This window comes from Apodemus sylvaticus, chromosome 7 (genome assembly GCF_947179515.1).
Source record: "Apodemus sylvaticus chromosome 7, mApoSyl1.1, whole genome shotgun sequence".
Lineage (NCBI taxonomy): Eukaryota > Metazoa > Chordata > Mammalia > Rodentia > Muridae > Apodemus > Apodemus sylvaticus.
Window position 1 is genome coordinate 75,552,381 of NC_067478.1, and position 288,358 is coordinate 75,840,738.

The window sequence follows — 288,358 nt, forward strand, 5'->3', positions numbered from 1 at the left end:
ATGATTTAGTTCAAAGATATAGATATATATGTACATATGTACCCTATTTTGCCAAAGGGATCCCTAACTTTTTTGAAAAGAGAGTCATTCCCCTTCCCAATAATAAAGTCCCCACCCGGCATCTCAGACCTTCCTCTAAGTGCACATCTGTTTGGTCTGCTGGAATCTATCGTGGAATCAACCTCATTGCACTCTCTCCCTGGATACCTTTACTGTTCCAGGCATTTTCATAGCTCAGTGCAGCCAGCTTTTTGACATCAGGTAGTATAGGCTGCATGTGTTAGCAAAGTGGAATTGGTGTTGCCCACAGAAGCAGACAGAACTACAAGACACAGGAGTCCACCAGCTGTAAAAGACCAAGTCAGGTGCGGAAACCTGTGATAGGGCTTGTGCAGGAACCATGGCAGGCCAGCTGAGGTGGAAGTAGGGCCTGAAGCCTGTCCAAGTTGCTGAGACTCATATTTTTGGAGGTTTCTAAGCTCCTGCAATGCAGTCTTTAATAAATGGTGCTGGGTTAACAGGTTATCCATATGGGACATCAATTCCAGATGGATGATTTCTTAAAATAGTACATTAAACAAAAAAACCTTAAGAGAAATACAGAAAATATTGACATTTAAGATCAGTCTATTCAATTATGAACCTGTATCTAGAATATAGAAAAACTGAAAAATTATTTTTAAAAAGGCAGACAAATCATTACAAAGGTAGGTAAAAGATATGGATGGTTCACAATAGCAAAGAATATAATAATGCACTCTTCAAAATGATTAACATGAAAACCGTGAGCACTGGTGACAATGGAGGAGACCCTATACTGCTGAGCAGTTACAGATCGCCACAACCACTCAGGACAATTTAAACATGTTTGGGAATAAACAACACTGTGACCCAGCAATACCACTGGGTGTGAGAGTATACTGTTGCTGTATATTTGATCACACACTAAACCCTAAGATTGTGTTATTTACTGAAAAAACCTTGTGGTCTGGCTCAGCCCTAGCGCTTGCTTTTAATCCAAGAGCTAAAGTCAACCATAGGTGAAGAGGTGGAACAAGCAACCAGTGAACAGAGTGAACACAAGTAAACAGAAAGGGGTGGGAACAGCCTTTGAGCTGAAGGGTTTTTAAGACATGGTAGAGAGGGAGAAAGGGCTTTTTCCTTCTGAGCCACTGGTGGAGTAGGAAGGCCAGCTGGGTGCGTTCTCTGCCTCTCTGAACTATTAGGTTTTCAGCTGGGGACCTGGTTCCTGATCAAACAGTTGGGATTTTTGTTTTTAAAGCAACAGTATACCTAACTGAAAACTATAGCAATTCCCCAGACATAAACAAGCAGAATCATGGTGTCATATTGGATGTGATTCTAACACAAAATATTTGCAAAACTAGATTCACTGTTTAAAATCAGAATGAATCTATATACAGTATTAAGAAAGACTGAGTAAAACATGAGTAACCCTCACAATGAATATGCCACACTAGTAAACTTACAACTAATATAAGAAGCTGAGTCCATGGTCTAGAAGTCAGCGTGTGAGGACCTTTTGAGGGCCTCATTAGGAAGGATGGAGGGTTTAGAGCCTTGAGAGTCTTGATCTGGATGACTGTAGGTAGTTTGAGGAAATCTTTTGAAATGTATGACTTGGTTCATTTTCTGCTTATAAACTGTATATGGCGCTAAAACATTTACATTGAGTATCAGTTTGATACATATAGACTAGGGAGGGAATGCAAGATATTACGTCTTGCCGGGTAGTGGTGGCACACACCTGTAATTCCAGCACTCTGGGAGGCAGGCAGGTGGATTTCTGAGTTTGAGGACAGCCTGGTCTTCAGAGTGAGTTCCAGGACAGCCAGGGCTATACAGAGAACCCTGTCTCGAAAAACCAAAACCAAATCCAAAAAAAAAAACAAAAAAAAAACCAAAAACCAAAACCAAACAAAAAGATATTACGTCTTTCCCCCCCATAATTGAAACATGGTGTTTCCACAAGAGCAGAAAACTTTTGTAATTCATAACATGTCAAATCTGAGCCAAGGTATTTCAGATAGTCAGAGCAGAAATTTATATTAAGAAATAACATCTCTACATAGTTCCAAGAACAATTCTAACTGGTTACAGAATACAGAGCCCTCTGAAATCAGCTTGGCAAGAAATCATGGGGATAGTGAGCCATACAAAGTGTGATCGAGTGCCAGACATGCACACCAGATGGAGTTCAAGCCAGCCTGGTCTACAGCGAGCTGCAGGCCAGACACAGCACAGGCCAGCCAGAGCTACCCAGAGAGATTCACTCTCAAAAACCCTAAACCAAATCAAACCCAAAAGAATTTTATTGACACTTACCTCATGATTTCTATCCTTGTAGCAATTATCCTGTCTCAACCTCTTGAATGCTGGAATTACAGGCTTGTGCTGCCATCTTGATCTCCATTTGTTATTCAGTATCAATTAAGCTATAACCTTAACATAGTGCAAAAATTTATTTAAATAGAAGTTTAGTTTAAAATAGCATTAATTCTGGATTAGGAAGTATAACTGCACAAAGTCTGCTAGTTTATATATATGCGGGTAAGCAATGAGTTTGAAATTCTCCACTCTCAGCTTTTTGGGCCAACTGCATTTCATAATTCAGAACATTTTGAGTTTCTAAAAAGAAATACAATGTATGTATCATATATCACAAAATAGTATACAAATTAAGCACTCTATTTTAATAGTAAAATATGAATGTTCTGATAAATGAAATAGAAGACTATAAGAGGCCTCACAGTCTTTAACAATATTTTGCCATGAAATGAGCTTAAATGCTAAGTTGGAGAACAAAGAATTGGTTGTCAGAAGTTTTTAAACATTAGAATTATAAAAGATTGTGAATCACAGTAAGATGAAATAGACATGAGCATGGGAAAGGAAAATTTAAAAAACTGTGGTAGTTGGGTGTGGCGGCACATACTTTATTCCCAGTACTGGAGAGGCAGAAACTGGTAAATCTCTGTGAATTCAAGGTGAGCCATATCTACAGAGCCAGTTTCAGGACAGCCAGAGCTACATACAGAAACCCTATCTGAAGAAACCCCCAGTACCACCACCAAAAACCAAACCATCTCCCCAAAAACCCAAACAACAGCAGCAGCAACAACAACAACAACAAAAACCACCCCTCCAAAACAACCAAACCTATAAAATGAAGACAGAGTAGATGAATTTGGATTTTAAGGACCCATGTAAAAGCTAGGTATGGCCGGACAGTGGTGGCACACCCCTTCAATCCCAGCACTTGGGAGGCAGAGGCAGACGAATTTCTGAGTTCGAGGCCAGCCTGGTCTACAGAGTGAGTTCCAAGACAGTCAGGGCTATACAGAGAAACCCTGTCTCAAAAAACCAAAAAAAACCCAAACAAAACAAAACAAACAAACAAACAAAAAAAAACAAAAAACCCCAACCCCACCCCTCCCCCCAAAAAAAGCTGGGTATGGCTGTGTCACCTGTACCCTTGTTTCAGATGTGGTAAACAAACACAGGAGGATGGCTGGGACTTACTGGCCAGTCAGAACCCTTGTCCTACAGGAAAATGGCAGAGAAAAATAAAAATACCTGATATTCTCATGTATGTGTGTGCGCGAACTGTCTTTGGACTTACTATCTAGTGGTTTCAGGCTAGTTCACTAAGAATCTTGAAGGCCAGGAGGGGTAATGCACACCTTTAACCCCTACCACTTGGAAGGCAGAGGCAGGAGTTTGATGCTAGTCTTGTCTACACAGGTCAGCCAGGACTACATAGCGACCCTGTCTCAAAATACAAAACAAAACAAACAACATGACCAGAATCCTGAAGAAGCTCTGTATATGATTCATGTCTGCAATATTGGCACTTAGAGGAGGTAGATGAGGAGGACCAGGAATTCAAATGCCAGCCTGACCTACAGGAAAGATATTGACTAAAAACACACATCCAACTATTAAAAAAAAAAAACAAAACAAAAAAACAAAACATGTGAGTTGATTTATATATGAATTCTCATGCAGCAGCACATAGATGATATGAGTTACATAAAAAAATCTGTAATTTCTTGCATTACATGAATTTCTGAAAATTACAGAGAATTAACTAAGCTACAAAGAAATTTAAGCAAAAATTTCTAAATAAAACTGTCAATATAAATCCAAACTGGTAAAGTTAATGAAAATATATTTATTCAAACCTAATAGTAGGATAGACCCAAGCTGAGTTATGTAAACATTAGCTGTATGCTTAATTAGTTCCTTAGGAATAGAATAGATCATAGTCATATAAAATTTCTCAAAATATAAATTTATACAGTAAAATCTAGCAATTAAAAAGACATAATTTATATCTTGAAGACGTTTGTTGTTGTTGTTACAGTAGGATGGATTTATTTCTTAAAGGCCCAGTACAAAAAAATGGTTGAAGAAAGTGACTTTTTAATAAAATATACACCCGTAGAAAAAAAATCCTAATATACTGATATTTAAACAGTAAGAACTTAAGAAAACACTTCAATATCTAGGCACAATCGGTCAAGTATTAGTGAAAATTTCTGTCATTCCTTTAAAGTTTAATCCAGCTTTTCAACTTGACTGTTGTTTAAGAGTCAGTCCAACACAGAGAAGGCACCTCTCACTCCCCTAAGGACCTTTTGAGAGTAACTATTTATAACACTTTAAAGAACACAAGGTTCTATAGGTTATGTATAAACAGTTATTTACACATCCCATTTTAGGGTAAACTAAATTACAATATAACTATGATTTGCATTTTTACATCTTATGATGGACATGACTTTCAAAGACACCAGAAGACAACCCTCCATATAAGCTTTTACATACAAGACTTAAATTAAATGTGCATTGGTCACTAGTATGTGAAAAAGTCCATGAATTAGTGCAATTCTTTGTATCCCCAGTGCTTAGGGAGAGTTTACATATAATCAAGAAATCTCGACTACTACACAACTCAAATTTTTATGGCTCAATAGTCTAACCACTTAATGTTCTGTAAAAGATTTCAAAAAGTTGTAAGTGAAATATCAGAACACTTAATAAATGGTTTATAAAAATCTCTTTAAAACAAAGAATAGATGATCAGAATAAAGTATAAAACTTCAGAAATATAGTTTTTACTGAAATTTATGAAGGGTGATAAAATATTGACTCTGGGGGGGGAAATACTCAAACTGTTGTTTTCTGATTAGATAGTTTACTAATCAGTTGAGGTGGTTATCATTATTATTTTTTACTTAGTGGCTTATCTAATATTGGCTGAAGGTAATTTATAAGAATAATTATCATCTTCCTCCAAAGGAGATGAGAAACTACTCGAGAAGAAGCCTCGGGCATCACAGGAAGTCAATCAACAATGTGGGAACAATAGGTTGGTTTAAGCTCTACTTTTACACAATATACACATGTACAATACACAGTGTCAAAGCTGTACAGTTTTGCAGATTGGGTTTACTTACATTTCTGCGTATGTTCTTTTTTCTAAAATACAAATATTTCATGAAAGTCTATTTACAAACTAGGAAGCTGCTTCAGAAACAGCATGACATAGACATAAAGTGAAACCTCAGTACAGTCAAAGTGCAGGTCATGTTTGCAGTCTGTCTCTATCCCATTTCCTATGCACAGTTTGAAGGACACTAGTTTTAAATAACTACTGGTCTCTAAGTCAGGGTGTTCACTCATCATAATGCAATGATAGCAAGAATTTGTCCACATCCATTCCTGCTGGAAATGAACTAGGTAGCTTCTTTTTCTGTCAAAACAAAACAAACAAAAAAGAAGAGAAGGAAAAACAATAAACTCTAGGCCAGATAATTTTCTTAGCAAATCACCTAAATCACTATATTAGGCTCTTTATTATTAAAATTGAATCATTTTTGAGTTTGTTAGAATTTATTTCTATAGGGAAAGACAGACAGGTTTTACTAACCCAATTCAATGTTAGTTTAGGGCAAAAGGCAAAAAATAAATCCAGAGTATGTATGTATGTATGTATGTATGTATGTATGTATGTATGTATGTGTACACACACACACACACACACACACATATATGAATATTGAGACAGGAGAGATATGCTTTCTTTAAGGTGGTCATTTTTGTCAAATCATAAACTTTACAAAGCATTACCAACAGATACTGTTTTACTACACTGATTTATTGTGTAGTTGTGTGTTTAAGTCAAAGGACTGCTTTTGGGAATGTTTTTGCTTTTACATGGTTCTCAGAGATTGAACTCTAGTAGATCAACCTTGAAGAAAAGCACCTTTACCAGCTGACCCCTTTGCTCACACACATTAAAGAATACCACTCAATCACCAAGCTCCAAACATTAAGATAGAGGAGATGCTTTTTAAAGTATTAGTCTATAACAGACTACAAAACCACAGGGTGAGACACTGTTAAGAAGCACAGGGGAAGAGACCAGAGACTAGACATGCACAGGCAGGTACAGGAATGACACACACTTGAAACAGAATTCAAATTCAGGCTTGCAGGACACTAAACCTAAAAGCCACTTCTCTAACTTACTATACTTTCCATTTAATATATTTGGTAAAACAACTTTTGTTTAAAAAAGAGTTGTTATATGTAAGTACACTGTAGCTGTCTTCAGACACACCAGAAGTGGGCGTCAGATCTTATTACAGATGGTTGTGAACCACCATGTGGTTTCTGGGATTTAAACTCAGGACCTCAGAAGAGCAGTCACTGCGCTTAACCAGTGAGCCATTTCTCTCCAGCCCCGGTAAAACAACTTTAAAATAAATGCATTTTATTTATCAATGCTACCATCCTTGTACTGCCTTACTACAGACAATCATGGTTAAAGAAAAAACAAGGACATGAGTTTTTCTGCTCCTCTGCTAGGTTAACTGTATTATAGACTATGGAAGGGATGGAGAATTTGAGGTGTTTTACTTGGTAATTCATGTAAAGGTAGTTTCCCAGGCTTTCACACTTTCTGTACTTGCATGAAAAATCCTGGGTGATACCATGGCAGAAGCATTCCCTTTTCTTACGTAGATGCTTATGGACAACCTCTATCACTGTGACCAAACTCTACGAAGTGTATAATTGGGTAGTACATTTATTCATGTAGCTGCAGCAAACACTACTGAACTCTCTAAACACTGACAGAAGGGACAGGAGTGGAACTGAAATGAAAACTTTCAAACTTGCCTTGATTTTCTTCTTTTTCATTGGTACCGATGAATTTGCAAGATTTTTACCAGAAGTGCGGGAGTTTCTCTCACACTCATCTAATTCCTCAATTTTCCGTTTCTTTGTAGTGCTCCTTGAAGATGTTCTAAATTGCTGCGTGTTATCTTTTAGAGGAGTTGCTGTAGTCCTAGCAATTGCTGCTCTAGAGAGAATCATGAGAGTGTGGGCAGCCATGCTCACACTGTTTTCGCTGCCTGTTTCACTGGCTGGGCTGCAGGCAGGCAAGTCGGCAGTGACAGGAGGGATCATTACTCTGGGCATGCCGCCCTCCTCGCCACAGCGTCTACTTGCAGGGGCCTTCATACCGTCACTAGGTTCTTCTTTATGCTTTTCCCCTGCTCCTGAGCCAGGTGTCCGGGGTACTGGCAAGTCAGTATCAACAATCCTATTTGCTGGGCTGTGCAATGGAACATCCTGCAGTATTTCGACCCCAATTAAAGAACTGGCAGGATTACTCTGCTCTTGTTTTTGATCCTTCACAGTCCCACCTACAGAAGTGGCATTCTTATTGTTTGAGGGTGTGGCTTGTTTTTTGGTCAATTCCTGCAGTGAGATTATGGCTTTTTCGTTCCTCAAGCTCCCACTCTGCTGCCCGCTAGGCAGTTTTGAGGTGTCCTGATTCTTCGGCCTTTCCCCATCACTGCACAACTCATTCTCCTTGTTAGCGGTTGTTTTATGGAAAGATTCAAGGCCCATTTCTGTAGGGGAAACTTTCTTTTCAGACTGAACTTCCTTCACAGTGGTATGTCGACTAGAGGCAGTTTCTGATTTAGATAAAATCTTGGGCACAGTTTTCTCTCTCTCTTTTTTGATGGCATTATTAGGAGGTGGTTTTAAGGGAGAGGACAGAATGGGTGAGTCAAGACGAGGAAAGGATGTTTCCTTCTTTTCTTTGTTTTGGGAGGTCATCTTATACAGAGGTCCCTGTGTATTTGCAACAGAAGAAACAGCACTATCGAAACAAAGCACCCGCCTGTGACTTTCAAATGGCTTGCTGGGAGGAGCTACCCTCTCTTCTGAGAGAGGAATCGTGGTATCTTCCAATTTTTTCCCAAGTTCACTGGCTATATTATCAGAAGCTTCAGTTCTATTGAAATGAAAATAAAACATCTCATTTTTAGCAATCCCGCCAAATCAGTCATTTAAGCATTTTAATTCTTATGATACAACATATTTTATACTCACCTTTGTGTATGACATGCTTCTGAAAGACTGGACAGGTTTGTCAAATTATTTACCTGTTTTCCTGGAATTATAAATTAATTCATTAGAAATTATAAATTAATTCTTTGTGAAAGAATATATTCTTCTAAAAGAGAGTAAGTCAGATATTACAATGAGTAAATCTGCTTATTTGCAACCAAAACTCTTTCATATACTTATTTTTTTTAATACATTGTTTTACAACATAGACTCACCCACTCTATAGAGGAAATCTAGATACAAACCCAATGATTTGCTTTAATTTCAGACAAACATGAATTCAGATTTCAGGGTCACAACTTGTAGTACTCCAGACAGTACTTAGTGTACCAATTCTCCAGTGTCTTTGAATGAACAGATCCCATGGGTAACACATGCACAGGACCCGGTTCCTTACAGAAAAATGGAGTCGTACACATAATAGAGACATATCCTTTAATCACATCTAGGTTAGTCATATAGTAGAATACAAATATCATGTTAATAGCTAATATTGTTCAGAGAAAAATGATGAAAAGGCATTTGGCACAAATGTAATTTTTAATTCTTTAAAAATTTTCTACCTGTGGCTGGCTGAATCTACAAATGTCAAAGAAACTGAATTCAACTGTACTTAGATCAAGATAGCTGTTCCAGAAAGCACCTCAGGGTGCCTGACAGTGGCACAGAAGAGAGGCAGGAGGATTTTTGTTTGTTAAAGGCCAGCCACAGAGCAAGTTCCAGGGCTACACAAAAAAAACCCTGTATCAAACAAAACAAAACAAAACAAAACAAAACAAAAGAACAAATAAAACAAAGCACCTTGGGGAAAGGGGTTATTACGAATTCGTAGTTGAGACCTGGCATTTGGATGGAATAAAGTCAAAGTAATAGAATCACCAATGGAGAAAAAAAGTTAAGAGCCACTAAAAAAAAAAGTAGAGATAGGAGTAGATTAGCTGGGCTTTTCTCCATAAAGAAGCCAGCTGTATACCCAGCCACACCATGCTGCTTAGGCTGGGCTGGTCCAGGGAATTGATATTAAAAACTCTGAGCACAAGATACCAGAATGGCTGGGGAGAAACAAATAGTCCAATTAGAGGATGAACTTAAGATACATGGAGAAGAGTGAAGCGACATGCCACAGACACCTGAACAGGGCAAGAAGCCCACACTGCTTCCTCCCCCTGTGCCACTGCTCAGAGGAGCCACACACTAGGAATGCATAAAAAGTAGAATAGGGAATGTGTTGCAGTATCCTGATGGGAACAACAGCAGACTGGAGGCTGCTGTGGAGGCACAATAAGGATTTGAAGCTGGATCTCAACAGCCCTACCCTGGACGGCAGGGAGAAGCTGTGTGTATAGTCTGCTACAGCATCTTTATAGACTGAACTAAAGGAAACAGGTGGGCTCCAGCAACCACATGGTGGCTCCTAACTATCTATAATGGGATCTGGTGCTCTCTTCAGTGTACTCACATACATAAAACAAATAAGTAAATTAAAAGGGGGATGGGGCTGGGGCTGGGGCTGGGGCTGGGGCTGGGAGATGGCTAGCTGGTAAGAGCACTGACTACTCTGCTAGAGGCCCCAAGTTCAATTCCCAGTAACCACATGGTGGCTCGCAACCATCTGTACTAGGATCTGATGCATTCTTATAGTGAGTGTCTGAAGACAGCTGTAGTGTACTCATATACATAAAAAATATATCTTAAAAAAAAAGTGGGCTCTTTCCATCAATTTTAGTTTTATAGTTTTAGCATTTTAATCTTTGAATTACATTTTTAAATTTCCTTTTTGTTATTAATAATTTTTTTGCTGTTTATACTTCTGTCTGGGAGGTGGAGGGAGCTGCGATAGGGCTGTAAAATGAACAACTAAATAAATGAAAAAAAAAATAAAAAGAACTATAGGCAACTAAGGAAAACTGGGAAAAGAAAAGTCTTCCCAGGGAATGGTACACAAGTTGGTTATCCATTACCAATGATCAGCCCTGAAAACATACATATGAGTAACATTATACAAATTGAGCAGATTATATTTAGGAATATTTATGTACATATAATGTATAGAACAACAATTAATGAAAAAAGAAGCCATGGATATGAAGAGAGGAAGGAGAGTTATGGGAAGGCTTAGAGGGAGGAAACAGATAGGGAAATGACAATTATGAGCTCAAAGAGTAAGAAGTAATTAAAAGAAGAATTCAGGTATAACTGAAGGCTTTATATGTGTCCTTCCTTTCTCAAAACCTAATACACAATATTCTCCTATAGGCCTCATGCTCTAAACATATACCTGATCATTCTTACTGTTCCTCTCTCCTGACACCTTCTTACTTGACTTTTTAAATACTGATACACTTTTATTTAAAATAAAAATGTTTCAGAGTCCCATTTCAAAACAGGATAGCTACTATATAGAGACCTCAAACACACACAAGGAAATCGATCCATGACATAGACAAGAAAATTAGTTTCCAGATTGCATAAAATAATCAGCAATTTGAAGAAAAAATGTAAAAAAATGAAGCAAAATTTCATGAAGGAAGTTGAGATGCTAAAACAACCCACAGAAAAGTTCTAAAAATGAAAGAACCAATCATCAAAGACACGGAAGAAAGCACTGTCGACACACAAAAGCAAGCAGAAGAAAAATGTCAGGGACTGGGTAAGGCTGAGCAGTAATACAGACATACATAGACGGCAAAGAAAAACAGGAACCAAAATTTTGAAGAAAAAGGATTATATACAAGAGTACAAGAAATTGATAAAATCCATAGGCTCAGACAATGTATTCAACATTATAGCCAAGATGTTCCCACGTCTAAAGAAAGAGAAAGAGATCCGAACACAGGGAGTATTAAGGACCCCAACGTGGTTGTTCTTCCAGAAGACTTGGGGTTCGTTTCCCAGAGCTCACATGGTGGCTCATATATCCAGTTCCTGGGAATACAGTGGCTTCCTTTAACATCAGTGGGCAGGCAGCAAGGATGCACAACAGCCATATACGTAAATAGACAAATCTTAAAAAAAAAAAAAGAAAGAAAAAAGAAAAACAAACCAAAAACCCCAAAACAACAGTGGTCAGAAAAGAGCACCTTTACAACACATAGTAGTCAAATTTTCAAATCAAAAACCAACAGTAAAAACTGTTAAGGGAAAAGCACCAACTCACACACAGACATAAACATTAAAATGATGTGAGATCTTTTGTCAATAGCCTTTAAGTCAGAAGATCAGGAAAAGATATTTCAAGCCCTGAAAGTAATTCTAAACTACAATTGCTATATCCAGCAAATTACCTCTCAAAATTGATAAATAAAAATTTATAAGACCAAACCAACACTGTAAGAAATCCCACTATAGTAAATGCTAATTTAAGATGCCAAGGTTAAAAGGTTGACCTCAGAAACTACAATATTTCTGAATGATGGTTATCAGAGATAATAAATAATCTAATAGTTACTACAGCATTAGATAGATATATACCTATATAGATATACATATATAAGTATGTGTACACACACACACACACACACACACACACACACACACACGCACACACACACATCTGTATAGAGATTAAAATCCTCATATTATGGGGAGGCTCCTTAAGACAAGGATGTTAGAAGGGAAGGAAAACTGTATCCTACAGGGAAGCCCCTTAAGCTCAGTTAGTAAACAACTTAAAGCTTCAGGAAGTCACTGTGGCTAATCAGTCACCAGGTCCCTCCTCCAAGAGGCATATATAAGCAGTAAGGAATACAAAGAGATAGTCACAGACCAGCGCAGAAGCCTAAAGAGGTACATCACCCAAGCTACCTACAAAAAAACAAACAAACAAGCCCTCCACCCCCCCAAACTAGCTCACTCGCCTGAAAAAGGCTCAGATCAACAGAGCTATCTGGAAAGGCCTCAAACCAGCTGAATTGTACAGTACACTCCACATTTCTAGATTCTGTGAGCCAACATCAAGGCTTGGGTGGGATTTTTAGTAATGCAGCAGTAATTTCTGCTCCTGCTAGTAATCGCTCATCCAAATTCCCATAATTAAGTCCAATAAAGCTCATTGGTTCACCAAGTGAGACTCTGATCTGTAGTCAGTTTCCACAGTTTCCTTATCTGTGGTGAGTACACGCATGCTCACACCTTTCCCAAGAACAGTGTCACATAACAATGATGCATCTCAGGGTTTCAGCAAACAAACTCAGAAGTAGAGGAAGATGATAAAGAATAACAAGGGAGGGGGGGAGTTTCCAGTTACCTCACAGGAGGTAAAAAGGAGATATTACAAACACTCTCCAGTAAAATCCCTAGAAGATCCTCAGGGAATACTAGTGGGTCAGGGAGATTCCTTCACTTCCTTTCCTTTTTCTCAAGAAGGGCTTCAAATTGTTCAGTGTCCCTTCCCCCCACAGCATTTAGCTGTGACCTTCCTGGCTGGCAACCTCCACCCTTCCTCAGGGTTATCTCCGGCCTATTCAAGCTGCGGCATTCTAGGCCTACAGCCTCCACCCTTCCCCTGGCCTATTCAAGATAACAATACAGCCGATTTCAAATTTCACCTCAGCACAGCTCCACCCGGAGACCAACAAAAAACTGCGTGACTAAAGCTGAGAAGATCTAGGAACTCTAGGCCATTTGGGGGGCAGGGTGGTTTTTCCTAAGATTATAAATATTGGCTTAATGATAGTAAAGTCGGTCTCTATGGGCAACTGTCCTCTTGACTCATTTCTCTTTCGCCCCCTTCCTGTTAACCTCAGAATTCTCTTCCAGGTAACCCGGTTCGTATGTGGCTGCTGGCGGCCTACAGTTCAGCCTCATCTAGCTTCATATTCAGTCTCCCATGGATGGGGTATACAGAATTTGCAACCACACAGAGCCAGGAGCTTCAATTTTATCCTGTAAGCAACAGGGAATTTCTGAAACATTTACACTCGAAGTTATATATTCTAATATGTATGGGGGAAGAGGGGTCACTCAGCTAACAAATATAGGATGAATTAGAGAACCAAGGATATCTCCCCAACCCTGAACCCCCCCCCCAAAAAAAAAGGACAACAGGATAGGACACTACTGATATTTTCTGATATAACAGAAAATGAGCAATATCTGAACTGAGAGAAATGTGTGTTAAGAGTAACTCAGGATTTTGACAGGAGTAAAGAGATGAAACAATGTATTCAAGAAGAAAACATTCAGTTATTACTTCTGAGATATAAAGTTGATTTTAACTCTTTTTAAAAAAGTACCTGTAATAGGCTTGTTTCTGAGTCCCTGAGCCTTCTGGGATTTTTGAGGAATGGGGAACTGTGTGATACTTCTATTACAAACAGGTGCTGCTAAAGGCATATGAAGGACCTAGACGAAAGAATGAGAGAAAGAAAAAACCTATTAATTATGCTGTTTTAAATGCTTCCCCACACTATTTTTAGTTCATAAATGCTACCTGCTGAGGAGGAGTAGAGAATGTATTCCCATTCTGTCCAACTACAGACACAGGTATCATTCCCACCATTCCTTGAAGTACAGGCTGGACTGGAGATGCAATTATGATGGCAGATCCTAAAAAAAACAATTCAAATATCAGATCTCCTCCCTAAATCTTTTGATAACAACAAATTAGTATTTTGAAACAAATTCTATGACCAAATCTTCTTTGCTGACAGTTTCTGCATCAGCTCCAGGTTTCCGTCCTCACTGCTTTTGATAATATGGACCTGAGCAAAATAAACCCTTTCCTCCTTAGGCTGCTTCTGGTCATTTCTTCTCAGCAATAACCCTAACTAAAACAGAAGTTGGTACTAGGAATGTACCACTGAAGACCTGCCCAGTTTGCTTTTGGGAGGACTGTGGAAGAACTAAGGAACTTTGGGCTAAATAGCATGTGAGTGCTGAGAGCTTAGTGGGTTTTCTGTAGGAGTTTGGAAGATGAGAATGTTGAGAGCAGTGCAGATGATCAAGCCTGGCTTCCTAAATCTCAGAAGGAAGCAGACTCTACTGGGCCTTTTGTGTGAAGAAGCTGTAGTGTCTGGTCAGCTAGGGTTTAAGAATTAGCTGTGATTAACAGGAGACCAGAACTACTGAAGTAAAACCTTTGCTTTGCTGGGACAGCTGATGCTGGTCAGTCGGTGCTGTGATTAACAGACTAGCATCACTGAGGTGAAGTTTTCTGGATGTTTCCTTGGGGTCAGCAAACAAAAGCTGTGTTTTGGAAACAGCCAAAGTTCTACCTCTTGCCAAACTTGGTAGTTTAAAAGTTACCTAGATTTTGAAGGTATGCGAGGATCGTGGAGAACAACTGAGGCTTGGCATTGTATAGCAGAGCTGGAGCCCCTGACCAGAGTCCAGGAGTGTCTGCTCAGTTGCAGCAAGGGATTCCAGATTTTTGGAGCAGCCTGCAGTATGGAATGACCACCAAAAATAGTGGCAGTGGTGCAGTGGAGCTGGTCACAGCCTAGAAAACAAGCTGTGTGGGCTACAGAGGACAGAGCCAGAGAAGGACCCAAGCCCCTTGGGTCACTTTGGAGGGGCCCAGAAGATAGTAAATCTCAGACACTGGACTTTGGTTTTGCTTTATTCATACTGTGCCCTGGTTTTCCGCACTTGAAGAAAGTATTTAAATTATTTTAAGATTTGACATCAGACCACAACTGACTGATTTTAAAAAGAGACTGTCCATTTTAGACAGACTTAACTTATTAAAAATATTTGTTTATTTTAATGTTGTTTTGCATGCCTGTTTGTCTGAAAGAGCCAGGTCCTCTGGAAAAGCAGCCAGTGCTCTTAACCTCTGAGCCATTTCTCCAGCCCCAAAAGATTGAATTTTTAGAGACAGCAGGACTTTTAAAATTTGGAATGTTTATACTGTAATGTTGATATTGATGTCTGATCTTGGTGAAAAACAAGAAAAGAAAGGTTATGGTTTAATGATATATTTGTGTGTTAAACAATGATATATTTTCTGTGACAAGGGGTTAATTTTGATGGCTAGTTTTATGTCAACTTGATACAAGCTAGAGTTATTTAAAAGGAGGAACATCAATTAAGAAAGTGCCCCATAAGATTGGGCTGGAGGTAAGCCTGGCCCGCTTTTATGTTCTTAGTAACTGATGTGGGAAGACCCAAACCATTGTGGTGATAGATACTATTCCTGTGTTGGTGGTCCTGGGTTCTGTAAGAAAGCAGGATGAGCAAGTCATGATGTGAAAGCCAGGGAGAGGTGGGGGTAAGCAGTAAGCAGCATTCCCTCTATGGCTTCTGCATCTGCTCCTGCCTTCAACTTCCTAAACTCGAGTTCCTGTCCTCACTGCTTTTGATGATGAATTGTTGTGCCAAACTGTGAGTGTAATAAGCCTTTTCCTTCCCAAGTTGCTTTTGGTCATGGTGTTTTTCATCGCACTATTAGTATCCATAACTAAGCCAATCTCTTTTTAAATTGATTTAAGTATAACAACAAAGTGAAGGTTTCACGTTTGAACCTTGCATCAGAAAACTTAAATTCTAAATTAATATTTATGCCCCAAATGATTTTCCCAATGTATTAAATCTTAAATGTATTGGTCAAAAAAAGGATTTACTTTTATAACTAGATTAAACTACTGGGGGAAATTATAGTGCCTACATTATCTTCATGAATTGAGCAGAATCAAAGCAATAGCAATTTAGTCCTGCTCAGTAAATCAGCCTTTTCCTAACACACTAACTGCTCCTATCAGATTGATTTTATTTTCATGCACACTCACAATTTCCCAAACACACATGAATGCTTATTCTACTTCCCTTGGCATTACAATGACTTCTTTTAACTGTCAATCTTACTTCATTATTCTAAGTCAAGAATATTCTGTACTACTTCTGGCCTCTCCTTTATCTTATTCGAAATAGATTCACTAAACTTAATACTTAGTTGGTAATATTCAATCAAAATTCACTGTATGTCTATGAATCAGTATACATGGAAATGTAGGTAAACATATATAAATTCTTATAACCACGTATAAATTCTTATCTGAGAAACATAAATTGATAGAAGTCTGTCCATTACTAATTGCTTGTAAACCAACATACAATGAAATGCAAGAGCCTCAAGTGGAGTCTCTAAGGACTTGACACATTTTTAAATAGCAGAAGATAGTGAGAAATTAGAAAGGGTTTTGTAAAATTTGTTTCCCTGAAAGCCTCTCTAAATGACAACTTTCTTAAAAACTAACTATAATAAAAATAAATATCCTGAAACATTGAGTTTAAGTATGTATACAGCTATGTAATGAACTAGACTTTCTTTTCTCATAGCTTAGTATTGCAGATTAAAAACTGTTCAAATAAAACAAAGCTACAATCTACAAGATTTAAAACAAAACCGGCTGAATTAGATGGCAAGAGGCATAAGCAATTCTTTATACAGTATTCTGTCATGTGAACCATCTATATTATTTTCCTAGTCCATGACTTCACACCAGAAAATTAAGAGAAGCTCCAAAACGTGTGCACACACATATGTATTATACACACATACAAGTATCTTTTTCTGTGCAGTGTTGGATAGAGTCCATGGCCTCACACATACTATTCAAGTGCTTTTGCACTAAACTATATCCCCGGCTCACCTCCAATATGCTTTTACGAGTTACCTTGTGAAAAGTTTGGTGACACAGCTTGGCTGACAGCAAATGCACTGTTAGACTTAGGTGGAGTCTGTAATTGCTGTGGAGGAGGCTGTGCAGTCATAGGTGTAGAACTCCCAGGCAGTACCACTACATTAGACTGACTGACAGTTGGTCCCAAGGCTGCTGAATCAGTCATACAAGTAGCTATCAGAATGTTACTTGAATTGCCAAACGCTGTGCTTGTGGCAGGCATCAACTGTATGTATCCTCCGTCCTTAGGAACACATGGTGCAACGCTGGCTGGAAAAGCAATGCCATCTTCATTCTGAGTGTTGTTTACCATGGGTTCCTCAGGTTTGAGCACTAAAAGGTTCTGCTCCATGGAGCCAGACTCCCCTACTTCAACAGATACAACAGCACTTGCAGTTTCTTCTGACGATAGGCATGTTACGAATTCTGCATTTTTGGCAGGAGATTTAGAAGACAGAATTATCGTTGGTAAGTTTTCTCCACTGATACTAGACACAGCATTGTTAAGCTCTGCATCTGAGGAAACAAATGGATCATCACTAATGATAATTTTGAGAGAGACAATACTTGATGCATCTACCTCCGCTGAGTTGCTAGATTTACCATCAGTATTTTGGGTCTCAGGAGAGACTCCCATTGAACCACCAGATTCTGAAGAAAGTGGATTTTTATTTTTTACAGGATTACCTTCTCCAGAAACCAATGCAACTTCTTCACAGCTGTTATGTCCACTCAAAGAAAGAAAAATAGTTTCTCCATCTTTCACAGGAGCCTCTTGAGCATTCACAGACTGAAGTCGCTCTGTCTTGCTTTCCGTAGGATTTAAGTCAACAGATGCTGAATCATTAGATAGTTGTTTATCTGAAGGGGCTGGTTCTTCAAGATGAATTTCTATTTTTTCAGTCGCATTTACACCTAAACCTTCAACAATCACAGGTGATGTTTTGCTTTGCAGTGGAGAATTATCTTGGCAATCTGGTTGTGGCTGTGCGGCAACTGGTGATACACTGTTAGTTTCAATTCTACTATTGTGAGTTTCACTAGAATCTGGTAACTCGGAAGCATGAGAATTAGTTTTAACTTTTATTATATTGTTAGAATTTTCACAAAATTGACTTTTAGATGGCTTTGCAGTTAGTGGGGTACTTTGGGACAAAAGCTGGGAATTTTTTCCCGAGAGAACTAAGTTTTTGTCATTGGTCTCACCACCAAGAGACACAAATGAAGTCACCGGTACGCTGGGCTGATCAGGCTGATACTGAGATTGACTCAGTATATCTGAAGACAAAGAATTCTTTTCACCCACAGCCACTTCAGCTTCAGTGGGCATCTGACTGGTGTATAACTCAGAACAATGTTCGTTACATTCAGTAGCGCTTCCTCTTTGGTTAAAGTCACTCAAGTTAGACACAGACTCAAAGGTAATGTCAAGGGCACACTTCTGTTCAGCAGGTACGGCTGTTTTAAAGGTCTTTTTTTGAATGTTAGTGCTTATCTGAGAAAAGTTTTCCTGGGATTCCTGCGGAAGAACATCATGGCTGTTGCCACTCTTCAAATTATTTAATAATACATCTTCATTTTGATAGGATGTACAAAATGGAGGCTGACCAGACTGCCCATCTGTAAAACACCAGTGTGATGGAAAGTTGAGTATGCTTAGCTTCCGAAGCAGTCACTTTTCTGTATAACCTACTTTGCCAAGGACATACGAATCTTTGGCATACCAACAATTTTAAGACTCACACACAATTACTTCCCATTCTCTGGGTATCAAAAAAAAAAAATCTAAATTACTTTTTTAACTACAGACAGTTTTGTAAACAACTGTGAAATTGTTTCCCAAACTTCTAGGAAAACAGATGCCACAAAAAAGGAAAACATAGAGGTTTAAGATCATCTAATACTTACCAGGAGACAAAATGCCCTAAGCTCTAACCACTAGTGGTAACAGTGTTTATTTCCCTATCTAGACCTTTTCTCTCTCTCCTTTGTTCTTCTCCAGTGTCTGTAAGACAGGTCTCAGTCTGTCTGTAGCCCACTCTGGCCTTGTGCCTGCAGTGGTCCTCATGCTTTAGCCTCCTGGCTGTGAGATTTTTCAAATTTTGACACATCTACTGATCTTTTGCCTGATATATTTTTTTCGTGGTAAAATGAGACCAAGATCATTTTACACAATTAACATGATTTCCATGTATACTTTAACATTTGACATATATATACATGGCCCTAGAATGCAAATATGAATGAGTCACTTAATATCTTGTAGAGATTAAGACAGCTAAAAAAGAACACACAGAACAGAAAACTGTGATAAGGTACAGTGAATATTGTAATAGTTTATAAAAAGAAAGGTTGCCGGGAGATCAAATGTAGCGTCATTATAGTGAATGTTACAGCAATCAAAGTTTAGATAACCCAAACAAATATGGAAAAAAAACATAATAGAGTAAAATAAAGAAAAATGTCACAACGATCATAAACTAGTAAAGATCATAGAGCCCACTTAATTCTATATTGAGGGAGAGGTTAGTGTACATTAAGGCACACAAATACAGGATAAGTGGTATTTTAAAAAATGCAATGCTACAAATTAAATTGCGGGTTTTGCTACATAAGCACTCTGCCTCTGAACTCCAGTTTCGGTCTGGAGGTAAATTCATAATAAAATGGCAAGACTTTCTGAGAAAGTAGAACTACAAGTTTTATATTGTTCATGATAAATCTTCTAGATGTGAACAAACATGCAATGAGTGCTCAGTTACAGTTCAGCCTGAGATGGAGGGTTGAGCTTTGCTATTAGCAATGAACTCAAAGAAGATACTCCAAAACTAGGTTTTAAAGACAAGATGGGAAAACGCTGGAGCCATTAGGCATTTAAAGGTAGGTAAGGAGTTGCATAGCAGTACACACCTTTACCCCCAGAACTCGGGAGGCAGAGTTTGAAGCCAGCCTGGTCTACAAAGTCAGTACAAGGACAGTCAATAATACACAGAGATAATTCTGTCTCAAAAAACAATCAATCAAAACAAGTAAGAAGGAGGTATGATCAGGCATAGCTTGCAGAATGACTAAATAAATGGAAGTGGTACTGAAAGGGCATAAAGATTACCAAATTATGAGAAGCAAAGATGACGGCTATCTCTGAAGAACAGAGATGCAGGGCACAGAGTGAGGAGTTACTGGGAGGAATCTTTCTTGTGCTGACAACAGTATCTTTTTCTTACTTGAAAGTTGATGCCAAAACAATTTCTTCATTTGATTTTATAACTGAGAGAACTATATACATTTTTATGTGTTTCTCCAAATTTGTATTAATATTTAACAATAAGACTTTTAAAAACTCATTCTATATTTTCATTTTTTTTTAAATATTCATTGACTCTTGCTTTAATTCACAAAGTGCTCACTATATATGGACTAACTATGTTACACTGGTACTCCATGAAAGACAGAACTCTAAAGCTATGAATAAAGTTCAAGACTATCAGTATATATTGTATATTTCCCAAAAACAAATAGTGACCGTCACTCCAGAAGGCTGGAATAACTCTAACACATGAACCTAATAGATCAGGCCTTAGAACTTGGGCACTAATAAAATTATCTTGGTATAGACTTATCCATTTGGCCAATACTATTTACTACTGGATTGTGTGTCTACTGCTCTATGAAAGAATGAGTATAAAAAATTAATCTTTTAATCAAATTATTAGAGATTAGCAATAATTTTCTCACTGGACATAAAAGTATATGCATGAAAAATGACCTATAATAATTTAAATAACTTCCAATTTAAATAATATTTTGGTTTTGTTTTTAATTTTGAGAGTAAGTTTAACATTTTGGATGACATTAAGAAAATAAAAATCTTACCTGATTCTTCTGTTTCAAAAGAACTTTTAATGGTTAGATTAGTTTCTTCAGGTAAGACTATATTAGGATTAGTCTCCATAGGTTGACTAGAGATTGGTGATATATTTTTATTGTTCTTTGTTTTACCTGTTAAAAAGATAATAGAAAATAATTAAATAATAGGAAAAAAAGCACAAATACTGCCAGTCTCAAATACATGTTAAAACTTTTATTTCAATCATTTTTTTTATTTATTTTTCTTCAGATAAGGTCCCAGGTAGCCCAGGCTATCCTTGAACTCACTATGTAGCCAAGGATGACCCTGATACTTCTGCCTCTACCTCCAAATCCCTGATACATAGGCATGCCTCCCCCCACCTCCTAACCAACATTGTTAATATGCTCCTTTATATGCAACTTACAAACACAAATTCAAGGACTTTTCTCACCAAATTTTCTTCTTTTTTGGTTTTCCTATGCTCTCTTAGGCTACTTTTGAAGTTTTCAGTTCAAACGATCTTCTTGCCTCAGCTTTCTGACTGAGATAATGGGCACATGACATAGCACCTGGTTGTCAATGTTAAATGTTTATTAAAATCTTCTGAGAATCTGCACATGTAATAATTCTTAGATAATGCTGATTCTATTGGCTGTTCTGACTGCAATGCCTAATACTTTGTATGTTGGTGAGTCATTTATATTTTTCTGTATTATAACAGACTCACCAGAGCTCGTTTGCTGACTGGTCAAGATTCTCACAAAACAAAACAAAACCTAAACCCCAAAAAGAAAACCTCCTTTCCTAAGTAAAAATAAAGACTCACTCTCGCATGTCCATTATTTGCTGTAAGGAAACAGGCAGTTTTTCAGAAGTCCTGGGTGATGTTACTTAATTCTGGGTTAGGTTACTCAAGTCAGAAGAGAAAAAAATTAATCTACTTGTTAAATCAATACTCAATAATTACCATAGTCAAATAGATCAAAGAGTGCCTGAAAGGCTGGGTCTGATTCTGTCTGTTCCAATATATCTTGTATTGCTTCTTCAGACATGTGGATTTCATTCTGTAAATTAAAATGTAAAAAAGGCATGAAAAAATAGAATTAGTATGGCTTTAATATCACAGAAATTAGTCACATTTGTTCTTATTGACCTTTTACATGTAACTATTTCCCTATAAGAAATTTTCTTCTGATTTGACTAATGGGGTTATTTAAGAAAATAACTCCCAGGCTAGTTAACTACATACTGTAGCAAATGAGAGGAGTGAGAAGAAGGATCGGGCTCCAACCCAAAGAAAATGTGTAGAAGAACGATATCCGACATCACAGGGGCGATCGGTAACAGTTAGGTGTGAAGAAACAGACAGTGACAGAGTCAAAGGAAATGAGCACACAGCTCCAGCCAAGTGTCAGGAGTGAAAAAGAGACGCATCCACAAGACAAACCTACAGTTCTCAAAAGCCTCAAAGGCAAGTGGAGGCTTTGGTGAGAGAGTGAGTGCTCCACTGTGCCTGGGAGGCCAGCAGGGAGAGAAGGCCTACTTTGTCATTTGCTGTGTCTTAGAGGACTATAAGTAGACACTACATTGAGAAGGAGTCTATTATGATGAGGTAACCTGAGACCAGAAAACGAGGGATGATCACAAGTCAGGGATCCCAGAATCAACTTCCCACATATGAAGGGTGGGAGAGCTGTAGGAAGGAGTTCTAGGAATAATGAAGATAAAGAAATGTTGAAAAGTGCTTGGCTTAGACAGTGATGGTTATATAAAAATTGAAGCAACTTTAAAAAAAATCTATCTTTTTAAAATAAAAACCTACTCCATTTGATCTATTGATACAGAGGTTCAGGGTGGGAATGTCTGGGAACTTCTCTTTCTTAAAATTTCTGCTGGTCCTAATCCATCCTGGCTAAGCGTCTCTATCTGATACGCTGCCTTTACTTCACTGCACTTATCTCTCAGTCTGTCGGCTGCTAAGCTTTCCCCACTCTCTCAGTTGTTATACTCTAGGGTAGCCAATGGTATACAGGATATAATTGGCAGTAGTCCTCCATAAATTGCTCTCTGTGGCTAGGCAAGTCTACCATCACCTGATAACTCCAGAGCTGAGCTCTCTGGAACCATCTATTTGCTGTTAAATTCACTGCTGTAAGAACTGAGAAGCCTGAAGTTTCAGCAAATTACTCATGTCCATTGTCACACCCTTCGGCAAGGTATTTAATGTCTACAGTTTTCAAGGTATGGAGGCCAACTCACTCAGACCAGTCTTAGTATCATGTGTGCTCACCTCAAGTCCCCACAGACGCTAAGACATTTGCTGGCTTGTACATTGTATTCACTATTCAAATGTGTTCAGAAACAGATTATATTTGTGATGAATGAACAGTCTATTTTAAGTACTTTAGATTGCATACATGTAACTTTTTGACAATGATTTTAAAACAAAACTAAAATACCATTTCATTCTGACTATACTACCTTCACACTCACTCACATGCTCATATCCCCACACATCTACCCATACCGGAAGTCCTAGGAGTTCATCGATTGACGTTTCTGGCTCTGTTGGGTTGCTATCTGTCTGTTTAGGTACTTGAGCAATACTACTATCACTGTAAAACAGAAAGGAAAACCAAGAAAACAGTTAGTGCAGTTGGGTGATTAGGTAAAAATAATCAGAGATTTGAATCATATAGCTTACCTAGTCAAAAACTTATTTATGTTTTCTGCTAGTTTTTCTTGAAGAGATTTGTTGCTTAATATTTTCTCTCTTGCATTTTCAATAACCATTTGCTGAAAAAGAAAATCAAGACTAGTAAAAGATAGGAAAGACTATTACATTCTTCACAAAAAACCAATCCATTCAAACCAAACCCAAATCGCTTTTTGTGATCACATTTTTTTTGTCCCAGAAACTTGGGGAGCTGAGATAAAATTATAAACTGGAGTCGGAGTTTATGTTCAATCTGGAACAAACAAGACCGCAATTCCTTTTTTCTTTTGGGGGGGGGGGTTTGAGACAGGGTTTCTCTGTATAGCCATGGCTGTCCTGGAACTCACTCTGTAGACCAGGCTGGCCTTGAACTCAGAAATCCGCCTGCCTCTGCCTCCCAGAGTGCTGGGATTACAAGCATGCACCAACACCGCCCGGCCTAACACCTCAATTCTAAATAAATAATTAAAAAACCAAAATGTCACAAAACCAAATCAATAGCAGTGGCTAGTTTTGATAAACATCAGTAGAAAGAAACACAAGTTCTGGTGCCTCCAACTACATTCAGACCTGAACAAAGTATTTTGCAATTCAGAAGTGCTGTATGGATCTTTGACCAGCTTGCTCTTCACACCATCAAGAATGCAGTTCTATACTTTTTACTATGTTACACAGGTCTTCAATTATCTGATCCTGGTAAAATGTTCAACTAAATTGCAGCAACTGGCAATCACAAATAATTTTCACTTGGTACATTTGCTACATGCGTTTTCTAATTGCAACTTTCCAGTTATAATTCCCTACTCCACGGGCAATCCTGTAGCTCTCATATTCATACCAAACACAAAAACACACCTGTTTTTATATATATATATATATATATATATATATATATATATATATATATATATATATATATATATATCAGTGTTTTTAACTTAGAGAATATTTCAAACTGAATTTTAGGAAGGTCACTTACTTTTTCTACTGCAAATGCATTTGGATCCTGAAAATTCCTTGATGAATGAGGTCCAGATGATGTCAAACTCTTCTTTTGTGATTCACTGAAATAAATTATAAAGCTTGTCTCTTAGTATCTGTTTAACAGATCAATGATAATATATATACAAATTTTGAGATCATCTTAGTAGTAGGCACATTCCTTTTCTCTCTTCATAAGAAGAAAGTCATAGAGCAGAGAAGCATCACCAGATACGAATTCAGAAGTAATGAACCCGACTTCTATTTAAAAAAAAAACAACAAAATAAAGATGAAAAAGAAAAAAAAAAAAAAGGAAAAACAAAACAAACAAATGCCCCCCCCCAAACAAAAATGCGCTCTGTGGTCTTAAGTGTATGAGCTTTGTACTTTTATCCCCTTTTCTTTTTTTAGTAGTAAAGGGAATTGATCCCAGGATCTCATACATGCTAGGTACGTGTATTATTCTTTTATTCTTTTTATTTTTTTTGGATTTGGTTTTTTTCGAGACAGGGTTTCTCTGTATAGCCCTGGCTGTCCTGGAACTTACTCTATAGACCAGACTGGCCACGAACTCAGAAATCCACCTGCCTCTGCCTCCCAGAGTGCTGGGATTACAGGCATGCACCACCACCGCCCGGCTAGTAAGCTACATTCTAAGCTCCACCACCTATCTTGTGATGGAATGTAAACCATTATTTTAGTGGGCTTATGAAAAAATAGTTTTAAATATTCATAGACTTATAATAAAAAGTTCAAAGTTTCTGACGATGTTATTAATAAAATTTTACTATTTTATGTGGTTGAGAAGTTAAAAGCTCTAATCAAAAAAAGAAAAAAAAAAGAAAAAGAAAAAAATATTGGTTGGCAGGTGAAGAATCAGATAAAAAACCATTTAGAACTCTGCCCGCTGATAACTAGTTTTAAAATACAAGCTGAAGTAGAACAGGAAAAATATACCTATGAAAATAAAAAATGAAAAATGCTTTCATGATTTCAAACTTCATACATTCTCGTGGACCATAACACACCTAAAAACATGCTGTCTGGATTTAACTCTGTGTATTCTTTTGGATCATAAAACTAACATTATATTCACCTATATTCATTTAAGAAAACACTCTACAAATGAGTTAAGATCTGTCATAAGCTACTATTCTGTACATCATCACAGAAAGCTATTGAAGAGCAGTTATACACCACTGATTAAAGGAGACAACTCAAATGCAGCAAATTCACAATATTGGAAAAGACGTGTTTGAAATCTATCCCAAGAACTTAATCTAGTCTTATTAATTTATTCACAATGTAAATATTCACCAAGTTATCTTTTGTCTGTTTTTAAGTGGCTATTGACAATGTGCCAATTATATAAAGTAATTACCTTTTACGTCTACCAGGAGACATTAAGCTGGTTTGAGTTTTCCTTTCCTGAGGACCAGGAATGATACTCAAAGACTCTCCAGCTGTACCTTAAGAAAACACAGTAAGCCAAAGAAATACAAATTTTATTAACTTGTAACAAGATAACATACATTAGATACTATTATTGTATATTAAAATCCAGAAAACATTTTCTGAGTACCACTACTAGCAAGGTAGTGTACAAAATAGTAAAACGAATGCAATACAGTCCCTATGCACTTAAGGTTGGACACAACACAATACAAAGGAAACATAAAAGAAAAAAAATGTAAAAGGAATCAAATGAAAGCTCCTAGTATAGACCGGAATACACAACAAAGCATAAAAGAAAAGAAAGTGTAAAAGAAATCAAATAAAAGCTCCTAGTATAGAACTGGATTGGAGAAAGATAGAAACAAACAATCTTTTTGTTGTTGTCATTATTTTTCAAGGAAAGCTTTCTGTGTGTAGCCTCAGCTGTCCTGGAACTCTCTGTAGACCCAGCTGGCCTCGAAGTCAAGAGACCTACATGCTTGTGCCTCCACAGTGCTGGGACTAAGGGCATCCTAACTATGCCTGAAATGAACATTCTTAATGTGTGGCACAATTATTCAACTCAGAAATAAGATATGAAACCTGAATTCTAATCCCAAAGCATATACTAAACCAGCTTCCTACTTCTTACTGACCTGGTTTCACTTCAGCGAGTATACATACAACAAGCATGATCTGGACTGGAGCATAATCTCTTAACTTTATTTCTAGCTCTAAGACTTAGCTGAGAATATATAAACTAATCAGCACAGAAAGATGATGGTATATTGGGAATATATTCCAGGACAAAATGACATTCACAGTAAAGTGATGGTGAAATATAACATACATTCTGCTTAAAAACACAATCAGGTATTTCCAATTATTACCCCAAAATTGAAAATGAGACGATTTCAAGGTTGGCTGGCTTGCAGTTCAGATAGAACAGAAAGAACTGTAGACTTCAGGTATAACTTCTAGATTTTAAGTAAAAAATATTTTTATTTGAAGGCATGTAGCAGCTGACCTTGAATTTCTGATTCTCCCAACTACTGGGATTACACAGGTGAGCCAGTTTTATGTACCAGTGAGAAAAAAAAAATCCAGTTTTATGTTTACATTCTCGTGGATGAATAACTGTTGTCTTTACAAGTTCCTTCATCTCTATTTTGGGCCATGATTTTATATTATAGAAGTAAAACATGGTTACTTGGATGAACTGAATTTAAAGAATAAAACTTAAACTTACTAGTTACAGTATTTTGTGGCTGTGACTGGTTGACCACCACAATATTTGACCTCACTGGAGTTGATATTTGGCTAGTTGGTTTAACAGCTTGTGTGGCTACCAAAGGAGAAGTGGTAAACTGTCCTGAAGCATAAGGTACAACCAGTAACTCTGAACTGGCGGGAGCTGCCTGAGATGCCAGCCATCGCTGCCGCTTGATTTCTGCTATTCCATTTCTTGTTCGAGCTGAAACACATGGGCATTACAAAATTAATTTAGTGTCAGAGGCGTTTCAGAATCTGACCAAAACACTATGTTGCATGGCCTGTATGCTGTAACATGTTAGATTTATAGGTTAAAAGATAGCTTTGAAAAACATAAAATACCTTTATGCAACTATTTTGTGTGAAACAAACTAAAATAAAAACATTACAACTTCATATACCCCAAAGTATAACTGTTTTGCCATAACCTATAACGTTCCTCCCAAATTAAGATAGACTGATTAAGGATGCTACTACTTGACATGTAAGAGTTAAACTAGGACATACTTTATATGTATACACACACACACACACACACACACACACACACACACACAATCACCTATTTGCCTATACTCACATTCAAGCATTTGTTTTAACTTTGTTTTATATTGCTAAGAATTAAATCCAGGACCCTCCCTATACATGCACTCTACCACTAAGCCACACCTCAAATTCCTTCAACTCTGATATATCAACATGTCTAATGATTGTACTAAAAAAAAGTAATTTAAAGAAAATATAGATGTTCATGAAACAGAGTGTGAAGTTATGTTGAACCTTGATGAAAGTTAAATACCAACCTCTCTGATGAGCAGCAAACCCTGGAGAACTTTGCATGCTCCTAACAAATGAAACAAAGTAGTTACTTTTTAAGTATTACTTTCAGATGAGATATGTTTTGGCTTAGTTACCATCAGACTTGAAGTAAATTATGAGTTAAAAGGTGATTTCCCTCAGATAAAAAGAGTCTACATGTCTTTTGGGGTATTCAACTATGATTTCTTTTAGAAGAAAAACAGAACTACATAAACACTCATACAACCTAATCTTGGTGATCAAATTCCTATCTAATCAATATGCACTGGAATGCTGATATTAAAGAATAACCTGGCCCGATTTTAGAAACTTAATGTTTAAGTAAGCTACATATAAATATAGCATTCTCAATTCAATTCTGTAACAACAGAAATGTTCCTAAAAATGTGAATCACATGTATCAATACTTTAAGATCTCAGAGTTCAAGGACATCCTACTGTCATATTATGAAATATTTTGTTGAACCTCCATATATGTAGAAAAGCACACATAGAAAATTTATCGTAGAAACTAACTATTTTTAACGTATTTGGTAAGCAATCATAGATACCATGTCCTTTTCCTATGAAATTCGTCAAATTTCCAACAAGACCCACAAAACTTAATGAACTGAACAAAGATTTTTTTTTAATAATACACAAAAGTTTTGAGAAAACCTGTGTAAAATGAATCTTATTTTTATCTAACAGCTTACCAAAACAAACATCTCCCACTAGACCCTCAAAACTCAGTGACTTTAAGAGACTTGAGTTCTAAAAGTCTTCTATTTTTTTGTTATGTGTTTGCAGTATGTGTCCTTGGTTCACAGTGTGTGTATACATGTGGCACACTTAATGAATGGAATGTAGAGGTAATATCGCGCTCTTCCCTTAATTTCTCATTACCTTTCTTTTTTGAGTCAGATCTTTCATCAAAACTGAAGTTTACAACTTGGCTAGTCTGGCTGGCTGACCAATGGCCTTCAGGTTTTCAGGTGTTTCTCCTCCCTACCAACCAGTCCTGGGGCTATAGGCATGCACCACTGTGCACTGTTTTGTATATGGGGAGCCAAATTCAGCTCCTTATGTTTGTATATCAGACACTATTATTGACTGAGCCATCTCTCCAGACACTGGAAAAATCTTTTGAAGATTATTTCCAAGGGCAGAAGAACAAGTTAGGGAAAGAAATATAAAGACAAAACTAGCAAATAAGATGTGGTTCACTGCTAGGATGAAACAAGCCATTTGGAGTCATTAGCCTCGACAGATGAGGGCTCTATTGAAGTTATATGTAATATTCACTTGTAGCTTTGAGAGGAAGGGTTTTTCACTGAGATGCTATCATCACATTAGAGATGTCCAAAAACTTATAGCAATAGGGCTGGTATCTTTCCAAGGACACTGAACCTGGCATTCTGAGACTGTGAACTACATAGACAGTTTAAGTATTCATACCATGAGAAAATACTAGAAATCTCCAGAAAGAACAAATTGGATATGAAGTCAACAATTCTCTGAATATGTAATGAAGAAATGGTTGGCTAAAGGAATTTGTATTTTGGTTTAAACTGTTTCTAAATTGGTATGCAAAGTTGGGACTGTCATTAAATTTTTGTATATTAAAATTCCCTCATTTTGTTAATAATCTCTTAAAAGTATTCAACTTGTTTCAAATTATTTTAAGTTTAGAATAAGAACCTAGATTACCCTCTAGAAAACTTTTAAATTAAAAAGATGTTACAGGAATATATTACAAGATCTTAAGAAGTCCTGTAGCCAAAGTGTATTTGCATTTATAAATCAGCACATCTTAACGGGCATAATACCTGATCTGAGAGAGAGTGTGGTCTAGCTTCTTCCACAGAGATGACATTATTGTTGGGACATCATTTGATGTTTCTAAATAAGAGGAAATAAACTCAGTTGAAAAAATTCATTTTCAACTCAAACAAAGACATAGATAATAACAGGAAAAAACAAAAACCTCATCTCTAAGTTGTTGAAGTTACAGTGGAAATTGAGAAATAAGCCTATTTATAACTGCAAATGTATGAGGTAGCTTTATTTTTTTATTTTTTATTTTTTTTGGTTTTTCGAGACAGGGTTTCTCTGTGTAGCCCTGGCCGTCCTCGAACTCAGAAATCCGCCTGCCTCTGCCTCCCAAGTGCTGGGATTAAAGGCGTGCGCCACCACTGCCCGGCAGCTTTATTTTTTAAATCGTGGCAGCTTTATTTTTTAAATCGCAGAGAGAAGCAAATCTAATACAAATGAGAAAGTATATCTAAATAACTTGTAAGGCTAATAATCTTAACTCTTCTTTGTATTAGGGAAAGGCAAACAGTATTACCAGAAAGTTATACAAACTCCTTTGTGTGAGAATTTAGTCCTTAATATCTATCAAAAACATCTAAGAGCGATAAATACTTTTTATTGGGTTAAAGACTGAGATACAACAAATTTTTTTTTTTTTTTTTTTTTTTTGGCTTTTTCGAGACAGGGTTTCTCTGTGTAGCCCTGGCTGTCCTGGAACTCACTCTGTAGACCAGGCTGGCCTCGAACTCAGAAATCCACCTGCCTCTGCCTCCCAGAGTGCTGGGATTACAGGCGTGCGCCACCATCGCCCGGAGATACAACAAATTAAAGCACCTAATACAATACTTGTATATCTGCCTCTCATCAATTAAGATAAAGCTATTTTTCTTATGACAATCTAACAGTAATAGTTTTGATAATATAACTATAGAAACAATGTCAAGAGAATAAGTAATTCCCCTCTGACTCATCAGAAATGTGAAGATTATTTTATCTTGTTAACTATAAGACAATTTTAGCAATTAACACTGATTTGTTTATCAGTATACCTAGAGCTAAGATTTATTTCATTTTAAAATTGAGTTTTGCCTTCTGTTAGTTAGTTAACATCTGGAGTTTTTGAATTGGTATTACTCAATATAAGCAGAAATAAATTGTTTCCCAGTCAAGTGTGTGTGTGTGTCTTTCTTTTACTGTTTTTCTGTGTAGCTCTGGCTGTCCTAGAACTCACAAGAAATCTGCCTGCTCCTGCCTCCCCAGGGCTGGAGGTGTGCACCCCCACCACCTGGCTTAGTAAAATATGTCTTACCAGAATAAGATTAAGTTTTTTTTTTTGTCTCCCCCCGAAGCCCCCCCACCTCCCACCCTAGACAGGGTCTCTCTGTATAGCCCTGGCTGCACTGGAACTCATCTATAGCCCCAGGCTGTCCTAGAACTCAGAAATCCACCTGCCTCTGCCTCTGCCTCCCAAGTGCTGGGATTAAAGGCGTGCACCACCAATGCCAGGCCAGATTAAGTTTTTTTCAAGGCTTTAATGAGACAGTATCTTAAAAGAATGTCCAAGTTCTTACCTTTTGCTTTCATAGCTACATACTCATTCAAAATTGTTGTCAAGTTTTTTCCAAATAAGGACTGAAAGGCAAAAAGACCAAGCATTACCAAAAACATACAATTTACCACTTTCCCATCGTAAAAGCCAATGAAAGATCTAGACTAGAGAAAACCATGTGAGAAAAGGGTAAAGAAGCAGGTGCCCAATATTCACTAAAGGCATGTGTAATACATCTGAGAGAAAAAACTCTGCCTGCCTGAACAGTGACATGAGTCCTTATGTAAAACAAAAGGTCATAAAGAACAGTTTCAGCCAGGAGGCAGCATTTTATAATACTGTTTAATAAAGAATAAGGAACCACATCAAACCTGTTTTGGCTGACCTGAAAGCCATGAAAATCATATAAAAATGAAGTTTTAAAAATAAGTGTATATGAGATATTCTTCCTAAGAAGCAGTACATTTTTGTTCTTATTTCTATCAACATACCTATATGCCTTTCCTTTTCTTATGACTACAATTTATGAGTACTCTGTTGTAACAGTACTTTGTTACAACAAAGTACTTAACAAAGTAAGTAACTTAAGGCTGGAAAAGAACAAGAGTTCTGATTCCAAAACAGTAACAGCATGCAACAAATTCTTTAAATACCTCAAATTGTCTGCAGACATACTAGTATAAAACTTTTATTTTGAACAATACTGAAGACATATAATATACTGAGAAAGCTGTATGACAGGCAATTATAAGTTCCCTTTCCCACTGAACTTCCATCACTACAGTTCTTTTCCCCTCTTACTCCAGGCTGGTCATGGCTTCCTCAGTACTGGGATTAAGGCTTATTGTATGGGTTTATATTCCTAAGTACTTGGAAGGGTAAAGCAGAAGGGCTGTAAACTCAAGTTCTGTTAGAGCTATAGAGAAAGCTCAAGACTAGCTCAAGTAACTTAGGAAGATCCCAATTCAAAGAAGTAAAAAAGAAATTGGGATCTAGCTCAGACGGAGACTTCTTACTCACCATAAAGCTAAGAAGCAAGAGATCTGCCTAAGGAATCACTCCCTGTTTGTTTTTTCTTTCTAATAATGAAGTGTTATAAGTAACCAGTAACTAATTATTGCTAAATGACCAACTGAAGAAATGGTTCCCTCTGTATAGTAACAATCATCTCCACTGATATCATCTAGCCTTCCAAACACTGTGAGCCTTTATCCAGTTCCTCAGGTGGTAGTGGCCCTCAACCGCAAAATTATTTTCACTGCTACTTCATTAACTATAATTTTGCTACTGTTATAAATCATACTGCAAACCTATTTTTTGAAATAGAAACCATCTATTTCTAGATCTTCTTAGGTGACTCCTGTGAAAGGTTGTTTGACAGTCCCCAGGTGGGTTGAGAACCACTGATTTGGTGAGAGACAGATATTCCTTCCCTTTGGCCTCTCAGCATAAGGATGAATGAAGTCAGAGTCACAGAATATCCCTTCCCCTCCTCTTTTTATCACTTCATTTTATTTCTTGTCTTCACTACTGTTCTGAAACCCAACTAAAAAATATAGTGATAGAAAGTACACAGTAAAGATCTATTGCTGTGCAACTATAAGAACTTTGTGTGTTTAGTTTAATGCTTAGAATCTCAGTTTACTTATCTGGAGAGAAGGTCCAGAGGATAATAGGGTACCTATTTACTATCCTTTTAGAGACCCAAGTTCAGTTCCTAGCACTAACACTGGACAATTCACAACTACCTATAACTCCAGCTCCAGGAGATCCGATGCACTCTTCTGACCTCTGAGAGGTCCTGTATTCATGTGTGCATACTCTCACACAAACATGCACAAATATACACAATCAAAAAAATTAATGCGTCTTTAAGAGCCTAAAGACAATTTAGAGTTCAGTAGCCCATTCTTAGTACCTTATAGTACTGGCATCTTATATAAACAAAATACTTTTTAATCAGAACTAAAAGTAACATTAGGATGAAACTACTGGAACTTATTCAGGGTTTGGAAGTTTTCTCTTACATGTGTATCTGGAATTCTAGATTATACTTAAGCATTATGTTTTATTAGTCTCTTCTGGTATGTGAGCTTTCCAGCCTTTTTCATGATCTTTACACTTTAAAATGATATAGTGTTCTGACTCTTCAAGATTTATTTTAATTTTGTTTGGGTGTGCAAGCATCCATGGAAGCCAAAAGAGGGAGTATGATCCCATGGAACTGTATGTAGTAAAAGACAGTGAGGTCAGACCAGTAAAAGCCACTAGACAGGGGTGCTGGGTATGAAAAGCAGCGGGTGCTTGAGCCATCATTTCTAGTTCCCCAACTCTTTCAAATTATTCAGAATTTTTTGTGGTATTCCAGTTATTTTTCTACATAATTCAGTATGTTGCTTTCTATAAAGCTGTAGGGATTCTGACTGATCAATCTACAAGTGAAATTAGGGAGAACTGACTCAACACTACTGAATTGCTAATTTACACATCCAATGTTCATTTTATTCACATTTTTTTCTTTCAAGCAGCTCTTAGCAAACATTTACACACATATTTTGTTACCCAAGCATTGTTTGTTATTATAAATAGGTACTTTAAAAAATGAAATAGTTAAAATTCCACTAAGGGGCCATCCTTAACATATATCTACTAGTACCATATGAAAACATGTAATTCCAGAGTATTCTTTTTATATTTAGATATCTTAAAAAAAGGTGACAATTTTTTTTAAAGATTTTATTTATTTTATGTATGTGAGTTCACCATCACTGTCCTCAGACATACCAGAAGAGGATATCAGATCCCATTGATGTGGTTGTGAGCCACCATGTGGTTGCTGGAAATTGAACTCAGGACCTCTGGAAGAGCAGCCAGTGCTCTTAACCACTGAGCCATCTCTCCTGCCCCATGACAATAATTTTTTTAATTTTAATTTTTTATAAGGTCTTGCTGTGTAGCCCAAGTTGGTCTGAAAGTAATGATAATCATCCCTGCCTTAGCATTCTAAAATCTGCATTATAGATGTATATTACCAGGCTAAATTTGTTTCTCAGTTATGTGAATTACACAGTGGTAAGTCATATAGCTCTTGCTAAAGATGACTTGGCTGACAAGTGACAAGGGTCTTGCTATGATGCCCAGGCTATCCCTAAATTCCTGGGCTCAAACGATCCAGTGATTATCTTAGGTTCCCATCAGATAGGACAACAGACATATAGCTCCTTAAAAAGCTCACATCAAGGCTCTGCTTTATAGTCTTCTGTGTTGGTTAGTAATGAAAATTCCCTGAAAGGAGTAAGTAACTCACCAGTAAACAGGCAGGAATAAAACCTTCATCAGTACAGTGTTCTGCATATTCTTTTAAATTTGAACTTTCCAAAATAAAAGTCTGGCAAGTAGATGTGAGGTTTTCTTGTTGTAAGTAACCTAAATGAAGAATAGAAGTTTGAATACTTTCAGTAAATGCTGTACTCTTAAACCTGATAAAATATATAGGAAAGCCATAAGTGGGGCCTCAGGCAAAACATGCCAGTGTTTTACAGCCTTTTGGTAGGTTGTGTTGCAGTATTAAAGCATAATGATTATGACCATGACTTCCTCCACAGGACCCAATTCTAGTTAAGCTTATAAAAAGAGATCTTTGACAAAGAGCAACCAGTGCATAGTAAAGTTGGAGAAAACCAGTAGGGAAATAGTAAATAAGTATATTCCACTACTCCATGACTTCCACAATAACTAGGTGAAGGGATGAATACATATGCTTACTGGATTATCCAAAAACTACATTCTCTCAGGATCTCTGTGTTTGACTAGCCACTTCATGATTTATCAATCAAAGAGAGATCTATATACAGTGTTAAAGGTCAGAAGGATATTTTTGATATTAATTCAAATATGAACTTCAACCTTAACAAGTGAAGACTAAAGGTTGGTAACCACTTGACTCTGTATTAAAGTTATCAAAAAAGCTCGTTGGAGGAAAAGAAAGAATAGGGATTTTTTTATTTGTTTATTTGAGACAGGGTGTCTCTGTGTATCCCTGGCTATCCTGGAACTCTGTAGACCAGGCTGAAATCAAACTCTCCCTTGCTCTACCTTCTGGAATTAAAGGCATATGCCATTACCACCTGGCAAGAATAGTCTTTTAATAACTCATGCTGTAACAAGTTGATATCTGCTTGCAAAAATGAAGCTGGCCTCCAAATCTCACTTTATTAAAAAAATTACCCCCCCTAAAATAAAACACCTAACAGTAAAGTCTAAGGTTATAAAAAGGTTTAGAAAAACAAACAACAACAAAAAGATAATTTTTTTTGGTCTTGGATTGAACAAAGATGTAATGATTAAGCAATGATATATCCAGCTATAACACCAGAAACACAAGCAACCAAAGAAAGAGATAAGCTGAATATCAACATTTCAAATTTCTATGTTTACAAGGATAAAGTAAAACAATAACTTTTAAAATGTAAGAAAATATTTGCATATCATCTATCTGGTAGATGCTAGAAACCAAACTAGAACTTGAAAGGGACAATAATAAAAATATAATCTAATTTAAAAATGAGCAAAAGCTTTGCAAAGAAGATAATACAACTCATGAAAAGACATTCAATTTTACCATATACACTGGGACAGAAATCCTAGCACCCATCAAGACCTGAATCACTCTTGAAATCATACTAAATAAAGTTAAATATGAAATCCACAATACTTCAGTTATATGTGATGTCCATAAAACAACAAATTCATATATAAAAATAGGTAACTGGCGGATGGGGAAACTGAGAGTGCCTGTTACCAGTATGTATTTTTTGTTGGAGATAGGCCAATGTTTTGGAATTAGTGGTCCTGTTCTATATTAGAAATATTATAAGCCCCCCCAAATTTTATATTGTGTCAATTATGCACTGCAATGAAAAAAAAAAACCAACTATAAATTCCTAACACACTATACAAAGCTTTCCATGTTGCATCCTAATATTATTTTAGCGGTCTTACCATTCCATCTCTTCAAATTAATCTCATAAAAAATCCTTTATTATATTCCCTTTGCCTACACTCGTAAGTCTCCTGTGATAACTGTAAGCAACCCCTTACATTATTTAGCCTAAGTATACTTACCTCAGTGCTGGTAAAATGTAACAATGAAAACACTGTTAGCCTTAATAAATGATGTCTAAAGTTTCTTACTATTTTAAAATTTTAAGGCTTTCTTCACTTGGAAACACATACTCAGTTCTAATTAAAAACAAACAAAAACAAAGCCAGGGCTGGAGACGGGATTGACTGAGAGCACCTGCTGTTTTCCCAGAGGCCTGGATTGATTTCAGCACATACACTATGCCTGTCAATTTTTTTTTTCCCGAGACAGGGTTTCTCTGTGTAGCCCTGGCTGTCCTGGAACTCACTCTGTAGACCACACTGGCCTCAAACTCAGAAATCTGCCTGCCTCTGCCTCCCAAATGCGGGGATCAACGGTGTGCTCCACCACTGTCCAGTGCTATCAACCATTTTAAACTCCAGTTCCAGGAGCCTCATCATCCTCTTCTGACCCTATGAACTGTATGCATGTAGTACAGACATACACGCAGACAGAACGGTCAAACACATACAAATAAATACAATAATAAAAACCCAACTCCGATAAGATAGCCTACAAAGCCATTACAACTGAGTTTTAAAAGGGGAAGAGCAAGAAAAAGGTCCTCTCATTTTAGGCACTACCTTTACGGTTTGGAAATTAACTTATCACTTTCTTCTTGTAGTTAACAAATAGGTTTTCTACCTTCTAACTTATACAAAGAAAAACAAATAAATATTCAAATATTTTCTGGAGCATAAGAAGCATTTAGAAATCAAACCAAACCAAACAGGCAATACCTCCAAACAAACCCTTTATTACAGATTATCCCTACTTTAAAATAGCTATCATTGAAGATCATATTGCAAATTACATGAATTAAAATGATACATCTGGCCTAGCAAATAGCTTCAGCTGGTAAAGGCATCTGCTTCATGAGTCTGATGATTTGGTGTGAACCCGGGAGCCCACAGTGGAAGGAGGCAGCCAACTCCTGAAAGTTATCTTATGACTTCCTCACGTGTGCACATCCTCTCTGTGTCATGCAGCTAGCTGTTTTCATCTCTCACAAAATAATAAACTTCAACTGTAAAAAGCCTTTTCCTGCTTGTGAAATATAATCAGCCTTAAAAATTATCCTTAGTATTCCCAAAGTATTATTTGGATTGAGGGAGGTGACACTAGGATTCTGTGAACACAAACTTAAAACATATATATACCACTGAAATCACCTTGGAATCGGTTGGGGCAGCTGGAACTTTTTCTTCAGGTTTTGGATTAGATCCACCAAGTAACTTTTTTTCCATTGTAAAGGATTCTAAAAGCATTAATCACCTAGATGATGTAGTCAGTCATTTGGGACTTGGGACAGGTGGTGGTTATGAAATAGTATTCCTAAACATTTTTCCTTCCCAGAAAACATACATTCCTAAGAAGTGGCATCATTCTAAAAGAGGGTAGAAACTGCTCCTCAGAGAAATAGAAAAATTTCATTTTTGGGCAATGCAAGAGATATACATGTAATATAAAAAGATGTATAGTTTATTTGTGATATTAAAAATATTTGTGGGAAGGGTGGTTAGAAAAACTTTACAAATACTCCTTAAAGGGCACGAGAGTGAAACAAAGGTTGAAAAGCAATGCCTTAGACAAAATTTAAGACAATTTCTCTATGCTCTAAAGTAAAAAAAATATGGCCAATTGTGCTAGAATGCCTTGGGAAAAGAATATCAGATATGATAGTTCATGATACATTGTTAAGTCAGTACAAGCTTGCGTAGTATATTTGAGAAAAGGCTCTGTGAAAATGGAAGATTACTTCTACTTGTTATAGAAATGTATATCCATATAGAAATAACCTGAGACATTATGTTCTATTCTCAAATATGCTTTGGTAGAATTTGAGCTTTAATTTTTGGTTAAATTTGGTAAGTTATATTTTAACTTGTCTTAAGAGCACAAAAACAATGTAGAAAATACCAGAAAATGTCCAATGATGCTATTGTTTGTACGACTACCTGGTTATGTGATACAAGAATGTCTACCCACCATCATTAACCATCTGATTATAACCAATTATCAATCTCACAGGACAGATAAAAATCTTAATTATATGAAGGGGCTTCATAAACTGGAGAAACATTCTTAAGAGCTTGGCCTATTCAGGGAAAGACAAAAAAGGAGCCCAAAGAAAGCAAGAACCACAGCTCTGTTTATGTAAATATCTCCTTCACATACTGATTCCAGAGCAATATTGATGGTTTAATATCCTTAAAAAGAATATAATTTCTTAATAAGAAACAAATTCATACTAAGGCAAGGAACAGTGTCTTATAGTACCAGATCTACAAATATAAAATGTATGGCTTCAATCCACAAATTATGATTTACAAAGAGTTAGACGAGATTAATTTGGGAAAAGCTAAAAGTACTGAGAAAATAGAAATGGCTTAGGTTATGGGGAGATTCAGACCTAAGAATTTACTACCAAGCATGAAAAATTATTGTTCAAGGGGTGATATGTTCCAAAGTATTGATAGCATAATTGTAGGAATTTATTTGGGGGCCATGCCTAGTGTGAGTGCTACATAAAAGATAAGAATAGTTAACAAGCAGGGCAGTGGTGGTGCACACCTGTAATCCCAGCACTCTAGGAGGCAGAGGCAGAGGCAGAGGCAGGCAGATTTCTGAGTTCGAGGACAGCCTGGTCTACAGAGTGAGTTCCAGGACAGCTAGGGCTATACAGAGAAACCCTGTCTCGAAAAAACCATATCCAAAAAAAGAATAGTTAACAAGCTTCAACTGAAAAGACAAAATGATTAAGAACCATGTGATACTGGACTGGAGAGATGGCTCATCAGTCAAGAGTGTATTATTACTCTTCCAAAACACCTGAGTTTGATTCCTAGCACTCACTCAAGGTGTCTTCCAAATGCCTACAAATCTAGCTCCAAGAAACTAAATATCTCCACACACCCAAAATGTGGTGTGGGTGCATGCACACACATATACACAGAGATTAAAAATAAAGTAACAAACATGAAACGCTTCAAGTGTCAGCAGTGAGTGTGGGTATTATTCAAGACGGAGACTGAGCACAACTGCATTCTGGTAAATGTTTATTATATCACCGTCTTTAATATAAAGAAAATAAAACCAATGGCTCTTGCTCTCTTAAGAATATGTCAGTACTGGTCCTATTTGTTCTTAAACCTATTCTTTATTTTCTAGGACTATTTTGGAAACTAGACTTCAAACAGGCAGTTTCTTGGCTCACCTGTCAGCTAGGTTCTGGCTAAGATTCTAAAAGGGCTTGTATCAGACTGGAATTCAGGAGGAAGAAGCATTACTCCCTGAGGGTCTCAAGAGTCTTTGCTCTGACTATAAACAGCCCCTTATCAGACAAGTCTTCAGTTCATCTTCCACATCTGGGTTGCTTTATATTGCCTTGTCTCCCGGATTAGCATGGTTTCCTGCTGTGCTAACCTATGAGTTCCCTCATCACATAAGCTAAAAAGCTTTTATATCACCTGTGTAATCAATTCCCTCATTAAATCCTATCACATTAAACATATGACTTAGTTTGTTTTCTGAATGGACGCCAACTCAGGCAGAAACTAACCTATTTATAAAATTGAAAAGAAGAAATCTGACTCCTTCAATCATGAAAGTGCTCCTTTATACACAGAACTTATCATTTTTTAAGTTCCTACTGAAGCTTGAATCCAAAAACTCTTGCTTGAATCCAAGATAGAGAATGCTGAGTAAGAACGTTTCAGTTTAGGAAAAAGAAAGAAAATTTAGATGTAGATAGTAATTAATACTACATAACCATAAACTTAAAAATTGCTATAATTATCAATTTTGCTATGTGTACCGTACCAAAAAAAAATCTCTACTCACCAACAAAGTTACTTTAATAGGACAGTGGAGAAATTATCAACTGTAGCTACTGAAAGAACTTTCTGATATCACATTTGCCTTGAACCTTTAATGCAAGTATACTGGGAACACAGGGGGAAAGGAATATATATTTGGAAAATGTAAATACTTTAGCATACTACAGCCTATGTAAATATTGAACAGATGAGGCTGGGTAGAAAGACAATAATCAGTTCCACAGAGCACTTCCTATGACATATTAGTACAAGCCAAACTGATGACAGAGAGGCAGCAAGCGGTGTATCTTGGTCTCTACAAGAGTTTGAAAAATTCCATCGAGGCAATAAATAGCTGGCTGAGTAGAGAGCACTTAGGTGAATACTCAGTGCAGTAAGCTGAAGAATTAGAGGAAAGTGCATTAGTAAAGCTACTAAGTAACAAGCGGTTTTACTAGTAAATCTACTGGGTGACGGGGCATTGGACAATTTGAGGCAGAGTTTAGAAAAGTGTTTTGGTATTAAAGGGTAAAAGACAATAAAGACGTAAATGCTAAGTGAAATTACTTTTCCTCTTATGCTTAAAAAACTGGCAGTGTTTGGAACATGACAAAAGAACAAACAACAACAAAGACCATAAGCTGTCAAGAGAGAGGGGCTAAAGATGGTAATAGGGTCCCACAGAAGGACCCGAACAAGCAGTATCCCTGTGGACAGAAGTATACATATTTATAAAAAGAAAATACTAAATCACAGAATTGAAAATAGTAGAAGGTTTTTTTTTTTGTATTCCAAGTTCAAAAGTGGTTCAATTTTTAGATGCTTCAGCAATATTTGCAACAAGAGTACACTAGAATTACATGCAGAGTGTATGGAAAGATGCCACAATTTCAAAACAGAATGGGAGGCATGCTGGAATTCATGGCACCGAAAGCAGAATCTGAATAACAAAGATGATTTTAAGGATGAAAAGCAACAACTTGAGTTTCTAGGCATCAAAAGAAAAAGTTACAGCTTGTTAGTGGGGCAGAAACAATTATTCCAATTAGAAAGACCCAGTCATTTCTTTAAGGTTTCCTTAATGAAGCAGGGCTTTCTCTTCAGGGGATATGCTGACAGTATGTAAAGCCCCTCCCTACAGCCTTTCTTACAGCTAGGAATGACATCCTACTGGTATCTAACGAAGAGAAACCAGAGTTGCTGTTAAACATCTCATAAAATCTGAGGAAAAAAAAAAACAAAAGGAGAAATAGTCATAAAAATTACCCACTTTCAATGTTCATATTGCCAAACTCAAGAAGCAATTTTTGAAGCTATGATCATGGTCTTTTATATGGATCAGAAGACTGCTAAAAGTCGCGGTTCTTACCTAAACAATATATACAGAGGGGGAAAATATTCATACTGTGGGTCTACTTTTCACCAATGAAAATTCGTATGAGCCTAATAAATTTAAAAATTACAAGAAAGCTAACTTTAAAAATCACAGGTGTAAATTTAGATTGACTACCCAAGTCTGATGAAGCAGAAAAAAATAAACACTCAAAACATTAGTTTTACTATTTAAGTTTCTTCAAAAATGGACGTTAGAACCGTTCAGAGCTTCTTAAATATGTCCTGCCAAACGTGCACTCTTTATTTTTTGGACAGGACTGGACACAAAGCAAATGTTCGTAACGGCTGTGGAAACTATGGAAGGATTCCTCATACTTTGACCACTTTCTTTTAGAGATGTCGCAAATAATGTTTCAAAGTCACTGTCCAGTTTTGAGCCTAAGAGGCTCTTGTTTCCTGCAAAACAATCCCTTTTATTCTTTCAAAGGACAAACAACAGTCTTTCACGTAGACAGTCTATGGACAAGCCCTTTTCGAAAATGGAGGAAAACCAGGGCTAGAACGTGTGCAACCAGAAGTCAGTCGTCGTACCTCCTAAATATTTGCTCGAGAACACGACACGCCGCCGTTCTGAAATATGCAATTGGCGTTTCAAGCCCCTACGGTGGGCCAGGAGTGTGGGGACCTCCCTGTGTCCCAAATTTCCTAGTGCTAAGATCGGGTCGCGGGTTAGGGCGCCGGAAAGTCTTCCCACAACGCTGGGCGGCCGGGGAAGCGGGTTTCCCCCCTTTTCCTTTATCGGTCCCGGCTCTGACAAGGGAAAGGGTGGGGGACTCGCAGCCTCGTCCATCACGCAGACGACACTCCTTCAGGTGTCCCAGCGGGCCTGGCTGCGCCTCGGAATCCAGGCCCTAGGTGTTCCACGCCGAGCCTCTTTCTCCCTTCAGCTGCCCCCATCGCGCAGCACGGTGAGAAGGGACATCCCCACATCAAGGAGCTTCACAGGTCCGAGGCCGCCGAGGACCGAGCCTCGCTGCTAGTCTCAACTTGGACGCGAGCAGACCACTCCTCAAAGCTTCCCCACCCCGAGCAGCCCTCCCCCCAGCCCCTAGGCTCTCCGTCCCCCAGCCAGGTCCGATCACCCGCCCTCCCTGGCCGGCGCTTACCCAATACCAGCCTGGCTACATCCGAGGGTAACAGCATGATCCGAGCTGCGCAGGGAGCCGCCTGAAGAGATGAGACTCGACTCACAGCAAACGCGGCGACAACCCCGGCGCCGCCGCATCTCCCGGTTCCACTGGCGGTGCTGAACCCGCGGCAATTTGTCCCGCCTCTTTCGTGCCACACCAACCAATCGCTTCCGCGGGAGACAGAAAGGCGCCGAAATGAAACCCGCCTCCGTTCTCCTCGGAATTAGCGTCATTTCCGTCTGCGGAAGGTTGTGGCCTGAGAGGTCCGGGTGGCCGGGTGTGGGAGCGTCGGCCCCTGGGCGGAGTTGCCGGAGCGAGGTCTATAGCCATTGGTGCGCAGTGCGCAGGCGTGTTCCCTCCCGGCCGGCTGAATGTTTTGAGGGGAGCGAGTGTTTTGAGTTGGAGAGGTCGTGATTCCTACGCGCAAGCGCAGTCGTGCAGCGACTCCAGTCAACTCTTCCTTCGGGGCGCTGGTGCTGTACCAACTTGCTGCTTTAGAACCGGAAGCGGGAAGGCGTGCGTGCAGAACCAGCTGCTGGATCCGTGCACGCGGGAAAAGGCGAAGCGACTGGGTTTGCATTGGCAGGCGGAATGCAACGGTAGGAGCGAGGACCGAACGCTCGGGCTTCTGTGAGGGAAAATTCTCTTCAAACCCCATCTTTCCTCAGCTTACCCCTTTGACGGACTGCCGTCACCTTCTCCTCCTTCTGCAGACCCTAGGTGGAGTGAGCCTGAAGCTTCCCTTCTGCGCGTCCCTCTTTCCTGCCTCTCACCTTAAGGGGTCTGGTCGATCTAGGAGGGTTTTTTTTTTTTTAAATTTCATGCTTTAGTCTCAGACCGTTTATTTATATTTAAGCTACAGGTTTGCACATGTTCGTAGTTAAGAGCACAGGCTTGGAAATCACAGTCTCGAGAATTCGAATTCTTATTGTCAGTTGTATTACCTGTGTTGTCTTCAGTGAGGTAAATGGCAACCCTTAAGAGCCTTTTAAGATGTTCTACCTGCTCTCCCTTCCCCACCCCACCTGGCACAGATGATTAGACAGCTACTTTTTCAAAGCGATAATGTGATAGGAAGAACTGTGTTAGCTGAGGAAGGACTACTTCTGTGGAAATTGAGCCTGAAAGAATCAACTTTGCTGCTAGACCTCGCCGGGTGTAAATTCTTCTGCAAGATGGTACCGAAGCTTTCAGACAGAAGGAAGTGCATGAAAAGGCACAAAGTATATCGAGCTCTTGTTATTGGGTGATACAGATTTTGCAAGTTTCCAGTGTATTGAAGCCATAGGAAGGGATGAGAAGAGGAGAAAAATACAGTCATCAAAATAGATTTATAAAGCGATCATAACAGTAACAGGATAACGGTTTTGTTATACTGAACATTTGCTCTCTCTCTCTCTCTCTCTCTCTCTCTCTCTGTGTGTGTGTGTGTGGTGGGGGCGGGGGGGGGAGAGAAACAGAAACAAACACCTTGAAGTAGATACTGGTATCATTTTCTCATTTAGCATCCAGAAAACAGATGCCAATTTAACCAACATGTTGCAGGTTAATTGAATGGACCTGGATTGGAACAATACAACCTGACCATAGAACCATCCTTTTGCAGCCCAGGGTAGCCACTAATTCACAGTTATGCTACCTGAGCCTCCTCCAGGCCTGGGAGTATAGTTCTGCCATACCTGACTGAGCCCCAGTGCTTTTACCACTAGTCAAGAATACCCTGCCAGAGGTGGGGCTATTTCTGGGAAGATGAGATATAATTATTGTCAAAACACATCCACCTGACTGAACTCTCAAAAGGAAGATTCGATTTGTCCATTCAGGGGCTTTTGCTTAGGAAGCTTTTTCAATTGAATGTTGGGAGCTGAACCTATGCCACCTGTTTTAAAGACTCAGTACCGTTTGTTCACTTGATAGCTCTCTTACTCTACTTTGGTTCTGCCACCCAGCACCATTTGTTTTGTTTTCGAGATAGGGTTTCTCTGTTGCCCTGGCAGTCTTGGAACTCACTCTGTAGACCAGGGTAGCCTTGAACTCAACAGATCTGCCTGCCTCTGCCTGCCTCAGCCTGCCTGCCTCCCCACCCCTCCTTCTGTCTCTCTCTGTCTCTTGTCTGTTTGTCTATCTCTGCCTCTGCCTTCTGAGTGCTGGGATTAAAGGCGCACACCACCACCTCATGTTTTTTTGTTTTGTTTTGTAACCTGGAACATTTTGCTAATGCGTGCATCATCGCTGCACAGTTGTTGCAATTTTAGTGTATGTGCTGTGCAAGCTAGCACAGTTCTGCTGGCTGTCTTACAGTCCCCTAAGCCTTTTGGCTCCTCTAGTCTCCTCCCCTAAAATGTTCCCTTTTTAGTTCTTCCTGTAGTTGGCACCGATTCATTCAGATCTTTCGTTTACTTAATCTCCTTTGGTACATATTCATGACAGTATCTAAATGATAAACCGTAATATTTTTGAACATGAGCTTCTTCAGCTCAGTCTGGCGTTGATCTCATGGACGGTGTTCTTAAACTGCCGATCCTCCTTTCTTTGCCTTCCCACTGGTGGTGGGCTGGCAGGGGTGTACTCTGACTCTTTGTTCTCTTCTTTTATTGTCTACTGTATTTTGATTTCCTTTGAGCATATATTACAACTTGAAACTATGTATTAATACTTGTATCATCATCAGTGTCACCAGATGTCTCCAAGAGGGTAGGCTGTGTATCAGTATAGTTCCTAGCTGTCCATAGCATGCCTAACCTGAAACGGTGTAGATGTGAAAAAAATATTGTTTGCTATTATCAATGAATGTTTTCCTTTTATAGAGATAATATTGGAAGTTTCATTTTATTCAAAGTAATACATTATCATGCTAGGCAAAGTACACATTTGAGAATTAGAGCCTAATTTTGATATATTTAATGTCCTATAGAAAATGTTAAGAAAAATTATTGTGCCTTTGATCACAGGATTCCTCTGGATGTCCAGTTAGGTTTAAATGTATAGCTAATGTCTAGAATAATTACATACAGGTCTAAGTACAGCTTACTGGTACCTCACATGTTTAGCATGCTTAAGGCACCGAGCCCGTCCTCGGCACCAAAAAAAATAAATGAAATTATGTATCTTTCTGTCTTTTTACAGGGGAGGATGCATGTTCTGAAACCTTAAATCATGAGTCTAGCACTTAATGATCTGCTCATTTGCTGCCGGCAGTTAGAACAGGACAGAGCGACAGAACGAAGGGTAATACCTTATATGAAATAGGTTTTCTTGAAACAAATGTGATAGGTAACATAGTATGTTGTTGTTATTATTATTATTTTATGTATTTTTTTTATTTTTAGAAAGAAGTGGATAAATTTAAGCGCCTGATTCAGGATCCTGAAACAGTTCAACATTTAGATAGACATTCTGATTCCAAACAAGGAAAATATCTGAATTGGGATGCTGTTTTCAGGTATCCTTTTTGAATTTGTGTTACTTTCCTTCTTTTTCTGTTTTTTGTGATGCCATTCTACTCTTTAATTTTGTTTGCTGTGTATCATTATAAGTTACATAGGAAGTTGGTCCTTAGTGCTTATCTATACAGAATGCTGGAAGGTTTACGTCATTTCTTCAGTAGAATGTGTTAAATGTATATCCTGTAAGATCAAGAAAGAGGCACCCTAGGATTCCTGTCATACTGCATTCTTGACAATGGGGCAGGAAATGCATGACGTTCAGGCCAGCCTGGCTTTCATAGTTCAGTCCTATCTGGTCTATAGAGGGAAACTCTGTCTCAAATAAAACAAAAACAGCAGATAGGATCTGTTCATTTTAATTATAAGAATTTGTTTCAAATTTGTTTTAAATGTAAGTTACAATCCATGGGCGGTAGTAGCACAGGTCTTTAATTTCAGTTCTCTGGAGGCAAGATAGGTAGATCTCTGAATTCTAGGCCTGCCTGCTCCACAAGAGTTCCAGCACAGCCAGGGCTAACAGAGAGATCTTGTCTCAAAACAACAAAAAAGTAAGTTATAATATATGTTTATCATTTTTATTATTGCTGATAATAAGTAACTGACAGGGGCTAAATTGTACTAAAACGAGTAAAACAAATAATGGAATACTTTCAGATTCAAGCAGTTTAAAAACTTGTTTGTGTCAGAGTTGATATGTGTTTATAGCAAAACTTCATTTTCAACCATAAGTTCATTTATAATTAAAAAAAATTATAACTAAATATATAAAACATTTATAAATAAAAAACATAAGACTTGCTGGGGAAAGAAAAAAGGGCTTTGTAAAAAAAAAAATATAAAAATACTATTTCTTTGTGTGCTTTTGTAGACATTGGATATCCTTAAACTAGAGTTATATAGAGGTTGTAAGCTGTCCTCATGGAAACTGAGAAGTGAACTCTGGTCCTTTGGAAGAGCAGTGAGGACTCTTAACCATTGAGCCATCTCATCAGCCTCCCCCCCCCCAAAAAAAAAACATTTTCAATTCATGTAGAATTTAACCTGAAGCTGGTGCAGTGGTAATAACACTTACAACCTTGGCTTTTGAGAACGTGAATGAGGAAGATAATGAGTTCAGTTCATTACAAATAAGCAAAATAAACAACTGTAGAAGGAAGGTATTCATATTCCTTCATACAATATTAAATTGTCTTAGAATACCTACAGATAAACTTTTGGATAGGGTGGGGCTTGGGTTTTTGAGACAGGGTTTCTCTGTGTAGCCCTGGCTGCCTTGGAACTCGGTCTGTAGACCAGGCTGCCCTCTAACTCACAGACATCTGCCTGCCTCTGCCTTCCCAGTGATGGTACCAAAGGTGTGCTCCACCATGCTAAAACTCTGGATCTTAAAATAAAACTAGGCTGGCCTTGAACACACAGAGAGCTTGCCTCTGCCTCTTGAGTGATGGGATTAAAGGCATGTGACACCACTGACCAGCTATTGAGTTTATTTATCTCTTATTGATACTAAACTCTTTGAAATTCTAAATACACTTAACATTGAAAAATACACACTTTCTCTTTGAACATTTAATGTATCTGCAGTATAACAGTTACTATTTTTTCTTTTTTCTTTTTGGCTTCTTTGTCTGGTGTCCTTGGGTGTGTATACAATTACTGTTATCTGGTTTTATAAGCTGATTAGATAGGCCGTATTTGCAGCCATCCTGTCCAGCCTTCAGTATCTTCTAGGCAGCCTTTATTCAAAGGCCATAAGCATAACAAACTGCTCATAATGGAAAGTTGAATAAGAGATTGTTTCATGTAGTGTGGTTTAAAAGATGCTTTTGGGAAAGATACACAGCATTTTTGAAATGATAAAAGTATAAGCATTAACGAGGATACTATTTTTTTTCTTGAAGGTTTTTGCAGAAGTACATTCAAAAAGAAACAGAAAGTCTCCGAACAGCAAAATCAAATGTATCAGCCTCCACACAAACCTCCAGACAGAAGAAGATGCAAGAGATCAGCAGTTTGGTCAGATACTTCATCAAATGTGCAAATAAAAGTAAGCAACATTGACTAGGTGTGGTGGTGCACACTGGTGTGATAATTCACGCCTTTAATCCCAGCACTCAAGAGGCAGAGGCTGATGGGTCTGTAGGCTAGCCTGTTCTACACAGAGAAGCTCTGTCTCAAAAATATCAAAACAACAGCAACAAAAAACAACATTATGTATCACACAGAGATGGTTCAGTAGTTACAATAGCATAAAAATTAAGTGCCTATTGAGATTCCTAGCACATATTCTGGCTTTTAATATAGTAGGTCCAAAATTTAGAGTAATTTAGCATTAAATATTTAATCTGCAAAGTGGAAGATTAAAAATTAATGCTTCAGTTTCCCCATTCTTGTATTCCCTCTACATGTTTTGATACATTAGCAGAAGTGCAGTCTTAAGGATTAATAAACCCTTTGAGGCTGAATAATTTTAAGGGTATACATTCCTGTCAGGCCAATGCAATGGTTTGGCAGGTAAAGGAACTTTTCCAGCAAGCCTGATGGCCTGACTCTGAGCCCCAGAACTGAAATGATGGAGAAACCTACTCTTTCAAGTTGTCCTCTGACCCCAACACATGCGCCATGGCATGGGTAATTTAGTATGCGTGTAAGCATAGGTACACAAACAGAAAATGTGTAAAGAAAAGGTTTTTAAAAGTCTGTTTTCAGTGATTACTGCTCTACTTTATTTACTTTTAAAGATTGTTTTAAGTATGTGAGCACACTGTGGCTCTCTTCCAACACAGCAGAAGAGGGCATCAGATCCCATTACAGATGGTTGTGAGCCACCATGTGGCTGCTGGGAACTGAACTCAGGACCTCTGGAAGAGCAGTCAGTGCTCTAACCGCTGAGCCATCTCTCCAGCTCCTACTTTTTTTTTTTAAGATTTGCTTACTTATGTGTATGAGAGGTTTTGTCTGCATGTATGTAAATATACCACATATTTCAGTTCTTGAAGAGATCAGGAGAATCCTCTAGTACTGGACAGCTATATGTGAATGCTAAGAACTAATGTTCTTAACCAGTAAGCCTTATCTCCCGCCCCTCTAACTTCTTAAATTATACACAGAAAACCTAATATTTATTTCAACATGATGTCTTTTGATGTCTTTGAAAATAGCCATAGCATTCCCAAGTGCTCTTTTTCCAAGGTAAATCGACCTAATTCCTTCGGCTCATTGACATAGTTTTAAATTTACTTCCCTTTAATATTCTTGAGTTTGTTATTTCTCAAAGAGTGGCACTCAGTCTTGGAGTATAATCTAGTTGGCACAGTCTACAGCACATTTGTTTCAGTTTCGTTTTTTGAAGCAGCCCAGGTTGGCCTCAGATCTGTGATCCTGGTGCCTCAAATCTTCCTCAGTTCCTGGATTGCAAATTCGTGCCTCCATGCTGGCTCTACACTTACTTACTTACTTATTCATTCATTCAGTTATTCATTCATTCAGTTATTCAATTATTCATTCATACATTTGCATGCTTATGCATATATGTGGTGGGTGCACACGGGTATTCTGGTAATCGGGAGGTCTGTTTGGTGGCATTCAGCTTGTGTTTTGCCAAAGAGTTTCTTGTTGGCCCGAAGGTTGGTAAACAGCCTAGGTTTGCTGGCCAACAAGCCCCTGGGATTCTGGCTTATTTGTGCTGAAATTACAAGTGCGTGCCACAATGCCCAACTTTTTCATGTAGGGTCTGGGAGATCAAATGTAGGTCCTCATGCTTGAAAGGTAAGCGCTTTGCCAGCTAAGCTATTATCCTAGCATTTATTCTTTACATTTATTTATTCTGAGATAGCACCAGCCTCTTGTAGTCAAACTGTATAATTTCAGCTCAATATTGTGCTATCATTTAAAGAAAAAAAATGAATAAAAATCAAGTCTTTCCCTTTTTTTTTTTTTTATATCAGTGATGAATCACATATCCCTCATCCTGAACTTAAATAGCTAATGTATAGTACTGGGGATTGAACCTGGGCTTTGTATGTGCTAGATCAGCTCCCCTTTGCTGAGAAGCACCTCTAGTCCTCCTTACATTTGATACTTTAAAGGCAGTTTTTAGTACGTTTTACTACATTTATTTATTTTGTGTGTGTGTGTGTGTGTGTGTGTGTGCATTTGCCATACTTTACTTATGGGTGTCAAAGGACAACTTGTACGTGTTGGCTCTCTCCTTTGTCATATGGGTCCTGGGGATTGAACTCAGATCATCAGGCTTGCCTGCAAGTACCGTAAAGTGGAGCCATCTTGCTGACCTCAAGAATGACATTTTTGAGGCAGAAATGTAGGATTCTCATAAGCTTTTGCAAGGAAATGGACTCTATATTAGTGCTGAAAGCTAGAACAAAAAATACTTGTTGAGAGATTTTAGACTTTGTACATTCTGTGTAAATAAGGATGTGGATTTGTGATAGCAAGTTTAGATTTAAAATGAGGCAAATCCATGGTCTGCCATGATGGGTCAGCAATAGAAGACATCTTCTGACAAGCCTGACAACCTGAGTTTAGTCCCTAGCACCCATGTGACTCTTATAGCTCTTTGGGTACTATGCACACAGCTATGCATATAAACAAAAATGTAATTGTAAAATCCAGATTTTGGTAAACATTTACGTAAAGATTGTTGACTAATGACATATTAGAATAAATGTAATGAACAGTGGTTTAAAGAAATTCTCCATTCTCCTGAGATTCCATTTTTGGACAGCTGTAAGCCCTCCCTCTATATTCTGTGTGAGTACAGGGTCACTTTCTTCAGACACACCAGAAGAGGGTATCGGATCCCATTACAGATGGTTGTAAACCACCATGTGGATGCTGGGAATTGAACTCAGGACCTCTGGAAGGACAGTCAGTGCTCTTAACCACTCAGCCATGTCTCCAGCTTCTCCCTCTATATTCTAACTAAGAAAAAAGAAAGCTACAGGAAAACGTTCTATACCTGATTTGGCTCGTGTGGTAACCTTATATTCACTAAAACACTGTACTGTTGGTTTGTAAAATTGGGATCTTCATTTGTACTGTGTAATTTCTGAGTGAAAGACACCAGGTTTTTTTTGCCTAGAAAATTTTGTAGCTTACAATTTTATCTTCTAGTGAAAAGTAACCGTTAGTTACAGAGTTAATCATGGAGATCACATTTAAAAATGTACCAATATGTTAGTTTATAAGAAAGTAAAATTGCCTACACTAGATCATTTAAATAGGTAAAAAGTAGTTTTATTTAGAAGATAGCTTTTAACTTGAACTCAGAATCAGAAGCAGTGAGCTCTGGGCTGGCTGGGTCTGCACCAGGTCCTCTGTGTACATCCTAGCTTTCAGCTTAGTATTTTTACGGGACTCCTGAGTACCAACAGGTGAATCTCTATTTCTTGTGTCTGCTCTTGGGCTTTTTTCCTTCTTTTGGGTTTGTCTGGTCCAGCCTGGATATGACGGTTTTTGTTTTACACTTTATTTTGTCATGTTTAATTGTTGTCTCTTAGCCTTTTCTTTTCTACTGAGAGACAAGAAGTAAATCTGGAGAGAAGGAGAGGTGGGGAAGATCTGGGAGTACTCGAGTAAAAGGAAGAAGAACTGTAAACAGGTTACATTATATGAGAAAAGAATCTTATTTTCAATAAAATTTTTCTTTAAAAATGATCGAAATTTACAGTATCAGTAAAACATATAATGTCAGTAAACATACTATCATTTTGCTTTACTTATTTATTTACACGAACTGAATGGTTGATAGCAATTTAAACACATGTTGGTTTTAACAGACTTTTTTAAAAATACTGTATCCAAAGTAAAGAAAATCATTAACAAACTTGTGGGTGTGGGAATACTTAAGAAGGAACTTAAATAATACCAGTGTTCCTGATTCTTTACTAAACACAGAGAGTAGAAAATAGAAACCAGGTGTGCTAACTATTTTCACGAGGCTACTTAAACATATAAATAACTCAGCCTCCTTGTAAAATAGATTTTTAGATTTTTATTTACTTGGTTTTATTAAAAATTTTGTTAATTTTTTTTTTTTTTTTTGTTTTGGGGTTGGTTTTTTTTTTTTTTTTTACAATGGTAGGTATAAAACCCATGGTTTGTGCATGCTAGGCAATATTGTGCCACTGAATTTTAATCTCTATTGAGAGAAGTAAGAAATAAAAACATAAATTTTAAAACAATTATGTTTGGCAGAAAAAGAGAATGTTCTGGGATAAAGAATACAGAAAATTAAGATTTTATCTTAATAGTTATGAAGTTAACTTTATTGTTTATTGTTGGTCTTGGGCACTTGTGGTAAATTATCCCTTTCCATAATATTCTGATAATATAACAAATACTGTATATAAAAATATTTCAAGAATTATTCTTGAAGGATAATTCTCCAAGGAATAGTAGAAAAGGACCACATAGATATGGGAATTATCATGGGTCACATGCCTGAAATTATAAGCCATAACCGAAAGCTGTTATGCTGTGATATCATTGAGTATTTATCATTGTCTAATACTTCCGAAAATAACCAGTCTCATCATTAAGAAAAAGCTAATATGCCTGGCAGTGGTGGCGCACACCTGTAATCTCAGCACTCTGGGAGACAGGCAGGCGGATTTCTGAGTTCGAGGACAGCCTGGTCTACAGAGTGAGTTCCAGGACAGCCAGGCCTATACAGAGAAACCCTGTCTCAAAAAAAAAAATAAAATAAAAAAAATAAAATAAAACCAAATCCAAAAAAACAAAAAAAACAAAAAAAAAAAAAGAAAAGAAAAAGCTAATATAATACTTCATTTAGGCATAATTTTCAAAATGAAGTCAGTGCTGAAGAAATGATAGTCTTTTAGCTTTGATGTCAGTATGATTTGATAAAAATAAACATTTTAATTTCTGTAGCCTTGGCTAGCCTCCAGTTCACAGTACTCCAGCCTTTACTTGGGTTCACCCTTCAAAACTTGAGTTCTACTTCCCCCCTTTTTTTTAGATAGGGTTTCCTTGTGGCCCAATGTGGTCTTAAGCTTACTTACTGTATAGTCAAGAATGATACTTTAACCAGATCCTTGCCTTTACCAAGGACTGTTGGGATTACTGGTGTGTAATACTGTGCCTGGCATTTTTTTTTTAAATGTAATTTTGTGATCTTTAAAAATACACATTTATAAGTGGGGGAGATTACACTGGCTGCCTTTCCGGAAGACTTGGATTCAATTCTTAGCACCCACATGGGAGCTCTCAACCCTGTATAAATTTGGTCATTGAAGATCTGGAACCTTCTTCTGACCTCTGAGGCACTACATGCATGCAATGCACAGACATATTTGGAGGCAAAACACCCATACACACACCTTAACCCATTTTAGAAGAACATTTATTAGCACTGAATTTCCAGAATCTAAAATATTGTACTGTTAAAATTTCAGCCTTTTCTATATGTGTGCTATTTGTATGCTGTTTAGATGTAATGGAAATAATCCTCCTTTTTAGAGTAACTAGGCTATTTCTAGTAGAATAATTGAAGATTATTTTAATAGATTTATTCATAAAGATGCTCAGAGATGTAGAATCCTTTTAGTTCAAGCGCCACAAATTGTGAATTAAGTATAAAAAATAATCTATTTTTGCTGTATTTTTAGAGGTTGGTAAATTTAATTTTTAATGGCGCTATCTAGCAGATGCTTTTTTGTTGTTTTTCTTTAACTTTCTAGGTCATATATTATCTGGTGAAGATACTCATTTCTTGTCATTTACAGTATTAAATGCAGAAACGTGATTGTGTTCCAGTCAAACGTTATTAACAAAATAGCCAACCAGTTTAATTTTACTTAGGGGCTACCCTGTTGTATGAGAGAATTAGTTAAGAGAAACTTTGTGAATGGAATCAGTTAAGTAAGTTGGCATTTGAAGGATTCTTTTTTTTTTTTTTTTTTTTAACAATCTATGCACTTTTACTTTTTGTTTTATTTTTAAATAGGAGCACCCAGGCTAAAATGTCAAGACCTCTTGAATTATGTCATGGATACAGTGAAAGATTCATCTAACGGTGTCATGTACGGAGCTGATTGTAGCAACATACTGCTCAAAGACATTCTTTCTGTGAGAAAATACTGGTGTGAAGTATCTCAGCAGCAGTGGCTAGGTAGGCTTTGAAGGCTGTGGGCTTTTTTTTTTTTCCTTATAAAATGAAATTTCAACAGTAGAAGCAATCTGCATCCCATAGACTACTCAGTTTAATATTATATTGATGAAACTATGTCATTGTAGTTCAGAGCCTTAATTTTCTTCCTTCTCCAGAAAGCATCTTGCTATGTATCCCATTCTGGCCTTCAACTTGGAATCCTCCTGCCTTGCCTGCAAAGGCTGGAATTAGAAGTATGGACTACCATGCTCAGTTCTTAGTTTTCATTTATTATGTACTTTCAAAAGTATTAAGTCACATTGTTTATAGTAGGTGCTAACCACAAGAACTGGAATATCAGATTTCAAAGATTACTGCTCTGTTTTCAACCATTCAGCAGTCCAGTGACTGAAGAAAAAAAAAAAGTCAATGTAAAAATGACCATGTCATTCGCCCACTCCAGGCTTGTTTACAGTGTGTACACAAAACAGCAACACCTCCACTGAGCCATGAATAAAGGGGGAAACCAAAAGAGAGATGTCACAGAGGTTGAAAGCAAGCGTTCTAAGTTAAAATGTGATGGATACCTTAAATGTCACAGCAAAGATAACGTGCAAAAGTATTCACTGCGTTAGGCAGAGATAGATATTAGGTAATGAAAATCAAATGCATTAAAATATCTTTTACCCATTGACTTACTAGACATTCAGAGTGCTTTTACTTATTTATTCTATTTAATTTCTATTTCCAGACTGTTCAAAATTATTTCCTATACCTAGCATCCTTGTCTTAGCACTTGAGAGAGTTGTTATTTAAATCCTTATCCCAAATAACTGATCATGCAAGTCATACAAGTCCTTGGACCATTGTGATGCAGTGTAACTTAAGGCCTCACCAGAGTCAAGCCTACTTCTACAGCATTTCAGCACTGCGCTTCAGTCAGGACATGGAAAGCAAACATAGGAGCTGGAGAGATGGCTCAGCAGTTAAAAGTACTGAGTGCTCTTCCGAAGGTCCTGAGTTCAAATCCCAGCAACCATATGGTGGCTCACAACTATCCGTAACAAAATCTGACTCCCTCTTCTGGAATGTCTGGAGACAGCTACAGTGAACTTACATATAATAAATAAGTAAATAAATAAGTAAAAAATAAGACAGCTACAATGTACTTACATATAAATAAATAAACAAGCAAATAAATATTTTTTTTTAAAAAAGCAAACACAGATCTGAATGCTTTATACCATTCAGTTCAATTGATATGTGACAGAATTGCTCATATATAGTGTCTCAAGAAGCTTACCTTTGATGATATTTGAGATTTTATTTTTTAAACTCCACGAACATTTTTCACATAGGAAGTTTTACTATTCATGGAGGAATGCATACATTGCACCTTTTGTGAAGAAGCAGGATTCTACTCTTCTGAGACTTCTTGAGGTGTCTTGTGCTGTCACTTATACCCTGTCTAGAGAAGCATGGTGGATTCTGAAAATCTGGGTCACTCCCCTCAAGAAACGTGTAGCTTGATATGCTTTAATGAGAAGCACTGGCCGTGTTGGCTCTTGCTCTTTCTTTTCTGTCAATAAAAGAGAAAATTGAAAAGAATTCTTCCTCTTCAGTTTGTGTGCATGAACATTTTTACAATTGTGTAGCTATTTGATGCATTGCAAACATGTTGACATAATTGATATTTTATGAACTCATTACATAATATGATTAAAAATACAATGTTTGATTTACTTATATTGGCCATATATCTTGTTTGATACCCAATTTTAAGCCAGTTTTATCCATTTTTACAAAGCATGACATGAAGAATTGAAAAAGAAGATAGAAATAGTTGATATTGTTCCCTGTCTCTATCGTCTAGTGGGGATAAAGTCTTAAGCCACTAACTTACTTTTCATTAAGTCTGGAAAAGTTTTCAATAGATTTACTTTTCTGCATGTTGCCGACTCTTGTTATTGTTTTTAATCTAAACTACTTTCTTCAAGGGTGTATTGTGTAGTGAATAACTTGAGAGAGTCATTGGCTTCCTTCACACAAAGAATGGTTTTGTTTTTAACCTTATTTATAAAAGGGCTACTATTTTCATTTGGGTCAAGCATTCCTCTTCATGATGCTTTTGATATTGCGGACCTCATGCAAAGATGGAAGTATTCTGCTTGCTGTTACTACTGAGAGGAATAGACTTTCCTTTTTCTTTGAACATGAACCTTATGTTCTTTACTAAAAATCCATGAAACTGTCATGCTGTTGTTAGGTTATATACAAGCAGAGTGAACTGTGAAGCCATTCATAAAGGGTGATACTTTCTATACATATTTTAAAAAGACCATCGATAGGACACCAACACTTAGTGACTTTGTTAGTCCTAGATAAAACAGCATAGGCATGCAGACATTAAGTAGCTTATTTGAGGTCTGGTTGTTCACACTGTGCTATTTATGTTCCTACTTTAAGTACATTAATAAACATTGATGTATTCTGTTAAACTCAAGGTTATCTTTTGATACTTGTGGACAATTATAGCATATTTAAGTTGAGTTGCGATGTTGAACATAGATGACTTTTAAAATGATTAGCTAATACTTTCTCTTTTCAATTTTTAGAATTGTTTTCACTGTACTTCAGGCTGTATCTGAAACCATCACAGGACATCAATAGAGTTTTGGTGGCTAGAATAATTCATGCTGTCACCAGAGGATGCTGTTCACAGACTGATGGATTACCTGCAAAGTTTTTAGATCTTTTTTCCAAGGCTATTCAGTCTGCCAGGTAATCCGACCACTTGGTTCATATTGTACACATCTAACTACAGTAGATCTTGCCATGCCCATGTTTCTGGTTTAGTGACTAAATAATACTACCTTTTCAATACTAGGTGTTCTGGTGTTCAAATTTGTGATGTAAAATGTGATTATTCAGTATAGTTACATAGTATGTAATGATCAAATCACAGTGTTTCCAATTTCTTGAATATTACGTTTTTAATAATGCATAACTATGGATAGTCATATGTTTCATTGTGATATTTCATTTTTGTATGCATCTTGACCTCTATTTTCCATCTTATATAAAAAACGAAAAAACCCTTAAAACAGACCAAAGATTTGCAGGTTAGAAATTTGAAGAAAGCAAGCAGATGAAACACTTTGAGATACCGATCTAGGATCTGGGGAGGTGGCTTAGTAGGTACAAACACTTGATGTGTAAGCATGAGGACCTGAATGTGGATCCTTAGCAGCCAAATAGAATAGCCCAGGGTAACTGGGAAAATCTTTGATTCCTCGCTGAGTCGGAGTTGAAGGCAGAGACAGAACGTAATCGGGGTTTGCTAAGCAGCAGCATTTCTCCAGTGGCGAGCTGCAGGTTGAGGGACAGACCTTGCTTTAAGGGAGTGATGTGGAGAACAGTTGGGCCCCCAACATCCTCCTTTAGGCCCCTTCGTGCATCCGGGATGTGCATGAGTGTGCACACACACTAAATTTTTTTATAAGATAAAAGCAGTGATCTTTTGGGACTAAACCCCCAAATGAAAGCAAAAAGAAGTAGGGGGGTTTATATAAACTGCAGTCTTTTCATAGAAAGGAAGTACTGAGTAGAGTGAAGAGGTGGCTTGGTAAATGGAAGAGGCTCTTGCACCCTGGGGGTCTGACTAAAGACTTAACATCCAGATTATATACTAACGTTATGAAACTTGGTAACAAAATCCATATTTCTGGGGAGATGGATCAAGGCATATTGTATGAAATTCTCAAAAAATAATAAAAAATAGGTTACTTAAAAAATTGTTTAAATACCCTAACTAAGAAAATAGGCAAAGGGTAGTGATGTACTTCTGTAACTCCAGTACTCTGAAGGCTCTGCAAAGGATGATTCTGAGTTTATTGTCATCTTGGTCTGCATCATGAGAAAAGAAAATTAAATATGCAATCAATTAATTTATGAACACATTCAACCTCATTAGCTATCAAAGACATGCAAGACAAATCACAGTGAGAGAAGTGGCACTGTAGTTACAAGATCTGTGTTACTAGAAATAAACAGCAAATGCTTTCAATACTTCTGACAAGACTTCTCAATGCATTGGTGGGAGTGTAAAATACTGTGTTTCAAAAGGAACCATTGACTCACGATAGAACTAGTAGTTTCTTGAAGGATCATTTAGAAGCAAATGTCCTTAATGTGTGGACACTTTGTGTGAGCCCTGTGGTCTTTCTCATCTGCTAACAAGGAAAGTTGGATGCTGCTTAAGTAATTCTTTCCATTTTAAGGATAGATGTATATCAAGAACAAAGTAGTGAGTGCGGCTGGAGAGATGGCTCAGTGGTTAAGAGCACTGACTGATCTTCCAGAGGTCCTGAGTTCAATTCCCAGCAACCACATGGTGGCTCACAACCATCTGTAATGGGGATCCGATGCCCTCTTCTGGTGTGTCTGAAGATAGCTACAGTGTACTCACATAATAATAAACAAAAGAATAACGTAGTAAAATATTTTGGTAGCATTGGTGTACATCTGTATGACAAAATTCAGTTTATGTGAAAACATGTATAATTGTAGGTATACAGATAAATTGTGTGTATTTTTAGACAGTGGTTTAGTACTAGAGAGATTGAACAGGAAAGTTTATTAACCTCAAGAGATAGTATGTTTTTAATGGTTAGAAATGTGTTGGGGTTTTTTTTCTTCTGGAGAGATTTGAACCCAGAATATGATTCTGCTTGAATAGTAGATTTTATTGTTTCAAATGTGCCTGTTACACCCAGTTGACTTTATCTTCTGTTGCAGACAAGAAAAGAGCTCTCCTGGCTTAAGTCACATCTTAGCAGCTCTTAACATTTTCCTCAAGACTCTGGCTGTCAACTTCCGAAAACGAGTGTGTGAAATAGGAGATGAAATTCTTCCTACCTTACTATATATTTGGACTCAACATAGACTTAATGACTCTTTAAAAGAAGTAATTATTGACCTACTTCAACTGCAGATATATATCCATCATCCACGAGGAGCCAAAGCTCCTGAAGAAGGTATAAGGGGAATTTTCCCCATTTGAATGTTTCATTAACATAGAAGCCGTCAGAGTGTGGCATCCGTGTTCTGTAGCGGCATGAAGTGTCTGGTTAGTACTGTGATTAGTCTTGAGACTGGTTTTCATGCATTCCCTTGGATCTGAACCAGCGGCAGTAAGTTCTATCTTGCCTTTGCATTGTTCAATAAAGTATCAGATGGAAACAAGTCCGAGGCGTTTCCTCCAGCAGCCATTTGTCCATCACCACTTCCTATTAAGAGGGAACATAGGCTGTAGAGCAAGGGGTTTAGAGAACGCAGGAGCTTGTTTATCTACATGTTGCTTCTTATTTCAATAGAAGAAAAATAGCCAAGTTACTCAGTTTCTAAGAGGGTTATGAACTTAGGTAAAGGCGTGAGGCAGAAGGGCCGCACCTGGTTCCTGGCGTTACACCAGGCTCACTTTCTCGGGGCAGACTAAACAGGAAAGCACTGGTGATATAGCTCTTGTCCTCCCTGATTGTTTTGCCCCTCCCCCTTTTAAACCAAGAATATTATTCTCCGTTCTTTAAGAAGTGTACTGAATGAGGTAGTGTTGGTGCACGCCTTTAATCCCAGCACTGGGGAGGCAGAGACAGGCAGACTTCTGAGTTCGAGGCCAACCTGGTCTGCAAAGTGAGTTCCAGGATAGCCAGCTCTCTACAGATAAACCCTGTCTAGAAAAAAAAAAAAAAAAGAACAAAAAAAAAAAAAAAAAACCCAAAATTGGATTGAATGACAGTTGACCTCAATGAACTCTCTCGTGGCTTGTCCAGCCTTTGTGACTTCCCAGCCTTTGAGCTGGAACTAGCCTTTAGACTAGTTCTTCTTGATAATAGTGATGATTTTGTAAAGATGGTCCGACACATTAAAAAACATTAGCTAGAACAGAAGGTAACTGTTGAACCACTCTTTTTTTTCTTTTTACCTTAGTAGGGCTATGTGTCTGCTCTTTTACTGTATACATTCAGATATATGTAGAAAAAAAAAAAGAGTTGTGACTTCTCAGATTTTGTCTTTCATCCTGCTCTGACCAGGATAAAGATGAGACTGGTTAAGAGGTGGTGTAATCTGTTAACTGCATATTTGTGGTTCATTGAAAACTTGACAGGGTTATGAGGCTGCCAGGAAAACTCACATAGTGTTAGCCTTCAATAATATATTTTTATGTTACCCTGTTTGTGAGAATTAATAGCCCTGTAGTTTCCCATGTGGATTATGTTTACCAAACTCTGCAGATTCTAGTTCAACATTTTAAGAGGGGCACAGATTGACTGGCGTGCGACTTGCATGGTGAGATAGATAGCCACTGTACACAGAAAGCATCATATATGTGCTCATAGAAGGCGCAATGATAATAACTATACAGAAGCTGGTTCACATGTGGAAGAAGGGCATATCATCTTTCTCAAGGGACAGGATACATTAGAAAAGGGAAATGTTTAGATGAGAATGTGAGGACATTTATAACAACCACACTTACCTGATTATGAAGTGAAAACCATCAGGAAGTAGAGTCTTCAAGGATATTGCCCAAAGGAGCATTAGTACTAAGTGCCTAAGAAGGTGAGTCATTTTGACAGCTGGCAGTGCCAATGGAATGTGAATATCAATACACTGTTTCTGGGTTGCAGGTGCTTATGAATCCATGAAATGGAAAAGTATCTTGTACAATTTATATGACCTGCTAGTGAATGAGATAAGTCATATAGGAAGTAGAGGAAAATATTCTTCAGGATCTCGTAATATTGCTGTCAAGGAAAATTTGGTTGACCTGATGGCAGATGTCTGTTACCAGGTATAGTAGCTGTTGTGAAATTTCCTGTCAACTTTCTGCTGTATGTTTATACTTTGCATTATGACAAGCCTATAAAATTACTCTATATACCTAACAGTTATCTTCAAATTATGTATATTTGAAACTAACCCTTTTAATTGAAAGGTAATTTTTGAACATGTGTCTAGAGCTAGTGATGATAATCACCTATAGGGAAGGTGAATGCATCCTATCTTAATTTTTTAAAAAAAAAGTCAACTGGGCAATGGTTGAGAATGCCTTTAATCCCAGTACTCGGGAAGGGGAGACAGGCAGATCTTTTTGACTTCAAGATCAGTCTGGTCTATAGAGCTAGTTCCAGGACAGCTAGGGATACACAAGGAAACCCTGTCTCAGAAAAAAAAGAAAAATTGGTATTCATGTAGCATAAAATTCACTGATAATATATACAGTAATTTTTATCTTTGGTTTGTTCTGAAACCATCACCAAAATCTCTCCAAAGCCTTTTGTCATCCCCTATAGAAACCTGAGACCTCCTAGCTTTCTGTTATCTTTCTTTGTTCTCTTAGCCTCTAATCTACTATTATCTGAGAATGATTTGTCTGTTTGGGACATTTCATAGAAATAGAATCATAAGTATATGGACTTTTGTGCCTGGCTTCATTTATATAGTGTTCCTCTGGGCACTATAAATGAATATTTTATTCTCCACAGATTTGATTGACATACTAGTACTTATTTTGCTCTGTTAAATGTTAATGTAAATTTAATTTTTATGTAGACTCATGTAATTAAATGTAAATTGAAATTTTAATCTTGTTGAAAATACACTATTTGCAGTTTTGGTAAATGTTCCCAGAAAATAAATTTAGTACTCTACTTGTAAATATTTGCTAAGAATGTCATTACTGCATACAAAATATTTCTCTCTTAATGTCTTTAGATATTTTTGTAACTTATTAATAATTATGAGTCCCCATATCTTCAGTTAAGAAGTATTTTTCTCCCCAATGATTTATTAAAAAAATTGTAGCAATAAAAATTTGTTTTTTATTTTGCAGCTTTTTAATGCAGATACCAGATCCGTGGAGATTTCTCAGTCTTATACTACACAAAGGGAATCCACTGATTACAGTGTACCTTGCAAAAGAAGGAAAATAGACATAGGCTGGGAAGTGATTAAAGATTACCTTCAGAAGTCACAGAATGACTTTGATCTTGTGCCTTGGTAAAATGTTGTATTTTCTCGTTTGGTGTCATTTAAATCATTTTCCCCAGAAAGCCTCCATTGACCAGATCTGCTATTTTACTACTCCCAGAACAGCTATTAGTCGCAGAGTGAAGTGTGACTGCTGCAGCCAATTGAGATAGTCACTGAAGGCTCGTCTGCTGTGCAGGACTCCTTTTCAGACATGTAGACATGGTTTTTGTTTGTTTCTTTTTCCTAACTCTTATTTTCATTCATATTTAAATGTCCCCAACTCTATAATGACAGAGTAACTTTGAGTAGGGTCATTAGACTGTATCTGGTCAGGCCAGCTTTCTTGGCTGAAAGGAACCAACTCTAGAAATGTTAACCAGCATGCCTAAAGATACTTAGAGACTTAACAGATTTTGGGAGGAGGAGGAAGGATATTTTTCACCTTGTTACTGGAATATTTAAATATAATTGAGTTGTGAAGAAAAGTTATATAGATTTTGTTACTTATTACTTAAGTTTACATTTATTTTAGGTAGTTGACAGTTCTTTGGGGGGGAAGGGTATTTTTGTTTTTTTGAGACAGGGTTTCTCTGTGTAGCCCTGGCTGTCCTGGAACTCACTCTGTAGACCAGGCTGGCCTCGAACTCAGAAATCCGCCTGCCTCTGCCTCTGCTGGGATTAAAGGCGTGCACCACCACTGCCCAGCTGGTAGTTGACAGTTTTACTTCAAATTTTTTTTTAATGTGGTACATCCTGAATGGAGTTTCCCCTCTCTCACTCTTCTCAGTTCCTCTTCTCTCTCCTCTCCAGATCCACACCTCCATTTCCCTTTCAAAAAGGGCAGGCCTTCCAGAGATACCATCCAAACACAGCATAACAACCTACAATAAGACTAAGCACATACCCTCATATGAAGGCTGGATGAGGCCACCCGGAAGGAGGGAACGGGTTCCAAAGCAAGCAAAACAGTCAGAAAGAACCCCACTCCCACTGTTAGTCCACAAGAACACTTATGTTACACAGCCATAAAATGTATGCAGAGGACCATAATTATTGCTGGGCTCCTCTTAGGGGTGATCCACATAATGGGTGACTCTGAGTCTCTACATCTGCTCCTGTCAGTTGCTGGATGCAGCCTCTCTGATGATCATGCTAGGCTCAGGTCTACATATTACAGAATATTATTAGGAATTCTTTCATGGACTTTTTTTTTTCTGGTTTCTCTTCAGATTGTATAAATCTTAAGACTTACTAGCTGGGTGGAGGTGACACTGGCCTTCAATCCCAGTATTTAGGAGGCATATAGGCAGGTGGGTCTCTGAGTTCAAGGCCAGTCAGGGCTACACAGAGAAACCCTGCCTTAAAAAACAAAACACAGAAAGAATTACTGAATGGCTTTTATGTGCCACACTTTATACATGATACAATAAATAACATAGGATCCCTGGTTTGGAGTAATAGTCCTTGAGCAATGGTTCTCAACGTTCCCAGTGCTGCAAATCTTTAATACAGTTCTCATGTTGAGGTGACTCCCAACAGAAAATTACTTTTGTTGCTACTTTATAACTGTAATGTTATGAATGTTGTGAATCATAATGTAAATATCTGAAATACAGGACATCTGATATGCAACCCCTGTGAAAGGTTTGTTCAACTCCCAAAGGGCTTGTGACCCATAGGTTGAGAACTTACTCTGGACTATTCACAGAACATTGTGTTGAATGAGAAATTGCTGTCAAAGAAAGTGTTTAGGTTATATTTTTCTAATATGAAGTATTTTTGGTGCCAAAAGATCAGAAAATGAGTTGGTTTTATGTAAAGACATAGCTAGCAGGGCCTAGTCAGTATCAGCAGTTAATTTACTTGAAAACTATTGAAAAAGAGTGGAGATGATACTGTTGTTAGGATTCAGAAAGGTATAGTTTTTGCATCTTTGTTTTCTTTTATGTTGGTAATTAAAGATTGAAAAAAATTCACAATAATCCTTTCCTTTTTTTCCTTTCAGGTTACAGATCACATCCCGATTAATATCAAAATATCCTTCCAGTTTACCTAACTGTGAGCTGTCTCCATTAATACTGATACTGTACCAGCTTCTCCCTCAACAGCGCCGTGGAGAACGTATCCCATATGTGCTACGATGCCTTAAAGAAGCTGCCTTATGTCAAGGCAAGAAGTCAAACCTAGAAAGCTCTCAGAAGTCAGATTTATTGAAACTATGGATTAAAATTTGGCCCATTACCTTTCGTGGCATAAGTTCTGAACAAACACAAGCTGAAAACTTTGGTTTACTTGGGGCCATTATTCAAGGTAGTTTAGTTGAACTTGACAGAGAATTCTGGAAGTTATTTACTGGCTCAGCCTGTAAACCTTCAAGGTAGGTTGTATTGTATTACATAAACACACGAGTGTATATTCCCGATTATTTCCATAGCTTGTTTTCTTCAGCAAAAGATATATTAAAATCTGTTTTGGGTGCTCTTGTTATTTGGCCCAAAATACTTAACAATACAGAGAGTTTTTGTGAAGGACAATTTAAATGTTTTTATTTTTTATATTTTTGTGTTAGGGTCTTACGCTGCAGCCTTGGCTAACTTCTATAACTGGCTGGCCCCAAACTTTAGCGATCTGCTGCTTGTGCTTCTTAGGTACTAGGTTTAAAGATGTGAGCCATGTCCTACCTTCTTCTTTTTAAGACCAGTTTTCTATATAAGATTATAAATTTTAAATTATAAACTACAATTTATAATTATTCAATATTCATAAACATTCTTTTAGTTCTGTACATTTTTATTGGACAATATTTTAAAGATTTTTATTTTTATTTATGTGTAGGAGCACTCTATCTGTATGTATACCTGCATGCCAGAAAAGGGCATCAGATGCCAAAGTATATGATTGTAAGCCATGATGTGGTTGTTGGGATTGAACTCAAGACCTCTGAAAGAGCAAACAGTGCTCTTAACCTCCAAGCCATCTCTCTAGACCCCAGGACAAAAATTTTACATCAAAAGAGTTTTCTGAAATGTAATCTTCCTTTCACTGCTTTGTTTATAAAATGCTCCTCATATTGCCCTGAGCATGGCAGGCTTAGTGGTAAGCAGCAGAGGTAAGGTGTCTGCCCTTCGGAGAGCTTGCTTCTAACAGTCAGTCTCCTTGCGTTTCTTTGTAGTCCTTCAGTATGCTGCCTGACTTTGGCACTTAGCATCTGTGTAGTTCCAGATGCAATAAAAATGGGAACAGAACAAAGTGTGAGTGAAGCAAATGGAAGCTTTTCTGTAAAGGAGTCAATAATGAGATGGCTCTTGTTCTACCAGTTAGAGGATGACCTAGAAGACAGCACAGAGCTGCCTCCAGTTCTTCAGAGGTAATTCTGCTTTATTGGCACACAACTACACTCTCGCTTTGTTCTGACACTGCCTGTTTGCTTGTTTAATTTTATGAGGCTCTGTTTACATATTTGAAATCAGATTGCTTTATTTTATACTCACAATGCAGAATTTCCTGGAGTTATCTCCAAAATACTAAAAATCATCTGTATCTTTGTGCTGGATTATTTCTGAAATAAAAGGTTATCTCACTGTAGGATATAGGAGATTTTCATAAAGGATAGACATATAATTGTTTCTTAAAAATTTAACATTTATAAAAGTATTCGTATTTGTGATATGCCATCTAGTATTTGATATACACATACATACTTAAATCACAGTTAATATATTATCTTCTTTAATAGTTATATTCTACTTATGAGTAACACTTGAAAACTGTGGTTTTAAAAACACACACACATACGCACACAGTAAATTATCATCAGTAAATTATCATAATTACCTACCCCCATTGTAGGATACCAAAATGTCTTTCTTCTATTAAATTAGCACCTGTTTTTGTTGTTCTTTTGCCTGTTGGTTTGTTTTTTGTTTGGTTTGGTTTGTTACAAGGTCTCACCATGTAACTCTGGTCTTGCTTGGACTCCCTATATAGACCAAGACTAAGATAGTCTCTTGTAGGGATTCCTGTCTCTGTGCTAGGAGACTGAGTGCTAGGATTAAAGGCATGTGCCACCACATCTGGCCTGTAGTGTTTGTGATATTCTATGGTGGCCTGTAGTTTTATGCTCTACCCGCCTTTGCTCAGGGACCAGCTCTGCTAACATCCCCCTCCTAGCTTCCCCTTACACTTTTGCTTCAGGTGGTAGGCTGTGCTCTAGCCCCCACCCACTTCCCTTGAATCCTCAGACAAAAGATACACATACACACAGTTTATTCCTTTTCAATTTGCCTGAAGATACAAAGGCCAATTGCTGGGCGCTGCCACCTCCTTCCTGGAAAGCCATGCCCTTAATATTTTTATCTCCGCTCCTCCCGCCAGCCCTAAACTCTGTGCCTGGTCCTATACAGCCCCTGTCAGTCATCCCTGGCCACAGGCCCCAGGTCCTCCTGAAACCTCACATGGTTACTGGCTTCTCCCTCCAAAGCGTGACAGTAGCTCCCCGTCTCCTTCCTTTCATCTGCGTTTTCCTCCTGGGACCCGGAAGTCCCACCTGCACCTTCCACCCAGCCACTCGCTCCTGGCTTTCTTAACTGACAGATCAAGAACCAACTGGGGAACAGGACCTTTGCATCAGGTCCGCCTCTTTCATGCTATTTCTCATCCTATTCCCGGATCATAATGGGTGAAATTTGTTACATGAATGATGAGAAAGCTAAGTAGGACTTGGGCCCTCGGCTGGGCCCAGTTTACTGTTCCCCCTGATGATAGACCATAGTGTTTTACCTTTAGTTCATAATCTTTTGTCTCAGGAATACTGATCTTTAGCACCTACATGGCAGCTCACAACTGTGAGCTTCTACTCCAGCTTATACATGTCTATAACTCCAGATTCAAAGGATCTCGATGCCTTCTTTTGGCCATTTTGTGCATGAGGCACACAAGAAGCACAGACGTTGATGCAGAGAAATTCACATACACATAACAATAAATAATCTGAAAAAAGAAAGCCTGCTTTAAAATTAAGTGTAATTTATTCTAAGCAGTTTTAGAAACTATAGTACCATTGTTCTAATCTCGTTAGAACTCTAAACTCTTTCCAATACTAGTGATTCAGGATGAATGAAAGCATTTTTAGTGTGGGATCTGAGTTTTAAGGATCGTAATTTGTAGCTGTATATACCTGGATGTTAAAGATTTTTTTCTAATGGTATATGGTCTTTTAAGTAAAGCTTTTTGTTTTCTATTTTAGTAATTTTCCTCATCTTCTACTGGAAAAAATTCTTGTAAGTCTCACTATGAAAAACTCAAAAGCTGCAATGAAGTTTTTTCAAAGTGTGCCAGAATGGTATGTTATGTAAGAAAATATGTAATGTTTTAGGATATAGCATTAATTAGAAAGATAATTCTATCAGGGTGGGAGCTCATTTTATTAGTAATTATGATATAAATTGGTCTGATTGAAGAAGTATCACTACAGCTAGGCAGAAAAAAGTTTTGTATTAGTGATTATAACTTACGCTCTGTTACTTTAGGTAATGGTTACCATTTTATTGCTGTATATTGTAGTATGTCTAACAAGTGTTAAGAGAAAGAAAACTGGACAGTTATGGGAAATTGAGTGCATAAAATTTATGTGAAGTGAGTTTTTAGTAGGGACCCAATGTTTGTATGTTGAGTAAAATTTATTAGGATTTAAAAAGTGCCAGTGAGATTGCTTAACAGGTAAAAGCATTTTTCAAACCTGATAACCTGAGTTCAGTCCCTGGGACCTGAGACTCACAGGCTGGAAGGAAGAACTGACTCTTGGCAAGTTGTGCATCTCACACACACACACACACACACACACACACACACACACACACTCACTCACTCACTGACTCAATCCATCTAATTAGCTAAATTGATGGCAGAACAAAGGAAAAACTAATGAGAGTTGGATGTAATGATGTCCTGTGGTCCAGACTCTGGGAAGCTGAGGCAAGAGAATCTTGAAATCAGAAGTTAGAGACCCTCCTGAACTGGAATCAATACTAGAAAACAAACCTTAGTTATAATTAACATGAAAATATTTAAAAACTTGTTTGTAGTTGATTGGCTCAGAGACTTACATTAGGCACTAAAATAGCTCCATGATATAAAGATATCCAGTCTCTCACTTCATTAAAATGAAAGAAAAATCACTCATTTTGGAAATCAGGTGAAAAGAAGACAGATGTTTTTGGTAATTTCATTCAGTTCTCTAGTGTTAGTGTCTAAATACATCTCTGTATTTGTATTTGGAACTCTAATTTTGACATTTTTGTGAGTAAAATTTGCTACCAGTAATGAAATCATTCAATTTCAATTCAATTTGCATAAAAGCCCAACAAAGAGAATCGTTTGACAGAATAACTCAAAAATGTTAGCCGCAGTCTTTGAATGGTATAAATGTTTTCTATATTATTTGTAATGTGCTACAAATAAGTTGAAAAAATATTAGATTGTGGTTATTAATCCTTAATCTCACTCCTGAAGTGAGCAACACCGCGAAGATAAAGAAGAACCTTCATTTTCAGACGTAGAAGAACTATTTCTTCAGACAACTTTTGACAAGATGGATTTTCTAACTACTGTCAAAGAATATGCGGTAGAAAAATTTCAATCTAGTCTTGGCTTCTCTGTCCACCAAAATCTCAAGGAGTCGTTGAATCATTATCTTCTGGGATTATCAGAACAGCTTTTAAATAATTACTCTTCTGAGGTGAGATTTCTTACAAAGAATTGAGGTGTATTCTTGAGCTTTTATGGGTTGTTAGGAAGGAAAATGGGAAAGTGAAAGGCACGAAAGATGAGGGAGGCCTGGCTGTAAATAAATGGTGGCACAGCCCAACAAGTCGGAACAATTGACACAGAGGAAGGGAAAACGATAATTTTGAGATACTTTGGTCCAGGAACTCTGTAGTCAGTTCTTGAGGTAGGTTAATGGGAAGGAGTTCATGATGGGATGAACATATTGGTACAATGGAGGGAAACTTTAGTCATAGGAGAAATCTAGTTGTTTTATTTGAAACAAGTGGAATGATTATAAGGTTATGAAATGGACTAGCCAGTACCCAATCGTTAGAGGTCAAATGATTTATCTTTGTAACATCACAAATTCATGTATGCTACTCTGTTGTAAAACACCCTTTCTCTCCATGTACTGCGTGTATCTATCCTATGCCATGTACTTAGCCACATGTTACATTTCTTGTGGAAGCCTTAGGTTCACTCAACCACAGTAATTTTTCACATTATTAGTTTCATAGTAGGTGTAGTAGCATATACTTTTAATGCCAACACTTAGGAGGCAGAGGCAGGCAGATTTCTTATTTCAAGGTCCATCTGAACTAAAAGCTAGTTCTAGGACAGCAGAGATACACAGAGAAACCCTGTCTTGAAAAACCAACAATTTCATACTATTTAGTATTTGAATCTTAAAGGCACTTAATTCGTATCTTCTTTGTACTGTGGATCCTGGTATCCTTATATATCTCAACCTTCGCCACACTTTGCTTAAAGGACATACTAGTTTGTTAATCTTTAAATCTTCTACAAAGTTGTTAAGTAAATGAAAAACACTTATAAACTCCCAAAGGAGTGCAGTAAGCAGCCTAGAAAATGACCCAAGAAACCAATAGGGCAAAGCCCTGGCTGTCCTGGAACTCACTCTATAGACCATGCTGGCCTCAAACTCAGAAATCGGCCTGCCTCTGCCTCCCAAGTGCTAAGATTAAAGGCGTGCGCCACCACTGCCCAGCTTGTTGTTTTCTTAGAATGGAACTCAGATATCTACTGCCTCTGCCTCCCAAGGCTGGTATTAAATGTATGTGCCCTGCTGCTGGGTATTCTTGCATGTTTTTAGGAATAACTTGGGTTTTTTTTTTTCATATTGGTTATCATATCTCTATAGTGACCTTTGAATCACTTATCATAGCTCTGTAGTGATCTTTGAGCTAATTTTAAAGTATTACCTAAAGTATTCCAGCTTTAACTCTGTTGAATTTTTATTTCTCCTTATGTGCAGGAACTTGTTCTTCCAGAGGTAATTACAAACTACATAGATTTATTTATATCTAATACTATACTTTTTAAATTTATGATTTAAGATTTCAAGTTCTGAAACTCTTGTCCGATGTTCAAGTCTTTTGGTGGGCGTTCTTGGCTGCTATTGTTATATGGGTATAATAACTGAAGACGAAGCACATAAATCAGAATTATTCCAGAAAGCCAAGGTACGAAAATTTACACCATTGAAGGTTTAGATGCATTTAAACGAATTGAATTGCTGGGAAAATTATGTGAAATAAATTTTTGTATAAGTTGAATGTCCCTAATCTGAAAACAGGTAATCTGAAATACTTTAGAGTTGGAAAATTTTGGTTACAGCACAACCATAAAGGTGAAAATTTCCTCATATGTCCTAATACAGTCATGGTCAAAATGTAGACATGGATTACCATCAGATGTGTGTGAGATGCTTGTCTTTAGCTTTCTGGTGCTGTGATAAAGACCATGACCAAAAGCAACCTGGGGAGGAAAGGTTTATTTGGTTTTACCCGAAAGGATCATAGTCCATCCTAGAGGGCAGCCAGGGCGGGATCCTGGAGGTGGAAAGCAGAGGCCATGGAGGAATGCTGTATTTTGGCTTGCTCCCCCAGGCTTGCTCACTTTAGTTTTTTCACCCCAGGATCTGCCCATGGATGGCATCGCCTACAATGGACTAGGCCCTTCTACAGCAGTGATCAATCAAGAAAATGTCTATAAGAGGCTTGCCTATCAACCAATTTCTCAGTTAAGGTTCCCTCTTCTCATATGACTAGTTTGTGTCAAGTTGACAAAAAACTAACCAACAAAGAGTTAATGACACAAACGAGTTTTGTATTTAGAATTTGGTTAGCCCAAAGCTATCTTGTTATGTGTATATAAATATTCCAAATTCTGAAACATTTTTGTTCTCTGTACTTTAGATATGCTTAGTATGTATAGATTAGCTTTTTTCTTTTACAGTCTAAAAGAAATACTGTGTCCTTTCTTAAAATATGAAATTATTACAAGGCAGTAGTAAATACATATGGAAAATGATCTGCTATCACAGTGTAACCTCGTTAGAATACTGTTTCGTGAGGTAGGGTTCCTAACTGTCCTGGAACTCACAGAGTGTCTGCCTTGGGCCTCCTAAATTCTGGGATTTAAAGTATGTACTACCATGCCTAGTTATACACATTGATTTTATATGTACTATTAGAATTTTTTTCCCCAAGATGATCTGTAATAAAGAACTCTTGATTGAGTATATTATTCAAATACTTTTTAAGCTTAAAACTTTTGTTCATCTCTACTTATTCTCTCTCTCTCTCTCTCTCTCTCTCTCTCTCTCTCTCTCTCTCTCTCTCTCTCTCTCTCTCTCTCTCTCTATCTGACAAGGTTTTTTTTTTTGTGTGTGTGTAACCCTCACTGTCGTAGAACTTGGAACTTACCCCGTAGACTAAGCTGGCTTAAACTCAGATCCTCCTGCCTCTGCCTCCCTAGCAGTGGGATCAAAGCCATGGGCCACTACCGCCTAGTTTTAAGCTTTTTTCATCTCTCAATACTGGTATATCTGTTTTGGGATTTGCAAAGGAAACGGAACATTAAATTGTAGCGAGATTTTGTTATCGTTGTTGTTTTTGCTGAAACAAAGTCTTACTGTATAGTCCAGCCTGGCCAGGAGCTTAATGTCCTTTACTCTCTGAGTACTAAGCTTACGGGGTCACTGCCACACATACCTTGGATTTGCCATTTTCTTTTTGGATGTTTGTCATTTGTAATCTTATTGCATAACCATGTGCCCTTTTCCCCCTTGGTAGTCTGTTGCGTGTGGCTTTTGATACCCTGCCTAAGCTGAAATGGGCCGAGCTACCAGCCCCCACCCACTTCCCTTGAATCCAAGGATAAAAGACACAGACACACAGTTGTTCAATTTCAACTTGGCCTTTGACACAATTGCTGGGTACTATTATCTCCCACCTGGAACAGCTCTTCACCTCCTTCCTGCCCTAAACTTTAGTTTCTCAGTTACATCTAATCCCTGCTAAACTCCCCTGATCACCCACCTGTAGGAGCTGCCTGTGTGGCCACTCCGTTTAGAAATCTTACATTGCTGGTCAATTTTTCTCCATCAGAAGCATGGCCAACTCAGTCTCTCCTCTCCTTGCATCTCTTCCTTGCATTTCTCCCTTGCCTCCAGGAACCCGGAAGTCCCGCCTATTCCTTCCATCCAGCAATTGGTCCATGGCTTCTTTACTGACAGATCAAGAACCAATTGGGGAACAGTATCTTAACATTAGACCTACCCCTACAGGAATCAGGGTTTAGCCCAAGCATTGGCCTTTTTAAAATGCTGTCAGCACAAGTCCCCGTTTCATATTCAGTTTGTAAATACATTGAATTTTTGTTCTTAAATGGAATTTCAAAATAGCAATATAAGTTATTTCAACTGGAATTTGTCTTTTTTTCTTCTAAATAGTCTCTGATGCAATGTGCAGGAGAAAGTATCTCTCTGTTTAAAAATAAGACAAATGAGGAATCAAGAATTGGTTCATTGAGAAATGTGATGCATCTGTGTACAAGTTGCTTGTGTATACATACCAAGGTAAAAGTGTCTTCTTAGTAGTATAGCCCATTCATGGGACATATTATTTAGTGGTGTTAAGTTTTTGGTCCGTTTATAAGTTTATACGCTGATCTGAAATTAAATTGAATGATAAAGAACATTCAGAGAATATTGGTTTCTCAGGAAACAATTTCATAACTTTTAATTTCTTATCAGTACATATATACATGCATATATATATAGAGAGAGACACACACACACATATATATATATACATATATGTACATAGATGAGTCTTTTATTGTTAGCATATGTTTTATTAATTTGTTGATTGTTAATAAGTTTGTGATTTCATAACAACTATACCATGGAGATGAGTGGCACAGAGATAAATACTGCTATCTTAGGATGGAGCTCATCCTAGAGTGCCAACAAAGATAAATGACACTAGTCCAAATGTCACTTCCTTTTACCCATATCATCTTAGATAACATTTAGCAGAAAAAGTGCCTCTGTATGTCATACTTGTTTTGATTTTGCCTGTTGGGGTAACTAAACCATGCTAGAGTGTTGCCAATGAGCTGAATGGTATTTGAAAGCTAGTACAGCAGCAGCTCGATCTTCATAGCGTATAGTTTTGTTTTCTAGTGTCTTTTCTGTACTTATATGTATAGAAGGCATGAAATGATTGAATAAACCTCACAGTTAATTTATTATTATTATTATTATTATTATTATTATTATTATTATTATTTTATTTTTGGATCAGTAGCTGGTACTTTAATAATGTATAAACACAAAGTATTTACTTCGTTTACATTTCTTTAAGAAAAAGTGGTTAGGCCATAGTTGCTATTCTAGTTACTTCCTAGTTTACTGCCCTCTTAAAATGGACTTAATAAGTCCTGCTCTTAAAAAAAAAAGAAAGATGGTAGTCTATCTTAACTTTTGACTTGACCTTGGTTCTGAACTTCTATCTACATTTCATTCAAGGCAGAGAAAATAGTATTACAAAAACTATATATTTGTTTTTTGTTTTTTGTTTTTTACTGCTTCTATCTGTTTTCAAATTACAGCATACTCCAAACAAGATTGCCTCTGTTTTTTTCCTACGATTATTAACATCAAAGCTTATGAATGACATTGCAGATATTTGTAAAAGTTTAGTAAGTATGAATCCTTTTTTTTTTTACTAATAAATTTCTTTGATCCTGAGATGCAGCAAAATTTTGTGTGTGTATGTGTGCATGCGTGTATTTTTGTATGTATGCATGTATGTATGTATGTGTCAGAGAGGAGGGGAGATGAGCAAGCACAAGCAAGCCAGTGCATGTGTGTTATAGTGTATGTGGTGCGGGTGTGTTACAGTGTATGTGGTGCGTGTGTATACTACTTTCAGTAGTATACTGGGTGAAGAAGTACTCTGTAACATCATTATTTTTTATTCCATGACAGATAGGTTTTCCTTGTTACTGTACTTGTTTATGAGACACATAGTGCTGTGCTCTATTTAGCCGACATGGTATTCCACTCCTTGGGAGTAGTGTGTGAATATCTCTAAAGGAATAACACATTTAAAAAATCTACCTGCTCTTGCTGTTTTCTTTTGTCAGACTGGCTGTGAACCTTTGATAGTTATCCTGCTTAAGCCTTGCAGGCAGTCTGCTTAGGGACCCATACCTCTGCCAAACCCATTCTAACCCAGAGCTCTGCCTCAGAGACGCCTACATTTCTACTCTATCTTCTTGTATTTGTGTGCTTGAAGGATGCAAGAGAAATTACAGAGAAGGACTCAGCTTTTCAAAGGAATGAGAATTTTAGGGAGCATTTTTGTTTGCTTGTTTTAAGATATGATCTTAGTTATGTTGCCCAGGCTGGCCTTGAACTCTGGGCTCAAATGATTCCTTTGCTTCAAGAATCCAAAGAGGTAGCCGGGTGTGGTGGCGCATGCCTTTAATCCCAGCACTTGGGAGGCAGAGGCAGGCAGATTTCTGAGTTTGAGGCCAGCCTGGTCTATAGAGTGAGTTCCAGAACAGCCAGGGTTACACAGAGAAACCCTGTCTCAGGAAAAAAAAAACAAAAAACAAAAAACAAAAACAAAGAATCTCAAGAGGTAGGAATGCAGACGCATGCCTCTGTGCCTGGCTCTAATTTTAATTATGATTTTGGATGTGATTTGGATGTAGGATATTGCTATTGTCCTACATTATAGTCCTAATAATTGATACTTTTTCTATGCTTCTGTCAATTTCTAGTGCTAACTTTTAACATTTTTATTAAATGTTGCAAGGTATTGTTCTGTGTTTGGGGGGTGTACATGTGGTGTTTGAATGTGTAAATACAACACAGAATGACTGCTGGACTTCATTTTTATATTACATTTGTTTATTGTATGTCTGTATGCATTTGTGTGTGCGCATGTGTCACAGCGCACTTGTGGAAGTCAGAGATGAATTGCTGGAGTTCCTTCTCTTCCTAACTTGTGGATCAAGGGCTTCAATTCAGGCCATCAGACCTGCAGCAAGTGCCTTTATCCCTTGAGCCATCTTGCTGGCCTGTGCTACATTCTAATAAAAGAAATTATTTTTAAAGTTTTGTTATTATCCTACTCTCTAAACAGATTCCAGTTTATATATCTAGTTCCCTACAAAATGGTGAACTAAGGTCCTTCTGAAAGAATTTGAAAACATCTTTGTCTCTCCTCTCTAAAGGCATCCTGTACGAAAAAGTCATTGGATTGTGGAGAAGTACATTCAGTGAAAGATGATGATGATGGTGGTGATGGTGAAACTGTGATGGAGGCACAGGGTGCATCATCCACCGGTCTGTTCAGTGCTTACCCTGCCAGTACTGTGAGCGATGCAAATGATTATGGAGAGAACCAGAATGCTGTTGGTAAAGAAGTATTCACTGCTCTGAGTTTCTTTTACCATTTTACATTAATTTAGCACAGTAAGGGGTCTCGCTGAAAAGACCTTTAATGATAATTTCATTTTCCATAGCTATAGTCTACTTGGATTGATCTTTTTCTATCCATTTAAGACTTAATAATCCCTGCCCCTGGAGACAGAGTTTTATTCTGCTTGTCCTAGAATTCACTATGTAAGCTTGCTGACCTATAAACTCACAAAGATCCATCTGCCTCTGTCTCCCTTGATTTGAGAATAAGAGTGTGTGCCACCATACCTATGCACTCAAATATACATACATACATACATACATACATACATACATACATACATACATATATGCATACATATATATGTATGTGTGTTTAATTCTTTCCCGTGTCCTTGTGTGTTAATGTGGGCACACACATGGAGATTGAAGGACAATGTTCTGGGAGTCAGCTCTCTCCAACTGTGTGCACTGTGGGCTCTGGGTTTCTAATTCAGTTCTGGGAGTCAGCTCTCTCCAACTGTGTGCACTGTGGGCTCTGGGTTTCTAATTCAGTTTTGTCAGCCATCTGCAAGCCCCTCTTACTTGCTGAGCCAAATTGCTTGTTCCTCCTTACTACCCATTCTAAGCAACCTTATTTAGAAATCATATTTATTAGTTTCTTATTTTATTCTTCATGGGAGAACTTAAAATGTAAAGTAGTTTAGAAGAAACTAAATAGGTTATTTGGACTATGGAAAGCTGGAAAGCTGTTTTGAGGTTGTATCTGTCTGTCTGGCTCCTCTCCAGTGTTAATAAGTGCCTTTTCTTTTTAGGTGCCATGAGTCCTTTAACTGCTGAGTACCTGTCTAAACAAGATCACCTTCTTTTAGACATGCTCAGGTTCTTATGCCTATCTGTAACTGCGTCTCAGAGCCACACTGTGTCTTTTAGAGGAGCTGATATTAGAAGAAAATTGTTAATGTTACTTGATTCTAGCACACTCGATCTTACTAAACCCATCCACCTACATATGGTGAGTCAGAAGCTTTTGAGTTTGTCTGGTGTTGCCACGTTGGGATTGTGAGAGTGAAACAGTAATTTCGAAGGCTTGACATTAATTTCTTTGGAAGATAAATCTGAGACCAGTCATAAAATATATTCTGCATATGTATGCTTGTGTTTCCCAGACCTAGCTGAAGCAGTCTTACTGAATACATGGAGTAAGAAGCCCATGCTATCATGCCTAGATTGTCTCAGTTTTTCTTTTAACATGCTATGAGAAGAATTGAAGTGGATGCTAAAGCATTAAACCTTTATAATTTGTATGAATTATTATAGACTGGAACAAGAAACATCTTCTTTGAGATAAGTTCTCTCTGTGTAGCCCAAGTTTGCCTGTGCTAAATAAATAGTCTTTCTTCCAAGTGCTGAGATTATAATTAGAAGCAAGCAAAACATAGATCTTGACCATAAAAATAATTTGTAACATGGAATTTGAGGTCTGAATTTTGGCCTTTAAACTAATGCTACTAATACATACCTTCAGTTCCAATTCATAACTTTATGGCTGATTTCTTGTTCTGTGAAAATTTGTAGTTCCTTTGTCATTATAAGACAAAATGAAATCCTTGCCTTTTCACGAACAAATAATGAATTTGTTCACTCAGTGGCCTTCTATGAAACTTAAGTTCTTATCGTATGGTACATTGCCTTACCTGGTTCCCAGTAAACAGTTGGAAGTAGCTCCTGGTCTGTTGAATGCCTTCTGGGTGTGTTCAAGGTTGTATCCTTGGTTCTGGTAAACTAGCAGACATACCTGGTGAGTTTCTAACCATGTAATGGAATTCTTGTCTCTTGTCATGGATGTCTTGAACATGCATTGTTTACTAGGCATTCTCTAGTAAACTCTTACCCTGACCAGTAAGAGGGGTTATATGCTTTTCTTAAAGTTTTGATGTTTAAAATCATTTTACATTCTCAGTAACATTATGTATTACTCACAAATTAGGCATTAAAGAGGATTTAACATTTCTTTATACGATACAAGAGAGATATGAGAAATATCTCTTAGGATTTTTTGGTGTAACTATAAAATTTCTTAAACCTCTGAGAAATTGATTGCTTAGTTATAACTACCATTTTAAATGTTCACAGATAGCACAGCTCTTTGTGCATACAGTAACACATAGTTACAGAGTTGCCATGGCGAGTGGGTAGGTTAGGATATTTGACTATAAGGATTAATCTTTGCTCTCCAGAATTCAGTACTTTTTCATCATTGAACTTACCATAGCAAGCATTATTCTGGGACTGTAGAGATATATTATAGTCTCAGATTCTTTATCTTTTAACTGCAGCGGTGACAGTTAAATGATCAATAAATGATCATTTGTTGAATTCTAGAAATAGAGGTTAATGTTTCTACTCTTTAGTTACAAAGCCAGGTAATTGATGTATCCCCAGTGTGAGAGTACATGTTATCCTCTGCATATAGTCAGGATTTTTAACCATTTGAGTTAAGGCTGTTACACTGAGTTTTAAATCTAATACTTGACTTTAAAGATATTATATGCTGTGTTTAGAAAGTTACAGCTATGTGCATGTTTGGATTTGTTTATATATGCTTTTAAAAGTAGGTGATCTCTGGATAAAGCTGGCCTTTTCTTTTTCTTTTTTCATTTTAAACCACCTTAGTACTTAGTGCTTCTGAAGGATCTCCCTGGAAAAGAGCATTTGTTGCCAATGGAAGATGTGGTTGAACTTCTGCAGCCATTATCGTAAGAAATGAAAGCCATGTTTTATGCTCACTTTGGATTATAAGACAAATGGCAGTGTTGTTGTAAGCTTGTAACATTGAACCTTTTCTACCACAGCCTTGTATGTTCTCTGCATCGACGTGACCAAGATGTCTGTAAAACAATTTTAAGCAATGTCCTTCATATAGTGACAAACCTAGGCCAGGGCAGTGTGGACGAGGAGAGCACACGGAACGCTCAGGGACAGTTCCTGACGGTGATGGGAGCATTTTGGTACGCATAAGTCTCTTCCTCTAGTTACCTTTCTGCCTCTGGATGCAGAGTAAACTCTGTACATTAGTGATTTTTTTCCTGGTTATCACGTATAACATTTTGCATCTTTTAGCAAGAGTATACATAATTTGTCTTTTTAATGTACATGTTTGTGAATGATCACTTGTATGAGCATGGGTACACATGTGTTACTGCGCTCCTGTAGCAGTCAAAGAACAACTCTGGGTGCCACTCCTCAGTTTGTACCTGTTAGAAGCAGGTATACTGTTCGCTGCTGCATGCACCAGACTAGTTTCTTCTGCTGCTGCTTTACATCTTGCTGCAGGCATTTTGAGATTACATAAATGGATGCTACAGCGTCTTACTTTACATGAGCTCTGGAGGTCCAAAGTGTTGTTTTCATACTTAATGACAAGTACTTCTGTAAATTTGAATCACATAATAACTTGATATAGACATTGCATGAGAAGAGTGCAGCAATCCTAAAAACCAGTTGGATTGTTGTAGATCCAAATGAGCCAGTTGGCTTTGTCACTGTAAATTTTATTCATAGTCTCACAATAACATTTTAAACATCTTTCTCATCTTTTATTTATGTCATGTGGGGAAGTCATGAGCCCATGCCATGGCACATGGGCAGGCAGGTCAGAGAGCAGCTAGTGGGAGTCAGTTTTCTTCTCCAGGGATGGGCTGAGGTCCAGCAGGTGCCTTTCCCTACTAAGTCATCTCACTGGCCCAGCAGTAACATTGGATATTTATAGATGATCATCTGCATGTAACTTAGATGCCTCATTCTGTTTCATTAATAACTCAGTATGGAACTAGGATTCTCCAAATCTATGCTGTAATGACGAAAACTTAAAAGGTACTCTGTTTATCTCTAGTATACTGTAGCACAGGTGCCCAAAGTGTGTCAGTTCCAAGATACAAAACAAATAATGTACATCAAAATAATTTTTTTTAATTTAGCTTGAATTTTAGGGAAGGTAAATACACTGGCATCTTCTCCATAATGAGAATTAACTTAAAATGGAAATTTTGAAAATAACCCGTGATAATGTTAGTATCCATTGATTTTCTTTTTGTCTTACCTTTTGTTTGAATAATTACTACATTGAAAATCTTACCTAATTTCAGGCATTTAACAAAGGAAAAGAAATGTATATTCTCTGTAAGAATGGCATTAGTAAAGTGTCTTCAAACACTGCTTGAGGTGAGTTACTCCATGTTACTAGAAAGTTCTTCATTGGAATTGGTTTGTTTGTTTGTTTGTATTTGGTTTTTTTGAGACAGGGTTTCTCCTTGTAGCCCTGACTGTCCTGGAACTCACTCTGTAGACCAGGCTGGCCTTGAACTCAGAAATCCGCCTGCCTCTGCCTCCCAAGTGCTGGGATTACAGGTGTACGCCACCACTGCCTGGCTTCATTGGGATTGTTAAAGCTACCTTTATATCTGTAAGCTAATCACAAATTCTTCTCTTAATTTTTTTGTATTTAACTTATTTTTTTATTGTTATTTTACTATAGGCTGATCCATATTCCAAATGGGCAATTCTTAATGTAAAGGGACAAGACTTTCCTGTAAATGAAGTATTTCCACAATTTCTTGCTGATGATCATCATCACGTTCGGATGTTGGCTGCAGGGTCAATCAGCAGGTAATGAGTTAAGTTTTTATGAAGCTCTTATACTGCTGCTGACATCAGTGCGACACCTGAACCAGCTGTGATGTCATAGTTTCTTACACTTAATCCATGTAGTTATGTACCTGGGATTTGTGTTTTTTCTTTAATCTGACAGTTCTTTTGCTTAGATAACATTATTTTCTCCAATTTACAAGTGAAAACTTGGGCTTTGAGAGGTCACTTGCTTAGTGCTATGGAGCTAATAATCCACTGACTTGAGTGATATGTGTCTACACCCCTGCCACCTGAGGAGCTGTGGAATATCTGGGAATCCATGGCTTTATGTGAGTCAGTAAAGTGGTAGTTTCTTCACTTCCTTAACCTAAGATAATATTTGGCTATTGTGATTGTTCATTGATGATGAAATGAATATTTTTGGAAAAGAAATTATATTCTTCTTTAAAAACATCAAAGCTGAAAATTGCATATTATTCAGACCTAAGTGGCCAGTAAAAGAACATAGACATAATGATATAGTCCAAGTAGTCACATACCGAATCTCAGTGGTTCTCAGTCTGTGAGACCATCAGAAAGTGAATATTTACAGTTCATAAGAAAGCAAAATTACTGTTATGGAGTACCAACGAAAATAATTTTATGGTTGAAAGTCATCATAAACATGAGGAACTGTATTAAGGGGTTGCAGCATTAGGAAGGTTGAGCACCACTGCTCTATGGTTTTAGAACTAATGACTCCACAGTTTGCATCCGTCACAGTTATGTTTCCATGAACCAGGTGTTGTCACATTTGTTTTAGTAAGAAAGTAGTGCATTGTCAAGTTTACTAATGGTTCTGTGTGGGAGTTCAAATGCTTACTGAACTGAGGTCAACGCTCCCAGGTTACAGAGCATTATAATTGAGGATTATGCCCAGTGGTGGCATGGGGGTAGGGGAAACTCTTAAATTTAAAACATTCAAGAATGGTTAGTAAGTATGATTCTTTGGTCTTTTTGGTCCCTGATTTGTTAGATACTTAATGTTGGACTCTTTCAAGAAGAGCTAGCCAAATAAAGGAACCAGAAATAAATTATAAAAATTTGATTTTTACGAAATATCAAGGACAAAATTTATTGCACAGTTGCCTTAAATATGTAGAGAGACACTGATAACCTTTCTCACATAAAATACTGTATAAACTGAACATTAAAGCATTAGGCTACTCACTTTTGGGCTGATTAAATATTAGAACATATTATTGACAGAGAAATTTGTGGACTCTTGTGATTCCTGTTTGTTAAGAGGACAGTGAATCTTTCTGACAGCCTGAGTTTAATGTCCAAATCTGAACGGCAGTTCAAAAAACTTTTGAAATCTTCTTTTCTTACAGGAAACATTGACATATAGATTAACATTTAGCAGACAGTCTGCACTGCTAAAGTAGTCTTTCAAACCAAGTCCTCATGGAAGGGTTTTCTTTTGTTGCATAATATGCTTTGTTTTGATATGTATGGTTTAAAATTGATTTTTTTTTTTAAAGATTATTCCAGGATATGAGACAAGGCAATTCCTCCAGAAGCTTGAAAGCACTTCCTTTAAAGTATCAGCAGACATCTTTTAACAATGCATACATGACAGCAGAGGCGGGAATCAGAGAACTGGTAACTGTGATAACGTGTATTGCTCTGTCCTCACACATGTGGTCTGTCTGTGTCATATTTCTCTAGCACACTAGAGACGAGAGTTTGTATTTAGTACTATAAAGCTGATCTAAATCAACCATATGGACTGAATAAAATTTTTCTGAATGACATTTACAGGTCAGAATGAGTCAAATAATAGCAATTATTTTTGCTTTAACTTATCTATGCTGGTTTTGTGAGGACAATCCAATTTAATGGGTTTTGATACATTAGAGAGATTAAAAGGGTAATTTTTTTTTTTGAGTTTAAGAAATCTTTAAAATCAAAAAGACAAACCCAAAACACACCAAATATGCTGTGTGTGTGGTGGTATGTGTCTGTGGTCTTACTGTTCAAGAGTGAGATAAATTTGGATTGTAGAGTGATTGCAGCTAGTTAAAAAAATGCAGGTAGCGGCTGGAGAAATGGTTCTCAGTTAAGAGCACTGACTGCTCTCCCAGAGGACCAGGGTTTGATTCTCAGCATCCGCAGCTTACAGCTGGCTGTAACTCCAATTCTTGGGAATCTCATGCCCTCTTCTGATCTCTGCAGGCATACATGCAGGCAAAACACCCACACACATGAAAATAAAATTTAAAAATGTAGGTGGATCTCTGCTGGAGGCTTTCAAAAAATAATTGCTCATTAAACTGAAAGCATGCTATTCTTTTCACAAGATTTTCTTGTTTCTTTTTGTAGTAAAGATGGTGATAATTTTTAAAGAAGAAAACACTATAAAGATGTCTTTGTAATGAAAATCCTCATAGGAGTAGCAGCTATAGTGAAAGAACTCTTGGTACTTCTTGTTCTCAGTTGCTGTTTGTTCTTTAAACCTTGTTAAAATCTTTTCCTTTGGTAATTATCTCCATTGGACCTTAAGAAATGGCAGCTTGTTTTTCAAGTCTTTTCTCTTAGCTCATTATTATAGGATTTAAATTTTGCAGGCTACTTAGAGGTTAGAGAAGGCTTGAATTTGAACTTGCTCAGTTGATTTATGATTTTAAGATTTTTCTGACAATCTTACGATTTTTTTTTTTGAAGTTACATGATTCTCAGAACCCCGATCTTCTGGATGAGATTTATAACAGAAAATCTGTATTACTGATGGTGATAGCTGTGGTCTTGCACTGTAGCCCCATCTGTGAAAAACAAGCTTTGTTTGCCTTATGCAAGTCTGTGAAGGAAAACGGACTAGAACCTCATCTTGTGAAAAAGGTATGGTGAATACTTTGTTTGTATGTGACTTTTACAAGCAAACTTAGTTTGTGTCTGTATGTCTGTGTATGAGAAAATGAGAATGTGTATGTGTAAATGAGTGTGTTGGGGTCTGGACCCAGAGCCTTATATTTAACTGCTGAGCTATATTCCCCCCCACAGCCAAATTTGATAATTCTTTAAGTGGCATATTAATTTGTATTCAGTGTGACTTCCTTCTTAGTCAGTTTAAGAGCATTTTATAAAGCACTCACTGAGAATAAGCAATAGTGAATGGTGTGTCCCCACACAGATCATATTCTCTGGAAGAGTGGTTATGGAGGGAAACACTTGGAGATATTTGGTTGCTTTTGCCTCATCGATGTGGAGAAGCACATAGGGATTTAACATAGTTAAGCAGAAAACATAGTTGAGGGCAGTGCGACCGAAGAGGCCTGGGCTCAGTCATTTCAACGATATCATCCCGTTCTTGTAGAATGTGGCAGCCTTCCCTGTTCTTACACTCCGAGGTCATTATTTAGGAACCATTACAGGTTCCTGTTGCGGGTTTTAATGTGGTGACTATGGACTGATGGACAATTGACTTTCTACGAGTTCCACGGAGCTTCACTGTAGGCCAGGCTGCAGGGAATTGGCCTGAAATGAGTTCACCTTTTACCTATTGGTTTTTTTCTTAAAGATTTATTTATTTTATATATGTGAGTACACTGTTGATGTCTTCACACACATCAGAAGAGGGCATCAGATTCCATTACAGATGGTTGTGAGCCACCATGTGGTTGCTGGGATTTGAACTCAGGACCTCTAGAAGAACAGTCTGTGCTTTTAACTACTGAGCCATCTCTCCAACCCCACCTATTGTGACTAAAATGAGAGTTTTTAAGAAGTATTTTATTATACTACTTGAGATTGCAAGTTGCATGTTTTGGGATATTTAAGAATGTGGATGTGAGGCTGAAAATTTTTTTCCTTAGATTTTCCTTTGAGAAATAGTCAGCTGTATGAAATTAGGCTATTATTTATTTAATGTTTATTCCACGTTTTCCCCGTGATATGCCAGTTTTATTAAATATATTTTCTCAATTACTATCCTCGTGTCATTTATTGATGAGGAAATCAAGGTAGAAAAACATTGGGTAATTCCTCCGAGTTAATATCTTAAGTATTAACAAGGAGTGAAGTAATAATTATTGTCATTTTCTTAAACATTATGTTTTCCTTTTCTGCAGGTTTTAGAGAAAGTCTCTGAGTCATTTCAATGTACATGTTTAGAAGACTTCATGGCTTCTCATCTAGATTACCTGGTTTCGGAATGGCTGAACCTTCAGGATACTAAATACAGCTTATCTTCTTTTCCTTTTACTTTATTAAACTACACAAGGGTTGAGGATTTCTACGGGTAGGCTACAACAGAGTTTCCACAACTTCCTTCCCCACCTCACATCCCTAGCTTCAAGTAGGAAGTAGCCTGGTTTTGAAAAAAGTCAGATTGAGACTGTATCAAAGAATGTACTTGAATTTAAGATTGTTAGCACTATTCCTAATCAGTTGTGTATCATTGAATAAGCCTCGAGTACATCATGCATCTTGGTCTCCACACACAAGTATCTTCCCTTTGGAAAATAATCAGCGATTAATTTACTAGTGGCTAATTATTTCCTGCTTGATTTTCTTTCCTCTTGCTTAATAGTAGATTATTTAAACATTTTGAGATTTCAGAGTTCATTGCAAAATGACTGATTTTGTGGGGTTTGAGGTGTAGCTCAGTCGTTCAGTGCTTGCCTAGCATTGTCAGAGTCCCAGTTCAGCACTGCCTACGTCCTTTAAGCATAGTGAGTACTGTGAGCCCAGCACTCTGAAGGGCAGTAGACACAGGAAGCTCAATAGTTCAAGGTGACTTCCATCTACATAGGAGTTCAATGCCAGCTTGTACTGTAGAAGACCCTGTAATCCAAAAAAAAAAGAGCGGCATTTTCTCATAGATGTACATTTGATGGCCTTAGCTCCCATTCCTTTTTGCAATAACTTATATTTGTTCTTTTAATTTATAAATTGCTTTTACCTTTGATCTTACACTATTACATACATTGATTATATGTAAAAAAATAAAATGAAATTTTTTAGCTGGGTATAGTGGTACATGCTATAATTCTTGAACTTGAGAGACAAAGGCAGAAGGATTACCACAATTTAGGGATACAGAATGATACTCTCAGAAAAGGGGGAGGAAGAAGAAAGTTATACTTTTTTTATAGTATGATTATTTATATTTTACTTTAATTTCTCAAATTATGAAATGAGAACAAGAGTGTTTAATGATGTAGGGACTGGAGCAATGGCTCAGCAGTTAAGAGCACTGACCTTCCCTTCTAAAGGACCCAGGTTCAATTCCCAGCACCCATATCGTACCTCACAATTATCTCTAACTTTTGTTCCAAGGGAGCCAGTGCCATCTTCTGTCCTTTAGACTCACCAGGCATGCTCACAGTACATAGACATATATGCAGGCAAAACACCGTATTCATAAATCTTTAAATACATAAAAACTAAAAATGAAAAAAGAATATTTAAAGACCCAAATTGATGTTTTAAACACTGAATGATAAAGCATTTTGTTGTTTAGATGTAAAATTTTACTTCGAATTTTTTATAACCTAAATTTCAAACTTAACATTTTCAGATCGTGTTACAAGATTTTGATTCCACATTTGGTAATTAGAAGCCATTTTGATGAGGTGAAGTCCATTGCTAGTCAGATTCAAAAGTGTTGGAAAAGCCTGTTGATAGAGTGCTTTCCAAAGATTCTCGTACACATCCTTCCTTACTTTGCCTATGAGGGCACAGGAGACAGCGGTGTATCACAGAAGAGAGAGACTGCTACCAACATCTATGATACTCTTAAAGGTGACGACTTCCTAGGAAAACAGGTACAGCTTCAGCTTTTGTCTACCTTCATGTACTGGATAGAAGTAAGCTTTAAAGTGTAAGGTTACTGGCATGACAACTTAAGCTCATATCTCTACATCCACATAAAAGCTGGACTTGGCTGACAACTCACAGCCCCCAAGTTGGGGAGCCTGGAGCCTAAAGACTTTCTGCCCTTTGTGTAGCTTCCTGTAGCAGAAGCAGATTGTTGAGAAATTTGCCTCTTAGAGAGGAGCCATTTTAATGACTGTTAATGAAAGGTGGTATTGCTTCCAGTGTCCAGAGACGTATACAAGGCACCTAAACGCATTAGTGCCACTTCCGAAGATTTTTTTAATAATTAAGATCTTTAAAGATCTAGTCAACAAATAAAAGATAAGATGCAAATTATGGGACTTTGCTACCTGGAGAATTTCCAGTTTGAGGAATTTAATGCTGAATCCAAAGTCAGTTCAAATGATTCTGAAAAACAGAAAGGTTAAAGTGAGGTTTTCTTTGCAGAACTTGGGCTTGGATACCTTTAATTTATTTTATTTTTTTAAGTTATAAGTAAGGGATCAATATGTACCCTTTGCGCTGTTGTGAAAGTCACAGACATAAATGTTTTTACTCTGTCTTAATTTTGTGTCCTTACAGATTGATCAAGTATTCATTAGTAATTTGCCAGAGATTGTGGTGGAGTTGCTTATGACATTGCATGAAACAGCTGACTCGGACGCCAGTCAAAGCACCAGCCTCTGTGATTTTTCAGGGTATGCCCTTCTCATACTTGAGAGCTGGCTGTCGCTGACGAGTGATCTTTCTTTCCTGTCTCCTTCACTGCGGCCTTGTGCTGCAGCTGCTCTTCCCTCTGACACCTCATCTCCACTTTTCCGTGGTGCTTGAGCATGGAGCCACCTGGTGCCTTTTGAGACTGTTTTTCTTTTTGTATTTCATGACTGGCTCCCTTCTCTCCCCACACCTTGCCTCCTTTTCTTTGTGGTATTCCTAGCTGTCCAGTTTAATTTAGATGTGAAATCGGTTGTTTGTATATGAATATTGGTGATGGGTGGGTGGGGCTTGATCAGTGGGGTTTTTTTGTTTTGTTTTGTTTTTTATGTACGGGTGTTTTGCCTGCCTGTGTGTATGTATGCATGCAACGGCCATGGAAGCCGCAAGAGACTGTGAGAACCCCTCCATTCCTCACTCCCCTCCCTGGAACAACAACTGGAGTTGCAGTTGTTGGCCACCACGTGGGTGCTAGGAATTGAACTGTGGAAAAGCTGTCAGTGCTTTTAACTGCTGAGCCATCTCTCCAGTCCCAAACTATTTTATTTGGATTTTGTTTCTCTGAGCCAGGGTTTCACTATGTAGCACTGCTGCCCTGGGCCTCTCCTTGTAGAACAGCCTGACCCTAAACATAGGAGATCTGCCATCTTCTGCCTCCGCAGTGCTAGGATTAAAGACGTGTGCTGCTCTGCCCTGCGAAAATACTCAATGTTTAAATATGCAGACTATGCTAAGTGTATAACTTAGAAATACAGAGAAAGTGCTCAGACTTTATAGTTACATTTTAAATGTTACTACCCTAATGCATCATCCAGCTTAAGATACTTTTGGTCTCGCAATAGTCATAAATGAGACCTGAAGGCAAGTTTTACTAAGACCCAACTCTGGGGCTACCATTAACTTCACAAAATGTTAAACAAACTGTGTTAAATAAACCATCTGACATTAAGTCCATGGGGAGGATACCTAATTCATGTTCGTGAATCATTTTATTGTTTATGATTTAAAAAAACAACAACATAGCTTTTCAGTAGAAATCCAGTTTTAGAGACTCTTCAAAAAAAAAAAAAAAAGAAACAAAGAAATCCAGTTTTGTAACTTGGGAGTATTTTTCTGTAATAACTACATTTCTTTTCTTCTACTTCTTTAGGGATTTGGATCCTGCCCCCAATCCTCCATATTTCCCATCACATGTCATTAAGGCAACGTTTGCTTACATCAGCAACTGTCATAAAACCAAGTTTAAAAGCATTCTAGAAATCCTTTCTAAAATCCCCGTAAGTATAGATTGCATTCATTACTAATAGAATAATTTATAAGAAAAGTCCTTTCCAGGTCTTGGGGTTGGGAAGAACATGAAATTTTACTTGACTAATTTAAAAAGGAAAGCACTTGATTTACAAGTTATATCTTGATATGTTAGTGTTTAATTAATATGTATTACATATTAGGCCAGGATTTTATGAACCTGCCTTTATAATTGGCTCAGGGAACATGTTTACTGTTTCATCATAATATATTGAGCTTCAGTTTACTTTCTCAAAAGTAATTGGCAACTTTTAAAAAAGTAAAATTGAGCCAGGTGTGGGGCATACTCCTTTAATCCCCGCACTGGGGAGGTGGAGGCACGTGGATCTCTGTGAGTTCAAGGCCAGTTTGTTCTACAAAGTGAGTTCCAGTATAGCCAGGGATATACAGAGAAACCTTGTCTGTAAAGACTGAAAAAAAAAATGAAATGGACTCTAACAATTTTAATGTGACATTTTACATGTGATATCAAGTCCATATCTAAGTGATCATTTAATAAAGTATAAACTATGTTGGTTGTACCCAAATATATTTAAAAAATGTTTTCTCAATGTGTGCCTATTTTGTAGGATTCCTATCAGAAAATACTTCTGGCCATTTGTGAGCAAGCAGCTGAGACAAATAATGTCTATAAAAAGCACAGAATTCTGAAAATATATCACCTGTTTGTTAGCTTATTACTGAAAGATATACAGAGTGGCTTGGGAGGTGCGTGGGCCTTTGTTCTCCGGGATGTTATCTATACGTTGATTCACTATATCAACAGAAGGTGAGTGATACATTGCATACGTTTATCTATACATTAGCAGTCCTGTGTGTGCGCAAACACGTGTGTGGGGGACAAGAGTGCATGTGGCGTCCCAAAGCTTTTCACCTCCTTCATTGAGTCACAGTGTCTTGATGACCCTGAGCACTCCAGTACAGCTGGTCTGGCTACCCAGCCAGCCTGCTCCCAGCATCCCTGTCTGCCTCCCACATCCTGGGATGTAGGTGAATGAACCCTCAGTGCTGTGTCACAGGTCTGTATGCACAGTTCCACGCTGATCTCATTCTGGTTTAGCTACTACGTGTGTGTCACCAAAAAGACCATTACACTCTTGCTGTGTTCTTTATACTCAAATTGCTTTGGCTAGGTGAGATTTTTGTGTGGGGGTTCTATTTGAGTCCTATAATTTTTGTTTGTTTGTTTGTTTGTTCATTAATATTTATTTTAGTTCTCTAAGGAGTCATTAGTATCTTTAGAAATTGCATAGATTGCTTTGGGTAGAGCACGCTATTTAATAATAATTCCATCATGAAAAGATATTTTTCCCTTTTTTCTTTATTTCATTAATATTTTATGTTTGTGTTTGCTTTGTAGATATTGTACCAGTTTAGGTTAAATTTCTAGTAGCTATTATAAATGAGATTTTTCTTTTATTTATTATTTTATTTATTATTAGTGCGACAAAATCCTATCGATTCTTTCATGTTGATTTTTATAACCTCCACCTTTACAGAATATGTTTATTAGTTTTAATACTTTAGGGGTTTTGGTTGGTTGGTTGGTTGGTTGGTTTTATTTCGTTTTCTGGCACCTTTAAGTTTACCTGCATATAGTGATAATTTGACTTTTAACAGTTTGGACACAGTTTATTTCTCCTTTCTGTTTGTTCTTTCACTCTCCTGAAATAGAAGTGATGAAAGAGGAGTGCTTGTTTATCAAAATGTTAGAGAAGTCTTTCGCTTTGCCCTGGCCGTGGTGTTAGCTCTGAACTTCTCAGGTGTAGCATTTATTTTGTTGATATATATTCCTAAAATACCTATTTTCTTCAGATTTTTTTCTTTTCTTTTTTTAAGGTCTTCCTTCCTTCCTTCCTTCCTTCCTTCCTTCCTTCCTTCCTTCCTTCCTTCCTTCCTTCCTTCCTTCCTTCCTTTCTTCCTTTCTTTCTTTGTTTATTATTTGTAAGTACATTGTAGCTGTCTTCAGACTTACCAGAAGAGGGCATCAGATCTCATTACAGATGGTTGTGAGCCACCATGTGGTTGCTGGGATTTTAACTCAGTACCTCTGGAAGGGCAGTCAGTGCTCTTAACCACTGAGCCTTCCCTCCAGCCCCCTCCAGCCCCCCCCCCCCCCGGGTTTTTTTTCTGTGAAGGGATGTTAAATTTTTTTCAGTGCCTTTTTTTTTTTTTTGACTGTTGTGATGATTACAGCTTTTATCCTTAAATTCTTTTGTTGTGTGGTTTAGCCCTTTTCTTGATTTGTGTATGTTGAATCGACCTGGCATTTCTGGGATCAACCCCACCTGATTTTAAGTGTGATGTTGAGTCTGATTTGATGGTGCTTTGTATAGTTTTTGTTGTTTTGTTTTGTTTTTGTTTTTGTTTTTGTTTTTGTTTTTTTGTATCTTTGCTTGTTAGGAATATCAGTCTGTATTTTTTTGTTGTTGTTTTTTATTCTTTTGTACTTGTCTGGTTTTCGTATACAGCTAATTCTGGTCTAGTTGAATAGACTGGCAAAAATTCTCTCTTTAATTTTTTGAATAATTGAGAATAATCAGTATTAGTTTAATGAAGTCATCTAGTCCTGGTCTTATCTTTGTCAGATGACTTTTTCATTACTAGTTACTGACTTACGCTTGCTATTGAAGTTATTTTTCTTTCCTTATTATTGATTATTATTGTTTTAACGTAGTTGGGTCTTGCTGTGTTGTCCATGTTGCCTTCAAACACCTGGAATCAGGAATTCCTCTTGCCTTGGCCCTCCAAATAACAAGAACTACAGGCATATGTGTAGTCTCTACATAGCTTCTCATGAATCCATTTTGCTGTTTCGTCAGTTTTTTTTACTTACCTCCAAAGGTTTGTGTTGTTTTTGTTTTGTTTTGTTTTGTATGTCTTAAATGAAGGAAAAATTAAAAAAAAAAACAGTCGTCATTTTGTTAGGTGAAGTCTATCCTTTCTAGTAGCTTTTTTACTGACACAATTGTTTTCTACAGTTACTCACTTGTATAGCACACTGGAGTGTCTCCGCCCCCAGCTGTACCTTAGTGCCTGCAGATCTTCCCCATTCTCCCATATTCCTTCTCTCAGGGCTTTGGTAACCTCTATCTTATTCTCAAATTTTAAATTTTAAAACTATTTTGAATTCCTTTTTTAGTAGCCCCAGTGCCAGAAGTTCTTTAGGAAATGTTTCTGTTTTCTTCCTTTTAATACTTCATGCTTTATTTCTTTACATGCGCTAAAATGTTGTTGGTAAAATCGTAACACTTGAGTACATAATGTAGTTAAGTGTAGAATCGGCTTCTCCCTAGGGTTTGCCTCTGAATGCTGCTTCATGCGTGTTAAGTATCCACTGTGCACATGGAGGCCAGAGTGGGACATACTTTGTCTCCCTGTGTCTCCCACCACCTTATTTCCTTGAGACGGGGTCTCTAAGTGAGAATCTAGTCTAGCCAGCCAACAAGTTCCTGGCTCACCAGTCCTGTGCCATGGACATGACCAACCGTGCCTGGATCTTCACATAGGTGCTTTGGATTAGAATTTAGGCTGCCAGGCTTTCAGAGTAAACACTCTTACCCACTGAGCCATCACCCCGGCTGTGTTTGACCTTTAGCCCTTTTCTTCTCTGTCCCTTCCTCCTTCCTTTCTTCCCTCCCTCCCTCCCTTCCTGTCTTATTTTTTATTTATTATGTTTATTTATTACTGAACACCAGGTGTTATCAGGCAGCTGCTTTGACAGTGATTTTCTTGCTGCATCCATCTGATGAAGCCTGGCACTCTTTGCCTGCTTTTAGACTGTACCCTTCAGAGGTTACTTGAATATCAGGAGTACTGGGGATGTGGAGAGCATGAAAGAACGAAGACTTGTTTGCAAAGAAGCTCTGTTCTTCAGTGCTTGCTGGCTTGCACTGATTCTTGGATCTTTTTTCTTTCTTTTTCTTTCTTTCTTTTTTTGAATGATTGTGTCAATTTTTTTGTAGTAATTATATCGTGTATCTTTCAGACATCCTTTGTCTTTTTTTTTTTAGATTATAATCATTGAGATATTAGATATGAAAGTCATCTTTTGGTCAAGCCCTATAAGAATTAAGAGACATTGAGTAAAAAGAACTTGAAATTTATTTCAGAGTAGTTTCTTAGGCCTTGTCATTCATTCATTCATTCATTCGTTCATTCATTCATTTTTCCTGTTAGGTCTTCTCATTTCACAGATGTGTCGTTGCGTAGCTTTTCCCTTTGCTGTGACCTATTAAGTCGAGTTTGCCATACAGCTGTAACTCACTGCAAGGATGCTCTAGAAAACCATCTTCATGTTATTGTTGGCACACTTATACCCCTTGTGGATTATCAGGAGGTTCAAGAACAGGTAACTTCCCATTGCATCTACAAAGGAGTATTTGAGATGAAAGATACTCTTAGGAACTGAATGCTTTAAGTTTACCTTAATGAAAATGCTTTTTGATAAATGTTGGAGCAAACATTTTTAGCAAATTAATCTTTGAAATCAGTTACTATCCCTTGGTGATTTTGATCTAATAAATCTGATAGTTTCGTCTGTTGCACTGATGTGTAGTCAGAAGTAGAGCTAGCAGTTCCCACAGTGATGGTCCCGATCTCCTATAAAACGTTCCATGAACACTGAATTCCTTATTCCTCCTTGTGCGGCACTGTAAGTATATTAGAGTGTTTAAAGCCATAACCACTAATAGCTGGGTACTACATGCCGTTAGAACTTGTCTTCTGAGCTAGGGTAGCTGAGGTTTGATTATCAGTCATAATGGGATTTGGCTCTCTAAATATAATTAAGCCTTCTCCCTCTTCTTTTGATAATTATTTAGGTATTGGACCTGTTGAAGTATTTAGTGATCGATAACAAAGACAATAAAAACCTCTTTGTTACAATTAAGCTTTTGGATCCTTTTCCTGACCATGTTGTTTTTAAGGATTTGCGTCTTACTCAACAGAAAATCAAATACAGTGGAGGACCTTTTTCACTCTTAGAGGTAATAAAAGTTTTACTTATAAATTTGTATTACAGAACATAGGCAAAGTATTATTTTAAAATGTTAATGCTTTACTCATAAGGACAAAATACTTTCTGTAGTAGAAAAATTAATACATGAGATTTACCTTAAGTATAATCCAAATCTTTTAAAAATATACATAGATATTTTAAATGTATGTATCTGCACGTATATACCTTATGTGTGCATGTGCCCAAGGAAGCCAAAAGGTTTCATAGCCCCTGTCACTGAGCCACCTGACAGGAGTTCTGGGAACTGAATGCAGGACCCCTGCAGGAGTGGCCAGCTCTTTTAATCACCGGGCCATCTCTTCAGCCTCTCAAAAGAGATGTTTTTTGCATCTTCTTGCATTGCATTCAAAGTATGGATATCAAAGCTTCCTGACAAAGATAAATTTGAATATTTAGAGAATATGATACAAAATAGTATTAATTTTAACATGCATAGGGTCCTATGGTCCATTAATATCTCAAATTTTCCATCTGTTTCTTTGAGGGCTAGTAATATTTATATTAAAGATGATACTAAGAATTTTGAATTCTTTATAAATTTTAGGTATAACATTTTTCTAAATGTTATAATTTTAAAGTCATTCTATTAATATGAAAACATTTAATACATTTAAGGTATACAATACAAGTTATACTACCAAATAAATAAATTTGTAACATTTCCTTCCAAATCAGCTTGCTATTGCAGTCTTAAAGTCTATTATGTTGTTTATTTTTGTCCCATGTTGTATTCCTTAGAGCTATTAGGTAATTTGATGAATAGTTTATCCATCAAGCAATTGTGAGCTGTGGCTGCCTGGAAATGAGCTCTCTCTGCACAAGCAACACATGTCCTTAATCACTGAGCCATCTCCCCAGCTCCTCAAGTTTATTCCTCTTGCTTCATCACTAAATTTCTTCTCTAATTTCTGTATATTCGCTTTTCTATTATCAATATTTTTTACATAAGAAGGTTAGTTATAAATATTTAAAAAGTCTATTATGTTGACAGCTAATGTAGAAAAGAGAATCTCTTAGAATTTAGGCCCTTAAAATGTCAGAATGCAAGTGGAGGAAGGAGCGTAGTCCTTCCATGTTGGTGTTATGTGTCAACACCTGTAGAGAGTGCTTAGTATCTTACCGTGTATTGATTCATTCTCACAGCTAGCCAGAACATAATCAACTAATATTAAATTAATCTGGTCTTTTAGGAAATAAACCATTTTCTCTCAGTAAGTGCTTATAATCCACTTCCGCTGACCAGGCTTGAAGGACTGAAGGATCTTCGAAGACAGCTGGAACAGCATAAAGATCAGATGCTGGATCTTCTGAGAGCATCTCAGGGTACTAGTTTGTTTGTTTGTTTGTTTGCTTTAATATTTATTTTATATGTATGGGCCTTTTGCTTACATGTATGTTATGTGCACCACGTAAATACAGTGCACATAAAGAGGCGTTCAGTGCATGTAAGAGGGTGTTCGATGCTCCTGGAACATGAGTTGACAGATGGTTGTGAGCCGTGTGGGTGCTGGGAGTGGAGCCAGGACCCTCTGCAAGAGCAGCAATTGCTCTTAACATACGAGCCATCTCTACAACCCCCTTGGAGGAATAATTTCAACATTATGAATTTTTTCTTCCTGTTTCTTTCTCAAATATTCTTTTGTGAATTTTTCTTAGCTTATTACCACCACCATCATCATTTGTATTCCTGTCATTACAGAAAGGCCACTGGATGGTGTAGGTCTAAATTATGAATACAGTGTGGGAACTGTCCAAGCAAGGTCTCTTTTAGCTTTTGTGTTGAACGATTCTTACGTTTTTTTAGATATTTTTGATTTTCCTAAGATAATAACTTTTCTATTCAACTTCTTCAAGATATTTCTTTATCTGATTGGTAAATCTTGCTAATCGTTTCCCTGTGACTGTATTTCAGAAGGAAGTTCAAATTCTATCTACACATATTTTAAAAATCTGTTTATGATTTAAAACCTTTTAAAATATGCTAGTTTGTGGAGTAGCATAAAATAAGTATGTGTTGTCCTTATGATATTTGAAGCACTTTTCTCTAAATTGTTTCTAGATAACCCACAAGATGGCATTGTGGTGAAGCTCGTTGTCAACTTGTTGCAGTTATCCAAGATGGCAGTGAACCAGACTGGTGAAAGAGAAGTTTTGGGTAAGGGGTAGGTGAATGATGTAGGTGAATGGTCTTCTTTAGTATGGTCGGAATAAGTGTAAGCTGCTCATTTGATTCACTGGAAAAATAAGGACGGCTTGCTAAGTTATATTTCTGTTTAATTCAGGTAACACTGGATAGCACATGTCTTTTATATTTCTCAAATAGACATTTAAGATAAAGTTAACAATAATAATTAATACTTTATGAATGTTAATAATCAAATACCTTATAAAAGTGCGGGGAAATCATAAATTTCTGCTTCACTGAGTTGCAAATTGATTAACTTCTGAAATGTAAAATGAATGTAAAATGTAAGTGAATGTAAATGAAAAGTATGACTTACTGGTGTTATTTAATGTCTATTTTGTTTATAACAAACAAGAACAGAGATGCTGAAGGATAGTTAAACTCAGATGTTTTTTAAAGATTTATTTATTATATATAAGTACACTATAACTGTCTATATAGTATAGCTGTATACTATTAGTACACTATAGATGCCCCACCAGAAGAGGGCGTCAGATCTCATTATAGATGGTTGTGAGCCACCATGTGGTTCCTGGGATTTGAACTCAGGACCTCTGGAAGAACAGTCAGTGCTCTTAACTATCTGAGCCATCTCTCAAGCCCTAAACTCAGATTTTTTAAAAAAAAAAAATCATTCAAGTCTTTCATTGCTGCCATTTAGGCATACTCTAATCTAAGGTAAATTGCTAACATGTTGAATATAGGCATTCGGATTTGGTGGTCCTAGAATGGAAAATCCCATGATTAATGGTAGCCAGACAGTAGCATGACAGCAGTGCTTTATGAGATGGGAGGAGTAAGTGCTGTTTGTGCACTCCCTGGCGTCCGCCTCCGTTCTCAGCGGGAGCCTGCTGCCCTGCATGCCTAACGTTTAGATTGGCTTTTATTTGGCTTTTATTTAAATTCATCTTATGTATAGACATGAATCCAGATCATGTGTACCTAGTTTCAAGTATTTGTACACAATCAAAGAATGACTGTACATTCACCTCGGATCTAGAAACTGAACCTCACCAGAATCCTCAGCTCTGCCCCACCGCAGGATTAACATCTCTGGTCCTTGTGCTGTTTCTGGCCGTAAGCCTGAGCTGCTCTAGGATGCCTCAGTAGCTTTCTTACGTAGCAGAAAGTGATCCTACTTTGAACATGTAATTCACATCACACTTAGTGGTAGAAGAATGAAGCCTTTCCTCTAACATCAGGCAAAGAAGTTGCCCCATTGCGGCCTGTACTCAGTGCTGTATGCACATTCTAGCTGGAGGTACCAGGCATGGGAGAGAAATGAGGAACGTGCAGTGTGAGAAGGAAGCGAAGCTGCCCATGCTTGCAGGCACAATGGCCTGTGCTTAGAACACCCTGGAGTTTCTTTCTAAAATTTTTAAAGTTGATACTTCATACAGTGACAGACATGTTAATACTTTTGCTTCTAATATTCTTTTACTATAATCGTTAATTTACTTCCTGTCATCTCTGGTGGAAAATATCTTACCACATTGATGTATTTTGTAGCTTTCTTTACTCCCAATGTTAGAAAACACTGAAATCTTGAAGCATGATAAAACAGTGTTAATACTTTTTATGACTATACTAAAATGAGGTTCCTATATGCAGAGGCTGTTGGAAGGTGTTTGGGAGAAATAGGTCCTCTGGATTTCTCTACTATAGCTGTACAGTATAACAAAGACATGTCCTGTACCAAAGCCGACGGGTTACCCAAGGACAGAGAACTACAGTGGACCTTGATAATGCTGACTGCCCTGAACAACACCCTGGTAGAGGACAGGTGAGTACCGAGGATGCTTTTCATCTGACGGAGACACCACCTCTGGCTTTCAGGAAACTGATACTAATACTTCACTTAAGTTAACACATTTTTCCTTTTTAAAGTTTTTTCATGTGAATCAGTGTTTTGCATGCATATATGTATGTACACCACAGGCGTGCCTAGAGTTGGATGGTCGGAAGCACCATGTAGAAGCGAACCCAGGTCCTCTGCAAGAAAAACGACTGCTCTTAACCACTGAGTCATGCTCTCAAGTCCTTACACTAAAAAAAAAAAAAATCTTGTAGATTTTAATGAAATTCATTTATAAGTTTGTGTGATCAAATACCCAATATTCCTGACACTTGATGGTGATGAAGTTTGCCTGTTTTAAATTCTAGTAAGACTAAAGTTAGACAAAGGATAAATCAGTAAACTGCCAGGTGGTTCCACACAGACCGTTAAGATACAGAAATATGGACTGGTGGGGTGGCTCAGCAGGGAAAAGGACTGCCAACAAGCGTGACAGCCTGAGGTTGATCCCTAAAGCCAAGGGGGAGGGAGGGAACCTGCTCCTGAAAGCTGTCTTCTGACCCCCACAAGCGTGCTGTCATGCCCGTAACATCACTTTAAGTACAGGAATGTAAAGAATGTTCAAAATAACACCTAAAATAGTGATTTTTTTTAAAGTTTTATTTATTTTATATATGTGAGTACACACTGTAGTTGTCTTCAGACCCACCAGAAGAGGACATCGGATCCCATTACAGATGGTTGTGAGCCACTGTGTGGTTGCTGGGATTGAACTCAGGACCTCTCTAGAAGAGCACTAAGTTTTCTTAACCACTGAGCCATCTCTCCAGCCCAAAATAGTGATTTTTAAAACCAGAGTGCTTTGTTCCTCCAAGATAATCTTCATTTTGATTCTTCTAGAATAATCCATGAAGCAAAAGCTTTGTAACCTCAGAAGGTTTAAACTAATAGAATTTTCTATCACTCGTGTATTCTTAGTTCAAGATAAATTTTTAATATATACTCAGTATTTTAGCTTGTTGGTTGTGGGACTTCTTTCTTTTTATTGTTTATTGACTTCTCATTGTCTATTGACTTCTTATTTGTTGTTATTCTGGTTATTAATTGTTTACAATGCTGGGGACTAACCAGGACCTTACACATCCTTAGCAACACTGAGTCATATTCCCAGCTCTCTCATTACTTATTCCTTGATTGACTGGTTTATTTGTCCACCCCATCCTTACCATTTGTGGGAGTGTAAGTTCAAAGGTTTTCTCCCAGCCAGGCATCTCTCTTTTGGTTTTTGAGACAGGGTTTCTCTGTGTAGTCCTGGCTGTCCTGGAACTCACTCTGTAGACCAGGCTGGCCTCGAACTCAGAAATCCCGCCTGCTTATTCCTCCCAAGTGCTGGGATTACAGGCGTGTACCACCACGCCCAGCTTCAGCCAGGCGTCTCTTACAGGGATATATGTATTTTGACTTTTTTCTTCTGCCTCTCTTAACCTACCATGTTTCCATTATTGATTTAATGAACCTATATTTTCGTTATTGTTATTTTTTGTTATGTTAAAACTGGCTGTCATGGGTTTTTTTTTCTTAACATTTTATTATACAAATTTTCATACATTTAATAAAGGGGAAAGAAATTTACAGTGAATTTCTATATACTTACCATGTAAGTTCTTGCACTCACATTTTACTGGTATCATTTTTTTTAATCATGTTCCCCTATCTTTCTACCATTTTTAATCCATTTCTTTCTCTTATTTTGAGACAGAATCTCATATAATTCAGGCTAGCCTTGGACTTGCTTATAACTTGGTGATCCTGAACTCTTGATATTCCTTCTGCCCTCTACCTCCAAAGGGCTGAGATTGCAACGTGTGCTAATCTATCAATATGTGCTAATCTATCAACATGTACTACTGGTTTAATTTTTCTTAACTTTTTGAAGCGATTTTCCACAGAAATGATTTGGAATCCAATAATCTGAAGTTGTTGTTGTTGTTGTTATTGGTGGTGGTGGTGGTGGTGGTGGTGGTTAGTAATGCACAGACCTGTTAGTGTGACATAGCATAAGAATAATAGGCAACAAATAGTTCTTTTCAACTGTGGAAGCAAGGAAAACATTGGGTGTTGAAGGGATTCAGCGTACACAGGGGATGTTGACTAAGGAAATAACCACAATAGCTGATCAGAACATACTTTTTTGAGGAAGTGTCATATGATCTGAGTGATGACAAGTTAACCTGAGAGAACAGGATTCAAGCATTCCATACTGGAGTGACCGAGCAAGACCATTTTATTTATATTTATCTGGTATGATGCAGGAAGTTTGTATGCATAGATATGTGCCATGAATTTTTACATACAGTGGTGTTGTGATACACCATCATGTACAACATGATTATATGACAAACCAGTGACTGTTCTGGTTTGCTTTCTATTGCTGTGATAAACATCACAGCTGGAAAAAGTAGAGGAAAGGGCGTAACGTACTTCATAGTCTGTTGGGAAAGGAAGTCTGAGTGGGAACTCCAGAAGGCAGGAACTAGAGCAGAGCCAATGGAGGAATGCTTCCGGGCTTGCTCTGTGGGTTTGTTCATCTATTGGATCACCTACCTAGTGGTAGCACTACCCACAGTGGGCTGGGCCTTCCTATGTTAGTCATGACCTTCAGACTTCTCCACAGGCCAGTCTGATGAAGGCATCTTCCCAGATAACTCTAGCTTGCATCAAGTTGACAAAAACATTAACCAGCACAGTGTCTAAGGGGCAGAATTACAAACAGGAACTAGTTATGCTAATTGCTGCTATAGCACAGAGGAGAAAGATTAGACAAATAGTAAACACAAGGGGCACGACAGGAGCTAGGACATGTTCTTAGTATAGCCACTAGGATTCCCTAAGGAAGGAGATGTGGAAAAGAATCCAGGGTGAGAGTCATCTGAGTAGACAAGACGTTCCTGAACAAAACTAAGCTGTCCTTTGATGCTGTGCTTACTCCAGTCTCAGGCCCAGTAACATTTTCTCTGTCAGTTGCAGTATTTTTTAGGTCTCTTGTAGCCCTCCATTTCCTGGGATGTTTTTGTTTTAGTAAAAGGAAGGTTCTGCTTTTTATTTAGAGGTTTTAAATGCTAGTGGTTTTCAACTAACTGGTTTGTCAGAATAGTATATACCTTCAAAAAGTATCTTTCCAATAATTTTAACATTTGGAGTAAGATATTGTACCTCACCTCAAAAATGATTTGTATCACTGGAGAAAATATCAATGTGTTTCCTCAGATGAATTAGGATTTTCCCATTTTCACTAATCATATTTATTAAGCTATATTATTTCCAAATAGTTCTTCTTAAATTTACGGTCATTATAGCAGTCACTGTACAGAATGAAGAGAATTGCTGTTGATTAGTAATTCGTATTTACTGAGGGACTATTTTAAAAGTTCATTGACTTTTTTTCTTCAATGTTAATACTATAGATAAGTTTCTAACATTTTGAATTATAAAGTTTAAACTTTCCAGTCAAATTTGCGTAGCATTCCAGATTAATAAATTTATTATGTATGTTTTTCAGTGTCACAATTCGATCAGCTGCTGCTACCTGTTTGAAAAACATTTTGGCTACAAAGACTGGACATATTTTTTGGGAGAATTATAAGACGTCAGCGGATCCGATGCTGACTTATCTACAACCTTTTAGAGCATCAAGGAAAAAGGTCTCTTAAATAACTAATATACTGCTTGCTCGAAAAATTCAGACTGTACATACTGAATTCAAGGGGTTTGTTATTTTTCCCTAGGCAGAATAGAAAAGTTGAAATGGATAACATAAAGAGATGCTGATTTGGGCCTAAGGAAAACTCTTTCCCAGTATGCCTGTGATATTTTGCATCATTGATCTGAGATAGTATAAGGGTTGTGATCAGCCAACAAGCATTTACTGCATAGCATACCTTTGGTAAAATAGAAGGTGTGTAAGCTTCTTTCAGGCATGTTAATTGTCGTGACAGTCCCATTGAAAGTTGTCTGCAGTGTCACTGGGAGCTTTTGCATCTCTTGTCTCTAAGCATTTCTCTTTTCAGAAAGTGACAGAGCAATATGCAGGGTTTTTTACCTGTTTGAATTTAATGGAAATACCCATCACTAAGGTAGTCATTTTAATGTATCATAGTTTTGGTTCCCAGTAAAATTAGTAGTAATACAGACTCTTAATGAAGTTATTAATCTAGCCGAATGTAAAGTATTAGGTTTTTTATTTGGTTGGTTTGTTTTTTTGTTTCTATGGTTTTTTGATTTGGTGGGTGTTTTAGTTTGGGTTGGGTGTTTGTTGTTTCGGAGGGGTTGTTGTTTGGTTTGGGTGTTTGTTTGTTTGTTTGTTTGTTTTAAGACAGGGTTTCTCTATGTAGCCATAGCAGTGCTGGAACTCTGTAGACCAGCCTGGCCTTGAACTTAGAGATTTACTCAAGATCTGAGGGACAGTTTTAAAAGTCCTTCGACTTTTTTTCTTCAATGCTAATACTATAGATAAGTTTCTAATATTTTGAATTATTAAGTTTAAACTTTCCAGTCAAATTTGCATAGCATTCCAGATTAATAAATTTATTATGTATGTTTTTCAGTGTCACAATTCAATCATCTTGAGTGCTGGGATTAAAGGTGTATACCACCACCTCCCAGCTAAATGTTGTACTCTTAACATGTAAATTTTATATTTTATTTTGAAATCAGTTTTGTGTTAGATTTAAATCAGTTTTACATATGAGCCAGGTGAGGCAGAGATTGTGACTTGTGTAATATGCTGCCAGTGAGTGACAGAGCTAACAGAAGAATCCAGATCTCACTTCCTACCCAGTAATATTTTTACAGTTTTATTCCCTCAGTTTAAATCCCCCATCCCACAAGTGTGCTCCCCACTTCCCTTGTTTGTTTGTTTTAAGATTTATTTATTGTTTTATGTTAGTACACTGTAGCTGTCTTCAGACACACCAGAAGAGGACGTCAGATCTTATTACAGATGGTTGTGAGCCACCATGTAGGATTTGAGCTCACCGTGTTGCTGGGATTTGAACTCAGGACCTTCGGAAGAGCAGTCAGTGCTCTTAACTGCTGAGCCATCTCTCCAGCCCCCCTGCCCCCGTTTGTTTTTAATAGCAAAAGTTGGATCTTAGGGCCCTGTGCTTGTCCATTCACTTAAACTCACTAAGATACCAAGCAGGCTTTGAAGTTAAAATCCTCTTGCCTCAACTCTTGAATAGGTGGGATTATAGGCCAGAGCCACCATTCCTGGGCCTATCTGTTTAACTTTTAAAAGGCAAATATTATATTCAGATTTAAATTTTTCTTAAACGTTTTTTTCGTGTGTGTGTGTGTGTGTGTGTGTGTGTGTGTACACGTACATAAATGTGTGTGCTATGGCACCCATACACAGGAGAAAGAACAACATGCCAGAGTCAGCTCTCTCCTTAGACCATGTACATTCTGGGATCAAACTCCGGTCAGAGAGGGCTGCCGGCCAGCACCTTCACTTCCGGATCTATTCTGTGTGCACAGGCCCCAGGTGTGGTTTATGTGCACTTAGTTTTGTTGGAAGCAGATCTTACTGTACCTGGTTGTTTATTTGACATAGGAAATGACTTTCTGCTTCTAGTGTTTAGAAGTGCCCCGGTTTGTTAAAGAAGATGTTTTGGAAGGCCTGGATGATGTGAATCTATGGGTTCCTCAAAGTGAGAGCCATGACATTTGGATAAAGACGCTGACGTGCGCCTTTTTGGACAGTGGAGGCATAAAAAGCGAAATTCTTCAGTTGCTAAAGCCAATGTGTGAAGTAAGAGGGTTAATCTGACTTAGAGCCTGTGTTTTTGTTGTTTGCTTGCTTTCCTCATTAATTTAAATTCTGTGTCTCTGACTATGGTTTACATATTTGAAAAGAACTCTAAGTGATGAGTAAATTGTCCACTTGCAGTGTAACCCACACCCAGTCGCCTCAAGTCCATTGAAGCGGGTATCTCCGTTTAGCCAGAACTACACAGAGGCTTTGGGTTTAAGAAGGCAACATACTTAGTGAAATTCTACAAATTACTAGAATAATTAGTAATGACGTTTAAAGTAATTGAGATTATAAATTATTTATGTTATTGAAAGTCAGCTATTTCTTCACTGTCATTTGGCATTCTTCAGTATGCTTTCTGAGGGAAGAAAAGGTAGACAGCTAATCAGTTTTACGTGGGAGGTCTGGTACAGTGGATTTCAGCAAATCATAAGTGTGTAAGCCGTTCAAATTGCTAATAGTGTTGGGGCCTGAGGTGGCTCACTGGGAGAGCAGGTACTTCTAATGCATTAGTCAGTCCCTGGGGTCCATCCTGGTGTTTTGTTGCCTTTTTGTTGTTTGTTTTGAGACAGGACCTTGTACATCCTGGGCTCGGTGTGTACCCAGGGATGACTGACCTGGTGCTCCTGCCTCCCTCTCCAAGGTCTCAAGCACTTTGCTTGGTATTGCTGGGTGGGTTTTGTTTTGTTTTGTTTTGTTTTTCTTTATTTTAATCACTACTTGATCCATACTTTTTTTGTCATTTAGATTATTTTGAGTTCATGAGTTTAGTTTTGATAGGTCAGTACGAGGGGAATGAACATTTCAGTAAATGTTGTTACTCTGATTCAAACATTGAGTGGATGCATGCCATGTTCCAGGCGAAAACCGACTTTTGTCAGATGGTGCTGCCATACTTGATCCACGATGTTTTACTCCAAGATACACATGAATCGTGGAGAACTCTGCTGTCTACGCATGTCCGAGGATTTTTCACCAGCTGTTTTAAGCTTTCCTCCCAAGCAAGCCGTTCAGCAACTCCTGCAAGTTCGGATTCAGGTATCCTGTTTGTTGGTGTTTCTACTGTTAGCGTCTCAGCTCCAGAGAGAGATGGTCCAGTAGGTTCCAGGCATCGTGCTTGCAGTGTGGACGTGAACAACACAGCACTCCCATCTTAGCAATGGAAACAAACTTGTAAACAGACTCGTCCACATGTGTTGCTGTACCATGGAAGAGTTGGGATGGAGTTTTTATATTTTTAGATGTGTAGCCATCTACTCTTTAAAAAAAATTTACCACCAAATCATGTATATTTTTGTAGACAATAAAAGTTCTACAAATTTTTTTAATTACCCATAATCAAGCCCATAACTAAAGATATCTATATTTGAATTCATATGCATATAAATATAAACTCATATATTTATACATGTTTACATTTAGATTATATCCTTCCAATTTTATAGAGAAACAATTAGATTGTGTTTTGCTTACTCTTCAATTTTACTTCCATGGTAAGAAGTGAGAACTGCTCTGGCCTTAAAAGAACATATCAAATAAATCACAGGAGCACTTCTGATGCTACTTATTAACATAAGTAATTACACTAAGGGGGTTGCGAAGACGGCTCAGCAGGTAAAATGCCAGAGTTTGGATCCCCAGCACCCCTGTAAAAGACAGGTGGCTGTGATGGCCCAGTTCTCACCTCAGTTCACCAAAGGGACTCCTGGGGCCAGCTCGCCAGCTAAGCTAGCCAGCACAGGGAGCTGGGTTGAAGGACTGTGCCTCAACAGAGAGAGAGCAGTCAAGAAAAATACTCAAGGTCAGCCTCTGGCCTCCACATCTCCACCGCTGCACATAGAGAGAGGGAGAGAGGTTACACTAGAGCTTAAATGCTCATATAAACACAATTGATGATTCATTGTAGATCACTTTTTCAAACTGAAATTTCAAAAGGATAAAAAAACAATTTAATATATATATATATGCCTAAAACTAGGCACAGCTTTACATATTGCATTTCAGGAAATAGCATCTTAATAAAACACACACCTTTAGTGTGTTACTATAGTCCTTTCAGCATAACTGTGATTATTCAATTTTCCCAGTTGTTTGCTTTTATTATGACAGCATCCTTTGAAATGTCCATGGTGTCCTTTAGACTTCATCTTGCTGTTTTTATGTATCCGAGTTGTTTCATCAAAGTTGAGAGAGGCTGGGGCAAGTTGGCTAGTGCCTACTGAGTTATAGTTCTGTAGGATAAGATCTGATGTTCCACTGCAGACTGTGATTACGTACTGCATGTAAAAACAGACAGGCAAGCCTTTGAGGTATTGGAAAGCACGTAACCGGAATTCAGTTCTCAGCTCCACGTGCTGGCCCCAGCCGTCCTCCAGGCTAGCCAAGTGCTCTTACCAACTCGCTTCACTTTCAGCCACATCACACTCTGCTAGCATTCCCTGGGTCTCCCTCCTCTCCCTCCCCCTGACTGACCGGTGCTTTGGCTTCAGATGTAACTTTCTCTTTCAGGCCTTATTCCTGGTGAGGTGACTCTCACTTGGCTTCTGCAGCATTCTTAACTTTTCTCTCACACCTCTTGTGCAACCACCTGAAGAGCCTTGCTAGTCAGCAAGGTCTTTTTTTTTTTTTTAATTTATTGATATATTTATTTACATTTCAAATGATTTCCCCTTTTCTGGACCCCCACTGTTTTGTTTTGTTTTGTTTTGTTTTTAATTTATTGATATATTTATTTACATTTCAAATGATTTCCCCTTTTCTGGACCCCCACTTTTTTTTTTTTTTTTTTAGTCAGCAAGTTCTATGTGCAGGAAACGCCCTGATTTGTTCTTGGTTGTAAATGTACTAAGCACCTAGCACGTAAAACATTACAAACGTCTCAAAGCAATAGGTATACCAGCTTCAGAATATATACAAATTATAATTTGTAACAAATTCTTTACGTTATAGATTTATATTTATATGTGTATTTTATACATATTGTTTTCTTTGAAATAAAAGGAATGCCACTACATTAAATTGATTTCTATTTATTAAAAAGCATTTTTGTGTTGGACAAGCCACTTATCATAATCTTACAGTGTAGAAGGACACACAGACAAGAAAATCCTTCCACAGCAGTATGAGACTAAGAAAAGATATTTCTGTTTCTGTTAGAGTCAGAGAACTTTCTCCGATGCTGTTTGGATAAAAAATCACAAAGAACTATGCTTGCTGTTGTCGACTATCTGAGAAGGCAAAAGAGGTAATATGATGACGGTTGTTTCCTGGGTTCGGGAACCGAGCGCTGTAGCTTCCTTCTGGCTGCTTTTCAATGATTGTTTCATATGCAACTGCTTCAGACTGCTAAAATTGATTGGTATGGTACTTCTGTGTTTTTTTAATTTAATAATCCACATGCAGGACAGTGCTTGAGTTAAGTGCGGGGAAAACAGTCACTTTTGTTCCAGCTGTCCCAGTAGGCGTACTGCAGGCTTTAGCTTACCACAGCAGTGAGGATGCGGGAACTGAGCACATGGCTTCCCAGGTGGTTCTGAGTACTGCGGCTGCAGTACTGTGGTTCTGAGTACTAGCTCTTAGAGTAGCTGGAGTTGGATGTCTCCATTATCATCTTTTATGAGAATAAAGCCTTTCCTGTTCTGTGCCATACTTACCCTGAAAATCTGTATTAAGTTTGTGATACGACAAAATTGATTTAGCTAAGTTAGTTTACAGTATAGAATCTTTGTTTCTATTGTAATTTTTTTTTTTTTTGAGACCAGGTCATTGTAGCCTAAGGTAGCCTTCAATTCACCACATAGTTCAGCATGGCTTTGAATTCCTGATATTCCTCCACTTCAGGTGCTGGGCTTATAGGTGTGAGCCGTTGTCCCGTGCTTGCAATGGATTATTAACAGTGTGGCTGATGTGCACTGTTAGTGAGTTATCAGAACTCTGGAGAAACAGCTGTAGGTCTTGACTCAGAATGGTCTGTTCCATCTTATGATTTTTTTTTCAGCTTTACAGTAATGTGGCAGCATTCAGAGGAAGAAATCTGGACTTCGAATTCTGGCCATGTTCTGGGCTGGTGAAAATACAGCATGATCTTTTCTCTTTCTCCTTCTCACTTTGTATCTCTTGCTGTCCTTAAACTCACAGAGCTCTACATGCCTCCTCAGTGCTGGGATTAAAGGTGCCCGTCATTATTGTACAGCGATCCTTTCTTGAGATGCTAGATTGTGGCTGTCTATCGAAATCTTACACTGTAAGATTATGGTCTGTTGAAAAGGATAAGCCGTCATTGTAGCCCCCATAGTGTACTGTGTTGCTGTGATTCTTTTGTAGGTTAGGTGTGATAAATACATTTTTTTTAACTTGAAGTATTTTCAACCTGGGATGGATGTATTGGCCGCAATACTACCACAAGTGTAGGAGCACACATGATTTGGACACATAATAATTAATGCCTCATGAGTATGTACATGATAATGACAGTTGTTAGTAAAGAATGGGGTGGTGAACTGGAAGAATGATAGATTATTTGACCCTACATGCATTTCTGTTGTAAAGAATGCATGCCTTTCATAACACACTATTTCACTAACAGATTTTCTTACATTTTTGTGTCTTTGTGATTAGAAAATTTATGATTTATCTTGTTTTATGGTAGATCTCCTAAGTAAACATTTAACTGCAGCTGTGAGTGCCTTTTCTGGTGTTGGGAGGTAGTTCCATCTTATAGCCAATTATTTCATATTTAATGAAGTGGAATGATGGTAGCAAGGCATAGAAAAGATAGGAATTCTTTTTTTTAGAGAACATTTTTAGTGCTGGGAAGGGGGCTGCGTGGGTAAAGTGCTTGCTGTGTAAACCTAAGATACTGCACAAGCCTGATGTTAAATCCCCAAAACCTGTATAAAGAAAAGCTGGACTTAATAACAGAATGCATCTAATCCCGGTGTTTCTAATAGGTTACTGGAAGCAGAAACTGGAGAATCTCCAGAAACGTGTGGGCCAGCAAACCTAGTATATGCAGCAGTAAACAAGAGAGACCCTGTCTTAAACAGGCTGAAGACGGGCTGACACCTCCACATGTGCACCATAGCACATGATGAACATGGACACACACACGTACACATTTAAAAATTCACATTTTTGGTTTTAGTTGTCACATAGTAATTGTACAAGATAAAAATTCCTGAACTGGGCATAATGGTGCACATCTGTAACCATAGTATTTAGAAGGCTGAGGAAAAGGATTATGAATTTGAGACCTGCCTGGGCGCTACATAGTGAGTTAAAAGGCAGACTAGAATTCCAAAACAAAGACATTGTCTCCTGGGGAGGTAGAGATTATTTGGATTATTGCTATGAAATCTTGAAAGTCTGGTTTAGTGACATACACCTTTAATCCCTATTTCGATTATTGCTATGAAATCTTGAAAGTCTGGTTTAGTGACATACACCTTTAATCCCAGCACTCAGAAGACAGAGGCAGGCAGATGTCTGAGTTCAAGGCAAGCCTGGACTACAGAGCAACTTCCAGGACAGCCATGGCTGCACTAAAAGACCCTATCTTGAAAAGGAAGTGCGGGGCAGGTGGTAGTGGTAGGGGATCTTTAAAAAAACATTACCCAAGAAGCTGTGACTAGAGTAGGACTAAGTTCAAGTTTAATTCTTTGTTAAGGGCTGTGTGACCTGAGCATGTTACCTGATGTTGGGAGCATCTGTCTGCTCATTCCTAAGAATCAGGATAAGGGCACAGGTATGCTGGTGCATTGCTTTAGCCTCAGATAGAGGCAGAGAGATCTCCATGAATTCCAAGACAGCTTGATGTACAAAGAAGGTTCTAGGACAGCCAGGACTACATAATCTGAAATAAATATTGAGTCTCTGTCTCAAATAAATATACTTTAAAAATAGGGGTATATGGTAATCAAAACTGACAATGTATATAATATACCTGGCAATTAATAAATGTACAGTTCTCTTCTGTGGGAAAGTCTTACTTCTCTGAACTTGAATTTCCAACTAAGTGAGTGTTATTCTAAAGTGCTAACCATGTAGAGGACATGGTGTGTGCTGTACTATTATTTACCAGATAGGAATGCACTGATTGAATTGTTGCTGCAGATGATACAGCTAGTAGTGGGTGATAAGCTAACTTCTACTAAATGTACTACTCTAGAGCCAGTACATTTAACCACTATGTTGTCTTACATCTGTCTATATTGTTCATTTTGAAAAGGATAATATCTATATTAGCCAGTTCACACCACAGTGGACATTTTTTAATTAAGTAGTTCCATGTTGGTAATAGGAGTGAAAAATTGCAAGAGGAAAGCCATGAATATTAATTCCTTTTCTTTCTGTTGTACCACAATACTTGACAGAGGCAACTTAAGCACAGAGGGTGTATTTTGGCTTTCAGTTTGATGTATGTATGTGATCATGTTGGGGAAGGCATAGTGGCAGCCGCAGGAGGCCGCTGGTAGCTTTTTGTCTGTTTTTAGAAAGCAAGGAGCCATCGATACTGGTGCTCAGCTCACTTTACCCTTTCTGTTCAGCCCAGGATCTGAGGTCATGAAATGGTGCCTCCCACATTCTCACAGCAGCTAACTTTGTCTAGAAATCAGTATCAAGGCATGCCCAGAAGCTTGTGTCAATGGTCTTTCTAAGTTCCATCAAGTTGATGATCACAATTAATCCATCACATGGGTTTTGGGTTTTGCTGCTGGTTTTGCGCCGCAGGCCCCTCCCCCCCACTCCCCCGCCTCCCTCCCTCGTCTGAGAAGAAATGTTTTCATTGTAAAAGTGGCCATGAAGCTGTCCTCTGCAGCCAGTGATGTAAAGGGTGGGTGCAGAGCCCTGACTGGAAACAGCATGATGACTAGTGGCTTTCTTTAGATTCTCCGAGAGGTCATGCTCCAAGAGGATGGAGAACCGGACTTTAGCCACGCTCCCTCGGTCCATAAGCATACACTAGCGAATCGTGGCTTCAATTACACCCTGTACCTTGTGCTCCTTTCACTGTTTATGTTGGAATGACATGTGTCGTGTTTAATTCCTCTCCAGGCCTTCCTCGGGAACCGCTTTTGATGATGCTTTCTGGCTAGATTTGAATTACCTTGAGGTTGCCAAGGTGGCTCAGTCCTGTGCTGCTCACTTCACAGCTCTGCTCTATGCGGAGATCTACTCAGATAAGAAAAGCATGGATGAGCAGGAGAAGAGGCGAGTGGGGTCTGACACTTGGGTTTTGTTTTATTTTTTGTTTCTTTTTTCTTCTCCCCGCCGCCCCCCCCCCCCCCCACCAGACAGGGTTTCTCCATATAACAACTCTAGCTGTCCTACAACTCACTCTGTAGACCAGGTTAACTTCAGACTCAGAGATCTACCTACCTCAGCCTCTCTAGTGCTGGGATTAAAAATGTGTGCTACCACTACCCAGTGACATTTTGGTATTTAAATTGTTGTTGATATTGTTTCAGTAAAAATGTATAGTAAAGATTTATTTTGCACCATTTCTTCATTTAAAAGACATCTTAGGCAGAGATTTTCTATATCAAAGCAAAATTATTTTTTAAAGAAGTAATTCTCTGAAAAATCGGGAATTATAGTTTAAATAATATATTCTATTTTATATTAAAAAGACTAGACATATAAGAAGCTGATAAAGAGGAATAACATTTTGGTTGTTTGTATATTCCCTATAACTAAGGCAGCATTTGAAACATAAGCCATCCATACATGTTTTCATGATTGAGTGATTTCCTAGTTTTGGTAACATTAGGTTTACCTCTAATTCACATTTCAGGATTCATTTTTAGTCTTTGACTGGAATGTGATCAATTTGTGTGTGACTAAATACGTTTTATTTACGTGTTGCCTGCTTGTATTTCTAGCTACTTCAATTTGATTTTCTCTGAATGAGTTAGAACTTTTATAAGAAGCTAAAAATGGATTATAGATTGTGATGAAAATTAACCAAGAAAATAGGGTATTAAATTGCATTACACATTTTATTACATGAACCTCTGTAAAAAGTCTCTGCCTTGGGCTGGAGAGCTGGCTCAGCCGTTAAAGGCTAGGCTCACAACCATAAAATATAAAAGTCCCTACCTGTCTGAAATAGCCTAATGTTTGTGTTTATATAGCCTTGATTTCTACCAGTAATTCAGCCTTACTAAGAAATTGAAATCACAAATGTTAGTTATGCCACTACATACATTATTTTTGCTACTAATAATTGTAGATGACATTAAGCTAGAAATGTAATATATTTGTTTAGACTAGAAAGGTGAGACCAGAATTCCCATGTTCTGTGAGTAGTTAACATAGATTTAGCCCGTTTTCTTCACTTTTGGTGTGATCTCTGCCTTTTGGTTGAAAACAAGTACAAATGTACATTATGTGGTGGACGCTACAGAACAAGTAACCAACCCAATGTGTTCATGATCACTATAAATCTAAGAAGACAAGTGTATAGCACTGATTGCAGTTTGAGTGAGTTTTAGTATTGTGGGTCTATAGAATGGTATTTTTTATTAATCAGGAGTAAACTTTATGTCCTCTGTGAGAATAAATAGAAGCATCTTAGGTTTGAAAGTTAGCCATTATGTGAATGCAGCAAACTTGTGCAGACCTGCTTGCCTTCAAGCGGATTTCTCTGCATTTGCTCTGCTGGTCTCTTTGGGGTTCTTCCCCCAGCTCCCAGAGGTCTGATAAGGAAAGGAGGGCAGTCAGATGAGGTGCTCAGAGACAGAAGTGCAGGCGTCCACAGTGGCTGTTAGAGGAGCCGGCCTGGAGACCTAAGGTAGTAAGCACACCGCATTTGTAAATAGAATGTAGGTAAGCAGCTTACCCGCGCTGTCAAGGAAACAAACCTCTAGTATCTTCTATTCACATTCTTTACTGGAATTCTTCATAGTAGGTACTTGAGTGAGATACAGTACTGTTTTGTTAGCATGTTCCTGAGACAATGCAGTCTCAGTGTTAGTGTCCATCATCTGTGTAAAACAAAGTCAGCTCAAGGCTTATTATTAACAAGACTTAGATTTTTACAGCCTCAGTTGTCTTAATACTCCAAGGTCCTAAAGTGGTGCCTGACAGAAGTACACGTAACTGTGATACACATGTGTTGCCTTGATGAATTGGAGCTAGATGACTATTTGACATGCATGTTATATCGATACCTGGAGGTCACAAAGCAGAGTATGTCAGCAGCATTCTGTCACTCAGTGCCCCTCTGTACCAGCCTCCTGAGACCCTCCCAGGGGTAAAGGTGACCTTCAGTGTATTTTTATCATTCCTCCAGTCTAAGTGAGTTTTTGTTATATTAGTCTGAATCTGAAAATACAGTGTAGTATTCCCTATTTTTGAGGTTTTTTTCTTTTTTTTCAGATAGAAAAATCCATAGTTTTAATAATTCCTTAACATAAGCAAGCGTAATGATATTCATCCAAATAATATGAGTTGAAAGATGAACATGTGTAAGTACTAAATATACTAGACATGAGTAGTAGACACAAATTTCTATGCCCACTTACATACAAGACACATCACAATAAGTTACAAGTCAGTGCTATCAACCGATGTGCCAAAACCAAATTCAGGAAATGAATTCTTTAGTTAGAGGCCCATAAATTAAGTTTCCCTTGCTTTAAAAGATGAATACCAATCAGGCGGTGGTGGCACACGCCTTTAATCCCAGCACTTGGGAGGCAGAGGCAGGTGGATTTCTGAGTTCAGGCTAGCCTGGTCTACAGAGTGAGTTCCAAGACAGCCGGAGCTACACAAAGAAACCCTGTCTCAAAAAACAAACAAAAAAACCCAAAAACCAACAACAACAAAAGATCAATACTATTAGATATATTTGGCATCATTCAGTTTGTTCAGTGATATATGTGTATTTTTGAGTTTTATAAGACATTTTATATGCCACCTTTCCCACCCTGTGCTGCCTGAGGCTGTCATTCTTTATTGCCATGGTACACTAGAGAAGACACCACAGCTTGTTACCTGTTCTGTCAGTGATATATATCTTATTGGTAGAACTACTGATGTGCAGATTTTCAACTTAGTAAGATAGTGCTGAGTTGTATTAGTGTGTGTACTTTATCAAACTGTAGTTGGTAAGAAAATCAGTTTGTTTACTTTCTAAAGTGTAGTTGATTTAAAAAGCGGCGGCGGGGGGCGGGGGGGGGGGGAATCGGGAGGATATGCTACATTGGGAGAAGGAAAAGAAAATAGAACTTTTTCTATTTTGATGGAAAATATATAAAACATGGAATATTAGCGGGATTATCATTTATAGTAGTATTTAATTTATATATTGGATTATTATAGGCACAGTGGCACTGATGATACTAAAATTGAGTCACTTACCAAACTATTATACCCAAATATATAAATGCTTAAAGGTAAGATCTTAGAATGGATAAATCTGAGTTCTAGTCCCATTATTCCACTTGCTTTCATAAAATTTCTTTCTTTTTTTTTTTTCCAATTTATTGGGGGTTAAATTGTTTCTTATGGTTTTACTGTATAGCTCTATATAGATCTGCAGTTAGCAAGTTAAACTTTAAGACCACTAATAGAATGTTTGCGAGACTTGTTTTAAACAGGCCTGTCTCTATATAAATAAGCCTGTTTTTCCATATATCTTTGGTATTTATACAATATTCTTATTATGAATAATTTCTACACGTGGAGTTAATATTCACAAAATTTTCTTTCCCATGCCAGGTCTAAATGATACTCTGTGTTAAAGTATAAATGCCTCACTGTTTTTTTGTAACCGTAATTGGGTTCTTTATGTTGAAGTATAGAATGAAAATATTTATAACCTCTTAGATAGTATATTCTCATTAAAAGAGATGTTTTTATGATAACCAGAAGTCCAACATTTGAAGAAGGAAGTCAAGGGACAACTATTTCTAGTTTGAGTGAAAAAAGTAAAGAAGAAACTGGAATAAGCTTACAGGTAAATATTAGAAACTCTGTGATAATATGTATGTGATATGTTGGATTATTTTCTCATAGGTGTATAGTTGATTTTAAGACTGAAACTTCTTACTGGACCTAGCATGATATTTATAAATTTATGCTTTGAGTAGAGAAGTGATTTCCAATCTCGACTCTGCCACTTGTTCTGTAACACTGTATAAATAAGTAGCCCTTTCTGACATTGAATCCCCTTCTGTGAAAGGCTGAGGTAAAACTACCTGTTTTATCGCTGTGGTAAGACATGGCCGAGGCAACTTAATTTTTTTTTATTTGCAATTACTATTTTTACTTATTTATTTATTCGATATATTTACATTTCAAATGATTTCCCCTTTTCTGGCTCCCCACTCCCCGAAAGTCCCATAAGCCCTCTTCCCTTCCCCTATCCCCCCATCCACCCCTTCCCACTTCCCTGTTCTGGTATTCCCCTATACTGCTGCACTGAGTCTTTCCAGAACCAGGGGCCACTCCTCAGTTCTTCTTGGACATCATTTAATATGTGGATTATGTCTTGGGTATTCCAAGTTTCTAGGCTAATATCCACTTATCTGTGAGTGCATACCATGATTGATCTTTTGAGACTGGGATGCCTCACTTAGTATGATGTTCTCCAGCTCCATCCATTTGTCCAAGAATTTCATGAATTCATTGTTTCTAATGGCTAAATAGTACTCCATTGTGTAAATATAACACATTTTTTGTATCCATTCTTCCGTTGAGGGACACCTGGGTTCTTTCCAGCTTCTGGCTATTACACATAGGGCTGCTGTGAACATAGTGGAGCATGTGTCCTTATTGCATGCTGGGGAATCCTCTGGGTATATGCCCAGGAGTGGTATAGCAGGGTCTTCTGGAAGTGTCATGGCCAGATTTCTGAGGAACCACTAGACTGATTTCCAAAGTGGTTGTACCATCTTGCAATCCCACCAGCAGTGGAGGAGTGTTCCTCTTTCTCCACATCCTCACTAGCACCTGTTGCCTCCTGAATTTATAACCTTAGCCATTCTAACTGGTGTGAGGTGAAATCTCAGGGTTGTTTTGATTTGCATTTCCCTAAGGATTAATGATGTTGAACATTTAAGGTGCTTCTTAGCCATCCGACGTTCTTCGTGTGAAAATTCTTTGTTTAGCTCCATACCCCACTTTTTAATAGGGTTATTTGGTTCTCTGGAATCTACCTTCTTGAGTTCTTTGTATATATTAGATATTAGCCCTCTGTCGAATTTAGGGTTGGTGAAGATCCTTTCCCAATCTGTTGGTTGATGTTTTGTCCTTTTGACAGTGTCCTTTGCCTTACAGAAACTTTGTAATTTTATGAGGTCCCATTTGTCAATTCTTGATCTTAGCGCATAAGCTATTGGTGTTCTGTTTAGGAACTTTTCCCCTGTGCCCATGCCCTCAAGGGTCTTCCCCATTTTCTTTTCTTTTAGTTTCAGTATGTCAAGTTTTATGTGGAGGTCCTTGATCCACTTGGAGTTGAGCTTAGTACAAGGATATAAGAATGGATCAATTCGCATTCTTCTGCATGCTGTCCTCCAATTGAACCAGCACCATTTGTTGAAAAGGCTATCTTTTTTCCACTGGATGTTTTCAGCTCCTTTGTTGAAGATCAAGTGACCTTAGGTGTGTGAGTTCATTTCTGGGTTTTTAATCCTATTCCATTGAACCACTTGCCTGACATTGTACCAACACCATGCAGTTTTTATCACTATTGCTCTGTAGTAATGTTTGAGGTCTAGGATACTGATTCCCCCAGAAGTTCTTTTACTGTTGAGAATAGTTTTAGCTATCCTGGGTTTTTTGTTATTCCAGATGAATTTGAGAATTGCTCTTTCTAACTCTATGAAGAACTGAGTTGGGATATTGATGGGGATTGCGTTGAATCTGTAGATTGCTTTTGGCAAGATGGCCATTTTAACTATATTAATCCTGCCAATCCACGAGCATGGAAGATTTTTCCATTTTCTGAGATCTTCGATTTCCTTCTTTAGAGATCTGAATTTCTTGTCATATAGGTCTTTCACTTGTTTGGTTAGAGTCACCCCAAGATACTTTATGCTGTTTGTGGCTATTGTGAAGGGTGTCATTTCCCTAATTTCTTTCTCAGTTTGCTTAACCTTTGAGTATAGAAAAGCTACTGATTTGCTTGAGTTGATTTTGTAACCAGCCACTTTGCTGAAGTTGTTTATCAGCTGTAGGAGTTCTCTGGTAGAGTTTTTGGGGTCACTTAGGTAGACTATCATATCATCTGCAAATAGTGAGTTTGACTTCTTCCTTTCCAATTTGTATCCCTTTGACCTCTTTATGTTGTCTAATTGCTTTAGCTAGGACTTCAAGAACTATATTGAAAAGATATGGAGAGAGGGGGCAACCTTGTCTAGTCCCTGATTTTAGTGGGATTGCTTCAAGTTTCTCTCCGTTTAGTTTGATGTTGGCTACCAGTTTGCTGTATATTCCTTTTACTGTGTTTAGATATGGGCCTTGAATTCCTGTTCTTTCCAAGACTTTTAACATGAAAGGATGCTGAGTTTTGTCAAATGCTTTTTCAGCATCTAATGAAATGATCGTGTGGTTTTTTTCTTTGAGTTTGTTTATGTAGTGGATAGCGTTTATGGATTTCCATATATTGAACCATCCCTGCACCCCTGGGGATGAAGCCTACTTGATCATTGTGGATGATCGTTTTGATGTGTTCTTGAATTCAGTGGGCAAGAATTTTATTGAGTATTTTTGCATCAATATTCATAAGGGATATTGGCCTGAAATTCTCTTTCTTTGTTGGATCTTTGTGTGGTTTGGTATCAGCGTAATTGTGGCTTTGTAGAACAAGTTGGGTAGTGTTCCTTCTGTTTCTATTTGGTAGAATAGTTTGAAGAGTATTGGTGTTAAGTCTTCTTTGAAGGTCTGATTCTGCACTAAAACCATCTGGTCCAGTGCTTTTTTTTGGTTGGAAGGCTTTCTATGACCCCTTCTATTTCTTTAGGGGTTATGGGTCTGTTTAGATGATCTATTTGATCCTGATTTAATTTTGGTATTTGGTATCTGTCTAAGAAATTGTCCATTTCCTCCAGATTCTCCAGTTGTGTTGAGTACAGGCTTTTGTAGTAGGATCTGATAATATCTCCTTTTTCATTTCTAATTTTGTTAATTTGGATACTGTCTCTGTGCCCTTTGGTTAGTCTGGCTAAGGGTTTATCTAGCTTGTTGATTTTTTTCAAAGAACCAGCTCCTGGTTTTGTTGATTCTTTGTATGGTTCTCTTAGTTTCTACTTGATAGATTTCAGCCCTGGTTTTTCCTGTCTTCTTCTCCTGGGTGAATTAGCTTCATTTTGTTCCAGGGCTTTCAGTTGTGCTGTTAAGCTTCTAGTATATGCTCTCTCCAATTTCTTTTTGGAGGCACTCAAAGCTATGAGTTTTCCTCTTAGCACTGCTTTCATTGTGTCCCATAAATTTGGGTACCTTCATTTTCATTAAATTCTTAAAAGTCTTTGATTTCTTTCTTTATTTCTTCCTTGACCAAGGTATCGATGAGTATTGTTCAGTTTCCATGTGTATGTGGACTTTCTGTTTTTGTTGTTATTAAAGACCACTTTTACTCCATAGTAATCTGATAGGAGGCATGATATTATTTCAATCTTCTTATATTTGTTGAGGTCTGTCTTATGACCAACTATATGATCGATTTTGGAGAAGGTACCATGAGGTGCTGAGAAAAAGGTATATTCTTTTGCTTTGGGATAAAAAGTTCTCTATATATCTGTTAAATCCAATTGTTCCAAAGCTTCAATTAGTTTTACTGTCTCCCTGTTTAGTTTCTGTTTTCCTGATCGGTTTATTGAGGAGAGTGGGGTGTTGAAGTCACCCACAATTATTGTGTTAGGTGCGATGTGTGCTTTGAGCTTTAGTAAAGTTTCTTTTATGAATGAGGGTGCCCTTGCATTTGGAGCATAGATGTTCAGGATTGAGAGTTCTTAGTGGATTTTTCCTTTGACCAGCAAGAAGTGTCCTTCCATGTCTCTTTTGATGACATTAGGTTGAAAGTCAATTTTATCTGATATTAGAATGGCAACTCCGGCTTGTTTCCTGAGACCATTTGCTTGTAGAATTGTCTTCCAGCCTTTTACTCTAAGGTAGTTTTTGTCTTTGACACTGAGGTGTGTTTCCTGTATGCAGCAAAAAAATGGTACTGTTTACGCATCCTGTCTGTTAGTCTATGTCTTTTTATTAGGGAATTGAGTCCATTGATGTTAAGAGATATTAAGGAGTAGTGATTATTGCTTCCTATCATTTTTTGATGTTAATTTTATACTTGTGTGGTTATCTTCTTTTGGGTTTGATGAGAGAAGGTTATTTATTATCCTGCTTTTTCCAGGGTATAGTTTCCCTCCTTGTATTGGTGTTTTCTCCCTATTATCCTTTGTAGGGCTGGGTTTGTGGAAAGATATTGTATAAATTTGGTTTTGTCATGGTATATCTTGGTTTCTCTATCTATAGTTATTTAGAGTTTCGCTGGGTATGGTAGTCTTGGCTGGCATTTGTGTTCTCTTAGAGTCTTCATGAGCTCTTCCCAGAATCTTCTAGCTTTCATGGTCTCTGGTGAGAAGTCTGGTGTAATTCTGATAGGTCTTCCTTTATATGTTACTTGCCCTTTTTCTCTTACTGCCTTTAGTATTCTTTCTTTGTTTAGTACATTTGGGGTTTTGATTATTATGTGATGGGAGGTATTTCTGTTCTGGTCCAGTCTATTTGGAGTTCTATTGGCTTCTTGTATATTCATGGGCATCTCTCTCTTTAGGTTTGGGAAGTTTTCTTCCATAATTTGTTGAAGATATTTGCTGGTCCTTTAAGTTGTAAATCTTCATTCTCATCAATGCCTATAGTTCTTAGGTTTGGCTTTCTCATTGTGTCTTGAATTTCCTGGATGTTCTGGGTTACAAACTTTTTGCATTTTGCATTTTCTTTGACTGTTGAGTCCATGGTTTCTATGGTATCTTCGGCATCTGAGATTCTTTCTTCAATCTCTTGTATTCTGTTGTTGATATTTGCATCTATGGCCCCTGATTTCTTCCCAAGGTTTTCTATCTCCAAAGTTGTCTCCCTTGTGATTTCTTAGTTGTTTTCTACTTCTATTTTTAGATTCTAGATGGTTTTGCTCAGTACCTTCACTTGCTTGTTTGTGTTTTCCTGGAATTCTTTAAGAGATTTTTGTGTTTCCTCTTTCATGACTTCTGCCTGTTGATCAAAGTTCTCCTGTATTTCTTTAAGTGATTTTTGCATTTCCTCCTTATTGGCTACTATCTTTTGACCCATATTCTCCTGAATTTCTTTAAGTGATTTTTGTGTTTCCCTTGTAAGAGCTTTTAGCTTTTGATCATTTTTCTCCTGAATTTCTTTAAGAGATTTATTTATGTCTTTCATGTTAGAAAAGACTTCTAACAGCATCATGACCAGTGATTTTAAATCCAACTTTTGTTTTCCCGGTGTGTTGTGGTATCCAGGACTTGTTGTTGCTCGAGAATTGGGTTCAGATGCTGCCATCATGCCTTGGTTTCTGGTAGTAATGTTACTTTGCCTTTAGCCATCTAGTTCTCACTGGTGTTAGATGGTCTTATTGTCACTGACTGGTTCTTCAACCTCCTGTGGACCTTTAAGGCTATTTCTGGATAACTGGGTTTCCTGACCCAGATTGCTGATGCCTCCTCTTTTGTGCCATTGGAACCCTGCTGAGTCTTGCCCCAAGCAATGTTATACTTGGGTTGTCTCAGTGAACCAGGTGCTCCTGGACTGCTCTGTCATGGAGCGAAGATAGTGGTGGAGAGTCACTCCCTCTGCTGATCCCCAAGACACAGGCCCCACGACAGGCTAACTGGTAGACAAACTACCTATGTGCTCAGGTCCTGGGCGCAGGCAGACCCCTGGCAGTTTGCGCCCCCAGTGATCTTAAACTCAGGATATCTCAGTATCTGGTGTTGCTTTTCTGCCCCGGCAGGCAGGGAAGATGGCAGCGGGAGTCCCCAAGGCAACTTATAACAGAAAGCATTTGATTTGGGGCTTATGGTTTAAGAGAGTTTCTGTCCATGAGGGCATAATTAGGAATCTCACCATATCCCACATCTCATAATTGTCTTAGCCTCCCCATCTCTGCACTTGTCATAACCATCTCTCTCATTAAAATAAAAAACACCTTCCCTTGAGCTCAGGTTGTTTGTTCTTTTTTTAGAAACTTTATTATGCTGTGCCCCTTCTTAATTGTATCATAAACATGTGAGACTCGTACTGTTGAAATCGTTTCTGTTCTCGGATCTGGAAGGAGCTTCCCTCTGTGTTATCCTGAGGTGTCAGTGTCTTCTTTCCTTTCACTTCCAGACTGTACCATGATGTCTGTATTGCTCTCTCCATCCATTTCTTTCCTCCATTCCATTAAAATGGCCCTGGCCTTTTCCATGACCTTTTTTTGTTTTGTTTTGTTGTTGTTTTTTTTTTTTTTTTGGTTTTTTTTTTGGTTTTTCAAGACAGGGTTTCTCTGTATAGCCCTGGCTGTCCTAGAACTCACTCTGTAGACCAGGCTGGCCTTGAACTTAGAAATCCATTTGTCTCTGCCTCCCGGGTGCTGAGATTTAAGGGGTGTGCTATCACTGCCCGACTTCCATGAATTAAAAAATTGCTGAGTGTACTAGTAACCTTTTATTTCTTTTGCCTTAACTTTTAACTTCATAGCCAGTCATGCCTTGTGTGTGCTTGGCCACAGGCTGACATCAGATGTCTTTAATCACTATCCTATTCTTTGAGACAAGGTATCTTATTGAGTGAGCTCTAGAGATCTACCTGTCTGCCTCTCCAGAGCTACGATCACACATTCTTGGAGCTGCTTTGAGCTTTCAGTGTGTGTTCTGGGGATCTGGACTTAGGCCTTTGTGCTTTTGTGACAAGCACTTTAGTGACTGTCTCTTGAGCTCCTCGGCCCTGTCTTGTGCTTACAGTGTGACCCTCTGTATTAATGTTTCTATTTTTCTCTTGGAACTATATAGTTCCTTTTTGTACTGATTTTTCCTGAGTACTTTCTTCAGTCAAGGGCTGTTGGATCCCTAGTGTTTCAACTCTTAAGGTTTTATGTCATGTCTATGAATAGAAATATTTCAATAAGAATTACATATATATTTATACCAATTTGATGGATTTGTATTTAGGAACTATTTCCACAGCAAAAATATCAAGGCAATTATATTGCTTGCTCAGTTTTCTATGAAGTGTAGCTTCTGGTTTTTTGTTTGTTCATTTTTTGTTTTATTTCATTGAAGTAAACGCTAGGCTTTCCTGTGTAAATTTCACAAAAAAGTATTTTAAGTAATTAAATTGCTGCATTATATGCAACACACTTTAAAAACTAATAGTTATTTTAAAGAAAATTTATAACCTTCATTTGTTCTGGTTTCAGTAGTTAGGCTTTGCAGAATTTTATTTTTCCATTTGTATTTTCATTTGTGGACACGATTGTTTTGTTTTGTGATTATTTCTGAATGTGATTTTTAAAAAAAACCTAGTATGTTGTTATACATATCTGTTTCATGAAATTTTTTAGATTTATTATTTTATGCATATGAGTATTTTGTTTGCATGTATGTAAGTGCACCACATGCATACCTAGTACCTGCCAAGGTCAGAACAGTACATAGGATCACGCAGTCCTGGAGTTAAAGATGGTTAGGCCACCATGTGGGTGCTGGGAATCAAACCTGGGTCCTCTGGAAGATGAGCGCTGTCAACTACTGAGCCTCTCTTCAGTCTGTAAGCCTTAGTTCTAAAGTAGACCAATCAGCCTGGCGGTAGTGTGCACACCTTTAATCCCAGCACTTGGGAGGCAGAGGCAGGCGGATTTCTGAGTTTGAGGCCAACCTGGTCTACAGAGTGAGTTCCAGGACAGCCAGGGCTGCACAGAGAACCCTGTCTCAAAAAAAAAAAAAATAAATAAACGAAAACAAAAACAAAAAAACAAAACAAAACTAAAGTAGACCAATCATTTTGTTGTATGGGACGAGACCACTGTGCTATTGATTAGAATACTTTTATGTTTTCAAACATCATTATATTTTACTTTTACAGCACATTTTTGAGTTGTAAGTTGTATGTTGGTAATGAAAACTTTAAAGGTTACAAAATTCATGAACTGATTTTTATTTTCAAGTCTCTGTCTTTGGTATTTCTGTCTTTAGGATCTTCTTTTAGAGATCTACAGAAGTATAGGAGAGCCAGATAGCCTGTATGGCTGTGGTGGAGGGAAAATGTTACAACCCCTTACTAGGTAAACTGCACTTTAGATAGTAATTCTACTTTTAGAGGGAGCTATGTGCATGCAGAAACAAAAGATGTTTTCACGATCTTTCCTTACAGAATACGGACATATGAACATGAAGCAACGTGGGAGAAAGCCTTAGTAACATACGACCTCGAGACCACCATCTCCTCCTCCACCCGCCAGTCGGGAATCATCCAGGTACGCTTCTGTCTGTGTCTGCTTCCATAAAGCCGCCCTCAGTGCCACTGTTAACATTAGTTCAGTTTGTCAAAGTTTACACAGGCAGTAAAGTTGAGACAGCTGGAGTTAGGCAGTCAGACATTAGGCTAATGCCTCAGTACACACAGGAAGCTACACAGGTCAGTATAGTTTGTTGATAGTACCTTTATTACCCAACAGCAGAAGGCACTTCTTGAGTGTGCACAGTATGCCAGGAGACACTCCTGCTTCACGTGGCACCTATAGCTTGCGTTAGAGTTGGTCCCAGAAACTCTTACATCTATTACTAGTTAAATAGGCTTAGGTATTATCCCATCAAACATTAACATTCTCTGAGGAAAATATATATGTGATAAGCAATATTTTAGAATTTTAGTGATACTATTAATTAAAGGTTTTGAAATTAATTTTCTTTTTTGGCTGTTTTCCTTCCTCTTGTCCGGTGGTTCTCAACCTATGGGCCATGCCCCCTTTGTGGGCTGATTGACCCTTTCCCAGAAGTTACATACCAGATACTTAAATTATGACTCATAACAGTAGCCAAATTACAGTTGTGAAGTAACAATGAAAATAATTTTTATGGTTAGGGGTCACTGCAATATGAGGAACTGAATTAAAACATCGCAGCTTAGGAAAGGCTGAGAACCACTGGTCTGCTTTGTGCTGACATAGCTGGTTATGTATTTATTTTGTAATGACTTCCTTCTAGGCCTTGCAGAATTTGGGGCTCTCCCATATTCTGTCTGTCTACTTGAAAGGATTAGATCACGAAAGAAGAGAGCACTATGCGGAGCTGCAGGAGCTTCGTTTCCAGGCGGCATGGAGGACCATGCAGTGGGACCTCTGCAGTCCTGCCAGGTAAGAGAGCCAGTCTTTCAAATGTTAGCCTTCCCCCACTTGTTTTTATCTGACTCTGGAACCGTACATTTGATTGTTTTATCTTATCTATGAATATCAAAGGGTTGGCTTTTCTTTTTTAATGTATTTTGCAGACACTATGAGCTGACTTAATATTTAAGATACCATGGGCAGTTACCACATTGAAGCTTGACTTTCATTCTTTTTTTTTTTCCACTAGAGAAATTCTATCCCCTGCTTCAAGCATTTTGAAGATAGAAATTTTAAATATGTCTTTTCCCATGAGAATACTGTTTTGTGGATTGAGGAATCTAAAGATAACTTTAGGCCTTCTTCCCTCCACCTCTTGCTACATTGTAGTCATAAGCACTTTTATTGGCTGGGTGATAAGTTACCTTTGTTAATATTTTGTTGTTATTGTTGCTGTTAGAAGATAGTGCTAGGCCAGGAGTAGTAGAGCACACCTTTAGTCCAGAACTCAAGGAGCCAGAGGCAGGTGGGTCTCTGGGTTTGATGCTAACCTGGTCTACATAGTGAGTACTAGGCTAGCCAGGGCTACACAGGAGACAGTGCCTTAAAAACAAATAGGTAACCAGGCGTTTTAAGAAGTATTGCTGAACCAAGTTACCCTAGAAGATAAAAGTTGTAACCTGTGTGTCAAATCACTTTATTTTTTAAAATGATAATGAAAACACCTAGACTGCTAAAGGATTTAATAATTACATAAAAGTCTTTTAATGATAGAACACTAAAAAATTAAATCATTTTGATTACCTTAATGGAAATATGTTCTCATAAATTGGAGTGTTTATCAAATTTTATATTGTAGAAGTGGTATAAAAGCAGATTTACTCATAGGTAGATGAATTTTCTGTGTTTGTTTCAAGACAGTTTCTCTGTATAACCCTGGCTGTCCCAGAATTTGCTCTGTAGACCAGAGGTAGCGATCCCTGCTTCTGCCTCCTGAGTGCTAGCACTAAAGGCACGTGCCACCACTGCTCTGCTGTTCTTATATTTTAAATACCTATTTTAAATATAAGATTGAGAACCAAACAGAATTTCTAAAGTTTTTTTTCTTTAAAGAAATTAAATGGCCTATAAAATGCTCCTGTTTTCTTACTGCTGTGTTTTATTTTATTTCTTTTCTCTTATTTATGTTTTGAGGCAGGATTTTACCATGTAACTATTGGGCTCACTAAGGTCCACCTGCCTTTGCCTACCAATTAAAGGCACATGCCACTGTACCAGCTGTGTATTTTTTTTAATATCTGAAAATTTTTATGAGAAATATTAATTTTACTTCTCAATTTTGTCCTTTGAGTTAGTTAGTTATACATGTATATCTCAGGATTTTCTGTCTTTAAATTTCTTTTTTAATCATGTCACAGCCAAGAAGTAGAAGGAATCAGTTACCATGAATCATTGTATAATGCTCTGCAGTGTCTAAGAAACCGAGAATTCTCCACATTTTACGAAAGCCTCCGATATGCCAGGTATTATAAAAATACAGCTTGTTTTTATATTTAATGCTGTGACTGCTGTCCTCAAAATGTGAGTAGTTTTAATGTAAGCATCTGCATCGATGAGGGGTGAAGGCTTGGTGGCTGCATTCAGACATTTCTTTGTCATTCTTAGCTCTCAAGAAAGATTTTCTTGAGGACCTATGCCACATCTTCTCTCTGAGCCCTCAGGAAAGCATGACAGTGTTCTCTTGTTGCACAAGTATCCGAAAAGAGTTTTAACTTTTGTCTTTTCTAGTTTCATGGCCTTCATTCTTACTATTATAGCTCTACTTTACAAAATAATGATCAATAGTGTTTATAGGTGTCTTTGAGGCATACATGAAATGATACATGATGGAGCAATTATCTGTACCAAGTTAAACATGAACTTTTTAAAGATTTATTTATTTTTATATGCAGCGATGTTTTTGCCTACACATAGGTCTGTGTCGGATCCCTTGGAACTGGAGTTACAGACAGTTGTGAACTCACATGTAGGTGCTAGGAATTGAACCTGGGTCCTCTAGAAGAACATCCAGTACACTTAACCACTGAGCCATCTCTTCAACCCCCAAACATGATAATTTTAAACACTCACCACTGACACCATAAATCTGACACATTGTTTGGTTTCTGACCCCAAAATGAGACTGAGATGCATAGTTTATATACCAAAGCAGACCTGACTTCCATGTTCTCCCAGCATCCCTTAGTCCCTGCCTGGCATACCCTGTCCCCAACCCTGAACTTTTCAGCCCAGGGGTTAGGCAGCTCCATAGGCTCTACCCTATATAACCTAGATATTTTGTTCTCTTTTTCTTTTTCTCCTCTTATCTTTTCCTTCTCCTCTTCTCTCCCTGCGTGCATGTCCCTTTCGCGCTCTCTCTCCCTCCCCCACCTACCTCTTCCCAATGGCGACTTTCCTGGCCTTGGTCCTTGGGGCCTGTAAACTCACCCACCCAAGAGAAGCTTCCCAATAATCCAGCCTTTAATATAATCTAGTCTGGCTTTAATTGGCCCATTCACCAGGGTAGAGAAATAACCTATCACATATGAAAGAAATAATATTTCTACCTTTAACATGATTGTATTCTAGACACTTTGTCAGGCTCTTTCTATGCATATTCTTTAATTCCAGAGGTGGTAAACATTATCTGTGGCAAAATTCAGTAGCAGGTTCAAGGACAGTCAGACATGGCAGAACTGGCCTTAAAACTCAGAACCGTAGAATCCCAAGGCTGGTCCCACTGCTGTTTCACCAGAGTCTGTCTGTGTGTGCTGTCTTTTCGGGTTAGCAACAAGCATATGCCAAGTAGTGCTCAGCCACCGAATTGGACCTCTGGCTCCCTGAAGGCGTGTTAATTTCAGATGTCTGCTCTCTTACCCCCAGGGTGAAAGAAGTTGAAGAGCTGAGTAAGGGTAGCCTGGAGTCGGTATATTCGCTGTATCCCACACTTAGTAGATTGCAGGCAATTGGAGAACTGGAAAACAGTGGAGAACTTTTCTCAAGGTATGTGGCTCGTGGGTTTTGATAATCCTGAAGTGTGTTGTTTGTGTCACCAATGGAAATATATGATAGGCATGATTTAGTATTTGCTTTGTTAAGAAAGGTTTATTTGGGCTCGTGGTTTCCAACGGTTTTAGCCCGTGATTAGCTGCTTCTGTGTTGACCCGAATGAGAGGTTGTGTTGATGGCACACAGGAGGAGGGAAGTGGGAGAGCCATTGTAAAATAAGCTGGATACATTTATTAAAGTGTGTGTAAATAAGCAAATTTTAGACATTTATCAACTGAGAAATGTAATGCCAATAGGTATAACCTGAGAATTGAAGTCAAAAGCTATTCAGAACCTTAATTTTAAGAGTATATAGAGATTCCTTTGTCTAAAATATTTCAGATCTGTTGTTCTGGGGTTGTTTGGGACGGAAGTAGAAGTTTGGTTTTGGTGACCATGCATAAGCACCTGAAATGATTTCTCATCTTTACTGCTTCGTTTTCTTAGTCTTGCTGGATCTTTTTCTCCCCATCTCAACCCAAGTCTTGAAAGATGGGCTCGTATAACTAATTTTATGCGTGTGAAAGTCAAAGTATTCATATAAATGAGTTGTAGATGCTGTGTTTTTTATTTAATAATGTTAGCAGATGAAATGTTTTCAAATGCCAGTTGTTTATTCAATGAGCTGATTTTTTTGACAGCTATGCAGTGTCATTTGTAAGTAATTAATGAAGCTAATTGATTTCCTTATAGACTGGTCCGCCTTCATTGCAAGGAGGACTAGCAGAGTAGTCGTGTCTTCATGATAGGTCTGAATACAACATTCTCGTTTCTGAACAAAATCTGTTAAAAGGCTGCCTTTTAAGAAAATGTTTTAAAGAACCCATTATCTGTAACTACATATTATTTTGCACTGTCCTAAATATTTTTTATCTGCTCAACTAAGTTATGTGACTTGACTTTCAGGTCAGTCACAGACAGAGAGCGCTCTGAAGTATACTTGAAGTGGCAGAAGCACTCCCAGCTTCTGAAGGACAGTGACTTCAGCTTTCAGGAGCCTCTCATGGCTCTTCGCACAGTCATTCTGGAGATCCTGGCACAAAAGGAAATGGAGAACTCTCAAGGAGCATGCTGTAAGGACATTCTCACCAAGCACCTTGTTGAATTCTCTGTTCTGGCCCGAACCTTTAAGAACACACAGGTAAAAAGATTGTAAAATTGTTATCTCGCTTCTTGGGCTTTTTTATTACTCAGATACCAGATGTATAATGATGTGAAGAAGGAAAACACTTGAAATCATTGTGTATAAAATTATTGAAGGACTTGCAATCCTAGTCATTTGAGAGGTTGAGGCAAGTTCAGAGCCTACCTGTGTAAGAGAATGAGTTCATGGTCAGCTGAAAAACCTAGCAGGACTGCCCTCAATGTATAAAAGAGTTGGGAGTATGGATGTGTGGAAGCATGCCTGTTTGCATAGCTAATGCAACAAGGCTCAAACCTCAGTATTGATTGAAAAAAAACAAAACAAAGCTTCCATACAGAATTAGACAAAAACTTGAGTTTAAACATTAGCAAGGCAATAACTGTCATTTCTCAGCCCTGGTTTCCTGGTTATAAAATAAGAAGAGACCCAAACTTCTATAATGTAATGAAAACAATTTAGTGATCTCTCTTTGTATGTCTCTCTCTCTCTCTCTCTCTCTCTCTCTCTCACACACACACACACACACACACACACACACACACACACACACACACACGCGCGCGCGCGCGCGCCGTGTGTCAGGCTTTGTGGTCTGCAGGTTGGTAAGTAAGCAGGAAGCTAATTAAAATAGTCTCTGAAAAATAGTGAGGTTCTCAGTGAATGTCTTTCTGGTAAATGTATTTATTACCATATGCATTTTCATCGTAGCTCCCTGAAAGAGCAATATTTAAAATTAAGCAGTACAATTCAGCTGTTTGTGGAATCTCTGAGTGGCATTTGGAAGAAGCACAAGTATTCTGGGCAAAAAAGGAGCAGAGTCTTGCCCTGAGTATTCTCAAGCAAATGATCAAAAAGTTGGACTCCAGCTTTAAAGGGGTATGTGCTTTGTGTATGGCTGCACTGGTGCTTTAATGTTATCAAAAAGCATTTCTGCTTCAGAATATGTCTGTAATAGTTACATTAAGGTTTTGAAATTCCTGACCCATGAACAAAATAATATGAAAAGAGACTTTTAAAATTAATGCCAGAAATGAGATTTGAAAACTTTTTCTTTCTTTTCTTTTTTTAAAGATTTATTTATTATATGTAAGCACACTGTAGCTGTCTTCAGACACTCCAAAAGAGGGAGTCATATCTCATTACAGATAGTTGTGAGCCACCATGTGGTTGCTGGGATTTGAACTCAGGACCTTCGGAAGAGCAGTCAGTGCTTTTAACCTCTGAGCTCTCTCCAGCCCCAAGAACTTTTTCATACTTTAAACAAATCTATCAATCTGTCCTGTAGTATATTCAGTCAATTTATCCAGGAACTAAGACTTTTAGCTTTTTATAGAAGTCAAAAGGAATATGTGCCAGGTGGTGGTGGCGCACACCTTTAATCCCAGCACTTGGGAGGCAGAGGCAAGCGGATTTCTGAGTTCGAGGCCAGTCTGGTCTACAGAGTGAGTTCCAGGACAGCCAGGGCTATACAGAGAAACCCTGTCTCAAAAAAAAAAAAAAAGAAAAGAAAAAAAGAAAAGAAAAGAAAAGAAATGTCTGAGAGAAGAAAAGTAGAAAACAAGTTACACCAGTTTGTCATTCTTACTGCTCTGAAAATATCACATTCAGTGGACAGTGCAGGACACTGTGGGTTATGTATTATTAAACATAACAAAGCATTAGGTGTCAGTAAAACTTCTTAAATATTTCCTAAATAGTATAGACCCTAACATGTGGGGTGGTTTTTGTACCTCAGTTTTTGCATTGACAATTAGGTAATGATCATATATCTAATTATAGTATTCCCCTGAAAATTATGAGTTTATATACATAAAGCAATTGGAAAATTTTAGCATTTTAAAGCACTCAGTAAATGTGAATGTTAACAACAACAACAATAATAATAGGTAGACAGTTCAGTGTAGTTATTTCATAAACTTGCATAGAATTATTTAATTATATGGTAAAAACATGAGGAAAAGCATTTTTAATTGGTTTTTCTACCTTATGTAAGACACTTTTGTAATCTTGAAAAGGAATTGTATTTTAAGATTTTTGTTTCTCGACACAGAACGATGCAGGTCTCAAAGTCATATACGCAGAGTGTCTGCGGGTTTGTGGCAACTGGTTGGCAGAGACTTGCTTAGAAAACCCTGCAGTCATCATGCAGACCTATCTAGAGAAGGTAGGTTATTGGTGCATCTCTGAACATCATTGTTTAGTATAAATATACTTGGTCCTTTTATGAAGACCACATGCATCTCAAAAGCAAATGAAAGTGTGGTTTCAATCCTTCAGCTCCTGCTGGGGCTCTGTAATTATTAGAGCAAAATGAAACAGAGTGCCACAGAGGAAGGAGCAGCTTTGGAGACATGAATGTCGTCCATCCCCTCTTTAGACCCACCCCTAGCGTCCAAGAAGTCATTTCCAATTATTCTGCCCTTATTCTACAAAATATCCTATTACACGTGGAAGCCCTGGAAGCTGTCATTGCTGTTTGTACACACTCCGGCTACTCACTGTAAGGGTTCGGAAGTCACTTCTCTAGTCCCCAATGGCCTTCCTGTTTCTCCCTTGTCCTTTAGTCTCACTAATTTGGGAAATAGGAAGTTTAGTGTAAAAAGCAAGATATGATGTCTTTGATACTAGAAAGTTCTTTATTTTTGCACAGTTCATTGCAACTGTGACCTGATAAGGGTTCCAAACCATCATGTTTCGCATTTACATAGGTATGAGTGGGTTACCTCGGCCTGAGAGCGTTTGGCTATATTTAGTGCTTGTAAACGTGATCTAACTGAATTGTGTGTTGCTGAAGGCAGTGAAGGTTGCCGGGAGTTACGATGGCAACAGCAGAGAGCTCAGAAATGGACAGATGAAGGCCTTTCTCTCGCTGGCGCGGTTCTCTGATACTCAGTACCAGAGAATTGAGAACTACATGAAATCATCAGAATTTGAAAACAAGCAAACTCTCTTAAAAAGAGCCAAAGAAGAAGTGGGTCTTCTAAAGGAACATAAAATTCAGACTAACAGGTAACTTTATAAGTGGCAGTTTTATGTTCGGCTAAAGGGCTATTTACCTGAAAACTGCCTTGACCTTGTCATTTGAATTACAGTTTTGAAGCTTTTTTATTGGCTTTCTCAGTCCTCTACTGGCTAATCACAACTTCAGTTAATACACTGACTGACATGTTCTTCTATGAATAACTAATGTCTTGGTTTGGTTTAGCTCTTGGCAGAGTACATGGATATTAGCTTGGTTTTGCTAGATGCTGACATTAAATATAGAAGACTTGCCTACTTTGATATTGTCAAGTTACTTCTAAGTCTGCATTGGGTTTTTGTATGTTTGGAGTAAACAGAAGATTGATTTAGAGTCCACTCTGTCCTTGGGTATGTGGAAGACCTATTAATTGATGATGTGACAAGTCATTTAGTTCCTTTTATTGTATTTAGAATTTTTTTGGAGTAATTGTATTTCATTTATGTTGTATATCATGTATGATTTTATAGTTATGTAAAGTTTTGTGACTTTTATGTTTGAATTTGTCAAGATACACAGTAAAGGTTCAGAGAGAACTGGAGCTAGATGAATGTGCTCTGCATGCACTGAAAGAGGATCGCAAACGTTTCCTGTGTAAAGCAGTCGAGAACTATATCAGCTGCTTACTGAGTGGAGAAGAACATGATCTGTGGGTGTTCCGGCTTTGCTCCCTCTGGCTTGAGAATTCTGGAGTTTCTGAAGTCAATGGCATGATGAAGGCAAGTCTGACTCAATCCCGCATTCGAGCATACATTTTAAACCTGAGGTGTAAGCCCTGCAGGGTCTGATTTTGTACATCCCTGTGTACCCCATGTAAGGGGTTTGGTGCTCCACAGATATGTTCTTTATAAACTCTAAGCGATACAAGTTTGTGTGGAGGCAAGAGAATTTCTTTGAGTGTTTTACCTTTGCAGATAACACAAAGGAGTCCGTAGAAGGGAGTGCTAGACTGGAGAGTAGGAAGCACAAAGATAGTGTAATGCTAAGCAAAAATTTTCCATTGTTTTATTTGTGCTTTTGAGGGATTTTTTTCCAATAGAATCCTTTTACAAATAAAAAAATAAAACTTTCATAATATATACAGGAATACAGGAAAACTTTCATAATATATACAGGAATAATACACACACACACACACACACACAGTTTAAAGGTTAAAGAAAATGTTTCTCCAGAATGAAAAGAATGGTAAGACTCAAACTAATCTATTCTTCTGTGTGTGTTAAACTTCATTATTTCTGGCATGTAGAGAAAGAACTTGTATTTGTTCCCCCCCACCCCCACCCCCAGCTCCCTGGAAGTTGGAACCACAGTAGACTCAGATTCACATCTGCCCTCCTCAGAGTCTCTGGAAGGGATGTGCATAGCAGCTCTGGATACAGTGTGATTTAGGGCTAAGTATTTTTGTTATCACTGAATTACTAGGTGAATTTTTTATTATCACCTAGGCATCAGATTTTAGATAGGCCAAGAGATAAAGAAAATTGCCTAATTAGTAAATTTTTGACAGCCACTAAGGTGTTCTAGTAGAGGACCATTATTTTAGGTACCATAGATATAAGATTTTATTACACACACATTTCTATATTTTGCATTTTTTAATGGCAGAAAGATGGAATGAAGATTTCATCCTATAAGTTTTTACCTCTCATGTATCAATTGGCTGCTCGAATGGGGACCAAAATGACAGGAGGCCTAGGATTTCATGAAGTCCTCAATAATGTAAGTAGACTTGTAGTCAAAATGTAATAACTACCTGTTTTAATAAAAAATGAGAAATCAAAATATTAAATTTTTTCTTATTGCAGAAAAGTTTGTCTCTTTTGACATTCCTCTTTAGCTCTCACAGATATATACACACCCACTACTTATTATACAATAATGACATTAACTTGAATTTTGATATGCAGTAAAATGGAAACTGTATATTTAAGTTTTTTTCTATTTGCATGAAACTAATAGTTATTCCTTTTCTGATAGCTAATCTCTAGGATTTCACTGGATCACCCCCATCATACATTGTTCATTATACTGGCCTTAGCAAATGCAAACAAAGATGAATTTTTAAGCAAACCAGAGACAGCAAGAAGGAGTCGAATAACCAAAAATGCACCTAAAGAAACCTCTCAGCTTGATGAGGTATTTGGGTAAATTCAAGCACTCTTTTGTGTTGTGATGGTCGTTCTCTCCCAGAATACTCCTATTTTTAATTCTCAGAGACTTTAAAAATGTGTGTTGCTGGTGGTATTTAGATTTTATATCCTTTATTATGATGATGCCACCCAGAATTGGTTAACAGTTCCTAAACATTTCCCAGAGCATAAATACCAGTTTGATTTTGTTTTCTTGTAGCAATGGGCAAAGAAATAAAACAGATCTTTTTAAAAAGATATTTTTTTATTTTTAATGTGCATGAATGATCGGCCTGCACCATATATATGTATGTCTGGCACCTACAGAAGCCAGGAGAGGGTTTTGGATTTCTGGGACCTAGGGTTGCCATGTAGGTTCTGAGAACCAAGCCTCGGTCCTTTGAAAGAGGAACAAGTGCTCTTAACCACTGAGCCATCTCTCTGGGCCCAGAAAAACAGATTTTGGAAAAGCGCCCAAGTCACTGACCTTGAATATTTTTTATGTATTTCATTCACTGGGTGGATGTTTTGTTTGAATCTGAGGAATTATAGTCCGTCCATTGTCTAGCTATGTGTGTAAATTCTCTGCCTCGCTCCAAGAAGCTTAAATGTTCAGTGGTTCTTGTTCTTTGTTGTTGATGGTAGGATCGAACAGAGGCTGCAGCTAAGATCATCCACTCCATCAGGAGCAAGAGATGTAAGATGGTGAAGGACATGGAGGCGCTCTGCGATGCTTACATCATACTGGCAAACTTGGATGCCTCTCAGTGGAGGACTCAGAGAAGTAAGTGTCAAAGTGTCCTGCTGCTCTCCCGCTTGACCTGCAGTAATATCACATTCCTCCATTTACAACTGTCACTAAAATCTCTTTATTTTTAACGTAGAAGGCATCAATATTCCAGCCAACCAGCCAATCACTAAACTGAAGAATTTAGAAGATGTTGTTGTTCCCACTATGGAAATTAAGGTAATTTACTATTAACTCTTTTTTTTTTTTTATTTTTTTTTTATTTTTTTTTTTTTATTTTTATTTTTTGCTTAACCAGTAAGTTTATTGAGGCTACTTACAAGAGTGGGTTAAGGGGTACTTACAGGAGTCTGCATGAGTTCAAGGCAAGTGGATCACTGAAAAGCCCACCCCAGCATTGGAGTATAGATGGCCATTTATAAAAGCTATAATCTTGGCATTTCCACAGAATTCTCAGGAAGCTTGGAAGGTTAAGAGTCCCATTTAGGTCCGACAATAATACTTATTGCTCATACAAACTCAGGGAGCAAGGAGCCTTGTGAATTTAGTAATGCTTATGAAGGAGACTCAGCTATAGTTACACTTTGCAGTACAGTCTGTCATCTTACTATTAACTCTTGATTTTCCCCCCTTTACTTCTCCCTCTTGCTCTGGCCGCACTCGCTCTGGCCCCTAATTCTTGATTTTTAATAAGACTAAATTATACATTAGTAGATTAAATAATTTGTAGATTTTTTCCAGTCCAAATGGCTAATTGTAGTTTCATATCTTTTACCTAGAGGTTGTCCATTAGATTATTTTCTTTCTTTCTTCCTTTCTTCCTTTCTTCCTTCCTTCCTTCCTTCCTTCCTTCCTTCCTTCCTTCCTTCCTTCCTTCCTTCCTTCCTTCCTTCCTTCCTTCCTTCCTTTCTTTCTTTCTTTCTTTCTTTCTTTCTTTCTTTCTTTCTTTCTTTCTTTTTTTGCCTAAGCCTTAGAATTCTTAATGCCATCATTTTTGTTATTGAATTCTAGGGACTGAACCTGTTATGTCCTGGGGAAGCCTTTTTATACTTTTAATTTTTATGGCAGGATCTCACTTGGTTGACTATGAACCTTCTCTGTAATTAAAGCAAGACTAGAATTTGACAATCCTCCTGTCTCCGTGTCTTGAGTACCGGGGACTATAGACCTGTGGACCATTCATTGTGTTTCACTCTACTGTTCTTTTTAAGTGTGTGGGTGTTTCATGCCCATGGTGATGAAACACTTTACCTCTGGTTGGCAGGTGTGCAACACCACTCATCATTTTTGTTGTTTTCATTTTGGTTTTTAGTAATTGAATATGCATTGGGATGTATTGGTTGTAATGTAACTATATTATTAAGTAAAACAGTAGGTGCTATAGTACTGATAAGTTGCTGTGTGTACATACTAGATAGCTATTCACAGTGATCTTTTATTCCTAGAAGTACCATATGTACAGGATGTATGTAACATTAAGGGTTACTATTTTAGAAACTGGTGTGTTAAGTGCATGGTACAGCTCTCCGCCCAGTGTGCACATTAAGTTTAGTGTTTTTGTCACTGAGTTCAACCCGTTACTGTGTCATGCAGGTTAACAGATATAGGCTATGTGTGTTATCTGAGTATTTCCTCTTTTAAAATTTTACATGATGCTCTTGTGGATTAAATAATTCCTTAGACTTTTTAACATATGTAAATGACAACTAAGTTCTAGTTTCTCAGCAATATTATTTAATTGACTTGAAGTGCTGAAAATTTATTAAAAGATGTTTAAGAAAGTAAACTGTGTTACATGTAATCTTAGAAATCTGGGCGGCATGTAAAGACATTTGCTGCCAAACCTTTGGTGCCAGCATGGTGACACACATACATGTGGTCACCTAAATGCACACTCTTATACACACCAAGTAAATAAGCAAATGTAATAAAAATCTATCTGTGTCATTAATTCTAACTGTAATTAAACAAATTGGAAATTAGAAATGCAGTTGTTAATTGGTAGTGTTGTCATTTATGGTTCCGTTTACTATTTATTATTTGTTTTTCTTCTGTGTTGTCTGTCTGACCTGTAATAATCATTTGTCATCATTTATTAGGTTGACCCCACAGGAGAGTATGAAAATCTGGTGACTATAAAATCATTTAAAACAGAATTTCGCTTAGCCGGAGGCCTAAATTTACCCAAAATAATAGATTGTGTGGGTTCTGATGGCAAGGAAAGGAGACAGCTTGTGAAGGTGAGACTTCCTGTTTGTGCTGTAGTCCTCAGAGGGTTAGCACCATCAACAACAGGATGCTTTCTTCTCCCCTCATCTGGCTGTCTGGGTCTAGCTTTATTCTGAGTAATGACAGATAGGAAACATTTGTGAAGTAGAAACACAGTTTGGTAGAACCAAACTGCTTTTTTTAATTGTGTGTCTTTCTCTGAAAGACTGTAATTCTTGTCTTGGTGCCTACCATTATGGTTTAGAACCAGGGCCCGGCGCATGCTCACCTGCTCTGCTTCTGAGTTACACCCTAGTTCTCCTTTAGGTTCTCTTTGACGCAGGGTCTTGCTGAGCTCCCCTGGTGGGGCTTGAATCTAAGATCCTCTTGCCTCAGCCTCTGGAGACGCTGAGACTGTAGGTCAGCACTACTGGGATTAGCAGGCTCTTGCACAGTTGATTCAAGAGAATGAGTGCACACACCAGGAGCTTACTTGTAAAGACTTTCGTGGTGATTAGAACAGATTTAAAGCCTGTGCTCGCCATCCCAGGACCGACACTGTGTCACCTGCTCCTGGGAAGTCACAGCACTCCTTGCTTTGCACGGCTCACTTAGGTGCTTTTGGGGTCTTGCTGAAGATAGATGAGAAATGAAATATTACTTTATTCAGGTGTTGTACCTTCAGTTGAGGGAGTTAGTTTAGTTATTAGAGAAGCAGCTAAGAGAAACTTGGTCTTTTGATTCAGTCTGCTTCCCAGTTTCATAGTTTGTTTTTTTTCTAAATGAAAAATGACAGTAGGTATTAATCATTCAAGAGATTCTAAAGACAAGCATAGGAACTCAGATTGACTTGTTCTGCCTCTTCTTAGATGATTCTGTGTGCTTATAATAAACACTCCTTGTTTATGTCGGGTTGTTCTGAAGGGCCGTGATGACCTGAGGCAGGATGCTGTCATGCAGCAGGTTTTCCAGATGTGTAATACACTGCTCCAGAGAAACACTGAGACGAGGAAGAGGAAGCTGACTATCTGCACATACAAGGTAACTCGCGGTCCTACATGGCAGCTTCCCCAGGGAACGTGCGCTGTTTGGACCAAGGTTGAGCAAATGTTTTCTGTGAAAGAACAACTAGTAAATATTTTAGACTTTGAGAACCACTTAGGTCTCTTGTATAGTCTTTAATGTTTACTTATGACTTTTAAAATCTGTGAAGTATTCTTTGTTTACAAGCTGTGAACAGAAGTGGACAGATGCTGGTTTTGCTTTAGAGGCTATAGATTGCCACTCTCTGGACAATACAACTTGAATTTTCATTTTAGTATTATTTAATGTTAGCTGCCATTAGACATTTTCTACAGTCAACAGCTGCTTCTTTACTTTCAGAAGAGTAGATGCTGCAAGTATTTTCTCTAAAAATGCAAATATTTTACGAGAAGCTAACCTAAACATGAATACTTGTTTAAAAATGCGTTGGAAAAGTGTTCCTTTCACAACCTTTTAGAGTTAGAGTATGTATCATTGTGCTCACTGCAGCAGCACAGACACTAAAACTGGACCAGTACTAAGAAAATTAGTATGGTCCCTGTATAAGAATGGGAAAAAGGGGGTGTGTATTTATGGGGTGTTGGGACCCCACTTGAGGTTTGATAATAAAGACACAGGTGTTTGTATAGTTTAAGGCTCTTGTCCTTTTTACTGGGGCAGTCTCTCAGCTAGCTTCTAACTTAACCTGACTGTCGTCGTGTCCTTCACACATGGTGAGTGCTCTCTGTCTGTCTGCCTGTCTGTCTGTCTGTCTGTCTCTCTCTCTCTCCTTCTCTCCTTCTCTCCCTCTCTCCCTTCCTCCCTGCTTCAGTTTTGTCCATGGTTCTGTCTCCTCCCTCTTTCTTTCTGCCAAGAGGTTCTGCCTTCTTCTGCCCCATCTCCAGCCACCAGCTCTTTATTTAACAAAAGTCGTACTTCTTTGTCCTAACAAAAGCGATTAGCACAGTGGGAGAGGTCCCTCCTTACTCCTGAGCAGTGCAGCAGCAGGGCTACACCATGCCATTGGGTAGGGCCCATTTGGCCAGATTGAAGGCAGTGTGACCTTCCATGACCTTCGCATGGCAATTTGCTCTTTAACTTGATAGTCTTAGGGAATCCTCTTTGGGGCAGGTGAGGAAGTGACAAACATTTACGATAGAAAGCAGGTAATTGGCCATGGAAATGACAATACCAAATATCCTGGCAGCACTTGGCACATCACACAGCAGTTAACAACTGAAAATTCAGGGGCACATCTACACCACCATTTGATACAATATGTGTAGGTACAGGTCATCCCTGTGTAACAAGAATAAACTGCCTAGAAGGGGTATTGACAAGTACAGGAATGGACTTAACATGTAAAGACAAACTAAGATTTGTCTTAAATGGGATGGCATTGAAAAATATCAGCTTATTTGAAAATAATGTATGACAGTAAAATTTCAATAAATTTTTTTGAACAAGTATTGAATGCTTGCTTATCAGTCATAAGGTCCATAGTTCAATATCCGGAACTGAGGTGGGGTGTGGATGGGACTGGAGGAGGTCAATAAAGCAGAGTAAGCCTTAAAACATTTTCTGGTGTACATTTCTAAATCCCAGTGTGTGTGCTACCAGCTGAGTTACATCCCCAGCGCGAGAGAGGTTTTTAAGACATTCTCAAGTAATGCTAAAAACAAAAGTGAAAGTCAGTAAAAGCTGCTTTGTTGTTATTGTTGTTTAAGATTTATCTTATTTTATGTGCATGAGTGTTTCCCTCACATACTTTGTACTGGCTGATGGTAAATGATCAACGACATGCCTTTCTGTAATCAGAGGTATTTGATTTCGTCTCAGGTGGTTCCCCTCTCTCAGCGAAGTGGTGTTCTTGAGTGGTGTACAGGAACCATCCCTATTGGTGAATATCTTGTTAACAACGAGGAAGGTGCTCATAAAAGATACAGGCCAAATGACTTCAGTGCCTATCAGTGCCAAAAGAAAATGATGGTGAGTCAGAAGGGTCTTCATAGAGCCAGCCGTTCGATGTTATAAAATACAAGATACATAACCTCAGGAGATAACTGTTGAAGATAAGTAAAAACAAGACGTAAAATTACCAAGATGAATGTATGTGTGAAACAGGACTGTTTTTAAACAGTATGAAGAGAGGAGGCATGTGTTGTTACAGACCACATAAGCTTGGGTTTTAAGAAGGGATAGATGAGGCTGGAGTTGTTAACATCAATTATTACTTGAATTAGAGGTTTTCCTGACCAGATTGCTAACTTGTGGGTAGAGTCTCTTTTTCACCTTTTATTGCCCTATAATTGATTAGCTGTTCCATGTAAAAGCATTGTGATTATTAGCTGAATGACATGAGCATAATCCTAAAAATAATGTTATAAATGTTCTGTTTAAAGGAAGTGCAAAAGAAGTCTTTTGAAGAGAAATATGATACCTTCATGACTATTTGCCAAAACTTTGAACCAGTTTTCCGTTACTTCTGCATGGAAAAATTCTTGGACCCAGCTGTTTGGTTTGAGAAACGGTTGGCATATACGCGTAGTGTGGCCACGTCTTCTATCGGTAATCTTGTAGATCTTATGTATTGATCACACAACTGCATCTGTCTCACAAGGAGATGGTAGTGGTAATGGCAGTTGTTACTCCATCTGTCTTCACAGGGCGATCATATGTTTGTTCATACTAATTGCTAGCTTTTCTTCAGAAAAGAATTCTACTCTGAGGTAAAGAAATAAAACCAGTTTGGGTTTAGTTTTTAGTGTAGTGACTGTGATTTATTTTCTCTCCCTTCCATATACGTTTTTTTGAGATTTTCTTTGGAAAATGAAACCTTTGGTAGTACCATCTGACTTCTTATTCTTCTGCACAAAATCACTGATTTGTTCTCCTTAATAGACTTTCAGAATAGAAATTGTAATGTGTTTAGGTAATTGATATAGAGCATATGTTTTGACTTTTTAATTTTGTATTAAATTGGAATAAAGTTAGTTAAAGCCGTTAATAGGATGCTAGAATATGAGAACTCACAGAAATGTGGAGACTGTCTCATGTTTGTTTGTTTGTTTTGTTTTGTTTTGTTTTGGATTTGGTTTTTTTTTTCCCGAGACAAGGTTTCTCTGTATAGCCCTGGCTGTCCTGGAACTCACTCTGTAGACCAGGCTGGCCTCGAACTCAGAAATCCGCCTGCCTCTGTCTCCCAGAGTGCTAAGATTACAGGCATGAGCCACCACTGCCCAGCCCTTTTTTTTTTTTTTTTTTTTTTTTTTTTTTGAGACAGGGTTTCTCTGTATAGCCCTGGCTATCCTGGAATTCACTCTGTAGACCAGGCTGGTGAGACTGTCTCATGTTAATCTGCAACCAAAGCAGTTCCTCTGCCACCGCTGTGCTGTACGTAGAGCATCAGGGCATGCTTAGGTGAGGCCTCAGTACTTGTGGGAGCCTCATCTGCCATGAAAATCTCTAATTGGATTAAAGTGGCTTGGTTTATAAACAAGAAAGCAGGCTCCATTAACAATAGGGCCAGCCAGACCTGGTGGCATCCTTATTCCCTACCCCATGGTTTTCTGTAACATTGCATGCTTTCTCTTATCAAGTTAAGGATATTTCAAGCATGCCATTATCTGTCTTAAAAATTAGTAATGCCGATCAGTTTCTGGTTTCAGTATAGTTCATCAGGCAGAGGAAAGTCTCACTGTTGAATGATGAAGTTACTGATAACTGCATCTCTCGGTTTGTAAAAACACTTAAAAAAAATCTTGAGTGTTCTGCACTGACCCAGGTAAATTAGGGTCTCCAGCCTTAACCACACTAATTTCAGAGAAAATCTATGCTTATTTTTTTATAAAGAGAAAATATTTTTAGCCTCACACCTATTTGTGAAATGTAATGTACGTTAAAGTATCTGCCTAGATTTTACTTAAACTCTACAAGCTATTCACTGCGTACAGTTTCATTTAGGTAGCTTTAAAGTCTAAACTACTTAAAAATCAAGTGGAGTCAGTGATACGCGCTGAGATTGTAGTTGAGTGGGTGTCAGAGCTCACATGGTTGATCGGGTTTCTCCCCAGTTGGTTACATCCTTGGACTTGGTGACAGGCACGTGCAGAACATCCTGATAAACGAGCAGTCGGCAGAGCTTGTCCACATAGACTTGGGTGAGTAACCAGACATGCTTATCTGTCATTAATATTTAGTCACCACAGACTGGCTGTCAGCGTGTTACAGACCTGAGGAAGCCAAACACGTCAGCAGGAAACTCTAACAAGATTTGTTTAAGCGTAAGCACTTGGGGTGAGAAGAGTAAACGTAAGACGGAGTGGCAGCTCAGTCAAGTCCTCAAGACAAGAAGGAAGGGCGATTGAGAAGGTGGAGATCTAAAAATGAGGAGGGGGTGATTAATCTCCATCGAGGGAACTTTCCCGGTAATTAAGGAGCTTGAGACAGAGCGTGGTAGTAGACTTTCAGTAGAAAAGGTGCGCTACAGAGTTTTGACTTTTTATCTGTTAGACATGGGAAGTGAAAAATAATTAACCAGCAGACAATCGTGTTTGAATTTTAGGTAATTTTCTTAGCATTTGGACCAGGAAATTATGAGAGAAAATGATAGTGTGTACATGAAATGATGGTGGTTGGGACTGGGGTTGTGACAAGGAGGTTGGATTTGAGGACACTTTTGTAGTAGGCTGCGCCATTGAAGTCAGTGGTACAGAGTGAGGGAGGTCCCAGACATCCAGAGCATCTAACAGCACAGTAGATCTCATAAGCAATTAAAAAACGATGAGTTTTTTACATTATTTCAAAACATTAGTGAGATTTCCAGATAGCAGTGGCAGCTCAGTATAAAAGAGTTTGAATGTCATGGCAAGTCCAGCTCGTCAGCAATAGAGATGGCAGTCACTGGTCTGGGGCAGACTCTGTCCATTGTCATCACACCGTCACATTGGCAATGCTAGTACTGAAAACCTAAGCCAGAGTGGGCTTTGTAGCTCATGGCTATAATCCCAGCACTTAAAAGGCTGAGGCAGGGCTGGAGAGATGGCTCAGCGGTTAAGAGCACTGACTGCTCTTCCAGTGGTCCTAAGTTCAGTTCCCAGCAACCACATGGTGGCTCACAACCATCCGTAATGGGATCCAATGCCACCTTCCGGTGTCTCTGAAGAGAGCAATAGTGTACTCATATACATAAATAAATATTAAACAAAAAAAAAAGGTAGAGGCAGGATTATTGCTGTCAGTTCAAAGACAGCTTAGGCTATATGGGGAGTTTCAGACCAGTCTGGGTTACGAAATGAGACCCCTCCCTCCAATCAAAATAAAAAGCAAAAGTAAGTCCCACAAACCAGGAGGAGGGGTATCTAAGCATCTAAGCCACCTCCTCAGCACATCAAAGGACATGGTCCCACAGAAGCCATCTTTTAAGCCACAGGAGGAAAATACTCCATGGAAGCAAAAATAAAGTCCAGTATTAACTGCAGCAGACAGTTGGAATGAGTGCAAGTGTGGTTTCAGTTAAGTAATTCATTTAACAGGACAATTATAAAACTAAGCACACTTGCAGTAATTAGATGTATGGAGATGTGTGTAGAGGTCGGCACACCCTGTGAGGAAAGTGGGTGTGGCTATGAGGGCCTTATGAGAGAGATCTCTTGGTGATGGGATGTCACTATCTTGGTTGTACCATTATCCATATTCTGACTGTGATACTGTACCATGGTTTTCTACTATAGTAGGAAAACCAGGTAAAAAGTGATATATAGAGTGATCTTTGTGCATTATTTCTTAGAATTACATGTGAACCTATAATTACCTCAAAATCAACATGTGAGTCTGTATCTCAAAACTCTTTTTTAAATTTAAAATGTTTGGTATGTAAGTCTTCTACATTTTAACCAGTTATCCAGCTTTAAAATCATCCTTTAATCTGCCTTCCTTCTCAGCTGTTGCTTTTGCATTTGATGTCGTTCTCATAGATGATGAAGCTGAGATATGCAGGGAACGCAAAAATAGAATTATATATTTTTTATTTATCCAGGGCCAATAGAATGAGTAACAGATGATTTGCTGCCTTCACAGAGTTAGCATGTACTTACAGAGACAGTGTATCAACCCATCAGACTTGCTTGCCTCAAGGTCTCTTTTATTTTAGGAGTGGCTTTTGAACAGGGGAAGATCCTTCCCACTCCAGAAACCGTTCCTTTTAGACTCAGCAGAGATATTGTGGACGGGATGGGCATCACCGGAGTGGAAGGTGTCTTCAGAAGGTAAGGGGGGGGGCAAAGAAGGCAATATTTGCTATCAGAACTATTCAGCTCGTAGATTTAGATAGACGATGCACAGTGCTTTTTAGTAGTGAAGAAAAGACCCTTGGTACGGGCACTAACAGGGTTAGTGTTCTGGTATAACTCCCTGCCAAAGGTTTTGCTGTCTTTGTAGTTCTTCCAGCAAAGGTCCACAATCTTAGCTCGTCAAAGCAAATTAATACTCACCTCAGTAATCAAGACAAAGTACTTCATAGTAGTCCTGTCTTCTTTGTAAGTGCTAAGCCTAGGAAACACCCCCACACACATATGTGCATTTGTATATATTTGCTTCAATTCTGAAGCATCTCTTAAATGTTGTCGTAGTCAGCTGTCCTGCTTTTTGAAATATAACCTGGGGAATTGCTAGCAAGAATCCTCTAAGTATGTACTCATAAGTGCATACAGGCAGAGAAGGCTGACATACTGGTGTCTACAGAATCCATGATTGTAATGTTTCCCTTTGCAGGTGCTGCGAAAAAACGATGGAAGTTATGCGCAGTTCTCAGGAAACCCTGCTGACCATTGTGGAGGTAAAGCGTGCACAGGGCATCTGCCTTCCTTTGCCCTCGGCCTGCTTGTTAGAAAGTCACTCATTTAAAGAGCATGGCTGTGTAGAGTGGGTCTTGGGCAGCCGCAGAAAGGGGCACAGTGAGCACTTTAATACATCATGAAGTTTGGGGTTGGAAATGGTTCTAGTCCCCTCTTGCAATGTTATACATTGTTTTTTCCCCCCAGCCTTGTACTCTGAGGTAATATCTGATATTATACATTATTAAGCAATCTTTGATCTTTAATAAATTAATGAGCACTTTGGCATCTTAGCCATCCCACATGGGCCTGAGAAGACAGCTTGGTTGGCAGAGTGCTGGCCCCTCCAGTGTGAGGGCCTGAGTTTGGATCCCAAGAACCCGTGTCAAAACCTAGCATCGTGGTGCATGCTTGCAGTCCCAGCACTGGGGAGGCAGAGCTGGGGCAACCTCTGGGACTCTTGGCCAGCAAGTCTAGCCAAATCAGTGAGTTTCCACTCAATAATAGACACCGTCTCAAAAAAATAAAAAATGATTGAAGAAAGCACCTGGTCTTAACCTCTGATTTCCAGACACACACACACACAAACACACACACACACACACAATTATGTACATATACATATAGATAAGTCTGTATGCATCCTGTATGGGACTACTTTATTGGTTTCCATGAAGAGAAATCAATAAGTAATATGTATCATTTCCCCTACAAATCTCAGAGCTAACTTAGATGGAACTCAGGGTGTCAGCCTTGTTAGTGGCAAGCATAACTGAAGAGCGAGGTTTGCTGCTGAGGCTCCTGCAGTGTCTATGTTTTAGCTGTGAGACAGCTCACCTGAATGGAGCTGCGGCCTACAGTGTGTTCTGCACGTTTAAATCCAGTTCATCATTTCATGCTGACCCTGGACAGAGAGGGAAAAAAGTCTGCAATGCTTACATTAATTCTACCCTAGTGAGAATTGTGTGCTTCTGGCAGTCATTTGCAACTTGGTAAGGGTGTGTGAGATAAGAATTGGGCTGTTTCCTGCACAGGGAACTACATACAGGAAGTAGAGTACAGGCCTGGCTGACTGCGCACAAGTGTCATCTATTCTGCTTCTAAAGAGTAGATGCTGAGTTCAAACCAGATTTCCTAGGGATGCGGTAGGACCATGTGTGATTTGTAAATGACTCTCCCTGTGCAGGCAGGGTTAAGAGTCATTCATATCTCATTGGCACTATTAGGTCTGTGATAACAAGAGTGGAACTGTGTCCTTTAGAAGATTCAATTAACAGTTTACCACAGTAGTCTGAGTAAAGGAACTGCATCTGAGAAGTTATTTCTGTTCCCACCTACAATGCCTGTATCACTTTAGAACCACCCCCACCCTGACTCCACCACCCAGCCACACACAGAGAATTCTGTGTTGCCTTAGGTAAATCAGTCCAAATTTCTGACAGCTAGTTGTGTTTCCTTTGAACAATTTCCTGTTCACTGTTGCTTGTAACTAGTGTTATTTCCTGATGTGGTTGCTATTGTTTTTAACTACATAATTAAAATGCACATTGTTCTGTTTTTCTTATTTAGGTTCTTTTGTACGATCCACTCTTTGATTGGACCATGAATCCTTTAAAAGCTTTGTATTTACAGCAGAGGCCAGAAGATGAGACCGACCTCCATCCCACCCCCAGTGCAGATGATCAAGAATGCAAACGGAGTCTAAGGTGAGAGATTTCAGGAAGGACCTGCTGTTCCTCAGATTTTCTTGTTCCCAGGCCCTTACTGGTTGTACCTCACTGTAATCTTTGTGTTCTTTTACCATTAGTGATGCTGACCAGAGTTTCAACAAAGTAGCTGAGCGTGTCCTGATGAGATTGCAAGAGAAACTGAAAGGCGTGGAGGAAGGCACTGTGCTCAGTGTGGGTGGGCAGGTGAACTTGCTCATCCAGCAGGCCATGGATCCCAAAAATCTCAGCCGGCTCTTCCCAGGATGGAAAGCTTGGGTGTGACCTTTACTCTTAACCTCAGACTTCAGAAATGACATCTCACCCACCATATTTGGATTGGAATTACTTAAGTGAATAACTGCTTTTGAACCAACTTTCTACTTGATTGATCACCACCCAAATATTAGTATTTCTGCTCTCTTCTGTTATGGTTCCAGGTAATGGTCACTCAAGACCTACTCATAGGATACATGTTGACTCTTAGATCATGCTTGTGTTGCGATGGTGGGATCACCGCATACACTGAACCGCAAACGGTGGGAGCATCAGAGTGAGCTTTCTGTCTGTACATCCAGACAAGTTCATAACTTCTGCTCTAAACAGTCTTTAATTAAAGCATGTTTTCTAGACTGTGTGTGAGCGTGTCTCACACATTAAGTAATGAAGTACTTAATAATAGTTTTTAAAGGGGACTCTTTAAAATTATAACTGTCACTCTACCATGGGAATCCCACATTAGAATGAATGTTGGGCTGGAGTGTGGGTCTGTGGTAGAACATGTGCCTAACCTATAGGAGGCCCCTATTCAGATCAGAATTGCAGATTAAAGAGAAAAAAAAAAGAGTGTGTTGAAAGAAAGCAGTATAGGTCAAGCATCCTTAATTCCAAAGTCCAAAATATGAGACATTTTGGTGTTCAAAACTTTCTGACATATTTGGCACATTTTAGATTTGTATATTAGATACATAAATAGTCTTAGCTTGCTGCCTACACAAATGCTTCACAACCTGAAAATGTCTAAAACTGAAAGCAACTCTGGTCCTTGGCGTTTTTAGGAGGGGACCCTAAAGAAATGTTACGATTTCAAACCAGGTGTGGTGGCACACACCTCTAATCCCTGTACTCCAGAGAATCTCTGAGTTCAAGGCCAGCCTGGTCTACAGAGCAAGTTTCAGGACTTCCAGGGCTACACAGAGAAACCCTGTCTGAAAAACCAAAAAGTGTTCTGCTTTCAGTATTAAGGTCACTGAGCATTCCCAAGCGATGTGGCCTGGTGAAGAGCGAGACTGGTGTAGCTAGTGCTGCTCAAGTCAGTTCTGTGCTCTCTCTTAGGCCCTTCGCTATGTCCATTACTATATTTTTCTCTTATGTTTCTCCTAGTTCATAAATGCTCCTAGTTAACTACATATCTTCTCATCTATTAACCTGTTAGTTGGATTCTTTCAAAAATTGTTTTTCAGGCTTGACAAAAGTCTAATGATCTGAGTCCATCCCCAGAGTCCACGTAAAAGGTAGAAGGGGAGAACCAGGAAAGCTGTCCTCTGACCTACACACACACACACACACACACACACACACACACACACACCAGGTCATGTGCTTGCCTTTAATCACACACTTACAATAATAAAGTATACAACTTTTATAGAAAGGGAAGAGTGGATTGCATTTTCAACTCTGTGCCCTGGAACTAACAGATCCACCTCCTTGGGCCTCCCAAGTGTTGGTGTTAAAGGTGTGCACCTCCACATTCTGTTTAACTTTTCAAATCCTTTTCTGTCACTAGCCATCTTAAATATCACATTGTGATCTCTGATAGGTTTGTTAAGGCAAGTGCTGGGTTGTTTTGTTGATTCTTGAGTTTGGGAAGCTAATTGGTCATTTTGTCATCTTGAAAGGTATACACACACACACTATGTGGGAATCCTGAGTGGACTCTGTTGAGTGATTCTTCCAGAAAGTTTGCTTTTGTTTCATCCTCAGGGATTTTACTGACATTTCTTGGCTCTGGGCTTTAGATCTCAGGAGTGTGTTGATCCCTAAGAGCAGACGTGTCTCAGGCCGAAGTCTACCTGCTCTCCCTCATCTGGATCCTGTGGGCACAGGGTTTTATTGACGTCCCTTAAAATGAAAGTTAAGCCTGTGTCTCACCATGGTGGCAGGGTACAAGGAGGTGCATTTAATGCTTCTCCCTTGCTCTTTGCAAGCCTGATACCATATATGTATATATTTTTTATATTGTTGATACATACATGTACACAAAGCCAAACTACTCTTGGTTTCTGTAAACTGCTATGAAATTATTTTGCATTTCAACTTTCTTCCTTTGTGTATTTTGTTAAGTATTGCTTAAATGGATATTTGGTATCTACTTGACTGCAGTAAATCAGGTGAATGTAATGAACTTAGAATGTCTTTAAGCAAGTGTTAATATCTTCATGGATGGAGGAAGATAATTAGCTAATGATGGCTAACTAAATGAATTTGTAATTTGTTTTTGTAGTTAATCCACTGAAGGGGTTGGAATAATTGATCCATTCTCCACCCTTGAATAATATTCCATTAATAGAATCTATTCAGATTTCTTCAGTGGGTTTGAAAAATCTATATCAGATTTTTCAGATAAACCTAGAAGCAGCTAATTGAAAGGTGAAAAAGACTAAGAAAATATTTTTGCCAGGCTTTAGTAAGATGGGCAGTTACCAGGAGCCAATGAGTGATAGTCAGATTTATAGGTTATTAAAAATCAGGTGTTTTCTTTATGCTGAGTACTTGACATGTCTATCAGTTGATTCTTACAACAAAACTTTGTAATATTTATGATGGTGTCACAGATTTTCTGGAGAAAGGTTACTTGTCTGAAGCCAGAAGACATTACACACGTTTCCCACAAGTCAGTGAGAAGAAAGTAGAGAAGCTGCTAGAAAAGAGGGAGACAGTGTGTCTGTCTGTCTGTCTGTCTGTCTGTAGTAAAGGAGAAATCGTCCCTCTTCCAGCCCTGTGCTCCTGTACCCCTCAAATGGTCCCCAGTCATGTCCTAAGGCTAAGGTCACCATAGTGTTCAATTAAAATGGGAATAAAGGATGTGCACCTAGAAATACATTACAACTTTAAATGTTGTAAAAGGAATAAGCGCAAAAAGGAAGAACTTTGAGCACCTTAAGGTTTATAACTGTCTTTTTTAAGTAGAAAGCCAGTATGGAATAGAAAATGTGCCATTTCAGATGTTTCACTTGCACCTTATGTATCTTATGTAAATTTGTTTAATGCTAGTAACTATGTTTTTAGGTTAAACTGTTACCTGAATAATCAATTTGTTTTAAATAAAGAACTGTACAAGTATATGCTGACTATACAATCGTATGTCGATTTTATGAAATATTTGAGTGTTGTGTGAGCCAGGTGTGGGACTAGTTCCCAGGGAGACAACAGTGAGCTCCCAGTTCAGGCAAGAGGGAATGGCCACTGCAGTGGGACCAGCAGCCGCTGGGGACCTCGCACTGCCATCTGTCTGTCTGGAAGTTTCCTTAAATACCTTGTAACAGGACGGCAAATGCACAGTGTTCTTTACTTTCACTTATAAGGTAATCTAGTTGACTTTTCTCAAATCTAAAAAACTAAAGATCCTAATATCCTAAATGTGGTGTTTCATTTTTATCATGGTGTAAAATAAATTCCTTCCTTTTGAGGGTTTCCCGTTCCTCTATGCAGCTTCTAGCAAAATGAATTTTATATACACTGTAGTCAAAGTATCCAGAAAGATTGGGTTCAGAATTGGTAAAGATCTCATAGAATGAAAATTATTTCTTGGAATAAAACCCCATACTTTGCTCTAACAAGATGTGTTGTTTTATGTATGGTGGGAATGAGAGTGCATTGTTCAAAAGCAGAAGTTCTAAACCAGGTGATTTTTGCTTTGTTTATATTTTCAAACTAAAAAAATCTTTTATTCTATTAGGTACAAAATGCCTGTAGCAACTAGGGACATAACGTCTTTCACACGTACATACATTTGTTTGTTTGGTGTGTGTGTGTGTGTGTGTGTGTTTTCTTTCTGCCAGGCGGTGGTGGTGCATGCCTGTAATCCCAGCATTCTGGGAGGCAGAGGCAGGCGGATTTCTGAGTTTGAGGCCAGCCTGGTCTACAGAGTGAGTTCCAGGACAGCCAGGGCTACACAGAGAAACCCTGTCTCAAAAAAAACCAAATCAAAAAACAAAACAAAACAAAACAAACCCAAAACCCCTTCTGCTGAATAGTCATGATGACTGAGTATTTCACAGTATTTCTGCTCCTCTCCTGGCTGCAAGATATTATTGCTAATCCCTCTGTGTCACTAATCGTTCCATCATCACGTTTCAAATGTTCCCATTCTTACAGTTCTTACTGAGATCATGCATACTTACATTTCTTCCTATGCACCATCAGAATTTTGATAGGCTATCTCTTCAGACTTTTCTTATTATTTGAAATTTGTTACTTTGCACTGACATTTCATCCAGTAACCAGAGAAAAACGTCTTATTCTTTCTAGAAACATACATGGGTTCATTAGGAGCAGTGGTTCTCACCTAATACTATCATTCTCATGTGGTGGTGAACCCCCACCATAAAGTTAATTTTGCTGCACTCCCGTGTCAGCTTCAAAGACCGGCACTCCTGCCGGCTGCAAGGACCAGTGCCCCATCCCCGCTCAAAGTAACTGTGTTTGCCCAAGATAACCTGTAACCTTCCGCTGAGCCGTGAATTGCCGCTTGATCTCCCCATTCTTTATGACATAGATCACAGCCTAAACATCCCCTCCCCTTTTTCTTTATGGTCTGTTTCTTTAAAAACCCCCAACGGCAGCAGCACGGGGTCGAACTCCTCTGTCCCTGTGCGGGACGCGAGAGTGGCCCAGTGCACTGGAGAATTAAACCTCATGTGTTTGCATCAAGAACGGTCTGTCGTGAATTTTTTGGGGCATCATCCTTTCCCGAGACTTGAGTGAGGATTTCCCAGGATCCAGGAGTCTTTCACAGAACTGTAATTTTGTTGCTGTTACGAGTTGTCATGTAAATTATCTGTGTTTTTCGATGGTCTTAGACCTCTGTGAAAGGGTCGCAACCCACTGGTTGGGAACCATTGTTTTAGGCAATCATCTCGGCTATATTTTTTTTCTCCCAGATTTAATACTATTTCGTTTGTCTTCCTTTACTCTTGTGGCCTCAGCTTGGTGCAGTACAGGAACAGTCATGTTTGAATAGTCCTGTGGCTGAAAGCTAACACTCAGGTGCCAGCGTTTCCCCATGTCTGGCAGGGTTTTTATGAGGCATCTGTGTCACTTTTTTGGTTAAAGAAATTCTCATCCCTGGACCGCTGTGAAGTTTTGTGGTGAGTGAGCCATTACCCGTACTTACTGAAGATGGCCAGTTTTTGAGTGTATTACTATACTGCTCACACTGTTAGGTTTTCTGAGATGAAGTCATCCATACACTTTCAACACTTGGGAGGTAGAACCGCCTTTAGGAGGTGGGCCAGTGCAAGGATGTGAGGGGAGGGGACAGGTTATGCTCTTTGGAGTCATAAAATGGAACCCTGGTGCCGCTGCTCCCTGGCATGATACTGTCTCACTACAGAGCCCAAATGGAGTCCTACAAGGTTTTGACCGTATGTATTTTGTCTCAGCAATACCGCGCCATCATAATGCACATGGGCCTACAGGCACCTCTTTAGACTCTGTGCCTGGTCCTTATCAGAATGGAGTGGCTGGTCCTTTTGTTGATGTTAACTCACCTTTTATTTCCCACAATGTATAATTTCTTGAGATTGACAGTATATACCATCAATCTCGGAAATTCAAAAGAGATGATTATCTTTCTTCCTAACCATATGAAATGAGATATTGTCTGCTTTGTGAGTTTTTCTTTTAATTCTCTAAAAGCCTAAAAATGTACTCATATTAATGGGATATATTGAAGTGTGTAAGTGCTGTAACATTCAAGGTCTTTGAAGTTATGTTTGATGTGTATGTGTGTTTTGCCTGCATTTATGTCTGTGTACCACTTGCATGTCAAAGGTGGGATTAAATTCTCTCGAACTGGAGTTAGATAGTCAGGAGTCATCATGTCAACCTTGCTCTTCTGGAAGAACAGTCAGCACTTTTAACCACTGTGCCATTTCTCTAGCCCCAAGTGTATATAGTTTCTTTATGGTAAAAGTCTCCGCAGCCCTTTTTATCGGGCTTTTGGAAATGTACAGAGCATTGTTGTTTTCTATAGCTAACCCACTGCAATATCACTCCAGAGCTTCATTTTCTTTTTATTCTAATTAAGGCATATTTATGTATGTAAACTTAGTGATCATGTCTGCTCTGTTCTCCTTAGAGAGGTGTCCTCCTCCTTGCAACCCCATGCCTTCTTTAATAACTAGAGGTTGCTTTTGTACTCTCAGGCCTTTTGCATCCATGTGACAGACAGCATGAATATTAATTTTGCTATGTCTGGCTTTTATTTTGCTTAACATGATGCCCTTCAGATCCATTTTATTTTGCCACAGATGATGGGTGACATGATTTTATTCTTTTTATGGATAAATAGTACTCAGATTAGATAGATAGATAGATAGATAGATAGATAGATAGATAGATAGATAGATAGATAGATCACACTACATTTTTTTCGGGCTAATATCCAATATATATAAAGAACTCAAGAAGTTAGACTCCAGAAAACCAAACAACCCTATTAAAAAATGGGGTACAGAGTTAAACAAAGAATTCTCACCTGAAGAACTTCGGATGGCGGAGAAGCATCTTAAAAAATGCTCAACTTCATTAGTCATTAGGGAAATGCAAATCAAAACAACCCTGAGATTTCATCTTACACCAGTCAGAATGGCTAAGATTAAAAATTCAGGAGACAGCAGGTGTTGGAGAGGGTGTGGAGAAAAAGGAACACTCCTCCACTGCTGGTGGGGTTGCAAATTGGTACAACCACTCTGGAAATCAGTCTGGCGGTTCCTCCGAAAACTGGGCACCTCACTTCCAGAAGATCCTGCTATACCACTCCTGGGCATATACCCAGAAGACTCCCCACCATGTAATAATGATACATGCTCTACTATGTTCATAGCAGCCCTATTTATAATTGCCAGATGCTGGAAAGAACCCAGGTATCCCTCAACAGAAGAGTGGATGCAAAAAATGTGGTATATCTACACAATGGAGTACTATTCAGCCATTAGAAACAATGAATTCATGAAATTCTTAGGCAAATGGATGGAGCTAGAAAACATCATACTAAGTGAGGTAACCCAGACTCAAAAGGTGACTCATGGTATGCACTTACTAATAAGTGGATATTAACCTAGAAAACTGGAATACCCCAAACATAATCCACACATCAAATGAGGTACAAGAAGAAAGGAGGAGTGGCCCCTTGTTCTGGAAAGACTCAGTGAAGCAGTATAGGGCAAAACCAGTACGGGGAAGTGGGAAGGGGTGGGTGGGAGGACAGGGGGAGAGAAGGGGGCTTATGGGACTTTCGGGGAGTGGGGGGCTAGAAAAGGGAAAATCATTTGAAATGTAAATAAAAAATATATCGAATAAAAAAAATAAAAAAGAAAAAAAATGAAAAAAAAAATAAAAAAAAAGAAGAAGAAAAACTTTAAAAAAAATGTTAAGCCATCAAAACCACAAGATGCTGTCACACTATAAACAATGCACATTATCACAAACCAAACAAAATGTGTGTGTAGATATGGGGTGGGGGGAGTGAATTAGGACAGGCAGAGTGAATCTGCCATGTGGCTCAGTGGGGTCACTTCTGAGTGTCTCCAAAGGAAGTCAGTACCAAAGATGGTCATGCATTCTGCATACACTGTGGCATACACACCCAAAGGTGGACAGACATCAACCACCCAGACTCAGTTGGCACATGCCACATACATGCTATGAAATATACCATTCTCCATCAATGTGTAGATTGTTACCTGTGCAGAATTAAAAAAAAAAACAAAAAACAAAAAAAAAAAAACAAAACAAAACAAAAAACACTTCAGTGGAAACGTCAGGAAGAAAATAAGTAAGGGCCGTATGGAGAAGGAGTGTTCAGTGAGTGAGTGAGACCTGCGCTGAGCAACTGCCCTACAGGCAAAACTGCATTGGAAGGTTTTTAATGCCAAAAAAAGTATCTTTATTTTAAGTATAGCTGTCAAACAATTAAGTTTATCAGAATACCAGGAGGAACTATACACTGTCCAGGGTAGTATTTCTTCAGTATCCCTTAACTAAAAGTAAGACATACACAAGTCGTTGTAGTCGGAATAAGTAGTTTCTTGGTTTTTGCTGGAAAGTGGCCTTGAAGGGCCATTGCTCAGAAAAAGAAATCCTTTATGGTTATATGGTTCCAAACCTGGATTCAGGTGTTAATCTAGTGAATGATTGTTTTGTATTAACATTTTCATAGTAATTAGAATCATAATATATTGACTCCTCTGCTTCCTTTCTTTCCGCTTCATAGATGTTACTCTGCAGGCTTTTCTGTATTCGTTGAAGCTTGACATCTAAAGAGAAATGACAGATAGTTAGAGCAATGCCCTGCTGGGTGGGTGTGGTGTGAGTCCTTTAGTCCCAGCACTTAGAGGCAGATGGCTCTCTGAGTTTGGGGCCAGTCTGATAGAAAGCATGTTCCAGGACAGCCAGGGCTGCATAGAGAAGCCCTGTTCAAACAACACACACACACACACACACACACACACACAGTCTTGTCCTTTAGTCCTTTGTTTCACACTTTGAGCAAGTGTTCTTACCGTGTTTTAACAGAAACTCTTGAAACTCTTAAATGCCCCTATCTCTGTTCTACTTTAACCACTCTGTCTCTACATAGGTCTCTGTGGGGCCTGAGTTCTAGGCATGGCCTACTAACTACTACTTCTCTAGTTTGGGACAATCATTTATGTTCTGTAAGCCCAAGTCTTCATCTGTAAAATTAAAGATAGTGGTAGAACCTGCTTCATGGTATGTGTATACCCTCATAAAGGCCAGAGGATGATGTAAGGATCATTAATTGATTGAGAGCTATGGTGACTGACTAGTGAGCTCCTGGGGTCTACGTGTGTCTACTCCCTAATGCTGAGCTTATAAGCACCCACAGGCTACTCCTAGCCTTTCTTACACAGTGCTTCAAGCTTACAGAGCAAGTGGTCTTACCCACTAGTTAGGCCCTGCTTGGTTGTATGAGGATTAAATGTGATGGTGCATACTGTTTGGAAACAGAGCTTCTTAACCTGCTTCGGTTTAAATCCTAACATAGACTGACCTTGAGCAAGTCATAACATCTTTCTACCATCTTTCTCATAAAATGCAGATAATGGAACCTGTTTCATATGTTTGCTTGAAAATTCAAGTCAGTTCATTCTTCGTTGTAATTGCTAAGAGTTCACATTATCTGTTGTACATTATCTGTTGTATGCAGGATGGACTCAAGGAGTAACAGCAAGGAAGCCATTGCAGAAGTTAGAAAAGCCAATCATGGTGGATCTGGGTGGTCCAATGAGCTGAGAGTAAGTGAACGAGCTAATGAGGATGAATGACAGCTCCTGTTGATGGGGTAATGTGTGCTGGGCAGCATCCGAAGCTGTTCCATGGCCAGCACTAATCTAAGCTCACAATCCATGAGCTAGGTATAGATACTATTGTTATTCTTGCTTTACAAATGAAGAGTTGAACTACTTAGTGTGCTAAAGATCACACAGTTAGGAAACTGCAGAACCAGATCTCAAACCCAGACTCCACAATATAACCTCTGCCTGGCTGCTTCTTATATAAGGTGGCGAAGTCACACTCTGGTCACCGGTAATCACAGGCTTCGGTTATTGTGCTGGTTGGTTTTTGTCACCTTGACACAAACACAGACATGGGAAGAGAGACTCCTAATTGGGAAATGTCCCCTTTAAGATTGGCCTTTTCCTTCCTAAGTTGCTTTTGGTCCTAGTGTTTTTGCACAGCATAGAAACTCTAAGACATATTGAGATCATTGTTATTTCTGAGGCATAGTGTTATTACTGGAACATTAGTGGAATCAAACATTTTCAACATTTGGAGGCATTCTTTTTGCCAAGTCAAGTTTGCCCACTGGAGATCATTAACAAAACCATGAGCTATGCAACTTTAAAAACTGTTATCCAATCCAGGCAGTGGTAGTGAACGCCTTTAATCCCAGCACTTAGGAGACAGAGGCAGGTGGATTTCTGAGTTTGAGGCCAGCCTGGTCTACAGAGTGAGATCCAGGACAGCTAGGACTACACAGAGAAACCCTGTCTCGAAAAACCACAAAAAGACAGAAAAAAAAAGAAAAACTGTTATCCAGCTGGGTGGTGGTGTCACATGCCTTTAATTCCAGCACTTGGGAGACAGAGGCAAGCAGATCTCATGAGTTCAAGGCCAGCTTGGTCTACAGAGTGAGTTTTAGGACAGCCAGGGATACACAAAGAAACTCTGTCTCAAAAAACCAAAATGGGAAAAAAAAAGTTATTCAGCCTTAAATAACATAGAAAACCTATTTTCAGATGACAGTCATTTATACCCATGTATGTGCATAAAAACTCTTGATGCTAAAAGGCTATCTCCTTGGATATTGGTTCTATTGCTTTGATTCAATCAGGAATCTGTATGTCCAAATAATAAAGGCCCTTGTCTCCAGCTGGTTTTTGGTCAATCAATAAAGATACCAGAGGCTAATGGTTGGGCAAAGGGAGATGGGTGGGACCCTTAGAGTTGTGGGGGAGGGGGGCTGGAATGATGGCTCAGCGGTTAAGAACACTGACTGCTCTTCTGAAGGTTCTGAGTTCAAATCCTGGCAACCACATGGTGTTCACAACCATCTGTAGAGTTGTGTGGGAGGAGGAGGCGATCGCCATTAAGCAGTGGGTTACAAGTTGCGGGAGATAAAGCCACTGAGCCCTGTAAGAATCCAGGTAAGTAGCCGCTGGCCACTTCCCTGATTGGGCCTGAGGTAACAGGTAACAGCAGAGGGCTTAAGAGTGCTCAGCCTTTGAGGTAGCCAAGGCATTTTAAAAATTAGTGTGTGTGTGTATGTGCGCACACACGTGTGTCTTTCATTCACAGTTCCAAAGATTCCCTAGGCAGGTGGCTGGAAATGTGACCTGCTGAGAGCCAAAGTTGTGTAGCCCAAATTCAGTGCCATAGACATATGTGCCGATAAGACTATCATTTGGGCTCATGGATTTCCAATAAAGTATTGCTAAAAATCGCCTGCTTTGGACTGGAAGGATGCATCCAGTGCTCTTCCAGGGGACCTGCATCAATTTGCAGCAACCATTGTAGCAGGACATCTAACTGTAACTCCAGTTCCAGGGGATCTAATATCCTCTTTTGGCCTCCACAGGCACTTCATGCACACTTAAATGAAGGCAAAATGTTCATGCACACAAAAAGAAAAAAGGAAAAAAAAAAACACCTACCTTTTAAATTAGCTGAAGAGTTGCTTGTAGCAGTTTCTCTCCAGCTTGCAATATACCTGCAGCATATCATATGGGCATTGAGTTGACTTCTACTAAATAATAAATTAGTTAACACATGTTTAATGATGACATCTTCACTAGTCTCAGCGTTTGATTTTCATGAGTTTACCACCTCCTAGTAGGTTACACGCTTCTAAGACAACCTCCAGGACATGGATTTACAAGAGATTAAAATGGAACCTTCTAAGCATGGTTCATTGATTCCAGAACTCTGAAGACAGGCATATCTCTGAGTTGAAGACAGCCAGGATGACAGAGTAAGACTTTGTCTCAAAATGAAACAATGGGGCCTTTTTAAAACAAATTCATCTGTAAGTATAATCCATATTTTTTTAGCCATTCCAAGAAATTACTGACTTACTGATTTTCCTGTAGGGAGAAATTCCACATTCAGATTTTTCCTAAACAATGTGTCATTAAACAAACTATAAACAAAGATAACAATAAGGGAGACTGGAAGCTATAAAAACCGACAGAAACAGCTGCCTATTCCTGCCGTAGGAGCAGGTGGCTGAACGGTTTGACCTTGCATCAGATATTTTGTCTGTGGTCAGAGCACAGCTAGCATCTTCCCAATAATCACCCACTTCACCTAGAAGTTCTTATCAGGGTCCATTTTAAAATTTTGCCTTTTTTATACTTAATTGGAATGAACTGAAAAGTACATAATTTGGAAACATCTAAGAAGCAAATGTGGGTCTTTGGTTACTTCTCACTATTTCAAAGTACATGTTTCCATCTCACTACACACAGAATCTAACCGAAGAGACTGCAGCACAGAGGTTTGACCATAGCAACGTCTCCACAGGCATAATGACAAAGACATCTCTGAAAAATGGAAAGTTTCCCCTTTGACATCCTCTGGTCTCTTTCTCATGTTCTGTCAATGACTGACACCTTGATTCTTCCTGTCCCCTTTTATCTCCCCAACTTTTATTGATTCTTTGTGTCACATCATGCACCCCAGTCCTGCTCATCTCCCCATCCCCTCAATATCTGCCCTCCACCTTTGCAATCTCCCCCTCAAAAGAAAAGGAAAAAAACAAAACAAAAAACACCAAAGCATCAAGAATATCTCATCATAGAAGCTGTAGTGTATCACAGTGTGTCCCAAAATCTGTCCCTCTGTCCACACATGTTCACTTGCAAAATGTTCATTGCAATGAGTCATTGGTTTGGTTAGATTAATGATATCTAGCTTCTGCCGTACCATAGATATTAGATCTCTACTAGGACTCTTCCTTACCCTACTGTTAGCCCGCGTCATGGGATCCTGCAGCTTTGGCTCAGTGGGACTAGCACTTTCAAGTGATCTGACAGTTCACAGATAATGTGGATTTTGGAGTGAGCCCACTCAAAGCCCTGGATCTGGGCCTGGGTGGTAGCTGAGCTGGTCAGCTGCTGGCGCTTCCTTATGTGCACCACAGGGTGAGCTCTCTGTCCCTGCTCCACCTAGGCCATCAGGAGGAGGTAGGGCCAGGCCTCCTGTTCTCACACCAGTGTTTTCGCTCCCAGGGCCAGCTCCATTGAGTTGCCCAAGTGTTAACTCACTGTTAGCATCTCCATTTCTTGACCATTTTTATAACTTTTCTCTTTGCCAATGCAATATCCACAATTCTTATAGCTGAATACATGTTGACACTTTTAACAGCTTTGCTGTTTTGAAATTTGTTTGCTCTTGCAATCCACTCATGTGAAGTGTGTGGTTTGGAGATGGTTAGTATATTCGGAATCGTGCACTCCTCACCACAGTCAGTTTCCAAACATCGTCACACCGAGGATATGCTCAATATCCCTTACCTATGATCTTCCTGTAATCCCAGTTCCATAGCCTCAGGTAGCCACTAATATATGGTGTCTCTAAATGTACTTAATCTGCATTTATCACATGGAAATCATTTGTAACTAAGCTGCTTTCATTTAACAGTTTCCCTGACATCGGCACGCATCAGTATTTCCATGTTCTACTGCTGAGTAATTACATTATGTGGACATACTGCATTTAACTTGGCTAGTCAACTGATGGACATCAAGGTTGCTTCTATTTTTTTTCCTCATTATAAAATGTTTCTGTGAGCATTGAGGCTAGTTCTTTGTGTGGACATATATTTTCAGTTTTCTTTATTCCCACTTTGGAATGGAATTGCTGGATTATATAGCAAATTTGAGAAATTACCAGCCATTTTCCAAAGTGACTGAGCCACCACACACTTCTGCCCACCGGCTGTGAAGGCTCCACTCTGCACTCTTGGCAACACTTGGTACTAGCCATACTGGTCAGTTGAAGTGCACACTCCCACCCCCACCCCCCAGCTTTTGAGTGGTACTTGATGACTGAACTGAACAGCCTAATGTCCACTGCACAAAATTCTGATGATACCTTTCAATGGTCGTTTATGTTACTGATACAGTTTTTCAATATCTAAAATGACTAGACCATATAAACTAAGCTATTCTTTACATAATTAATCTTATGGTCTTAGTCTTGTTTCTAAGTCCCAAGGTAGAATTAAGTAGACATAGCTGCTCACGTGTATTCTTCTGCCTTACTATAAGTTTCTTTTCTCAAAACCAGCTTTTCCTTTTCTGTTGAGATAAATAATACTATTTTTGAAGACTAGGTTCATAACCCCAAGACTAGGTTCAACCTATAAACAGAAAATTTTAGAAAGAAAACTACAGGGTTTTGTCCCCTCTGTATTTACTCATCAAAGTTGAGTGTATTCGTCCAGTTCAGCACTTCATCTACTTCCCATTCCATCACAGAATCCACTCCACCATCTTCAATACTCTTGATTAGGCCTTTTGTTGCTTTCTGAATTAGACCTAGAGTCTCATGATCTGTTGCCTTGGCCTCCAGGCTTCCCATGTAGTACCTAAATCAAGAGAAAGAAGCAACACACATTTATTGCAATAAGTGACTAGGGGGAGACACAGTTGATAAGTGACCTTGTTGTTTATATTTAAATTATAAATTATGTTTTTCTTCTATATGCTTCTAAACTAAGACCAGCATGATAGAATATCCCTGGGCTAATTTAATCACTAGCCAGAAAGACTTCACTTAATTACCTGGCATAAGTTTCAGATTCAAAGAAAATCTATATCAAGTTATGAATAGAAGAATCTCAGAGACTAAGCTAGCTCTCTCGTTTTTTTAGGCCAGGGAATAAATCCAGGAGGAAATGGGTGACTTCTACAAGATCATGAGGCTAACGGCAGATAGGAAGGGAGAGGAGGTCTGTTTATTCACATCTTTGTGTCAGATCCATTGCATCATTTTCTTGTTTTTCTTTTAAAAGTCAGCCATTTGTGGTGGTTGTTTCTTTTATATAAGCAACTGAGACTTGGAGAAGTTAAGGAATTGTTCAAGGTCAGGAAATTAGTAAAAAATGGGGGAAGACAGCATTCAAATCTGACTCAGCACACCCTCCCTTCTGTCTGTATGATGCTATTTTAAGCACTACTCTTAGGCCATCGTTCCCTCAAAGCACAAAGAGAGAGACATTAATAGTCATTACTAAAAACACAGAACACAGAAACTCACTGAGGAGACAGATGTGTCAGCGGCACCAGACTGTCATCATTACTAGGCTAAGCTACAAGACATGCCCAGAGAAGCCTTTGCCTGTGGTAAAAGGACATAAAATTGATGCTTTGCACTCTCAGTGCCCAAGGAAACCCCACTATGCTCCTCAGTCCTGGTACCCACAGCAGTCTGTGTGCTGGGAACCTAGTGTACAAACAGTCATATGGGTGGCTCCATGCTGACATGCAGAGGAAAATGGATTCCTTCAACGCCACTGCTGAGTTTGTCTATGGCCAACTGGAAACAAAGCCAGTAGCCTTTGCCAGGCCAACATTCAAAGAGACAAGTTCAGGGAGATGGCTTTTTAACTCCAAGAGCTGCTTTATAAAGTTAGCCCAACTGATCCACCAGGAGTAGACACAGAAGTATGGAGAAAAAGTAACATTATGCTTCCAAGGGAACGGAACTCTAACCATGGACTTAAAAAATGTACTAATGAAATACTATTAAATGTTTTAACAAATCTAACGAAACTCAAGGAGATACAGGAAAATTATATACAGAATATTAAATGATTGCAAAAATTTATAAATGAAACATTTAGCAGCTATAGATCATGAAAAAATAATCTCCCAAGTGAGGAATTCACTAATTCGAATTAAATATGCCACTAACAGCTTCACCATCACATTAAACCAGAAAAAAAATGAACATAAAGAAGCTTTTGTGATATCTTAGATATGCAGGGGAGGATGAAGAAAAACTCTGATAGACATGGCAGTGGTATAAAATTTTGAATTGCTCCAAGATGACACAGAGCGTTGTCAATCAAATGTCTCTAACCTGGGGAAAGGTGTAGCTGTGCAGGTACCGAGGCCCAAGGGCCCTGGTAGAATCTAATACACATAAAGCAGGGACTGATAGCTCATGCCTGTAAGTCAAGCATTTGAGGATTGCCGTGAGGTGAAAGGGCAGTACAAACAACGTTCTGTAAGGCAAAGACTTGCTGAGACAAGCAAGAGTGGAGGGAACTCACCACCTCAGCACTAGACCTGACCTTCGAGAAAAGCTCAGGGAAGACCTGCATCTCATATAAAAGTGTAATAAATGCCAGGAGACCTGACCAAAACAAAAAAACAGAACCCTCACCAGTCTTTGAAAGAGAAAGTGCAACTCTCCGATTGCTGAAAACTCTCCCAACCATCAAACTAAACAAGATAGGAAGAAGCAGTGGCCATATAACAACTGGAAAACAACAAAAGTCAGGAGAAAACTCTTACCAGAAATAACCTTGAATGAATCAAACTTATTTCCCAGTCAAAAATACAGAATTATCTTCTCTAAACACAATCCTGTAGTAACTGTCCTAATCACCTACAATTGTCTAAAGCAGATTGGCCTATGGATATGTCTATGGGAGTTGTCTTGACTGTTAATTGGTGTAGGAAGAGTCAGACTGCCCTGCTCCACTCAGTTCTCTGGGCAGGGGGTTCTGAGCTAAGGATGAGCCAGCACAAGGCGTTCTTCCATGGTTTGTACTCCAAGTGATGCTTGATTTCTGGCCATCATTTTCCTTAGTGATGGACTATATAACCTGGAAGCTAAAATAAATCCTTCCTCCTCTAAGTTGCTGTGGCCTGATCACCTTATCATAGCAGCAGAAAATAAGCCATGCACTTTGTTTAAAAAAAAAAAAAAAAAGACTCACGTTGTATGTGTGGACCTGTTTCTCAGCTCTGTGGTCTAAACCCCAGTCACCTCTGCATTTATGCTAAGCACAATGCTGTGGTTACAATTACTCTGTGAACCCTACTCAATTCTGTTTCTTTTCCTCAAAAATACCATATATTTCTTTAATATGACTGAGTCATTGACTTACATTTGCCTCATCCACTCAATTTTTTTAATTTTTCTTTTCTTTTCCAGATCTTGCTTCCTCTTCAGTTTAGAGAAGTGAAATTCACTTTCCTTCGTGCTGTCCAACACTTCGCTTTCAGTTGGCATCCAAAACTATGGCAAAGCAAAGGTGATCATGTACAGAATTAAAATACTGATTGTGATTGTAACTCTAGAAAGTTCTCTAGACAAGAAGACGATAGGAATGTGCATGAGAGGAAGGAGCATAAGAGAAGACAGCCTTTTCAAGGCCGCTCGAATTACATTATGAACATCACATTCCAGAATCACGTTAGAGCAACATTGACAAACTCCTCATGTTCCGAGGTATTCCCTTGGTTCTTGATGAATGAATGGACAGTTAACTATTCTAAGTATGTCTGTCTCACCTCACCTGAGCACACCTTGTCCCTCCTAGCACTGCTGGCTTTTCAGGACTCTAACCCTCGAGGATTAAACCCACCCAGAACAGGAGAAGTGCCTGTACTATGTCCTCCTCGCTGGTTGGTCGTTTCCCCAGTTCCAATTTATCCCCTCTCCCCACAATACAAGTACTAGAAAGTGTCTGCTGTGTCCCCAGCACTTTGCCCTGTTTAATCACTTACCACACTGCACTCAAGCATCCTGCCTACTTGACTATCTCTAGGAACAGGTATCCTCTGTGAGGGAAGGAACTGTGTCTTCTTACCACTGTTCTTGGTGTCTGGAACTAGGCTAACACATGACATACATGCAATAAAGTGCTAAATGAGTGTTATTTCCCACCTGGGGCATTTTAAACATCTGAAACATTTAAGCATTTGGTATCTAAGTATACAGCATTCTATAATCTGTGTTTTTAGTGTACGGTTAGCAGAGAGAAAATAAACATGACCTAGTTTCAAACCTGATTGGTTTTAAACCCCGGGACAAGGACAGACCAGGACAAGGCGCTGAGGTGCATAGTCTACATACCACAGCAGACCTGGCCTCCAGGTTGTCCCAGCATCTCCCAGTCCCTGCCTGGCATACCCTGCCCTAACCCTGAACTTTCTAGCCCAGGTGATGGGCTGCGCTTTTCTCTATATAATCCAGACATTTTGGTCTCCCTCTCCCTCCTCCTCTTCTCTCTCTCTGCATGCGTGCCCCCCTCTCTCTTTCTCTCCACCCTCTTTCCACTTGGTGACTTCCCTGTCCTTGGTCCTTGGAAGAGAGCAAATTCCCAATAAACTTGCCTTTAATATAATCTGGTTTAAATTGGCTCATTTCACATGCAGTGGAGAAATATCCATTACTGATTAAAGATAAATGTAAGAAAGGCAGCAAGATGGCCCATTGTGTAAAAATACCACTGAAACCTGCTGACAGGGGTATTAGCTCAGGACCCCACAGTGGAAGGAGAGCGCCAACTCCTTCCTACAAGTCGTCCTCTGACTCTGCATGAACACTGGAGCACATAATTGCCCATGCTTGCACAGACATCATTTACACACATACACACACAAAATAATTTAAGCAAATAAAAAGATAAATTGTTATCCTTAAATGAACAACCTCAGAAGAGCTAGGCCATTTTTTCCAATTAAATTACAATTATTATTTTTAAAATTCAAAATTAATTTTCAAACACAAGATGAATTTCTAAATATATAAACTAAAGATGAGTGTTTTCCACCATCCTACCCTATAGGAAACAGGCCGCCAGCCATTGTTCTCTACACGGCGGTACCAGCCACTGTTGCTGTTGTCCTCCGCCTGAGGTGGATCATCTTTGTTATGAGATGTGTATCTTGCTGGAAGCTTTGTGTAATCTCTGGGGCTGTTAGCACACAGATCTTCAATATGTCTGTGAGTAAAAATCTTATAGTATATCTCAGGTGGGAATTTAACCTGTAGATGGGAGAGTTCAAAACATCATTGTAATGCAATAACAGAAATGGGTCACATTTTAAAAATTCTTTTAAACTTTATGTAAGTGTGCTTTAAAAGTACCAAATGAGGACTTCAGCCAAGGAAGCAGGCTGGCCAACTACAGCTCTTCTCTTCTGCTCTTCCAAAACCAATCCTCACCCTAACTGCCGCAGAGCACCTGCTGAGGCATCCCTTCCCCCCTGCCCCCACCTCCAGGGCATCACAGATCTTCCCCTCCTAACTTCCCCCCCCCCCAGACTCATTGCTTTATCCCAGCCCCCAACTCCAGTAGAATCTCCAGGGAATTCAGGCTACTCAGGCCAGGGAAGCAGTAGGCTAACTGCACATCTTCACCTATCCCTCCTCTCCACTAAACCCAGTCCCCCACTCTCATTCCTAGTTCTGTAACAGATCGCCTGTTGTGTCTTTCCCTTTTTGACCTTCCCCCCAGCCCATCTCAGGTAGATCACATAGATCTTCACCTCCTACCTGCCCCCCCCCCACTGCTTTATCCTAGATCCTAACTCCAGCAGAAGATACTTCCTGACCATTGAAGATCTTCACCTCCTTCATCGTTCCAAGCCCAATCCCCCAGTCTCATCCCCAGCTCTGAGCAGACCTCCTACTATGACTCTCCCCACTCTCTGTCCCCCTGTTCCTAGGGGACTAGGCAGATCCTGGTGGAAGCCCCTGGCCTCCTCCTTCCTGTGGATCCCGTTAACACCTTCCTCCTACCCCATACCCATTCTTACATGTCAGCTCCCAATACCTAGAAACCCATTCTACTTGGAACCCCCAGTGGTCACACCTATCAGGATCCCAACACTTTTTTATCAGCCAGCACACAGCCACTAAATCTCCTAAGAACCAAAAAGGGCAACAGAAACCAAGAAACAAAACACCCACAAAAAAAAAGACAAGAATAGGTATCAGCACCTAGAATTGCAATCTTGCCAAACCAAGATGCCTAGATAGCAGCATAAAAATACAGTTAATAGCCAGAACCATATCTCCACTAGAGCCCACCAACTCTACCATAGCAGGTCCCAAGAAATAGATTATAGCTAAAGCACAAGCAAAAGACCTAAAAATAGTCACTGTGAATGATAGAGGTTCTTTAAAAAGAAATGAATAAACCCTTTAATCTATGAAAACACAGTGTTGGGACAAACAAACAAAAAAACAAACAACAACAAAAAAAGTCCAAGACCTGAAAGTGGAAATGGAATCAATAAAGAAAACACAAATTGAGGGAAATCTTGGAATGAAAAGTTTAGGAACTTCAACAGAAATCTCAGAAGCAAGCCTCACCAGCAGAATATAAGAGGTAGAAAAAAGGGCTGGAGAGATGGCTCAGTGGTTAAGAGTACTGACTCCTCTTCCAAAGGTCCTGAGTTCAAATCCCAGGAACCACATGGTGGCTCACATTCATCCATAATGAGATCTGATATCCATCCATTAGTGTGTCTGAAGACAGCTACAGTGTATTTACATATAATAATAAATCTTTGGGCCAGAGCAAGCAGGGCAGGAGTGAGCAGAGGTCCCGAGTTCAATTGCCAGCAACCTCATGATGGCTCATTACAACCACCTATGCAACTACAATGTACTCATATACATAAAATAAACAAATCTTTTTTTAAAAAAAGAGGTGGAAAAGAGACTCATATGTATCAAAGACACAATAGATGACATGGATACCCTGGGCAAAGAAGATGTTGAGTCTCAAAATAGTCTGGCACCAAAAATCCAAAAAATTTGGGGCCCCGTAAAAAGACCAACTCTAAGAATAATAGGAATAGATGAAGGAAAATAAATACAGGTCAAAGGCACAGAAAATATTTTCAATAAAGTCATCTTTATAATAAAGAACTCTAAAAAATAAGATATCTATCAAGGTATAAGAAACATACAGAACACCAAATAGACTGGACCAGAAAAGAAATTCCCCTAGGCACATAATAATCAAAACACTAAACATATAGAAGAGAGAAAGAATATTAAAAGCTGAAAGGGAAAGGACCCAGTAACATATAAAAAGCACACCTTTTAAAATAGCACCTGACTTCTTAAGGGAGAATATAAACACTAGAATGGCCTTGCAGAAATGTTGTAAGGATTCAAAGATACCACAGATGTCTGCCCAGACTACTACACCCAGCAATACTCTCTACCACAATAGATGGAGAAAATAAGATATTTCATCATAAAACCAAATTAAGCAATTATCTATATACAAATCTAGCCCTACAGAAGGTGCTGAAAGGAGAGCTCCAACCTAAAATGGTTTACCACACCCAAGAAAACACAGGGAATAATCCCAGCAGATCAAAAGAAGGAACACACATACACACACACACACACACACATCACCACCACCACCACCACCACAACAACAACAGTAATCAACAAATATTGTTTGTTGCTATCTCTCAACATCAATAGTCTCAATTCTCTAATAAAAAGACAGAACGGATGAAAAAACAGGATCCATCTGCTATATCCAAGAAACACATCTTAACATCAAGAATAGACATCGCCTCAGCATAAAAGGATAGAAAAAGATATTCCAAGAAAATTGACTTAGGAAGCAAGCAGGTAGCTGGGCGGTGGTGGCACACACCTGTAATCCCAGCACTCTGGGAGGCAGAGGCAGGCGGATTTCTGAGTTCGAGGCCAGCCTGGTCTACAGAGTGAGTTCCAGGACAGCCAGGGCTACACAGAGAAACCCTGTCTCGAAAAAACCAAAAAAAGAAAAAAAAAAAGAAGAAGAAGAAGAAGCAAGCAGGTGGAGCCATTTTAATATGTGACAAAATATCCTTCAAACCAAAACTCATCAGAGGAGATAGGTAGGGAAGAACACATCAACACCTGTCAAAGAAAATGTCCACCAAGAGGACACTGTGATTCTTAACACCTAGTCACCAAGCACAAGGGCACCCAAATTTATAAAAATAAATACTGCTACAGATTAAATTACATGTTGAATATCACACATTGAGAGAAGGAGACTTCAACACCCCACTCTCATCAACAGATAGCTCATCCAGACAGAAATTAAACAGAGAAAGGCTGGAGATAACTGACATCATACGCCAAATGGACCTAACAGGTGTGTACAGAGCATTTCACCCAAACACAGAGTAACAATATACAGTAAATATACAGCACTTCGTGGAACTGTCTCCAAAATGGACCACAGAGCTGGATGAAAAGCAAGTCTCAACAGATACAAGGAAGTTGAAATAACTCCTTGCATCCTAACTGACCATTGCACATTAAAGCTGCGTATCAATAACAACAGAAAGCTTACAAGCTCATGGAAACTACACGGCTCTCTTCTGAATGAAAAATGGGTCAAAGCCAGAATTTGAGAAATAAAGACTTTCTAGAATTGAATGAAAATGAATATCCAACATAACCAAACTCATGGGATACATTGAAAGCGGTTCTAAGAGGCGAGTTCGTGGCATTAAGTGCTTAAATTTAAAAACAAAAATTAGAGGGCTGGAGAGGTGGCTCAGCAGTTAAGATCACTGACTGCTCTTCTGAAGGTCCTGAGTTCAAATCCCAGCAACCACATGGTGACTTACAACCATCTGTAAAAGAGATCTGACACCCTCTTCTGGTGTGCCTGACAACAGCTACTGTGTACATAGATATAATAATAAATAATTCTTTAAAAAAATTAGAGTGAGAGAAGTCATACTACTAACTCACAAGAAAAAAAAAACCAGTAGCTCTCCTATATACAAATAAATCATGGAATCAGCTTTCACAGTAGCCACAGTAATACAAAATATTTTGGGACAAATCTAATCAAGAAGAAAGAAATTAAAGAAGTTATCAGAAGATGGAGAGAGCTCCCATGTTCGTGGACAGATAAAATTAATATAGTAAATATGGCTACCCTACCAAAAGCAAATCTACAGATTCAGTGCAATACCAAGACAGTTCTTCTCAGATCTTGACAGGACAATTTCGAGCTTCATATGGAAACAAACCCAAAATAGTTAAAACAATATGAATAATGAAAGTATTTGAGAGATATCACTATCCCTGATTTCAAGTTTTACTACAGAGTTATAGTAAAACAGCATGGTATTAGCATTGATCAATGGAATGGAATTGAAGATGCAGATATACAATTCCACATGCCTATAGACACCTGATTTTTGACAAAACAAAACAACGCAAGCAAACAAAACAAAACAAAAAAACAAAATATACACTGGAAAAAAGACAGCATCTTCAATAAATAGTACTGGTCAAATTGGATGTCTGCATGTAGAAGAATGCAAAAAATGTATATTTATCACTCTGCACAAAACTCAACACAAATGGATTAAAGACCTCAACATAAGACCAGATCACTGAACCTGATAGAGGAGAAGGAAAGTGGGGAGTAGACTTGAACTCATTGGCACAAGACTTCTGAACAGAACACTATTAGCACAGGTACTAAGATAAAAAATTAATAAATGGGACCTCATGAAACCGAAAAGCTTCTGTAATGCACAGTACATAGCCATTAGGACAGATAAAGCAGCGGCCTAAACAACAGGAAAAGATTTTTACAGCCACACATTTGATAGAGTCTAATATCCAAAATACAGGAAGAACTCAAAAAACTACTTATCAACAAAACAAATAAACCAATTTAAAATGGGGTACATATCTATTTCTTTTTTTTTTTTTCCTGAGACAAGGTTTCTCTGTGTAGCCCTGGCTGTCCTGGAACTCACTTTGTAGACCAGGCTGGCCTCGAACTCAGAAATCCGCCTGCCTTCTGCCTCCCAAGTGCTGGGATTAAAGGCATGTGCCACCACCACCCGGCCAAAAATGGGGTACATATCTAAATAGAGAATTCTCAAAAGAGGAAACTCCAATGGCTGAGAAACACTTAAATGTTCAACACCCTTACCACCAGGAAAATCAAAACTGCTTTGAGATTTTTATCTTATCTCTGCCAGAATGGCTAAGATCAATAAAATAAGTGATAGCTGGCGAGGATGTAGAGGAAAGGGAACACTCATCCCTTGCTGGTGGGACTTCAAAGTTGTACAGCCACTATGGAAATCAGGAAGATGGGAATTGATCCACCTCAATATCTGGCTCTACACTTGGGCATATACCCAAGGGATGTTTTGTCTTTCTTCACTTGTCCAACCATGTCCACTGATGCTCTATTTATAATATACAGGAATTAGAAACAACATATATGCCCCTCAACACAAGAATGGATAAAGAGAATATGGTACATTTACACCATGGATTATTACATAGCCATTACAAAACAATAAAATCATGAAGTTCACAGGTAAATGAACAGAATGAGAAAAATTGTCCCAAATTAGGTATCCTAGACCCAGAAACACAAATATGATATGCATTCGCTTATATGTGGCTATTAAGTCAACAATAACCAAGCTACAATCTGTAGAACCATAGAGGTTAGCTATAAAGTAAGGGACAAGAGGGGACAGATCTTGTTAGACAAGGAAATAGAATAGATATTCATAGATGGAGCACTGGAATGGGAGAGAAGAATGAGGAAGGAATATTGGAAGAGACAGCTAAAATTAAAGGATAATTCAAATTAGGGTACTGTATTTATCCTAATCAGTAGAGGCTTCCTAAAATATATACATCGTGGTGGTTTGAGTAGGTATGACTCCTATAGATTCATGTTTGAATGTTTACCAATAGAGGGTAGCACTATTAGGAGGTATGGCCTTGTTAAAGGAAGTGTATCACTGTGAAGGCAGAGTTTTGAGTCATACATGCTCAAGGTACACCAGTGTGACACAGTCTCTTTCTGTTGTCTTTGGATCAGGATATAGAACTCTCAGTTCTGTCTCCAGCACCATGTCTGCCTGCATGCCGCCATGCTTCCCACCATGATGACAATGGACCAAACCTCTAAAACTCTAAGCCAGCCCCAATTACAGGTTTTCCTTTATAAGAACTGCCTTGGTCATGGTGTCTCTTCACAGCAATAAAACCTTAACTAAGACATACACATATGAAGGTGATCTGAATGAGATCATCAAACAATGGGGAAGACAGAGTCTCATCTGGCCATCTCTTGCCAAGAGATGAAGTACTCTGTCCCAGGATTGGGTTACATGCAGCTGAGTTGTTGGCACAAAGGGATCTCATGGGAATCCCTAGACAATCCAGGCTGTTGCTAAGGGTTGCTCTCCACAAACTGACAAGAAGCCCCCATTCCTGAAGAGAACGCCTATACAACTCACTGAACATGAGGAAGGGCCTTCATCTATGTAGGTTCTAGCATCTTTGTTACAGGAAGGTCCTCTGCACACTAACAAAAGAGAAATGTAAACAACACAGTACCAAACCTTTGATCTACAATGCTGTCCTGCCTAAAAGATATGCTAGGGCAATGGTGGCACAAAGCTTTTGGGAGTAACCAACCAATATCTTATTGCCTTAAGGCTCACTCCATTAGATGGGGCCCATATCTGACTCTCCTTGGATCACCAAGCACTTGACTCTAAATAGTCTGGGGACCAAAGGTTAAGCAACTACTACTGATTCAAAAAAAAAAAAAGTAACAATAAAATAACTCCTAATGACATTCTATACTCATAGATCAGTGCCTTGTTCAACTGACTTCAGAGAGGCTTTGCCTTCCCAAATCCCTCCTCTCATGCCTCAAGGAACTCTGTGGAAGAGGAGGTGGAAAGAATCTAAGAGCCAGAGGGATGAAGGACCCAAGAAACCAAGGCCTGCTGTACCAACACGAGCTAAGCTCTGAGTCTGAGGCAGCAGCGCAGGGCTGCCGGGGTCTGCACCAAGTCCTCTGTATGTAGATTATGGCTTCCTGAGTACAAACCAGTGGGTCTCTGACTCTTGGGCCTTCTCTTAGGTTCTTTTCCTTCTATTCCTTTTGTCCAGTTCTGGTGTGTTCAAGTTTATATCATATCATATACCGTATCATATATTATATCAGGATCCCTCAGAAGTCTGTTTTATAATGAGAGATAGAAAGTTAGAGGAACTTGATGGGAGGGGAGGGGAGGAACCGGAAAGAGTAGAGGACATTGTGTGATATATTACATAAAGTCATATATCACATAATGTGATATAGACAATGATATATAGATAATGTTTATATAATGATTCATAAGGTATATTATGTGAGGGAAACATTGCATTTTCAAGAAAAGGGAAAAGCAAACCTGCCAAGTGAGGATTCATGCATACTCACCCCGCCCAATCTGAATCGTACTTGGACGCCAGCAGCAGCATCTAGGAGCTCTGCCTATAGGAAAACAGGAGAATGTCCCTTCAGCATCCCATGAGCATCATTTGGCTATCTCTCATTCTATCAATTAAAAGTAGTCACTGATATTTACTGTTCATACAACAGGTCAGGTGAATAGGCTTCAAGTAATTAGATTTAAATCACAAAACATTTTTATTTTTAGTTATGGGTGCACCTGCACTCATGTGCCTGTGGGAGCGGTGGCATTGCATCTCACTGAAGCTGGAGTTACAGGTTGCTGTGAGCCACCCAGCGTGGATGACGGGAGCTGAACTTGGGTTCTCTGGGAGAGCATGATGAGCTCTAACTGCTGAGCCATTTCTCCAGCCCTGAGATCAAAGCACTCTGAGCAGGACAGCCAGGACTATATATAGAGATTCTGCCTCAAAATAATGATAAAAATAAAAGAAATATAAATCCTAAGTGACTTGTTATTTATAAAACAGAAACGATAAGTCCTCAAACATGTGACTTACCTATAAAATATTACCTTGTAAGTAAATTCAGGAAAAATACAATTGGCCCACTCAAGTTCAACTCTAGATGGACTTTTCCTAACTAGCTCTTGCTAAGTCAAAAAGATTCAAATTACTGTAAGAATTATGTATAATAAAGCTAATAGATCTTTTTTTCCTAAAAGAAAAATGGGGGAAAAAACCCTTGACCCCTTATCTGAGGACAGTTCACAACTATATCCTACATATCAAACTATGTAAACTAACCTTTACATTAGGTTAGATTAGAAAATAGGTATTATAGTTTGAAAATCTATTCATTTTTTCAGGATAATTTTCCCCTGTCTTTATAAATTAAATATGAAACCTTTATAAATTAAATATGAAATATAAAATTCTGCATACATTTTTATGTCTGAATGGCAATGTATAATTCATACATTTTCACTAAATTTTGGACAATTCTTTTGTTTTTGTTTTTTTCAAGACAGGATCTCTCTCTGTGCAGCCATGGCTGTCCTTGAACTCAGGGATCCGCCTGCCTCTGCCTCCCAAGGGCTGGAATTAGAGGTGTGCACTTGTCATCAGGCATGGACAAGTTTCACGTGTGCTGCTCCATGAGATTTTACACATGTATATATTCTGTGACTCTGGAAGTCATATGAAAATCATAAACACTTTCAGCATTGTGGTCCTGTGACTTCTCCCAGATGGATATCCTTAAAAATCTCTTTATCTCACAGATTAGTGATCCAGCTTTCAAATTTCACACAAAAAGAACCATACCCTGAGTACTATTTGGGTGCCTGGCTTTTTGTTCAGTTTCATTCTTTGATGGCAGCGTAAGGCCCATCCATGCAGATGTGTGGGCTATTTTGTTACTAATATTTCATCATGGCAACTCTTATTGTTTCACGTTAGCTTTGTCTATAATTTGGGCTATAAACAAAGCTGCTGTGAGTACTACCTGCACTTCTTGTCTTCTGGTGGATTATTGAATTTATTTCTCTGGTTTAATGCTCAGGAATGGAATAGAGGTTCTGGTGCATGATGGCTGACTTTCTGTAGCTGAAACAGAATATTGGTGACCGGGAAGTCTTCTTGTTAGAGTTCTGGAGGCTGTGATGTTAGCATCTGCAAAGGGCCTCCTTGCTTTGATGACATCAAATAACAAGAGAGCAAGGGTTTCCCCCTCCCCCCTTTTATAAAGCACCTGGAGGCAGAAGCTGATGCAGAGACCATGGAGGGGTGCTGCTTACTGGCTTGCTCACTGTGGCTTGCTCAGCCTGTTTTACAATCAAGGATGGCCTAACTAAAGGCTATCCAGGTCAATCATCATCACAACAATCATTTTCAAGAAAATGCCCTACAGATATGCCTCTTCCTGATCTGAGTTTATGTCAAGTTGATAAAAACAAAAAACATCAATTAAAAAAAAAAAAAACAACCCCAACGGGAACAGCACCTCAAGGCATGCTTCCTAAAGTAGAAACTAATGCACAATGCTGAATTTAAAATGAGCATGCTTAGATTGGATGGAGGGGTTCTAAGTGACTGGTGAGTACAGTGAACTGGGAAAAAGTTTGGTGGTGTTTGCTTTGAGGTAATTCATTTAATTATATATTTACGCTTTCAGAGTTTTCAATATGTATGTAATAGTTCAATAAAAGGTTTTTATAGAAGCAAACATGAGAACATTGAACTGATAAGAAGATAGTGTGTTAGTAATAAAGTCTTACCTCTTTCGGGTTAATGTACCTCACTATCTGACGGGGCTCCCCTTGTCTTCTTAAGTCGATCAGACTTTTAAAATGCTGGAATACGGAAACATTCTAAAGATCGAAACCCAGATTTTTATGGTTAAAACTAGATTCTCTGCTTTTCTAAGAGTATTGTTTTGAAAATTCTTTACATTTATTTATTTATTTATTTATTTATTTATTTATTTATTTATTTATTTATTTATTTGGGACAGGGGTGCCCCAGCACACAATTAGAGATCAGAGGACATTGTTGGAGTATTGGTTCTTTCTTTCTACCTTGTGGGACCCAGAGATAGAATTCAGGTCACCAGCCTGGCAGCGACTGCCTTTACCCATTGAGTTATGCTGCTAGCCTTAGGTTTTCTATTTTTATTAGCTGTTCACATAATTGCACAGAAACACAGATGTGAATAGTCCTGCAGGACTAGAGAACTGGGGCTTCAAATTGAACACCATTTAGGGAAAGCAAAAACTCCTCACTGATGTGGGTTTGGCTGGGGTGATCAATACCTTTGAAGGTAAAATCTCATCCATAAAACACTCTCTCCAGCTCTTTTTAGGAGTCTGGTGCTATCCTGACATAACAATTTCTCAAGGGTACTATATAAGAGAGGCCCCCATTCACCTCAGGAGGAAGGAGTGGGTTCTAGAACAGCCTAGCACCCTCCTATTCTGAAAAGAACCAAATGAACAGGCATAGCTACATTCTGAGGTTAGTGGCTTTAGGAGATGACTAGACACTAAATGAGAGGAACAAAGCAAGTGGGTGGGTGTGAGGGAGGGAGGGAAGGACAGAAAGAAGGGAAAGAAGGAGGGAAAGAGGGAGGAAGGGAAAGAGGGAAAGAGGGAGGGAAGGAAAGAAGGGAAAGAGGGAGAGAAATAAGGGAAAGAGGGGAGGGAGAGAGGGAAGAGAGGAGGGAGGTAAAGAGAAGGAGGGAGGGAAATTCAGGTGTTTGGGATGACAGTGTAGAAAGAAAAGCATTTCTACCTCTCCTTCCCTAGCTCCCTTCCTCCTGCAGGAGAGGGCGGACAGGAGAGCCCCTGCAGACTCTTGTCAGCTAGGATACAGGGAGCCTTTACTAGCAAAAAGCTAAACAGCTCTCCCTGGCTGGCGGTGTAGTCAGATAAGCAATCAGAACTCTCATAGTGGCTGAATTTTGGACAAGGACTTCAATGTCTCCAGGTGAACACACAGGCTGCTATAGCTAGTGGCACCTGGAGACATTTACTGTCATGTAGGAGTCAGAAATCCCTACACACCCCTCCCCTCCACAGATACCTACTACCCTGGCTTGTTGGGCCGCTTCCTTGCAAATGCAACCCGACCTTGAAGACTGACCTTGTGCTATGCTAGTTGGGTGCCTGACCTGCGTAGGAAAGGATGGAGTTTTGATGAACAGGAAGAGGAGGCACAGACCTTGAGAATCAGGTGGTCTCTGCACTTGCATTCTGAGGCCCAGAGTGTGGCTGCAGCTGCTTTGGGGCTTACTAGAGCCTCACTGGAGCTGTGAGGAACTGCTGTGACCCCTGCTGCTGGCCAAAGTTGGCTCCAGCTACCTTCTCCTGTGGGTACTGACACTGAGGTAGTGGAGAGCCTGACACGGCGCTCTTCAGGCTCCTCAGCACAGGTGGAACACCTGCAGCGAGTAGGCTTTGCTAGAAGCAGAGCATCGCTGTAACTGAGGAAAGCCCACGTCTGAGAGAGGCTGCTGTTCTCTCCATGGCGCAGCCACACCCTGAGTACTCACTCCTACTGCAGTTCATCTCATAGCTACCCGAACCACTACCGTCTCCACTCTTGCTGGCCCCCAGAGAGAGTGAGTGTCTTTATGTCGCAGGCTCTCCCTGGGGCGCACTGTGCCTGAAGTCATCTCTTATAGAGACACTGTGAAGAGGATGCTACAGTGCTTGATGGGAACCAAGCCATGCCGTGCACTAAACTGATGCCGTCAGAGCCATCGTCTGGAACAGACTGCCTAAGAGGCTACCCCGTTAAATCAATGGGGGTACTGGGTGTGCAAATCTTAGTGCAGGAGCATAAGAGAGGTCTTGCAAAAAAAAAAAAAAGACAGAGCAATGTATTGGCTCCAGAGATCTGCAGGATCAATAGGCACAAAATACTTCACAAACATAAAATGATGATCTCAAGGAAACGGATGAGATTCTTGAGGTGACAGACTGATAGTTAAGTGAAAATCTGTTTAAGAGAGTTCTAAACTCCAAGGTGAACAAAAGATAGCTAGGATCATGACAGCACTCGGAAGCAAGCATAAACTCAACTAGAGCCTGCGAACCTAAGGGAAGTGAAGGATTGCTCATCAAATAACAATAAACCATCAATAAGGTAAAATTATGAAAAACAGTCAAGAGAATTACCAAAATAAACAAGCAAACAAAGACCGGGACTTTCTACTTGTCATTAACTACCTTAGATGTAAACAGACTAAATTCTCCTATTAAAAGATTCAGAGTTCATCAACAGATTTAAAAACTAAGACCAAATAATATTTTGCCTGTAACTTGTAAGAAACGTAAGCCATCATTGAAATGGTAGATCTGCAAGATCTGATTGATCTGATGGTGGTCTCGTGGCTGTATAGCTTCACACAAAGCCCTAGGCACAGTGACTGAAGGGGCCTAAGCCCTGCAGGGCACTCCTGATAAGCACCAGACAAGACACTTATCGCACATCGAACTTTTTGGTTTTGTTTTTGTTTGTTTGAGACAGGGTTTCCCCTGTCTCATAAATATGCTTGCTATGTAAATTCTCCACCACTCATGTAAAAACACTGAATGTGGCTGGGCAGGGGTGGCCCACACCCTTAACTCCGGCATGTAGGAGGCAGAGGCAAGTGGATTTACAGAGTAGTTTACACCGTTTGGTCTACAGAGTGAGTTCCAGGACAGCCAGGGCTATACAGAGAAACCCTGTCTCAAACAAACAAAAACAAAAACAAAAAGTTCAATGTGATGAGACAATCATTCTCTGGAACCAGAGATGGGTGGGTCAGTGAGGCTTGCTGGATAATTGCTGTGGTCTGCTTGTCAAGCTACAGGCTAGTGAGGGTTCCTGTCTCAAAAAAACAAAAGTAGACTACATCCTGAGGAACAACGTGTAAGGTTTATTTGTGACCTCCTCCGTGTGCAAGCATGTACAAGCATGTCCACACTTCCCTACATGGGTGCCCACCAAAACATTGTCTTAACTAAAAAGAATGTAAATGTTTTAGAACCTAATGAAATAATTTTAACTTTTGGAGCTGGATAGTGAACGTCTAACTTGAAGGGTGGTACAAGCGTGTGTAAATGCACAAAAGAACTATTGAACTGCACACAATTTACGTTAACTTGGTGAAATACAAGTTCTCTCTCAAGGGATCAGATAAACAAACTCACAAGGAAAGCTTTCCAGGCCTTCTGAATGATTCTCGCAGCTATTTCCTGCCTTGAGTGATCTTGGGAATATTTCACAGACATTCGGAAGTTCTAAAAGAAAAATAAGCAAAATGGGAACCTTGAAATAACTGCATATGCTCCTCTATGAAACTGTCTCTGGAACTCAATGGAAACAATGAAATGAGACTTGGTATTTAAATGATATTACACTGTTTTCTATCAAGTACCTCGCATGGGAGGTCTTTCAAATAATCTGTGTGTGTGTTTGTGTGTGTGTGTGTTGTGCAAGTGCCCATAGATGCTGCAAGGGGACATCAGATCTCTTGGAACTGGAGTCACAGACTTTTGAGAGTGACCCCATGTTGATGCTGGGATTTGTACTCTGATCCTTATAGGTATAGCATCCTGCCTGCCAGAAGAGGGCATTGGATTCCATTACGGATGGTTGTAAGCTACCAGGTAGTTGCTGAGAATTAAACTCGGGACCTCTGGAAGAGCACCCAGTGCTCTTAACATCTGAGCCATCTCTCCAATCCAGCAGTAACAGTCTTAACTGCTGGGCTATCTCTCTATTCACTGATTAGAAGACTTTAATATGCTTGTGCCGGACTAAACTTTAAGATTTAAGGTCAAATAGTAAATAACTAGCCAGAGTTGAGCTCCATCTATGTCTTTAAAGTCTGTGACCTTTACATAATTTGTTGTATGACTGAAACAGCTGTAGTCACAAAATTTCCTAAGCCTCTAGCCCAGAACTGGGATCGATTATAGACTTTAACTACATTGTCCACTTTATACATCAGACATTACGTTGTTTTTTTAAACAAACAAACAAAAAAACCATAAAGCTTGTACTATTAAGGGGTGAAACAAAAATCACTATTTGTACTTCACAGGTTTTTATTTGAACTATAAAGAGTAGTAGAGAAATCAAGAGAGACTCTAGTTCTCAATCCCTTGCAAAACTTCCAAAGCTGTGACGTAAGAGCTGTGCTACTCTGAGGGTGCTCTGTGGACTTATGCCAAGTTGATTCTTGTGTTAGCATATGAGATAAAAATGGATTGAGGGGTTGGGGAGAAAGTTCAGTGAGCATCTTCTTGCTCTGCAAGGGTGACAATCTCAGTTTGGATGCCCCCCCCCCCACACACACACACGTCAATGTAAAGTTTTTTTTTTTTTTAAAGAAAATTTCCAGCAATTAACTGTTGCACTTGAGCTGATAATTGGACCTGCATGGTGGGAAGAGGAAGGGCTGGGCTGTATCTTGGTGTCAGAGTGCTTACCTGGCACTTCCAGAAGAATTGCAAAACAACAGCAATAATAATAACAACAATAACGATAAAGGAGAGACTAGGGGTTAACCGCGCCCATTTTCTCCCAGCTCCCGAGGCTGGAAGGTGGCCCTAAGAGTATCTGCATGGGGAAAACTGTCGAGCGTTTTAAATCAGTATTTATGATTTTTTTCTAGTTGACTTAAGATTTAAGAATAATATGGCGATGCGTTAATGATGCAGATATGGCGTGCATCACGACTCCATCATGAATAGCACAGCAATGCAGAACTGATCCAGAGAACGGTGGCACTTCATGAAAGGAGAAAGGGAAACCGCCTCGGCATCCTCAGCTGTACTAAAGGTTGCTAATGTACTAATGTACTAAAGGGCAGGGCAGGTGAATGAGCAGGAGTACAGTCAGTGTGTGTGTGTGTGTGTGTGTGTGTGTGAGAGAGAGAGAGAGAGAGAGAGAGAGAGAGAGAGAATGAGAATATATTTAGCCATGTAGCCCAAGATGCTCGTAAACCCACAGCATCAGTCGCCTCAATGCTAAGATTACCGGCAGCGCAGCTGCAGTGATAAAAATTGAGGTTGTTGAGGAATTGGAAATACTTTGGGGGCTCTGGACTCCTACGTGGAATCAGGAACACAGTAGCCAGAAGATGAGGCTGGATTCAAGGGGCCTTGTCTCTTTTTAAATATGAGGCATTAAAATGTGGAAATATTATTAGAGAAGGAGAAATTAAAGGCACATAAATACTGATTTAAAACGTTTGACAGGAGAGGGTAAAGGAATCATAAAATTATTTGAGGGAGGAAGTCGTTTGCTATGAGGCTTCTAACTAACGATGTGGGGAAACCTCAATTTTTAAACCCAAGGAGCACAAGTAAACCATTGCTTAAATCAGGACTTTACTACACCCAGATGCGAACTGCCAACTAGGAGAGGACTGCCAGGCAATCTCAAGTCAATAGCCCTGTCCTGGGGTTCGCAGGGAGCCCCACAAGTGGATAGATACCCTATCTATCCGTGGCTTCCTTCAACTCAGAACCCGTATTCCCGTTTAAAATTTAAAACTAAATTTTAGTTTTTCAGCAAATGTGTCTTCACGATGTTGCTTTTTCTCTTTACCTATACATCTTGATACTGAGGGTTAAGACAGAAACCAAGAGAAATCCTACACATGTACCTTTTAGAATGCTCCCTCCCTCTCTAAATATTTTAGGGAGAAAATCTAAAGCCACATACTGCATTTAACAGGGTGGAGGAATCCGGATGCCAGAGATGGGTTAGCAATGTCCCCGAAGCTGCAGCCCCTGAATTAGGGAGAGGCTGGAATGGGGGTTGGTGAGGTGGAGGGAAGTTTTTCCATCAGACCAGAGCAACTGCGCCAGGAGAGGGGTTTGGAGAACAGAGCGTCGGGAAGGATGGTAGCATACTAAGATCGCGAGTGTTTAGGGTCTTTCAACAGGCGAAGCTCAGACCAGACACCGGCGCAGAAAGGAGCTGGGAAGGAAACATGTCTTGCCAATCTCTGTCGCTCTCTGCTGTTTCCTTGGTAACGATGCAGTCGCAGGCGGAAATGACTTAACAGCTCCTTTCCTACCAACCTCCTTAGGCCCCGCCCCCAGCCCTGACCGGTCTTCTCAGTTGTCTAAGCCTTAGTCTGTGAGGACTTTTCTGATAGAAGTCACGCTCTCTTCCAATCTCGGTGCCATAGAGGCAAAGGACTTGAGAGAGGAATTCAGAGGGATCTCCGACATGTGACAGGCCTTGCTGAAGGCCCAAGAGACACGAGGCCTCAGTCTAATGCTATTCCTAAGTTTAAACTCCTTAGACTGACACGGGTTTTATATAGACGACTTCACAGAACCCGAAATCATACCGCATGTTTAATGCATGCTTTATTTACCTGAATGTTTAATATTATGCAATCCGACATTACCACAAAGTCAGAGTGTAACAATGTAAAATGAAGAGTATTCAGACCTGCCCAGTTCTTCTATGTTCTTGCATGGAACATAATTTGTGAGGAAGATGAACTTCAAGGAAAATATTTTCTATATATACTAAACGCATTTTTACAGGGGGAAAATCCCTGTAGGAAATTCAGTGATGAAGTGTCAAGACCTTCGAAGTCATTATCACAGTTTCCATAGAAAGGGTCACGGGCTTTGGCTCTCCACGCAGCTGTTGCCATCTGTAGAGAATATCTTGTGTATTGTATGGATACATCACCTGTCAATTAAAAAGCCTATGGCTTATGGCTTAGGCAGGAAATGGGAGGTGAAAAATTGGGAGGCAGAAAGGATTCTGGGATAGAGTCATGTGGGTGATCAGCTCGGGCAGAGATGTGAAGAGACGGACTCGTGGTACCTGAGCATTGGTAACCAGTCATATGACAGAATGTAGGTTAAAATAATGGGGTTATGTGGGGTTGGTACACATGAGTAAATTTTAATACTTTCAATACTTTTGCCTTTTAATCTAGTACAAATTGGGTTCAAATTTTTATATTAAATAAAATTAAGTTATTTTTTTTGTTTTTTCGTCATTTTTTCCTCCTAAGACGGGTTTCTCCTGTAGCCCTGGCTGTCTTGGAACTGCAAGGGGAATTGTATCAGTGAGACCCCCCACAAACCCCCTCCAACCTTGTTTTTAGTCAGAGGATTATGGGTTGTGTCTAGGACTTTCCCTAAATCAGCCATAGTTGAGATTTTTAAAAACATGTCTTAAAGTCTGGGGTTATAATACCTCAGTTGTAAGACATTTGCCTAGAAGGCATGAATGTCCATGCTCTTCCACTGCAAAAGCAAACGATCAAATTCAGATACTCAGAGCACAAATAAAAGAAAGTTGAAAATCCGAACTTTCCCACAATGCCCATGTGCAGTTAGGAAGGGTGCGCCTGGCCAAGAACTTACCTGATGCTTCTCAGGGCCACTGTGACTCCTCTTCAGGCCCTGATGTCGAGGCCAAAATGGTTTAAATTTCCTAGAACAATAAGGGCAGTAGGGTTTACTCGAGCCGAGCAGAAAAACTCAGCAAATGTATTCAGCAGTCAGGAATCTACCAGGGGCGAACGGTATTCTGGGAACTTCAACCAGCGCCCTGACCATTGCCGTTTATAAGAATCAGAAATGGGCCTCAAAAATAACTTGATTATCTACAGCCTCGTTCGCCTGTAGCTGTTACAGCTCTTTTCTCGGCTAATTAGCTACAGGAACATTTGCAACAAGCCCGGTCAGGTTATCTCCAGTCAATCTCTGTCTTCACCTGGCTCGCTGGGCCCGGCTCAGGTGTCCAAATCCACGAGCTCCCATGAGTAGCAGAAATTCCACAGTGCCAGGAAAAGCAGAATACTTACATTACTCCCCTTGTGATGCACTGTTCCGCTCCAGAGTGGTTCACACCGTGGACGGCTTGGCGAATTGCCCCCAAATGCTAAGGTCCTGGTACAGGGCTCATTCCTCATCACGACATGAGACCTGGGCAGATGGACCTGAGGTGTGTGTGTGGGGGGGGAGAACGTTCATGTCTCTCTAGGGAGTTCGTTTCTTTTGAAGCTTCTTTCTTCTTGCCACGTTGTAGTTCACAATAAAGGTGAATCCTCGGAAAGCACGCGAATCCGTTACTTTTCTGTGGCTGTGGCAAGATGCCAGAGCAACAGACAACTTGAGGAAGAGAGTTTGTTTTTGCTAATGGTGCCAGCGGCCATCACGAGAGGCAAGGGTTGGCGTGGCTTCAGGAGCAAGAGGCTGCATGACAGGAAGTGCAGCGAGATCAGGAAGCAGGGCGGGCGATAAACCTCCAAAGCCGGGCCCCCGGTGATGTTCTTCCTCGATCAAGGCTGCATCTCCTACAGGTTCGGTAACCTCCACAGACGGCACCCCCAAGTGGGAACCAAGGCTTCAAACACATGAGCCCATGAAGGACTGTGCGGGCTGCTTAGCTTTTGGTCAACTTGACATAAGCTAGGGTCTTCTGGGAAAAGGGAACCTTAACTGGGAAAGTGCCTCGGTCACATTAACCTGTAGGCAAGACTGCGAGGACATTTTCTTGACTAAGGATTGGTGTGGGAGGGGTCAGGAAGGCACAGGGGAGGAGAAAAAGCAGAAAGGGAATGGTTAAAAGAGTATAATGAGGGGCTGGAGAGATGGCTCGGCAGTCACTGACTGCTCTTCCAGAGGTCCTGAGTTCAAATCCCAACAACCACATGGTGCCTCACAACCATCCATAACGAGATCTGACGTCCTCTTCTGGAGTGTCTAAAGACGGCTTCAGTGTACTTAGATAATAATAATAAATAAATCTTTCAAAACAAGAAAAAAGAAAGAATATAATGAGACACATGTAGGAAACTGGCATAATGAAACCCATTAGTTTGTATATTAACTTTAAAATTTAGGATTTTTTTTTTAATCAGGTGATGTAAAGCACTTTCCCCCATTTCTGCCCAATAGGAACGGAGTGGCCACGAGAGCAGTTTTAGTTCAGTTATTCACGAGGACACAATGGAGAGAAAGCTAGAGCAGGGTTAGAGAGAGCGCTCAGGGGTTAAGAGCCAGGACCCAGGTTCCGTTCCCAGCACCCTCATGGCAGCTCACAGCCATTTGTAACTTCAGTTCCAGGGAATCCATTTTTTCCTGGCCTCTGTGGGTACCAGGCAAGCATGTGGGGGTGCTAACATTCATGCAGGCACTCATACACAGAAAGTAAACATTTTTTAAATAAATCAGTTAGACTTAGAGCCGTACCAGAGTTCAGGTGGTATCAGTCTTTCTTAAAACAAAGTACATGAGGTTCCCATTCTTATTATGAAAATGTGCTTTATTAAAAAAAAGAAAGAGTATATAATAAAACCACAGGACAAAGTTCTAGACATAGGTTCTTAATATGCCATTGTAGAAAACACAAGTATCTGTTTCTTTCCCCTTCTTCTTCTTCTTCTTCTTTTGTTTGTTTTGTTTTTTTGGATTTGTTTTTTTTGAGACAGGGTTTCTCTGTATAGCCCTGGCTGTCCTGGAACTCACTCTGTAGACCATGCTGACCTCGAACTCAGAAACCCTCCTGCCTCTGCCTCCCAGCGTGCTGGGATTACAGGTGCGCGCCACCACCACCCAGCCATCTTTCCCCTTTCTATTGTCTCCTCTGTACATTTATTTTTTTACCATGTTGACATTTTTATTTTACAGCTTGATTTATATCCATAGTTTAAAACCAATTTGGATATTATAAAATGGTATAAAGCAAAAGTTAAAATCCACCTCTCTCTGTACTCTTCCCAACACCGTCAGTCTGTCCTTCTCACAAGACCCTTTCTTGTAGGAAATGTCTTCACATTCTGTCCCATGCCTTTGGTCTGTTTCATTACAGTGCAATTAAAACTGTTTTCTTCTTCTTAATGGTGGTACTCAGTTCGACTCCTCAGTAGCTATTTAGGCAATGCACTCACACTTGATGGGTGACGGCCTCTCAGAGTTTGAAGCCATAAACATTGTTGACAGTTTATTCAAACGGGCACACCTATATCTTTATATCCTTACATCCCTCTCTTTTTCAAAAGTCATATAAAACTTTCTTTCTATTGAAATTAAAATATAATTATATCATTGTCCCCCTTGCCCTCTCCAACCTCTCCGGTGGTTTCTCTTTACTCTCAACTCATAGCCCCTGAAGCCAGATATATTTTAATAAAAATTTCAGTATTAAAAGTGGCTAATGGACTATATGGACAGCAGGTAAAGTTGGAAGGGAAGGAATCAGGGCTTAAAAATCCAACTTGCTTCCCTCAGGTACGTTCAAGTTAATGAACCACAAAGCCATATAAAACTCATTTCAAAGGCCATGGTCAAGTGGAATTACCTAGACTTCTTGATAGACTTGTTACAGTTTGGATGTAAAATGTCCCCTGCAGGTTTGTGTGTCAAAGAGTCTGGAGTCTCAATGAGACTCCTGGGGCTTGGACAAGTCAATAGAAACTGCCCGATTTGTCTCAACTTGCTTTTCTCCTAGTTCTCTGCTAGGACTGTTTAGCCTCAAACGACATCAATTTAAAAAAATGAATGCGTCTCTAACAAACTACCATATGCTTTCTGAACCTGTGGTTAGAGAGGTAGAAGCGAGGGAGGCAGTCTTTCTTCTCGTGTCCATATGGGATATTTATCATGTTGATATTTCTACGATCTAGTTCAAGATACAAATTCTTGTGTTCTTATTGGTCTTTGGGGGGAACAGATATGAGCAAATGAGTATTTGAGTTCAGGGAGAACCTTTACTCTGGGAGTGTGGGTAGCTCTTGTTTTAGAGCACATTTTGTGAGGAATCTTGGATTGATGCTGTTCTGAGGAATCAAAAATGAATTTATGGTATGAGATTTAGATCTTAACCTTGTCCTAAAATGTGGAGGCAATGTAAGCCTTTATCTTAACAGCTTCAGTAGGCTGTTTATCAACCTACGGGAGCGGGAGGATCTGTGGATCCAGGACTGAGTGCCAGCCTTTGTCATTGGGTTATTAGTGAATCCCAGGATACTGGGGCTTCCTGAATCTGGCTGTAACAATTTTCAAGGACTCTCAGAAGGATAAACAGAATGAAAGACCTCACTTGGATGGCTGCTGTTTTTATATTCCCAGTGCATAAACGCCCACAGGATGCCATCATCTACATCTGTAGCTGTGCTGTCTTTAAGAGGGGTACAGTCCAGATTGTGAGTTGCCATGCACACTTAGTTCTCCTTAATTCTGTATTAAGTCCTGGAAAACACCTAGCTGAAAAGGTTTAGACAATACGGCATGCTCCTCCAGTCCCCACGCCACCTTAAGCGGCAGTGGCTTGCTCCTTAGTGAATCTCATCAGATCTTCCAGAACGAGGCTGCTGTCACCAAGCGTCGGGAACAGCGTGCATGAGGATAAACCACACAGCGAGGAGAGACTCAGACCTCCCAAAACACTTTTCCCTTCATAACTGAATGTAAAAGTAAGTGAAAGTGACCTTTGATAAAGATGGAAACAAGCCAGTGCATGTGACTGTGCCATCTACAGATTCCCAGGGACCTGTGAGCCTTTGTATCCACCAGGGCATACAAACAGCTCCAAAGCTATTCTGTAATAGTGAAACTCATGATCTTCCTGACTTAGGTTCTTGAGTGTGGGATTAAATGCTTAGCATTTCTCTGTACTTCTGTTTTGTTCTGGCTTTTTGATAAGATCCAGTCTGGAAGTCACCACAAATCTCACGTAGGCTTTGCTCTAATGAAATCCTCTTGCTTCTGCCTCCATTGTGCCAGGATTACAGGTGTAAGCCTAATCCACCCGGCCTGGTTCCTCTGTTTCTTCACAGCTTAGCATCTTCCACAAGTCTTAAAGATGCAGCCGGCACACAGAGGAGCGTGGAGCTGGGTCTCCTTAAAGCTCGTCCCTCTCAGGCCTCTTCCTATGGCACTGGCAGATGGAGGTGCCATCTTCCGGCTGGGGAACACGTTCCATCCCCTCATGGACCATGGGCTTGCTCGCCTGGCGCTCAGCATATTTCTGAAATACGTTCAGAAGGAACAGAGTTCAGTTCCTGCTTCATTCTAGTCTAACCTCCCACACACCTCCACCTTCAACCACGATGTTTCAAACCCAAACCAAAGGTCTGGCTCATTTTAATTTCATAGTTATATTTTAACTTTCTTTACTATGAGTGCCAATGTAACATCTCATAGTCTGCTATAGAATCCTAATCTATACTTCTGTGTAAATGGAATGACTCTAGATATTTGCCCCTACTTGAAACAAGAGGAGTTAGCAAGTATCCTCCATCCATTCCACAGAATTATATATATATATATATATATATATATATATATATATATATATATATATATATATATATATTACAGTTGAAGTTGAATTTTCACATCAGCAGGTGAAAGTGATGATGAATATCTCCCGACAGAGTGCACAGATGGCCTCGTCCATCCACCCTGGCAACCTGGCAAGAGGCCCATGCAATGCTGCTTGCTCTGGCCAGGAATATCCCTTTGTGCTATGTCTTTCATTCCATTCATTCTGAGTCCACCGGGTTATACACTCCTAGTATTGAGCTAATACCAACAAAACAATAATGTAGCCCGGTGAGCCTAATTAGCATGTTAGAGGTAGAAACCCTTACCACTAAAATTAGCGCTATGGCTGGTAAGACAGCATGACGGCTGAAGCTGCCTGCCACCCACCCTAAGACCCTAGTTACCTCCCTGGGATCTACAAGGAGGAAGGAGAGAACCAACTTCCGTAAAGCCGCCTCTGACATCCGTGGGCACTGTGCTCCTCTCCCTTCCCCACCGAGATCACACAACAAATAACGAAAATGTAATTAAAATTAAAAAAAAATACTGGAATTAGATTAATACAGAGGACGGAACCCATCTAAGGATGGCATCTAAGAGGGGCATGTTGGGGGCGGGGCGGGGTTGGGGTAGGATGACTTGTCCTTAGTCTACCCACAGACAGGAAGGATCAACGGCAGGGGGCGCTCTCGGACAAGATGGGAGGAACCTCATGAGCTCTAAACCTCCATTTCCCACCCCACCCCCCATACTACAGAACGGAGATGAACAAGTTCCAGCACTCAGGAAGCAGAGGCAGGCTGATATTTGTTTATTCCAGGCAAGCCTGATTTATAAAACAAGTTCCAGGACAGTCAGGGCTACAGAGAAACCCTGAGATCAGGGGATGGGGAGATACCGGGTAGTATGGAGGTGGCCGGGAGGTGGTGGTGCGCTCCTTTAATCCCAGCATTTAGGAGACAGACATAGGTAGATCTCAAGGCTGAGTTCAAGGCTAGCCTGATCTACAGAACCAATTCTAGGACAGCCAAGGCCAACCTCAGCACTCGTGATTTCTTCCCACAAGCTGCCCCGAATCCTCCCAGTAATGTCCAAGCCACACGTGGGGTGTAGGACCCCAGACCACCACGATGGACAGTCTGAACTGACCTGCAGTACTCTGTAATAGTAGCAGTAAAGTCTGGGCGGCTGGAGCAGGTCCCTAGCAGCTAACTGCCCTTCTTTCGCAATCTTCTTTGCTTCTTCATCATTTTCCTAAAAGATTAAAGATGAAAATGAGAATGAAGACTGTTGCAGCCCACAAAGAAAGCCGAGTGCGAGCGTGGGAGGTGTGAAGGGCTGGGCGATGACGGCCATGGTGGGCTATAGCCGACCCAGGAGGCCGTGGGAACACAGTAGACGTCTGTTACAGGGAAGGGGTGATGGCTGTGCAGATGATCCTGAGGCCTCACAGGCTCTCCCGGTAACTATCTTGGTGCTTTCTTAGCTATCCTTGGAGAAAGCTCGGGGTGTGTCATCTACCTTCCCCAGCATTGCCTTTCTGCCTAAGGATAGAATGAAACAATTTTCATGTTAAAATGTCTTTTAAAAGCCAGGTTGCAGATCTCGGTGAGTTCAAGGCCAGCCTGGTCTACAGAGCAAATTCTAGGACAGCAAGGGCTACACAGATACTCTGTCTTGAAAAATCAAACCAAACCAAACCAAACCAAACCACCACCACCACCACCACAACAACAACAACAACAACAAAGATTCTGGGCTGGGGAGGTGTCTCAGCAGTTAAGTGTGAGTACTGCCCTAACAGAGGACTGGCATCCACCCTGCTGGTTCTCAACTCCAGCTCCAGGGGATCTGAGGCTTCTGGTCTTTGAGGGCATCATTGCTCAAGTGCACAGACCCCTACACTAACACATGTAAAATTAAAATAATGAAAATGTGTTTTTTGTAAAACTTTTAAATACACAATGACAGGAAGTTCTGTTAAACAGCAGTAGCCACAGAGGACTATAACACTGTAATAAAAAAGTTACTCACTCATTAGAACTCACAGGCTGTAGAGCCAGGAATAGCTAACACTCCTAATTACACTCAGGAACAATGCTTATTTTGTGCACACAACTGATAGGAAAAGCCATTTACGGGCAACTGTGGATCTTAGGAAAAGCCAGAACAATGATTCTGACCCATTATGTACAAAAACAGATATTATTTCTCAAAAGTTAGAAAGTGGAAAAAATATAATGGAAAGATACATTTTATACTGTCATAATAAACCCAATAGTTTTTAATATTCCCCCTCCCCTCCAAAAAAAAAAAAGAATCTCTAGTTTTATGGGGAACTTGTTCTTGGAATGCTATGGCTTATGTTGGGAAAGGACTTGAGGGTTTTTCCCCCTGTATGGAAGAGTATCATAGTTGCTTGAAAAGTTCTCTTGACATATAAAGCCTTTCAACTCTGGCCTTTTTGATCTGTAATCTGCATTCTGTGTGTTCTTGCTTTGCATAGATGAGCATAAATAGGGAGGGACTCACTTAGAAAAGCTGTATCACATCCAACGCTAGACCTAAAAGCTAACCTTCAACAATGTTGACAGAGGCTATACAAAGTGATTCTGATGTCTTTCTCTTTTATATGTGTATATGTGAGTATGTATACGTGGGCTTGTGTACGAGTACACAGAGAGAGGCCAGCAGAAGCCCTCCACCTCCCTGAAGCTGACTGTTGGAAGCCAAACTAAGGCCTTTGAGAAGCAGCAAGTGTTCTCAGCCACCCGGTCATCCCAACAACCCTGGCGTCTGCTCTTTTGCTATTTAAAGGGAACACATTTCTTCAGAAAATCATAGTTCCTTTGATTTACTTTGATAACGATTCTTCAGAAAATCATAGTTCCTTTGATTTGTTTTGATTACGATATACTCGGTCCTGATGGAACACAGTTTCCCATATTAATAAACTTTGTTATTGCCCAAGAAAATAATGATTGCGTGGAACATACCTTGGCCCATTCCACTTTCTCTAGTAAATCACTGAGGTTCCTTTGAATGGGAACGTAGTGTTTCCAGGGCCTGAGAGCCACATAGAAATGTTCATAGTAGGGCGAATCCTGCTTCAGGACCAGACTGTCGCCCAGCATGAGGTATGGATACCTGTACGCAGCCACAGTCCCGTCCACGTTCACCTGGTACTTGTACTGGAAGATTAAAACCAAAGAAGCCCCGTGACGCCATCGCTTTACTTCCATCTCTCCCCAATTTTAAAATTAAATACAGAGGGATTATTTTCCACTTTCTCACATCTGTGTTTGTATTTCACTTATCTTTTATTTTTTCTTTGTATAAAAATGATAACCAGCCTTTAACAGCTCCCTCATAGGAAATTTTAGGACAGGAGCGTGTGCCGTTTCAGTGACATCTGTGAAACAGAGAGTCTAACTTGCATAGTTTAAAACAGGTGTTAAAACTATTGTCAAAGTTCTAAGTTTAAATATTCTGAAGTGAGAATAATTATCAATTTTCATATATAAACTATTTCCTCTGTTTCATACACTAAACCCACAATAGAGAAAGGCACTCTTGTCTATTTTACATTTTAAAAAGAGTTTACGTATAATAGAGATTACATCTTACCAGCTTGTAAACTGTACAAAGATGGTTCAGTGAGTGGAGAATAACCCAAGTCTAATCCAAGTCTAATCCACATACACAGACACACAGACACACACACAGACACAGACACACACACAGACACACACACAGACACACACACACACCACACACACACAGACCCACACACACAACACACACACACAGACACACACACACACACACACAGACACACACACACCACACACACACAGACCCACACACACAACACACACACACACAGACAGACACACACACACAAACACACACGCACAGACACACACACACACCACACACACAGACCCACACACACAACACACACACACACAGATACACACAGACACACACAGACACACACACACACACACACACACCCACACACACACGGAGAGGGAGAGAGATAAACATGATAAAAAGTTGACAGAAACCTGGAGACACAGCTAAGTTGTTGGCAATTATTGGATTAACATTTCAAAAGCACTTATCAAAGGCTTGAAATCCAATTTAATTATAATATGAAGCGATTTTTTTTTACAAATAAGAAAACTGGCACACAGAGAAATTTATAAACTTACATTCTGAAGGCAAGTCACTGTTCTCCTCACCATACCCCTCACCCCAGATGAAGATAATCCATTTCCAAATATAGTGACAGGCCCCCTTCCTTCCTTCCTTCCTTCCTTCCATTTCCCCTCTCTTTCTTTTTCAATGCTGGAGATCAAATCTATGTCTCATATATGCAACAGAAGCCCTCTGCTGGACTACACCCTAACTTCTTAATAATTTCTTAAATAATCAATACTATGTTTCTCAACTAGGTTTCTCAACCATACATACATGCACACATCACACATATACAAATTCACAGTCGCATTCATGCAGAAATGAATACCAAAAGACAGTAAAGGACATGGCAGGCCTACTGGTGTCACAGGACACAGAACCACTAAGAGAGGAGGGGACACAGACAGTGGGAGAAAGACTAGAGGCAGGACCCAAACTCCAGCTCCTAGTTATATATTTTGCATATATACAAATGAATACTCTTTATTTACCAAAGATACTTGAGATCATTTTATGTAAAAGACACTTATCTAATCAAAGGGGGAAAGCCACAATAAATACATCTAAACTTCATGTTAACTCTTATATGGAAGCATTGAATATAGTTCTACGTTATTTGGTAAACGAAATTAACAGAGACAAAACTGTCAGAGTTTATAATTGCTGTCTGACAGGAAAGTCTGAAAAGTACAGTTAGCTTGCAAACTGAGGCAACCTGCCTGCAGCACCTGTTTGGTAGACTTTGGACACAGAATATCACTTCATAGCCAGAGGAAGACTCATACCTTAAAGAAATCAAAGAAACCCATCAACTTGGCTTTTCCAAGCTCTTTTTCTTTCTCTTGGAAAAAGAAATATCCTGTAATTCCTGCATCTAGCAGCTGTGGATTTTCTTTGGACAGAAGTACCAACTGCAGCCTCTCCTCCCGGCTATCTCTACCTCGGAAGAAAGCTTTCTCTGTTTTATTGATCCAGGAAGGCCCTAGAAGTTTGAGGCCATAAAAAATTATGATTAAGAATCTGAAACCATAAGACAGTATAACGACTTTTAGTCCACTATAGCCATTTAACATGCCGATGATGCTCGTCGAGAACTCACTTTGTAACATAGATGTTGTTCCCAAAATACCTGGGGCTGAGTCTCACTTTGCCAGAGATATTTTCTGAACATCCTTCCGTTGGCTCCAGCCCCTCCCATTTACCAGCAAGGACAGTCCACACAGGCACTGCTCTTTGCTGCTGCACAACACTAGGAAGTAGCCATCACACATCAGACCTAGCTCCAGGCAAACAGAGGTCGGCGGTTAGCCCCACTGCCAGGCCACACCTTCTTCTATCTGTCATGTCTCACAAAGGACATGAGTTAGGGTTTTGTTCTTATATGAGGTCAGAAAACTGCAAAACTCAGAATTTTAAAACCCAACAGAGTTTTAGTCCATATTTTCCCTTTATTCTTATTTTATGTGTATCTCATGTATGTCTGTGCACTGTGTGCATGAAGTTCCCATAGAGGCCAGAGGATGGAGCCAGATCCCATGGGACAGGAGTTAACACACATTTGTGGGTCACCAAGTGGGTGCTGGGAATCGAACTTGGGTCCTCTTGAAGAGCAGCAACTGCTCTTAACCACTTGATCATCTCTCTAACTCAGCTACTCATAATTTTGAATCCAGGGAAGACATTTTTCTTTGATATTATTAAATGCAATTATATAGCTCACAATACTCACGTAGGTATATGGGGAACTTGAGCAAAGATCTTGCAATCGATCCCTGGCTGGTCTACTGCTTGTTATATAGCCCAGATGGATCACAAACTAGTAACAATCCTCCTGCCTCAGGCTTCCAAGTGCTAGGATTATAAGCATGAGCAACCATGCCAGTTATAGAAGGGAAATGTCTTAGAAAAATTAATTCCCATCTCTGACAAAATGTCTTATTACTCTACAGAATGATGTTGTTGGTTAAATACTTGTCAGCACCTTAGAGATATCATAAGACAGAAATGGGAGGGATCCAATCTTCTCAGCCTACTTGTCAGAAATTCACTGTCATCAAACTGAAAGTAGCTGACTTTTATTTCCTATCATCTTCACCTTATTTTTATTATCTTTTCTCACCTTTGGGTACTTTGCCCAAATCTCTGATCTTGTCCCCCGAAAGAGACAGAGGAGGCTGAAAGGACAAAGCAAAGTTTAGTGAAGCCCGGGGAATTCCTGAGAGGGCGCTGTGTCAAAATGGAAGGGATCTTAAAAAGAGAGGACTCCAGCTCATTTGTTTATTTGTTTGTTTGTTTAGTTTTTTTTCCGAGACAGGGTTTCTCTGTATAGTCCTGGCTGACCTGAAACTCACTCTGTAGACCAGGCTGGCCTCGAACTCAGAAATCCACCTGCCTCTGCCTCCCAAGTGCTGGGATTAAAGGAGTATGACACCACCGCCTGGCTAGGACTCCAGTTCTAAAGACTTGGGAAGCCCAGAAATGAGAGAATTCCTTACAGAGCAACGGAGGAAGGGTTCATAATGCCCGCGGTTCACCAATGGTCACAATCCTCTGATGCTTCTTGGAATTGACTCTCAAATCACGCAGTAATAAAAAGCACTGGAGTCAGAATTAGGTGACAAGTTTACCAAATATACACATTGTTTAAATGTCTTTAAATTTTGTAGTAAAATTTTCATGTAAATATAACCAAGTACAGAGCAGACTTGAAAGATGTTTAAAAATGGCTAAATTCAAGGGAGACTGCATGAATACAGGCTTGGGCATTATTACCTCAAATTATGTTTTTAATTTTCAAATTGGGAGAGTCCTAAACATTCTCTTTCTACCTTAGGTTGATTTTCCCTGCTTTGTCCTGCTGGGAAGGACCTTGGGCCCTTAGACATGCTAGGACAGCAGTTTTCTTGGTTGGAAGTAAGAATGAGTAAACACATACATTTATTCTTTCTGATTAAACATTCCTTTTGCCTTTTAAGATTTTTCCCTAGAAAAGTAACCGTAACTTACCCGTGTTTCCCTGAACAGAGAGGAGGTCATTTGTGACACCCCTCATTGCTTCGAGTGTGGAGTGGGTGACATCATAGGTTGGAAGGATAATGTCTCTTGAGTCTACGGAGCCACACCAGGAAATGATAGGTATAGGGCTGGGGGTATCATTGACTTTTCGATGCTCCAAGGGCCAATCTCCAAGATTGATATAAAATTCTAAATCTGGGAGGGTGACCTACAAAACAAAAGCACAAAGCTTGGTGGCTGGGAGGCACCAAATGCCTCAGTCTCTTACCTGTGTGTGTACAAACCTGTGTGTGCACACACACGAACACACACACACACACCAGCGGGTGGAGGACAGGGGTCAGTCTTTGGTGGTTTTCCTCAAGCACCATCTACCTTGTTTTTTGAGACGTGGACTCTCTCTGGCCTGGACCCTTCTGAGGAGGTTAAGCTGGGTGGCTAAGCTTAGGGATCCACCTCAGCTTCCTCAGCACTGGAATTACAAGCACACACCACCACGACTGGCCTTTTTCACATGGGGTCTGAAGGTTGGACTCATCCTAATATTTACAGAGCAAGCACTTTACCAACTGAACCATCTCCCCTATTGGGCACCAGGAAGTACTCCTGATCTAGGCGACCCTTGAAGACAGTGGGGGAAGGAAGAAGATTCTTGGTCTTTGTTAGAAGGTCCTAAGTGAGAGTAGCAAATGACAAACTCACTTAACTGGAAGTTGGCTACGGGTCTCCAGAGGTGGCATTTAAAATGTAAAGTTACAGAAGTGGGCCTCTAGAGAAAAGGGTGGGCCCTCGCCAACTACCTATCAATAGCCTGCAGCCATACCTACGCCTTGGCCTCCTTACCACGCCCTCTTCCACCCTTTCCTCTAGAATCCTCTACCCTGTGTCCAAATCCACAACTGGAACTCAGGTCAGGTCCTTGCCACACCAGCTTCCTTACTAGGCATTCTGACTCCCCCTCCCCCAACTTGAGCCTATTTTAGCTGCCCAAACCTCGACATCCCACATTAACGTCGTGACTGAGCTCACCAGAACCTCTAGGCTCTGGAGCAAGGCCAACGCTCTGTGCTGGCTCTGCCTCACTCTCATGCTAGCTTATACTGAAGTCTCATGAACCTGAGGGCTGAGAGTCCACCTTAACTTAAATCTTACAGCAAACAGCCATCTTCAAAGGTAGGAGCCGTACGCGTATTCCATGACACATTTCTGAGTCCTGAAATCTATTCTCATCAGTCTTTATAGTTTTACGTATGTAACTGTTGCAGCAACAACAAAAATGATATTATTTCTGGAAACAGTTCATTTATTTTCATACCTTCCTTGCTAGTGACAGCAAAATTTCATCAGAGAACATTTTGAAGTCTGTGTATTTCCCCAAAGATCTGCGGTAGATGTGGTTATTGATAACTGTGTAGTGAACCACGGCACCCCGCTCGTCCCCAAATCTTTTGGGGACCTCCTTCAGCATTTGCTGGAGATTAATGCTGGGGAAGGAAACAAAATCCAGTTCGATCTGTGGTTCATTGGCTGGACAAGACAGGGTTTTCTGCCAGACCTGCGGGTTGTCTTCTGGGCAATCACAGTACTCATGGTACACGGGTCCTGGGGAGGGAACACACACACAATGCCAGCCTGAGTTAGCACACACCATGACGTAAGAAGAAGTAAGCACTGGATGACAGCTTGGCAGATCTGAAAACAACCGACAGAGGCAAATCTTAGAGCAATTAGTAGTAGAGTGATTATGACAGAGCCCCACCTCTGCCCCATCAAGGCACCTTGGACAGACTACAGAGCATCTGCTCCCTTCCAAACTAGCATACTCCAGTCACGTGGATGATAACTTCACTTCTAGTGAGGTATACATATTAAATATAAAATGACTTCATTTTAGCCAACAAAGGGAGAGCTTCTTGATTTTTTAGACATACAAATGTAGAAATAGTAAGTTTTTGAGAAAATGGAGAACCTTTCTCTCAAAGTCCCTAATGCCCCCTCGGTCAGCACACCTCAGAGGAAAGATTAACCGGAAGGGTCTGTCAGTGTAGCCCTAAGTAGCCAGCTGAACAGAGAGGACTCTTCTGAAGACACATTTAGAAAACAGTATATACAAATCTAACATAATTTCAGGCCAAATCCATGTTTATTTGAATATATTTTCTTGATGGTTTATTTGTGATCTTTGGAAACAGTCTCATATAGCCCAGGCAGGTCTTAAACTCACACAGAGATCCTCCTGTCTCTACCTCCCGAGTGCTGAGATGACATTAGGCCCTGTTTTGTTGGAGTTTTCTACTTCAGACCAAGACTGGGAAGAGGCACTGACTTATTCTTTCACTTCAAACTGGTGAGCAAAACCCGTCATGTGGACTCACAGTTTACAGACTAATGGACTTGAAGGGGTGAAGGACGGCGGGTCTTAGAGGTGACACTAACAAGGGCGACCTCACAGGTCACACAACTTCTGTTTGGTGTAGCTCAGGAAGCGAGCCTGAGTAGAGCTGAGCAGTCTCACTGGGTTGAGGAAGAGCGGAGCGTGCCGCAGAGCCAGGCAGCTGAGCCTGGGAGCGGAGTAAGTGAGGCGGGAGAACTAAGCACAGGAAAGCCCAGAAGCCTTCAGGACCGAGAAAGCCTGTCACCAGGGCATCTGTGAGTGGAATCCATCCAGTGCAGGGAAAAACCATCAGAGCAACAGGTGGTGGTGGGGGGACATGGGGGAGGGGAGAAGGGGGAAGGGGAGGAGGGGGGAGGGTAGTGGGGGCAGTGCACAGCGCTCCTGCAGGCTGGGACAAGTGCCTGCGACAGCCAGGCTGGAGAGCCTCCTCATTCTTGGGACTTGGGGAGCGTGCACCTCAGTTGTTGAGAGTAATTAACCCTAGATGAGATGTGACTCAATTTCATCTAACAAACTGTAAAAATATAACTGGAAAAGATCAAGTTATGTCCAATTAACTCTGCCACACGCCAGAGATAAAGCTTAGGAAAATTTAAAAATGGTACCAAGAGATAAAATTACACAAAAGGGGAGTGACAGCAACTCTGGCATTGCAGGACCAAAGATGAAGAAACTTAAAGATATAGCAGTGGGAACTATACAGAATGAAGCAGAAAAGGATGTTTCAAGAGGTTTGTTTGTTCTGTGTGTGTGTTTTGTCTGCATGTATGTATGTGCATGTCACGTGTACACGTCTGGTCGGAAGAGGACATTGGATCCCCTGGAACTGGAGTTACAGATGATTGTGAGTTGCCATGTGGGTGCTGGGAATTGAACCCAGGCCCTCTGCAAGAGCAGTGAGTGCTCTCCAAAGTCGGAAAATAATAATTTTTTTAAATGCCAAAAAAAAAGAAGAAATAAAATTTGAGCTTCCAGGAGTACATATACAATGTTTACTCCATCAAATTTGACTACAGGGTCATTACAGCCCTTCTGAAAAGCATGCATCCCATATATGCCGAGGGAAACACGTACCTTTTAAAATATAGGGAGACTGGGCCACATGTTCACTACCATAAAGGATCTCTATCTTGAGCCCTTCATGGACCGTCTCATGCATCCTGTATCTCACCAAAAATGTGCCATCCTTTCTGTCCAAAGGTTTAGGGACATAAATACGGACCAACTCTTTAGGTGAAAGGGATTTTACCACTACTTTGAACTGTGTTTGACCTGTAAGCAAAAGAAATACAAATAACGTTACCATTTCCTGATCGCTATGTCTCAGGGATTAGACGCGGATCTTAGTATAGAAGCCCTTTGTCCTGCAGTGTTCATGGTAAACCGCATTCATTTCAGCCTGGAAGTTCCTTGCAGACAGCAACTATGTGTGGTCCGTCCTTAAGTCAAGGATATGACTTAACATGGGACTCATCAGCCATCCAACAACAGTGGGTGGAAAACTCAATTCACTGAAGAAAGCAACATTTCTCCTACTTGATCTTTTCTCCTCTGAAAAACATTCAAGCAGTAACAGTCCACACTCTAAAGATGATGGCCCTGTGGCAATTCAACTTTCTCCCTGTAAAATATACACACGTTATTTAATGCCATTGAAGGGTCTAGTAACCCTCATTTCTGAGAAAATGCCCCTTTTTCATTAGATTTGTTCTTTGTCAGTTTCACACTTTACATAATACATACTGACCACCCTCTCCCTCCGCCCTCTCCAACCCCCTCCCACCTTTGCCAACCCCTCCCCTTTTGTACCAATCTCTTTTTCACATTCACATGTATTCATTTCGTTTATGACCCACTTGGTCTAACCAGGGCTGTCTGTGTGACCATGAATTTGGAACAATCCCCAGGAGCCTCGTGGGCTCAGCAGTGGGTAAGTAGCAGATTGCAGGTGAGTCTCCCCCCTGGCAGAACCTGACAATAATTTGGAAGTGAGGGACAGGGTTCCATAAGATCCTCCCCATTCTGTGACTGATTGCTGACAGGGCCAGTCTTGTGTGGGTCTAGTACAGAACCCATGGTTATAAGTTCATGGTTGCAAAGGCCGAGGAGTCTACAGCAGTGGTTCTCAACCTGCACGCAGTGTACAATGACTTCTTCATGGGGTGGGGGCCACAGATCAGATATCCTGCATTCCAGATCCTTGCACGATGATTCACAGCACCAGCAAAACTACAGTTACAAAGTAGCAAGGAAACAAATGTTATGGTTGGGGGTCGGCACAACACGAGGAACTGTGTTAAAGGGTCGCAGCGTTAGGAAGGCTGAGAACCGCTGCTCTGGACATTCTGAAGCCAGCCCCTCTGTCTTCTGGCTTAGATACTTCCTACTTCCTCTTCTGCAAAGTTTCCTGTGCTTTAGAGAGTGTGACATTTTTCTTCTTAAACTGAATTTTCAGATGCTTTGTGTTTCTTCTAGCTACCATCAGAAAGGCAACCCGAGGAGAAGAGATGGCTCAGCAGTTAAAAGCACTAGCTACTCCTCCAGAGGACCCCAGTTCGATTCCCAGCACCCACATATTTATTTTAAGTGCTTAGTTGTCTGGGCTGTTGATAGCATAAAATCAAAGTGAGGGTCAGTGGAAAATAACACTGATTGGCTCTGACAGAGAAATGACTAAGTGTAAGGAAGGTTTATTTTTTTCAGAGATTAATTTATTTTTATGTATACTGGTACTCTGCCTGCATGAATGTCTGCATGAGCATGTCAGATCCATTGGAACTAGAGCTACAGAGGGTTGAGAGCTGCCAGGCAGTAGTGGGGGATTGAACCGGGGTACCCTGGAAGAGCAGTTAGTGTTCCGAACCACTGACCTATCTCTCCAGCCCCGTAAGTAAGGTTTATAAGGAAGAAAAGAGAAGCATGAAATTCTGAATTGCTCAAAGCGGAAGGAATATACATTCCCATTTGCCCTGATGGCCTTTACAACGGAACAGGATCAAAGATCAGCTTATGGTTTCCTCTCCAGAAATTCAGATTTAAGAAAAGGTGACTGATGGGGTCTGGCAGTTCCTCAGAAAACTGGACATGACACTTCCAGAGGACCCTGCTCTACCTCTCCTGGGCGTATACCCAAAGGATTCCCCGGTATGCAATAAAGACACATGCTCCATTATGTTCATAGCAGCCATATTTATAATAGCCAGAAGCTGGAAAGAACCCAGATGCCCCTCAAAGGAGGAATGGATACAGAAAATGTCGTATATTTACACAATGGAATACTACTCAGCAATTAGAAACAATGAATTCACAAAATTTTTAGGCAAATGGTTTAATCTGGAAAATATCATCGTAAGTGAGATAACCCAATCACAAAAGAATACACATGGAATGCAATCTCTGATAAGTGGATATTAATTAGCCCAGAAGCCCTGAATACCCAAGGCACAAATCGCATAACAAATGACTCCCATGAAGAAGTATGGAGAGGGTCCTGATCCTGGAAAGGATTGATCTAGCACTGGAGGGGAATATACGGACAGAGAAAAAGGAGGGAGGTGATTGGAGAATGGATGGAGAGAAGAAGGTTTATGGGACATATGGGGAGGGGGGATCCGGGAAAGGGGAAGTCATTTGGATGTAAACAAAGAATATAGAAAATAAAAATATTAAAAAAAAAAAAAGAAGTAAAGATCAGCAAAGAAGAAAAAAAAAAAAGAAAGAAAAGGTGACTGATGGGAAGGTAGTGACACAAAAGGAGCCTGGTGATATCGAACCGTACTTCACTATGGGCTATATGTGTTCACATCTATCTATCTATTTATCATCCATCCATCTATATACTTTTTAGATGATGTTCTTATTACATAGTCAAGGCTAATCTAGAACTCACAATCCTTCTGTCCCTACCTCCCAAGTGTTTGGATTATAGGTGTGCACCATCATACCCATCTCTCATAAGCATCTTCTATCTGTTTCTTGTAAGACTTGTCAGGTCATTATTGATCCACCCCACTGTACAGATCAAGAAATCTAGCTCTAACAAGTAGCCGAGGGTCCTATATCAATAAACAGCACAGCCAGTGTACATCACAGCTTTGCAGAGGTTTAAATAGAAGAGGATTTTTGGCAAGGAGGACCTCGCCTGCTGTGATTGAAGGGACTCTGGCCAGGGAGCATGACTCTGGCAAGGCCTTGGCTTTCTCTCCCATTGCCTCTGCCTTGCTAAAAGAAGTTGGATTACATTCCTAAAGCTAGGCACCAAGGCCTATTCCCTTATATGGCCACTTCCTCCTCCTGAAGCTGACTACCCAGGTTCAGCTATCAAAAGTCCAGCAACCAAAAGGCCCCTTTGGCTCACCTAATTAACATGTCCAATTAAAATAAAACGCCTTGGGCTGGAGAGAAGGCTCAGTGGACTGCTCTCCCATAGGTCCTGAGTTCAATTCCCAGCAACCACATGGTGGCTCACAACCTCTGTAATGAGATCTGACACCCTTTTCTGGTGTGTCTGAATATAGCGACTGTGTACTTACATATAATAATAAATAAATCTTTGGGCCAGAGTGAGCAGAGGTCCCGAGTTCAATTCCCAGCAACCACATGATGGCCTACAACTATCTGCACAGCTATAGTGTACTTAGATACGTAAAATAAATAAATAAATCTTTTTAAAAAATAAAATAAAACACCTCATCCTAACACGGGGTTTCCCCTTGTACCTTCATTAACTGTCATTTGCCTATGGACCACTGTCTGTCACCTCTCTATCCAGAGGCAGTCCTTTGTCCCTTTCCTGGACAAATACCCCTGGCCACTCTCCCTTGTTCCCTCCCCTTCTTCCTCAGCCTCCATCCCCCTTCTGTCTCTTATTACCTGCCCTCTGTCCCTCTGGGGCAAACAAAGCCCCTTTGTGCTGAGACCTTGGTCTTGGGGGTCCTGAGCCGATACCTTCATTTCCTTTCAATGACCATTTAGGACGCTTATCAAAGCTCTCAGCAGCGAGAGGGAAGGCACCGATCCTACATTAGCAACCTGTAAGACCAAAGTGTTCCGCCCTAGGACTATGTAATCATCCAAACACGCCCGACTTCCTGCCCTGGACACCCCAGGATCCGCTCATGCACTGCAACCTTTTTGAAGATATGTTTTCCTCATTATAAAAACATTATGACGCACTGGGGCCAGAGAGATGGCTCAGCGGTTGAAACTGCTTCCTATTCTTCCAGCGGACACATGTTCTCAGCAACTACATTAGGCAGCTCACAGGTGTCTAGAACTCTGGTTACTGCGGATCCCGGGCTCTCTCTTCTGGTCTCCATGGGAACCAGCTCACAAGCGGCATATATGAACACACACATATCCAAATAATCTTTGCTGAAAATTTTATTTGGGGGAAAAAGAATTTTAAAAATAGGGGGGAAAATCCATACTCTCTTGCTGTGATCACATGAGTGCATACCTGGGTTTGTTTACTTAATACAGGACTGCAGAGACACTAGGATCCGGTTTGAATCTCAACCGTGTCCCAGATCCTCACTCTCTTTGCTTTTGCACGGCTGCGCCAGTCTAGAAACCCCTCTCAGCCTCCAGACCCACACTCCTGAAGCTTCACAGACGTCCCTGGGCCTATTGGCAGTTTTTCAATATTATACCAGGTTGCAGAAATCCAATCGTAGCAACTGTGCTCTCCCTGATAGGCTGGTTGCTTTTTTTTTTTTTAATCTATTTTCTCAGTAGAGTCTAAGTTTTCGGATAGGCAGACAGTGCCATCCTCCTTTTACTCCAGGATTACCAAATACACGTGACCTCCGCCATGGATTTCTCTGCCTCTTTGCAGGCAAAGCAGGGCGCCAGTTGGGAGCAGCCTTAAATTTAGACACAAATTAGCAAATCTTGACTAGCAACAAGTTGGAACCAGCAGGACAAGTTCAGGAAGCCGTCTGATGTGGGAGGAGGGCCCTGCTGAGATTCAAGACAGACTCCTCCCTTCTCTGGTTCCGGGAAGTTTCACTGAGGCGCGTGGTCTGCGCTGAGGGCCTAGGAGCACCAAGGGATGAGCGGGCGGGCTGCTGAGTCAGGGAGAAGAGCCCTGCAGCCAGGAAGGGCCATCTGGCACCACGGCTCCGTGGGACCCCACAGGCGCCATTTACTCTACTTACCCTTACTTACATCGGTCACCGGGCGGGACCTGTGGCTCGGCCTTCGGAGTTAGTCACCCAACGGTCCTCAGTGGCATCTCCCGCCCCCGTGGGTGTCAGGGAGGAGGAAGGGACGCGGATGGGAGGGGAGAGAGGGCGACACCCGCTGTGGGGAGATGGCCACGTATGGGGACAGGGACGCGCGGGGACGGCGACGGACGCTGACCTGGCGGCGAGCTAGTGAGGTTCCGGCCGTCCGAGTCCACCGACTGCAGGAAGAAGTAGCGCACGGGCAGGACGGCGGCGGCCTGCAGCCCAGGGCCCCACGCCAGGCTCCGCGGGGCGCTCACGCGCGCCCCGGCCCCCGCTGCCACCAGCAGGGCGAGCTGCAGCGGCAGCAGCAGGGCCCGCCGGGCGCGGTGCATGGTCGCCGGCTCTCAGCTGCGCTGGCCAGGGAGGGGCTGGAGCGCCGGGCCGAGGGGACACCCGGGGGCGGGCCTCTGCCTAGAGCCGCCCCGGGCGGGCCGGGCGCGCACCCCGACCCCGACTCGGTCGTTGTGTACCCCGCCCAGGCCTCAGGCTCGGAGCCCTCCACTAGTAGCCCTAGTTTGCCAATTTAGAGAAAGGCAAGGTTTGCTTGTTTTTAAATTGTTGTTACCTCTTTTTTCCCTCCTCATTTTATATTTTATTGTTTTGACTTTTGAGAAGGAAGTTTCCCTCTGTATGAAGGCTGGTTTTGAACCGATGGCAATCCTTCTACCCCAGCCTCCTCCAGTACAGGGAAATTAAAGGTGTGTAAGCCAAGCCACCTTGCCCTGTGGAAAAAGCTGCTTGAGATGGGGTTTTCAGTGTGTATCACCTACTGCCCTGGAACTCTCTATATATCTATATAGACTGGCTGATCTTTAACTCCTGTCATCCACCTCTGTGTCCCAAGTATTGGGATCAAAGGTGTGCACTACACCCAGCTGGGAAAAGGTTTGAGACGTGCAAACCAGGGTTTGGTTTCTAGTGCCACAAGTGGAACAGGAGGGACGGCTTCCGGGGAGGAATCCCACTGCTCTTGGTTCTCACTCAGCCCAACCTGTTTCATTTATTTGTGCTTAGCAGCCTCGGACCCTGAAGTCGCTGGAGTGTGGTTCCCTTTTAGTCCCTTGTCTTCTCAGTGTTTTCTGGTGTCGGGCACGTGGGCAGCAGAAGGCAGGGCAGGGGCAGGCTTGAGCCGGTCGGCAAGCTTCTCGCAGAGTTGGGCGCCTTTCCTTCCCTGAGCACTTTGGAAAGGTAGGGAGGATGGCCTGGACATCCCGCTCCTGAGCTTCAAGAGCCAGAAAGAACAGTACCCCGCCCCCCCCCCAGCCCCACCCCCCACCCTCCCCCCATGTTCACTCTTGCTAATTATTTTTTCTTCTTTATATCGGCATAGCATTAAAATGATAGGAAATAATAATTCTTCCCAGGATGAGAAATCTGGAAGAACTCATCCTGTAGGATGGACAGAGGGCTTCTTCTCAGTAGATCTCAGCCTAAAGCGTATCAGAATCAGGTTCCAGGCTTTAATTGGGCTCCTGACCATTTTGAGCTTGGGCCCAGGTCGCCCACGCATTTACCACTCCTAGGTTAGGAGAGAGGCCAGCAGGCAGAAAGCACCAGATGCACCTGTGCCCACAGGCCACAGTGCTGGGGGCTCAGGCTAGTCTGGCCTCCACCAGCTGTAGACAGCGCTCTTCAGAAGCATCATTAGAAACTGGGAATAAGTCACTTGTCAACTAAACAATGCAGCTTAACTTCGTGTGAGTTCCGCTGACGTCTTTTCTGGAATGGTTTGCATGCTTTGATGGAATGCCTGCTCTGCTCAGTCAGCATTTATAAATAATACGGGCCCCCAACCAAAACCTGTGCAGAACACATTTTATTCACACTCTACCAAAACTGAACTTAAATTTTCTTTTCCCAGAGAAGTGAGCTGGGGGTTATCTGACTCTAGATGATAGTGAAAGATGGCCTAAGAAATTATAAAACACTTGAAATAACACCTATTGGGCGGGAGTGGGAGGGAATCAAGCAACTGACTCCTAAGACTGCAACCAGTCAACCAATGAACAGTAATTAGAAGGGCCATTAAGTGATTGTCTTAAGCTACAAAGAATAATCTGTGGTGCTACTGGTTGAGCTGGTCCCCTATCCAAGCCCGCTGCCTCCTCTTTGCCCTACCTGAGAACCTCCAAGAAGTGACATCAGGCTGGGGGCACTGATGTCTCCAAGCTGGTTGGCTACTTTGTACATGAAAGAGAAGCAAGCCACTTTTGTTTTGACTGATAAGTTATCCATTTGACAAACCTCTCCTGATAGCTGCCAGAAAGGTCGGGTACATCCAACCCGCCCCCCGTACCTTTGTAATTTTCCTGGGGGGAAAATCGTCTTTTAAGGGGCTGGAGAGATGGCTCAGTAGTTAAGAGCACTGACTGCTCTTCCACAGGACCCAGGTTTCACTGCCAGCAGTCCCACATGGTGGTTAACAACCATCTATACCTCCAGTCCTTCAAGATCTGGTGCCCTCTGGCCTCTGCGGACGCCGGGCATGCACGTGGTGCACAAACAGGCAAAACACTCATACACATAAAAAGATTTAAAAAGTAATCCGAGGATAGTAAATGAAAGCAACTCTAACAGTAATTTGGAGTTGAGGCTGTGGCTTAGTGGTAGAGTTGCCTAGCGTATGGGCTCCATTTTCAGAAGCACAAACCCGGAAAAAAAAAAACAAAGGATGCAGTGCATCTGTTTAAGTTCTTTATTTCCACAAAAGTGTTATTTTAAAATTTCACCGTCTATTCCATATTCCATACTTTGGGAACAGAGTGGAGGAGAAACATAAAAGGGTTATTATTCGACAGTTCTGACAAAGTGCTCATATGGCTTCTTGTTTCAGGACAGAATTACCAGTCACAAAGAACCTTTAGGTAGTAATACAGACTTGCAAAGTAAAATATTTACATATTTATACTGTACATTTAGATAGGATATTCTATAGCTCTACTATACAGCAAACTCCAAGCAACCGGGCCTGTCGAACGTAAACGTACCATACCGGCATTCAGTATGGGGACTTGTGTTTACAGAGATGTGAATTTCCATTTGAATCTCATCTTTCCCACAACCTCAGGAGGCTTCTTTTAGCACCCTTGTGACTTGTCTTTATTCCCTATACAAAATAGTTTTCCCCTTTGAGCTTATTCTTAACCAAATTCATGTTAGTAGCAATTAGAGTTTTGTTAAGATCAGTGTATTAATGATGTAAGAATAAACCATTCAGAAGTATCTACAGAGTAAAATAATCTTATTAAACTCCATTTTAAACAAAGTTAACAACACAGTTTATATAGTTCTGCTATCCTAATATTTAAACAAGCTAATAATTACCTAGGCACTTATTAGTATTGATTAGTTACTGTTTTACTCCATTTACAAGAAAGTTTAATATTGATTATACATTTTAGAAAAACAACAATATAAAATGACTGTCATTGAAGTTACCAACAGCTATGCCAAAATGTGCATCAAAAACCCAGCAGTTTACATATTATATACAACACAAAGAAATTCTTGAAATTCTCTATACTTCTTCAACGAAGTACTTCATAAAACTATAAAACAGTAGAGATACTATTCTATTTTTGTGACTGTTTTCCCAATACCTCAGCCTGACAAGCAGGTAGTCCAAGACAAAATCCAGTCCTGTGTTGAGATCCAGGATCCCATGCTGCAGATCTAAACCACCTGCATCCTACAGAGATAGTCCCAGATGCTCTATGTAACAACTAAAGAGGTCGGAAGACAAATTAGCAATGGGTGTCACCAGTGATTTACAATACATTAGGAGCTCAGAGTTAAATGCACCAAGGGTTTGACAGAAGGTTCAGCAGAGAAGCCAAGTAGTTCCCAGACATCACATCTGACCTCGAATTTTAAGGACTCATCCAAGGCTCCCACTGAATGCCTCACCAAAAGCATCTTAGTCCAAAGCGTCTTAAACAGCGGATCTTCACAGAATTGAGTGTAGGGTTGGAAAAAAAAAAAAGCAATAATAAAGGTCTCTGGATGTGTGACAAACAAAAATGAACCCAAAATTAAACACATAATGAATCTTGGTAGTGTTTACCCATGGTGCAAGATATGACCTTACTGCTGCCTTGACTCAAAACATACCACACAGCATGCATCTTGTACTGGGAGGAGGGAGAGGAGGAAATAATGCAGGAAGGGAGGAAGAGGAGGGAAAGGCGAGAGATCTGATATTCTGTTACGAACTGCACTGTTTTCACTGTGCATGCAAAGATTTCTGCTCATATAGAAATGCAATTATAGACAACAATGACTTTGAAAAGTCTACTTTATTTCTCACATGTGGGTAATGTTACTATGTCCTTATAGGCTGCACTATGTTAGACAGAACTACCTCATTGGTTTTTACCTTAAACAAATGGTAAATTTGTGTAAGCCATAAAACTGTTTTAAAATAAATCTGAGTTATCAGTGAGTGTTTGGTGTGTATATCTATTATATATCTGTATATTCCTAACATCATGTAAAAAATCCTCAAACTACAGAGCCTGGCAAATAAATAAAGAAATGATGCGAGAAGAATTTACAAAGCTCAAGACTGGGCTATAAATAAGGAAATGGGAAATGCACAGGTCTGAAGAAATGAGAAAAATCAGTTACTGAGAGAGCAGCAATAATGCTGGCCCAATAAAGAGCTGTCTCCATCTGTCAGCCATGTCTCTGTGTCCAGGCCACACTGCCTACATCATTTGGATTTCACCCAAACATTAAGCATGAAAACTTCACCCTCAAAAATTCAGTCAATCACTACAAACTGTCTCAGAGAAATCCCTGAGGGCACTAATGGGACTAACCCTTCATTTATAACCTATCATGTTCTCTAAACCTGTGTCAAGAAACCACGATAGGAGTGCAAGGATGCCCACACTACAGGGCATAGCAAGGATGCCCGTTTATCATGTGGCTGGAGAGAACTCAGTGGCTAAGAGCACTTGGAGCTTCTGCAGAGGACCCAGCTTTGGTTCCCAGCACCCATGTGACCCCTAACAACCATCCATTCCACCCATTCCAGGGGCTCCAGTGCGCTCTGCTGGCCTGTGTAGACACTGCATAAACATAGGCACACAAAGTGACAGCATTTTACCCCCCTATTGCTTTCCCCATGTTATATTTAATATCTGGAATTCAGGCTGTGGACAGAGAGAGGCAATTCAGGTTTGCAGCTGTGCTGTGTAGTTAACAAGTCACAAGGTCGGACATGGCCCTAAACTATTAGAGGTAAGAGAAGTTACGAAGAGGAAACTAGTGCTAACGTTGGAATGTGACTTAGGAGATAAGGCAGCCGAAGGAGACAAGGAGGGCAAAGTCCAAACACACCAGAAAAAAAATATCAGGGAAAACAAGCACACAAAACCCTTCAAAACCAGTGAGCATTGTTCTTAGAATTCTGAAGGGGAAGAAAATGGAATAGAACTGCCCAAACCAGCTCTCTTATATCTGTCTGTAATTATTGGACTAATTTCCATGGTAAGCTTTTGGTAAAAAGCAAAACATGACTGTGTTGCATTATGCAGTTTCTCAGAAAAGTCTTACAGTTCTGACTCTTTATCATTTTCATCCAGGTAGTACTCATCATCTGTGGTTGTGTCTGTGTCCCAGTCTGAGTCCGGCTGGTCCACTGGGTCGTCCTTGTAGATATTAAGTGGCTCACTTGGAAATACGCCATCTTCTGGCACCTGACCCGCAGGAGAATCTACCAGCTCTGACTGTGACGGGTCGGAAGTATTCAGAACCTCATCCTTGAGGAAGCCAGGGTTCTTCAGGAAACTTGGCTTCCATAATCTTCCCTGTGTGAGTGAGCGTTTGACGTTCTCCAAGAAAGCCAACTGCTGTTCTTTCCCAAAAATTCCATAGTCAATAGGCCTGGAAATGGATGAGGTGGACTTGGGACCTCGTGTCCTATTGTTATACGAAGTCCAACTTTCACTTTCGTAAGAGGCAGGAAGCTCGGAAAAAGATTTGAATCTTCGATTGTACCCACTGTTGGGTAAGGAGCCATCTTCGAGGGACAGTTGACTCAGCGCATGGTCAATGGAAGTGTTTTCAGAGAAATGGCGCCCCCTGGCTTTGGGAGGATGGCTTGCACACAATAGGTCGCTGTGCACATTGAAGTTTCTTAAACTCTTTGACCGGTAGAGGTGAGGCTCAGGTTCTGACTCTGGAGATGGGACACTTCGGTGCTGCAGCTGACAATGGGAGCTTATTGTAGACTTCTGTGTAACCTCTAGGGGGAGAGGAGAATTTAACCTCTGCTGATGGCCAGTGTTTTTTTCTAAGGGGCTGGTTAGTGTAAGCTGAGACGGGGCTCCCAACTCTCCTGAAATCTGAGCTTTAGAACCCTCACTCTTTGGTGGTGTTTCTAAGACACTATGTGACCCATTCAGATGTGGTTGCAAAATGCTAGCAGACTTTTGATTGCAGGACTGACCAGAAGGTTCAGGGCTGGATACTGTGGTGTCCTGGAGAAGGGTCTCAGATTTGTCCACATTCATCTGGCTGCTTTCATCTGTGGACTCTGTGGATTTTACAATAGGTTCAGGGGATAGTATGTTGTCCTCTGGTCTATAAAGAGATAGTCTCCTAAAGCCAGATTTGCTTTCACTTTGGGAGAAGATAGTAGCTACGTGTTTCCTGGGACTTAAATCCTTAGCTGGGATCTTTTTGCTTGCTTTAGATATGGCTGCCAATCTGAGCTTACCTGAGTATCTGTCCTTTGTTTCTAGGTCATCTGTGTTGGTTTTATTTTTATTATTTCCTCTAGGAAGTAAAGTTTGATCCCATGTCAGCATTTGTTCTTCATCTTCAACCTTCCTCATCTCTGCTGTATTTGTTTCCTGACTTCCTGCCTGCCTGGGTTCTGACTGCAGACCTGCTCCCCCTGTCCGAGCCTCTTCTGCAAGCTGCAGCTTACGCAATGCTTGGCTTTCTGAGTCAGAGAACATTTTGTCAGTCGGGTTTTGGCAGTCTGACCCAGTTGTCCCACTGGTTTCCCTAGGTTGTGACCTACTAGAATGGTCACCTACAATGGCAGTCACATGATCTCTCCAAGGATACTGTCCATTTCCTGTTGAGATAGTGGCCATGCCACCTGCACACATTTCGGAATCTCTTCTGGTTTGGGAATTTTCAACATTATCTTCTGAGTGGGATGGGAGACCAGTGGGAACACTGCTTCCTCCTTTAGGAGGCTGTTGATGACTCTTAGTGTTTTCTTCTCCAGCACCTTTTTCCTGATGCAGTAAGGGGGTCTGCAGGATTTGTCTTAGCAGTTCTTTCTTTCTCTTTTCCCTGCTTAGTGAATCTCCGATGGCTGTTTTAGATACATTGCTTGGGGAAATCTCTTCACTCTTACATTCTTCTCTATGAAGAGAAACATCTGGCCCCACAGAAGCCATTTCCTCTAATGTACATTTGGAAGTCTCTCTGTCTGGCAGTTGGGAGACAGCCTTACTTTCAGTGCTGTGGGAGAGGGAGCATGAAGCAGAGTCAACCTGCATCTTTAGGTCTTGCGGTGGAGGTATTCTTGACTGCATTTGTGCAGGGCAATTCAGCTCACTAATTTCTAAAGCATCAGGAGATGCTTTAGTCTCTCCCTGGAAAGCATCTCTAAGTGAATCGGCACCTTGTGCATACTGCTGGAGGAGGCTGCAGAATTTTTTGCTGGGTTTCCTTGGTAGAGTATAATATATCGAAACCACCTCAAAACACTTCACATTCTCTTCATCTCCAGAAACAGAAAACATACTGGTTGTCTTAAACTTATGTAATGCTTTCCCACTCTCTTTTCCTGATCCAGCTGCACACAAAGGTTCGGGGGTTTTGTTTGAAAGGGTAAATGAACTCATTTTGGGGGCCGGAAGCTCACTTTTCTGACCAGTGTGTTCTTGAGCAAATTCCGTTTCAGAGAAAGTGCTCTCTCTAAATGATGAGTCACCCTCCAGAGAGTTAAAGATTCTCCCTCCAGGCCTGCGCATTACAGGAGAAGCATCCATGTCCAGGACTGATGGCTTTCCTCTTTCACCGCTTTCAGCGGAGGCGCGTGGCTCCCCGGAAGGGCATGATATCGCCCTCTTGATGAGGAAAGGGAGTGGTCCTTTCCTAACCGAGGCCGATCTAATGGCTTTCATATCTGTCATCTTCTTGGTGGCTTTGGGTGTCCCCATGACTGAATTTGCAGCAACACCCATTGATTCAGGAGAACTGGGCTTGTCAGATGTGCTCGTCGCAGTGGGAACTTCCGCTTTATTCTTTATCTGGAACGGAAGTGGCCCATTTCTAACGGAAGCAGTCATTACCTTACTTTCCTGCTGCCTGCTGTGTATGAGAAAGCTGGCCGGTTTTCTTGGCAAGGTGCAATAGACTGTGTTGAGCTCGGGAACTTTGGCGCTGTTTTGGTCCTCAGCACAGCTACTGCCTTCTCTTGTGGGTGCCGCTCTACTCTCTGTTTTGGTTAGCTTCTCAATGCAGGACACGCGCCGCCTGACTTTCCCCTTCCCCCTCCCATTCTTGAAGGGAGAGTATGGGTGGCCGTGGACAGCATCATGCGGAAGTGTAGGACCCTCACGACACTCTTGGTCATCTGTGGAATTTACAGCCAGCTGATTGTTTTGGCTCTTGGTGGCCCTGTCTGTTTCTTCTTTTTGTTCTTGACCTAGATCTTGGTCTGAAAGACTCCTGGAGGACACTGTATTGAAAGGTATTGGAAGAGCATCAAGGGAAGAATCTTGGGGTGCATCTGAGGATGCATGTAAAAGACCTCGTGAGACGCTGTGCCCGGTCGCCAGCTTGCTGCCATCGGTAGAATGAATGGAAGGACCTTGCTGCCGCTCAAGATCTAAAATAGCAGACTCCTCGGGAGGCTGTGACTTTTGGTTAGCCGTGGGTTCAAAGCACCAATGGCTATTTTTAATAGTACTTGAACTGTCTTCATTACTTCCTGTTTTCTGGTGACAACCTTGGTTTGGGCTGGGAAGAGATGTCAGTGTTCCACTTTCTTGAATGAAAGGCAGGGAAGCTCCTGCATCAGGTCTCCTGTCCCCGGGAAAACCCTTACTTTTGCTCAGTTCACCACTTTGATGTCTTTGTGTTATATGAATTTGGGAAGCACCTTTCCTGGAAAAGACCCTGGGTGATCTTCTGGAATGTTCTGTGGCAGGTGCATTAAAGTCATACCTGTCATTTGGGGTTGAGTCCTGGGAGTGGGCATTTTGAAAATCAGGTGGATCATTGGAGATCACTGTCTGTGAAACATATTGGGGTAACTCAGTTGGCCTGTTCTTCTGGTTCATCTTGTTTAGCTGGTCATCCTTTGAAATAGACACATCCATAGCTTTCTCACCGTTCATTTCTGTGACCAGGATGTTGGGCTGGGTTTCAGAAAGAGATAGTGATTCAGTAGAATGGCCACAAGCCACAGAAACCTCTGTACAGTTTCTTATTGGAAGCAAGACTGGCTTACTAGGGATTATTTTCTGCAATGTAGCTGTGGCATTCTGGAAGCTGGAACTCTGAGACTCCCTTCTGTCGTCAGGGCTCAGGGGAAAGGGAGTTCTGAATGAAGATACTGGAGTCTGAGCCTTGCCAAACAAGTATTCCTCATCTGCAGCTTCTTCTACAGGGAAGTGGCCCTGATGAGAGTCCAGGCCAGAAGACTGGGTGTGGTAGCTTGAGTCAGTTACAGGGAACCCATCTGGTGTGACAAAATGGGGTGGAAATTGGTTCTCATTAACACGTGAGGTGTCCATGCTCTCCAGTGGGGATGCTTGAAAATCAGATCGCCAGTAATGTGAATCTTCTTGACCTCTGAAAACATATGTTCCACGGCCGGGAGAGCGTGGCCTCCAGTGCTGAGAAGGGACACCATGACTGCCAACAGATGGTGCCCTGTTTGCTTCGATAGAAATCATTTCAAAGTCCTTGTCAGAAGAAGGGAATGGCTTCCTGCTCTGGGGAAAGTCAGACCAGGAAGAATGCTCTTCTTGTCGGCTCCAAAAAGAATTCTGTCCAGATCTCTGTTCTCTGCTCTGTCTGAAGGTACTGCTAAAGAAAGACCTTGCAAATGGGTTATGCTGACGGTAGAATGGCATATTCTCTGAGTTCTCCAATGTGTCAGGACTCACTGCATTATCCACGGGGACATTGAAAGAGTAGCTGTGGTAAGCGTTCTGTGAATGGCACACCTCATACCCCCCACTTTCCTGGAAGCACCTAGGAGACGGATACTGCACAGCAGGGTCGGTGTCCATTGGTACCGGGGCCCCTAGTGACTCTTCCTGATTCTGCCTATGTCTAGAAGCATCTGACCGATTCCATATGATGGATGATAAAGGAGTCCTTTTGGGGCTTTGCTGGTGTCTCACTGGTGTAAAACTACTCTTATTTTGAGTATCGGCTGGAAAGTGTAAACTCCTGGCAGTAAAACGCCCTGTGGCAGGCGAGGCTGATCTTTGCCGGCTGTCAAAGCACAGAGAAGTACTACCAAATGCATTCTTTTGCATGAAGTCTTCCTTTAAGACTCTGGGCTCCCTGGACCTATACATATCATAAATTGTCTTTGTCCTAGGAGAAAAGGTTTTAAAGCCTTCTCTAGGAGCTCCAGGTCTCAGGATATCGTAGATAGACATGTTGGAAGTTTCGCTATGGTAGTTTTGATGCCTTCCTATGCTATGACTATGCCTGTTCCTATGAGACAACTTGAACTGTGTTCTTGATCCATAGTTGAATGGCATTCTGGTATTCATCAAGCCTGCAGATTGTTCCTGAGCCAGCTTGCTGTCCAAATCATCTAAAACTAAAGGAGAAGGTGAATTAATTTTTATACATGATGTTGTAGTTTTATAACAATTAGAGTTATTAAAGTCCCCCTTCTGAGACTCATCTTTTGTTATTATAAATATAACATTAATCTTTTTGTAATCTATTTTGTTTTTTTCAAGACTTTGTAGACCAGGCTGACTCCAAACTCAGATCTACCTGCCTCTGCCACTCAGCTGCTAGGATTAAAGAGTACACCTCCAAGTGGGGCAGTGGTGGTGCACACCTGTAATCCCAGCAATCTGGGAGACAGAGGCAGGCAGATTTCTGAGTTTGAGGCCAGCCTGGTCTACAGAGTGAGTTCCAGGACAGCCAGGACTATACAGAGAAACCCTGTCTTGGGGAAAAAAAAAAAAAAGAGTACGCATCCACCACCTGGCTAATGTAACATAAATCTTGATAGTGTTTAAATGATCACATGACTTTTACAAGACTGTAATGTATTTTTTTTTTCCTCTTCTCACCATATCTTTAAGGATATAAAGCTATATTTTGGGGGCGAGGAGATAGCTCAGTCAGGAAAGTGTTTGCTGTACAAGTGTGAAGACCTGGATTCAGTCCCCAGAAAGAAGCCAGAACAGTGCCATCAATGTGCAATCCTGGCAGTGGGGGAAGGGAGAGCAGAGACAAGTGGGTGGGACCTGGGACTTGTGGCCAGTACCCTAGCCTAAATGGAAACTCCTGATTTCAGGAAGACCTGGTCTCAAACAGCAAGATAGGGATCAGAGTGTCAGCACAGTCATTCAGACTGATTGCTACATAAACAGGAACACTTGAATTTAGATCCCAAGTACCCAAGTAAAAGGCCAGGTGTGGTGACCTGGACCTGTAATCCTATCACTGGGGAGGCAGAGATAAGGGATTCCTGGAACTCAGTAGACAACCAGTCTAACCAAACTGGTGAGCTCCAGGTTCAGTCAGATACCCGGTCACAAAAAATACGGTGGAAGTTGGGATGATGGCTTAGCAGTCATGCAAGGCTGGTGACCTCAATCCCAGGAACCCGTAGAAAAGAGCTGGGTGTGAAGGCATTCATCTAAAACCCAGGGTTCCGGCAGCAGAAGTGAAGCAGAGAATAGGCAAAAGCTCTCACAAACCAGCCACCATGGAATATTCTGTACAATGAAGGCAACCCTGCTAATCCCCCCCCCTTGACCTCATGCACACCATGGCACACTCATGTCTATACTCATGCACACATATACATACTATATACAAAATAATAATTAAATAATTGTCTGAAAGATAGAGAGCTCAGTGAATCAAGGGCTTATCCAGTGTTGTGGTCTGAATGAAAATGGCCCCCAATATCCTCCAGGGAGTGTCACTATTAGGAGGTGTGGCTTTGTTGGAGCAGGTCTGGCCTTGTTGGAGAAAGTGTGTCACTCGGGGGAGCTTTGAGGTTTCTAGCCAGGCTCAGTGGTTCACTCTCTCTTCCAGCTGCCTGCTGATCTGAATGTAGAACTCTTAGCTACCTCTCTAGCTGCCGTGCTGCCAGGCTTCCCACCATGACAAAACAAGAGACTAAACCTCTGAACTTTAAGCTGGACCCAATGAAATATTTTCCTTTATAGGAATTGCCAGTCAGAACCCAATGCCAATTTGGGCTTCTCCATATACATACATACATACATACATACATACATATACATGTATATATATGTGTGTGTGTGTGTGTGTGTGTGTGTGTGTGTATGTGTGTGTATGCATATGCAAAAGTCTTATGTGCATCCCACAGATACAAACATGCTCGCACATCACTCATAGACACATACATACATGAATAAAAAAGGTAGAAAGTCAATTAGGAAGATACTCAATATTGATCTCTGGTCACCATACACATAATAAGTCACCTACATGCTCACCCACACATATATGAACACATACACACAAAACAAGCTCTTGAGGAACCACATACAAAGTTGACTTCTGGCTTCCACAAGCAAATGAACACACACACACACACACACACATGCCTTCACAGAAACCTTCACACACACTCCTGTGTATACATACATACACACAAAATTATATTTTTCCTAATAAATTTTGACCAGGCTCTCTCTGTATTTAAAGTCTGTTTACTCTTTGTGCAACATGAGCTAATAACAGAAGAGAATAATATAAAGTGCAGCATATGCCTGCCATTGAATTACTAGGCAAGCTGAGGATTATTAGTTCATACGTCTATCTCTTTTATGTCACAAGGTTACTGTAATAGTTCAACCTTTATGCACATCATACAAATAAGACTTATTTTCAGGAAAACCACTGTAATATAGCACTCCCCATGTATCAGGCACAGAACATCAATTAATAAACACTCATATAAGCTTTACAGGTATGGCATTTTTACTATTTTTGTTTTATAAGTGAGGACACTGGAGAAATCAAGACTAGGCCCTGGTCACTTAGTGCAGGGATTTGGCCCAGACACTGTCTCCTGAGTCCTACTACACAAAGGCTTCAGCCATGCAAACGAGATATAGCTTTATTAGGAGACAAAGCTGCTGCTGGAAACCAATGCAGACATTTATCTTGTGGTTCCTGAGAGTGTGCTGTACAAGTCAGGGCCCAGTGATCTCCTTACAATATGAAGGATGGAGGCCAAGCCCCGTCCCAGGGCACCAAAAGTAGCTTAGTCTGCAACTTTAGACAAGCCACCATACATCGTTCAAGTTGCTGCTGACCGTGAGAGCAAACCAAGAGCAATACACCTTGCAAGCTCATGGGAGACCTAAATGGGAACAACATATCTTGCAGGCTGAACAGAAGACCAAAAACCGGAGCAACGTATTCTGTCGGTTAAGGGTTCTGTTTGCAGTTAAGAATAAGTTCCTGGTTGTCCTATATTAAATTCTTTCAAGTTAGGGTATCTATTTGTAATTGAGAAAAAGTTCTTGTCTGTCCTGTGCAGGTTAAGGTTTCTGTTTATAGCTAAACATTTGTTTCTGTTTGTCTTATGTTAAGTCCATGCAAGTTAAGTTTATATGTGTTAAGAAGTTCCTGTTTCTTAGATCTGATGTAAATTTCTTGCAAACCCATTCATACAATGTATCTCCTTACCCATTATCCTTCTCTTTCATGGTATCTTTCTAACAATGTATAACAGATCTCTCTCGCCTTATCTCTCCTATAAAAGGGACTTCAAGAGGCCAGCAAGGGCTGTTCTCTTGGGGTAAAACAGCTGGTTGACCAGTCCCAAGTACACCCTAAAATACAGCTTTCTTTAATTAGACAATCATGGATTTGGTCTTTTTACAATTTTCAGGCTTAACACTGGCATTGTTTTGCATTGTATTTAATCATAGTAAACATTTTACTCCATTAAACCATTATAACTGCACTCTCTTTAAGGTGCTTAGATTTTTCTAAGACTTTGCCTTATAACAGACATATTAGCATATTTATTTTATGATGAATACAAATCAATTGTGCATTTATTGGTGAAAATGCTCCCTAATAAAAATCAGATTGGACACAGAAATAAGTATTTTTCAAAGTGATGCAGTTCAGCGTCTACAAAAATCTTTCCTTATTTTGTTAACGACTCACGTTAGTATATTACTTGCTATTTAGTATTTCTTTTAAACTAATGAATCACGGAAAGCAAGGCATGCCAGCATCTGAATACATATACAGCTGTCCTGTCTGAATGCACAAGCAATGTGCCGACTGCATGTGAGTGGCACTAGAGGGATCTTTTCTCTTCTGTTTGGGACTTCTTCTCTGTAAATGCTCCTGAGCTGACAACCCAGCAGAGCTCATCTCGATCACTAAGACTGTGCGAGGAAGGGATTCTCAGTGAAAAGCCATTTGATTTCTAGTCATGGAAACAATCCACAATAAAATCATCAAACTAGATAATAAGGGAGGAGAAAAGACAAAAAGAAAAGAAAACTCTACAGAGTTAATGAAATCTGTCTTTAAAACAAATGATAAAAGAAATCTGTCCTCTTTGAGCTGTTTATGCCCTTCCACACATTTAAGCCTATGTTAACCATACAACAAAACCCCTTGAGAACAGAAAACACAAAAGAAATCCGGGCGCCTGGACTCCTGTCCAGGAGGAGCTGCTACTCTTATCCCATAACAAAATTCACTGACTCAAAGGGGTTCAGACTGTCACAGTAACCGGGCTGTTTTTCTTACTATTCGAGAGGCTGGAGAAATTAGTGCTCTGTCTCCTACCTTCCTTTTAGAGATGCATGGCATGCTGGGATCATTCCTCTTCAAACAAAAGCTTCTTTTGGTCCCTGCCCATCTTGCCCCAGGATGTTCCTAAACAGAGCCTGGTCCCATTTCAGAGCCCACTGAATGTCCCCTTGCTGTGAAGCTGCTGAGTGGCCACGGACTTTCCTAATGGTCAGGCCAGTTAAGATCCAGGAGAACACAGGTAAGGTGAACTATGGTATCAGTTACAAGATTCGTGTGTATTACGTACTTCTGGGATCTATGTCAGTTCAGTGAATTGTTTAATGACTACAGGATTTTTATCACAGTGCATTTATGCCCTAATCAGGAACAGACGTTTAAGAGCAAGCTTTATAGATGTGTTTCTTTTTGACCCAAGGTAAAATATTAAACATTATTACCAGTCCATACGTCTGCCATTCTTTGATCTCAGGTTATTGGCTTAGATTTATATTTAACCTTAAGATTCAAGATCTGGGTTCATATCATGGAATGGAATCCTCCTCAGATGAAGGAAGCAAGCCCAGGCCTTGGTTTGTTTAGAGCATGTACAAACTGCAGTTAGTATTTAATTCCCGGAGTTCCCAGGGAGAGCTGATGTGTGAGCTTACCTTGGAAAAACTCACTCTCCAGCAGGGAAGCGTCCCAGGGCGGAGGCATGCCACTCTCCTCCCTCATGATGGCTGGCTTAGGAACAAACACACTGGCAATGGGTTGGTTCCCAACAGGTGAATTGTATATTTTTGCCTGTCAATTTTAAAATGAAAAAAAAAAAAAGATTATTTTACACCTTCTCTAGTTCAAGTACTCATGTGTTCTCCCCAAAATGTCAACAGTTCTAGTCTAAGAATTACCGATCAATTTTCCCAACACTTGTTTCTTAGTTTATTGTTTCCTTATTTTTGCTGTTTACAATGGATCATGAACACCTACACAGTCTCATATGCATGCTTCCCTAGGTATATATTCACACATACATAACCCTACACACATACTCATATGCATGTTTCCATATATATATATTCCATATCCTCATATTCACATTTCCCTACACGTACACACCTAGGCATTCTCCCCTAAACATACCCCCATTCACACATGCCCCTATGCACACTCATGCACACGCCCCTATATACCTTCTCACACACATACACTACCCTACACACACATTCAGATGTACGATCCATACATAATTCCATGTATGTTTATTCTTATAATAACAATGTTCATGGAGACACTGAGACTTTCAAAATTAAACAAGCCTTATGGTAGGAGAGTGATTCTTGGTAATCAGATAATTAACCTTTCTCAAGTTGGGAGAATTGTCTCCATGGCACTAATGGCTAGGACTTTGGATTTCCTGACTGTGCATTTTCTATTAAGAGTATCTTAGTGGCCGGCCAGTGGACCTTGAGTTTTGTGAGTTCAGAGGGCTTCGAAAAAGACAGTGTTCCTATCTAGAGGTCATTCTGATGGACAGAACAGGGAAGAGACACAAGGAAAGTGGTCAAAAGCATGTGACATGAGAAAGGAAGGGAGGAAAGGGACCAGAGGGCAGAGACAAGGAGAGGGCAGGAAAAATAAAGTGTGGTGTGCTGTACCGGAACTCAGCACACTGCAAGGATTTCTCAAACGAGTTCTATTTTTAGAGGAAGAAGAGTGGAGAACCCTGCCACACACACAGCTGTGAGCAGATTTGGTAATTCTGAAATGAAGCATCGAAAGGTAAGCTCTTGCTCTTCTTTTTAAACAACCGCTATTTTTAAAGGACCGAGGAAACAGTTATAAAGCTAAAGTTGTACTCCGTTAAAAAACAAAATCTGCCAGGCAGTGGTGGCGCATGCCTTTAATCCCAGCACTTGGGAGGCAGAGGCAGGCAGATTTCTGAGTTGGAGGCCAGCCTGGTCTACAGAGTGAGTTCCTGGACAGCCAGGGCTACACAGAGAAACCCTGTTTAGAAAAAGCAAAACAAAAACAAACAAACAAAACCTAGCAAGTGTTCATGTTGACATCAAACTAAATCACTGCCCTATTTTCAAGCCCTATTTTCAAGTGGGTTTATAGCCTTGGGAGGTTTGCCCTGCCCACCTTCACTTTAGGTGCCGCAGCTCCTCCTGCTTTTCCTTTGTCGAACTGGCTGTCAGTCCTGCCTCCTGCCTCAGCTCATCCCGACAGGGTTTGATTCCTGAGCAAGGTTGACAGCTCTGCTCCCTTCCCTGTACTTGCAGGTCACGCTGCTGTCCAGTCCGTCTGTGCCTTGTGAGTCCTTGGCTCCCTGGTGTCTCCTTTCTACCGCATATCATCGTATCTGTGAAGTCGGAGGCCAGAGGTCTAACCTTGCCAAGGCCCTGACTAAGAGCCTAGGTCCCTTGTACACCCCACTCACCTCCCTCGTTTGCCCCCAGATGTCTGCCCAGGTTTCACTGACTTGTGTTTGTAGCCCCATGAGCATAAGTGAATCCTCACAAAGGGGGCTTTTCAATGAAGAAATAATGCTCCCAAGATAATTTATTAATCATTGAATGTAATCTGTCATACAAATATAAAAATATAAGGTAAACAAATAAAACTTAGATTATAGATATCCATTAGGGGTATGAAAACTGAAAGTTAATCACTTGAAAAAATCTTAAAGTTAGTTCTTTTATCCCTAGACAATGAAGAGGCTTCTCTTCCACACTCTTCCAGCCCTCTTCTGTTTTCTATTTTTGGTTCATAGTTTTGAGACAAGGTCTTACTTTGCAGTCCAGGATCATTGGAGCTCACTAGGCACCCCACCATGCTGGCCTTGATGTCACAGAAAAATTTTCTGCCTCAGATTCTCAAATAATTAGAGGTATGTACTACAACACTGGCTCAATTTGCCATTTTATTAACAACTTCTTATAGATGTTATAAAAGCCATCATTCCAAAACCTGTAGTTTTGGTAATTGGTACACAACTTTGTTTGGTTTTGAGATAGGATTTCTCTGTGTAGCCTTGGCTACCCTGGAACTCCCTCTGTAAACAAGGCTAGCCTAGAGCTCACAGAAATCTACCTTCCTCTGCCTCCAGAGTGCTGGGATTAAGTTAAAGGCATGTGCCACCACTGGGCTGCACTTAGCACCCAAACAAACTTCAGATTTCCTCAGTGCATAACAGAGTACATGCCTGTGGCCTCCTGGATCACAATTTTGCATAGGAAACATTAATAATGAAATGGAAAATTCGTGCACTGGGGGCTCAAGTGAGGGATGAATATCTGTCTGCTCTAAGGTCCCTCTATCCAGGAACCCAGGCTCTTTTCTTTAAGACAAACCCTATACACTCAACATATCCAGATACTTCTGATACAGAGATATGTGGACTGAATGGCTAACATCAACCACAAACAAACAAAAACAAAACAAACAAACAAAAAGCAAACATGATTTTACTAACATGCAGCTTTAGGTCTACAGCTGGTCAGAGGTTGGTACCAGGTGTGCAGAAGACTGAACATCATCGGGACTCTACAGACCCTTTATTTCAGCAGTGTGTGAGGTGTTATCAGGAGTTGTTTTCTTACCAGAAACAAGTAAATGCAGATGATCAAAGTCGTTACATTAAAGTCTTTGAATATTTTACCAATCCCATGAAGTTGGTACTAATATCCCCACCTTCAAGAAACTGAAGTTTTAAGAGGCCATGCCATTTGCTTAGATCCCAGTGGAAGTCGAAAGAGGGTTCGTTCCTGGGATGTTGGATTTTAGAACTCATTCTGAATCTCACTGCTCCTAGCAGAATCCCAGAGTTCTTGGTCTTTCAGAATGCTGTATCCAGATAATAGGAATTTTCTTCAGATAAACACAGGCCCCACAGCACCACTGGGGTAGCCTCAGTGCTTTGTGACCCACATCAGACATGGATCCTCTGTTGAAGCTCACTCTTCCCCTCCATGCTGCAGAGTCACCATAAAACAAGAAGTCTATTTCCCATTCCTGGCTTAGAAAATGAGGTTCAAACACCTCTTTGCATTAAAATCATATACAGGCCCTTTCCAAATTTTGCTGTAAGCCTTTCCTTCTCTGTACAGATTCCTGCGCTCCAAGGTCTGACATATACAATGTCCTAAATATCACGGACTTCTAGATCTTTGTCCCTATGTTCTACATTTTTTGCCCTTTCTCAATGTTTTCTTCCTGAAATGGCTTGCTGTGTCCTGCATGGCCTTGGAAGGGCCACCTTGACTAGGTTTCCACCCCTGGAGCAGAGCTAGCAGGATGTGAGTGTTGATAGTTCCTGTAAGGCATGGAGATCATTTGTATACTAATGTACGTATTTTCATGTTCCTCCTTTGGGGAATGCTCTCCCCGTTAAGGTTAATGACTCCACGATAATTAGAAACAGCATGAGTCTGGAAGGTAAGAAAGGAAGGCAAAATGTGTTCTTCAGCAAATGGTAAGTGCTGTGACCTTCAAGACAGTTCTTAAGGCTGTAGGAAAGAACTCTGAAAACATGAGTTCCAGTTAATTTCTCAACTATGCAAAATATAAGGATGAAATATGAATTGTATGAGGGACTTTGTGGACCTAAAAGAACAAAGGCTGCTGCACTAAAGAGCCAGCTTGTCAGAAAGATACAAAGGCAGGTAGATTCCCGAGTTCAAGGTCAGCCTGGGACAGAGTGAGTTTAAGTCCCAGGTATGGTGGGAATGGTAATCTCAGTATGTGAACCCGCCCACCTAAACTTATTGTTTGTGCTTACAGAGGCAGGCAGATATCTGAGTTCATTTGCTATACTAAAAAAAGAATGTACTTGGGCTGGAGCGATGGCTCAGCAGTTATGAGCACTGATTGCTCTTCCAGAGGTCCTGAGTTCAATTCCCAGCAACCACATGGTGGCTCACAACCATCTGTAATGGAATCCCATGCCCTCTTCTGGTGTGTCTAAAGACAGCTACATTGAATCTGTATAGTGCTTTAGGCAAAATGGCCGTTTTAACTATATTGATTCTACCGATCCATGAGCATGGGAGGTTTTCCCATTTTTTGAGGTCTTCTTCCATTTCCTTCTTCAGAGTCTTGAAGTTCTTGTCATACAGATCTTTCACATATTTGGTAAGAGTCACCCCAAGATACTTTATACTGTTTGTGGCTATTGTGAAGGGGGTCATTTCCCTAATTTCTTTCTCAGCCTGCTTATCCTTTGAGTATAGGAAGGCCACTGATTTGCTTGAGTTGATTTTATAACCTGCCACTTTGCTGAAGTTGTTTATCAGCTGTAGGAGCTCTCTAGTGGAGTTCTTTGGGTCACTTAGGTAGACGATCATGTCGTCTGCAAATAATGATAGTTTGACTTCTTCCTTTCCAATTTGTATCCCTTTGACCTCCTTATGTTGTCGATTCAATGCAATACCCATCAAAATCCCAACTCAATTCTTCACAGAGTTAGAAAGAGCAATTATCAAATTCATCTGGAACAACAAAAAACCCAGGATAGCTAAAACTATTCTCAGCAACAAAAGAAAATCTGGGGGAATCAGTATCCCTGACCTCAAGCAATACTACAGAGCAATAGTGTTAAAAACTGCATGGTATTGGTACAGTGACAGGCAGGAGGATCAATGGAACAGGATTGAAGATCCAGAAATGAACCCACACACCTATGGCCACTTGATCCTCGACAAAGAGGCTGAAAACATCCAATGGAAAAAAGATAGCCTTTTCAACAAATGGTGCTGGTTCAACTGGAGGTCAGCATGCAGAAGAATGAGAATTGATCCATCCTTGTCTCCTTGTACTAAGCTCAACTCCAAATGGATCAAGGACCTCCACATAAAGCCAGACACTCTGAAGCTAATAGAAAAGAAACTGGGGAAGACCCTTGAGGACATCGGTACAGGGAGAAAGTTTCTGAACAGAACACCAATAGCGTATGCTCTAAGAGCAAGAATTGACAAATGGGACCTCATAAAATTACAAAGTTTCTGTAAGGCAAAGGACACCATCAAGAGGACAAATCGGCAACCAACAAATTGGGAAAAGATCTTCACCAATCCTACATCAGATAGAGGGCTAATATCCAATATATATAAAGAACTCAAGAAGTTAGACTCCAGAAAACCAAACAACCCTATTAAAAAATGGGGTACAGAGTTAAACAAAGAATTCTCACCTGAAGAACTTCGGATGGCGGAGAAGCATCTTAAAAAATGCTCAACTTCATTAGTCATTAGGGAAATGCAAATCAAAACAACCCTAAGATTTCATCTTACACCAGTCAGAATGGCTAAGATTAAAAATTCAGGAGACAGCAGGTGTTGGAGAGGGTGTGGAGAAAGAGGAACACTCCTCCACTGCTGGTGGGGTTGCAAATTGGTACAACCACTCTGGAAATCAGTCTGGCGGTTCCTCCGAAAACTGGGCACCTCACTTCCAGAAGATCCTTCTATACCACTCCTGGGCATATACCCAGAAGACTCCCCACTATGTAATAAGGATACATGTTCTACTATGTTCATAGCAGCCTTATTTATAATTGCCAGATGCTGGAAAGAACCCAGGTATCCCTCAACAGAAGAGTGGATGCAAAAAATGTGGTATATCTACACAATGGAGTACTATTCAGCCATTAGAAACAATGAATTCATGAAATTCTTAGGCAAATGGATGGAGCTAGAGAATATCATACTAAGTGAGGTAACCCAGACTCAAAAGGTGAATCATGGTATGCACGCACTAATAAGTGGGTATTAACCTAGAAAACTGGAATACCCAAAACATAATCCACACATCAAATGAGGTACAAGAAGAAAGGAGGAGTGGCCCCTGGTTCTGGAAAGACTCAGTGAAACAGTATTCAGCAAAACCAGAACGGGGAAGTGGGAAGGGGTGGGTGGGAGGACAGGGGAAGAGAAGGGGGCTTGCGGGACTTTCGGGGAGTGGGGGGGCTAGAAAAGGGGAAATCATTTGAAATGTGAATAAATTATATCGAATAAAAAAAAAGACAGCTACAGGGTACTCATCACATATATTAAATAAATAAATAAATAAATAAATAAGTAAATAAATAAGATCTTTTAAAAAAAATCCCTGCACTTAAAAAAAATGTACTTGATGTCTCTTTTAAGAATCAAAGGGCTAAGGTCATAAAATGCTGATCCGTTAAATCAAAAGGGAACCTAGGATGATTATTTGAATTGATATGTAAATCAAAGACTGGGCTTTGGTCTTCAAGAGCTGAGCTATCTATCCACAGCCATCTGGAAAGCCAACTGAAGCAGAACACAGAGCTGTCAGCTTGTACCCACATTTGACTTCAAATTGTTCTTTTGCCACTCCCAAACATCCTTTCCTCAAGAACTCCTCTCTAAGCTGAGGCTGGTCCTTGGCAATGGCTGCTCATCCTTCCAAGTCCAGGTCCTGCATTACTACTTTCTCCACAGGAACCTGTCCTCAACCCTCTCAAGCAGAAGTCTCTCCCACCACGCTTTTTATACTCTTTTGTTGTTGCATTTACATACATCATAATATTGCATGTTACATTTGCAATAATATTACATTGTGTAATATTTCATGTACATAATATTGCAGATTACAGCAGCATGTCTAAAGTTTGGATTCTGTTTTCGCTCTGCCACTAGCTTTCTCTCCTTCCTACCTACCAGGGATCTCTCTCTTCTCTCTGATTAAGGAGACCTAGGATTCTAAGACAGATGAGTCAGGTCCTGGAGGTGGCAAACTTCCAAAGGAAGCAATAAAGCAGTAATTTATTTGTATCATGAACATCAACATAATACATAGTCTGCAAGGGCTGATTAATGACAAAATTCAAGATAGTCTCCTGCCACAGTAATAGTCTCTCCTTCTGGACTCTAAACCATTTTAAAAATTTGTGTGTGGAAGTGGTAGTATGGTGTGTGCCTGTTATATGTATGTGTGTGCAGGTGCATTCCCTGTGTGCACATACCAAGGTCAGAGGAGGATGTCTTGTCTTTCTCTATCACATTCCACATTACTCCCTTGGTAGTCTCTCACTGCATCTGAAGTTTATCATTTTCAAACGACAGGCTGGCTGGTGGGCTCCCATGATCCTCTCGTTTCCACCAGTGCTGGGGTTACAGGGATAAAATCTGGCTCCTTTATATTTTTTTAATTTGTGGTTACTTAAGACAGGATTTTTTATGTGCAGCCCTAACTATTCTGGAACTCCCTCTGTAGACTAGGCTCAGAGATCTGCCTGTCTCTGCCTCTGGAGTGCCACTACCACCTGTCTCTTTGTAAGCTCGCTCTTAAGTAGGAGCTGAGGATTTGAACTCAAGTCCTCATGCTCTCACAGCAAGTGTGCTTCCCCACTGAGCCATCTCCTTTGCCCAGCTAATACATCTGTTTTTTGTTTTTGTTTTTTGATTTTTGTTCTCATTTGCTACTAACATTCTTATAGTTTAAAAATTACTCATTCATTTAAAAAGATATTATAGGGCTGAAAGATGACTCTGTGGTTAGCAGCACTGGCTATTCTTTCAGAAGATCTGGGTTCAATTCCAAGTACCGACATAGCTGCTAATAACTGTCTAAAATTCCAGTTCCAGGGAATCCAACACCTTCTCACCTCTGTGGGTACTGCATACATGTGGTATACAGACATACATACATTCAGGTAAAAACAATGAGACATAAAATAAAATAAAAGTAAATAAATCTTTAAAGCTATTTATCTGAGGGTGTGTACCATGGCATGGCTGTGGAGGTCAGAGGACAACTTGCAGGAACTAGTTCTCTCATTCTACTGTGTGGGTTCCAGGGAGAAAACTGAGGTTTTTGGGTTTCCTGGCAAGGATTTTTTTTTTTAAATCATCTGAACCATTTTGCCAGCCTTCAGCTACTTTTTTTTGTTTGTTTTTTGTTTGTTTGTTTTGTTTGTTTGTTTTGTTTTTTAGAGACAGGGTTTCTCTGTGTAGCCCTGGCTGTCCTGGAACTCACTTTGTAGACCAGTCTGGCCTCTAACTCAGAAATCCGTCTGCCTCTGCCTCCCAAGTGCTGGGATTAAAGGCGTGCAGTACCACCACCTGGCTCTTCAGCTGCTTTTTAAATACTATACTTCTTATTTATTTTTTTCCTTATATTCTTAGAACAAAATTGTGGCCTGGTTAAGGATTTATCCCCCTCATTTTGGAGATAAAACAACCACATTTCAGGTAGCCATCATACTGGCATCCATGAGTGACATAGTGATGGTGGCTGGTCACACTCATCCACTCATCTGACATCACAAACCCTCATCTCTCCAGAGCAACTTCTGCTAATGTGTACATGTATGTGGCAACACATCTGGAAGGAGGAACCTTGCCTTAAACACGCCCTGCCTTCGGTGAGGAGTGACACTTTGCTCACAGTTATGAGCTGACTTAGGATACGCCAAGACAGAAAACCACAGAGGAAAAGGTTACAAGTAAAGATTACAACATAACTGAGTTAATGAAAAAGTTTTCTATTTTCAGGAGGCAGAAGCAGGCAGACCTCTGAGTTTGAGGCCAACCTTGTTTACAGAATGAGTTCCCGGTCAGCAGGAATACACAGATTAAACCCTGTTTTTGGGTGGGGGGATAAGAAGAAAAAAAAAAAAAACGTTCTCTATTAGGGCCCTGAAAAGCCTGCTGGAGGGAGGGTAGCAGAGTGGTTATTTATAAATGCTACACACTGGAGGCCTGGCTCTTCCCAGGACCGTCTACATCAGCAGTTCTCAACCGGTGGGTCATGACCCCCTTGGGAGCAGGGATCAAACATCAATCATATATCTTGCATATTAGATAGTTAGATTATAATTCATAACAGTGGCAAAATTACAGTTTTGAAATAGCAAGGAAAATAATTTTGTGGTGGTGGTGGGGGGGTCACCACAACATGAGGGGCTGTCTTAAAGGGCCATAGCATTAGGAAGGTTGAGTTCCACTGGTCTGCATGTCTCGGAACAAATTACTTAACCTTCTTGTGCCTTTGTTGGTAAAATGAAACCAAAGAAAGCAGTGCGTCCAGTCTGGGCTGCTGAGAAGATTGGCTGACGTAACAGCTGGGAACCACTGAGAACGGGTCGGGCGTTAGCAAGTCCTCCTTGCTGACTGTTACCAAGCTTTGGGGTTCTGGAGAATTTTCTGGAGAACATCTGAGACCTCATGAGCTAGGCAGATACCCAATAGGACACTGTGTGAGACTGGCATCTTCAGAAGCTGGCTTTCAGGAAACGGAGAACATAAAAGTCACTGAATAAACAAGGCCTTTTACACAACTTCAAGGCTCTCTCCTGATACTGTCAGCAGTGTTGACATAACTAAACAAACACAGCTCCTGTCAGAGTGTAACCTTCGAACACTTGGGAACTTCCTAGGGTGGCCAAACCTGCAGGGTGGCTGAGGGATCGGGAACCCACGCTGCCTGATACCATCAAATACCTTGGTAAAGTCAACAAATTAAATTTTAAGGTGCTCTCAGATTTGTTCTGTGTCTGATCTCTGGCAGGGATCACACGCAGCAATGTGTTCTGGGCGCTGTGGCTTAAAACCACGCATTCATTTCTGCTTTCTGGTTCTAGACACAAAGGCTATACCAGGCAGGGAAAGGCAGAGAGAAATGAGATGCTATCTATTTTTTAAGTGTCACTTTGGAGTGTGTCCTTCCAGACACAATGCTGGCTGTAATATGCTAAGCTATAATGTGTTCAGGGAAAGTAAGAGCAACTAGCTGGCCCAAGTCATATTTCTTTGTCTTCTTTTTCCCCCCTGAGATGGATGTAAGTCTCTCAAGAGCCTTAGCTACCAGGGACTCTCTGAGTGGACCACATGGAGCCGGGGATCAATGCAAAAGCAAGAGAAATTTATTGTTCCAGTGCGTTCAGGTTATCCTGCACCTGAAGGAGAGGTGGCCTGTTGGTGGAGTTTTTATAGTTTCCAGGGGCAGAACAGAGCATCAGCAATATGATTGGTGGAACAGTACACCCTTTAAACTGATTGGTCTTTAGGGAATGAGTAGGGGGCTTAATCAGCCTTTCCCCTCTGCTCTACATGCTCTATGACCTCTCTCTTCCAGGAGGGGAGGGGTGCCTGGAGGAATTTTCCAAAGGTCCTGAGCTGACCTCTTCAGGGGTTTCATGTAGCTTGGGTTAGCCTTGAACTTGTTATGTAGCAGAGGCTGCTGTGAACTTCTGACCCTTCCATGTGATGGAATTATAGGCATGTATCACCACACAGTGGGTTTGTCTTGTGCATGCACATGCAAGTGTGCTTGTGTGTGTGTGCGCGCACGCGCGCTGAGACATGATCTCATATAGCCCAGGCTAGCCTTGTTGAACTCGGGCAAGCACTCTATCAATTGAGGGACATTTCTGTCCCTGAAGGGGACTTTAACTTTAGATTCTTCTCTTGTCAGGAAATCATTCTCAAATGGAGGCTACGTGTTCCACAGGGAACATCTGGCAATCTCTCTCACAAATGGATGGAGGAGAGATCCTGGCATCCTTTAGGCAGAGGCACTGTTACAAATCCTGCAGTACACCAGCCAATGCCCTCACAGAGCATGGTTCATGTCCATGGTGGAGTCTGAGGACTCCCAGGCTAGATGATCTCTAAGTTTCCATCTAGTGCCAAAGCATTTGGTGTTTCTGAAGTGATTCGTGTCTTTAATTGTGCGAATGTTAAATAGTGACTGCCAACTCTTGTCATAGGAGGGTCATTCAACCGTGCAGTAAACCTCATACAACATACTGACAGCCTCCTCATACAACATACTGACAGCCTCCTCATACAACATACTGACAGCCTCCTCATACAACATACTGACAGCCTCCTCATACAACATACTGACAGCCTCCTCATACAACATACTGACGGCCTCCTCATACAACATACTGACGGCCTCCTCATACAACATACTGACGGCCTCCTCATACAACATACTGACGGCCTCCCGTGTCATTCTTGCCCAGCTGTCAATGAAGTGGTGGGAAATTCGCCCCCTGGGATCTGACTAAGAATCCCTGTGGCGTCAGCATCAACTCCCAGGATGCCACACACAGCTCTGGTGTTAGGAGGAACTTCCATTCTTTTTCTTCTGGTCACTGGTGGGAGTGGGAGCCACTCTCAGGCTCACTGGCAAGTCCCTTACATGCTAATAGCTGTGGAATAGGTCATTAAAAATGGCAACCAGAAGTGATTTTTTTTTTCTTTTCCAAGACAGCGTTTCTCTGTGTACCTGGCTGCCCTGGAACTTGCTCTGTGGACTCACAGACCTGCCTGCCTCTTCCTCCAGTGCACCACCTCCAGGTGCACCACCACCGCCGGTAGGAGTGTTGAGGGAAAACACCTGCTGGTCCTCGGACTGGAGCATCAAACCTAAGAGTGCCGTGTTAACTCTGCCACTTCATTATGCACTGCTTTTTCTACGGACTTTGCATCTCTTTGACATCGCTAGACTCGTAAACCATGAAGAATGCTCAAACATTCCTCCAGGAAAGTCAGGAGCACAGAGGCATCGTGAACTTGTCTTCTTAGAAAATGGAAGTAGAGGCAGAGCACGTGCCACCTCTGTCATGGTCAAGGTAGTGGGAGGTGTCTGTGTGCACACGGATGCCTCGGACTTTCGGCCTTTGCTGCTGCCCACTTTTTAATTTTTTTTAGATAGATGCCCCCCCTCTGTTTAAGATTGCTTCTCTTCCTGCTCTGGAACTTGCCAATTAGACAAGGCTGGCCCGTCAGTGTGCCCCCTCCACTTCCACAGCACTGGGATGACCAGAGCACACACCACACTGGGCTTTGTGTGAACCTGGGAGCACACATGCCACAGTGCACATGTGGGGTGTAAGGACCACCCTGGGCGTCACCCTCGGCTCCTTCTCTGTCTGAGGCAGGCTCTCTCTTGTTCACTGTTGAGCATTTCAGACTAGCTGACCCAGGGGCTTCGGAGTGAGCTGTTGATAACTGTCTTATCTTTGCCTCCCACCTCCCAGGAAGGGGTGTGCTGGGATCACAGCCATTTGTGTTTTGGTGTTATGCTGTCTGGCATTTACCAGGGTTCTGGGGAATCCAGATTTAGGTTATCAGGCTTCAGTGACAAACGCTCTACCTGTTAGGTCAAAGCTAACCCCTGGCACCCAGTTTTGTTTTGTTTGTTTTTACTTTTTTAGCAAGTTCTGCAGATAATACTCATGTCCTTTGGTTTGGAAGACAAAGGTTTTATTAACAGAGATATCTCCATAGCCCAAAAATTCCAGTATAATTATTTAGAAAAAAATTTTATTACCTCGGAGAAGAGTCCACTTTTTCTTTTTTTCCTTTTCCTTTCCTTTTCTTTTCTTTCTTTCTTTCTTTCTTTCTTTTTTTTTTTTTTTTTTTTTTGGTTTTTTCGAGACAAGGTTCCTCTGTGTAGCCCTGGCTGTCCTGGAACTCACTCTGTAGACCAGGCTGGCCTCGAACTCAGAAAATCTGCCTGCCTCTGTCTCCCAAGTGCTGGGATTAATGTGCCACCACCGCCCGGCTTTCTTTCTTTTTTTTTTTTTTTTTAAAAAAGATTCATTTATTACTATATGTGAGTACACTGTTGCTGTCTTCAGGCACTCCAGAAGAGGGCATCAGATCTCATTACAGATGGTTGTGAGCCACCATGTAGTTGCTGGAATTTGAACTTAGGACCTTTTGCTCTTAATTGCTGAGCCATCTCTCCAGCCTGAGTCCACTTTTTTATGCAGAGAACCTCTGCCGAGGTACACTCCTTACAATTCCATTCATACATTTTGTAGGGAGTGGGTGTGCCAGTGCTCAGGCTACAGGAATTCCACAGTTGCTCCTGCCATCTTTCTACACTCTCAGTGCCCCCCTCAAAAGCCTACCTTTTATTTACAAATCACAATCTATATAGAAAGTTGTAGGCATACACAAAACAGAAGTTATGACCTCAAAAAAGCAAAAATAGAAGACGTTTGATTATTAGCCTCGAAGAATATAGGAACATAGTGCTATGCAGTAGAAAATTGGAATTTTAGCCTTTGGAACTAGAAAGATGGCTCAGTGGTTAAGAACACCCATGTTGATCACCAGCACCACCACCCCTCACCCACCCAGTTCCAGGGGATCTGACGCCCTCTTCTGCCTTCTTGTAAGTGGTGCACAGACAATCAGCTTGCACATGCAGTGAAAGTGCATATATGCATAAAATAATTTAAATAAAGATAATTAAATGTCTGCCTTTGGTGCATGAGGGTTGTGTGTGGCCATGCTCCTTCTGTGATCCTTCTCCAGCCACATATCCCTCATACTTCAGTGGTTTCCACTTTGAATAAAAAGATATCCATACTCAGAAAGGACCCAGTTAACACCCACTTGGTTGTAAACCATGGCTATGACTGCCCCATACCTTTCCCCCATTGACCTGTTTAGTGCTGTAGGAGTGACGGTGACGTGTGGCTGATGGCAGAGGTGCCAGCTCTATCATGGTGGAAACACAATGGCTACTGCTTCCTGCCAAGGCTAGGATATGAGCCTTCCTGTGCCAGAGCCAGCTGGAAATCTACCATCCAGAAACCTTGGACTCTTTGGGTGAAATCTGAACTTTAAGTATGAAGAGGAGCCAGGGAGAATCCTGTTCGTTAGGGAGCCAGGGCTGGATGATAAGGTTGGTTTTCAGAGTCACCTTTGGTTCCCCAGCTACTTACCGCAGCTGTCCCCCTCCCAGAGGCTGACGGTCTTACACGTTCATTGCACCTGTGGAAAGACGTTGAAATCATTTCTTTGAAGAGGTTGACAGCACAGTAGCACATTTACATAGCCAATAGCACAGTTACGGTTACATGTCAATATCAAGAAGAAGGAAATGTATTCCTAATGCTCCATAGAAGGACGCCTCTCGGTTAGTGCATTACTGCGCAACATTTCAGAAGACTTCCTGCTAGTATTTAGAACTGATATTTCTATTTTTGCCACCCGAGTAGATTTGCATTTGAGCACAGCATAAAAACACTTAATAAACCGGTTGAATGTTTATCTTGTGGCTGGCGCTGCTCTCGCAGACATCCCACAGCTTTGAGGCAGAAATCATGGCTGCTTCCATTTCACAGATGGTAAAATAGAGTAAGGGGAAGTTGGGAAGCACGTTTCAGGAAGCAGTGAGCATCCAGGATAGTAACTGGGTGCAGGCTGTCTAAATTTATAATTATCCTTAACCGGAGGAGTGCACTGACTTTCTTTGTAAGTGGAACATTTCTGTGTCTGGGCATTTACATTTTAAAGAACCATTACGTCTGTGCCAGAGTTGACTCATAAGAGCCATTTAAAAATCAAACCTCACCCAAACTGCTCCTGCTTTGTTCATAAAGACCCTGATTTGAGGTGACATTATTTTGGAGGTAAACAAGTGTGTTTTCACTGTTTGTACTGCTTTTCTCAACTCAACAATAAAAAGAAGAAAATGTAATAATTCCTAAGCCCAAAATTGAGATATGGCTGGCAACATGGCTTATAAGGCAAAGGCACTGCCACCAAGCCTTCTGACCAGAGCTGGGCCTTTAGAGCCTACGTGGTGGGAAGAGAGAGCCAGCTCCCTCATAGCGTGCTCTGACCTCTACACATATACTGTGGTATGCATGTGCCCAACACATACACAAAATAAATGAATAAATGTAAAAATAAAAAGGCATAGATGTCAGCTTGTCCATCTGTGATCCTATGCTCTTCCGGATCCTAATTCGGGGTTGTAGACTTGTAATGATTCACAGCTCTTTGTGAAAGTAGGCCACCTCCTCCACACAGCAGCAGCTCGGGGATCAGGAGTTACACAAGTTGGGACTGCGGATCGGAGCAGTCAAGAGTGCCAACAGCTGCCCTCTATCTACTTCCCTGATTCATGCTTCCTGAAAGTTGACCATAAAAGCTGGGAGACCAAGCAGTTTTATATTTTAAAGATATCCATAGCTGTGTTGTAATTGATCTCAGATTTTGAACAGAAGCTGAATTAAGCCATGGATAGTTTTTCATACTATTCTGAAATATTAGGTCTAATAATAATACTTTGCCTGAAGCTGGGCGGTGATGGCGCACGCCTGTAATCCCAGCACTCTGGGAGGAAGAGGCAGGCGGATTTCTGAGTTCAAGGCCAGCCTGGTCTATAGAGTGAGTTCCAGGACAGCCAGGGCTACACAGAGAAACCCTGTCTCGAAAAAACCAAATCCAAAAATACAAAAAACAAACAAACAAATAATACTTTGCCTGTTAAACACAAGTCAGGATTCCTTACTTGCCAGGACTACTCTCGGGGGTCCTGAGAGAAGGGGTATTTGAGAGCAGCAGCAAAACAGACAACTTGAAGTCAAATAATGGGTCTCAGCTGACAGCCTGTGCTCTGCTCAAGATGGCTCCCTAGACAGCTCTCTGTAAATGGATAGCCCTTGGCTCTGTAGTCTGCTCAAGACAGCTCTTTCTTGCTAGAAAAATTTTTTGAAAAGCTCTCTGGATAGCTCATGGATTTTCTGACCAGAAAAGCTGTTATAAAAAATTCTTGGATGTTCTAGAAAAAGAATTCTAAAACATCTGTGTTACCTTCCAAGCATTTGTCTCTGTGTAGCTGCTAGAAAAACATTATAAAAGAGCTGTGTCAAGTCTCTAAGTAATTCCTGGAACTCACTCTGTAGACCAGGTTGGCCTCAAACTCAGAAATCTGCCTGCCTCTGCCTCCCAAGTGCTGGGATTAAAGGTGTGCGCCACCACCGCACGGCTTAGAAAAGATTCTAAAAGAGCTATAAAAATTCTAAAAGAGCCAAGTTTGTCATCCATGAATTTTATTACCAAAATCAGAAATCCTGTTAGAAAAACATTCTAAAAGAGCTGTGTTTGCTCTTGAGAGATCTCTGGACAATTTACCTCTCCTAAAAATAGAACTTTTGTCACTCTCTGCTAGTTCATCTCACGCAGACCAAAAGTCCAGCCTTTTATTCACATATCAATTCAGTCATTTATTCCAGGTTCCATCTTGACCTTTCCACAAATCAGGATTCCATGATCTTAGCTCCTTGACTCTTAGGAAAGGGATAGAAAGTGCTTTTTTTTTTTTTTTTTTTTTTTTTTTTTTAAACATTGCACATGAATTCTGAGATCTGCCAGCTTTTGTAAACTTAGCTGGGTGGAATCCTGTCCCGAGATTACCATTCCAACCATTCCAAGATGTAAATTTATTCTCCGGCTGACTTGAACTCAGGAATCTGTCCCTTGGTGTCTTCCTGACAAGCCGGTTCATAGCTCAGCTGCCTCCATTCTTTTAGACCTATGAAGCACCTTATAAAATTCATATTGCATCCTTACACTTTACATAGTTGAGAAATTATATATTTTTGAACTCATGCTTTCAGAGTTCTTTCCCACAGCCTTGAGGGCCATGCTGAAGGTCTCAGCATTTTCCTGAGACATTAGCCACTCCTTCACCTCCCATACACATGCTGCCTCTGATTATCATAGAGTCATTAACCTTGGCAGAGAGGACATTCCTCAATAACCTTGGCAGGGAAAATGTTTCCTGAAGGAGGAACATGAAGCAAAAAAGAAAAACATATAACTTTTTTTGTATATAAACAAGCCTTACACCCACAGCAGCCAAGGACACTCTTGGAGCCCCATGCCCTGCTGGCTCTGTTCCAGGCGTGGGAGCCATGTCACACTGTCCCTGCCTTGGCCAAACCGGACTGGCAAAATTTGAGGATTTTTGGATTAGGGATATACATGTTATTTAATTTATTTACTTGGCCTTGTGAGCCAGTCTTGCTATGCAGCTCTGACTAGCTTGAATTCATTGTGTAAATCAGGCAGGCTTTGAACCTGCCACAATCCTGCCTCCACCTCCCTAGATTACAGGAGTGTGTTACCTCTTCCCAGGTTTATTCCTCTGTCCTCCTACAAACTGTGCACACAAACCAGTATTGTTTTGAAATCTTTAAAGAAAACAAATACAGCTGAGACAGGAACCTTGTTTTCAGAGTGCTTTTAACCAAAGGGGACATAAAGAGCTGTGATACCACTGTAGCTTTAAAAAGGAAAATAAGAGTGGTGAGTAAGCATGGACAGTGTGGAGTGGAAACGTGTGCAGTAGGGAGAAGGTGGCAGAGAACTGTCATGGCGGTGAAAGGGCAGGATGAGCCAGGAGCCTGGTAGCTTGATACATGCTTGCACTCTGAGCCTTCAGGAGGAAGAGGAGGATCATCACAGTAGAGGCCATCCTGATCTCTATATACAGCAAGGTCCAGGTCAGCCAGGCCTGGGTAATGAAACCCTGTCTCAAAAGCAAGCAAGCAAGCAAGCAAGCAATAAAGGGCTGGAGAGATGGTTAACAGGAACACTGGGGCTCTCCAGAGGACCCAGGTTCTGTTCCCAGCACCCACATGGTGGCTTACAACCATTAGTTGGGAGATCTGACACCTTTTTCTGGTCTCCACAGGCACCAGGCATGCATCTGGTGCACAAACATATATAAAGACAGAATACTCATAAATACATAAAATAAGCAAATAAAATTAAAAATAAATAAACGAATGAATGACTACCCCACCCCAAAACAAAGGCTTAGAGATAGGAATATTATCAGGTTGGATGGGAACTGGCAAGCAATTCAGTTAGCCTTGAGCCAAGAGCCCAAGCCAGGCAGTGTCAGTTCTTTTTATAACCCTATCAACTGCAGCCCTCACTGCAACGCCTCAGCTAGCCTGTCACTACCTCACCAGGTCTCCTATCTGGATTAGAGACAGAGCAACCAGAGTAGCATGCTGAGAAAGCTGAATAAGTGGTAAAGAGGGCTGAAGGGACAGAGGATGTCTGTATCCCAGACCATCAAATACAGACGTACAGAGTAGGGTACACAGTCACCCGGCGTGCCCTGCTCTACTCACTACCATTCACTTTGTAAGAGGGCAACTTCCAGCTGCCTGGAGACCCAAATCTCTGCATCTATGCAGGCTCCTCAGTATGCTTCCACAAGCATCATTGATGTCATGAAGGGTATGTTGGAAAAACCCCTCTGGCTTTGGCAAGCTCATTTTCTGCATTTATTGCCAAGTCCCTAATGATGTCACAGCTGAGAAATCTCACATAAATATTCTCCTTCCTCCCATTTCAACCATACTGCCTGATATTCATTCACCTTCTCTCTTCTGGACTCCCCTCTATCCTTCATGAGAACAACAGAGAGATCTTTGTAAGATTCAGACTCGATCATTGTTACCCCTGTCTAAAAATTCCTGAAAGGAATTGTTCAAAATCTTAACATGAAACAAAGCTTTCCTTTAAAAAATATTATTTTTGTTATTATGTTTATATATTTAGTTATTTAGTTGATGTCTGTTAAGTGCATCTACACAAGTGCTCATGTAGAGGTCAAAGGACAATTTACAGGAATTCGTTCCCTTTCCATCCCATGGGTCCTGGGGATCACACTTGGGTCATCAGGTTTGGTGGCAAGTGTCCTCACCTGCTGAAGAGTCTCACTAGCTCAGGGCTTCTCCTTTATCTGGTAAATCTCTTAAGCAAGCCCTCCCCCACCCAACCTTATCTTTCAGCTCTCCTCCTAGGCATCTCTGGACCTGTCAACTTAATTCCACCTCAATTAGTCTCTCCTTTCCACACCTTGGCAGATGCCATTCTGAAATCCTCATGCAATAGGAAGGGCAGGGCTCAAGAACACAAGAATATTCTTTTCTAACCCTGTGACCCCTGAGAAGTTCCATCTATAGGGTCACAGGCCGTTCAGAGTCCGTAAGTTAACCACAGACTTCTCGTCTTTCCATCCTCATTCTTTCCTATCTGGTCGACAAACCCCGCTGACTCAAGCTCAGGATTCTCTGGAACCCATCCTTGTCTCTGCACCTACTGGCACTCATTATATCCTTTCGGTGCAGTAGCCTTTTCTGTCCTGGTATCTCCAAGCTTGTGCCAAACCATCCTCTGACATATGCTAGAGTGGTCAGGACAGACTGAACTGTGCCTCTTCCCTTCCAAGTGAAAGATGAGGTTAATTCCTGAATATATGAATTCCTACAAGACCTAGTCTGTAGGTGTTTTTTGGCCTCATACCCTACTTCCCTTTGTCACTTCAGCCAGAGGGACTTTGACTGACACCTGAGCTTCTGCACATACCATTCTGCCTGAAACATTTTCCCAATATTTCTGGGCCTGGACAATTATCTACTCCAAGGATCATGTAGCTGTCACTCACTCGGAAGACTGAACAAGTCTTTCTCTAGATTCCTGTCCCTCAGATGTGATCCCACACCATATACGTCTTTTCCACCGTGGCCATTCTTCTTGGCCTCTGATTTTGTCTTGATCTCACAGATATAAAGCGTGTGAAGGTGAGCAGTGTTGGTGTTGGCCTTGTGGCATTCTTGTGTAGTCTGGTTAGGTATATCAATGAAGGTGGTCATTCTGCTTCCTATATTATTCACTCTTCCTCTGCTGTCCATCACTGTCCATCTAGCTCCCCAAGGCAGAACAGAAGAAACACCACCTCTATTTCTTCTTCTTCCTCACTCACCACACCCAACTGCTACGGTGTCACAGTTCTACTCAAAATTCTGTTAATTTTCACGTTTGCCATCCCAGTAACATAGAGGTTTCTTTTCTTCTTGTTGTGACTAATACCCAGCAAGAAACAGTTTAAGGGGTAAAGAGGTTCTTTTTGGCTCATGGTTAAAGATAAATCTCCCTCTTCCCTAGTTTTTACATATGTTCTCATTTTTTATTTTGTTTTGCTTTTTTGAGACAAAGGTCTTATGTAGCCTAAACTGGTCTCATACTCACTGTGGTGCTTGGCCCAGGGGGTGGCACTATTAGGAGGTCTGGTCTTGTTGGAGTAGGTATGTCACTGTGGGTGTGGGCTTTCAGACCCTCATCCTAGCTGCCTGGAAGTCATACCCTGCTAGCAGCCTTCAAATAAAGATGTAGAACTCTCAGCTTCTCCTGTACCATGCCTGCCTGGATGTTGCCATGCTCCCGCTTTGATGATAATGAACTGAACCCCTGAACCTGTAAGCCAGCTCCAACGAAATGTTGTCCTTACAAGAGTAGCTTTTGTCATAGGGTTTTTCTGCTGTGAACAGACACCAGGAGTGGTACCAGGTACCAGGAGTAGTATTGCTGTGATAAGCCTGACCATGCTTTTGTTTGGAAAGATGTGGATTTGGGGGACTTGGGATTTGGAAAGCAGTGGAATGCTTTAAGTGGGGGCTCAATAGACTATCCTAGTAGGAATATGGAAGACTTTGTTGCAAAGAGTTATTTGAACTGTGCAGACCTGGCCCAAGAGGTTTCAGTGAAGAAGAATTTCAGTGGCCTAGAGACTGTTTTTGTGATATTTTTGTGAAGAATGTAGCTGTTTTTTGCCCTTATCTGAAGAGCCTACCCGAGGCTGATGTAAAGAGATTTATATAAATTGCATTGACAAAAGATGGCTCAAAAAAGCCCAACAGACTTTGCTGTCTGCTTAAGTCTCATGAAGAGTGTTTTGAATAAGTGTAGCAAGCTTAGAAAACAAAAATATAAAGGGGCACCAGGAGTGATATGGAGCTGAATCCTGTGTTCACAGTTATTAAATTGAATTAATGAAATGGTGATCCTGGAGCAAGATCCCACCTGGCTAAATTTAGGTCCAGGCATGGTAGTACAAGCCTTTAATCCCAGGAGGCAAAAGCAAGCATATCTCTGAGTTCAAGGCCAGCCTTGGACAGAGCAGATTCTAGGTGGAGAAAAGCTTAAAGTCCAGGCTTGGTGGTACACACCTTTAGTCAAATATTCAGGAGACAAAGATGTGTAGATCTCTGAGTTCAAGGACAATCTAAAGAGCAAATTCGAAGACAGCCAAGTTGAGGCAGTGAAGGAGTTGGAAAATAGAAACTGATGCTGTAGGAGCTCAAGAGGGTCACGCTCCAGCTCCAGGAAGCAGCAGAACTTGGCGGGTTCCAGCCACGTGGCTCTGGCTTTGGAGTCAAGAATAGAAGGAACTACTGTGACAATGCTGGTTAGTTGGAGCTAAGAAATTAGCAGTGATTAAAAAACCAGCATCACTGAGGTGAAACCCGGGAAGTGTTTTCTGAGAGTACAAAGAAGCTGTGTTCCAGAGATAGCCAAGGTTATACCTTGTGCTGCAGCTGTACTTGGTAATGTATAAGAGTCACTCAGGTAGTACTGGTTTTGAAGGCACAGAGGCGTCATGAAGAACAGCTGAGGCTTGGCACTGTGAGAGGCCATGGAAGGACATTGGTGAAGATGCAGCCTCAGGTGCCGTTCACAGCCCAGGACTGAAGGGGTCATGCAAAGGAATTGAGGCTTGGCAGCCTAGTTGCAGCGAAAGACCCCAGTGTGTTGGACATGTCAGTGCCATGGGATGACCACCAAGAACAGCAGCAGCAGTGGAGTGAGCTTAGAGTGCTGCAGAGGGCAGAGCTAGAGAAGTGACACCAGCCCCCGGAGGAGCCCAGAAGATCATGTGTGGATCCCAGATATTAAAACAAGAAACTTTAACATTCAAGTTGCCTTAGAGACCCCAAGATGGTCGAAATGCCAGAACTATGGGTTATCTTCTGAGGAAAGCTGCTGCTAATCAGGAGTAGAACCAGCCCAGGAGAAAGAAGTTTGTTGTAGTCAACAAATATGAAAAGGGAGTTGGAGATCTGAAGACTGCTTTGATATTAGACCCAGTGATGCAGAGTTTGGAGTTTGCCCAGCTGGTTTCCTGTCTTGCTTTGGGGATTACAGTTAACTGATTGGATGAATCTCAGGAGAGACCTTGAACTTTGGACTTTTAACATTGTTGAGACTGCTATAGAGTAAAGGGACTTTAGAAGTTGGACTAAATGTATTTTTTATTATACTATGGGTAGGTATGGCGCCCATAGATTCATATGTTTGAACAAGCTTATGGGAACCAGGGAGTAGAATGTGATGGTTTGTATATGCTTGACCCGGGGTGTGGCAATATTAGGAGGTGTAGCCTTGTTGGAGTAGGTGTGTCACTGTGAGCGTGGGCTTTGAGACCCTCATCTTAGCTTCCTGGAAGCCAGTATTCTGCTAGCAGCTTTCAGATGAAGATGTAGAACTCTCAACTCTTCCTGTACCATGACTGCGTGAATGCTGCCATGTTCCAGCCTTGATGATAATGGACTGAACCTCTGAACCTATAAGCAGCCCCAATTAAATGTTGTCCTTATAAGAGTTGGCTTGGTCATGGTGGCTTCACAGCAGTGGAATCCCCAAGACATTCACTATGTAGCTGAGGCTAGACTGGAAGGCGATTACAGGCATGCACCACCATGCTGACTCTAATATTTCTCTCTCCCCCTCCCCCTCTTCTTCTTCCTCTCCCTCTTCACCTCCCCCTCCTCTCTTCCTCCTCTCTTCCCCCTCCCTCCCCTCTCTTTCTTCTATAGGTTGGAACAAAGACCTTCTGCCTAGGCACTGCTGAAACTCCTTTTCCTATGTTCTCCTGTCTTAGTCACTGTAAAATGTTCCTTAGCACTCCTAACCTGTACCCTCACTTCAGTTGTGAAAACTGGAAAGGTTTTAAAGCAGAATGTCCTCTGGGGTGCCCTGGGCTGAGAAACCACTGAGTTGGTTCATTTTTCTAAAGTGAAGAGCAGATGAAGTCAACTTAAAAGCCAACTCACCAAGTCTCAGTGACCTAGATGGATTTCTGCGTTCTCTGGCTACCACATACTTGCTTGGTATAGACTCTAGTCTTTTAGTCACCTAACTTGGTCCTCCTCCTCCAGGAAGCCTCCTGGATCCTCTAGCTTATGTTAAGATCTTTTTCTATTTGTTCCCCTGGAGGGAAGATCCTTGGTCATCAGATGCTCACCACGTGATACATCTGTCATCAGTGTAGCTGCTGTTACCTAGGTTACAGCTAGCTACATGAGATCCCTGGGTGAATTCAAAGGGATACAACTTCCTTAAAACCCTTGACTGTTATTTGCTGGAATTGACAAAATAAAGAACAGATTCAGTGGTGCATGCCTTTAATCTTAGCACTCAGGAGGCAAAAAACAAAACAAAAAAAACCCCCAAAAAACAACAACAACAACAACAACAAAAACTCAGGTAGATCTCTGAGTTTGAAGCCATCCTGGTCTACAGAGTGAGTTTCAGGATAGGCAGGGCTACATAGCTACATACAGAAACCCTGTCTAGAAAAACAAAATAAACAAACAAGCAAAAACCAAAATAAACAGCAACAAAAATGAAGGAACAAAACAAAACTGAACAGTTCTGAGGTGGACTACCCACTGCGTGAGCCAATCAAATTACAGAGTCCTCCTGGAAGAGACTGGCTATAAGTCCACACTTTCCCTAAATACGCTGTCTGATCCTGGGTGGGACTTTGATACAAGATTGACAGAACACAAAAGTAAAGCTGTTTTATTGCCTTGGCTGTTCTCAGCCATGTTGGGAATTGCTACAGTCATTAGCTTTGTCTGTAGAAGCTGCAGGGCTTCCCAATTATCCTGGAGAAATAAAAATAAAGTTCCCTCTTTCCCAGCCTGTGCTGCTTAAAGGATAGACCAAAGCCAGGATCTGACCATCTCGTCATGTAAAACTGTTCATGCGACTCAGACTTCATAAAGATAATCAGATTAACTGGAAGCCACTCGCTACCCAGGATGAAACTCAGACTCTTCTCCCAGATGTCTGCACCACACCTACCACCTAAGAAGGAGATATCTTTACTCTGAATTCTCTGGCTAATGGTCTTAGAGTCTTCTGTTCCAGCTCAAACTTTTCAACTAGAAAATGGGGAGGGGAAAGAAGGGAAGACGGAGGGCAAGGCACAAGGAATATAAATTCAGGGAAAATAAGATGTGCCTTTTAACTTTCCAAAATAGTAGTTGACCTTTCTGCTTATGTAAGAGTTTGCAGTTGAACAGCCCAAGCCGTGTACGCCCTATGGACCAGGCAGATTTGGGCATGTCTGAGAAGTGGTTAGGTGGATCCACCAAAGCTCCTCGCATCTGAAGGGAATTAGATCATCCTTAAGGACAAGAAGGGTGGGCTTCAGTTCTCATCCAGAAGTTACAGTTATCAGCCCATGTGGAACCATTCGGGAAATAGTCACCAGTATGCCCTACACTATGGGAGTTCTCTAAGGAAAGGAGGCTTTAACTGTACATATTTTTCATGAGCTTTGAAAACTTGTTCCCTTGTGTTTTCATTTGGGGATTACCACAGGAAAAGAGCAATGAAAAAAAAAAACCTACATTTCTGGAATTGCCAAAAACCAGGAGGAGCATATGGCTGTGGCTTTCAGATGGTGGGTGGACAGAGGGTTGGTGGCTCCCTGAGGGCGTGACTTCCTGGTGGGGCATGCTGGAACACATTGCCTCATTGTGGCAAGGAGGGAGTCATTTCTGGGACTGGGAATCTGGACCAAGAAAGGAATAGCTAAGGATGCTATCCCAAAGGCCAGAGTGCCCAGGGTGTATACCACAAACACTTACTAAACTGTACGGAGGGAGCCCGTGGGACAGCAGAGGTACTGAAACTTTGTGGTGAGGGCTGAGCACCACAGACCATATACACCAGCTGCCTTATAACATGACCTGGGAAATGCCACCCTCTGGAAAGTGTTGGTGAGAGCTGCATGCGTTAGGTTAGACCGTCTTGAGTGTAATGAATAGCAATGACTAAAAAGTAAGCATAAATGTGTTTCTTTCTTCCTGGGGTTTGGGTCAGTTAAATTTTTTTCAAGTAACATGAAGGTCATAAAGGGAGACTATGCTGGGGCACGGTGAGTTTTGGAGGAAGAGGACATGGCTGAGGCAGAAACGGAAACCTTTTTGACTTTTTATTACATATGGGAGCACTGAGTTCCCATGGATTTTTAGGTCCATTGAAAGTAATAAACCAGCCGAGCGGTGGTGGCACACGCCTGTAATCCTAGCACTCTAGGAGGCAGAGACAGGCAGATTTCTGAGTTCAAGGCCAGCCTCGTCTACAGAGTGAGTTCCAGGACAGCCAGAGCTACACAGAGACCCTGTCTTGAAAAAAAAAAAAAAACAAATCCAAAAAAAAAAAAAAAAAAAGGAAAGGAAGAAAGAAAGAAAGAAAGAAAGAAAGAAAGGAAGGAAGGAAGGAAGGAAGGAAGAAACCAAAACTTCAAGATTCCACATCCTGCCAGGCCTGCTTGCTCATGTCTGGAACCTCAACACTCAGGAGGCTCAGGTGAGAAGATTGCAATGAGCCGGGCAGAGATGGCGCACACCTGTAATCCCAGCACTTGGGAGGCAGAGGCAGGCGGATTTCTGAGTTCCAGGCCAGCCTGGTCTACAGAGTGAGTTCCAGGACAGCCAGGGCTACACAGAGAAACCCTGTCTCGAAAACAAAAAACAAAAACCAACCAACAAACAAAAAAGATTGCAATGAATTCTAGGTCAGCCTGGGCTACATAGAGTTTCAGGCCAGCTTGGACTACAATGTGCAACTCTTTCTCAACAAAGCAAAACAAGAGAAGACAATATATACCACCACCACCCCATATATGGTAGTTTATCTTATTCTTGTGCAGGGGACACATTCTAAGATCCCTCCTGGCTACTAGAAACCACAGATGGTACAAAATCCTGTAGCTACCTTATTTTTCTTGTACATAGATACCACGTTTAACTCATATGCTACACGTAGGAAGAAACAGATATCGCTAAGGAATCATAGCAAACTCAGGCAGCCATGATATACTTTGCTAAGAGTTATATGAGTCTAGATGTCTCTCTTTTGAGGCTTCTCATCACATCCTACTATAGCTTTGGACCAGGGTTGAGAATTAACTGGGTAGAGAGGGAGACTATCCTAATTTTATTGGTTGGACCTTAAAGGAAACAAGGATATCTTGCCAAATTATGAATCTTCCCTCCCAATTTTATTTCCTGAGAAAAGTTGTCTATGCTCCAGTGTCTTTTCTTTTTTTTTTTTATTTTGCTTTTTAAGTTTCACTTTTTTATTCGATATAATTTATTTACATTTCAAATGATTTCCCCTTTTCTAGCCCCACCAACTCCCCGAAAGTCCCGTAAGCCCCCTTCTCTTCCCCTGTCCTCCCTCCCACCCCTTCCCACTTCCCCGTTCTGGTTTTGCCGAATACTGTTTCACTGAGTCTTTCGATCCAGTGTCTTTTCTGAGGTAAAGCCCAGGCACAGAGCTGAGCATGGTGGGATACATTTATAATTGTAGAATCAGGAGGCTGATCCTAGGATTGGGAGTTCAAGGTCAGTTTGGGCTAAAGAGTGAATCTGAGACTGACCCGGCCACTGCAAAAAGACCTTGTCTCAAAATCAGAACAAAACAAAACAAATACCCAACGCTTAAAGGAAGAAAATACTCCTGGAGTGCTGGCATACACATTCAATCTCAGCATCTGAGAGGCAGATGATTTTGAAGCTAGTCTGGTCTACATAGCAAATTTTAGGACATTCAGAACTATGTAGAGAGACCATGTCTCATAAAACAAACTGAGAAGAGGAAGAAGGAGGAGCAAGAGGAGGAGGAAGAGGAAGAAGAGGAGGAAAAGAAGGAGAAAACAGAGGAGAATTTACTTATCAAGGGTTTCATCTTTTCCATATAAAGTTCTGTGTTTTGCTTTTGCCTTTTTCTGACCTGGTTACTTTTCCTCTGAATCCTGCTCTGGAAAGTCAAATCAAGATACCCTATTCTAGCCGGGCAGTGGTGGCACATGCCTTTAATCCCAGCATTTAGGAGGCAGAGGCAGGAGGATTTCTGATTTCGAGGCCAGCCTTGGTTCCAGGACAGTCAGGGCTACACAGAGAACCCCTGTCTCAAAAAACAAAAAACAAAAAACAAAAAAAAAAAAGAAAGAAAGAAAGAGAGAAAAAGATACTCTATTTTGGACTATCTGCTAGAGACATGAATGCTTCCATATTACTCAGGCTTAGTGTATGGCTATATTAATAACTTCAATGTTGGCTTTTATGCTTGGTATTCAAATATCTGTTATAATAACCACAAACAAGATTTGATAAAGGAAAAAGACAAAAATAAACTGAAAAGTACACTGATTTAAAAAATTAACATTGTAGCATAAATTATACCAGAAGGAATTAAAATGGTTCATTAAAGTTGGGGGAAAAGTTTAATTGCTTTGCTGACTTACTCTCCAGGACACCAAGCAGGACAATCAAGCCCTTGCAAGCCCTTGATGGCTGGAGAGAGTAGAAACCTGGAGGTTCTGTGCTGGGTAACTGGTTCCCCTGCCCCGCTCCGAGCTTAGACAAGGAACAGCTTCTGTGTTAGAACACATTTTAAAGGCTGCTTTTTGTATTTTAAAGATCAGAACTGTTAAAGTCAAAGGCTTCATGGGATTAGCGAGGCCATAAATATATGTTAGCAGTCTTGGTACGACATCTCCCAACCCCAACATAAAAAAATGTTTGTTCCCTCACATTTGGATTTCTATCCAAACACTGAGGTCAATTTCAAATTTAGAAATGATCATGCTTTTTGCATGATCCTGTGAGACCTTGGGAATAAACAATAGTGTATAACCTTTGTTATATTTTGAGCAGGAGAAGCTCACCTGGCCTACCTGAGTTCTAGTGTTCTAGGGCAGCCTACACTATAGTATATATCCTTCTCTTAAAAAAAGGCAAGTAAATACTATTTGTGATCTTGTTAAGATAAATATTAAATATTCCCATTTAAAATAAAGTTTGAAAGTGAGATGTACTTGGGATTGTTAAGATGGCTTTTTGGGTAAAGGTTCCTGTTTTCAAGGCTGCTGACAGAGTTTGATCCGCATCCCACACGCTAGGACAGAACCAGTTCCCGGAAGTTGTGCACTGACCGCCACCACATGCATGCCGTGTGCACACATGCTGTCTCTGTCTTTCTCTCTTTCTTATATACACAGTAATTTAAAAAAAATGAATTTCTTTTTAAAGAAAGGAAGATGTATTTAAAGCTGGTGACATCCCGGAAGCACTGAAGTAATGGCATTGGTTGCATATCTCCAGGCTGTGTTCTGTCTCTTAGTCAGGGTTAGGAGTCAGTTTGGTATCTGAGAAGGACATCTGCTGAACAGAGTTTGCAAGTTTTCTGTTTGCCCTCTGGCCAAAACACATACCAAGAATGGAGATCCTAGATCTTTAGATCTTTTATAGTTGCTGATCAGCTCTTGCAGTAATCTGTAACGTGAGCTTGGAAAAAACAAACCCCTTAAAACTGCCTGTGGAGTAAACATGCTTCTTCCACTTCTCCCGATTCCTAAGCCATTTCCTCTGCTCTATGAAACTGTTCCTTTAAAAAAAAATACAGTCCCTAAGATACAATACGGTGAAATCCTTGATCTCCCATACGCTGGGAATCAACTTTTCTCCTTGAAAAATAAAATGCTTTTCTAGCAACCACGAAATAGTTTTCAGTTTTAAATCTTCCAAACAACAGAATTACTATTGCCCCAAATGTGTTTTGCTTTTTAAAAAGCAACTCACCGATGAAGAGTGTTCCTGGCCAAAGGTTCTGGCACGTTCAGTCCACTGGTCTACATTTCGCTCAGCTCTTTCCTTCAGGAGAAAGCCGAAGTAAACCGTCCCTGGGCTCCGGTGCAGTGGAGCCCGGCGAGGTGAGAGCCTCATCACACGCCCCAGCAGCTGCTTGCTGCGACTTGTTTTTCAGGGACAGTGACCTCCAACACCTTTGATTTAGCGCCGCAACTCAGTCTTAATAGTTCGCCAGTGAGGGAACACATCACGTGCCAAGCCAACACCTTAAGAGGGTGGGAAGCTTGCAACCAGAAAGACACGCGGAAAATACTCAGGAGTCAGCTCAGCTCGCTCATTTGTCACAAAGCAGCACAATGACACTCCGGAGTCGAGGGGACTGTTCTCTGCCGCCTTCAACCTGAATGTCCGCACGCACCGGTGCCTGCCTGTGGCCCCTCCCTCTCCTTAGATGGAAATTCTGGGCAACCACTCAACAACAGTGGCGTTAGCATTTCTGAAATTCAAATTAAGTTTCTGTTTGGGAGTTGCTTTTTCTCTCTTCGTTTACCCACCTGACACTTATTTTCTTCCAATCTTTCTATACCAGGTTTACTTATGGAAAAAACCACCACGTAATCACTGAAAAGCAGTGATTTAAATTTATCTTCCTAGCCAAGGCACAGACTGTGCTCCAGGCTCAGCAGAACAACTGTCAATAACTCTTTCCCAACATTTAACCCATGATTCTCCAGGTTCACCACCAGGGGTGTTAACTGTGGTTTAAAAAGTTGGCTTTCAGGAGAGCCCAAGTTTCAGTCTCTAAGAAATGTCCTGAAGTGAGTGAGATACCGTTTACTTCGGGACTACCCAGACTTCAATTCTAAGAACAAACGTCGAACATTCTGAACACCAAACAGGCTATTTGCCTCAGGACTAGATAACTTAGGAAACAGTCACAAGACCTGAGTTAAACTCACCCGTTTGGTCTCTGAGACTGAAGTTTTAGAGACTCCTTCCCAGATCTTCTGAATGAGAAGAGTGAAGCAAAGGATGAGCGAAAACTCATTCGGGAAGAAAAAGAGGGTTTTTGGTTTATCAGGCTCTTAGATCTTGATGTTTGTAATTCCATGGGATCTTAAAAAAATAAATAAAAATAAATAAATAAATAAATAAATAAATAAAGCGTTGCTAAAACCTTGCAGACCTGCAGACAGGGACTGGAAGGTCGGGGCACGCTTACCTTACACGCACAGACCTGGCTTTCGTCTCCATCTCTGATAAAATGGCACCTGCCTACAACCCTGGCACTTGGGTGGTGGAGGCAGGCAGGTGGAAAGCTCAGGGTCCACATTAAATTTTAGGCAGAGTATGCTACATGAATGAGACCATTTTTTTAAAAAAAAATTCAAATGTACTTTTTGGTCATTTTAAATTTGAGACAATTTATTATTATAAAGCCCAGTCTGGCAGGGGTGGGGGAGGGGATCAGGTTGATTTCAAACTTGCAGTCCTCCTGCCTCAGTACTAGGGTTATAGGCATCTGCTGCTATGCCTGGCTTTCTGAAATAAATCTTTGTGAAAGAAGGAAGTGTGGTTTTTGTCTCCCTCTCCTTCTGAAGACTATAAGTAGTTAACACCCCCATATCACATCAAAAATGCAAGGAAAGCCAGAGGTGCTTCTCAGGGCCCTGTGCTCCAATGGTCCTGTGGGGCTGAGAAAAGTTTCAGTCTGTGTCACGGGCCACAGTCCATAGGCTTCCTTACATGTTACATGATGCCAGCTTTGCGGGCCTTTCTCATTACATCTTCTACATGGTCTCCAACATCCAAGTTAGTAAGTCAGGGACACATTCATTTCATAGCTTGCTGATCCAAATATGTTTTAGAAAATTTCAGTTCTTTGAAACCATGGAGAGTTTTCTTTCTTTTTATTCTTTTGTTTGTTTGTTTGTTTTTGTTTTGTTTTGTTTTTCTAGACAGGGTTTCTCTGTGTAGCCCTGGCTGTCCTGGAACTCACTCTGTAGACAAGGCTGGCTTCCAACTTAGAAATCTGCCTGCTGCTGCCTCCCAAGTGCTGGGATTAAAGGCGTATGCCACCACTGCCCAGCCCATGGAGAGTTTTTATGTAACTTCCCCCCCCCCCAAAAAATAAATAAAAGGGAAATAAAACTGTTTAGAGTGCTTCTTATTTTTTCCCCCAAAATCTATTCTGGTGTGATATATTATATGTATTTAATATATACATATTAATGTATGAATATGTATATATCTACTTGTCTTATATGTATATGCATTATGTATGATATAATGTTTATATAATGCTATATAACATACAGCTTATATATGAGCTTGCAATTTTAAATTGAATGCCTATCAACATATCCAAAGGCCATAATACCATAAAGCTTTTGTGAATACTGACTTTATAAACATTGCAGATCATGATAAGGCAAAGCCACCATAGCAAACACATGCCCAATCTAAAACCGTGAGTTTTGGGTTTTAGTTGGGATTAGTGGCAGAACACTATCACGCATACACACCCACACACAACTAAAATCTGATTTGTCCTTTTAGATTGATTGGTTTGTTATGAGAGTTGGAGATTTTAACATTCACCTATACATTCAGAAATACGGTTGCCCATTTCAGGGTGTTACTAAAGTCAACAAATGCAGAAGTGGTCCATAGGACTAGTTCTCTAACAGAGGTTAGGTTAGAGTTTACTGTTTCTGAACGTTTGCCACACCCACAGTTATCCTGTGGAAACAGGTTTCACGACCCTCATTCAGACTGGGTGAAGTTACGTGTCAGGCTGGCAGCCACAGCCAAGTGTGCACTCAGTAACTACAGCAGGCTCTCACTAACTAACCACAGCAGGCTCCCACTAACTAACCACAGCAGGCTCTCACTAACTAACCACAGCAGGCTCCCACTAACTAACCACAGCAGGCTCTCACTAACTAACCACAGCAGGCTCCCACTAACTAACCACAGCAGGCTCTCACTAACTAACCACAGCAGGCTCCCACTAACTAACCACAGCAGGCTCTCACTAACTAACCACAGCAGGCTCTCACTAACTAACCACAGCAGGCTCTCACTAACTAACCACAGCAGGCTCCCACTAACTAACCACAGCAGGCTCTCACTAACTAACCACAGCAGGCTCTCACTAACTAACCACAGCAGGCTCCCACTAACTAACCACAGCAGGCTCTCACTAACTAACCACAGCAGGCTCCCACTAACTAACCACAGCAGGCTCTCACTAACTAACCACAGCAGGCTCCCACTAACTAACCACAGCAGGCTCCCACTAACTAACCACAGCAGGCTCCCACTAACTAACCACAGCAGGCTCCCACTAACTAACCACAGCAGGCTCTCACTAACTAACCACAGCAGGCTCTCACTAACTAACCACAGCAGGCTCCCACTAACTAACCACAGCAGGCTCTCACTAACTAACCACAGCAGGCTCCCACTAACTAACCACAGCAGGCTCTCACTAACTAACCACAGCAGGCTCCCACTAACTAACCACAGCAGGCTCCCACTAACTAACCACAGCAGGCTCTCACTAACTAACCACAGCAGGCTCTCACTAACTAACCACAGCAGGCTCCCACTAACTAACCACAGCAGGCTCTCACTAACTAACCACAGCAGGCTCTCACTAACTAACTACGCAGGTTCTCAGTAACTAACAACAGCCCTAACAACAGCCCACTGTGGAGACTCCACCAAGACTCCAGGGTGGCATTAGCTTCTCCACCAGCTTTCTTCTGTCTGCTATGAAACACCCAGCTGTCTCTTCTTCTGCCTCTTCCTCATCCTCCCATTGAGGTAAGTGGTTAACTTACCTGTTAATTAACACTCCTGGTTAATTCTCCACCTTTCCTTTCTTTTCATTTTTTTCTTTTTTCTTTTTTGCCAGGGGTGGAGCAGAGGGAGGGGGAGGGGTGGGGACAAGGTCTTATTCTGTAGCTCAGACTGGACTGAAACTTGTGATACTCCTCTTGCCTCAGCCTCTTGAGTGCTGGGATTAAAGCCAAAAGCCATCACAATCTAATATTAATTCACAATATTAATTCTTTTTATTTGAAGTTTTTCGTGTGTTGATATGTATGACGGTTGTGGAGGTCATGGGGAACCTTAATTGAACAGTCTTCAACCTTCTATCTTCTCTCAGTATTTTACTGCTATGCTGTGTGGCAGGGTAGCCAGTTTAGAGGTTCTGAGGATTCTAGGCCTCTGTTCCTTATCTTCCCACAGGATTGCTGAGATTATAGGCATGGTTTACTGTGCCCAGATATATGTAGGTTCTGGGGTTTGCATTTGGATCTTTACACTAATGCAGTGAATGTTTCACCTGCTAAGCCATCTCCTTGGCCCTTAGGCTAATTCTTAACATACATAATTTTATTGAATCCTCAGAGGTAACCATTATCGAAGTTTATCAAGAAATAATTTGACAATAATCACAGAGAGCCGAATCAGGCATCTCTCTAGTAAATGCTATCATATGAAACTTTAGACCCTTATAACAGTGCTTAGCCAAAAATTGGTTAAATCACAGATGCTTGGGCTCATTGTCTATGATGCTATACCACAAAGCAAAGCAAAGGTAATTTAAAGCAAAATTTATTTTCGTGCTCACCATTTTTTGCCATCCCCTTCTGTAGCCTGTATGTAAGGGGTGGTTTTAACATCTGGTTAACATCTGTTTCATTGCAAAACTTCTTTCTTTGAATTTCTTCAAACCATTCACCAGTTGCTCCTTGAAGCCATCTGATATCCCTCTTTGTCTTTTGAAGTTTGCTGCAAAAAACAAAACAAAACAAAAATCAAAAATATCAATGCACTACTCAAAGCCATTGAGCAGACTCAAGTAATGAGCTGAACTTTGCATACTAGAGAAGCAGCCTAGGCTAATAACCTGAGGAAAAGTTGTCATAGTTAGAACCTTTTTTGATCACAGAGTACATATTTGCATACATTCTTCTGTATATGGTGTAGTCTTCTGTCTATCATGGCAATCTAAAGGGTTTCTTCTGGTTGTTAAAATAATCACAGAGTCAATGACAAGAAACCTGGTTGAGCAATGTGTTAAGACTTGGTCTAATAAAGCAACTAAATGATAGATGTCCTAATGACATGTAGAAACTGGAATATTCTGGTTCTGATTACTCATTCGCTTATTCATTAATACATTAAATGTTTATTGGGCAACATTAATCAACTAAATGTTTATTGAGGTCCCGTGTAGGCTGTGGGGAACATAACAGATGGGACCCGTACTCATCCGGTTAGTGGTCAGCGACTAAAGCTAATGTGTGGATTGTTAACGTAATCCCCAGCTTTAGATGATGAAATTTGCTTAACACAAAGGCCGTGAATGAGAACAGTGTTAACCATCAGGATGTAGAGGACAGTCGACTTGGGGATGGATAAAAGTACCACCCAGAAAGCAAATGTCTGCACCTGGCTATACTTTTGAGACACCAGACCTGACACCCTAACATGGCTACTTTCCCGCTTGCTTTTCCTTACTTAGCTGTCTTTCCGAAGAAAAAGTTGTTTTAAGTCCTTAACTAATTCCTTCCCAAGGTAAATTGTTTCTCAAGAAGACTATAGAAGTATTTGAAAGTAATAGGTGCTTAATCTAAAGGGAGATGGCCCTGGATGAAGCACAGGCAACCTTGTAAGCAGATGGTTTAGTACTGGTGGAAATGTCTGGCTTGTTGGTTTCCACATTTGGGGATTTGTAGTGTTTGGGGAATTATTTCAAGTTCTGGCAACTGTAACCCTTTGTCCAAGGTCCTCTGGAAAGCATAAGTGTCAGGGCGTTTCAGGTGTGTGTTGTGTTTTATATGGGATGAGGTCTTGGTATGGAGCTTTGAACTCACAGCAACCCTTTTGCTTCAGTTTCTAAGTGCTGTGATCCTAGACTTGAAATACTCTGCCTGGTTTTAGTGTTGGGTTTTTAAATTGCTAAGAAGATGGCAAGTGAGGTGATGGCCAAGTGGCCACTTTGGAGTTAAAACCAATGAACCACGAGGGCTGTAACTCATGCCTGCTTCAGGCTACGATACTGCTGTTTTATAAAAAGTATTAGAGAAGCCAGGGGTCATCCTGCCCAGACTTGCATTTTGAAAAGCATTAGGCAGCAGTATCATTAATATTCAGCTTACAGCCTACAGATTTGCACTGGTGCCTCTCTTTTTGCTATTGTCACTTCCTGTTACCTGGTCAGTCACTCTTGACTCTATTGTCATCGCTGGTACTAACAGAATAAAGGGACCTCAGGATCTGCTTCTATCAATATTGGCATTTCATTTAAAATGTCCCTCATAAGTCTATAAATTGCATTTTCTCAGAGCCATCTCTAATTGTTGGTTTCCCCACACCCAGCACTCCTAGCATATCCATCTTACTTCAGAAGCTACATGACTTAGGATGCCCTGTATAAACCTATATACAGGGATTCTTTTCCCCTTATAGGCATGACACAACTTGAATTCTCTTGTAAAAAAAAAAAATCATAGTCAGTCCCGTGTCAAGTACGACATAACCATCACCATATTGTGGAAAGTGAAGTTACTCATCTATATTTCTCTGTGAATACATATATACTCTGAGTTCTATTCCAGGAAATACATCTTAAAGTAAGAATCACTCTCAAGTATACTGATGTAAATGAATACCATGTAGCTGCTAACTATAATTATATAGGCAATGTAGAATCTAGGAGAATAAATACAGCATGAAACAAAACATAGAATTTAATCTATGATTACATCTAGGTAAAAATGACACAGCCATTTGAATACACTAGAGGAAAATAGAAATATCTAATTTTTTACAGTAGAATAATTATAACTACTAAGTCTACAGTTAGCTTTTTTGTTACAAGTAATCTATAATCACAATGTATTAAATGAGCTATTTCTTTATGTTTAATTGTGAATTTTTATTACACTATCATTTTGAGAGAAGTTAAATTTTTATAATTCTAACAGTTTTTCTCTGTTGGCTTTTCTCTGTGTTTTTACATAGTTATGATACATTTACCAGATATACACCAGGAGATGGCCTCCTACTGTGTCAGTATTGACTGAGGTACCACGGGTAGGCAAAGCAGGATGCCCCCTCCTCAGGAGAATGAAGTCTAACAGGAGAAAGAATCCCACAGTGACACAGACTAGCTAAGCAACAGTGGTGCGTTTGACTCACTCATTCAATACATGTTTGAACTCTCAGTAAAGAACAGTGAAAAAGTCAAGTCCCTATTCTCATGGAATTTAAATTCTTCTGGGGTTGGAATGTTTAGGCATGTGTGAGTCATAAATAAGAAAAAAGTAAAGAGGTCACAAGAGAGTGTATCAAGGGGACCTGCTCTAGGGAATCAATGAAGATTCCCTGAGATGATGGAGTCGAAGGCAGATGAGGTAATGTTCTTGAAGAGAGCATACCAGGCAGAGGAGTGTCAACTATAGGCAGTGTCCTAGGCAGAAGACAACACCCTAGGCAGTACAGTATCAACTATAGGCAGTGTCCTAGGCAGAAGACAGCACCCTAGGCCGTAGACTATAACTGTAGGCAGCATCTGAGGCAGAAGACAGCACCCTAGGTAGTAGAATATCAACTGTAGGCGGCATCCGAGGCAGAAGGCAGCACCCTAGGCAGTAGAATATCAACTGTAGGCAGCATCCGAGGCAGAAGACAGCACCCTATGTAGTAGAATATCAACTGTAGGCAGTGTCCGAAGCAGAGGACAGCACCCTAGGCAGTAGAATATCAACTGTAGGTGGCATCCGAGGCAGAAGACAGCACCCTAGGCAGTAGAATATCAACTGTAGGCAGTGTCCTAGGTAGAAGGGTCTCAGCTGTAGATAACTGCCTCGGTAAAGTGTGGCAATGAGAGGTGAGATTAGAGAACCAGCCACAGTTTTGTGTAGCATTTGGGGTCAGGTAAAGTGGTAGACATTTGAAGCAATGTGTGTGTATGTGTGTGTGTGTGTGTGTGTGTGTGTGTGTGTGTGATTTGATTTGCATTTAGCTACATGCAGAGACTAGATTCCAGCATGGGACTAAGGCCAGTCAGAGCACCTAGAGAGTCCAGCAGAAAAAGCTATTTATTTCAAACAAGTTGATAATGGTGGACCTGAAGAAAAATAGAATTTTTAGAGAAATGGAATGAATGATTTGGGAGTTAAAAGTACATGTCAAGGAAGATCCCTAGATTATTGGTACAATGCATAGAAGATGCAATTTATGGAGATCTAGCACATTTAACACTAAAACAACATTTTATCAGAAACACATTTAGGGCTAATGAGATAACTCAGCAGGAAAAAGCACTTGCCAACAAATCTAATAACCCGAGTTCACTTCCCATAACCCACATGGTAGAAGGTGAAAACCATTCTCAAAAATTGTTTTCTGACTTCCACATGTGTCTTGGTGCTTGGTGCTTGGACACACCACACACAGACACAGACACAGACACACAGACACACAGACACACAGACACACACACACACACACACACCTCACTTGTAATATTGCTTATTTTCAAAGAAATCACTAAATATTCAGGGTAATATGTTTTCCACCCCTTGAAACAAGCCATTGAGCCTTCCTCTAGTAAACACTGATGTAATTGATATACAGTTTCTACCTTTCCAGCATCTCAGACAGAAATAGAATAATTAGGCTAAAGAGTCAAAACATTTTTGTGATTCTTTATACATAAAACCAAAATGCCTTTCAAAGGTCATTAATTAGGCTACAAGGTACAAGACTTCCTTAGAAAGCTACGCATAATTATTTCAATTATTCTTATTTTCCTTATGAAATATTTTGAACATTCCTCATTTATAATTAACAGTAATTAAATTTTGTTTTGAAATTTTTGTTTTCTATTCAATAAGATATGCCATATTTTAAAGCAATGAAGTGATTATAGTTTATGTTTTGGCAATTGCATGCTTTTCTAAGTTTATAAATCAAGACCTTTTCTTTGGAATCAGACATTTTTAAAAAGTCCTGATTTTTCTTATCCATTCTAAGTTATTTAAAACAGGGTTTTGACACTTTCATTTTGATTAAGCTTTAAAAACCACAATTCTAGCTAGGACTTAAATAGGTATAATCGACAATTAAATTTATGATAAAATTATATTTGTTTCCTGAAGGCAATAAGAAATAAAATTCAGGAAGCAGTGATACCTACATTTACAATAATGGCATGATTTAGAACAATTTTAGAGACATTTAAATAAAGTTCAAGTATGCTGAGCGTGATTGGGGGCTGGCAAACAGGAGAGCTGGCTGAAGAGGCACGGTCAGGAGCCAGGAAGTTCAAAGTTCAGACTGTCAAAGATGGCACTGTGTTCGCTGTTACATAAAGGAAATGAGTTCTGACATTTGGAACAAAGGCAGTGGAAGTAAAGAGACTAAGCAAGGCCTGAACGTCAGAGCTCGCCAAGGACCCGGAGCTAGGCTTCCCAGTCTGGATGAGGAAGTCTGTAGGCAGTAAATTTGCACACTAGGGCAGCTGACTGAAAAGAACACAACATTCCCTCAATCAACATGGTCCGGAGCTAATGCTTTTACCTCAAACACACGATACCAAGTAACTCACCATGAACAGGTAAGAAAAAAACCCTGAATATAAAAGCAAGGGCACAGGGACACTCTAAACAGGACAGAGATTTCTACCTCAGCTGGCCTCGTTTTCACGGAGCCTTTGTTTGTGAATAGAACTTAATGGTGTTCCTAAGTGGCACACAGGAGGCTCCTGCTCCTGCTTTGTTATATACCCAGGCAACCAATCAGGGTGTACTGTCCACTTAAGCCAATCAGAAGAACCCCAGGGTTAGAAATGACATACATCTCGGTAAATTACTAGGACACAGCTTGTCTGCTTAATTAGCCCTGCCTGACTCAACATATCACAGGGGACTGCTGTCTACCGGCTTCTGATTTGTTTTACCCTCAGGGTGATCGACCAGACTACTTTAGATCAGGTCTTTTCTTGCTGGCCCAGCCCTTAGTTCCAACCCAAGTGCTTTTCTGTCCTGAGCTGCTTACCACTCCATGCTGGCAGACCCTCACCAACCATGCCAGATCTCCTACGTTTCCTCTTTCTGAGAATTTTAGCTTTTCTATAGTTTCCATCTTTGAACTGTGACTATCATGTCCCTTATCCTTTCCTTCCTTCCTTCCTTCCTTCCTTCCTTCCTTCCTTCCTTCCTTCCTTCCTTCCTTCCTTCCTTCCCTCATTGCTTCCTTCCCTCATTGCTTCCTTGCTTACTTTAAGACATAAACTCTCTACATAACTTTGGCTGTTCTGGAACTCTCTATATAGAACAGACTGGCCTTGAACTCACAGAGATCTGGCCTCCTCTGGTTCCCAGGACTGGGATTGAAGGTGTGTGCCACCACAACTGGCTAGACTCATTAGATAGTAGAAAGACCACAGGGCCAGGGTCAGGTTGTAGATGGATGACCAGGGTCAAATAGTTAACTTTCTTTAACTTTCTTGCCGTTTTTTTTTTTTTTTTTTTTTTTTTTTTTTTTTTTTTTCCATTTGTAGGACTGTTTGCTTCTGTAATCCCCTCTTGCTTGGACATATACTTTTCACTGTGGCTCTTTCACTCTTCCTATGAAGAGACAGGGGCTTCCATCGCCCTCTGGAATCTGAGCAGGCCTAGTGGTTATTTAGACCAACAGAATATGGCAGATGTAAAACTGGATCTTGCAAGGTCTGTCTCCTCCCTCTTGCAGCACGGGAACCTCAGTGTAAACAAACAAATAAACAAACAAAAGAAAGAAAGAAAGAAAAAACCTCAGCTGGAGTCTTTTGAGAAAGAGATCCCATATGGAGAGAACCAGCCGAAAGCCATCACCAACCAAGAGTAGATTTGTAGGAATTGGGTTGAACACTGAGCCAACCTTTATCAACTGTAATTTTTGTTAAGGACTGCCCCCTGCCCTCAGCATAGCTGTAACCATTTTGATCCATGCCTGCCAGTCATCAACACAGAAAAATAGCTTCACCCAGCTAGCAGTGTCGAACTGCCCACATACTCTGTCAGGTTCTGAGGCTTCCTCTCCTTCTTCTTGGAAACTCCCCAACCATAGCCTTCAATCAGAGCCAAGCAAGATAGAGCGGTCACCTTGAGCTGTTATATCTAAACTATCAAAGAAACTTGGAAAAAGGCCAACCACTCTCAGCAGCACCCCTGGCCCTGGACCTGCTTATGAACTCATTATGTTTTTTTCCCTATATAAACTGACCCCAGACAGCATTTGTGGTCATGGCTTTCAGCTCCCAAGTCTAAGCTATGGTCGAACAGTCTCGGGTGTGAGTTTAATACCCAGCCCTGTTTAACTGAGACACAGAGTAGTTTGTGTGGCGACTCCTGCACCTCAACAATTCGATCTCTGTGCTTCAGTTATTTTCATTTATAAAGTGAGGATGAGATTGATGATATTTCCTGAGGTTTTCTGAGGATGAAGTTGGTGTATATAAATCTACACCTGGCATAGGTGAAGTGCCTACACATAGGAGGATCAAGGTCAATAGCTGGTGTCTTCGCTCTCTGTCTTCTTCAGAAAGGTGTTCTCACTGAATCTTGATCTCACCTATTTAGCTAGTCTGGCTGGACAGTAAACTCCAGGGAGCCTCCTGTCTCCACTTCTTCAGTGCTGGGTTTACAGAGGTAAGTGGCCATACCTGACTTTTTTACACAGATAGTGAGGTACTGGGGATCTGAACCTACTCTCTGCTTTCACAGCAAACTTTTCATCAACTGAGCCGTCTCATGGGTGGGTTGGCTCCATGAATGACAAGGAGAAAGGGGGCGGGGTGGGGGGTCAGCAACCATCTCTGTCTGCTCACTCACTGAGTATACCACGGACCAGCTGCCTCACGCTCTTTCGGCCAAGACTCACTCCCTTCCCCCTTCAACAGACTGTATCATCAGCTGTGAGCCAAAGTAAACCTGTCCTTCCTTAAGCTGCTTGTGGCAGGGACTTTGTCAGAGCAACAAGGAAGAGTTCCTACATAATATTCCTGTGGCTATTTCAGACCACTCCTCCCGTCAAATCTTTCCATAGCTTCTCACCCTGCTGACCATACAAACTTGAACCCTGTAGCCCTTGAAGCTGTATGGTACTGGCCCTATGCCAGTTTGACCACTCTTAACCATAAAGTCTTCCTTTCTTCTTTGCATTTGGCCTCTTTCCCCTAGGGAGCTAAGCTCCCTCCCATCGGGCACTGCACTAGCTGTCCACACCCTCTCCCCACCCTGCTGTGTTACACGGGCATTTCCCCCCCCCCCATCTCATTTATTCCTTAGGTAAAACGTCACATCCTTGCAGAGCCCTTAGCTTTTCAAAACTAATAATTCTGTCACCTACCTGCAGTCACTGTCTCTCAAATTTCTTGGTGTGTGTGTGTGTGTGTGTGTTTAACTTCATTAATCTTCTTTATTTATTTGCTTCATTTAATGTTTTCTTCTGTCCTCACGAAATGCAGCCCACGAGAGCGAGGCCTTTATTTGTCTTGTTTTCTGAATGATGCCTGACACAGTCGGCCTCAGGAAGCTCTTGGTAAGTAGAGGACAAAGGGGGGCACACGAATACGGGAACGTGTGAAATGCTGAACTGGAGACTACACTGCCAGTTTCCTTGCTGTGACTCTATGCAAACATTTCCAAAGGTCTGGGAGGGCAGCCTTCATGAGAGAATGTGCTTAGTTAACCCACACTTAGTTCTATCTGAGATCTCAACCCCTTGTCTTTGGGCCTCAGTATTCTGGAAAAATCTTCACACTATTCTTTGGTATCCAATGTCCTTTTATTTTCTTGCCCTTTCTCTTTGGGGTTTCTCTCTGGATTGAACACACAGTTAAAATGAAACAACTAAAAGACAGCACTGTTTCCCACAGGCAAGGGCCTGAAGGAAGTTGAAGGCACTGTTTTGTGTTTTGTCTGGTACTTTCATAATGCAACTGAATACCCTGGGAACTTATACACAGTAACATCACCTTGTTCCCCAAAAAGGGAGCTGGAAATTTTAAGCATATGCTAAGTGACAACTGTCACATTGGGGGGTCCACACAGACAATCTCATCACCGTGGGAGTCCAGTGAGGGAGGTGCTATAACACAGCCAGTCCCTCATTGCTGTGGGTTTTGTTATCCTTGGCATCAACCAACTGAAGATAAGGATGCAAGAACAATGTTCCTGGGCTTCCCCTGCCCAAGTGTCATTTGACCCTTAGTCCCTAAGCAAGGCAGCAAGATGGCCATTTACATGTCATTTGCATTGTATATTCACATACCATTTGCAATAGATATCTATATGTCATTTGCATTGTATTAGTTATTCTCAGTAATCTAAAGATGATTTAAAATATCTGGGAGGGTTTTTGCAGGTTATATAAAAATAGCATGGCATTTTATATATGGGACTTCAGTGTCTCTGATTTTGGTATATAAGTGTGTGTGTGTGGGGGATATCCCAAAGTCAACCCCCTTGATACCCACAGATCCCTATAGGAGAGGGAAATGAAACTGAAAGATACGTCACTCACTGTTGTAAAAAGTGAATAAGTCACTCACTGTTGTAAAAAGATGAATGAAATAAGTAACTGTTTGCCTAACATCAAACCCCTTTCATTAAGTAGGTAGATTATGTCCAGCTTGCTATATAAACCCTGAGCTTCATGGTTTATTCTCAACATGTGTATAGAATTAAATTGCTATGCAGAGTCTGTAAACCTTTTTCATGTTGACTGACTCTTCTCATAGATTGTCAATGCCCCAAGCCAAGGGCCAGAGTTCCTGCACAGCCTGCAGGCAGTGAATGAGTGCTCCACTGAGACTCACAAGCTGAGCGTTAGGATTTTAGAGGTGCAGAAGTGCATATAAAGGCCTCTCAGACAAAGTGCGTCATCTCAACACCTTGGATCTGTTTATTATGTTATTTGTGGCTGTTCTCCAAAGACAACTACATCTTAAATTCTGACCACATCCTCTGTACTGCTACGAATGCAGTTAGGTAACAGGCTATAGCCACTTGAGTATACCCACAGCACCCCTCCTTCCTGTGAAGCCCCAAGAATGAAAACCATGTTCCCTCACTCCCACATTAAATGTAATGCTTATTCTTAGACCCATCCTGCTAGAAAAAGGAGACAGAAAGAGGCGTTTTCACAAGCTACTGAAAAGCCACATTCTCCTGCACTCACTCTGGGTCTAGGCAGAGAGTTCACCTCATCCTGTGATTAAAATGCATAGTTATCATATTCAACCCACCTAGCGCTCTGTACTGTGTAAGTCCTAAAGGTGTTGGGACACTGTCTTTAGTCTGCCTGGCATTAGCTTCATTTTTAGCATCTCATATGAGGTGTGTGAACTTTTCCCAAGCTGCCTTCATACACAGACCAAGCGCGCGAGCAGGAGGAAGAAAGTGCCCCACTCAGCATCTCCTCTAGGGCTGTGGAGAAAGCAGTCTGTATTTTCCCAATGTCACTGCCAATGGCTCTCTGGATTCCTATCAGAGACAGTGCAAGTCATGCAGGCACAGTCACTGGCAGAGAGCTCCGTGGGGGCATTAAAGCTCCTGGGTTGGTAATAGTATGCAGGGCATTTTCAGGAAAGCTTAGGCTCTGAAGGAAAAATCTTCCTTGAAACAGTGCTGAAATAAAATCTTATTTTAATCTTATAATGAAATCTGTACTTGAAGTAAAATGAAGTAACAGTGCTAGAAGTACAAGTGCACATAAATTGTGTGACTAGTATCTATTTTTTTTGTTTTTGTTTTTCCTTATCAAAACAGAATTTCTCCATGTAGCCCTGGCTATTCTAGAATTGGCTTTGTAGACCAGGCTAGCCTCAAACTCAAGAGATCTACCTGGCTAGATGCTAGTATCTCAATTCTTTCAGAATCTCAGAAACAAAAGTTGGGCTCATTCTTTATAGTGTATTAAATACTTATTCATAAAGTCTCAGTGGGTCTTTGGAGAAAGGCTTTGAATATTACAAATGACACCATAACTCTGGCGGTGTTTGGTACACTGTAATCTAATATGTCTTTGACGTGAATAGGTGCAGAATAATCTTTTTTGATGTGTGAACAACCCACCCATTTCTCAAGAATGAAAAGTCAGTCCAAGTGTCTTTTAGGGAGGAGAAGCAGCAATAAGAACAGCTGCTCTCTTGGCCCTGCAGATGGGCGTGACTGATCTGTTAACAATGACCTTGACAGTCAACATCTCTTCAGCTTTGAATTATTTAAGTCTTTTTTTCTTTTCTTTTTTCTTTCTTTCCTTCTTTTTCCTCCTCCTCTTCCTTTTCCTCTTCCTCCTCCTCTCCTCCCTCCTCTTCCTTCTCCTTCTTCGAGAATAAAGTAATATCTGGTGCAGAAGAAGAGATTTGAGCAGCCGGATTGTCCCTACCTTTGTTCTGGTTTGTTTCAAATCATTCTGAGGCTGCCGAGATGACTCAGCAGTTAAAGGCCCTTGCTATCAAGCCTTAGGACTAGGACTCCATGCCTGGAGCCTCAAGGTTAAAGTAGAGAACTGACTCCTCCTACAAGTTTTCTTCTGACCTCCACACATGTGTCATGGTATATACACAAACACCCAAAACTAAATGAATAAAATCTGATAGCAATTTTAAAAAACACTGCTGTATCTATTCTTTCTATCAATATCAGAACATATAACCTAGCCACAGAACTAATGCAGTCAGGAGGATCTTCCTGAGACGGCAGCCCAAGGTGTGTTGGGCAGCATTAGTACCGAAGTGATTGGTTATGACTGCTGTGCTGTGAGTTACAGGATCCCAAATTTTTGGCATTCCTGAACTTACTGAAGCAAGTTGTACTTGACTCAAGAGCTAAACTGGAACAAGCACACCACACAACTGATATGCTCCATTCTGGTGAGCGACAACAGTTTAATCACGCCATGCCATGTCTTGAAACCATGACAATTAAAACCAACTAAATCAACAAGAGGCTGAGAGAGGCCCAGGGAGGGGCATTGAGCAGGACCACATAGAGCCCATAATGCAATTGTGGAGACAGGCAAAAGCCAGGCACAGAGACAGATGTTGTGAGAAGGAAACCGGCTGTGGAAATGGATGTGAAGGAGAACTAGAGAAGAAACTCTGAGTCCCAGACCTGGAGACTCTTGCCTCACTGACTGGTACCAGAATGCTGCCAGCTTTCAGCTCCTGAGGGCCCAGGCTGTCTCCTCACTTCCCATTATAACGTAAACAACGTGCCACCCACCACTTATGGGGAAACTAGCACGTTCCTTGTCACTTAAAATCAACAAGTAAAACACACAGCAACATAGGAATTTGTTCTCGAGGGAATTCTTAGCATTAGGGGGTGGGATCCTTCAAACGTGGACAAAATCAATTACTTGGCCATATAAAGTTTTTCTAAGTTGACTTTATGAAAATATAATTCAACTCAAATTCAATTCATAGAAAACTTGGAAATTACTAAAAAAAACTCATTGAAGTAAAACACAAAAACAAACAAACAAGCAACAGCAACAAAACCCCATTCACAATCCCCAGACTTTTTAGGTCTTGGTTTTAGCAGAACAAAGCAGGTGTTGGCTGCTAAGAGGAACTAGCTATTCCACTGAATAGAGCTGAACTTCGCTAAACTGCACTTTCTAATTATCTTATTGAAATGGAACTGTCCTGTGTGTTTTAAAGTGGTCAAAGGACTTTTATTATGTAAGAGCAAGGAGAGAGGCCATGGTGCACTGTTGCTTTTAATTCAGTGACTTTTAAAAGGACCATAGGAAGTAAAGTGAAAGATGTTTTCTGATTATATTGTTTTCCTACTTGCTCAGTGTGCTAGTTTTGTGTTTAAAAAAAGTTCTCACACCATAAATACTACAGTATATCTATGATTCCATTTAGCCTTATAGTTAAGAACATTGTTAAACTACATCAACAGTCTGCCATTATATCTGTTTTACAGTCAGATACATGAGTTATTTTTTAATTTTTCATAGTTATGATGTTGACAAGAACATAGTTTAAAACTGGTCTTGTGCACATTTCTCATAATTTCCTCGGAATAACTTTCTTTGAAGTAGATTTGGCCAGCCAAAGAAGAGACTTGTTTTAGTTTCTTATGAAACTCATCATCAAATCATTGTGGAGAAAGACTGTGTGTATCAAGTCTGTCTCCATGCAAGGGCCCCTTTCCCATCATAGTTACTACTGTCCTATTTTAAAAATTAATTTGTGTGGGTGTTTTGCTTGCATGTATATCTGTGCACTTGTGTATTCAGTAGCCACAGAGACCAGAAGGGGACATCATATTCTCTGAACTGGAGCTAAAGACAGTTGTGAGCGGCCACATGGGTACTGCGTGCCAACAGGAGTCCTCTGCAAGAGCAGCAGTGCTCTTAAGCCCTCTCTAGCCCACGAGTTATTATGTTCTTTTAATTTTTTTTTCTTACCAGATAAACCCAAAGACAAAGTTTGTCCTGTAGTAAAGAGCTGACCATTATTTCAGGAGCTCTTGGGTGTGAGGCTTTCCTCAGTAGTCTCTGTTATGGTGCCTCTGTTCAGGACCTGTGCTTGCTATTTTAATGCAAGTGTCATTGATAATATTGGTCCTTTGATATTCGAGATAAAGCACCAAGAGTCCACACAGCAGGGTTGGTGACACCTGATATTTGCTGAGAGTAGTTCATGGGTGGGTCCAAGTATCCCTCTAGCTGCTGGAGCCTGCCACAGACCTGTGCTGAATGTCACATTTGGTCCACTTAATTCTTATGCTTCCTGCATCTTCCTGTTCCGGCTACCGGGCTAAGTACAAAGAAAGAAAGGCTTCCTGTGGTCCAGCTCTACAGACGATGCTATCAGGACACTCTCACCAGCCAAGATTACCATCTCTTTTCAGCTTGTTGTCCCAGACTAGCGTGGGAGTATAAAACTGTCTGAGCTGATGGGAGGGTGCCGCATCTGGGTGCTGGGGACACTCATGGGCCTGGCACTAACCCTTTGTTACTTGGACTGATCAAATAATTTGTCTCATTTTCCTCCTGACCTCTGGGATTCCAGTCTTTACCCAACCCTGCTTACTTATCTGGACTTGTTTGTCCTTACTCTCTCATTTAAACCCTGTTTGCCAACCATTCTAAGGACCTCATCATGCCCTCTGGGCTGTTTTCCAAGTTTCTCCTTTTGCTTGAGATGCCCTTTTCATGAATTCCTTTGTTCCATGACCTGACTCAGTGCTGGCACCTAGCTAAAGTTTTTAAAAATGTCTTTTTGGCTAGGGAGAAAAGCCATTTCAACTATAATGAGCTTTAACATTCATAATGATGGTATGAAGACACTGAGAAATTTAGTATCCATTGGTGGATGATGACAGGTGCAACCTGTCAGGTATAAAGAAAGCCAAGACTCTTGACTTAGGGTCACAAAGGAGGGGGGGATTCTTTCTTGCTAATATGAAGATGGTCCTTTCAAGACAGAACTAGTTTTACTGGAGTTTGAACTCGGTTAGAAAAAGCATTTGAAGCTGCCTGTGGTTGCCAGCCATGATGCCCACTCGCAGTGATTGGAGAGTATCTAGTGGTTGTGGGTGAGGCTGGCTGCCATCCCCACAGAAAGCAATGGAAGAAAAGAAATGGGAGCTTGTTTGGGACTTGTTTTGCTTTATTAGTGACTGAGTGGTCAATAGGTTTCATTTGTTAGCCTTGCTTCCAAAAGTTGTCCAAATGTGTTTGTGGAAGTCAAATCAGTATCTATTAATATTTTCACAGTTGTCTTGAGTTATTAGGCTATACATAAGATTTCTCCAAACTCTTAAATTCTCTTGGATACTTAATGATGTACTGGAGAAGATTCAACAGGAAGGTCATGGAAGCCTTCTGGAGACTTCTAATGTAGGGGTTTAGCAGGGACAAGTTTTCTTGTGTCCTGTCAACAATTTATTTATAGGAAATCACCAGATGGGAAATTGCTTTCTGGAGCAACTGATTCAACAGAAAGCCAGAAATTGGAGAAAGATGCTACAAAACCTTTAACATATGTGAAGTTTGTCAGAGGTTATTGAATTTCTTTTCTATTTAAAATGTACAGAGTTGTAACATAAAAGTGAAACAATCCACTCATATCTCATTTTTTATGTGTCAGCTGGATGAAAACTAGTGAACATTTAATAATAGTTACTGAAGGTGAGTAGCATGCACAGAAGGCAGGAGGAGAAGTCAGGCTCTGGCGAGGAGGAGACAGCAGCTCCCACAGAGCAGGCACTAAGTCTTTCGTTTAGGGTATCAGTTTCTGATAGGAACATGAATGGTTTTTCTGAAGTGAAGATTACATATTCCAACTATGAATTAAAATTTGATAAGTATGATATTCCACTCAGTGAAAGAGCAACAAGCCATAATTAGTAATCATTTTCTCCAGCCACATTCTACATATCCACACCAGAGCTGAACCTGCATGGCCAGCCTCTTTGCAAAGATTTTTCTTATAAACTTAGTTCCCACGCATGGTTCTCTGTGTCTCTGGCCCTACATCACCACAGTCTATCCTACTCACCAGTCATGAGCAGTTCAATACTATATAAATTGTCAAAAGGGCAGCACATCATCAGACTTTTAAAAGTAACCTGGGATATGCAGAGAGTTCTAGGGCAGCCTGGGTTACAGAGTGAGACAAAAACAAACAACTAAGAGAAGGAGAGAAATTACTTGAATTTTTATGGTCTGTCCTCCAAATACATTATTCATTTCTTGGGCCCTGGATTTTGCATTAACAATAGTAGTTGCATACTTATATAAATATAGATCCTCAAAATATTTATCGAGGACCTCATATTTCTGTATGAATAAAACGCTGGGGCTTAGCTACACAAATGCACCACTAAGAACTTGAAGTGGGCATCTCTTCATCACCATGTCGCCTGGATCTCATTCTTAGACATGTTGCTTTGCCCCCTTGCGTGTGCATTTAGTACATTTAAGCTAAGTCTTGAGTCACAAACCCGAGTGTTCTGGGCTCTCACACAGATGGACGGCAGTTTACCTGTCTGGTGCTGGTGCCCACACAGACTGACTACTTTGCCTCTGTCTTCAGGGACTCTGTGTGAGCCTCAAAAGCCACAGGCATACAGTGCTCTCTGCTAGGGAGCAGGTGTCCAGAGGGGAGGGATCTCCTACTCCCTGGAGTGAACTGCATTTCTGTCCATCCCATCTGGAAAGGGACAGAGGTGCTCAAAAGGAAGCTTGGTGCTTATTAGGGAGGACAAAGAGCTAGAATAAAGAGTCCTGGGCTTTTGGTCTTGTTTTATTGCAGGGAAGGGAGCTGTGTGTCAATTAGTTGATCATAATTATTTTTGCTTAGAGAAAAAGAAATAAGCTTCTGACTGAAGTCCAAAGCCAAAGGGGAGGAAATGAAAAGACCTGTGTATTCCTCTGGCTGGCTGGCCACCCACTGTCCGACAGGCTGTTCACCACAGCTGGTACTTGTGATAGCTTCCGTGCCCACCTCTCTCCTCTACTGTTGGATGCCTGCTTTCAGCTTCTTCCCCTGAAGTACCTCACCAGGCCATCTGGAACTGGGGAACAATTCCAGACTTCCTTGCCAGAATACTGCCTGGAAATGGGTTCACTTTACCCTCACCTCCAGTCCTGGTCATAGAACTTCCTGCCAAGAAGTAATGTCTAAATATTTCAGAGAGATAACCTTTGGAATGCAGTTCTGTTAGCCATCCTTGGACTCAAGAGTGCAGCCTGTTTGGAATATACATTCAATGTAAACAGTGAGCCAGATAACAAAAGTTTGCCAAAGCCCCAAACCTTCATTTATCCATGTGATGGTTTGAATAGGTTTGGCCTCCAGAGACTCATGTGTTTTAATCCTTGGCCCACAGGGAATAGCACTCTTAGGAGGTGTGGCCTTGGAGTAGGTGTGGCCTTGTTGGAGTAGATGTGACACTGTGGGGATGGGCTTAGAGGTCTCCTATACCTAAGCTCTACCCAGTGTGGAACCATAGCTACCTCTTTGCTGCCTGCAGGAGACAGTCTCCTACTGGAAGCCTTCGGACCAAGATGTAGACCTCTCAGCTCCTCCAGCACCATGTCTGCCTGCATGCCGCCATGATTCCCTCTGTATGATAAGGGACTGAACCTTTGAAACTATAAGCCAACCCCAATTAAATTTTTGCCTTAATAAGAGTTGCCTTGGTCATGGTGTCTCTTCACAGCAATGAAAACCATAAGACAATGTATAATCTTTTTCTGCCCTCCTCAGCCAGTGAACCACCAAGTCCAGTCCTGAAATCTGAGCTTCCATTATTTCTTGAATCTCTTCTCTTCATTTAATTCCTAATCAAGACTTCTGTCTTGGTCGGTTTTATGTTACTATAACAGAGTGCTACAGGTGGGTACTCTATTTCTCATAGTTTTCGTGCCTGGGAAGTCCAAGGGTAGGGCATCAGCATCTAGCAAGGACCCTTGTGCTATGCCACCCCATGGTAGGGGGCAAAAGAATATGATGGGCATGCATACCAGAGAAGTCCAATTTATGTTTGTGGTTTATTTGTGTGTATATGTGTGAGATAAGGGCTATGATTCCCAGACTCATATCAACTTCTATGTAACCAAGGACGACCTTGAATTGCTGGTCTTTCCACTTCTACCTTCTGGGTATTAGCAATATGTGTGCAGTGTGTGTGTGTGTGTGTGTGTGTGAGAGAGAGAGAGAGAGAGAGAGAGAGAGAGAGAGAGAGAGAGAGAGAGAGACAGAGACGCAGAGACGCAGAGAGACAGAGAAAGAGACAGAGAGACAGACAGAGAGAGAGAGAGAGAGAGAGAGAGAGAGAGAGAGAGAGAGAGAATATGCCTGGTTTTTGCAGTGCTGGGATGGAACCTAGGGCTTCATGCATGCTAGGCAAGCCCTCTACCAACTGAGCTCCATACCCATGCCCCAAACTTGCTTTTATACCAAATTTCTCTTACTCCTGCAGTGATGACAGTCTATTCAGATGAACACAACCCTTATGACCCAGCCATCTCTATAGCGTTCCACTGCCTAGCATTACAGTACTGGTGCATAAGTTCCTGACACATGAACTTTAGAAGGCATTAAACTTCCATTACAGAATTCCTGTTAATCCAGAATTGACCCAGCACTATCTACCCACAAAGACATTTTGACTTCATTACTCTGTTGCTCTAACAATGTCCATGCTTCCCTCTCACCTTTTGCTCTATCAAGCCTAGGGTTTGGGGCAAGGGACAGGGAGGGGCCTTCCATGGTCCACCTCTGCCTCCTAACTCACATGGTTGCCTCTTACTCTGTACCCTGGCAGTCTGACCTAGCAGTTCTGGCTGTATCTCACTGTGGTTTGCCACATAGCCTAATCTTGCCAACATTATTCATCATGTGTCCAGGACCCTGTCTACATCTCCCCACCCCTCAGCTCTCTCCAGACTCAATTCAGACATTGTCTCCTCCAGCATGACTCTCAATGACCTCTGGGCTCCTAGACATAACTGCCTGGTCATTTATCACATAGCAGTGAATATACAGTTGACTCTTGCTATTCCTGGGTTCTACACCTATGGATTTAAAAAAAAAAACCCCATGAATTAACAATATCTGAAAAATACATTAAGTATGTAGGAAACTCATACACTTTTTAGTCACTCTTCTCTAGAAAGTATAGTATAACAATTTTTTAGCATTTAAATTGTGTTAAGCATTGTACGTAATCAAAAAAGGCCTTACAGTAGAGTGGCCACGGGTTGTAGGTAAATGTATGTATACATCATTTTAAGTAGGGGACTTCAGCCTCTGTGGATTTTGACATCTGAGGTAGGTATTGGCACCAACTCCTCATGGATATTGAAAGCTGACTATATGGTACCTAAATCCTCTCTGGGTTTAAAGATTTTAAAGGGGCATTTTGTATGTCTGAAACTAGGAACACAGTAAGGCTTGGATATACCTACCAACAGAATGAGTGCTTGCTGCTGTTCTGATGCAAACAAATCTACCCCATGTTGCTGTCATTAAAGAGAGGAGCTCCCCAAATTCTGTCCTTGGTGCACTGAAGCACTAAGAGGAGGAACCTGAACTCTGAACCTGTAACAAGTTCCAAAGATAATTGCTGTAACAACCAATAGAGGTGCTAGTCACATTTGTCAGCTCTGAAAGGAAGTGAAGCTGTAATGCTGATGGGTACCTGAATTACACTTCCAAACTCCTGCTTCCCAGGAAAGAAACATGCAAGGTAAAGAAGTAAGCAGGCTCTGCGTCACCTCCTGACCTGACCTACTCATGGAGGTACAGTCTTCATCTGAGGAGGCTGTGACCAATGGGTGTGTGCAGTCCCAAAGGGTGGAGCCGAAGTGGGCTGGAGGCAAAAGGCATTGGTACCACGTGCATCATAAAACCATCCCCGGGATTCAGAAGATAGCTCAGTTCCCATGAGGAACCAAATTTGATTCCCCAGAACCCATCTTTAAAAAGCCAGGCACAGGGGCACACGCTTGTAATCTTGGTGCTGGGGAGGCAGAGACAGACATAGTCTACTCAGATCCCAGCCAGCAAGAGACTGTCTCAAAAACCCAGCAAATGGCTCCTGAGAAACAATTCCCGATGTTTGTCTCTGGCCTTCAATGTAACACACACACACACACACACACACACACACACACACACACACACACACACACACAGAGAGAGAGAGAGAGAGAGAGAGAGAGAGAGAGAGAGAGAGAGAGGACACAAATTAAAATCATTACTATCTTAAGGGGTCATTGTTTGAAAATTGTAGTATTTACAATATTTACAAATTCATTTTTAGATATGTGGAAATTGTTTTAGTAAAAATTTACATGGGCTAGGGAGATAGCTCAGCTAGAAAAACATTTGCCACGTAGGCAATGCGGCCAGAATGTGAGTCCCCAGAACTCAGGCAAATTCTGGGTAGGCATGGCAGTTCCCAGTGATCCCAGTGCTTGACGGCCGGAGATAGGAATCCCCAAAGCAACCTGGCCAGCCAGTCTAGCTAAATGGACAAGCTCCAGGGTCACTGCAAAAAAATAGGGTGGAAAGCAACTGAGGAAAGTTTCTGACCTCCACACACATGCATACACACACAGACACACACACACAGATATACAAATATATATGCACTTGCACATGCACACACACATGCACACAGTACATTCATGTATTGGATTATCCTAGTAGATTCTCCTAGAAAACCTCAGCAGCTCAGAAAAAAGTGTTATTATGTCAAAATATGAAGAAGAAAGAAGAAAGCTGGGGTTATGATAGACAGCAAGAACTTTAGCAGAACTTTCAGACTTTAGCAGAACCTGGAGGAGGTGGTTTCGAAGGCAGAGACAGCTAACTTGGGATGGATATGCCACTCATAAATGTTTAAAGATGCCTGCCTGGATGGCAGAGGCTAGGTGATTAAACAGCTGTGGATAGACATGATCTAATTTATTGGCCTTTCCAGTTGCCTACTCTGGAGCCACTGCTATGCCTGCAGTTAGGACTGAACAGTGGTGACTGGGTAAGGGAGACTGATGACATTGAAGGGGTGACCATACTGTTGCTGACACATTCCCCAGTGGAGTACAGGGCCATTTCCAGCCACTTCCTGTACACATAGGAGTTTTTCTTTTTATGCAGCAAGGACTGAAGCGCCAACAGCTACTCAGGGACAGCTTTCAGCAAGCAGAGATCTTGCTTGGCTCTTAGTCCTGCAAAGGAACTTCTAAATGTCTTCCAGATGGAAACATTCCTTCATAGAGGGATGTCCTTGAAGACGCTGGAAGTAAATGAACTTCATAAGCCTAGGAAGCTCCTAAAACCTACAAGACCACAGGGTGACTCCCTAAAGGTTATACAAACTGTAACGACTGCCCGAGAGAGGAGACTGACCCACTTTGCCGAGCAAGCCATTTCGGGGGGGAGGGGTCTGGGGAACACCCATCCTGGGGTGGGCTTTTCAGTGATGCAGCTGCCTTCAGGAGCCCACACTCTGTAGCTAACCCCTCATCCCTAGTCCTGCTAACTCACCAGTCTAGTAAGCTCAACCCTGCTGGAATCATTTATTTGATCAGTTGCTGATACTTTAATTAGGATGAGCAGATTTTGTCCACATCACCCCAGGAAAAGGCACAAATTAAGTTCAATCTTAAAATCTTGTAAGATTTTTTTTTTTTTTTTTTACAAATCTTACAATCCAGGGAACAAGTTAAAATTACCCCCAAATATATATAATCCCTAGTCAGTCCCTAGTCCGTGTTTATATCTTCACAGCATTTGGGAGAAGAGGGCCACAGAATACATGGCAGTCACTTAAGAAATAGGCACTGAGCTCAAACTTTCAACAACCAAGGTGAGGAATGGCTACACCCTGTAGTGGGGCTTAAGGAAGTCAATTTTTTTAAAGGTGTTTGAATCCCACCTGGATGGCTGCCAAGATTTTTAAAAAGATTTATTTATTATTATATGTAAGTACACTGTAGCTGTCTTCAGACGCACCAGAAGAGGGCATCAAGTCTCATTACGGATGGTTGTAAACCACCATGTGGTTGCTGGGATTTTAACTCAGGACCTTCAGAAGAGCAGCCAGTGCTCTTAACTGCTGAACCATCTCTCCAGCCCCAAGGAAGTCAGTTCTTAAGGCCAGAACCTAAGCAGCTTATGGCCATTACAGACTGTGTGTGCAACAGCCTGCAGTGGGGTGGGGGGATCTGTGAGATAAAAAAAAAAAAAAAAAAAAAAAAAAAACAGTGAACGCAGAGGGCAATTCTTCCAGTTGCCTGACTAAACAGCTCTGGGAACAGAAGGTAACTTTGGTCCAATCAAGAAATCTTAAAATAAAAATAATACCCGACATCAAGTTTACCTTGTTTGCAGCAAGCATAGTTCTCTCAATGGATCCATGGCAGGACTCAGGCTTTTTCCTCCCTAGCTTAGAATTTCCTGAAATATTAACAGTCTCTCAAAACTCATGCAAAGTAGGAAGGATGGGACAGTTGAAGCACATGGTCCAAGTTCCCAGGGACCTTGCCAGATCCCTTAGTGTATGTTAGTCTCACCCGAGAAGCTTTAAACAGACTGTTCCATGCCTGGCACAGCCAATTGGATCAATACCCCACGGTCAATAGGCCATAGGCCCAACAGCTATTGCTGTTGTTTTGCTAAGTGGACATGTTCGAGACTGCCTTCTAAATATTTATGGCTATAATCATAGATCAGTGCTGCCCGCAGCCTTGGCCAGAGAAGCAGCTACGGCAGCGTTCTGCAGCACGGATTAACAAGGAGCTGAAATAAGTGATGCACAGCCACAAACAGGACATGTATATCAGCCCTCAAAGGCTAACGGAACATTGCCAAAAGTGGGGAGGGAAGGATAAGAGTATGGGAAAATGTGCTGTGCTCACTACCTTGTAGACACAAGGTGTCTGCTGTACTGACAAGTGCATTACGGCTATGGTTATCTGCATAAGGCTTACACCAGATCAAACCAACAAGATCAGTCAACACTCCAGCAGCAGCACTAATTAGACTCATGGGTGTGGGGGTGGGGGAGACATGCATGTTGGAAGGGGCTTCTGATGGCATGTGTCCCCGAGGAAGTGTCATAGGAATGGATAGAATACCTCGTATACATGTATAAAATTGCCAAAGAATAAAGGGTGCTGCAGACAGCAGTGTCTGAGAAAGAAGTGCATCCTTAAGGAGGAGTATTCTGAGCCGCGGCACACAGAGGCAGCAGGATGGTCTGTAAAACAGGCTTCCCCGGTCAGGAACTGGAATGTGTTTCTCACGAGACATATGGGCTTCTTCTATTTCTATCTATTTCTATTCATATTCCTTTGTCTTTGTGCACCCTGGTGATCTAAGCAAACCCTTCTATTTCTTGTAAACGTGTTTTGATGTTTGTATAGAGTTGTTCCCAATAAAAGCCCAGCCCATACTGGGGTCTTGAAGCTTCCGGTAGCCTTCTGGAAGCCCTAGCCTCCTTGATAGAAATTTACATTCTAGACTGAGGTTTCTTCATGAACTGAGATTCACATCCATGGCAAGTGGAGCCCAAACAGGAACTAGAATCCTAGAAGCTCAGATATTAAATAAGGAAGACATGAAGGAAAGAAGAGAGAGACAGAGACAGAGAGAGACAGAGAGACAGAGAGAGAGACAGAGACACAGAGACAGAGAGAGACACAGAGAGACATGGACACACACATAGAGAGAGAGACAGAGACAGAGACACAGAGAAACAGAGAGATGGAGAGAGAGAGAGAGTCAGTCCTGAGCTGGGCCTGGCATTGGTAGTTTTGAGAGTTTCTTACATCATTTTCTTTTCGGCCACAGCTACAAATCACCATAGCTGAAGACAGGCCATCACAGATGTGAAACCTACCCAGCAGAGGTGTCGATGGCCTTGGTGTGCGGGCAGACACACAGAGAAGGAGCTGCCAGAGCATGGAACAGGAAGGTACACAGCCACTCCCCCTAGACAGGCAAGTCTTGTGCCTGCCACAGCAGCTCTGATCGCTTCAGCTGAACCCAGTGGTTTGCAGCCTCTGCTTACAGAGCCCAACAGTAAGCTTTCAGAGTGGGTGCCTGGCTTCACGTGGGGCAGCCTATCATGGGTGTAGGTGACTGGTTGACAGTTATGTCCCTCACCCAGAATCTGAACCAAGGAGAATCAGCCAGTCGGAAGATACAGAGTCTAAGGCACCCTGGGAGCAGCGGACATGGGCTATGAGCAACCCGTGCCTAAAAGCCTTCCAGTTTTAAGTCCTTCCGTTTTCAGTTTCATCCCCAAGAGCCTCCAGTACCTAAGGTACCCAGAGTCTATGCTCAACGACAACGTTGACTTTTGCATGTCTGACAGTACCTGATCACAGTCCACAGTCCCTTTCCGGGAAGGGACTACTCCCCACAGAAGGGAGCAAGGCAGGGAGCCAGCGGCAGGTCGGGGAAGCCGGGGCAGAATAGGAATCTCCCAAAGAAAGAACAGAGGGCCAACGAGGGATAAGGACAGCAGTGTCACACATGGGGACGTTCTGGAGAACTCTCGGGAAGGGAATGAGTAGTGAGAGAAGGACGATTCTAAAGGGAGACAGAGAGGAGGCCCAGCCGTGGAAGGGAAGAAGGGAGGGACCCTGTCGGCTACACTGCCCAGGCTGTCACAGCCTGCCCCTCTGCTTCCTACTGTCATCCTGCAGGAACTGGCAGGTCAGGAGGGAAGAGGAAAGCCAAGGGTTTGCTCCCTTCCCTCAACTGACTTACTATGGAGAACTTCTACAAATGACCTGCTCCACTGTCTCCAAACCCCTGCTCACACTCGCCATGGTTCTCTTGCAGGAGCTAGAGGCGTGGAGAATGCCACCAAGTCCCCTTTTGTCTCTAAACAGTGACTTTTAGAGCTGGCTCTCATTATTAAATATTTGGGAATGTTGCAAGCTGGCTATTAGACTGTTGCTAGCTTGAACGCGGCCAGCACAACGAAGCAAGCATTTGTCTTTCCCTTCGCGTCACCTGAGAAGAACCACTTTCCGTATGCTACGACTTACTTATGTAGTCTGTGCTATAGTCTCCATGCGCTGCCCTCCTCGGGTCTGCCACCACTGCCCTCCTTGGGCTTGCCACCACTGCCCTCCTATTGTTTTGCTGGTTCTCTCTATGGCCACGTGGCCAGTTCACTGTGCTCCGTGTGCAGAGTAGCTTGTCTTTTGGTTGGATTCCAACAGACTCCCAGGAGAGGGACTGGAATGAGTCAGAGACATCCAGAAAGTGCCTCTGATTTGGATATAAGGTGTGGGAAAGGGGGGTGCAGGAAAGGGGTCTCCTGGGAGCAAAGGCAGGGACAGCAAACATGCACACTGCTAAAACACTAAGGGAAGGATCTGTTCTGATCTGAGGAACTGTGGTTCTAAGAAGACGTGGCAACTCTCCCATCTGGTTTTGATTTTTTTCTCCCCCTTTGCATCTTACAAGAAGATGGAGGACTAAGAAAGGGCTTTAGGGAACTAAAAAGTATGGAGAAAACCTAGGCAGGGTGGCACATGACTATAACCCAAGTTTTGGGAGACAGGGTCAGGGGGATCACACAGGCCTTCGAGGCCAGCTTTAGCTACATAATTAGTTCAAGGATAGCCTAGGCTAAATGAGACCTTGTTTCAACAAAATAACATGATGTCTAAGGAAGACAGCAGAGAGAAACACCACAGAGATGACTTGGCAAAGTGCAAAGGGAAAAGAACAGCCCACTCCAACGCCCTGCCCAATGAAATTCCTCCAAATACTGGCAGAAGAATGAAGGAGCATTTGTTAGCAGCAGGCTGTGTGCATAGATGCCAGGACCCCCAGGAATAAAGAACAAACAAACAAAAACACAAACATACACATCTGTATAAAGTACTATGAAAAATCATGAAACAAACAAACAAAAAAATCCCTAACACCAAATAAACAATGAAATGCTATAAAACATGATGGTTTTAATGTATTATTCAGAGAATAATGACAAAAAAATGCACGCACGTACTGAGTTCAGATGCAATTCCCTTTTAAATAGTTTTGACCCAGGGGCTGGGAGTGAATCTCAGACAGCTCTTAGCAGTGTAGGCAAAGCCATCTGGTTGACCTTCAATCTGGATGGATGGGTGGGTGGGTGGGTGGGAGGGTAGATAGATGTAGTTAGATACTAGATTGTTAAATAAATAGGTGCAAATTCATAGATACAAAGAACTATGAAATAAATTATTAGTGTATTGAGTTCCATAAAGTATATTTTAAGGTTAAAAGCAAAAATATTATCAACTCATAGGATTTCCATTATATATAGTTCTAATATATTAAGCAAACACCACATAAAGCCTACATAAAGGAGTAAACTGACCTCTGTAACAGTGATTTCCTACATTGCATGTTAAATAATGATTTATAAGTTACCTGTGAAAAGATGTGTGTGTGTGTGTGTGTGTATGATTACCAGAGCAACCACCAAAACATATATACAGATAAACAGCAAAATTTTCAGTAATAAAATTAAAAAATAAACCACTTAAAGCTGCTGCAAGAGACCAGTGAGAAGGCTCAGCAAATGGAGGCCCTCATCACCTGAGGGCATGAGTTTGAGCCTTGGGACCTGAGTGGTAGAGGGACCAGTTCAGTCAAGCTGTCCTCTGACTGCCACATTGCATGCTATGTCACATGTGCATGCCCTCCCTCACATAATAATAAAGAAACATTTAAAATAATTAATAATTAAATGTTTTAATTTAAAATTATTAAAATAATAAATACATATTTAAAATATTTTAATGTTGTAGGCAGGAGAGGAGAAAATTAGGGACATATAAAAATAACAAACAGGAAACAACATGTAGACCTAAATAAGTACACTCATATCATGATAGAAATTGCATGTCAAAGAGATTAATGTAGCCTGCCAGAAACACATAACAACAACGTCATACACATCAATAGGATGATATAAGCAAAATGGACTCATTCCTCTGAAACCATCAACTACACAACTTATGTAGGGTAACCTATCTGGGAAAATCCTGTATCATTAAAGAAATTGAATTTATAATTTATAGAAACTGAAATGCCAGTGCCAGGGCCATTCACCAAATGATTATAGAAGAGGCTATGCCACCTCTCACAGGAATAGAAGAGAATCTGTAATAAAGGTAGATTTAGTTAACATTTAAACTGACAAAAACCGTAAGCATGGCATAGTGGTTCATGCCTGTAATCCCAACACTTGGAAGACGAGTCAGGAGGACCAGGAGTTTGAGGCCAGCCTGGATTACAACATATGAGGATAGATTGGGCTATATATAAGACTGTCTCAAAAACAAAGCTAAGCAACAGGATATATATATATATATATATATATATATATATATATATATATATAGTATATCAGTATTTTTCACCAATACAGATGCCAAAACCCCTAAGGAAACATTAGCAAACTAAATTTTAACTATACTAGCAATATACCCTGGCCAATGGGGCTTGCCTTGAGAGTGTACCTGTGTGCTGGCCTGGTGGTAAGAAAGTACTGCAATAAAATATCATAGTAAAGAAACTATGTGGCTGCAGATGGGCTATGACCCTACAGTTCTGGAGGTCAAGATCAACATAGGACAGGGCCCTGCTTCCTCCAAAGGACCATCCCTGTTCTTGACCATCCATCTCTCATGTGGTTTCCTCCGATGCCTGGCTCTGCGTCCAGATTTTTTTAATGAGGTTATCAACCTTATTACAGTAGGCTGCACCTCAACAATCCCATTTTCAGTCAACTGTCTATGTGATAGCCCTTTCTCCAAGGCCACACTAAGGAACCCAGGTTAGACCAGCATGCGTTTAAAAAACACAGTTCCTTCTGCAACAGCAATGTTGATTTGGTACTTTAAAAGTGGTTACTGTAAACACTAAATCAGGTCTAAAGATGCAAAACCACGTGAGCACTTTAATGGTGTCTCTAAAGCATTTGACTGAAATTCTTAGCAGTGAGAAATAAAATCTGATGCAATGTATAAACAGAAAATCATGAGCAACATCACACCTAACACCAAAAGACCGACAGTTCCAGTTCTGAGTCAAGGCAAGGATGTGTATCTCTTCAGCACTGTTCACTGCCATGTTGGAAGTGTGTGTGTGTGTGTGTGTGTGCCATCCTCTAGAACAGGTAATACAGACAGTTGTGAGCTACAATGTGGGTGCTGGGAATTGAACCGAGGTCCTCTGGAAGAACAGCCAGTGAATGCTCTTAACTGATGAGCCATCTCTCCAGCTCCATGTCAGAAATTTTAACTAATATTAGGCAAGAAGGATAAAAGACATACCTTCCAGACAAGAGGAAATAACAGCACCTCTACATGAGTTTGGCAGTGTTGGAACTAATAATGAGATAAATGTAAAATTCTGACGTAGAAAAGTAAAGGAACTAAATAGGCAAAATAGTTGTTTTTATAATTTTAAAAAAAGATTTATGTATACACTGTCACTGTCTTAAGACACACCAGAAGAGAGAGTCAGATCCTATTACAGATGGTTGTGAGCTGCCATGTGGTTGCTGGGAATTGAACTCAGGAAGAACAGTCAGTGCTCTTAACCACTAAGCTCTAGTCCAGTTTACAATTTTAATGTAGAGATTTACTGTAAACTCATGAGAATAAAACACATGTAGTATTTATTGAGGAAATAGTATATAGACAATAAAGTAGGGCAGAGTCAAGAAACACACCCAAAAATATATTTTTACAAAGGCATAGAAGCAAGTCAGTGAAAGAGAAATTTCTAATAACTGCACATCCATAGCTGGGAAATAAGATAAAGCCCAAACTAAACTGCATGCTATGCATGAAAATATTTCAAAATAGAATTATGTAAGACATAAAAATCAAAAGAAAAACCCTTTAAACCATAGGGAAAACATTCTGTGCTCTTGCGTTTGGCAGAGGCATCAGAATGTTACCACAAAGCATAATTCGCAAAAGAAACCTTTGTGTATTTGGTGTCATAAAAATGAATTTCTTTGTTGTTCTATAAAGATACTATGAGACAAGCTACATCTTGGAGGAAATGCTTGTAAAACCCAGTATTATACAACGATAGTTTCCAGAATTCCAAAAAAAAAACCCAACAGCAAGAAAACAAACAATTCAATTAAAAATATGCAAAGATTTGAACAGACATCAAAGAGAATACATGAAAGGCAGATAACTACATGGACATGTTTATTATTAGTCATTAGGAAATGCAAACTAGAATATGGTAATACCCATACTTATAAAACAGGGTAAAATAAAAATATTGAAAACATTTAATATTCAACATTAGACTTCCCAGCTTCAGAACTATGAACATAAACTTCTTGTGCTTATAGACTATCCAACTTAAGGTATTTACTTTATTATAGTAACCTGATTAATTAAGATAAAATCTGAAATTCTTGTATTCTACTGATAGGAATACAACACATTACAGCTATTAGGGAAAATAACTTAGCAAATACTGTATGAATTCAAAAGCAGGCTCTGGCATGTACATTCCTTATAAACACTCATGTTTACACAACAGTGTGTATAAATGTTTGTAGAACTTCTACTCAAGGCTTATTTCAAAGCTGGGAATAATCTAAAATGTTCCTCAGGGGTGAAGTAATCACCTATTGTACATGTATACAATGGATTAGTACTCCGCCCTGCAAAGGAGTGAGTTCTTGGTATATACAACTAGTGATATCTGTATGGCACCTTCCTGAGTTGAGGAAGATACTCTCAAGGGTTATAGACTCTGTTTCCATGTAAATGGTAAACAGATTTAAAATTAAACCCACAGTGAGGAGAGTCGGAAGAGTAGTGGCCAGAGTCGGTCACGTGCTCTCATTAGCCTTCCCCAGCCCCCTGTTCCCTTAACTATGGTTAATGTGCTTTCTAGAAGCCAAACTAAGGCAAACTCAATATCCAAAAAATCACAGTCTTTGGTCACAACAGCCCTCCATTTCTTCTTTCAGCATTAGAAGGCTAACATAGGGCTTGGGGAAGCTGGCAGCCGTGGTGGTGTGCTAATTGACTAAAGTACAGCCTTTGAAGCAGGGCCACTGGCAACGTCAATAAGGAAACACTCTGGAAGGTAGGAGTGGGAGGAGATGAGCCTGTGGTTCTCAGATACACAGCCTGGGCAGCAACTGACTGCACAAGCACCCACACGGGTGACAGCTTTAGAATTCTCCCCCACGTGTGGAAGGCATAGCCTTGCTGCCACCCCTACACAGCTGTAAGAAGTGAAACATTCTCCTACTGACCTAGCCTGACTGTCCCCTGTGCCTTGGCTTTCATTTCTTGGTTTTAAGATCATGTGTGGGGATGAGGAAATATTTTTAGACTAGCCTCAATGTGACTTTCTGTTTTCATGTAGTTGCCCACATCTTTCTCTCCCTTACTTTGTATTCTTTACACAGTGGTTACATTCCTGTAACTAGGCATGGAATGACTAACAAGTGTCTGACTTTACCCAAAATAATCCTTGATCACAAGGAATCAAAGCTGATGTTCTGTTCATCCTGTGCCAATTTACACACACACACACACACACACACACCACATCATAACACTACAAAAAAAGTGAAAAGGGCAGACAAGTTACTAGACATTTCTTTGAAAGAAATTATTTAAGAAGGTATTTATAATTTGCAAGCAGAGCTCATGCCTCCAATCCTGGCACTCAGGGGTCTCAGAGAGGAGGATTGCCAAAAGTTCAAGGCTAGCCTAAGTAAGCTACATAGTGAGTTCCAGGCCAGTCTGGGATACAGAGAGATCCTGCCTCAAAAATCAATACAGGGCTGAGAAAATGGCTCAGAGGATAAAAACTGTTCATGGAAGTATGGAACCCACAGAAAAGCCAAATGAGCAGCTTGCTGTGAGCTCAAGTTCTTGCAAGCTCACGGACCAGCTAGCCTGGGCTATTCAGCTGCAGAAACAACAAGGGAGACCTCAAAAGCAAGGCAGAAGTGCAAAGAGCTGCGCGTTGACTTCCACATTCCCACTGTGGCAGGCATACACCTGGACTCATACTATGTGCAAAAAGTAAATAAACAGATTTAATAAATAATAAAAATACATTAAGGCAAAAATACTCAAAGTCGGCATTGCTTTATCACCAAAACAAAGCAATTAGTTTTTAAAGAACATGTAACTGTAACCAATTAAATAGTAATGAAAAGGTTAACTTCCATTAAATATTATTCCTAAGAGGTAACTCTTTTAGGAGTATAGCCTTATGAAATGCATATATATATATGCATATATATGCATACATATATTTACATATATACATATATATGCTGACCATATATATGCACATATATATATACATATGCATATATATATGGTCAGCAAGATGGCTCAGATAGAAAACATATCTGCCCCCAAGCCTGACAGCCCTAGCTCTATCTCCTGGGGAGAACCAACTCCTTTAAGCTGTTGCCTAACTTACACACACACCCCCACATATGTAGATAAACAATTACAAAAAATATAAATGCATATAGAGACAGAGATAGCTCTCTGAGTAAATGTGTCTGCCTGTAAATCTAACCATCTGAGTTTGGATCTCCGAGACTGACAAGGTGGACTGAGAGAACCAACTTCTGCGCATCGTCCTCTGACTTCCACACATACACTGTGGCATGCACATGCTGCTGCCACCACCAATAAAGAAAGAAAGAAAATACAAGATACTGATTTTAAAAGCACAATATGCATTTTTTAGTGTGCATGTATGTTTGTATATATAAGTATACGGCTGGATGTACATCCTGAAATTTGACTTCCTAACTCCTTCCTCTCCTTATCTATCTATCTATCTATCTATCTATCTATCTATCTATCTATCTATCTATCTATTTATTGGCAAGGTCTCTTACTGAATCTGAATCCTTGGGAGTATTAGTGGGTCCTGCCTTGCCTGTGGAAATCAGAAGGAGATGTCAGATACCCTGAAACTGGAGTAACAGATGTTTGTGAGCCACTGTGTGGATGCAGGGAATTGAACCCAGATCTTTCGCAGGAAAAGCCAGTGCCCATTACTGAGCCAACTCTCCAGCCCCTATTGTTAGCTTTTAAGAAAGAAAAACAAAAATTTATGTTGGCCAAATTTAGGATGAAAATAAAAGCAAATACATAAAAGTCCACGCAGATGTGTACACACACACACACACACATTTAATATGGGAAAGATGAAAGTTATTTAGAGGTGAATTGATCTTGGCTCACATTTTAGATTCGTGTTCTGTGAACTATAGTACCCTGGGCAGGTTCCTTGACCATGTTAAAAAGTACTAGACCCAAGGAATGGCTGTGACTATTACTCAATGGTGACTGGCAAAATAATTTTAAGATAGACTTGGATTTAAAAACTGACTCTACTACTTACCAAGATACTCAACTTTTATAAGTAGTTTCCTTCTCTGTGAAATGGAAACTAAAATGGTGCCTAGCATACTCCCTGGGAAGATTCATGACCTCTGCACAGCATGCTTAATATGTACACGGTATGTGCCTAACAAATGCTAGCTGTTGTTATTAGGACAATAATTACTATTGTCATATAAAAGGTAGTATTTAATAAAGGCTGCTCTAGCTATCTCCTCTTACTCAAACCTCCTACTAACAAATATCTAAGAAATGGATAACTGGGTCAAAGGTCAGGTTTATCCCAATTGTGTTCTTGATCACTGTAAGGTTTAGAGTTGGCTGGAGAGATGGCTTAGCAGTCAAGAACACATATTGCTTTTGCAGAGAACCCAACTGTGCTTCCCAGCACCTCCAGCAGGCAGCTAACAGCCACCCGTAACTCTACCTCTGGAGGATTTCATGCCGTCTTTTGGTTTCTATGGTCACATGCAAATGCATACACAAAGATATGCACATACATACAATTCAAAATAATAAAAACAAATCTTGTAGGAAAAGTTTGAAATCTACTTAAGTTGCTAACAACGTGCATGCCATGAGCATTTCAATAATTTTCCATTATTATTGTGACTCAACACTGCCCCACTTATTTTGTTTACTGCTTACCTATTTTCAAGTGTGATTGATTTTTGCCTATTTATCAACTTGAATCTTGCTGATTAAAATTTGAATGAACTTCTTATATGTTAGAAGCATTGTTATATTAAATGCAAATCCTCCCCTAAAAACCGAAGTCAAAGAGGTTGAGTACTGATGAAGATCAGGACACGTCCCTGCATGATTAAGGACTCTTGGGAAGTTCTGTCTCCTACTCAACTATTCCTCAACTATTCCTATCGCGCTGACATCCATATCTGAATATCCCTGGTCCTGTGTAACAGACACCTTTTATTTCTAACATAGGAATTCTTTTTAGTTGTCTTGTTGATATTTTTTTCTTTTTTTTTAAAGATTTATTTATTTATTTATTTATTTCATGTATATATAAGTACACTGTCACTGTCTTCAGACACACCAGAAGAGGGCAACAGACCTCATTACAGATGGTTGTGAGCCACCATGTGGTTGCTGGGATTTGAACTCAGGACCTCTGGAAGAGCAGTCAGTGCTCTTAACCGCTGAGCCATCTCTCCAGCCCTTGTTGATATTTCAAATATATCATAAATATAGGTGAATCATCATATCTTTCAATCAGCTACCTTGCCAAATGCCTCTATCTAGTGCCTTACTGTCTTACCCAAGGGAATCCTACTTCAAGAAGCTGGTTCTGAGGAATTATATAGGCCCCAGCATCTCCCAGAAAGGCCCTTTGAACTGTTTCTGAAGTTACAGTCTGGGATTATATAAGTCATGCACTCTGAGTTTTTATTTGGAAAATATAATGATCATACTTTACAAGATAATGAGCGGAAGAGACAGCTGGCTTACATGCCATCCTGGGCCATTTCTGCAGGCCAGCATCAGCTACAGAGATGAATGAACATGGTCCTGAAGCAGGGTAGATGATACCATGGAGAGATGGGTATTCAACAGTGGAGCCAGGAAGTAACCACGGGAAAAGAAGGTGGCAGGGTCATTGCTTTGGGCATTTGGTCCAATCATCCACTTTCCCTAAAGCGATTTTACATGTCAGTGGTGGTGATGTTTTAACTGGATGATTATTTTAGTAGGCTATCAGTTACAATTTTTATTTTTGCACTAGCAATACGGCTTTCCTGCTAGTGCCTTATATATATATTAGGACATGCACATCATGAAATCACAAGATGTGCTGCAGTCTTCCTGAATAAGCTTTTGCTGGTTGCCACCTATGCATAGACCCATGTCCCCCAGAGTCAAAAATGTGGGTGACATGGACTGCAGTAGAGAAAGCACAAGGCAAAGGGGCACAGGGACGGCCAGGGGGTAAGAGGAGCACTTGCTGCACAAGCACGGAAGACTTGTGTCTTGTTGTATCTTGACATCAGTGGATAGAAAAAGCCAACTTTGGCAGGCACTTATAGTCCCAGAGCTGTGAGAGATGGGGCAGGGGAACTGCTGGGGACTGTGGTCCACCGGCCGGCCTAGCTCAAAGTTCAGTGAGAGATCCTGTTTCACAGGAGTAAGACAGAGCAGGATAGAGCAAGATACTAGCTGTCTTTCTCTGGCTTCCATGACTGTCCACATGCATACACGTGTGCATATATTTCACACATGTGTACCACACATATACAATATATACACAATAGTAAAAGTATAAAGAGGTGCCCTAGACCCTTTATCTATTTTCTTTCAGTTGTCATATCTAAGTCTAATATAGTACAAAAGAAATTCCCTTGAAGGAATTTAAAATCAATCATATCACTAAGGCTACAGCTTGTAAAAATACTACATGCTAACAGATTGTGCCACTGGAGCTTCTAAGACTATCATTCATTTTTTAATTAATTAACTAATTTATTCATTCATTTTACATCCCAATATCAGCCCTCCTCTCGAAGCTCATCCCCCCCCACTTTCCCCTTCTTCTCTAAGAAGAGGAGACCCCACCTTCCCCCACCCCCCACAAGCACATCAGTCACTGCTGGACTGGGTGCTTCCCAGTCCAGCTGAGGCCAGACAAGGCCAGGATCCACAGGCAGGCAACAAACTCAGGGACAAGCTGACTGTAATTTTAAAAGGGCCAAGTTGATCCCTAAGTGTGAGCCCTCCTCCCTCTCTATATATATTTCCTAATTCTATGCTGTCCCCTCATATATAATGACCACCTTCTCTTCACAGACAAGGGACATCTTATTCTGAGCACTACAGTTTGGAAGCGTCGGGATTGCATATGCTTTGAAGGTAGCCCTATGTAGACCTATGTCCATCTCTGAGTGGGGCAACACCCTGTGTGGCCAATGGGCATATGTACGGGCACTCGCGGGTGAGTGTGAACACACTGCTTTCAGAGTGACTGACTTTTAAGTGATTGGAAGGGCCTGAGCCTGATTGTCAAAAGCACAGTGCGATGAGATCTCCATTCTCAAACTTTAATCACCATTGCCCCGCCCTCCCTAGAGACCCTTATAGGAGGAAGAGTGAGAGGGAGCTTTGGGCCCAGTGCCTTCTGTCTCTGCAAAGACTAAGAGGGTTCCAGAACTGGAAGTTTGTCCTTGGAGGCACTTCTTCTGGGGTGAGGGAGAGAAGGGTGGAGGTGGGAGGGACTGATTGGAATTGGGAACCTGAATGACTTCACCAAGCCAGCGCTCTAAACTCCAGCTTATGCATGCATTGTAGCCTGTGTGGTATCTTGGATTTCCTCCCACACTTCACTGCAGGAGACTTGAATAGGTCTGTGGGTCCAGCAGGCAAAAAAAAGTTAATTTATGCTCCCAAGAATCACTTCTGGACTTAATTTGCTAGTTTCTTATCCCTCCCTCACCTACAACAGTGTATTTATTAATAAGGCCATTGGTTAGATCCCGTAGAAACTCCTCCTTACAGCACCACACCACAGCCAACCCCGCGTGTCTAAGTCCCATTCACCCACTTAGGACCCTCTGGCAGTTTCCTGGATCTCTCTCCAGTTCTGGGCCTCTAGCTAAGAGGGGGCAGCTGGCGGGATCCAGTTCCAGGGAGTGCCATACAATAACTCACGTGCCCCCAAACGGTCCAACCTTATCCCTGGTAGCCTATGACGCACCTGAGGCTCTCCTATGCCTGAACCCTTCCCAGCTGAGGTTAGCCCAGGTGTCCCGAACAGGCGGGGACCCACGCACCGAGAAATGCAAGGAATGAGCTACTTTCTCCCTCCTCCCTGCGGAGTCCTGGACTCGCAGCCAACGTCGGTGGCTGCGGATGGAGAGCCTTGGAGAGAGCACCCGAGAGGCATTGGAAACCCACTGAAACTATGTCGGTTCCCTTTTCCCGCTCCAGCAGCACCTGCTCAGGGTCCCAGCAGGTGTCCCTGGGTTCCCTCGGAAGCCAGCAGGATGCAGGCCCAGCCCAAGAGGAGGAGTTCGCTTCGTACCTGATCCTGTCCTTCTCTGCCCTCCGGAGTTCCTCATTTCTTTCCAGTACCTGGAGGATCTTCCTGGCTTCTTCCTCGTTTAGGAAACTGAAATCAAACCCCTGAGGAACTTTCGTCATTTTCTCTCCTGTGAGCGAGTTATGTATATTTAAGCTCCTTGGCGCCTCCTGTTACAAAGCCATTTTTCAAGATAATGAAGACTAGTTTCCCGAACTTGATCCCATAGCCCATAATAGCTCCGCGCCTTTGAAAAGCTAAAACCACAAACCTCGGGACCAGCCCACACATACAGGGCTCCTTTTGACAACACCTTAATTACATGTTTCTCTCAACCTGTCCAACCAAGATGCAAAGTGAGTGACTAAATGGAGAAAACGAACCAATCGCATTTGGGGGGCGGGGCGGTCTTTGCAGAGTCTCTTCCCCCCCTCCCTTCCCACCCTCGATGTGACTTGTTAAGCAAACAAGCCTACAGAATTCTGTCTCTAAGGGAGGCTTACCCTTGAGTGTTAGCCCCTAAGTATTTGGCTGTTGCTGTTTGCTGGAAGAATTTGAGCTTGTCTAGAAGACTGAGAAGGAAAAAGAATCCCGACTAATCCTGTCTTTCAGTGGTTGAGAACAGGAGAACTGGTAGGAGCTTGAGAGTTAGTAGAGTGTTACCTTATTTAAAAGACCAGGGAAGCCTAAACACATTTTGTCTCAGAGGGACTCACAGAAGGACTGGCATTAGACCGCCCTTGGAAATTAGTTATTTGCCAAACTTGCCATCTCTCTTACACAGAGTCCCATTGTCTCATAGAGAGTCATTCTCAGGGCTGGAGAGATGGCTCTGCAGTTAAGAACACTGACTGCTCTTCCGAAGGTCCTGAGTTCAAACCCCAGCAACCACATGGTGGCTCACAACCACCCAAAGGAGATCTGACACCCTCTTCTGGGGTGTCTGAAGATAACTGCAGTGTACTTACATATAACAATAAATAAATCTTTGTGCTGGAGCAAGCAGGGCCAGACTGAGCAGAGGTCCTGAGTTCAATCCCCAGCAACCACATAATGGCTCACAACCATCTGTACAGCTACAGTGTACTACTATACATAAAATAAATAAATAAATCTTTTAAAAAATGCAAAAAAAAAAAAAAGAGAAAGTCACTTTCAAACTTTGAAAAGCCCCACTTACAGTATTTTAGAAGGCAAGTTGCAATCCTGTGCAACCACAGAAGGTGCTTTTCCTAGAAAGCCAATTATTCCACATAATACCTGACATAGTGGAGTCAGGTATTTCCAAAGATGTGCATACATGTTTTTTTTTAATGATGAATGTCTTTCCAGAAAACTTGTTTCTCTAAATAAAAACAATTTATCTGATGGACACACATGCCCCCAACACCCTTAATTTAGTCCTTTCTGATGTGATTGTGATGGTCACTGATATCTACAAGGTATGTCCACAAATGGTATCTTT

General features: G+C 40.4%; 5 protein-coding genes across 9 annotated transcripts; 1 reads left to right on the forward strand and 4 right to left on the reverse strand.

Moving 5' to 3' along the window:
* Positions 1-4,036: 4,036 nt before the first annotated feature.
* LOC127689066 (protein NPAT) lies at positions 4,037-43,120 on the reverse strand. Of its 2 annotated transcripts, XM_052188332.1 has the most exons (19): positions 42,954-43,120; positions 34,799-34,917; positions 31,514-31,574; positions 29,957-30,029; positions 28,133-28,173; positions 27,307-27,531; positions 26,005-26,092; positions 24,621-24,705; positions 23,630-23,721; positions 23,453-23,540; positions 21,893-21,989; positions 20,949-21,074; positions 17,763-18,695; positions 17,070-17,591; positions 13,886-14,001; positions 13,689-13,797; positions 8,437-8,497; positions 7,210-8,338; positions 4,037-5,779 (listed from the first exon to the last, which is right to left on the reverse strand). In XM_052188332.1, exons 1-19 carry the CDS (start codon positions 42,988-42,990, stop codon positions 5,702-5,704), a joined length of 4,080 nt encoding a protein of 1,359 aa, XP_052044292.1. In that variant the 5' UTR covers positions 42,991-43,120; the 3' UTR covers positions 4,037-5,701. The 2 variants fall into 2 exon arrangements, with proteins under 2 accessions (XP_052044292.1, XP_052044291.1); XM_052188331.1 differs by having other exon boundaries at positions 17,070-18,695.
* A 222-nt stretch (positions 43,121-43,342) lies between these two features.
* On the forward strand, positions 43,343-149,006 carry Atm (ATM serine/threonine kinase). Of its 3 annotated transcripts, XM_052188335.1 has the most exons (63): positions 43,361-43,576; positions 46,104-46,205; positions 46,307-46,419; positions 48,325-48,470; positions 54,411-54,575; positions 57,170-57,335; positions 59,352-59,590; positions 61,244-61,407; positions 62,449-62,615; positions 64,594-64,965; positions 65,761-65,955; positions 67,834-67,929; positions 69,099-69,324; positions 70,712-70,837; positions 73,111-73,236; positions 74,274-74,363; positions 75,909-76,092; positions 76,911-77,110; positions 78,772-78,854; positions 78,951-79,106; positions 80,244-80,319; positions 80,633-80,763; positions 82,269-82,389; positions 83,452-83,625; positions 84,855-85,024; positions 86,306-86,552; positions 87,187-87,302; positions 88,469-88,595; positions 89,196-89,395; positions 92,806-92,977; positions 93,450-93,614; positions 94,837-94,969; positions 95,706-95,801; positions 97,443-97,614; positions 101,186-101,327; positions 103,259-103,435; positions 104,299-104,476; positions 106,595-106,682; positions 110,492-110,647; positions 114,311-114,398; positions 122,632-122,720; positions 122,810-122,912; positions 123,643-123,791; positions 125,180-125,284; positions 126,684-126,803; positions 127,755-127,989; positions 128,701-128,868; positions 130,043-130,156; positions 130,787-131,001; positions 131,523-131,730; positions 132,620-132,733; positions 132,992-133,150; positions 133,789-133,927; positions 134,028-134,110; positions 135,991-136,131; positions 137,024-137,140; positions 138,962-139,111; positions 139,525-139,690; positions 141,196-141,282; positions 143,274-143,388; positions 143,894-143,957; positions 145,525-145,661; positions 145,763-149,006. In XM_052188335.1, exons 2-63 carry the CDS (start codon positions 46,134-46,136, stop codon positions 145,944-145,946), a joined length of 9,177 nt encoding a protein of 3,058 aa, XP_052044295.1. In that variant the 5' UTR covers positions 43,361-43,576; positions 46,104-46,133; the 3' UTR covers positions 145,947-149,006. The 3 variants fall into 3 exon arrangements, with proteins under 3 accessions (XP_052044294.1, XP_052044293.1, XP_052044295.1); XM_052188333.1 differs by lacking the exons at positions 122,632-122,720; positions 123,643-123,791; positions 125,180-125,284; ... (17 more) ...; positions 145,525-145,661; positions 145,763-149,006 and having other exon boundaries at positions 43,350-43,576; positions 122,810-122,905; XM_052188334.1 differs by lacking the exons at positions 57,170-57,335; positions 59,352-59,590; positions 61,244-61,407; ... (53 more) ...; positions 145,525-145,661; positions 145,763-149,006 and adding an exon at positions 55,913-56,061 and having other exon boundaries at positions 43,343-43,576.
* A 5,031-nt stretch (positions 149,007-154,037) lies between these two features.
* C7H11orf65 (chromosome 7 C11orf65 homolog) lies at positions 154,038-177,484 on the reverse strand. Its single transcript, XM_052189353.1, has 8 exons — positions 177,404-177,484; positions 173,984-174,076; positions 171,733-171,786; positions 164,271-164,477; positions 162,592-162,722; positions 159,889-160,059; positions 157,124-157,179; positions 154,038-154,204 (listed from the first exon to the last, which is right to left on the reverse strand). Exons 1-8 carry the CDS (start codon positions 177,482-177,484, stop codon positions 154,038-154,040), a joined length of 960 nt encoding a protein of 319 aa, XP_052045313.1.
* Positions 177,485-183,494: 6,010 nt separating this feature from the next.
* Positions 183,495-202,740, reverse strand: Poglut3 (protein O-glucosyltransferase 3). 2 transcript variants are annotated; one of them, XM_052188336.1, is made up of 8 exons: positions 202,491-202,740; positions 197,202-197,399; positions 195,048-195,334; positions 193,724-193,940; positions 191,503-191,699; positions 189,508-189,702; positions 187,661-187,765; positions 183,495-186,212 (listed from the first exon to the last, which is right to left on the reverse strand). In XM_052188336.1, exons 1-8 carry the CDS (start codon positions 202,687-202,689, stop codon positions 186,087-186,089), a joined length of 1,524 nt encoding a protein of 507 aa, XP_052044296.1. In that variant the 5' UTR covers positions 202,690-202,740; the 3' UTR covers positions 183,495-186,086. The 2 variants fall into 2 exon arrangements, with proteins under 2 accessions (XP_052044296.1, XP_052044297.1); XM_052188337.1 differs by lacking the exon at positions 202,491-202,740 and adding an exon at positions 202,286-202,484.
* A 2,910-nt stretch (positions 202,741-205,650) lies between these two features.
* Positions 205,651-246,877, reverse strand: Exph5 (exophilin 5). The gene is made up of 4 exons (XM_052188338.1): positions 246,861-246,877; positions 232,053-232,101; positions 218,005-218,140; positions 205,651-213,173 (listed from the first exon to the last, which is right to left on the reverse strand). Exons 3-4 carry the CDS (start codon positions 218,069-218,071, stop codon positions 207,913-207,915), a joined length of 5,328 nt encoding a protein of 1,775 aa, XP_052044298.1. The 5' UTR covers positions 218,072-218,140; positions 232,053-232,101; positions 246,861-246,877; the 3' UTR covers positions 205,651-207,912.
* Positions 246,878-288,358: the final 41,481 nt, after the last annotated feature.

Excerpts from the sequence above, each read along its gene's own strand:
- LOC127689066 (XM_052188331.1), bottom strand. The coding sequence starts at position 42,990 with ATGCTGTTACCCTCGGATGTAGCCAGGCTGGTATTGG. Across the intron at positions 34,918-42,953 it reads TGTAGCCAGGCTGGTATTGG|GTTACTTACAACAAGAAAAC; the intron begins GTAAGCGCCGGC and ends TTCTTCATTTAG. Across the intron at positions 8,498-13,688 it reads CAGAAACAAGCCTATTACAG|GAAAACAGGTAAATAATTTG; the intron begins GTACTTTTTTAA and ends TTATAATTCCAG.
- Atm (XM_052188335.1), top strand. The coding sequence starts at position 46,134 with ATGAGTCTAGCACTTAATGATCTGCTCATTTGCTGCCGGCAGTTAGAA. Across the intron at positions 57,336-59,351 it reads AAGGCTATTCAGTCTGCCAG|ACAAGAAAAGAGCTCTCCTG; the intron begins GTAATCCGACCA and ends CTTCTGTTGCAG. Across the intron at positions 62,616-64,593 it reads GACTTTGATCTTGTGCCTTG|GTTACAGATCACATCCCGAT; the intron begins GTAAAATGTTGT and ends TTTTCCTTTCAG.
- C7H11orf65 (XM_052189353.1), bottom strand. The coding sequence starts at position 177,484 with ATGTCTGTGAAATATTCCCAAGATCACTCAAGGCAGGAAATAGCTGCG. Across the intron at positions 174,077-177,403 it reads AGGCCTGGAAAGCTTTCCTT|AATGTTTCCGTATTCCAGCA; the intron begins GTGAGTTTGTTT and ends TTCGATCTTTAG. Across the intron at positions 154,205-157,123 it reads CTCTTCAGCTAATTTAAAAG|ATGTCAAGCTTCAACGAATA; the intron begins GTAGGTGTTTTT and ends ATTTCTCTTTAG.
- Poglut3 (XM_052188336.1), bottom strand. The coding sequence starts at position 202,689 with ATGCACCGCGCCCGGCGGGCCCTGCTGCTGCCGCTGCAGCTCGCCCTG. Across the intron at positions 195,335-197,201 it reads GTCTCCCTATATTTTAAAAG|GACCCGTGTACCATGAGTAC; the intron begins GTACGTGTTTCC and ends TTCCCTCCCCAG. Across the intron at positions 186,213-187,660 it reads ACTATTACAGAGTACTGCAG|AAATATGCTGAGCGCCAGGC; the intron begins GTCAGTTCAGAC and ends AACGTATTTCAG.
- Exph5 (XM_052188338.1), bottom strand. The coding sequence starts at position 218,071 with ATGAGGGAGGAGAGTGGCATGCCTCCGCCCTGGGACGCTTCCCTGCTG. Across the intron at positions 213,174-218,004 it reads GGAGAGTGAGTTTTTCCAAG|TTTTAGATGATTTGGACAGC; the intron begins GTAAGCTCACAC and ends CTTCTCCTTTAG.